This window comes from Staurois parvus, unplaced genomic scaffold (genome assembly GCF_062004578.1).
Source record: "Staurois parvus isolate SC_StPar_1 unplaced genomic scaffold, SC_StPar_1.0 ptg000013l, whole genome shotgun sequence".
NCBI lineage: Eukaryota > Metazoa > Chordata > Amphibia > Anura > Ranidae > Staurois > Staurois parvus.
This window is the reverse complement of record NW_028317809.1, coordinates 14,352,924-14,641,281: the sequence shown is the minus strand read 5'-3', so window position 1 is coordinate 14,641,281 and position 288,358 is coordinate 14,352,924. Positions and strand designations below refer to the sequence as shown.

The 288,358-nt window shown below is 40.8% G+C and overlaps 2 protein-coding genes across 3 annotated transcripts in view; one reads left to right on the top strand and one right to left on the bottom strand.

Moving 5' to 3' along the window:
• The first annotated feature begins 141,638 nt into the window (after window positions 1–141,638).
• CCDC158 (coiled-coil domain containing 158) lies at window positions 141,639–264,663 on the top strand. 2 transcript variants are annotated; one of them, XM_089675972.1, is made up of 23 exons: window positions 141,639–141,716; window positions 160,749–160,791; window positions 164,152–164,300; window positions 170,308–170,552; window positions 174,820–174,926; window positions 183,904–184,216; window positions 186,006–186,079; window positions 186,198–186,308; window positions 193,416–193,518; window positions 207,121–207,231; window positions 209,706–209,912; window positions 212,411–212,884; window positions 213,171–213,360; window positions 221,791–221,943; window positions 224,777–224,889; window positions 230,467–230,625; window positions 234,427–234,519; window positions 237,847–237,993; window positions 238,611–238,750; window positions 241,193–241,257; window positions 245,712–245,894; window positions 256,473–256,574; window positions 264,213–264,663. In XM_089675972.1, the coding sequence occupies exons 1-23, from the start codon at window positions 141,707–141,709 to the stop codon at window positions 264,251–264,253; spliced, it is 3,333 nt and encodes a 1,110-aa protein (XP_089532098.1). In that variant the 5' UTR covers window positions 141,639–141,706; the 3' UTR covers window positions 264,254–264,663. The 2 variants fall into 2 exon arrangements, with proteins under 2 accessions (XP_089532098.1, XP_089532110.1); XM_089675984.1 differs by lacking the exon at window positions 245,712–245,894.
• Window positions 264,664–283,282: 18,619 nt separating this feature from the next.
• Window positions 283,283–288,358, bottom strand: part of STBD1 (starch binding domain 1) — a 6,982-nt gene continuing 1,906 nt past the window's right edge. Inside the window, exon 2 of the mRNA XM_089675959.1 lies at window positions 283,283–284,537. Within this exon, the coding sequence (XP_089532085.1) occupies window positions 283,777–284,537 (761 nt within the window). The 3' untranslated portion in view covers window positions 283,283–283,776. The remainder of the gene's footprint in view (window positions 284,538–288,358) is intronic.

Below are 288,358 nucleotides of genomic sequence, written 5' to 3'. Positions count from 1 at the left end.
GGAGGTACACCAGAGAGCTGGAATGCTCTCAGAGGAGAGACTATTTTGTCCATATCTGTACATAGTTGGAGTTTTTCCTCAAGTTTGCAGTTGCCTTGGGCATCCCATACACCCCTCAACCCTATCCAAGTTATCAACCCCTTAAACAAATCACAAAACGATGCTTAAAGACTGTCTCCACCAAGAGGACCCATCTTGCCTGATTAAAAATAAGGAAAAAATGGAAGCTCACACTGGGAAGCTGCCCTATTCTAAGTGTGACAAAAAGGCTTAAGCTTGGCCTCCTCCCAAACCATGCCCCTCTAATGCGTTTTACCAATTCATGGGCTTAGTTGTAGATGTCATCTAGAGAGCATTGCCTTAGCTTTGAATAGGCCTATGGATTTAAGATTGTCTCTTAGGCTAACCATTTCAGTGGCAAAATAGGTGGGTTAGATATAGGGTATTTGTAGTTCAGCTAATTTCTGGATATCTGATTTAATGGAAGGTGTCACTGAGTCTCCATACCCAGAGTTTAGCATGTTGAGGGTCAGATCTACAGTGCTAGAGATTGAGGTGTGGTCATGGCAGGTTATGCAGTCAATGTCTGCTGTTGGGATTTTAGTTATGGTATGGTGTTTTTAGAAAAAATAGTCAATCATAGAATATGCTTTGGGTAATGGGGTGAAAAAAGTGAAGTCTCATTTCTGAGAGTATTTAGCATGTTAAATGTCTATCAGTTACTTTTCATGTAGCCCTTTTTTAAAAGCATATTAGCACTGAGAAAGGTAGGTAGGTTGAGCCTCACAACACATCCCAGCTAAAACAAAATAATTCCTCTTCCTAAAAACTGAGAAGCTTTCCAAGGCTTGTAGTTGGACTTACATGGACTAGATAGGTCACTTGGTTAGAGTAGGGGAAGAATAAGTTGGTCCAAATAAATAACTGAGTTCCACAGTAAATAACTGAGTTTCCATGTTACAATCAGGTAGCAGCTCTCAGGGTATCTTATAGAGGCCAGGAAGCACCACAGTACATATTTGTCAATCTCGATAGCAGTTCCTCAGGTATTAGTATCCAGGGAGGTGTTGTGGTGTGTTGTTGGAAAGCTGTGTTTTCTGAATGTGAGGGTAATTAGTTGAATTAATTAGTGAAGCACTCCTAAGTCACATAAAATAGGTAAAGTAGTTGTGGGTGCCGACAGACCCCATGCTAAATTGTTGGAGAAATGAAACAACAGAGATAGACAGAAAGGAATTTATAATTCCTGAGGTAAGGATCCTAAGTGCTGATAACACTAATGACCAAACACTGAAGATTTTAATAGATCCAACCATTGACCTATTTAATTATTTAATATGGATGTAAAACTGTTCATTGTCCTATAAGGTTGAATCAAGGAAGTTCCCCATTCATAGGGATCAAGTAGGTTTGTGCCCTCCAGAGAGGTTAGTAAAAACATTTTTCAACATATCTCTTTTTATCAAGGAGTCTAAAAAAACAGAAGATCCTGTCCTGCCGTATTTGTAACACGGCCTTATACTACGCAGTTTTGTAGTGGGGAAGTGTCTTATCCCTTATAGTGTTTTATACAGTGCCTTCATTTTGCTGTTTGACACTTCTGTCAACTAGTCTCTGGAATAACCTCTGCACCCATGAGTTGCTCATTTGGAGCTGCTGTGAACTTTCTTTTCATGTTCTTTTATCTGTATTCTGTAGAGGTTATCTACTGCATCAGTGTTTTGGAACTCGTGAATACTGTTATATTTGCATGTTTTTATATCCTTTACATTTATGACCTTGTCTTTGAAAAAGAAAAGGAGGATTCCCTTATGTTATTATTGGCTGACGTGAAGAAGGCATTTGACCCCAATCCTGACAATATTTTTTTTATATCCTGAGTAAGTGAGGGTTTGAACCAAAATTCAGTTCCTGGATTTCTACCGTTTATAACATCCCTATAGTCTATGTTAAATATTCTGGCTTTAAATATGCTTGGTTCCCAATCCTACAGGGCACCAGACAGGGCTGCTTGCTGTCCCCACTCTTATTTGTGCTGCATGGAAGCCTGGCTCTCTGATGGCTGGCTGATCACACAAAAAAAGGATCTATCTATGGCCAGCTTAAGAGTGCATTCTTTTTCCTACATTGTTTGGACATGCTCCCTGTGTCTTAGCTTTGTGAATTGGGTCTATGGCATGGAAACCAGGATCAGTAGATTTACATTTTAGGATAACCTAAGGTCTGCTTTAAAGTCTGGTTAAGAATGGAGCTAATATATCTTTTATAACAGTAAAAATGAATCACATTCATCACTCTTTTGATCATTAACTACAGCAGACAACAGCAGCTATGATTGCAAAAGCTTAAAGTGAGCCTGTGGCTAGTATGTGAAATAAAAAATTTACAAATTCTAAAAAAGCAGTAAACTTACTTTAAAATAAGTTGTTATTATCCTCTGTAGCTTTAGGCATGAGTGATAAATTCATCTTCAAAGTTTACAACAGAGGCACTAAAATTAGAGCTGCTTGTGCCTTTTTTATTATAACAGAATCTTGACTCTAAGTTAGCCATAGACATTTAGCAGGAACCGTCTGAGAATCAAACCATGTATGGGCAGGCTGAATGTGCCCAAGTTGATTGATTGATGTCTTAGATTGTAAGCTTGAAAGAGCAGGGCCCTTGAATCCCTCGTGTTTTGTTTTGTTACTGTATTGTCTCATGTTCTGTCCCCCACTATAATGTACAGCGCTGAGCAGACCTTTTAGCGCTATATAAATACTATATAATAATAATAATTGATCAACCTGGATACAACCAACCTGCTGGATTTTACATGCGATTATACAAGAGGCCTTTGTAAGGAGCAGTAAGCTCCAAGTGCGCAACCTTGTTTTCCCTGGTGTGCCGCCCCCTTCTTCTGTGACATCACATTTGCCCGGCTCTTGCAATCCACGCTAGTCACGGACACTTCCGGCTTCTGGTGGTGGTGCTCTGAGACTCCCTCAATATCCACGGCAGTCCCATGGTGGTCGGACGGACTTCTGCAGGATGTGGATGATGGCAGTATACCTGGAGGTATTCTTAACTACCTGATGGGCTTACTAACGTTTTAGACATTGTGAGTGTTTCTAACTGTGGCTTATTAAACTGTATTTATATTTTGCACTTAGAAGGCACCTCTCTTCTTTCCCTTTTAGGGAAAAGAACTGAGGTTGTCAATCATGCGCTGGAGCTCCCTGCCCTGTCACTTTTTTTCTTCATGTCAGAAAAACTTGTCAGAAGTTACTCATGCAGATAGCAGAGTAATGAAGCAGCAGAAAGAATTGATACTTAGTGCTCTGGATTGAGAAATACACACTATAGAGGGATATGCTTTGTTCATATTTCATGTCAGACTTACAACCTCTTTAAATGCATTCCTTCCAATGAATGTCCGACCTTACTTTCTTTGTAGAGAATTACCGGACATTACGCTTAAACTGAAAATATTTTCAAATAGCCTATTTAAATGTCATTGCATCTCAGGAAACTTTACTCAAGCCTATCAGTTAATGTACTTTTGGAAACCAAAAAAGTCATCTGTGCCTACAAAATTAAACACATATAAAGCAAACTTTTCATTTACAAATGGCTATAAATAATGTAATCATGGTATTTTTTTTAAATAAACTGAAAATAAACCAAATGAGGCATACTGTATATCATGGGAATATTTTTGGGGACTACTGGTGCTGGTTATGTAACCGATTGTCAAACTTGGAAAATGTTCTGCCTTAAACCTGTGGTCAAGGTGAAGTTATAGACGATACAGATAAGTCACAATGGAAAATGTAATGCTTAGCAAATATAATTCCGCCATATAATTCCCAAGATGTGTTTGCTTGTGTAGGCTTCTAATGCTTTGTTTTACATCTTCACTTAATTTAAATGTTTGTGTAACAAGGTATGGCCATGTTGACTTTGAAGCATACCTGTTGAAACAGCAAAGTGTTCTGAGTCTCAATTATACTCAAATAACTGTACTCTAAGAGCACAGTGACGCTGTTAATGGTCCAGTTCATATTATACAACAATGACAATAATCAGGGATGTTGCTAGGATTATAAAAGAACCCTAACGAAGGAAAACATGGTGCACCACAGCAAATGATGGGCATGGCTGAATGGTGGTTGTGGCTCAAGAGGGGATGGTTACATAGAGCCAAGCTAAGTCAATAAACGTTATCAACAGGCCACAGCTTTTCTATCCTCACATTATATTTTAAAGTGATTAAAAAACCCCTCAGTTTTATTCAGCAGCTGATTTAATCACGTACTGATTTTGCAGCTTCTTTACCTTAATCCTTGCCTATGTTCAGCTTAAGTTGGTGCCATGACCATTGACCCAGGTTCCCTGTTTCAGGGTGGCTCCATTCTTTTGCAGCATCCTATGGAGTCACCCTTGCATGCAGGTACTAGAGTTGTGTCTCCCTATACTGTGTGCATCAACAGAAACACACAGTCCTGTAGCCTAGGATGGCAACACACTCACCAACTCTTCCCTCTTCCTCTTCCGTTTCTTCTCCAGGCTAACAGACTGACTGGAGGCTAAACTGTCCACTGTCAAGGAAGCAGCACTCAGGCTAGGTTCATACCTAGCATTTTGTGAACATGCATTTTTTTTGTGCGTGTTTTTGTGCTACACGCATAAGGCAGTCCATTCCTTTCAATAAATTGTCCTTTACACGACAAACACACCAAAGTAGTTTAGGTTGCTTTTTGAGCTTCACAGGCTTTTTAACCACACACAAAAATATGCATCTGCTTGCCACATTTGGGGTGCTATTAACAATAAAAGGCATTAAAAGTGCAACAAGGGAGAGTGCGCATGCGCGGCCGCCGGGATCGGATGTCCCGGCATTAGCTCCGCACATCTCCGGCACTGACAGCAGCCCATAAAAGGGCATAGTGCCGCTTCACCCCCGGGGCCCCCCCCTGCCTATCTCCGGATCTCGGGCACCTGTCACTATGCCCGGCAAGTCGGCGATTAAGAGCCGTGGAGGCTCCCAGCTGCGGCTCCCTGCGGGGACTGGGAGGACCAAGATGGCGGCCGGATCGGCGCCCGCGGCTCATGGGGTCTCCTCTGCCTCTCCTACAGCAGCACCTCTCCCTCGGAGAGAGAAGATGGGCTCCTCGTCCCACGCTGGGCCAGGGAGGACTACAGCAGCATCGCTAGGTGGGGTGAGTGACTTCCTGCAGCCCCCCCAGTCATCCTCCAGCCCTGTGCCACTAGAGTCCCAGGCTTCGGCCTGTCCATTGAGCCGTGACTCCCCTGCATCCTCGCCCTTGAGCAGCGACATAGCTGCCATTTTTTCAAGCCAGCATAGCGGTCCAGATCCCGCTGATGACAGCCCGGCTTCCTCGCCAACGATTCCTCCTGACCCGCCTCTATACTCTTGTGATGCGACTTTGATAGCTCGATTCGCAGATTTGCTGCAACGCGAATTAGACAGAGCTACCTCAAAATTGGCGGCGGATTTAAAGCAGGATTTTCAGGCCTTGGGCCACCGTTTAGACTGTATTGAGGCTAAAGTTGATGCGACAGTCCAAAGTATCTCCCAAAATTCTAACATGATCACCGACTTGCAAGATCGCCTGGAGGAGGCGTATTCTAAAATTGATGACCTGGAGAATCGGGCTAGGCGATACAATTTTCGCATTCGAGGTCTTCCTGAGTCGGTTAAGGAGCTTACTAGCTGCGCACATACCCTCATGCGGTCCGCTATGCCTGCAATTGATGATCTTCATCTTGAGATTGATCGCATTCACCGGGCATTGATCCCCCCCCGGCAAGGGGGGCCTCCTAGAGATATCATCGTCAAGCCTCATTTTTTTCAGGTTAAGGAAGCGGTTATGCGGTTTGGCAGGGAGAATCCGGATATAGAGCTTGCAGGGCACAAGGTACAAATCTTTGCTGATGTTTCGTCGGCCACTATCCAGAGGCGGCGCTCCCTCAAGCCACTTCTTTCTCACTTGGTTCAAAAGGGCATTAAATATCGCTGGGCCTACCCTTTTCGTCTGCAGTTCACTCTTAATGGGAAATCCTATGGGTTTACTACATTCCAGGATGGCGAGGAGTTGCTGCTTCAGCTGGGTATTATATCTCGCAGTCCGACGTCCCATTCTCCCACGGGATCGGCTTCTCGACCTCCGCCGCTCCAGCCTTTGTGGACTACTCCATCGTCTAAGAAGAAGGGGTCCCGGAATCCGCCCGGGTGGACTTCTTGAACTTTTGTGTTCTTTTGGGGACTTTTCGCTGGAATATGTTCGTTTATGGCGGCCTTTCTGTGGCTCTTCGGAGCATTGGCCGCTGTTGTTATATTGGTTTGGGGGGATGGGCTGGGGGTGGGACTTAGGATGTTAATTACATTTGTTTGCTGAATATCATTTCAGTGGCTCTAATTGCTTTGTTTTTTTGTTTAATGCACTGTGCGTTTGATTTATTGTTATTGGGTTGTAACTGCTGTTAGTGCCGGAGAGTGTCTTTGCGCTCTCCCTGATTGGAAGACTCTTCCCCGGGAATGTTTCTCTGGGCAGACCTATTCCACCGCAGGGCTATTGCTCTGTATTTCCTGGTACATTGTTTCCTTCATTTTCTGATACTGTTTTGTGTACCGCGGTCACTTGGCATTTGGACTTTTGTGATCCGAATGTTCTCTTTTCTTTTTTCTGTTTTTTTCTGTCTTTTTTCTTTTTGTTGTTTTCTGATTTTTTGGGGGGTCAGCTGGCGACATTTAGGGACTTATAGGGATCTTCTTACTTTTAAGGAACGAGGGGTCTTTATTCTGCTTAGTTCCATAATTATTTGTCATGTCTTCCGTACGGTCCACTAGCGGAGAAATTCGCTTCCTTTCTCATAATGTTCAGGGGTTCAATTCCCCATCCAAACGTATACAGGCTTTCAGCTCATACTACTCCCTTGGGGCGGATATAGTTGCCTTACAGGAGACTCATTTTCCACCCTCCTTCTCTCCACGTTATATTCATAAAAATTACCCTCTCTGCTTTTTTGCTAATGCCACAGAGAAAAAGCGGGGGGTGGCCCTTTGCTTTTCTCGTCGAGTGTCCTTTGTTGACTCTAAAATTATCCGGGACAAGGAGGGGAGATATCTTTTGGTGAAAGGCCACTTGGGAGGCGACCTTATCACTTTTATAATTTATTATACCCCCAATACCAATCAGGTTGAATTTTTCCAATCTTTGCTAAGTACTCTGGTAGGAGAATTTGAGGGTGACGTTATTCTAGCTGGTGACTCTAATTTAGCATTGGATCAGACTCTGGATCGTTCCCAAACCGCCACGCTTCAACCTCCTTCTAGACGGAGCCGTAAATTGGCTCAACTTTTATATCGCTATGATCTTATTGATGCATGGAGGGAGGCTAATCCTACTTCCCGAGACTACTCCCACTACTCCAGGGCTCATGATAGTTATTCTCGCATTGACCATATTTTTCTTCATACATATTCACTCCCCAAACTTGTCACTGCTAAAATCTTTTCCACGCCCTGGTCTGACCACGACCCAGTTTCTATCACCTTTTCGTCCGAGACTCTTGGTAAGACGGCTTTTCATTGGCGTCTTAATGACTCTATTTTGGGTAATCCATCTCATTGTCGGGAAATTTCATCGCACCTACAAATGTTTTTTGATTTTAATAAAGCAGAGGACACGAACCCGGCGATTAATTGGGCAGCTCATAAGGCCTCAGTCAGGGGCTATATTATTCAACTCTCTTCTCGTTTAAAAAAAGCCCGAACTGACCTACTTGCTTCTAAAACTCAGTTATATATTGACCTGGTTGCTCAACATAAACATCATCCCAGTTCTGATTTGTTACTTAAACTTGACCAGGCCCGACTGGAACTTAATTTATGTCTTACTACCACTGCGGATAAACAACTTCGTTGGTCTAATCATAAATTCTTTACGTGGAGGGACAGACCTGGCACCTTGTTGGCACGCAAGCTGACTCCTAGACACTCCCAGACGGCCCTCCCCAAGCTCAGACTGGACAATGGTTCGTTATCCCAGGACCCGGGTAAGATCCTCCACAAATTTCAGTCTTTTTACTCTCAGCTTTATAGTTCGCCCACGGGGGGCTGTTCTTCTTCCTCTCTGGAGGCTTTTTTGGAGTCTTTCTCCTTTTCCCCCCTCCAGGAGGCACATAGGGAGCTAATGGAACAACCTATCTCCTGTGAAGAGGTTGGGAATGCGGTGAAATCCCTGGCCTCTCACAAGGCCCCGGGACCGGATGGTCTTCCTAATACTTACTATAAAGCTTTCCCGGACATTCTGATACCCCATATGGCCCTGTACTTTAATTATTTGCGGGAGGGGGGTGTGGTTCTCCCAGAGGAAAATAAGGCATTCATTAGTGTCATTCCCAAGCCTTTCAAGGATGCCGCTATGGTCTCCAATTACCGGCCTATTTCTTTAATTAATTGTGATTTAAAGATTCTTACTAAAATCCTGGCCTTACGGCTCCATAATTTCTTGGCCTTATACATTCATGATGACCAATCAGGATTCATAAGTGGTCGACAAACATCGGACCAAATTAGGCGGACTATAGCTTTGCTGTCAGCTGTGCAGTCCAATTGGGATGGATCGTCGCAAAGGGATGTTTTTCTACTGTCACTGGATATTCAGAAGGCATTCGACAGTCTGTCCTGGGATTATTTGTTTAAAACGTTGGACAGGTTTGGGTTTGGCCCTTATTTTACGACGTTGTTGCGGGCCCTCTATTCTACCCCGTCAGCTCAGGTATCCATTCGTGGTCATAAATCAGTTCCTTTTTCGATAGAGCGAGGAACTAGACAGGGATGTCCTCTTTCTCCGTTGCTCTTTGCATTGGCGATGGAACCTCTTGCGATTGCTATTCGCGCTGATTCCTCTATATCGGGTGTTATCTGTGGTCAAAGGGTTCATAAATGTGCCCTATTTGCCGATGATGTTCTTATGTATATATCTGATCCTCGAACGTCTCTACCTGGTTTCTTCCATCTGTTTCATCGTTTTTCTGAGGTCTCCGGTCTTACGCTCAACTCCTCTAAAACTGTTGCTTTGAATATCTCTTTACCCGATTCAGAGGTTCGCTACTGCCGGGAAAACTTTGCTTTTCAGTGGGCTCCTGGTTCTCTCCCCTATCTGGGGATTCTTCTTACGAAATCTGTATCGACGCTATACCAGGCCAACTATATCCCGCTTTTCAAGCGACTTAAGAATGACTTATTAGCCTGGCAGGATCTTTCTCTTTCCTGGTTCGGTAGAATTAATTCTATTAAAATGACCTTCCTACCTAGATTATTATACTATTTTAGGACGTTACCAATTTTGATTCCCAAACGAGAACTAGTCTTCCTGCAGGCTGCAGTCTCCAGATTTGTTTGGAGGGGAAAGCGCCCTAGGCTGAACAAATCTACCTTGTTTTCTTTGAAGAGGCATGGTGGTTTGGGACTCCCTAATCTTTTCGCATATTTTCAGGCGGCCCAAATAGCACAATTATCTTGTACTACGGCCAGGGGATATGTCCCCCAATGGGTTGGGATTGAGGCTCTTTCGTGCCGTCCATATGCTATTGGTACTCTCATGTGGCTTCCCAATAGATTGCGCCCTCCTATTTTGTGTCCTACTCTATCTTATTCATTGTCAGTGTGGGATAGATGGCGAGCTCGTAAACCTTTTTTCTCTCCGCATACTCCGTTGGCTCCGGTGTTTGGTAATCCTGAGTTTGTTCCGGGTTTGTCTTTCGCGGGGTTCCAATGGTGGATTAATAAGGGTTTGCTACGTATTGGTGATTATTTAGATGGGGTTCGCCCTCGGTCTCGTCAGTATTTTGTGAATTTTTGTGGGATGCCTCGTGGAGAGATATTTCGTTACCATCAACTTCGCTCTTTTATTGATAGCAAACTTAGACTACTCACAGAACCTTGTGCGCTTACTTCCCTCGAGGTCTCCTGTGGGGCGAGTGGGGTAATGCGGGGTCGCTTGTCCATTGTTTATGCTTTGTTGGTTGATCCTCTAACAAAATTGTCTTACATGACTTTATGGGAACGGGATTTAAATAGTTCATTGGATTTGGATACCTGGCGGACGGCGGCCCATGCCTTATCGAAGATTTCGATTAACACTGATCTTGTTGAATCTAATTACAAGACGCTACTTCGGTGGTATTTGGTCCCTGCTCGCCTGGCCATTATGTATCCTTCCGTTTCTTCTGCCTGTTTCCGACGCTGTGGTCAAGAGGGTACTATGTTCCATGTCTGGTGGAAATGCCCAGTCGTGAGTAGGTTCTGGATCCGCATATTTAATTTTCTTTACTCAGTGACAGGAATTAATATCCGTAGATCGCCGGAAGTAGCCTTGTTTAATATACTACCCTCTGATGTTCCCAAAAGATCGATTAAACTAATTGTATATATCTTATTGGCGGCTCGCATTACTATAGCTAGGAGTTGGAAGCAATCTTTGATCCCGCTGGATAGGGTGAAACAAAAACTGAACTGGATAATGGTTAATGATAAACTGACGAGTATCGTCTCTGATGATGTGTCCAGATTTGAGAGGACTTGGGATCCTTGGATTGCTTATATTACTGTATCGTGAGTGTCTGGCAGCTGACCCCCCCCCCCCCCCCCTCCTTTCTCTATTTTTCCTCTTTTTTTCTCTTTTCCTACTATTTGTTAAACATTTTTATTTTTCTTTGTTATTTTTGGTCTATTTTGCTATAATTGTTGTTTATTGATCTTTGAAACTTGTATATTTTGATGGCTTTGACTTTTTTCATGTGCATTGTAATGCTATTATCTGCTAACTTTCTTTTTTTTTTTTTTTTTTTTTTACCTACCAGTATTATGTTTATGATTCTGAATCTGGTTCTATTTTGTTGGTGGGCCCTTTCTTTTTTTTTTCTTTTCTTTTATTGTTAGCCATCTTGTTTTAATATGTTTATTTCTCAATAAAAATATTGAAATATAAAAGTGCAACAAGGTTTTTTTTTATATTTTATTATGCTCTTCAGCATAGCTTAGACCATGGTTATATACATGATCGAAAATGACATATCAACAGCATTAACGAGCCTGCAGCATCACAAGTAATGGTAAGGTGGCAATCCCTATGGGCAGCAGATAAGCTGACATAATTAAACACAATATTTAACAAGGCTAGTAAAATACCTATAACTTGCACAGCCCAGCTTGTTTGTCTCATTCTCATCATACAATGCAGTGCTGGAGTGCGTTTTTTACAAAAAATGTTAAAGGTGCTCCATGTGGAGTGAATAGGGATAGCAAGACTAGGGAGATGTAAATGTGTGAGAAAAAAGAAAGGTAAAAGGGGGGGTGGGGGGAAGGGGTGAGCGGCTGAGGACTAAGGATATGGACACCATCAGGTAGGACGAAACACCCGTTTTTTGTGCAATTTTTAAATGCGCCCAAAAACACACACTTTTGCACATGTTCCTGAAATGTTTAGGTGTGAGTTGTGCCTAAGAGAGCAGGAGCCAGCAGCATCAAAAGTGTAAACAGAATGCACTTGACTAAGCATTTCAACAATAATTTTATTGGGGGCCATTTAGTTTGGGCAGCACAGTGGCTAAATGGTTAGCCCTTCCACCTGGCAGTACTAGGGTTTTTGGTTCAAATCCCAACCACGACCTGTCTGGAGTTTGCACGTTCTCCCTGTGCCTGTGTGGGTTTCCTCCGGGTACTCCAGTTTCCTTCCACACTCCAAAGACATACTGGTAGGTTAATTGGCTCCTGTCTAAATTGGTCTTAGTATTTGTATGTTGGAATGTAAGGTAAGGACTTTAGATTGTACGCCCCTTGAGGGTTAGGGACAAATGTGAATGTACAATACATATGTAAAGCACTGTGTAAATTGACTGCACTATATAAGTACCTGTAATAAATAAATATTGTATTGTGCTTAAACTGAAAAACACTGAGGTTTTAATATTACTTTTATCACCGCACCAAAAGTCACATGTACACACTCAAATATCCAGAAAAAATGGTAGTTTTTAAGAAAGAAACCCTTGCATGATGTATGCTTTTCTACACACAGAATACAGACATATATGCTTAGGCTCACCTTAAGCCTGGGTTCACACTGATGTGGTGCGGAATTCACACTGGTTTCTGTGCAAATTCCACACAACATCACAATTTCACCCCCGTTCATGTAAACTGCTGCGGGTGTGTATGTTAACAACACCCCGATATTGGTCCGCAAAACGCTTTGAGATGTGCAGAATCAGTTTGCATGGGTGTAAATACCCATGCGATCCGATTCTAGTGAGGACCAAATAAAGGATCCTGCAACCTTTTGGTGTGGATACAGTGCGATTAGAGCCATACAAAATGTATGGTTCAAATCACACAGCACATAATTCAAATGTGATTTGCACAGGAATGCGGTGTGGTTCCTATGCGAATCACATGCGATATGCCACACCATACTTGTGTGAACCCAGGCTAAAGGAAGAAGAAAAAAATCAAACTTGCTGAGTGACAATAGATTCTTAAGTTCTGTATTCATACTGCACTAGAAATACACATTAAATTAAATGGTAAAAAAAATACAGTTGATGTCAGCAGTTAAAACAGAAAAACGTAATGTCTATTGCAAAAAAAAACTTGAAGGCATTCAAAACAATATTTTAAAATGATCTAAAGCAGCCACATACCTACATTAAAAAGGTTTAGATAATACTACTAAACACCAGAAATCACAACAAGCTAAATTATTAAAGCGAAGCTCCAGTCCCACTAATAAATTTTTGGTAAAAGCAGATCCACGATGACCTTTCAAATAGCATTAACAATTGGAATAATTCAATAGCATTGTAATTACTTAATAATTATTAAAAATTTACCATGATCTCGGAAGCAGGCAGGCTCCATGATGGTATTTATTTCCGGGAATCGGTGCTGCTTGCTATCCCAGCATGCACCACTCGTTCTCGTGCCTGCGCAGTACACACTCTGCAATTCCAGCATAGAGCACAGCGTAGGATGCAGCAGGATACAGCATCCACGTCTTCCTGTAATCTGGACTCCAGTAAAATGGCGCAAAACTCCTCCCATTCACGTCATTTCCGGTCTCCAAGTCTCGCGATTACAGGAAACCAAAGGACTCCTGGGATACAGGAAACAACATCCCAGGAGACCTTGCAAACCGCCTTAAGACGTCATCACCTAGACGACCGGGACCGGAACTGCAGGCTTGCAGTGGATTTAAATGTATGTATATTAACCTCCCTAGCGGTATTCCCGAGTGTAGCTCGGGGTAAAATGTCAGTGCCAAAAGCGGTAACCCCTGATTGGTAACCCCAAGCTACACTCGGGCTTACCATGCGGCGCTGCATAGGGAGTCCCTGCAGAGCTTACCTTGTCCTTCGCTCCCACGATGTGTCCCCTGCAGCGTCCCCGGCCATCTCCTCCGACCGATGCCGGCATTCGGCTTCTGTGTTCTGGTCCCTGTGACGTCGGGACGTACGGGTGCCGGCGGCGGCAGGAAATTTGAAAATTTTATTTTTTTCCAAACAAATTTTACATAGCAAAACATTGCTGTTTCAACCCATTTCACATACATTTTGTCCCTAGTGCTTTGTCCTGTGCCCTGCCTGCATTTTGACTATTCTTTCTGCCTGGAAACTTAGAAATGTCCATGGCGTCCAAAAAGTGTCCCTTTAGGTCAAAAGCGGGTTTAGATCAGCTAGAGAACAGCGATAGTAATTCAGAACCACTTGCAGAATTGAGTGATAGTGATTCGTGGGGAAATTCGTCATCAGACACTGAAAACGATTTTGCGACTTTGCTCAGCAATGTGCGAACTTGGTGCTCTATTTCAAATTTCAGTGTTTTTGGTTTGATTATATTATTGAATTAAATTTATTATTATTATATTATTAATTTTTATGATTATTTATTAAATTATAATTTATGATTTCGTGTTTCAAATTTTATCATACCCGGGATGTTTAATTCCTAAAAAGTACAGCCTACAATAAAAAAAACTACATATTTCCATGCAAAATAATGGTACCGCTTTCAGCACCAAAAATCTGAAATAATCATACCGCTAGGGAGGTTAAAAAAAAAATATCCAACTTGTTCTTTATTTCACAAGGACAACATAATCAGGTAAAGTATGAAAAATTTGTGGAACTCCACTTTAAATATACCTAAAGTGTAACTAAACCCCCAAAGATCATCACCTTTTTCATTCCAGTGGGTTGCATACCTCAGCTGCTGCTGTCTACAAGAGTGCTGTGTTACTGGCCTCTTGATTGGCCAGATGAGAATGATATCATCCAGCACATGCATTCTGGCATAGCTGAAGTGTGTCAGCAAAGCACCTTATTTATTTCAGGTACTTATATACCACTGTCCATTTATGCAGCACTTTACATATATATATTGTACATTCACATCAGTCCCTAACCCTCAAGGGGCATACAATCTAAGGTCCCTAACTTACATTCATACATACACATACTAGGGCCAATTTAGACAGGAGCCAATTAACCTACCAGCATGTCTTTGGAGTGTGGGAGGAAACTGGAGTACCCAGAGGAAACCCACGCAAGCACAGGGAGAGCATGCAAACTCCATGCAGGAGGCACCATGAGCCGGGAATTGAACCCATGACCCATTTACTGCAAGGCAGATGTGCTAACCACTAAGCCACTGTGCCGCCTTGAGCTGTGAATTCATAGTGTACATTTGGTAAAAAAACTGTGAGTAGGCTGGTAAGTCTCTATTATTGCAGAATAGACAAAGAATACAGTTTTTAAAATTTTAGGTTTAGTTCCACTTCAACAGCCTCCAAAATAGCAAGTAATATCATCACCAAGATAATGACATAGGCCGAACTGAATGCTCTCACTTGTGCCCAGGTGTTACTGACCGTAGGTTGGCACACAATCTTGTTTTTCCATGCTACTTGGGTCTTCCTTAAGAACACAATATGGCAAGTGGTTCTTGTTTCACCAGCTTAATTTTGAATTGTAGACTCAAATTACACTTGTCATGAAATAATTATACAGGCTGCTATTGCTGAGAATGTATCTTTGATGTCATGCTGATATGTTGGCTTTACTACTTTACACTCTGTCACTCACTTATTCTCTAGTTATTTTGTGCCCAGACATAGCCAAACAACTAGCATTTTCAGAAGAAGGCTAGCAGTGGCAGCCCCATGCTACTCTTACGATAGGTATATTTTGGTACCTTAATGCCACTGATCACATTAACAGCACAATGATTTCAATGTACTCCAAATGAGACTACTGCTACTACTTCTAGTAGCTGAGAAATTTAGAATTGTATTTACCATAGGCTTAGTAAATGTGGTAAAAATTTACTTTCCAAAGAATCCCCAATCACAAGAAAATACATCCAATAAAACATATTTTTGCTTACACAAGATTGGATGATGGAAGTCCGAAGCTTTTAAACTCATTCATTAAAACTGGCTATACACAGAGAAAAATTCAACTGGTTCCAAATAAAGTGGCTTAAATTCATTCCATGGTTGACCCGGTCAGCATCTTCCCTCACAATAGCCTTCAGCTGAAAGTCAAAGGGGCCAAGCAGAAAATTGTAACCCTCACTTGCTCTATACCAAATTGAGAAAAATGCTTTTGGTTCTACTTTAAAGTGGTTCCAACGGCAGTTTTTACCTTAAAGGATAAGTTCACCTTTGGGAACATGTTACATGTTCCACCAGGTGCGGACTGACCAATGGGACACTCGGGCACTGCCCGAGGGCCCGGGGTCAGTAGGGGGCCCCATGAGATGCCCCTGGCATATTTCATAGGCTTTTTCATAGCCTTTTTTGCGTGTGGTTTGAGTGTAGGTGAGGACACAGGGGCCCCATGATCTTTTATTGCCCAGGGGCCCCATGAGTTGTCAGTCCGCCCCTGTATTCCACCCATTTTTAGAGTGCAACATGTATCATGTTCCCAGAGCCGCAGCGGCACCTGCCGCCCCCATATCTCTGACAGATAGTACGAGAAGAAGCTTCCCTGTACTATCTGTCATATTTGAAAACAGCACGACCAAGTGTGACTCTGCCCACATGGCCACATCTTTCATTCACATAGGTGTCCGTTTATGGACCAGCGGTAATAGATCGCTGCTCAGTTCTCCGGCATTCTCGGAGAACACAGTTCTCCTGTGAATGCAGTTTATGAAGCAGTTCTCCAAACGAAGGGAGAACGGTCTCCAAAAGCTGGAGAACGGTCTACAAACTCTGGAAAACGGCTGATTTTACTATAATCTCTCTAGATTATAGTAAAAGATCAGTTTACTAAGCAGAGGTAAATTATCTCTGCTTAGTTTGCGGTCCCTCTGATTCTCCAGCTCTGGGCTGGAGAATCTGGAGGGAGAACACAGATCTCCAGAGAAGGGCTGACATGATCTCCTGAGTGTCATAAACTGTGAATGACCAGAGAATAGCTGAGATCTGTTGAATCGCAGCTATTCTCTGTGTCATAAACGGACACCAGAGTTCTTTTTTTTTTTTTTAAATCCAAACAGCTTTTATTGTCAAGACAATGAACAGAGTTTACAGAATCAACAATAATATTATTGTGCCAGCAGAGTTATGCATAGGTAAAACAATGTGGATACGCAGATCCTGTAACCGAGTTCTTTTTACTGTACACTGAACTGTGCATGCGCAGCTGGATTTAAAAGAACAAACTATCTATGACCACCCTTACACAGTTGTAACAGGAACAAGTGTACCAGTTGAAGAATTTTTCCACACCTCTTGTTCTGGTGGCAACTGTAACATTTTGGATTTCCCATCGCTTTCTGTTCTGGTGACAATACAGAAGGCAAATCTCCCCAGCTCACATGCATTAATAAAAACCAGCCCAACAGTCTAATCCATCCTTACTCTATCCAAAAGCTGAACAAGAAAAATTTTGATTTGATTGTGTTCTGTTGATGGTGGTGGTTCTTCTTTATTCCTGACGAGGATCTAAATTGCTGGATATGATGGATAATGGATTTACATAATGTGACTTTTTTGGACTTTTTTCTTTAACTAGAGCTTGTAAAAATGTGCATCTTCATTTGCACTTTACACTTTTTTTCTGTGAATTCTGATAAGCCCCCCCTGCATGTAGACCCTCACAAACATAAAGCCAGGGTTGTGAGAAAGAGGCCCTTGTCCTCATCTACACAGGGACAAGGTACTTTCTTGGGTGAATCTAGTGATCTTAGTCCTGAAAAGAAATGATCTGTCCCCTATGCATTGGGAGAAAAGTAGAATCAGTATTTGCAATTTAGAATGAATGCTGAAAGTGATCATTTAACAGTACTGGGCCTAAAACAAAAAGAAACTGACTCTTAAGTGCAGCTCAACTGAACTAATACTACTGAGTGTGCCTTTAAAGATGGTGTTCCAGGTCTTGGCGATCTTCCTGTGTGACTCAGTTGCTTTAATTGCTTTTCTTATGAAAGCATTGGATGTAAGACTTTTGTAAACTGTTTAATACTTTGACGGCCATTCCGGTTTAATGGTCTGTGCAAATAGGTTTATTTTTAGCCATACACAACTGCAGTGCAGAGGCAGGGTTCTTGTAGATGATTATCTTTAAGGCCAGAAAAACCACTTTTTCTATTGAAAAGGATGTATTTCAGGAAAAGCTAAAACCTTTTAAAACTCTAAGGCTGGTTTATACTTTCCCTTATTTTTTTACACACTTTCTAGCATGTTTTTCATGTGTTTTTGATGGGGAAAGATTATTTCTTTTATTGACATACGTGGATTGTTATTTTTTTCAGCATTTTTTCCTATTTGTTATTGCTTTTTTACCCAGTTAATACAGTTACATCTCTCTGACAGGTGCATTTTGTTGCTTTGAAAAATATGTGTATTCCACACCACCTATAAGTGAAATATGCGATTAAATACACCACTGTATAATACATTGTAAGTGTTCCCACAGTAATAGTAATATACCAAAAATTATCACGGAAGAGAATTAAGTGTCATATTTTATGAAGGAAGATAAATATTAAGACCTCTTTCGTATGTCTGTTTTTTGTCTGTCCGTTTATGGATGAAAAACAGACACTCATGTATTTCTATGGACTAACGGATGTAAATGGATGATCATCTGTTTACATCCATTACTGTCTGTATCTGTTAACATCCGTTATTTGAACGGAAGAAAACACTATTTTTCTTCTGTAAAAAAACAAAGCCGATGAAAAGAGGATGTAAAAGGATGTAAACGGATGAAAAAAGGATGTAAGTGGATAAAAACGGATGTAAAAAGATGAAAAAGGCTGTAAAGTGGATGTAAACGGATGAAAAAAACTGATGTAAACTGATGAAAACTTTTTCTTTGAAAAAAACTGAACTGATGAAAAAAAGGGAACGCCTGTGTGTAAGGACCCTAAGCACAATATATGGAACATCTGTTTTTTTGAATGAAAGAAAACCCTAGTTTTCTTCTGTAAGAAAACTAAACGGATGAAAAATGGATGTAAAAGGATGTAAACGGATGAAAAATGGATGTAAGCGGATGATAAATTGATGAAAAATGGATGAAAACGGATGAAAACCAGATGAAAACAGATGTAAACAGATAAAAACGGATGTAAAATGGATGTAAACAGATGAAAAACGGATTAAAAAAAGGATGTAAACTGATGAATAACTGATGAAAACTGATCCGTTTGTTCTTTAAAAAAAACTGAACTGATGAAAAAAAGGGAACGTGTGAAAGAACCCAAAGCACAATATATGGACTGTTATGTAGTCTCTGTTTTATAGAAATCATTTGTTGAATTGTTTAAAATGAGGCTTTTGCTTTTTTGATGATGAGTTTTGGTGTATGGATCACATGATCACAGGAAGGCGCAGCATTTATTGTTTGGTATATTACATTTTGTTGTTTGTCAAAATGCAGCATAAATGAGTCTTGGGGTATTTTACAAAATAAACTGGATGAAAATGGAGAGACGCAGTTTACATGACTATAATGATGGAGATCGAATTATTTATCTTATGGGGAATTTCACCCAAAAATAAAAATGTAATCATATGGGGGCATAATGTAGTTTTAAATCAGAACCTCAAAGTGAGCCTGTCAAACGTTACATAATAAATAGTTCTTCCTAGCAGAAGACACCATAAAATGCTATTATTAAAATTTATCTGCAAGGAATTTTTTGTGTGCCTCTCTGATTTGGGTATTTTGTGTTACTGACTGTTCCCAACTTTAATTAAAGCTCAATCTCAGCAACTGTTATTTTTCTGAATGAATGCAGATACCCTGTCAGACAACATAGATAGGTTCACAGAGTGAGGTGAGCCAGATCTATGGACTTGCTTGTTGAATAGAGGATGAACAGTAGTATACCAAAGAGGTTATCATCTGTTGACAGTACTGTGCAATGCAACAGAGCTCAGGCAGGTGGGCCCTGCTTGCATTTCTTTCTGAAAGTTTTCTTTCTCTTTCTGTATAAAAACATAAGACCTTCGCTGTAATCAAAATACATTTAATTATTTAATGGAATATATAAATGGACTAAATTTTACTATTGTAATATGTAGGGCTTTTTTTCTCAAAGAATAGGTGCAGGAACTACTCCTTTCACCCCTTGTTTCCACCCACCTCCCCACCTCTGAGCACCGACCCTTGGCTCCACCCACCACCCACCTCCCAGCACCGTCCCTTTGTTCCACCCTCTACCCACCCCCCAGTATGTCTCCTTTTAGAGAATGCAGAGCCAAGTATAATTTTGTATGGAATTTGTTAATGATAACGAGAAAAGCAGCAAAATAGATTCCCTGCAGCCAGCGACAATAGCCCCCCACAACAAAGGACCACTAAAACAAAAAAACACCCAGGCAACAATAGCCCCCCCCCCCCCCCACAGCAGCAACTACAGATCTCCCATCATCATTGACATACGTGGATTGTTATTTTTTTCTGCATTGTTTCCTATTTTTTATTGCATTTTTACCCAGTTAATACAGTTACATCTCTCTGACAGGTGCATTTTGTTGCTTTAAAAAATATGTGTATTCCGCGCCACCTATAAGTGAAATATGTGATTAAATACACCACTGTATAATACATTGTAAATAATAAGTCTTACCCTGGGAGTGGCTGCAAACATAAAAGTGTTCCCACAGTAATTGTAAATACCAAAAATTATCAGAGAAGAGAATTAAGTGGCATATTTTATGAAGGAAGATATACAGTCAGGTCCATAAATATTGGGACATCGACACAATTCTAACATTTTTGGCTCTATAAACCACCACCATGGATTTGAAATGAAACGAACAAGAAGTGCTTTAACTGCAGACTGTCAGCTTTAATTTGAGGGTATTTACATCCAAATCAGGTGAACGGTGTACGAATTACAACAGTTTGCATATGTGCCTCCCACTTGTTAAGGGACCAAAAGTAATGGGACAGAATGATAATCATAAATCAAACTTTCACTTTTTAATACTTGGTTGCAAATCCTTTGCAGTCAATTACAGCCTGAAGTCTGGAACGAATAGACATCACCAGACGCTGGGTTTCATCCCTGGTGATGCTCTGCCAGGCCTCTACTGCAACTGTCTTCAGTTCCTGCTTGTTCTTGGGGCATTTTCCCTTCAGTTTTGTCTTCAGCAAGTGAAATGCAGGCTCAATCGGATTCAGGTCAGGTGATTGACTTGGCCATTGCATAACATTCCACTTCTTTCCCTTAAAAAACTCTTTGGTTGCTTTTGCAGTATGCTTTGGGTCATCGTCCATCTGCACTGTGAAGCGGCGTCCAATGAGTTCTGAAGCATTTGACTGATTATGAGCAGATAATATTGCCCGAAACACTTTAGAATTCATCCTGCTGCTTTTTTCAGCAGTCACATCATCAATAAATATACAGCCATACATGCCCACACCATGACACTACCACCACCATGCTTCGTTGACGAGGTGGTATGCTTAGGATCATGAGCAGTTCCTTTCCTTCTCCATACTCTTCTCTTCCCATCACTCTGGTACAAGTTGATCTTGGTCTCATCTGTCCATAGGATGTTGTTCCAGAACTGTGAAGGCTTTTTTAGATGTCGTTTGGCAAACTCTAATCTGGCCTTCCTGTTTTTGAGGCTCACCAATGGTTTACATCTTGTGGTGAACCCTCTGTATTCACTCTGGTGAAGTCTTCTCTTGATTGTTGACTTTGACACACATACACCTACCTCCTGGAGAGTGTTCTTGATCTTGCCAACTGTTGTGAAGGGTGTTTTCTTCACCAGGGAAAGAATTCTTCGGTCACCCACCACAGTGTTTTTCCGTGGTCTTCCGGGTCTTTTGGTGTTGCAGAGCTCACCGGTGCGTTCCTTCTTTTTAAGAATGTTCCAAACAGTTGTTTTGGCCACGCCTAATGTTTTTGCTATCTCTCTGATGGGTTTGTTTTGTTTTTTCAGCCTAATGATGGCTTGCTTCACTGATAGTGACAGCTCTTTGGATCTCATCTTGAGAGTTGACAGCAACAGATTCCAAATGCAAAAAGCACACTTGAAATGAACTCTGGACCTTGTATCGGCTCATTGTAATTGGGATAATGAGGGAATAACACACACCTGGCCATGGAACAGCTGAGAAGTCAATTGTCCCATTACTTTTGGTCCCTTAACAAGTGGGAGGCACATATGCAAACTGTTGTAATTCCTACACCGTTCACCTGATTTGGATGTAAATACCCTCAAATTAAAGCTGACAGTCTGCAGTTAAAGCACATCTTGTTCGTTTCATTTCAAATCCATTGTGGTGGTGTATAGAGCCAAAAATGTTAGAATTGTGTCGATGTCCCAATATTTATGGACCTGACTGTATATTAAGACCTCTTTCGTATGTCTGTTTTTCGTCTGTCTGGGATGATCATCTGTTTACATCCACTACTGTCTGTATCTGTTAACATCCGTTATTTGAACGGAAGAAAACCCTATTTTTCTTCTGTAAAAAAAACGAATCAGATGAAAAATTGATGTACAAGGATGAAAAATGGATGTAAGTGGATGAAAAACGGATCAAAACGGATGGAAACAGATGAAAACGGATGAAAAATGGATGTAAACGGATGAAAAACGGATGAAAAAACTGATGTAAACCGATGAAAAACTGATGAAAACTGATCCGTTTGTTCTTTGAAAAAAAACTGAACTGATGAAAAAAAGGGAACACCCGTGTCAAAGGACCCTAAGCACAATATATGGAACATCTGTTTTTTTGAATAGAAGAAAACCCTATTTTTCTTCTGTAAAAAAACTGAAACGGATGAAAAATTTATGTAAAAGGATGTAAACGGATGAAAAATGGATGTAAGCGGATGAAAAACGGATGTAAGCGAATGAAAAACGGATGAAAACGGATGTAAACAGATGAAAACGGATGTAAAATGGATGTAAACGGATGAAAAACGTGTGAAAGAACTGATGTAAACTGATGAAAAACAGATCCGTTTGTTCTTTGAAAAAAATGAACTGATGAAAAAAGGGAACGCCCCCCACCTCAATAGATCCATACCTCAGCAGTAGATCACTTCTGACAACAATTGACCTCCCAGCAACAATAGACCACCATGCAAAAATACTGTAGATCTCCTCAAGTGACAATAGATTCCCCAGCAGCCAATATCAATAGACTCTCCAGCACACCCCAGCACTCATTGCCATTACATACATTCAGTGCTTGAGGTGCGTTCCCCAGCATTCCCCCGCGTTCCCGCTGAATAAAAGCCCTGGTAATATCTGCCTTGATTTCAACTTTAAAGCCTAAGTTTACATAAGAAAAAAAAAAAATCCAAAGTTCTCTGTCCGCTTCTAATACTCTGCAGCCATAATATTTTGGGGCTGCAGAGGTTAAAGTGGTAGTAAACTCTACTTTAAAAAAAAATAAATTTCCTCTGCAAGACAAAGGCATAATGTGCTCGTATGCATCACATACTAGCACATTACGTGAACTTACCTTAAAACAAAGCCCTCCAGCAACATGCTGTCATCTCTGACAAGAGCTTCTAACTTCACTTGGTCCTTCTTCCAGGTTCGCGGGCTCTGGCAGCTGGAATGGCTGATCCGCGATGACGTCACTCTTGCGCATGCGCGGGAGTCACTTTTTTACGGCACAGAGCTCTGAAGGAATGGCACAGGCATACCGTTCCTTCAGAATGCATGCGCTGGTGCTCTGCACAGGTAAATGGTGCACATTTAGAAGATATTTACAGTGCCTACAGGTAAGCCTTATTATAGGTATTGTATTATATTGTAAAGCGCTGAGCAAACTGTTGGCGCTATATAAATCCTGTATAATAATAATAATATACCTGTAGGTACAAGTTAAAAAATTGACTTTGCCAGTGTTGGAACTGTGACAAGCACTCATTAGGAGTTCTGACTATGCCCGCCCTTTCCGCCCCCCCCTCTGCCATTCATAGAGGCTGTATTATAGCTTCAGTGAAAAGAAAAGTAATCTGAATGGACCTCTCATGTATCTGCCCGTCCTCCATTCACAGACTGCCACCCGTCCTCCATTCATAGTATGTTTTTCATAAATTTTCATGCTTAGTGTAGTAAATGAGGTAAAATTGTGTTCACATCAACCATTCAGTTATGTGCAAGAAATCCTGTTTTTCCTTCCACTCAGGTGTCAGATTACTCTCAGCTTTGCACTCTGTGATGTGCAGTGTGTGACATCAGATCCCACCACCCGCCTCCTAAACCCTTGTGCTGGCCATAGGCGGTTCGAATCTTAGCCGGATTCTAACCATGTATGGGCAGGCTGAATGTACCCAAGTTAATCGATTGTTCAACTTGGGTACGTCCAGCCTGACGGATTATACATACAATTAACGCTAGCAGCTGCTATAGCTGCTAACAATAATCACCCGCCGGGAGAATACAATGGCTCAGCAGAAAGGAATGAGTGAATTTCTTTCCTGCAGAAATTTGTTGCATGTATGGCCTGCCTTACTGTGTTATTCACATTAATCTGTATGCTGTTGTACATTACACTCAATGGCCACTTTATTAGGTACACCTGTTCAATTACTTGGTAACACAAATTGCTGATCAGCCAATCACATGGCAGCAACTCAACGCATTTAGGCATGTAGATGTGGTGAAGACGACTTGCTGAAGTTCAAACCAAGCATCAGCATGGGTAAGAAAGGGGATTTAAGTGACTTTCAATGCGGCATGGCTGTTGGTGTAAGACGGGCTGGTCTGAGTATTTAAAAAACTGCTGATCTACTGGGATAGTCACACATAACTATCTCTAGAGTTTACAGAGATTGGTCAGAAAAAAAATATCCAGTGAGTTGCAGTTGTGTGGGTGAAAATGCCCTGTTCATGTCAGAGGAGAATGGGCAGACTGGTTGCTGAGACATTCAGATGGTAGGGTCAGAATTTGGTGTACACAACATGAAAGCATGGATCCATCTTGCCTTGTATCAATGATTCAGACTGGTGGTGTTGTAATGGTGTGGGGGATATTTTCTTGGCACTAGAAAGGTATACCCAATAAAGTGGCCGGTGAGTGTATATACTTTAGTCTGCTCTGCTCTATTCACTGTGCTTTACATTATATAGCCGGGAGTCCTCAACTGTTTACAATGCACAATATAATATGTAGTATTCTACACTGTTTCATCACATAAACTGTGATGTCCATTATAAACTTTTCAGTGTTTGGTTTTAGAGTGCTGTACATGACATACCCTGCATTTCCCATTTTTTGCAGTTTCTTTCATTTGGTATGTCTAATTTTATCATTTTTGTACACTGCATTTGGAAATATCATCTTTCTATGTCAAAATATTTTAGATGGTCAAGTAACTTTCTATTTTGTATAAAGAAGGGTCTTTGAAAATATTAAAAGATTAAAATAGTGATTAATATGCATTTAGAAAAACATAAAATTCTATATTTTGATTGGACTATTTCGTATTGTAACCTTTGAGACTCTGCTGGAGAGGGGACTGTTTTATATCGCTGAAGAAATATATTTCAGAATACGTACATGGATAGCACACTCTTCATATTGTGCAGAAAACATTTCTGGCAAAGACAATAGTACAACATACACCATATCTATTGTTTAAAGTAAGAAATCAAAGGGCTTTTATGTTTATGCTGTCATAACCTGGGCAATGTAAGCTAAATGATCATCTCAATGATGCTGTGTTTGCATATTTCACGTGCTGAAGCAGATCTTTATTGTGTTTTGCTGTGGGCATACAAATACTGTGTGGGAAAGGCTTACCAAAAAAAATTGTAATCAAGTTTGTACCGTGATATTTTACATGAAAAATTGTGTGAATGAGATGAGTCATTCCCTTGATTATCTACATCAAAGGAAGAGAGAGTGGCTGTGCTACTATACAGCTTCCTATATTAATCATACACGGTCAGCTTCATTTTCAACCTCTTTCAGCCAAAGTGATGACTGAAAAAACTTAAATTGGGTGGCTCAGAATGGCTGACAGTGGGGGGTTTTCTATGTGCCAAGTCCCTCCCTATGATGGTAGCAATCCCAGCAGCCATTTGTTAGTGTGTTTTGGAGTAGATACGGACAGATGAAAATTTCTGGCACTCAAAAAATAATTGTTGCTATTAAAGTGTACCTAATCAAGCTGCTTATGTACTATTTTGACACTCTATAATATTTGTGTCAATTGTCTTTGAACGTGCACAGCTTGTATAACAGAGTAAATTTGCTGTCCCCTGGACAGTGCTGGAACATAATGGTGGCCACACAAATTATTGACACTTTCTGTCAGGGATGTGGGTGTGACCAGAAGTGTGTGGACTGACACAGGGAAACGTAGGCTCAGATATAGTAAATAATATAATTTATTGAGACTAACGATACAAATATAAATGCAGTGCACCAAACCCCAAGCTAACACAAATACATACAACAAGGTGAAACAAACCCAAACCTAAACTGATATAGATACACAGGTACATACACATATAGAGCACAACGTAGTCAGGCAGACCGGGTCGATAACTATCGGGCAGGTAGGTACAGGAGGAGCAGGCGGAGAGAATAGTCAGGGTCACAAGCCAGGGATCAAACAGGAGAAGTCAGCAGAGGTCAGGATCAGGCAGGGTCGGCAACAAGTCAGACAGAAACAGGAACAGGAATGCAGGTTACAAGATACAGGGGCCCATGGAAAAACACACACCAAGGCACAGACTGCAGGTCTGGCCATCCCTTAAATACACCACCTGCAATCAGCCCCAGGTGATGGCTAATTGCCGAAGTGAACCTCTGGTTGTTGAGAGCACCCGCTGGCCAGCCCTGGTACTGCAGCCCACAAGGCAGGTGAGTCCCACCACTATTGGCAAGTCCATTCCTGACATTTTCACTTAGGGGTGTATTCACTTTTGTTGCCTGCAGTTTAGACATTAATGGCTGTTGTGACGGGCGCAGTGTCAGACCCCAGCCCTTCTCACCAACTTGTGAGAGCGATTGTTACTGGGTCAGGTTAATTACGCAATTAACCCTTCACACTGCCGCCACCACCACCTTTTTACAGAGAAGGAGGAAACTCACAAATCTTAGCAGTAACACTATGATGTTTGAATAAGCGTCTGTATATACACTGCCACCACAGACAGCTGTATGCAGAGGGTTAAAACACATGGTAGCACTCTTCAGAGACAGGGATTCTTAGTTTGCATTAAAGAGCTTTAGAAACAGTTCAACACTTTCAGAAAATAGGATTTATTACTAAAAAGGTCAAAATGGTGCAATAAAAATATTTACAGAAAAAGATGTAACAAATATATATATATATATATATATATATATATATATATATATATAAAAATAGAGAGAGCAATAACACAACAGAGAGATAAAGAAAGACATTTCATAAGGAGGATACCTGCAGAAGTCCTTGAATTAAACAGAGTTTAAGTGTCCTGAACAAAAGGGTGCCTTTTCTCCCAAAGTTGGTTCCTGATGTTAAAAGGGAGAATCTCTTCTTGTCTCTCCAGGCATGACAGCCTTTTCTAGTGTCCCAGCAGGGGGTGTCTACTGAAGCCAAGGGCCAATTGCCTCATTTGGGGAGGGGTGTTAGGCGGAGACCCAGGCTGTGACCCAAATCCCTCACGAGTTTATACCATGGTCAATAACCTTCCATAGGTACATGTAGCATCCTATCCACTGGTAGAATAATATGCAGAATCATATGAATGTCCAGACACCAAATATGACATATCGTATTGTTCCAGATAAAAACATATTGCTTTCTACTCTCATGTAGGTGCCACATAGGGGTGTAAGGTGTCAGGTGACTCGTATTAAAATTACCTATCTGAATATATGCTTTGTTTTAATGGGCCTTGTTCCTGTCAGGATTTATGAATCTGTATGAAACAGTTATTCAAGTGGGATGTACATTTTACTGCCACTTTGGAATGCTTATCATGTCCAGTGATTGACTGATTTATAGCTTTACGACCAGGCCAAGGCAAGAGTCTGACAGACATCATGGGACCAGCTAATTGGGTTTACAACCATGAAGCGTATCCAGCTGTGCCCAATGCACTTGTGACCCCAGCATACACACACACCACATGCCATTTAAAAAAGGGAGGGGGAAGACTGAACGGAGTGAGAATGACATTTGAAGAGTATGATACAAGATGGTAGATCTTAACAAAATGGTTGTCCGTGTCCAATCGCCACAGCTGTGTGTTGAGTTATTTTGAGGGGACAGCAAATTTACACTGTTATACAAGCTGTACACTCACTACTTTACATTGTAACAAAGTGTCATTTCTTCAGTGTTGTCACATGAAAAGATTGAATAAAATATTTACAAAAATGTGAGGGGTGTACTCACTTCTGTGAGATACTGTAGCTATTTGTGCATTAAGTGCACAATTGCTCTGTCTGTTGTTTGTAAAATAACATTCTCTATTTTTTATTTCTTGATAATACCTGCCACTTATTTCCCTCTCAAATTGCAGCCTAATAAAGCTGTGCATATATTGTGCTTTACCTGTACATTATTTCTGGCTATTTTCTGTGGCATAATACACTTTAATTTTTATTTAGTGATTAAAACCTACTTTGTCTTTATTTTCCTAAATTGTGGTCTGCTAAAGTTGCCACATACTTTGCATTAACTGTACAACATTTCTGCCTGTTTCGTGCAAAACACAAACAATTTTTATTCCTTGAATAAAACTAGGGATCAGCTCATGGTTCAGTCCGAACACTGGACTATTTGCCTATTTAGCATCTATAGTAGCTATATTTCTACCACAACTATATATGACAGCTTCCTCCCTGTTAATGGTTGTTAAAATCTAGTTGTAAAAAAAATAATAAATACACATCTTTTTGCAGGTAAAAAAATGTGCATTTAATATTTGTTTACGTTTCAGTCTGTAAAGCATTGCGCCAGCAATCAGGAGATCACGAGTGAGATGCCGTGATGCCAGGATCCTGCAGACTCTTAGTCAGTTGTCTGGCTGTTCCTCCCATACGGGCAGGCAGTTATTGAACGGCAGGAAGAATCAATGAACTATGAGAGCACTAACCAGCTCCTTTGCAGTTCACTGAGAACCAGAAGCTGTCTGCCACAGTGGCAGACGATGCTTGTAGTCTATTTATTCACAGGAAACTTTGAATGAATGACACAGCCGTGTGGGTGGTGCTGTTTTTAAATTGTGACAGTGGCACGGGGAGAAAAACCTGCTGTCACAGACCGAGTGCTGATGGTGGAGGTGGGAGTATAGGAGCATGTAAACTTAAATATGGGTATAACATATTATTATGATATTATTATTATAATACAGGATTTATATAGCGCCAACAGTTTGCTCAGTGCTTTACAATATAACGGGAGACAATACAGCAACAATACAGTTCAATACAAGAGGGTTAGGAGGGCCCTGTATAACATGCTCCTAAACTTGATCCTTTAAGGAAGTGACCATGGCCATATTTAGTCAATGACATCACCCAAGAACCCCTGCTCCTTTGTTTACACTTAGTAGGAGGGAATGGGAAATGTCATTTGGTGTGAGTGAGCAATGGGACCTATGTACCCCTCACCCATGGGGATGTAGGTATCTGGAGGGCCCCATACTTTAAAGGGGCCTTTCAGATTTTGATAAGCTGCCTGCCCGCATACCTCCATAATCACATAGCCAGCACTGTAGCAAAAGGGTCCTTGTTCTTATCAACATGGGAACAATGTGCCTTGCAAGGAAGTCCTGGCATGGTACCCCACATATTGAGGGCATATGGCCCGGTATGGTTTGGAGGAAGTTTTTGTTCCTCCCCCTGGCCTGTCAGGTGGCATGCTCAGATAAGGATCTGGTGTGGAATTTGGGGGTGTCTTGCTTTCTTTTTTTGCATAGGGTCCCCATTGACATCTGCGTATATCAGATTCTTATCAAGGATGGTATGTATCTTTAGGCAGAAACCCATGCCTTTTTTTTGTGGGCACCTCCATTAATTTCTATATCAGACCCTCATCTAGGTCCAGGATAGAAGAAAGGAATCCCTGACTGCTTGATTTTGATGCCGTAGATTGTAAACATCCTACAGATGCTGCACTCCACAAGCACGTTAATGTAAAATCCCAGGTATGTTAAGGAATTTTGCATTTTAAATGTTTTACGTTAAATGCTATTAAAAAAGCTGCTCACCGTCAAAGAGAATTTTTTGAACAAATGTATTTGTTTTGGTACATTTTCTGTACTGCAGTGTCCAGCCCCCATGCCATTTGTCTAAATATTCCTTGCCTATCACCTTAGAAAATGACCAATAAACATTCAGCTCTTGTTGAATTCAGAGGAGTTCAGATTTGGCACCCAAACTTCAGTAAACCTGCCTTGTACTGAACCCAAATATGTTTGCATTATCCCTAATTAAAACCTCCCTTTTCTCTCCCTTTAAATATTCCAAAATAAGTAAGCTGCTTATATACTGTACATTGACTTTCTTAATTAAAACCTGCCTCTTCTCTTACTATTAAATTTCAGCCTAATAAAGCTGCTTACATACTGTGCATTAACTGTACATTATTTGTGGTTATGTTTTGTGAAATAATACCCTCTAATTTTTATTGCTTGATTAAAACCTGCCTTGTCTCTCCCTTTTAAATTGCAGCTATTAAAGTGTGGCTGTTTTTCTGCATTTTGTTTTGGTATTTTATAAAATGCAGTGGGGTAGCACAAAAAAGAAAGCTCACAAATTATACCATTAACCCTTTCTCTGCCAGGCCCTGTGCTCCACTTTTACTGCTAAACCATTTTTGCTAATTTTACATTGTTTTTTAATTTTTCTCTAACAGCTTTCAGAGTTTGTAAAAGACCCCCCAATCCATATATTTTACAAAAGCGCATGACCAGTAGAATAAAAAGAGTGTGCTACTGATTTTTAAGCCCCATGATATTTACGCAAATGTTTATCAAAGCAATATTTTCACTGAAAATACACTAAAATCATTATTAACAGATTAAAACACAGCTAATTTTTAAGAGCATGCAATATTTGCTCCAATGTTTATCAAATCGCTATTTTCACAAAAAAAAACGCTAAAATCCCTATTTGCACCAAAAACACAGCATAACTTACAAAACTCTTGCTAAATTTTCTCTAAAGGCTTATTCACTTATACTAAAGCGTATGACCATGGAGGGCCCTGTTTACCTGCACGGGGATGCACAGGAGTTTTGTGTATCCCTGTGCAGGCAGTCCTATTGATGTCTGTGCAGGTGTAGGTGCATGGTCCCAAACGGAGACAGTGTGAGTTCAGGGACATGCACCCATATGGATGTCAAGTTGGGAACCATGGCTGTTTCCCTGCAGCCGCTGCATCCCAATTGATATGGATGGGACTGCCTGCACAGGAATGCACGGAACACCTGTGCATTCCTATACAACTGTTGTGTCACAATTAACATCAATAAGATGGCCTGTATGAGGAATGCACAGAACACCTGTGAATCCCTGTACACTTAAACATGGCCTCACTGTAATATGTCCCACGTGAACTAAGCCTTAAGCCTTGGTACACTTGAAGTTGGGGAGAAGCAAAAATGCACAGCTGAGCTGCATTTCTGCCACCCGCCAACCACCCCCTTAAGCTGCAATAGGCAGCAGAGGGGGGTGTTTAACCTGCAGTCCAGGCCATTTCTGGCACTTTTTGTGCATAGCTAACAATCAGTTGTTTTGCTAGAAAATTACTTAGAACCCCCAAACATTATAGATTTTTTAAAGCAGAGGCCCTAGAGAATAAATTGGTGGGTTTTGAAATTTTTTGGCACACAGTATTTGCGCAGCGGTTTTTCAAATGCAATTTTATGGAAAAAAATACATTGACATGAGCTTATAGCAGATGAGAAATGTTGATTAAAAAATCAGGTGTTGCAGCCAAACTACCAAAAAAAAGCCTTTTTTCCAATTGTAATGAGATTGGCATGCTGCTGCTTTATTTGAGCCAAGCAATAATGTAACAGTCAAAAAAAATGTATTACATATGCAAAATATGTGATGTTAGAAGTTAACCATAAAAAGAAAGACTGTCGGTTGCATGTTTTTTGCATTGGTACATAACCCTGATGCCAGCGCTCAGTAACCTGTGACCTTTGTATGACAATCCCTTTTCTATTAGCCTTGAAAATGTGTGGAAGACTTTTATAGAATTTGTTGTTAAGTTCACAATATTTGGACATTATGATGGGTTTAACACATTGTGAACTGAATGCAGGCACATTAGCTCAATTATAGTCATAAGTGGTATATTTATTATAATACAGAGCTGCCAGATAATGCCAATGTGTACCTGACTTTGAAGAGACACTGTCACTGTCACCAACTTAAAAAATGCAGTACTTTTCCTTTCCATAAATTATTTTATATTTACTTGCAATGTGCCTTTGAACTTTCTAGAAAATCTGACTTCTCCAGGAAGAGTCAATTCCCTAGCGCAGCTTCCTCACTCATTGCATGTCATAGTCCTCTTCTTTTCTTGGAGTGTCTAATATACTTTCAGTAATTAGCTCAACTTCCCAGTCCCTCCCATCACCTCCCTTCATAACCTTTAATATAGCAGCTAGGGGTGGAGTGAAAGGAAGTACTATATTGTGTCACCTATAAGACAACTCTGAGTTTGCTGACATTACTTTGAAGGTAGCGGAGCTCCGCTACAGTCACAGGATTTTTTGGATGTCTACACAAGGGAGACTTTTACAAGTATATAACATGCCCAAAATACTGTGCGTTAAATGTATATATACAATCTTATGGGAAGATTTTTGTTTAAATTAATAGTCTTCTTACAGTGTGTGGTGACAGGGTCTCTTTATAATGTATCTGACACACTAATAGAAAAAGAGGCACCCATACATTTTTTGAATCAATAGGGAGTTGTAGGAAACAGTAGGGGCATACCAATGTTCCACTTTCTCTGTAAAAGTTCAGATTTGCTAATTAGGATGTGACAGGGTTCTTGCTCCTGGAAGGGGAGAACACTGTAGAAAGCTTGAAAAGCTATGTGAAGGCCTATGCAGTAACTTAGGGTTTTTGGCTCCTTGGCTTTACCAAATTATTACACCCCCTGTTGCTTTTGGTGGGTGCTATCACCTGTCATCTGAGACCCATTCAAGTAAGTGGGCCACTCTGCAGGTGCCCTGCAACTGCATGCTTCTGCAGGGTCCAACAGCTTAAAGCTGCCTGTTTAACCCCTTGTCTCCTGTACTGCACAAGGTTGCAGGGCACTTGCAGAGCAGCCTCATTCACTTGCATGGGTCATGCTTGGCTGGTGCTACACACACCAACCATGACGGGTTGTAGGAGCAGCTCTACAGAGGAGACATCAGCCTATGCGGCTCTTGCTCCCTACTAAAGCTCCAAATTTACAAGTAGTTCCTCTGCATTGCACTCTGTTTGATGCTCTGGGATGGCATGTCAGCAAGGCCAGACTGATTTCTACCAGTTACCTGGCCAAGACCTGCTGGTAGATCACAATCTACTGGTTTCTGACCCCCGGTATAGGCCAATAACTTTGTTTTTCACATATGTCCAAATTTTAGCAAAGGTACTTGCAAATAGACTTAATACAATTATTGCTCATGTTACACATTACTAGGCAGGGGTGCCCTTTGTCTCCCTTCCTTTTTGCCATTGCCATAGAGCCATTGGCTTGTTTGCATCACCATTCCCCAGGTATTTGTGGGTTGGTTAGAGGTTCACTGAAGGAGAAGGTTGCTTTGTATGCCAATGACTTACTTCTATTTCTTTTGAATACTCAAACTTCTCTCCCAGTGGTGATGCAACATGTGGATGCATTTGGAAGATTCTCCGGGCTTATTAATAATTGGGAGAAATCAACGCTGCTTCCTATAGATCCATTACCCGGACCATTGCCCTCCTCATTATCGCACCTCAAAGGATTCTCCTTGGTTAAATATCTGGGGCTTATTAGGTCTAACACTCCCAGAGTCTACATTTCAGACAATATTTTGCCCTTACTCTCTAAATGTCAAATGCAATGTAAAGTGTTGTGCAAGTTACCTCTTTCTGTTGTGGGGAGAATAAACTTGTTCAAAATTATTTGGATGCGGCAGCTCCTGTATTTCCTTCACAACTTCCCCATGTAGATAGCCCCGAGGGTCTTTGCAAGAGTCACTGCTATATTCAGGGACCTGATTTGGAGGAGGAGGCTACCAAGGATAAAAGGGAGGACTAGCTGTTCCTAATCCATGAATCTATATTTTAGTGGCCCAGTTACAACATCTAGCTGGGTGGGACTCTGGGATGCCTTCTAACACTTCCTATTGCTTATTCTCAGTTATGAGTCAAGGTTGCCGTACTTTACATACTTTTGAGATGCCAGTTTGTAAGGCTTTGCAGGTATCATTGTCTACCCTTTATTTAAATGTGTAAAATCTGGGACATGACTGAAAAATTGTTGGGTTTTCCTCCTTCACTAAATATACTCCCATTTGTGATAGTCCCCTGTTTCCCTAAATCTGTAAACGGCAAGATTTACAGAGATGGGAAAGGGTGAGGAAATCTAGTCTGCAACATGTATTTGACAGTGGTAATTTAAAGTCCTTTGCACAATTAATGGCAAAATTTGAGCTTAATCCCAAGTGGTTCTATCAATATCTCCAAGGTAGGCATGCTATTCAAGCTCAGCCTAATTTGATTGGTTTCCTTTTCCTCCATGCCTTTTGTCAACACCATAGTAAGTGCACTATCAACAAAGGGATTGATTTCAGATACCTACCATTTACTACTCGATAGGTTTCTTTTGAGGTTTCCTTTGCTATGTAAATCTCTATGGGAGAGATATATAGGCCCTATTTCTGGCAATATTTGGGAGGATGTCCTTCAATCCTTTCAGAGTGTCTCTTTATCTTCTTCTTATAGACTTATGCATATATAATTCACACAGAGTATATAGAACCCCTGAATTTCTGTTTAAAATTAGTATGAGAGATGACCCCTGGTGCGCTAGATGTGAGCACTCATCTGGGTCCCTCATTCATCTTCTATGGTTGTGCCAAATTGAGAAGATATTGGGCTGAGGTGGTAGGGACCCTTATCAAGCTCTTATGGGTCAATTTGTTGGTTGACCGTCTTATCTGTACACTTGGTCATGTTGGCTTATCTGATCAAAATTAACAGCTTGCTGTTTCAAGAGCATTATTTATAGCCTGTAGACTAATTATACTTAAAGTGTTACTAAAGTCATTTTTAAAAACAAATTAAAATAACAAACATGTTATGCTCATCTGCTTTGTGCAGTGGTTTTGCACAGAGCAGCTCCGATCCTCCTCTTCTCAGTTCCCCCGCTGGCGATCTTGGCTCCTCCTCTTTATTGTGTGTCCCCATAGCAAGCCATTTGCTTACTCCTCAATGCATTTGATTGACAGCAGCAGAAGCCAATGGCTCCTGCTGCTGCTCAAGTCCCTGTCTGAAGGGGAAGAGAGGGGAGAAGAGATGAAGCTGTTGACAGGGATGTATCTCTTCTCTCCTCTCTTCCCCTTTACATGGGGAAGGGAGAGGACAGATGAATAGAAAATGTTTTTTACCTTAATGCAAGCAATGTGTTAAGGTAACAACGTTTTTAGCTTTAGTATCACTTTAAGTGGACTCCCCCTTGGCCACCTTTTCTTTTTGAATGGATAACAGAGGTTAATAAATACATTTTTATGACAAACACACCTATTATCTAAGGTTATCTAAGGAACGCTATACAGAAGTTTGAGGCAACATGGTCCCAGTGAATAGAGTGTATATATTCTAATTTTTATAGAGAATATTTGTTGTTTTATGTATTCTTATTGTGAGGCAGGTTATTACTCTGTTTTCCTTTGGTGTTTTTTGGGAAATCAAGCTTCATAAATAAAATCTGAATTAAAAAAAAAAGTATTTGGGCCATTTATTTTATTTTTTAATATTCTTGGGTTACTGTCTTGGGGTAGGGAGGGTATAAAGTATAGTGAGGGTGGGTCCCTGGTGAAACCTCTGCTTTAAAGATGTCACCTGCTTAGCTGTAGAGTGTGCAAAAGCTGTATAAATCATACGATTAGCTGTCATTAAAATGACAAATCCTTTTGACAAATAAAACAGTAAGCTTTAGTTGTTTGTAGTAGATTTATGCAATTAATTGTAAACATGATTTTCAATCATAAAGCTTAGCAAATAACTTATGAAACTGAAAAACTGCAGGTGTTATGCTTAACTGAACTGAGCCCTTTGTCACAAAAGGGGCTAAGATGAACTGATAAGACACCCATTGTGATTGGCAGCATTCATTAAAATAAGCCTAATGATACATAAACAAAAACATGAATAAAATAAGCACCATGACCAGCATTATCGTTTTGTAATACGAGAAGTGCATTACTTCATTCTTGAAATTCCGCGGGTTATTTTGGAGCCTATTTCTCAGTATGTCTTGTCATCCTTTATAATAAAGTAACAGCAAATAATTATGTGTTACTTGGCACGGAACAACATCAAATGGAGTTTCAGACTACAGTACTTGCCCTGTTTGCAGCTAATTAACTGTCACTATAAACTTCCTCATTCCTTAAGTTTGTGTTTCGTTTGTTTATTCACATCTTACCATATTACACAGTTGTACCATGGAATTCTTTGGAAAGATTTGGATCTCTGTTGGACTTTTTAAGACAGCCAAATGATTCATGTAAAATATAGTTACATACAAAGATGTTAACTATTGTGAGACATGTAGCTGGAGAGGGCAACAAAAAATGTAATTACAGCACAATGCAACTACTAACTTTGTCAGTAGTATTTTGGTATCTATTGGTAAGCCTATGGGTGTGCAGGAAAAAGCTGGTCCTACACAGGGCATTTATGCAACATTTACTAAAGAATTGAGATCTTAAAGGAGAAGTATGGCCAGAGTTCTTTTGGTCATATTCCTCCTGTGGTTCACAGTAATGCACTTGGCTCTGCACTCCTGTGACAGAGATTCCGCCAACAGCAGTCCACTGATGGCTGACATAACAGCCATTCCAGGCTCTGAAGTGATCCCAATAATAATGTCTGGATCCACCCAGATGCCTGACCAGCAATTGGCTCAGCCTCTTAGAGCACTGCAAAAAGCCTGAGCCAGCCCTTACGGCCCCCTCCACAGTCCAGTGCTCCTGTGAGCATTGGAGGGGCAAAGCACAGAGCGGTGACTAACGGTCACCACTTTTTGCTCACAGTGGACCTGAGAACCAAGCGATCAACTATCTTTGATCTCTAAATTCTTGGTGTAGAACCAGTGGGGAACAGCTGCAGCTCAGATTGATACTGCAGCTGTCCAGGTGAGTATGTATGTGTGACAGACTGCCTGGCAGTCCACCTGGGTGCCTCCAGCAGCCCTGCAAACCCTTCTAGCAGACCAATAGCTAATACAGCCCTTTACCCCAAGCACTGTACACAGACAAGATGTTGAGGAGAAAACCAAAGGAATCACTTTATTGAACAGAAATACAGGTTTTTATATACTTCAGAAATATGGGCAGTCCCCATATGAACAATAAAAACAAATATTGCACATTGGGGGAAACATCCCACTATGGTTAGGTAACGAGGTAAAGTTTCCACAAGACTATTTAAATCAGGTATGATTAGCAAACAGACAGAAACAATAGGTGGCTCAATGAACAATAAGAATTCACACCTAGGAGGCACACAATACCAAAGAGACACCTTACAGTAAACACTTAACACCTTAAACAGATTACAGCAGGAGACCAGATAAACAGATTACAGCAGGAGACCCCAGCATCATGTTCTTTTGAACTGATTATATTAACATGTACTCGGAGTCTCTGAGTCCAGGAGGGGGTTGAAGCATTCATTTCTGGTTTGGGCTGTCTATACCCCACCAAAAGAGAGGATCCGCAAATCTGTATGTGGGTCTGTCAGTTCTCAGAGTCTGTGTGTTTCGTGGAGACATGGTTTTGAATCTGAAAAACAGATAGCCTGCAGTCCCCACCAAAAGCCCCTATCCCAGTTGGGTCTGTAACAGTATATTTATTTTTTTAGGATACTGCATTTCTCTTTTAAAGCTGAACTACAGGTAAGATCTTTATTGATCTAGCTGGGACCAATGTAGATGTGCATATCTCCTACCAGAGGGGCTGCTGGGGAAGCACTACTTAATTGATAACTGTAATCTCCAAGGGCCTTTTCCAAGCAGCTTCACTTTTCCACATTGACCACAAGAGGAAGCTTGTTCAACACTGCTGCCATTCACATAACGACTTGCATTTTTTAAATTGAATACAAAGCATTCTCTGATTGGACTAGGTGGAGATTGTGGTGTCACCACCCTTCCTCTCATCTCTGAGACACAATAGCCACAAATGTTGTTCAGTGCCTGGACAGTATGTAAGCAGTCTGGTCATGCCACAACAGGAAAGGGAGAGATAAGGCAGGTTTAACCTTGCAAAAACATTACTGTATATTATCTGAGAGACAATAATCACAAATATTCTTCAATAAGGAAAGAGAAAAACACAGCGCAAACCACCATAATGTAGTATCATTAATAAAAGTCCTTTATTAAAAGACAAGTTCCTACTCACAAGATATGTGGCATGGCACACATGGGGATTATCAAGCAGGAGATAGAAAGACCATACACTGTCTACAATCCCTGGCGAGGATCATGGATGTAAACTAAAGATGCAGTTTCCTGAAAGCCTGCACTGACAGGCTTTGCTAGACAATGCAGAAACCTCTTTGGAATTGGTGAAAACAGCCTGTCAGTACAGGCTTCCTGGAAACTGGAACATTTGCCTTTCAATAAAGCACTTTTATTAATGATACTACACTATGATGATGTTCTTTGTGTTTTTCCTCTCCTTTATTGTTTTTACACAGATGAAGATCCCTTTTCACATTACGTATGTCATAGACATTTTTATGTCTAGTTCTGGGCTACCAACATTTCTTGGTTTTTATGATTGGTGTTGCACCAATTTGTTTCCATTTTTATGTATGTACAATATATATCTGTCACTCTGCAACTGGTGCATGTCAGTGTTTTAACCAATATTGGTTTTGACTAGGTTTGACGCTCTGATTTTTTTCTGTGTTCAGTTTTGAAAAATATTGTTCAGTAGCTGAACAGTATGTAACCCACCATACTGCAATTCATGTTATGCAACATAATTAAACACTGTATATCAACCAATCTCTACACACAAACTGTCATATCTCCCTAAACTACTTTAACGCACACTGAAAAATGGCTGCCAGTAACAATTTTTTATAACAAAGCCCCCATTCTTGGCTCTTCTAAGCCACCTGACCTATGTTAAAAGGCTAGGAAGTGCATTATTAGTAGTTGGTTGATATAGTGGCACAAACGGGTTGAGTTCACCCAAACCCATGAATGACCAGAACCTGAACCTCATACTAGCAGTGCTGGTATTTAATAATAGATGAAAATTAATAAATAGACTGTAGTTGAATAAAGACTGAAAACAAGTACTTTAGTTAAAATAGTAAATTGTCTTTGATACACAGTGCTTCAGCAAATGAAATATAATTAATTTAGAGTTAACATCTATTTTAGGATTTTGTGCAGTCCATGAGTTCATTCAAAAGATGAATTAGTACAAGGATGGAATGTTTCAAGGGATAAATTGAAAAATGGTTCTGGATGTGAGCATTGCAAGTTTTCAAAAGAGACAAAGCCTTAAAGCGGAATTTCCCCTTTTGGGTGGAATGCCGCTTTAAAAAGTGTTTTTATTGCTGTGTTGTTGTTATTATCTAAATTATTGCCAGGAGGCAGTCACCAGAACAGACTGATGAGGGTTAAGACAGAAATATCTAAATTGACAGAGGCTATAACTGTTCTCTACTCCACCTAAAACTAAAAAAGGTTTGGACTGGAGTTCTGCTTAAACGATTTATTACTTCAAGCCTGTGTGTTTGATTTCCTAAAGGAGTACAGTGCCTTAAAAAAGTATTCATATCCCTTGAAAGTTTCCCCATTTTGTCATGTTACAAACAAAAATGTAAATGTTTTTATTGGGATTTTATGATACATCAACACAAAGTGGCACATAATTGTGAAGTGGAAGGAAAATGATATATGGTTTTCAACATTTCTTACAAATAAATATCAGAAAAGTGTGGTGTGCATTTGTATTCAGCCCCCCTGAGTCAATACTTTGTAGAACCACCTTTTGCTGCAATTACAGCTGCAAGTCTTTTTTGGGTATGTCTCTACCAGCTTTGCACATCTAGAGAGTGAAATGTTTGCCCATTCTTCTTTGCAAAATAGCTCAAGCTCTGTCAGATGGAGAGTGTCTGTAAAGAGAAATTTTCAAGTCTTGCCACAGATTCTCAATTGGATTTAGGTCTGGACTTTGACTGGGCCATTCTAACACATGAATATGCTTTGATCTAAACCATTCCATTGTAGCTCTGGCTGTATGTTTAGGGTTGTTGTCCTGCTGGAAGGTGAACCTCCGCCCAGTCTCAAGTCTTTTGCAGACTCTAACAGGTTTTCTTCTAAGATTGCCATGTTTTTGGCTCCATCCATCTTACCATCAACTCTGACCAGCTATACTGTCTCTGCTGAAGAAAAGCATGCCCACAACATGATGCTGCCACCACCATGTTTCATGGTGGGGATGGTGTGTTCAGGGTGATGTGCAGTGTTAGTTTTCTGCCACACACAGCATTTTGCTTTTAGGTCAAAAAGTTAAATTTTGGTTTCATCTGACCATAACACCTTCTCCACATGTTTGCTGTGTCCCCCACATGGCTTCTCGCAAACTGCAAACTGGACTTCTTATGGCTTTCTTTCAACAATGGCTTTCTTCTCGCCATTCTTCCATAAATGCCATATTTGTGGAGTGCACAACTAATGTCCTGTGAACAGATTCTCCCACCTGAGCTGTAGATCTCTGCAGCTCCTTCAGAGTTATCATGGGCCTCTTGGCTAATTCTCTGATTAATGCTCTCCTTGCCCGGCCTGTCAGTTTATGTGGACGGCCATGTCTTGGTAAGTTGCAGTTTTGCCATAGTCTTTCCATTTTCAGACGATGGATTGAACAGTGCTCCGTGAGACGTTCAAAGCTTGGTTTATTTTTTTACAACCTAACCCTGCTTTAAACTTCTACACAACTTTATCCCTGACTTGTCTGGTGTGTTCCTTTGCCTTCATGATGCTATTTGTTCACTAATGTTCTCTAACAAACCTCTGAGGGCTTCACAGAACAGCTGTATTTATACTGAGATTAAATTACACACAGGTGGACTTTATTTACTAGTTAGGTGACTTCTGAAGGCAATTGGTTCCACTAAATTTTAGTTAGGGGTATCAGAGTAAAGGGGCTGAATACAAATGCACGCCACACTTTTCAGGTATTTATTTGTAAAAAATTTTGAAAACCATTTATTATTTTCCTTCCACTTCACAATTATGTGCCACTTTGTGTTGATCTATCACATAAAATCCCAATAAAATACATTTGCATTTTTTGGTTGTAACATGACAAAATGGGGAAAATTTCAAGGGGTATGAATACTTTTTCAAGGCACTGTAGATAGCGTTCATATTGCAATATCACAGCTCATTTTGCTTTGCTCAAAGGCAATGCTCATTTTCCATAAAGGGAAGGAAATAGGTATTTATACTGCTGAAGTTCTATAATAACATGCAGTATGCTGCTATTCATAATTAAATGAGATTTAGAACACTGAACTATTTTGTACAACAATGTCTGAAGTTCTCATGTTTAATTGTCCTTCATATCCAAGTATACAAGCCTTAGACATTACTTGAATGACTGTTTATGACCCTGTATTATCCTGAATCTTAAACTAGGTGTGGAGGGAATGGCCAAAGACAGAATTCACTAATTATTTCAGATCCTTTCAAAAGCATTTGCGTGAACTTTTAGCTTACAAGGCTTGTCTGCTAAGGGACCATGATATTATTTCCAAAATCTGGAAAGACATATACCCAAGGCTATTCAAGAAAGGCTCGCAGGTAGCGAATGCTTGAATGCACTTGTTAAGAGTTTATGTGTTGTGAAATAATGAAAAAATGGTGTTACATGCGAATCCACATACTGCAATGCAACCAAAATATGATCCATGGAGAGATTCTGACCAAGAACCTGTGGCCTAATCTACATTAAGAATTCACACTTCTTTTCTAAGGCACACAGTGGGGTTGATTAACTAAAGATTTTGTAAAGTGCTACACAAACCGGTGCTATATAAATCCTGTATTATAATAATAATAATAATAAACGCAAATAGACTGTGCACTTTGCAAGTGAAGTTGCATTTTGCAAAATTATTTTCCCAAGAGCTAAGTGAATGCGGTGAAGCTTTACTATACAAAAAATACCCAATAACAGGCAAGGAAAAGAGAAAAAAACACAGCATTTTTTATTGCACATGATTGGATGATGGAAGTCTGCAGAGCCACACCTAATTCAATAAACTCTGGGGATAATTTCTTTGCAGAGTGCAACTGCACTTGCAATGTAAACAATTTGCTTTTACTAAATCAACCCCAATATGTGCTAGGATGTTGATGCAGACAACCTGAAAGAATGATATCCCTGTACCTTTTTGTTCAATCCATCTCAAAATAATCAGTAGTAGTCCATATTACTATTAGAGAAGTGCGAAGCCCCTCCCCCCCCCCCATCAACCCTAGGCTGCTGGATACAGATAAAGAGTTTGATATTGTAATATGCAGGCCATGTCTTATAATTTCAAATTGTAGTTCTAGCCAAAATTTTTAAATATAATTGTAGACAGAGTGGGAATAGTAATAATGTCTGTCATGTTTTTATTACAGTCCATGTCCACGTCAGGAAGGTTTCCCAGAAACCCAACATCTCTAATAACAAAACTATAATTTCCATCATTTTCAAGTTGGTAAGCAGAAAGCATTGTCCAAACCAGGGGCGGACTGACAACTCATGGGGCCCCGGGGCAATAGGGGATCATGGGGCCCCTGTGTCCTTGCCCAAACTCAAAAAAGCCTATAAAAAAGGTACCAGGGGCATCTCATGGGGCCCCCTCCTGACCCCGGGCCCTCGAGCAGTGCCCGAGTTTCCAAATGGTCAGCCTGCCCCTGGTCCAAACCATGAAAGATAAGTGGAAGAAGAATGTTGATGGAGACTGGAAAAAGATTGCAGTGTCCCACCTATGGTGCTATTTTCATTGCAAAAATTCATCTGCCTTGTGAAGACTTTGCAATATTTTGTTACTATTCTGTTCTCTCCATGAATTGTATTGAATTCATCCTCTCTTCAATCAATGTTCTAGAAAAAAACCTTCTCTATTCACAGACTTTACCTTTGAATATACCAAGCATAGGTCCACTATATAATATAATATATAATTTAAAATGCATTAAGCTTGAATGACATGTCTTTTCATTCGTAGTAATGATGTAATTACCGTTAGTCAGGATTTCCAGCATGCTATCAAAGTGAGTTGTGAAGGTACAGGTCCTAGATGTTCAACATTTTTTGAAACTCAGTAGAGTTTGTACACTTTTTAAAGCCATTAATGATATTTTGCTAACAAATGTTTATACTATTGAATATGCACAGTGTACTTTATTAGCCACTGGCATTATAATGGCAAGTACAAACCACCATTTTACAATTTTACATAAAAGTTTCACTTTAACTTTTGACCATTCATTGCCCCCTGTAGAGTGGAGGTGAAGTGCTTTGGGATCAGCCATCTGGCTTTCTCTTTTAATTATGGGAAATTAGATTGCCTTTCCCTTGTCTTTTATATTATGACAGGTTCATGGACAGCCTGGTGCTATGACCTGTTGCCTGGTTTATGGGTCATTGAAACTTATTGGTTTATCACCGTCTTGCAAGATTTTTTATCCTACTCAAGCTCTAAAGCTCAAAACATGTCAGGTTAGGAATCTAGCTTTACATTGCCAAAAAAGACAACATTTTTAAAATGAAAACCATTTCTTGACATCAAAATAGATTTAGATGTTCTCTTGTGTCTATGCCTTTTCAGATCAAATATTGATAGTGAATTGTCTATCAGCTTTATCTGTTGGTAGCTGCCCTAACTTAGTGGTATATAAATACAGCAGAAACGATACCCAGAAGTGAATATTCAAGTAGGAGCCAAGCTGAACTTGAAAGGAATCCTTTGGTAAGTATATGTATGCCAAACACTAATAAACAATGACGGTTGGGAACAACAATAATCTCTGTGAATAAATAATGAAGATGTACCGCAGAAAATACTTTTCTCCCCTGCTTGAATTCGGCTCATTACATATTAATATCTCTGGACAGGGGTGGATTCTCTAAAAGCAAATAGATTATCCACTTTGCAAGGGAAGATGTACTTTGCAAGGGAATTTGTGCCAGAGCTTAGAAAATGAAGTGAAGCTCTGCTAGAGTGACTCCAGACACATTTTTTTAGGGGCTGCAGTGCAGGTACTGAGGACATAAACAGCAGGGCTACTGTGGTACACTAAGCACTTGTGGGTGTAGTCACAGTGGGTGCACCAAAGTGGGAGTGGTCAAAAGCGAGGTGTTTTCTTATGGTGTATGGCTTGCCACATTTCTACCTTTGTTTTGTTGCCCATCTAGTGCACCTATTGTTAATTTCATTAACACCAAAGCAGCTGAAACTGATTTACAACCGCCTCTGCAACTTAACTGACCAGATCAATATCCCAGGAGTTTAATTGACTTGATGCTATACTCTGATTAAAAAGTGTTCCTCTAAATTTTTTGAGCAGTGTATTAAAATACCACACACAATAAAATGTGCACTATTCTGGTGCACTTCAGGTTAAAAGGCTGTGTTCCCCTTAACATACTTTTGCAGTTGATAACTCACAAGATGGCGGAGCACTCACTTCCGGTTTGCGGCATGACATCATTTGCTCCTCCCTAGGCATTGCGTCGCTCCATCACGTGACTTCATCAAGTCACGTCATGATGCAAACTGGAAGTGAGTGTTCCACCATCTTGTGAGTTACCGAAGATACCACAGAAGATAAAGCAGTGTAAAACTGGCCAGCAGCAGGATCGATTTTATAAGTGAAAATAGGCCTAACTGGTGTATGCCTAATTTTGGAAAGAGGAAGGGGGGTGTGATGAATGAAAGTGATATATAGTCTGAGGTGGTTTAGGTGCACACTGTTCTTGCTTCTTTTTTCTTTCAAAGAATGCAGTGATGTGCTGTGAACAAAGGATAACTCAGAGTGATGTGCTTTGAGTACTCTAAACCTAAGGTCCTATCAACATAAAATAAAAAGCAATAAACCCCCTCAAATAAATGCCCCCCCCCAAAAAAAAACACCCCCCTAAGACCAAGCCCTGCTTTTTTAAAGGTAAGCCTTGAAGAAGAAGATAATTTTAAAGTATATCTCTAGGCAATACCTAGTTTTAGATAGAGTGGAGAAGGGTAAAATCTTCTGTCAATTTTTATTGTTACTGTTACTAACCCACAACAATAAAATCAGTCTGTATAGGCAGTAAAGCATGCTTGTTATACTCACTGTGCAACCTAATGGGTTTATCCTCTGCATTGTGTAAAAACACTGTTTGATCCTGACTTCTCTGATTCTCCCCTTCTTCCAGTGTTCCCCTCTTATCGTCTGATAAGACATATCGTGTGGATACACTCTGCACATGCTCAGGTTGATGTGTATTGCTACAGAGGATTTTTTTTCTTGGAAGAGTGCATGTGATCAGCACAGGGCCAATCAGCACTGTCCAGACAGAGGTCAGGGGTACTGCATCCTCCCAGAGCAGAATGAAAACTCCTCCTACAATTTTTAACATGTGCTCTACTGGACACTGATAGAATTCACAGGACTGCTCTAACTGCTGATGAGAAAAAGTATTTAACAGTTTATATTTACTAAAATAATTGCATTTCCATGTTCTGTGTACTGTGGGAGACAAGCTATAGTGAATGCAGGCTCCTCGGTTTAGTAAATATGGAAGAATCTTTTATAGTTCAATTGTTTTTTATTATAAAGTAAAGCAATTTTGCATACACATTCAAAGTTTACATAGTATGTTATAGAAAACAGTAGACATAGTGGGGCCGATTTACTAAAGGCAAATAGACTGTGCACTGCAAAATGATTGCATGAAAGAAATCAGCAGAGCTTCGCTTCATTTCAAACATTCCCCTCAAATCTACAGCAACTGCACTTTCAGTCTAAAAACAACAACATTGTAGACCAGTACACAACCTCAACACAGAAACATGTATATAATGAAGGTGTTCCATAAATAAGGAAAAATGGGGTATGGGAATGAGAAGCGTGGGGAGGGGAAGAAAAGGGGGAATGAGAAGTGAAAGGGGAATGACCAACCTCGGCCATGATCAATAGCCTGTTTAGAGACCTTGGAGGTCAGTATCAGTTCCACTAGAAAGACAGTTTACCAGGGTAACCAGATTGATTGCCATATACTTTGCTTATATGTCATCCAGTCTTCACTCAATATTTTCCCATAGCCTTAGTTGCATAATTCCAGATTGTACCTCCACTTCAGAGATGGTTGGAAATTTCCAAGCCTTAGCTAACGTTGTTTAGCTGTGGTGAGAACATGTACTAACAATTTAAACTTAGCTATTTATAGACCTAAGGGTTTAACAGAGAGAAGCACTACTTTGGGTTCTGCTGTATCAGTTGTTTCAAAAGCTTAGTAAGGTGTGAGAAGATGTTAGTGCAGAATAGTTGAGCCACTGGAAAAGACCACCAAATATGGTAAAAAGTACCTAATTGTCCACATAAGTGGAAGCACTAGGAAGGATACCCAGGCATATCATGTGCAGCCCGAACCAGGACCATATACCATCTCATCATGAACTTGTACTTAGCATCAATGGCCAATATATTACAGGAACTAGGTTTCACTGCTTCCCAGATTTGGCTCCATTCCTCTTCCTCTACAGGCTCGCCTAAATCTTCGTGCCATTTTTGGGTATATATTGGGTGCTGAGAAAAGGTGGGGCAAGCTAATAGGATACCTATATATGTTAGATCAGGACAGGCATGTATGGATCATCTGGTCATGCTGCTCAAAGGGTGGAAACGTAGGGAACCATCCTAGAGTGAACAACTATGTTGATGGTAACTGATGTATCTGTTATAGCACAGAAATCATTTGTATTCTTTTATCCTGTAGCAACTTGTGATTACAAGTCACTGCGCACCTAACCCAAAGTGAAAAAGCAGAAGGGGAAAGGTAGACTAAGGGAAAAGCAGACCTAACATGAGGGGTTTATTGAGTGACATTAGGCCTCCTAAATATTTTGTGTATCCCAGGCCTCCAGGGTATGCTTCCTTATGGGATTTGATAAATGTTTATCAGGTCTATCAGAGTTTTTTCCACATTAGGTTATCTATCCAAACTGAGTCGCATACAGGCTCCTCTAGAACCACCCAAAAAAGAGATTCGGTCACAGCAAACAATTTGGAATCTGGGCTAGTTGGGTAGCCTGGTAGTATCTTGCTATGTTCAGGAGGCAAAGGCTCTCCATATTCTTGCTACGCATCAGTATTGATCGGTGAAGTCTAGCTTTATGGGTTTCTTGGTTACACCAGATAAAATGTTAAATTTGATGCTGCACTGATCTCAAAACATGAGCTGGAACGGCTACAGGTAGCACCCTAAAATAGTACAGTACAATTTTGGAAGATACGTAATTTTTACAGCCACCACCTAGCCCAGCTATGAAATAGGAAACCTGTCCCAGATTAAGAGCAAAGATTTAAGCTTGCACAGCAGTGGAGGATAGTTAACAGAATAGAGTGCTTCATAAGATGTTGTGAACAATATTCCTAGATAGGGAGTCTCAAAGCCATAGAAAGTTGTAACATTGTGATACTGAAGGTGGTCTACTAAGGGGTGTGGAAGGGAGATGTTAAGATAATGAACCTTGGGATTTCATGGAGTTCACGTGAAGACTTGAAATGTGGGCAAATTTAGAAAGAATTGCAAGTACACTTGACAAGATGGTGAGGTTGTTGGTGAGATGGAGAACCATGTCATCCGCAAATAGACTCAGTTTATGAACAGTTCCTACAACAGGAATACCTCTCATATTTGGGTTGTTTCTGATTAGCTGAGCAAGAGGTTTAATAAGAGCCAATAGCACTGGTGAAAGTGAGCTTCCATTCCTTGTGCCATAATATATTGTAAAGATAGGGGACCTAAATCCCAAGCATTTGACATAAGCTTGTAGGGAGGTTTATAAGGAAGTTTTCCAGGAACAAACATGCAGGCTAAATCCCCATTTGAGCATAAGGATGGAAAGGAAGGCTGGGATACTCTTGGTTCTTACGGGGATGTGTAATGTGCAGAATCTTTCATATATTGTCCCCCGCTTGATACGTGGAATAAAACCTACTTGATCTTTTTTCTACGAGAAGTCCCATAACTGTATTATACCACAGAGCCAAAATTTTAGCCAGGATTTTAACATCTAAATTGAGAAGGGAAATAGGCCCATAATTACCCCAGGAAGTAGTATCAGTTTGTGGTTTAGAGATCATTATGACGGAAGCTGACAAAGTCTCCTCTCTAAACTGCCCTTCTTTTAAAATGTTATTAAAGACTAATATTCAATGGAGCATGGTAGTCAGTAAATATTTTGTAATGTCCTGCTGTGAATTCTTTGGGCCCGGATCATTTGTTCTTTTTAAGTACTTTGATCACCTTGAGTACTTTGTCCAAATCCATTGGACATTCTAGCCAGTCTTTGGCTTCCATAGGTAACACTGGGAGGTCATCCGCAGCAGTTTCAGAGAAAGGAACAGTTCTGGTATATAAGTGAGAGAACAATGTATGGAACTCTTTCAATATTTTACCGGATGACTAGTGATGCATTGATATGTTAATTTCAACCTAAGAAGAATTACAGTACATCTCTATAGATCTTTATAGATTCTTAAAAGCAAATGGATCTAAAAAATATAAAGCCCATTTCAAAATACTATCACCAACATTCAATAAACAACATTAAAAAGAACCTTGTTTGTTAAGTTTGCATATATGCAGACCCATTGTGGCAAACCAATTAATGTTCCTTGCAAGGAAAAGATTTCCAATATATCGAAACTTAATTTTCTTCTGTTACATATAGGCAGATGACTCAGATGCCCAATGAAGAACAATAATTAGAACTATTGGTTAGTCAATCCTGGAATATAGCAGGATTCCGTCTTAGAGGTATGTAGTTAGCTATTTGTTTATTTCAAACAGTTGTAATCCTGTGAGCAGGCATCACATCTGAATAGGTTCGACTATCACAAAAGGGCTAAAATCGCTTTCCAACTGATAATCTCCATGCACTCAGTTGTCGTAGTTCAAGTTAGTCTATATCACACTTTCTGGATGTGTATGTCAATCAAAAGTGAGACTTTATCAAGCATTTTTCTAGCCTCAGCTGCTAAATGTTTATTGTAAAATCAAGTAAAAAAAGGCTCCCATGCTGCTTTATGTTGGAACAATCAATCATCACTCCTTTGGCAAGGCCCAGTTATGTCTGATTGCTCTTGGATATTTTATGTTCACATAAAAGAGAAATCACAGGAAAAGAGAAATCGTGGGTATTTACAATGGTTTTTACTATCACAAAGGGAACAAAATAGCCTGCCAACTGATACACTCCGTGCACCCAGTTGTCATAGTTCAGGTTAGCTTAAGACTGAATTATTTTCAACGACCAATAGATGGCTCAACAGCAAACTGTGGACAATAATAATAGTCACAAGTAGGATAATACAGCCTGCATAAATTATATGAAATATAATATATTGTAATGGTCACATTCAATATTCAGTGTAATCCTCAAGTGTCACCTAAACAACTCCAACATCAGGATTTGTGTGAAAAGTAGAAATGTACGTTGTACGTTTGCTCTACTTATCATAAATAAGTCCCATATCCAGACATAAAAAGCACAGAGAAGGCTCTATCAAGTTGATATTAGTCAATATCCCAGAATCAGTCACACTTGCATTTAAGTGCTCACAAGGTCCAAACTGATAGTGCTATTAATGGAGAAAAAACCATCCAGAACATGGTAAAGTAAGGGACAAAATAAACAGATCCACATGCAATAAATGGGCATCCTGCCGACTCATTTCGCAATAAGCATTCATCGCAGCATCCCAAGTATTGTATATAGCAAGCTGGTTTAAAAACGGTCATCGGTGTGAATGCCAGGGTTAACCCATGTCTACCCATGAATTATGTTTGTCCTGGTTCCTGTGTCCAAACAGGTAAGGAAACAATGCCTGAACCTCTCCAAAACAGACACACACAATGTGATCATAAAACTGCTGGAAAGGACCCTTGAACATGGGCATACAGACATTGGGGGTCCACAGCTCTTTGGAAACTGAACAACAAACAAAAAGAAAATGAAAACAGGCATACTGTGTACCTACGTTAAATGGGTGTTGTACATTATGCATATACTGTATCTTTCATATATAAGGCACACTGTAAGTATTGGACTAAGATATGGTTTTCAAGAACAAAAAATAATGAATAGTCTCATGAGAGATGTATCAAATCCATGTTTTTTCTAAAAAAAATTTGTCTAAAGTTTACAAGAAATGAAAGAACCATGTATGCATTATATATACATTTTTCCTGATAAAATTTCTTATACAATATAGAGTAATAAAAATGAGAAAAATAAGCAGGAGGGAAGAAGGGGGTGTGGGGGGTAATCTAAAAAGCAAGCATAATTTATGGCATCATTAAGATCAGGAGCCTTGTTGACCCTCAAATGATAAATTCAGGGATGTTTTATTTTTACTTTATCAAAATCGCCACCACAAATTCCAAAGCACAAAAAGTAAAGTTAGGTTTTTTTTTTCCATTGAAAAGCCACATTCAAAATGTGATCAAAGATCCAAGTTTTGAAGAGATGTTTAGTTTTTCCCACAAAAAAACACATTTGCAGTTTTTAAGATTTATTACTCCTTCCACATTAAAACTGACAAAATGTTCAGCAACAATAACTTGGCCTTTCGGTAAAATAATCACATGGCCAGTACTGATATTGTAGGGGCATAGAGAATATGTGCTGCATTTATATGTTCTGTACGTTTTACAACAAACTGGACATGATCTGCATTTGTAATGTCTTAAAGTAATTTTATCCCTTGATGATGATGTCGGCCAAAAGTTAAATGTTGAACTAAAGGAAACCACCTTAGGCATTAAACTATACTTTTGTAGCCAATTCTTTGAATACTTTCCCTTAATGAAACATGTTGGTATAAACAGTCAGTAATAGATCTATTTGTGTCATCAGGTTATTATTATTATACAGGTTTTATATAGTGCCAACAGTTTGCGCAGCGCTTTACAATATAAAGGGAGACAGTACAATTACAATACAGTTCAGTACAGAAGGAATAGGAGGGTGTCTATTCCTTTGCGTAAGAGTTTGCATATTACAGTTGGAGGATAAAGCTTGTTTGTATGCTTTTGTAAGATATTAGCTTTTAAAACCACGTTTCTGGAGCTGTTCCCTCAAAGGATCCACCCCCTTTTGAAAGTCATCAGCTTTGGTGAAATTTCTTAAAATATGGAGGTACTGGCCTACTGAGATATTTTGAATAACAGAATACCAATGTACAATATTGACTCACAGTATAGCGTTATCCACTGTAGGTTTTCTAAAAATAAATTTTTATCCTTTTGAATAATATTGTCTAAAAGGTTAATTTTGGTGTGGAGGAACAACAAAGCAAATGACTTTGTACAGTTTTTCAAGAAATTCCTGCAGTAGAGACTGTAAACATGTCCAGAAAAAGTGGATGTCGTCTATGTACCTGTGCCACTTAACAATGTGGCACAGGTACATAGACTTGTCCTCTGCTATTAAAGGAAGGCATACTCCTTTCCCTATAATGCTCAGGTTGTATGGAATGGAAAAAATACAGTGCCTCCACATCCAAAGACATTAAAATCACCTCATCCAGTAAGGTGTTGTCTTGCAAAACTCTTTGAAGTGGAACTTTACCCATAACAACTTGATAAAAAATAATGTTCTTTAGTGTGTGCTGTATTCCTAGATTATAAGCTCTAATGAGCAGGGCCCTCTGTAACCTCTTGTACCAAATTGTATTGTAACTGTAATGTCTACCTTCATTGAGTAAAGCGCTGATCAAACTGTTGGCGCTATATAAATCCAGTATAATAATAATAATATTTCCTCCAACATTGCTCCTCTTTCATCTTGCCGGAGTCTGACACTTTGCTGAAGCCCACAGCCCTAAACAGCAGTAAATCTTTAGGCTGTCAGCAGATCTGCCTCTACATTCACACTGCCAAAAAATAGAAATCAACTGAGCATGTCCAGAGCAGTATGAGGCAGTGTATTACTGTATTCTGAACAGTATAGGCACATAGTTTTACATACAGTAGCTATACCTGCAATACCTGCAAAAGGGGCCAGCATGAGGTGATCTAGCAAGACTTAATTTTCTGACTAAAGTTCCACTTTATTAGTGTGGAGTATCACAAAACTTTGATGGTAAGCATTCAACATGTTTCTATAAAAGAACCCATTACTGGACATAACAGATCTTTTGAAGGGTCTTTGAATTTTTTATGGAGCTTAGGAAGAGCAAAGAAAGTAACCACAACAGGTTTTTCAACTTAAATATTAGATTATATCCTGAGTTATCACATTGTTTTGCGAGGCCTTGTTAATCATTTGTCAAAATACCGTCTGAATGCTGTTCACCCTGTCCTGCTTTCTATAGCAGTCTTTGTTGCTTAAAATTTTCATGCACATCTGTTCATATTTGTCCCTATCCATAAAAACGGTATTTTTGTCAATATTGGTCAGTTGTATCAGCAAATATCTTCAAAATGACTCAGTAGTGCATTTCTTTGGTAAACAGATTATCATCTGGGATCAGTGAGATATGGCTGCAAAATTTGCATTTGTAGAAATGAATGGTGAGTCCTTGCCACTAATAGCACTATCCGTTGAGACCATGGTGGATACTTGCAAGAATTCTGTGACTGATTTTTGGATATAGGTCTTTGGATAAGATCAACACAATACAACCTTCTTTCTGCTTTTTATGTCTAGATGTGGGACTTTTTTGTGCCATGTACAGCAAAACAACATACATTTCCACTTTCCACACAAATCTTGCTGCTGGTAGTATACAATATTTGAAAGTGTCCAGGTGAACCTTGAGGACATTTCTGGATATAGGATGCAACCATTCTACCATTGTAATGCATACTACTGAATATCCATTATGCAGTATGTATTTTCCGTAAGCTACTTATGACTATTGTCATAGACTATTTGATGTTGAGCCATGTGGAATGGCATTTATTGATTGTTGGAAATAATCCAGTATTAAGTTAACATGAACTATGACAACTGGGTGCATGAAGTGTATCAGCCGGATAGCTATTTTAGTCCCTTTGTGATGGTCGATCCCATTGTGCATAACCACAACTTTCCTTTTCCCTGCCTGTGAACATAAGATATCCAAGAGAAACCAGACAGAACTGGGCAGTGTTTCTAGTCTTGCCCCAGGTAATGCTAAAGGAATGTTGGGTAATTGTCCAAAAACAAAGCAACAAGGGAGCCTATTTTCTTGATCTTACAATAAACATTCAGCAGCTGAGCCTAGAAAACAGCTTGACAAAGTCTCACTTTTCTGATGGCATACATGTCCAGGAAGTGTGATGTCTGGTAAACATGCAATCCAATGTTAACTGAGCAAACCAGTTATTAAATACACAACCCTATTTAAAGATCTTTTCAGCAATTAAAAAAAATCAAACAAACAAGGTGTGACATAAAGAGATAATTTCTTTAATAAACCCCTCTGTTTACGTTCCATGACCTCTGATTAAGAGACAGTATTGCTTGGTAAAACTTAAAACCCAACAATGCCATAGTATATACAGTATATACACTCACTAGCTACTTTATTAGGTACACCTTGCTAGTACCGGGTTGGACCTCCTTTTTCCTTTCGAACTGACTTAATTCTTTGCGGCATAAATTCAACAAGGTGTTGGAAACATTCCTCAGAGGTTTTGGTCCTTATTGATATGATAGCATCTCGCAGTTGCTGCAGATTTGTTGGCTGCACATCCATAAACCAGTGATACAAGGCAGGATCAGCCTCCTGCTGTCCATCCAGGGTTCCTCTTCTCATCTGTTTACATCTGGCTACAGACATACCACACACATCCCTATGAGCCTAATTTACTGTTCAAAGATGGGAGTTGTTAAACTTGCCTTTTATTAAAATTTGTCATACAGTTTACACTTAGAGGCACTCTGTTCTTTGTTTCTTCTACTCAAGAGTTTGCTTCACTCCATCGCAGCCTGCCCTAGTGTTTACTGGATTGCCATTCCCCCCACTGGAAATTATCCATTTATTCAACATATACATGGACTGCTACATTGTTTTCCAGCTATTCTCTTTGTATTTAACTCATTCCCAGCCAGTGTCATTAATACAGTGACAGTGTAAATTTTTAGCACTGGTCACTGTATAAATGTCACTGGTTCCCACACAGTGTCAGTTAGTGTCAGTTAACGTCAGACTCTCCGCTGCAATATCGCAGTCCAGCTATAAGTTGCTGATTGCTGCCATTACTAATATATAATAATAATTCCATTATATATACCGGCATTTGTAGAAGCTATAACTTTTGCGCAACCAATCAATATATGTTTATTGGGATATTTTTTACCAAAAAATATGTAGTAGAATACATTTTGGCCTAAATTTATGAAGAAATTAGATTTCTTTTTTTTTTATTGGATATGGTTTACAGCAAAAAGTAAAAAATACTGTTTTTTTTTTAAATGTTGTTTTTTTATTTATAGCGCAAAAAAATAAAAAACCCAGAGGTGATCAAATACCTATAAAAGAAAGGTCTATTTGTAACTTGGAATAAGGCTTTAATTTTGTATTGTTTAATTTTGACATTTTGTTTCAGAATTTTGTAAGAACTGAAAAAAATGCTACAGCTTTTAAACTTAGAAAGAAAATGTGAAAGCTGATATGCTAGCAAACTACATTCTTGAACCAAGTTGCTCAATTGTGCACCTGTAAATTTGTTAAATCTTCAGTCATGTCAGAAGGATATATCAAATGTTCAATAAACACAAAGAACTGACCCGTGAAGCACCTGTTGAAAGTGCACTATATGTATAGCGTCCATTGACTGCACAATATTATGGGCTATTTACTCTCCATATAATGATAGAGCTGAACAAGAACAATATTAAATGGATCTTAGAAAAGAGCCATACAGACAAATATTTAAAAATCCTTTAAACACTTTTTATATATAAAATAGCCATATAGATAATTATAGCTTAAAAACCTGCATACAAATTAATTTAGAAGTGCCACCATGCCTCCAAACACAAATGTACAAATATAATTTTTATGTCCTTGTGGTAATTCCTCCTCAACCTGTTATAGCTGAGTAAAGGGAATGTGTGACATACATCAGTAATATTAGATTTTAAAGTGTAACGATCATGGAAAAATACAACATAGCAAGCAAAAAAAAAATATAAATGCCACAAAAGCTATGTTGTAATTTACTGTTATTCAAAAGATCTTTCCTTTTCAATCTGTAGCTACAATGTAATGTCCTGCTTGTGTTATTGGCCCACTGATTTTCCCAGAAGTCTGTACTGAGATACAAGTCATGCTCTGCAATAGAAATTTCAGTTTTGGTAAGATACTCCCCAGGGGTTACGTGCTTCTAGAGAAAACTGATAGTACACCATCTGATTATAATGAAAGATTCCCTCCCATTCAGAATCAGTCTGAAAGGGACATGGTGAAACAAACAGCTATTTCTTCAGAGCAACAAAAGGTAGGAATAGCCCTGCAATGTGTATTGATCCCCAAGAGGGGATTGTTTTTTACTCAACAAAAGTGAGTGAAACTGGCCATAGATTATGTAATTTTCCTCTCTTCCACCATAGGTTATAGGAAAGAAAATTGCTCCATTCCCACATACTTCTCAGCAATTAGGCAGGTTGTGAGGATTCCAAACTCCTAAACCAGCAGACTGGGTTCCCTGATGGAGCTTTGTTGGAAGCCTAGACACAAGGAATTCATGAGGTAGGAGCCTAACCCGTTAATCCGCCATGGATTTATTATCCCAAATTATTCTATGGAAAGGAGGGCAGAAAATGAACACCGTGGGGAGCTACTTAGTGGGATTTATAGAAACATTTGCTCTATGGGGTAGTTTCTGGGAGGCAAAAACTACCCAAACCCAAAGGAAAAGACCTGTCCTTAGATTTCAACCATAAAAAATGCATCCTTGGAAATAATAAACCATGGTTGATACCGTGAAAGAAAATCCTTCTAAAGCTTGGTCTAGTTTACTGTGAAAAAAACTTATTCTTCCTTATCCTAAGTATTCCTTAATATAACTACTTAGATGAAAAAATTCTACAATGTTTTGATGACAATTATAAGTAGCTATTTATATTTTGTACACTCAGGAAAGCAGCTAATACTTTTTTTTTAAGTTTCATATTTTAATTGCTTTTACAGTAAACTATTTTTTTCTGTATTGAAAGGTAAAATATTTTTTCTTTCTTGAATGGAATGTCTTTGTGATGCTCTAAAACCACCGCACATAACGTGGTCTACTTTCTCCTCTTTCGCAGTGTCGTTGAGCTCAGAGCTACTGCGGAGGGGGAGAGATAGCACATGCTGGGAGTGTCTTAGCAATATCCTAGCAGCAAGGCACTACAGAATGATACCATATTTGGGAGTCTTTCAACCAGGCTTCGGAAGGTATGTAAATGGACTAAACCTATAGCAAGGGCATTTGGTCAAAGCTGCATAATTTGTTTCAATCTATAGACATCCCATACCTGCACAGGCAATTTTTTGGGTGAACTAACCCTTTTAAGTGTGAACAGCTTCATTATATTATCTGTACTGGCGTTTTATTTATATATATATATATATATATATATATGTATATATATATATATATATATATATATATATTTATTTTTTTTTTTTTTTTTACAAGGAAATCAAATACCTACACTTAATGACCTCTTGACAAGGGTTGCTCAGTTAAGTCAATAAATCTATTCCTTATAGTTCTCTATGCCCCTTAATAATTTTGTTGCCCTTGTAGGGATCTGCTGCCCTCTACTATTGAATGTTTAAGTGCCTGTAAATATATTATGTATGCACTTCCTTTCCTTGGGTTGTTGGCTTTGAAACCCTGGAAGGTGGAAATGAAGAGAGAGAGACGGTCTCAGTCACATGTTCTGTCCGTGCTGCTAAACCTCAAGCCAGAAGGGACTATTTTGCAAGCATTCCTATGATCCAATAGTTTTGCTGCAGCAGATAAGTGTACATCTAAATCCATGTGACGGACAGAGTATTTCTGCCCTGTCCTTATTATTAATTCACATGCACAGCGCCAGATAGCTAGGTCTGTGCTACTGTATGTGTAGTGGTAACCTTCCAATAGTTTGGTAGGTAAACCTGTTTATTGCAATATAGTTTATATGCAGCCTCTGTTTTCTAGTTAAACCTATCCCTTCTGGTCAGGTATTCTATATCTAGTTTTAACTTGGGTCTTGATAACCAGATAGGCTAGAGTCAGCTTAGATTTCTGGTGGCCACTTTGGGATCATTAGCTTGGAGGTCCGATCGCATGACAAATTAGAAACTATTATGGAGGATTTAAAGTACAGACTAGATAGGCTGACTCAGAATTCCAGTCCCACACCACAGTTCCTGCCAGTGAGAAACTGCATTCCCGGCTTGTTGGACAACAGTTAGAGGATCTCCCTATGACAGCAGATCTTGTCTTCTGGTCTCCTACACAAAGACACATGTATCTCTATTAATAACTATATATACACCCGGGTATATGTGCACAGTTCCTCCAGGACTCCTATTAGACGCTTTGCTGATGATACCTGTTTGTACACTGGATGTATGTATTATTAATCTCTTCTTATATAAAGCTTATATTATATCTATATGGGTGTGCATCTAAATACTTATGGTTAATGTTAAATGCTGGTTCCAGTAGTTTTTCTGCTCCCAATTACTTTGTTTAGATTACTGATTAATTTCCCAGGAAGGTAATTCCCTCTGTTCACAGTAGCCTTATCCTGGGTGGAGGCACTGCCAACTTTATTGTCAAACCCACTTTACCACTTAGCAAAGGTTCTGTTCTCTTATTTACCCACAGGTTTAGCTCAATAAGAAAAGGCCATTTCTCATAACCCCCTCTAAAACAGGGCTACACCTTATATAGCATCCTTTCCTGTTCAAGAACATGCTTTTTATGAGCTGGGACAAATAGTATTTAAGGCATGGCCGCACTATTGTTTTAATAGCAGCAAAATGATGTTTCTCACTTCCAAGTCTTTGCTTCATTTAAAGCATATGTCATGGCAAAATATTAAAAAAAAATATGCAATGCATCTCTGCAATGCATGCACCTTTACCCATAATTTACCTGTTTAACCCCTTCACGCTGACAACACAAACATGCAGCCTCACAGAACTGGGCTTTTTTCCATGGGGCCTCATATTTGCGTACCTGTCTTTGTGCTGGGAGCACACCGCAAAGACCAGGATGTCACTGAGAGACCCGGGGTGTCACTGAGAGACCAGATTCTGGGTCACATGATCGCTGTGATAGCCTTTGATTGGCTATCACAGTGATCAGTCACTTTACAGCCCACCCCCTTGTTTTTTTTTTCTCTCTCTGAATGGAGGAGAGAGATACATTGTATCTCTCTCTCGCCTTGCATACAGAAAAAAAGCAAACAAATGTTTAAAAAAAATGCATATTAAAAAACAAAATAAAGAAAAAATATGATCTAGGTATGATCCAGTTTAGTGCCAGGATTAGTGTTTGGATCACAGTCAGGGTCAAAGGTCAAGGTCAAAGGTCAGGATTTATTTATTTATTTTAAAAAAATTTGTGTCAGTGTGTTTTAGGTAAAAGAAAACAAAAAACAGAATGTGCACTATTGTTTCTGGGCTGTACTGTGGATACAAACAAAAAATAACATACACACATATGGCAACGCTGCAATTGTCAAGAGCTGGAAAGTTTATTTTGGGTTGTTCTTTGGTGGTAGGTTATGGTAGTAACAAGAAACACACAGCTAAATTTTAGGAAAATGTTTTTTTTTTTACTATTTTGGGCCAGTTTTCCTTCAATAAAAAAAAACAATAATAAAAAATAATAAAGATAATAAAAAATCAGGAGATATCTATTACTATTTACCACCAAATGAAAGCCCAATTTGTCCTGAATAAAACAAGGTATAATTCAGCTGAATGTAATAAGTAGTTGTGATGATCTGTACGGTTTTACTAACACATGTCAAAGTTACAAAATTGTGCTTAGGTGTTAAGATTTGTTTTACCCTTAGGCGAGAACGTGCTAAAGACCGAACTATTTGAAAAAAAAACGATTATCTTCTAGAAATGCACCCAGCTCTTAAATTCTTTTAGAGGGCTTACACAGAGCATTTTTTGGCGGTTCTGCTAAACAACTCAACCACTCCCACTCTCAGATCTCTACAACATAAAGGCTAATTTTACATTGTACTACAGTCCAAGTTAAGCACTGGGAGGGCTCTGTGACATAACACAAGAAGTGTGGAGAGGACACAGGACAGCCCTGGATTTCTGAGAAGATTAACAGTTTTTGTTTACACTTTTCAAACAGATGTATAACAAAATCCTTCCAATGGCATATTAAACAAATCAAACTGGACCAAATAAGAGTTAGGGTGTACATACACTTTATACAAGAGCTGCAAATTTTAGATAGGGTTGGTAAAGGTCAGAACCTCTGTTAGATAGTATTGCCGTAGCGTCCCTATTGGAAGATATTACCTAAATCTTCTAAATAAGAACTCAAATGGCAATGAAAGAGGTACCGACCTTTCCCCACTCTACTAAAAATATGCTTTATTATTTTATCTGTCCTTGCTAGACAGGTTGTCTTCACTTACTACCAAATGAACTACACAGGAACTAAAGTGGAAATCACCCTTACTGGTAAAGATGATAATAAAAACAACTAACAAAGACTTTAGGCCTCCATTGCTGTAACCAAAACAGAAGTTATACTTTGAAAGCATCATTTCACCAAAATCTTAGATTAAGATGTTTGTTTTTTGACTTTTGGGACCTACACTCCTGCTGTAGTCATTAATAGGAGGCCCTACTCTACCTAGTGTATGTTTTAAAATGTATTTTACATCATGGAAAATGCAACGGGAGGAGTGAAAGCTGGCATATATCTTTTACAATGGATTTTATTGTAGAAAAGACAATATCAGAGAAACAGTCATAAACAAGATCACTGACCAACAAAAATGAGACATACAAGTTTTCTGATGAATAGTACCATGAATGCACTGAAGTATAAACAAGAAAACAAGCACACAAGCGCAGTATATAAGGAGGTAAAATAAAACATTTGCAAGGATGGCAGGCAATTTGAAACCAATGAATTAGTAAACATAGAGCCAAGATTATCACAAAGTCCTCAAACAGTGGGCAGGGAAAAAAAAAAAAAAAAAAGAAGCCTCACTGAGTGTACATTGGTGTTCCCCACCCAGGACTCCCTATGAAGTCCGACAGGTAGATACAATATTGCCGGTAGTGTTCTTAGAGAAAAAAGAAGTCACAACAGTGCAAATATCATGAAAACTGGTAGAACAGAGTAGAGAAAAGGAGGAACGAAGAAAGAAAAGACAAAAGACAAAGAAAGGGCTCCAGGGGGTCGCAACGGGAAAAAGAAAACTTATATCGACAAAAGGGACACAGGGCGAGGACACAGGGGCCCCATGATCCCCTATTGCCCGTGGGCCCCATGAGTTGTCAGTCCGCCTCTGCATTACTGTATACAGTTTTAGATTTTGGACTTTATTCTAAAAAAAAGTAATTTCATAAGCTTTAAGGGGGCATGGTTGGGGGCAGGGCCGGGGGCGGGGTTTGGTGGGCTGGGGTTGGAGGCAGACCTGGGCAAGGTTAGGTGGGGCAACTGGTGGAGAGTAAGGTTTGTGCCTGGCTAGTAGGTCTAGTCTCAAAAATTTTAAGCCCTGATTTAGACAATGCCTGGGTCATGATCTACCAGTCTTGCTGATCCAGACTTCCCCCGAGTTCCAACTGCCAATGCTGGTGGTAAGAACGAACCGGGGGCATTCTATATGAAATAATAGGGGAGTAAACAAGAGAGATTAAGCCCGGAGCATGGGGTCTATGTCTATAGAGACTTTCAAAGGAGGTCAGCCTGTAGGGTCCCGGATGTGCCTGTATCAGTGTGTTGATAAAGTGTCGGAGTTGAAGGTAACCAAAGTGCTCCCACAGTGGGATATCGATATCATAAGAGGAACGTAGAGTCTCAAAGGTAAGTATTCGGGTGGGAGAGAGCTAAGAATGTACTTCGTGGAAGCCATGGGTTAGCCACCATGCAAACTGTTCGGGAATGTCATGTCCCCGGGGAAATAATGAATTATGGAGCAAATGCAGCAAAGGCAGGTGGGCGGAAATGAGACCGGCGGAGTATTTAATAGAATCCCAAAGTGGAACACATTTTTTTCAATTAATTCTTTGATATAGGACTAGGGACCTAAATGAACCCTGAAACATGAACGATCATGTCTAAGGTTGATGAGGATACTTAATGTGACTGTTTGGTTGCTTTAATCACATTTGTTCATGATGCGTTCCTTCCGGTGATTCATAACTGTGCTTTTCATTGAGTACACCTTCTCCTTTAGCATACCCCAAAAAAATAAAGTCAAGGTGGTTAAGGTCTGGCGAGCTTATATAGTGATATATTATACACATACAGTATATAAACACATATTTCCTATGTGTCCAGACTTTAGAGACATCCTGTACTACAAGCAAATGCACTGCATAAATTGTTGATGCTAAATTAATATCTGTAATAATTAAATAATTGGTTTACTTTGAGGGTAAAGAATTCAGAACATCCTAAATGTCTTACCTTCGTACAACCAGCTGAAGATTCTTGTAGGAACCTTTTACAAGTGAGATGGCTTCGCTTCTTGAACTGCTTAGTTCCACATCATTGATTCTGACCAATTCATCTCCCACTTGAAGTTGACATTCCAGTGCATCAACTTTCCCTCCTTCCTCAATCTGCAAATGGAAAATAAGTATTAGGGAATCTAATATATAAACATCATAGGTGGTAAGTAGCCAGATATGATTATTATGTCAGCCTCAGGAGCGTGCCATATTTTATGTAGGAACAGACTGAACAAATTGGGGCCTTATCACATTAAACCTGCATGTGGGGAAACTTCAAATGGCTTCAGAGGTTGGCATAATTGAAACTCTCTCCAAACACAGGACCAGCAGGCTGTACTACTCCATTAGTTCTGTCAGTGGAAATCTCTATTACAGAAAGAGGAAGAACAGTAATAAGTTAAAGTGGAACTTTAAGTCCTGCTAGATCACTTCATGCTGGCCCCTTTTGCAGTTATAGCAATGTAAAAATAAGTTCCTATACTGTTTAAGAGCCAGTATTACACTGTCTTACCATGCTCTGCACATGCTCAGTGGCTCTCTATTTTTCAGTGCTGCCAAAAAAGTAGAGACTGATCTACTGACAGCCTAAACATTTACTGTTGTTCAGGGGCTCTGGGCTTCAGCAAAATGGCAGTCTCCAGCAAAAAGAGAGAGGAACTATGCTGGAGGCAATTTACAGCATACACTAAATTTGGTAGCATAATTATTACTGAGAGTGGCTGGGCCATGGGAGCCTATCGGTACAGTCATGGCTCCCAGAATTCCCAGCCTTTGTAAAGCATTCCGTTCTCTCCTCTGTAGCAGATCTGAGTGGATTAAAAATAGGGAAGCACACACATCTTTTATACAGGATAGGCAGGATAGGTAGGAAGGGGGAGGGAGTGAACATTTTTAAGAATAGTTAGATTTAGGCTTCTCTTCCACTTTAGGCATTAAAATATAGTCATCCACCTATCCTGTCCTTTCATTAATTTGACTGTAAAATTTAAAAAAACATACTGATTTTCATGTATCACCTATGCTGCGGTTGGGAGTATATTTTTCTTAGATGCACGTGACGGAATCCTCAATTATGATACATTCATGTAACTTTACATATATGAAATGAATATAATTAAAATGTTTTTCTATAACTCAACTAGTAATTTAATTCCAAGTTTAAAGTGTTACTAAACCCAGAACCCCGTATTCACTATATGAGGTCTCCCACAGTACACAGAACATGGAAATGGAATTATTTTAGTAAATATAAACTGCTAAATACCTTTTCTCATCAGCAGTTAGAGAAGTCTTGTGACTTCTATCAGTGTTCAGCCGAGGACTGGTTAAAGCTTGTAGGATGAGTTTTCTTTCTGCTATAGGAGGATGCAGGACCCCTGACCATCTGTCTGGACAGTGCTGATTAGCCCTGTGCTGATCACATGCACTCTCCCAAGAAAAAAAAAAACCTCTCTAGCAATACACACCAAACTGAGCATGTGTAGAGTGACTCCACATAATATGTCTTATCAGGAGATAAGAGGGAGACACTGGAAGAAGGGGAGGATCAGAGAACTCAGGATCACACAGCCTTTTTACACAATGCGGAGGATTAATCCCTTAGATTCCACAGTGAGTATAACAAACCATTAAGCGCTTTAAAACAATTAATTGACCTCTGTAACTGTAGACACTGTGGATTATTTAATCCTCAAAAGTCAAAGCAAACATACATTAAATAAAATTAATTAAATATAAAGTAAACAGCAGAGGAGAAGCTGCAAAGCATATGGGAATCCAGGAAAGAGATGGTCAGCAGACAGGTAGAACCCACAACATGAAAGGTGATTTTTCACGTGAGATTATATTAGATTGTCAAATATAACTATTGTTTGTATTGGTTTTACCAATATGATTTTATAAAATGTATGCTATAACCATAGCAAAAATACGCATTATTCAACACATATATATTCTCACATTCTCCTAGCAGGATTAAATATGAAAAATGCACAGTTCTGTTAATCTTGAGTGAAAAAATGTACAGTATAATTACATCCCTAGTGTGAAACTGGCCTTAATATTTATTTCAGTTATTTTGTCGTAAACATACTGCCAGTCAATGTAATATTAGACGTGGGTATACTGAACTGAGCCTTTAGAACCAATTGTGGTTTATTTTAGTTTAAAATAGACATGAGTCCTGATGTGATGTAACTACAGCTGGCTAGTTAGCATGCTTCTACATTCTTGCCAGCTTTATATTCTGTATATGCAAAGACCATTATTTTTTAATCCTCTAAACTTTATCCCCACTAACATTCTTCCTTCAGTTACAAAAGCATCTTAGGATCTCAGCAGAGCTGAAAAAATCTGAGATGAAAATGTTTGCACCTACTGAGAAACGTGAGACACTGCTCAAAACTAAAAGGGAGCTATGTGTAATATACCATAGATTTCAACAGAAGCTATTTATATTATTTGCAGAGATAATAAACTATACAAAATATTTTAGCACTATTTAAAGGAAACCTTTACTGACAGAGGTAAAAAAGCTATACTTGCTGACCTTGTTCTCAAAATGCTAGTTCCTGCTCTTGCTCCAGTACTTTGTGAGTTTTTCATCCGGAAAAAGTACAGTTGTGTTCAAAATAATAGCAGTGTGTTGAAAAAAGTGAATAAAGCTCAAAATCCTTCTAATAGCTTTTATTTCCATACACACAAATGCATTGGGAACACTACACATTCTATTCCAAATCAAAACATGAAGAAAAATATATCAAATTTGTGCTGTTCCTCTAAAAAAATTGAAGAAAAGTGACTATTAGACTGTTCAAAAAAATAGCAGTGTGTGTATTCTTCTTTACAAACTCAAACATTCACTATATAAACTGAAAAATGTTTGAAGATTTTGCTTTCCTTTGAATCACTTAATGAATATTTCGTTGTATAAGCACTGTTTCTGAGAACTGCTGTACATCTGTGTTGCATGGAGTCAACCAACTTCTGGCACCTGTGAACAGGTATTCCAGCCCAGGATGATTGGACTACATTCCACAGTTCTTCTCCATTTCTTGGTTTTGCCTCAGAAACTGCATTTTTGATGTCACCCCACAAGTTTTCTATTGGATTAAGATCCGGGGATTAGGCTGGCCTCTCCATAACGTCAATCTTGTTGGTCTGGAACCAAGATGTTGCACGTTTACTGGTGTGTTTGGGGTCGTTGTCTTGTTGGAACACCCATTTCAAGGGCATTTCCTCTTCAGCATAAGGCAGCATGACCTCTTTAAGTATTCTGATGTATTCAAACTGATCCATGATCCCTGGTATGCGATAAATAGGCCCAACACCGTAGTATGAGAAGCATCCCCATATCATGATGCTTGCGCAATCATGCTTCACTTTCTTCACAGTGTACTGTGGCTTGAATTCAGTGTTTGGGGGTCGTCTGACAAACTGTCTCTGGCCACTAGACCCAAAAAGAACAATCTTACTTTCATCAGTCCACAAAATGTTGCACCATTTCTCTTTAGGCCAGTCAATGTGCTCTTTGGCAAATTGTAACCTCTTCAGCACGTCTTTTTTTCAACAGTGGGACTTTGCGGGGGCTTCTTGCAGATAGCTTGGCTTCACATAGGCGTCTTCTAATTGTAACAGTACTCACAGATAACTTTAGACCTTCTTTGATCTTCCTGGAGCTGATTGTTGGCTGAGTCCTTGCCATTTTGACTATTCTTCTATCCATTTGAATGGTAGTTTTTCACTTTCTTCCATGTCTTTCTGGTTTTGGTTGCTATTTTAAAGCATTTGTGATCATTTTAGCTGAGCAGCCTATCATTTTCTGCACTTCTTTATATGTTTTCCCCTCTCCAATCAACTTTTTAATCAAGGTACGCTGTTCTTCTGAACAATGTCTGGAGCGACCCATCTTCCTCAGAATTTCAGAGAGAAATGCAGTGTAACCAGCATGTACAACATTTGCTGCCTTCCTTCCTTAAATAAGGGCAATAATTGCCACCTGTTTTTCAAAGAATGAATGACCTCACTAATAGAACTCCACACTGCTATTATTTTGAACATGCCCCTTTCAATTAGTGATTCAATTACACAGAATCAGCAGCATGCATGACATGACTGTTGGGTCTGTTGGATTTCTATTACTCTACTACACCTGCTAGTAAATTATTTGCCATGTAGAAATATAATTTCTACCAAAAACAGTGATTGATCAGGTTAGTGATGTCTGACTGCTATTATTTTGAACACAACTGTATATACCAATGAAGTCAGAGTAAAGTTATGCAACGATTACTCCCACAGGAGCCCCAAGGGTCCCTAGGGTCTTTTCCTGTAATTGCACCCGCAGCCAGGCACAGTCACTTCTTTGGCTCAATGAACAGTCTAGGGGTATGCGTTTTTGATAATATAATGCATAACTTGAACTTGAATAGGATTAGAGTAACTTTGAGATACTATAGTAACTTTAGCAGCAATCGTCCTCCTATTACTCTGAGCAGAGTCCTTGTACAAGCAAATAGTGGACTGAGCTATACCATGCTGACTCTAGCACCAGAAGGATGACCACAGCACACAGTCTCAAAGATCTTTCACCCCAGCCTGTACTCATTAATGTCCTTGGATTATTAGACACCTCCTTCCAATATCTTCCAGACATCTCTCCAGTGATAGCAGACCAAATACCCAAACAAAAAGTCCCTCAGTCAGCTCCAGCAGCGTTTAGCACAATAGGCCCCCTAGCTAGCCTAGTTGGGACTTCAATGAGCAACAGACCCATAGCAGGCCTGCTCAGAAGGGCAGTAGCCTTCCAGGTCACAATCTCCTCCTCCTGGAAAAAGACCACTCTGTTACAGGTCTCAGAGTATTTATACACTCTCCCAACCACCATCTGGGCACACACTCCCCAGGGATTGGTAGGGTTGCATAAATATGCAGGTGCTGATTTAACTCTCCCTGCCCACTATCTTCTGGAATCCTTCCAGACAAACAAGGGGAAGCAGTCAACCCTGCAGCCAGTGAAACAGAGAACATACTAAAATAATCACATGCAGCTCAATTGAGTATAATGAGCCTAGAACTACATTTACCTAACCTAGCACCTAATTAGGTGGGTGCTACAGTTAGAACATCTGAGCTGCATACTTCCAGTACTGGGGGAATTGGATGAGCATGACAGCTAGAAATTTTCAAAGTCAACAATAGCAGTTCCATCATTCTCTTAGCATAAACTAGCTAAAACATTAACATTTTGCTTTTAAACCTATTTGTATCTAATTTATTAATATTTCTAAAGTGCTTTTCTGGGGACAAAAGCACTTTATCTGCTGTTGGAGCAGATGATCAGGCAGCCATTTTGGGCATTCTTAGTAGAATATGTTGCTAAAGGCCAATTTGAGACAGGGGGATAGTCAAGTAAATGGCACAAGGGCAGGGGACCCCCTAGGGGGACAAGTATCAAAGCAAAAAAAAATAAATAAAAAATTATACTTAGTGGGGGGCAGTCATTTCAATTAAGCCAATATTAAAAATGCTAAATCCCTGATACCTCTTCATTTTGTTCAGCTGGCTGCACCACTCATTAAATAGGCAATGTCATGAGTGGATCATTAAGGGTGCCATTAATAAACTCTCCTTTGGGAAAGCGAATTCCCTGACAGTCAGATTGGTGCTTTGGCCTCTATACTGTCAGAGTATCTGACCTGAAACAAGTATAGAAATACAGGGCTCTGTCACATTTCTGATCTTCATTTAAAGCATGCTTGTTCTGGGTCGTTAATTCCAATGTACTTAAATGAAACATAACTGTAACTGAAACAAACAAACCAAAAATGCTATTTATTTATTTATTTAATTAATAATATTCAAAGCAAGCCCACCCACTCATCCATATTTTTCCACAAAAATATGACAAAAAATGACAACTTCAAAAAACTCGCCATGCCTCTTGCTAAATACCTCAGACTGTCTACTTTCTGAAAAGTGGTCATTTGGTGGGTATTTTTACATTTGGGACTCTAGGAATGATGCTGAGAAATGAGGCTGTCAGTACATCAGGATTTATCGAATTTTAGATATATACCATAGTTTGTGGAATCTATAACTTTCCTACCAACTAAATAATAAACTAAATAATAAACACTGATTTTGGTTATTTTTGCCAAAGAAATGTAACAGAATACATTTAGACCTAAATTTGTGTAGAAAGATTATTTATTTGCAAAGTTTTATATCAGAAACGATCTTCTGTCTTTTTTCATTTATAGCGCAAAAAATGAAAACCCCAGTGGTGATTAAATACCACAAAAAAAATCTGTGTTTGTGTGAACAAAATGATAATAACTTCATTCGGGTACAGTGTTGCATGACAGCACAATTGTCATTCAAAGTGCGACAATGCTGAAAGGTAAAAAATGGCCTGGGCAGGAAGGGGGTAAAAGTGCCAGGTAGGTAAGTGGCTAATCAATATGTAAAGTCTCCTAACTATAGAAACACTAGGTTATATATATCTCACACTAAAGTTAAAGCAGAACATTCAATAAATAGATTTAAAAAAATAAATAAAAGTGGAACGCAAGTCTCAAGTAAAAAAAAACTGCAAGCAGACAGGCTCTTTATTGCAGAAGAGACAAGATGGTCATGTCTTTCTATACTGTTTTGCTATTAATCCTGTGCCTCTAATTAATTAAAAAAAAAACTATATTTTGCTGAAGGGGAATCACAGCTGTTTCTTTGAATCTTTTGACATTGATCACTATATGCCAAAGAATATATATTTTCCAGTTAAACTATTGCTCAAACTATCTCATAAAGTTGATTGTCCATCTACAATTTAAATTCTTACTACATGAGTGCATTTCTGACCTTCATCTTTCATATCTCAAATGAATAAATAATAATAGTGCAATTAGAAAAAAAAATGGGTTTGCTAGGCACTAAAACATACCTTTAAAAGTGGAAAAAGAATGCAGCAGGAAGAAGTAACAATTGTACCAAGAAAATTCTATATATTTTACTGCATTCATTCCTCATTGGCCTACTTCATTGCAGGCTATCCTCTCTTCAGTCTATCATGAATGCGGCTGCCAGACTCATCCACCTTACTAACCGTTCCATATCTGCCACCCCTCTCTGTCAATCCCTCCACTAGCTTCCCATTGCCCAATGGATAAAATTAAAATCATTAACAATAACATATAAAGCCATTTATAGCTCTGCCCCATATTTCATCACCAATCTTGTCTCCAAATATCACCCAAACAGTCCTCTCCGCTCCTCGCACAATCTCCTGCTCTCTAGCTCCCTTGTCTACTCCTCCCATGCTCGTCTCCAGGACTTCTCCAGAGCTTCCCCCATCCTCTGGAATTCTCTACTCCAATGTATCACACTATCGCCTACTCTGCTCACTTTTAGGCGATCTCTGAAAACCTATCTCTTCAGGGAAGCCTATCCTGCCCTCAGCTAATAATGGAATCTTCTATTCCTTCTACCAGTCCATCCCCCACAGTTATTACCTTTTGTACCACTAGCCCTTCCCACCTAGATTGTAAGCTCCGAGTTGCTAACCCTCTTGTATTGAACTGTATTGTTGCTGTATTGTCTCCCGTTATATTCTAAAGCGCTGAGCAAACTGTTGGCGCTATATAAATCCTGTATAATAATAATACTATATTCTGGCAACTGTATGCTTGTAATATAATAATAGGAATATTAATAATGATAATTACATTATTATCATTTTATTTAGCTCTTTGCCTATGCACACACTAGAATACTAGAATGAATCTTCTTGATGCCACTAGTAGAACACATACTTGCTTTATGTACCAAATAGTTAGGGTTCATTCATGGCTGCACAGATCCATACACCATGAGTAGAAGTGTAAATGTCTGCGCCCGGTAGTACAGATGTTTGTGTACAGCCGTCTGTACAAATCAATGACAGGCAGTGTCTGTATGCCATATGCCGTTAAACGTACACCTGAGAGCATCTACATGGAATTGGAGGAATGCAAACTGCCTATCTATCTATCCCTGTACATGTAAACAGGGACGCAAACACAAGAGAAGTGTGATATTTAATTACAGCCAACCATGTTTGTCAAATTATAGTCTATAAAAATCATTAAAGAGCACTTTCATAGAGTAAAATAAACCAGTTCTGTAGGATGGACAGATATGCATTATAACATAGGTCATCCATTTGTTTTTGGACTCAGTACTGACAAAATATATTTTCAAATTATATTTATTAAGCAATATTCACATAATGCTGCTTGTGGCGGTGTAGTAATTGTAATGTCTGGGATATTAGCTCAGTGAATTGGATGCACACTGTCATTTCGTCTAAACATGTCATAACAGTTAAACAGGCCAGAAAAAAGATTAAGAGCACAAGTACTATATTTAGGTTAATGGAATAATACATGTAATAACAGTGATTACTGCTATAATTAATGTTATTTATTTTTTTAAAATACCCATTGTAAAACCTATAAAGTTGTGCTTCAATCTCTGCAAAGCACTATGTTCAGCAACTGAACAAAAAGAACAGTGCTGGGGGAGACAAATGAGTGTGGTGCAGCTTGACCATGCACTCCTTACTGTCATGGGTCATTGCCTTTAACAGGCTGATACATTTTAAAATCAGCTGTCCCACGGGATCTTTCCAACACATTCTTGCACAAACCCCATGCAGAGCAATCCAGGAGGTGGAGAGCTCCCTCCATAGCAACTATGGATGCAGGCCACTAGTTCCCGTATTGTACCATCTTTTTATACGTAGAAACTAGAATTCAATTATAATAATTAATTGGTATATGGTATGCATAACTCTTTTCTATCTTATCAATGCATCTTAAACACAACAAAAAACTGAATTAAAGTGTTACTAAACCCAGGACCCTGCATTCACTATATCTGGTCTCCCACAGTACACACACCATGGAAATGCAATTATTTTAGTAAATATAAACTACTAAATACCTTTTCTCAGCAGCAGTATATAGCAGTCTTGTGACTTCTATCAGTGTCCGGCCAAGCACTGGTTAAAGTTTACATTCTCCTCTGACTGTGCTATGAGGCTACATAACCCCTGACACTCTGTCTGGACAGTGCTGATTGGCCCTGTGCTGATCACATGCACCCTCGCAAAGAAAAAAAAAACTCTCTAGCAATACACACTAACCTAGGCATGTGCAGAGTGACTCCTAGTTTCCATCTACTGATACTCCTAGTATCAGCAGATGGATTGGGGACATTAGAAAAAGGGGAGGATCAGGGAAGACAGGATCAAACAGCCTTTTTACACAATGCAGAGGATTAACCCCTTAGGTTCCACGGTGAGTATAACAAGCATTCTTTACTGCATGTACAAACTGAATTTACTGATTTGAGTTTAGTAACACTTTCACATCAGGATCAAGATCTCGGCACTCAATAGGCAAAAGCAGAACAATCTATACAAATTAAAATCTAATGCAGACTTAGTAATGCCCAAAGACTGAAAAAAATTGGACTGTAAGCTACAATAAATGTGGATAAAAACGTGTACAAGATATAACTGTTAACAGCAGAAGAACAAATCACTTCATAACTGGATCTTTTGTCCCAGACAACCGTTGATTCTCCAAGATCACAACCACAAAAACCACTGGTAAAGGCTTTTAATAGAGTAGATATAACTGTGCTACTGCTTATCTAATGCTTCATGGCCCCATGCTCCCTGAGTGTATCTGTCCTGAGACTCAGAGGCAACCATGGACTCTTCTCCACATCCATACTCCTTTGTAGAATGACTTTTGAAAGGATAGAACACTTCTCTTTGTGCAATATAAAAGCACCTTGACTAAATGTAATAAAATCCTACTCACAGAAAACAGGGTACAAAAAGCAATAAGAATGCATCCCAAATTATTTTGAATCATAGGATGCCAGTCTGCAAATATTAATGGGTAAACTGTCACAGACACTTAACCACAGTTAGTTTCCCTGAATGCCCAACACGTTTCAAATGTGTTTGAATGCCGAATCAGTTTGGGTTTTATGAGAATATTAGGGTTACTGGCTAGTAAAGGGTTGGACGATTTGAAGTTAGTAATAACTGGCTAGATTTCCCCCACCCTGATGAAGAAGGATCACCATTGAAACATGTAGGCCATTTAGAGTTTAAGAGCAGCTAGCCAGATTATATTCTAATTGTATTCCCCAAATGAAAGACCTTATTCCATGGACTCAATTTAGAATTTTTGATACGGCGCCTCTCATCTAATCCTCTTGAGCATGGAGATATCTGTAAGAAAAAGACTTGGAGAAGAGATCCAGAATTGGTACATCCCCATCTCTGAGCCCCATAGTAACCCATAAACGGGAGTTGTGTAGATATCACACTATACAGTATGATGACATCTAAGGCAAACATTGCTCTCACCACACACAATAATAATTTGTTGATATACAATACAGCTTTAATATAATTATATATCAGTAAAATATCATTACATATCATTACTAAAATGTTACCTTTAAATTATCAGGTAATACTAAAACATGTGGCCGTTATTACCTGTGTTATGTTGACTTGTCTTTAATAAATTGAAGCTGTTGGGTTTTGACCAGTTAGCAAAATCAACTTTACTTCGTGTTGCTTGGGCTGTTGCTTGGGCCATACAATAATTATGTAGCACCACCCCCTTGGGGGTTGCTAAGAGATTTGGGTCCCCCTACAGTCTTGCACAGCCAGTCAATCGGTATTCTCCAAACAAGCTTGCATTCTGAGTCAGAAATCAGTCTTTGAGCTTATGTTTTGTTGTTTATTGAGGGAATTTAGAACTGGGATAGGGTAAGGGGGGTATAGGATGGCCAAAGGAACCGACAACCGAGGGCAAACTTCCTGAAACTATTCACAAGCTTTTCTTCTGAAACACAGTCTCTGTGGAGAGCTAGCCAGCATCTCCCTGATGCACCACCCCAGATCCTAAATTAAATGCTCCTCTTCACCCAGCAATCTGGAGATTTTCCTCGGCAGAGGATCTGGCTTCTGTCCCTTTAAATATGTGAACAGTAACTAGTTGGGGCTAACTTGGTTTCCCACCAGAGTGCTCCTTCCCTTATCTGCCCAAGGACTGCAGCTGTACTCACTTAGATTCTCTCTTGTACTGCTTGCAGGTTGGCTGCTGCTACCAGGTCTATCAGCTAAGATGCTCCTTCCCTGCCGTACAGGTGGTCCTTGCTCAGGGGGCCAGTGAGCCCCAAGCTTTCCTCCTGTCCAGCTCCAGGCTCACAGGCACGCCCCATCCCACTAGGCCTCCTGGAAGCCTCCTTCCTCAACCTCACATCTTCCTCTCCTTCTTCCACCCAGCTCCCCCTACTGAGCAGGTTCTAACACTTTTAAGGGAGTTTCAGCCCCTTGCCAAGTCTTCTGTTGGGGATTGGCTGAGGTCCCTCAAGAGTGCAACCAGCCACTCCTTAGATCCACCCACTGCCTGCAAGGCCCTCCTCTAAAAGCCTCAGAGCAGGGGGAATTTCCAGAGGGACTGACCTGCAGAGCCTCTCAGCCCTGATCACAATTTGACACCTCTGGCTACTACACCTGAGCTGCTAACAGCTCCTGTCAAACCATTAGGATCTAGCTCCCCCTAGCTAAACTAAGAGGGTGCTACAATTAAGTATTTTGCTTTCCCATTCTGAACATTTTTCTGTTCTCTACTATATGACTTTTCAAGGCAAGAAAGTAAAGCCATTATGTCTACATAAGCTTTTGATTATTTTATTCTTATTTTATTCTGTTATGATTTCCACAGCAAATTTAGGTTGTATTTACACAGTAGATTTTTCTTGTCAAGAATCTGCATGCACGTTGGAACTCAGGATCCAACTGTTCCAATAAATATTATTGTTGCTACATGATGTGTGGGATGGTCAGACTAGCAAGTCACTGCTGGCTTTTTCAAAACATCTGTATTAAATGTTTTGTGTAGAGTTATTTGTATTTATATACCTGGGTGTGGTAAATTAACGCAAGCATTTTTTTCTCCCATATGTTTCTGCACATAATTATTTGTTACTAAACCCAGGATTCTGCATTCACTATATCTGGTCTCCCACAGTACACAAAACATGGAAATGCAGATATTTTAGTACATTTAAACTGCTAAATGCCTTTTCTCACAAGCTATATAGCAGTTTTAAGTCTTCTATCAGTGCCCAGCTGAGCAGTGTTCGAAGCTTGTAGGAGGAGTTTTCATTCTGCTCTGACTGTCCTATGAGGCTGCATGGAGACTCTCTGGACAGTGCTGATTGGCCCCGTGCAGATCCCATGCACCCTCTCAAAGCAAAAAAAACTCTCTAGCAATAAACACCAAACTGAGCATGTGCGGAGTGACTCCTAGAGCTCTGTACTATAAGCAGATAGATTGGGGACAGTAGAAGGAGGGGAAGATTAGAGAAGCTAAGATTAACTCCTTAGGTTTTACAGTGAACATAACAAGCATGCTTTACTGCATATACAGACTGATTTTACTGTTGTAGGTTTAGTAACACTTTTTCCTTTACGTGCTACCTAAAGAATACATGTAAACAGAAGAGGCCCATCAAAAAATACCTGTTAATTCAGATATTGTTGACAAATGACAGCTGGGCAATCAATGGGCCATAAATAATCATAGGGCAACATTACTGTAACTTATTATAAAAAGAGATAGTAACAGGAGCATCGTTTTTAGCCATGTCATGTCTGTCTGAGAAGCACAAGACAATGCCAATACAACTTATATCAGGTGGGATCAACAGTGATTAGCACAAGTTTTCACACCTACCCCATTATTTGTTCCTTCCAATTGCAGATACCAAGGAAAAGCCAGATAAAGTGGCTGGCATCTCATATCTATGGGTTGCCTTGGAGAACGTACAGTTGATGTCTATATAATTATTCCACTAGATTGGAGAACGTACAGCTGATGTCTATGTAATTATTCCACTAGACTGGTTTGAGTGCATAAAAAGTAAACCTTACAAGGCAGTATAATTTGCTGCAACATTGCAATTTATTGCCATCTTGTGGTGAAAGCAGAAACTGGTGCAAAAGAATTAGTAAACAAAAATGGAAATGTGTATGCTGAAAAAAGCTCTTACAATTTTTTTAATGATACTTAAAGCTGTGATACTTAATGAAGGCGGAACAGTTTTCTATTATTATTTTACCCCCTTCTCCCCACCTGTGTTCAAAGAAAAAATTCTAATTTCTACTTACTCTATTCGAACTCCTGCACTATCTTCCTTCTTGGTCTAGTGCCAGCAGTTCCCTTCGTGCAAGATGACAATCAAGTCATTCTGTCCATTTCCTGTGAGCCCACACCCCCTTTTTCAAGGGACCAAAAGTAATTGGAAAATTGAATCAAAAGCTGTTTCATGGCCAGGTGCGGGCTACCCCTTCGTTATTTCTTCATCAATTAAGCAGGTAAAAGACCTGGAATTGATTCTAAGTGTGTCATTTCCCCATTGCCAAGCGATTTCAGTGGCTATGAAAGAGAGAGACATTTTTGATATATGCCCTGGATGTATTGGCCCCAGGAAGTCTAAACGAGGTATTAGAGATTAATACAATATTATAATCTTCTGTTCGATCCTTTATTAGTGTTATTATCCTTTATTACATTCCATTAATATCAGATTTCAATTTCCAACGGGTCTTTTCTTCTTTCTATCATAGTAATTATTGACAAGTAACAAATTGCATATAGTACAATAGTAAGTGGATGTGTTTATATTATGAGACCATGTCCCACCCCCTCTTTTTTCCCTCTATTTATTCTTATTTTTATTTGATTGTCAGCTAAAAAAAAATGTTTTTTTGATCTCCCCTTATACGTTTTTATATGTATTATGCACAGCCATTGTATGTATGTTCATATGTACTCAGTCTGTTTGTATATACAGTAAGTCCCCATTCCTGGAGGACGTTCGTAAATTGGATTCGTTCGTAAGTCCAACAAAGTGAGTCTTATACACCTTTCACACAAATATACGGTGTAAAGCATAAAAAAACAAACACACACAAAAATACTGTAAATAAACTATTTTTACTTTTACAGTTTCCTTAAAATGGTGGTACAGTACAACTGTAAATACATTTCTTTTACTTTTACAGTTTCCTTAAAATGGTGGTACAGTACGGTACAACAGTAAATAAACTGTTTTACAAGGATCATCAGCAATAGGAGATGGAGGGCAAGATGGAATTTGGCCCACACCTGATGTTGACGAAGCTGAAGGATCATCAGCAATAGGAGATTGAGGGCAAGATGGAATTTGGCCCATACCTGATGTTGAAGGAGCTGAAGGATCATCAACAATAGGAGATGGAGGGCAAGATGGAATTAGGCCCGTACTTGATGTTGATGGAGCTGAAGGATCAGCAATAGGAGATGGAGGACAAGATGGAATTTCACTCACACCTGATGTTGATGACACAGGTTTTTTGATGGATTCAATTCTGTCTACCGTCTGGAAAAAATTATCCAGTGATATCTGAGTAGTAGCTCTTTTTTTCTCATCCTAGATGACTCTGTAGCACTGGATGGCATTCTGAATGGCTGCTGCAACTTTTGTGTATCGTTCTACGTTGGGGTCCTGTGCCTCAAAAACTAACAGTGCCTCTTCAAGTAAAGAAAATCCCCTAGTCATTTCCTGTGTTGTGAATATCTTTGGTTCTTCAGTTACATCTTCCTCTTGGCTCTCTTCTTCTTTTTGCTGGGCCTCTAATTCTATCAGGTCCTCATTAGTAAGCTCCTCATGTTGCGCAGCAAGGAGTTCAATGAAGTTGTCCTCTTGCAGATCTAGCTCCAGCTTTGCGCTAAGGGTCACTAAGTTGTTGAAGACCTCTTTGGACTCCTTACCCATCTTCTCAAGTCCATGAACTTCATGAACAAACTGCAGGCAAAGGTTCTTCCAAACCCAATTCATGGTGACAGCCGAAACCTCAAGCCAAGTAAAGTTGATGTTTTTTATGGCCTTGTAGATGTTATAGTCCTTCCAAAATTGTTGCAAGGGTGTTCCTGGTTCATCAATAGCCTTCACTGCCTGACGAAAAGTGTGATGTAAATAACATTTCTTGAAAGTTGCAATAACTTCCTTGGTCCATAGGTTGGATGAGCGCCGTAGTATTCGGTGGCAGCTGCACTACTTTGAGGTTGGGATGAAAGTCATTCATGAATTGGGTGTGACCTGGTGTATTGTCGAGCAGCAAAAGAATATTGCATGGGATATCTTTCTCCAAACAATATTTCTCTATCTCTGGGATAAAGTGGTGGAAAAACCAGTCCTGGAAAATGGCATGTGTAACCCAGGCTTTAGAGTTACTCTTCCACAAAACTGGTAGAGGGCCCTTGGCTATGTTTTTGAGGCGTTAGTTTCATACCACCAGAAGCATTGCCACCAAACAACAGGATAAGTCTGTCCTTTGCTGCTTTGAAGCCTGGCATCACTTTTTCCTCTCTGCTGATGTAACTTCGTTCTGGCATCCTCTTCCAGTACAGTCCTGTCTCATCGACGTTAAAAACCTGTGGGGGTAAATAAGCACCTTCGTCAATAATTTCTCTAAGTGTTGCAGGAAATTCTTGGGCAGCTATGGTATCTGCACTCACAGCCTCACCACTTACTTTTACGTTGTGAAGGTTGGCTCTAGCCTTAAATCTGGTAAACCATCCATGGCTGGCAGAAAAAGATGCACACTGTTCACCCCGTTTTTCTTCAAGTCTTCAAACATGCTTTTAGCTTTTTCTTGAACAAGCATTAAGCTGAGTGCGACTCAACGCTGATGCTGATCCTGCATCCACACACTGAGAAGTTTCTCCATCTCCTCTATCATTTTACCATGCTTTTTGTATATTATTGTTGACTTCATAGGCACAGCAGATTTCACATGTTCCATGATCTTGGCCTTGTTCTTTAGAATTGTGCCAATGGTTGAACGATTCATGTTATAAGAACAAGCAATGTCTACCATCTTTTTGCCTCAGTCCAATTTCTCAATTATTATTTCCATGGTTATTGCTTTGCACTTCCTAGCAGTCCCATCCACATCACCACTACTTTTACTCTTGCTTCCAGACATCCTGGGCTCTGTACAATACACTATCACACTGTACTGTACAGTAAGCACACAACAGCACAGCTGTGACAATGTCTGGCAGACATGTGAGCTACTTCCGGTGCTTCGTTCGCATCTATGAATGTTTGTAATGTGAGGTCCATTCGTATCTGTGAAAGTTCGAAACTCTAATGTTTGTAAGTCGGGAACTTACTGTATACAGTATGTATGTATACATATATTCTCTTTTTTTGTTCTTTACTTGTAATGCCAATGCAATCCCATAGGTGTTGCTGCAACAACTATTTTGAGGCCTAGTCATTTCAATGTACCCATTTTGATTGGTCGCTTTGTTAATTTTTCCAGTTTCCACCCCTACTTACTATAAGTAGTGGATACTATCATGGGGGTTCACCGTCTGAGGAAGGAGTGTCTGCACATGCTCCGAAATGCGTTATGTCATGTCATCGTGGCTGTGTGTTCCACCACACTCACTACCATTGGTCAGCTCAGTGTGCCTGGCATTATACCTGATGAGCTTTTTATCTGACAGCTATCTTGTGCTTTTAACCTTTACTACTCAATAAACTGCTGCATACTGCACTTAGAGGACCCTTCCTTGCTTTTTGTTTGCATTTGGAATCTATTGCTGTGAACCTACATCATGCATTCACAGGAGCTGTCCATGCAAGTAAAACAGGCCATTGTAAGGCTTCAAAAAATAAACAAATCCATCAGAGAGATAGCAGCAACATTAGGAGTGGCAGTAGGAGAAAGAAGAACGCACTGGTGAGCTCAGCAACATAAAAAGGCATGATGGAAGACAACAGTGGTGGATGATTACAGGATCCTCTCTATGGTAATGAAAAACCCATTCACAACATCCAGAAAAGTGAAGGACACTCTCCAGGAGGTGCGCATACCATTGTCAAAGTCTACAATCAAGAGAAGACTTCAGGAGAGCAAATACAGAGGGTTCACCACAAGCTGCAAACCATTCATAAGCCTGAAGAATAGAAAAGCCAGATTAGACTTTGCAAAAAACATCTAAAAAAAGCCAGACCAGTTCTGGAAAAGCATTCTTTGGACGGATGAAACTAAGATTAATCTGTACCAGAATGATGGGAAGAAATAAAGTGTGGAGAAGGCTTGCAGCAGCTCATGATCCAAAGCACACAATGTCATCTGTAAAACATGGTGGAGACAGTGTGATGGCAAGGGCATGCAAGGCTTCCAGTGGCACTGGGTCATTGGTGTTTATTGATGATGTGACAGGACAGAAACAGCCGGATGAATTCTGCAGTGTTTAGAGATATACTGTAAGCCCAGATTCAGCCAAATGCAGCAAAGTTGATTGGATGGAGCTTCATAATAAAGATGGAATATGATCCAAAACACACTGCAAAAGCAACCCAGGAGCTTTTGAAGGAAAAGAAGTGGAATATTCTGCAATGGCCAAGTCAATCACCTGATCTCAACCCAATTGAGTATGCATTTCACTAGGTGAAGACAAAACTAAAGGCAGAAAGACCCACAAACAAAGAACAACTGAAGACAACTGCAGATAGAGCATGGCAAATCATCAGAAAGGAGAAAATCCAGTTTTTGGTAATATGCATGTGTGTTCCAGACTTCAGGCAGTCATTGCCAGTAAAGGATTCTCAACAATCAATCAATCAATCAATCAATCATTAACCTCTTAACGCAAACTGCATATATGCGGCCCTGCTAAAACTACTTACAGTGCTGAGAGTGCGCTACCTGCACGCTCCCAGCATGGTAGCCTGTGGTGATCGGTAAGCTCCCAATGCATACTTGGGATTTGGAGCTTTCCAATCATGTAACCACTGTGAAAGCCAATCACAACGGTCACAATGGAAGGCCAGCCTCTGCCTCTTGCTTTTTAGAACCCATGAAGGGCTGAGAGGTGGCCAGTGCCAAAAGGTTAATAGTCATATTATTATGGATCATGTATAAAACCATGTAAATAGACTAATATAATACATTTATGGACTTAAAGAATAATGAAATTTTTAAATATCCAGTATACACTGAAAAATAAAATCATATTGATCATAAAAATTGAAGAGTGATATTATTCATACTACATATGCCAGTCAACAACTGAGTGTCCCCAAAGATAGAATGGACAATGGAATCACAGTTGCAAATTCTTCTTCATTTTATTTTTAATCAGGTTTGCTGCATTTGGCAATCACAAAGCCCAGACAAACTGCTATCATTTCCAAGGCTAAGCAATATGCCTTTCCTTTTTGTAAACTGATATTAGTTTCTTGAAAAGCACTTGGAATAGACAATGCCCTATATATTTGATCTGAAACAAAATTACAAGCAAAAAAAGTTCCCAATTCTCTAGGAAAAAAATATTCCTAATGGAAAGCCCTAGCTGTATAAATTAGTGATACTGTAAGCTTCAGTTGTTTTAATTTACTAAAAACAAAAAAATCCAATAACCTTCTGGCTTTAGGCTTTGTCTATACTGTTCCTCGGTTAAGTGATCCATTACTGATTACTCCGTGCTTAATTGTTTCATTTGGTGATCTGGATTTGATGAAAAAAAACAAAATGTCATAATGAACAATTAAGATCACTGTAATTATTTAGTACACATTGGAACCAAATCTAATCTTACTAGGTAAATTGATAGTCCAATTAAATTCATGACTATTTAAAGTCCTTTTATGAAAAACAAACATATCAGATTATTGACATTTTTAGAATTAATACATGCCCAGCGATTTGTAACATCTTGCAATATTTCAGCAATTAATTATTCTCCCATTTAGCATTTAGAGAATACACTAGGGCAGGGGTCTGCAACCTTTAAGACATAAAGAGCCACTTGGACCCGTTTCCGAGAGGGAAAAAAAGACTGGGAGCCGCAAAACCATTGCAACATTTAAAACAAATCCGACACTGCATATATTGCAAAAAACGCTCTGGTCATGAAGGGGGTTTAAGGGCCCAGTAAGCAAAGGGTTAATCAGGGCCACAGTGTATCGTCATAATCACAATCATAGCCTTAGGTCAGTGGCGGGCAACCTTTTTTTTCGACTGAGCCAAATCTCGCCAAAACCACGATTGAAATTTATTTTGAGAGAAACATTTTTAAAACTGAAAATACATCCCCCATATAGTAATTCATCCCCCATATAGTAATTCATCCCCCATATAGTAATTCATCCCTCATATAGTAATTCATCCCTCATATAGTAATTCATCCCCCATAGTAATTCATCCCCCCTATAGTAATTCATCCCCCCTATAGTAATTCATCCCCCATAGTAATTCATCCCCCATAGTAATTCATCCCCCATATAGTAATTCATCCCTCATATAGTAATTCATCCCCCATATAGTAATTCATCCCCCCTATAGTAATTCATCCCCCCTATAGTAATTCATCCCCCATAGTAATTCATTCCCCATATTGTGTGAATTCACTTACCTTTGCTCCGCGCGTTCCTCTCGCTGGGTTCCCGCGCCGTTCTGGTCTTCAGGGCGGACTGTGAGAGGAGAGGAGTTCGTCACGCTGCCCCGCCTACATCCGGGCTGCCCCGCCTACATCCTGACAGCCAATGTTTGCCAGCGGGCGCCCGGCACACAGAAGATCTGCATTAAAAGAGCCGCGGCTTGCCGACCCTATTGCCTGTCACCTGGTGGGCAGTGTGCTCCGGAGCCGCAGGAAAGGTGAAAAAGAGCCGCATGCGGCTCCGGAGCCGCGGGTTGCCGACACCCGCACTAGGGCATGATTGGTATATTCCTGGTTTAGGTATTCTGTACTACCAGCTAAGGCTTCCAACTTCCACTGAAACTAGAGAGATAGTACATAGAGAGTAGAGTAAAGCATTGCCATTGGAAATCGAAAACAGGACTCTGGTCCTAACATAACATTTTGTAAAAGAGGGTTTTCTAGGGCTGAAGCTGCATCAAGTGGAAAAACGTTTGACTTCAAGCTGCTCTAAAGTGTTCCTGAAACATCTGACTGGTGGGGAATTCAAAAGAACAAGAAATACAGCTTTCTCCTTGCAGAGGTAAATTATAATAAAGTCCTTGTAACTTTGTTCATTATAGTAAAAATTGTTGGAAAGGAATTTTCATGTGAAATTGAATAGAAGTTATTGGTTTGGATCAGCTACAGACCCATTTTATTACTTTTGTATGTGAATTCCTGACTCCAGCCATAACAAGTTAACCTTATCGGAAATTCCAACCAATGGTACTTTGCTTTTCCCTGTTATATCCTCTATTTATTTTTGCTGAACATACAACAGGATTAGCATGACAACTTTACTCAACCGGTGCTGTATATCATTTTTTTTCTTCGGGAAAGGGTTCAGCTATTGGCACATAGATAAGAAAAACCAGGAGGTGCACACAGCATGCCACATAAAATTATGGGTGTGATAAAACTGTCCTTACAGTGGGAGGAGCCTAAAACTTGTGCTTACTCCCTGTGTCCATTGTAACATATGGCACAGCCCTTGTAACTAAAAAAATGTACTTCAATTACTGTGCCACAGGAGGCAGTCTAAAAAGAAACATACAAACTTCTGTGCAATCATTTGTTAAAAATGAAACTCTTCCATTACATGTTCCATTACTTTCCATATTCTGTGACTACTTAACAACCAGCACCTGTTGTACAGGAAGCAGTGGTAAGTTGTATGGATAACACAGCACTGTACAGGAGTGTGTAGCGCACTGAGCACAGAGGGATGGGTATGTAATGCACAGAGCGTAGAGGTCAGAGGTATATAGTGCAGGGCTATATAATACACAAGGTGCAGGGATCAGGAGAACATAATGTACAGATCAGAACAGAGTGTAAAATCCAAGTACAGATCTTCCACCTGCCACTAGCACACTAGTACAGATCCTCCCAATACAGCACTACCCCCCAGGTGAGATCTCCTTCCCTAGAAACCACTAAATTCCAATGCATATTATATTTACCTCTGAACACAAAAGCAAATGTATTTTAGCCACTGAATGCCAATGTTAATATATTTTTTCCACTGAACGCTAGTGCATATGTAACTTTGCCACTGAACGCCAATACAAATATAAGTTTTGCCACAAAACCAATGTAAATGTATTCCTTCTGCTGATCACCCAATCAAATGTACACTATATTGCCAAATGTATTAGGACACCTGGCAGCCCAGTCTTAGTCCGTAGTGTTCATTATTGAGTTGTCCCACTCTTTGCAGCTATACCAGCTTCAACTCTTTTGAGAAGGCTGTCCACAAGGTTTAGGAGTGTGTCTATGGGAATGTTTGACCATTCTTCCAGAAGCGCATTTGTAAGGTCAGACACTGATGTCAGACAAGATGGCCTGGCTCACAGTCCCTGCTTTAATTCATTCCAGAGGTGTTCTATCGGGTTGAAGTCAGGACTCTGTGCAGGCTAGTCAACTTCCTCCACCCCAAACTCGCTCATCCATGTCTTTATACTCCTTGCTTTGTGCAATGGTGCGTGGTCATGTTGGAACAGGCAGGGGTCATCACCATACTGTTCCCACAAAGTTGGGAGCATAAAATTGTACAAAATGCCTCGGTATGCTGATGCCTTAAGAGTTCCCTTCACTGGAACTAAGGGGCCAAGTTCAAACCCCTGAAAAACAACCACACACCATATTCCCCCCTCCACCAAACTTTACACTTGTCACAATGCAGTCAGGCAAGTACCGTTCTCCTGGCAACCACCAAACCCAGACACGTCCATCAGATTGCCAGTTAGAGAAGCATGATTCATCACTCCAGAGAACACGTCTCCACTGCTCTAGAGTCCACCGACGGCGTGTTTTACACCACTGCATCAGATGCTTTTCATTGCACTTGGTGATGTAAGGCTTGGATACAGCTGCTCAGCCATGGAAACCCATTCCATGAAGCTCTCTAAGCACTGCTGTGCTAATCTGAAGGCCACATGAAGTTTGGAGGTCTTTACCTATTGACTCTATAGACAGTTGGCGACTTCTGCGCACTGTGCGCTTCAGAATGCGCTTGCCCCACTCTGTCATTTTACGTGGCCTTCCACTTTGTGGCTGAGTTGCTGTTGTTCCCAGTTACTTCCACTTTGTTATAATACCACTAACAGTTGAAATAACAGTTGGAATGTTTAGTAGCAAGGAAATTTCACAGATGGACTTATTACACAGGTGGCAACCTATCAAGGTACCACGATTGAATTCATTGAGCTCTTGAAAGTAACCCATTCTTTCACAAATGCTTGTAGAAACAGTCTGCATACCTAGGTGCTTGATTTTATATACCTGTGGTCATGGAGGTGATTGGAAAACCTGAATCCAATGATTTGGACGGGTGTCTCAAAACATTGGGCAAGATAGTGTATTCTTTACATAGAATTGAGTGTTTATGCATGGAAACCCAAGCATAAATTTTCTATTTTAATGTTTTTATTAAGTTTCACATATAAAAGGTTGACAATTATTGCTAGGGGGTGATTATCAACCATGGTACAAACTTTTTCAACAACACTTAAATGTGCAGTTAAGCAATAGAATTATTATGTTGTGAAGTTCAGGTCATGTCACAAACATTGTGTAGGAGAAAGAAGAGCAGAGAATACATATTTATTGGCCTAGTATAAGGAAAAGTTTAAAAATAAAAGTGCTTGTCCTGCCAAAATGTATTTTTTCATTTTTCAAAAAGTTGGGAAGGATTAAAAGTCTTGACAGGTTTTATTGCTACTGTGCTATAATAATTCAAACCTTTATCATATATACATCAATATGTGCAAATAAATAAAATCACCAAAATTCATGCATCAGTCACCGTAAAGGTTTGAATTTCATTACCGATTATAGTATTCAGGATAAAGAACATGACAAAACCGTAACAAGACATTGGCCTATTTTACTAAGAGATAAAGAGCTGAAAAAGATCTTCCCTGAAAAACCTGGTTTTATTTACAGGAAGGCACCCTCACTGTTCACTAAATTGGTGCATAATGTATTGGACCCCCCAAAAAAGATGTTTTTTTTTTTTTTTTTTTAAATAAAGGTTTTTTTTAGATGCAACAGATGTAGACCATATAGGATGACACCAGCAGCAAAGGAGGAGAGTCAAATTTTTGTCATCACAGACAAATAAAGCATATAAGATCAAAAGTTTTATATCATGTGATACAACACATGTGATTTATGTACTAGAATGTCCTTCTTCAATATGTTGACAGGACAAAAAGAAGTTTAAATGTGAGAATAGGAGAATATATAAATAATTTAAAAACAGTTTTAAAAAACAGTGTATTGAGACATTTTAGGGAGAAACATAATAAAGATCCCAATGGTTTAGGATTTTATGGGACAGGTTGTTGCAGACATCATTGGAGAGAGGGATAGAGTGAAAGAAATGTCAATGCAAGAGACTAGGCGGATCTATGATTTATAAACGCTACAAAAAACAGAATCTGCGCTCAGGGACCCAGATCAAGGGTGGGTGGATGGATAGACCACTAAAGAAGTTTTTCCACCAATGGATCAATGGTTGTGCAGCTCTTAACAAGGCTGGGGACGTTCAACCAACACTGCAAAGTGAAAACAAAAATAAAACGCACCAACCTTGCGCATTACCTCAATAAAAAACTGTGATTTTATTAAAATGAAAAGCAGCATAGGTGTCAGAAAAACATGCTAAACAAAATGGAATCAATTAACAACATTATAACATATATATTAAATAGAAATATATATATATATATATATATACAGGTGAAACTTGAAAATTTAGAATATCGTGCAAAAGTTCATTTATTTCAGTAATGCAACTTAAAAGGTGAAACTAATATATGAGATAGACTCATTACATGCAAAGCAAGATATTCCAAGCTGTGATTTGTCATAATTGTGATGATTATGGCTTACAGCTCATGAAAACCCCAAATCTACAATCTCAGAAAATTAGACTATTACATGCAATCAATAAAACAAGGATTGTACATAAAACAATATTGGACCTCTGAAAAGTATAAGCATGCTTATGTACTCAGTACTTGGTTTGGGCCCCTTTTGCAGCAATTACTGCCTCAATGCGGCGTGGTATGGAAGTTATCAGCCTGTGGCACTGCTGAGGTGTTATGGAAGACCAGGTTGCTTCAATAGTGGCCTTCAGCTCTTCTGCATTGTTCGGTCTCGTGTCTCTCATCTTTCTCTTGGCAATGCCCCATAGATTCTCTTTTGGGTTTAGGTCAGGCGAGTTTGCTGGCCAATCAAGCACAGTAATCCCACGGTCATTGAACCAGGTTTGGTGCTTTTGGCAGTGTGGGCAGGTGCCAAGTCCTGCTGGAAAATGAAGTCAGCATCCACATAAAGCTCGTCTGCGGAAGGAAGCATGAAGTGCTCCAAAATCCCCTGGTAGACGGCTGTGTTGACCCCGGACTTAATGAAGCACAGTGGACCAACACCAGCAGATGACATGGCTCCCCAAAGCAACACAGACTGTGGAAATTTCACACTGGACTTCAAGCATCTTGCAGTGTTTGCCTCTCCATTCTACCTCCATACTCTGGGTCCTTGGTTTCCAAATGAGATGCAAAAGTTGCTCTCATCAGAAAACAGGACTTTGGACCACTGAGCAACAGACCAGGCCTGTTTTTCTTTAGTCCAGGTAAGACGCTTCTGACATTGTTTTTTGTTCAGGAGCGGCTTGACAAGAGGAATACAACATTTGAAGCCCATGTCCATGATCTGTCTGTGTGTGGTGGCTCTTGATGCACTGACTCCAGCCTCAGTCCACTCCTTGTGAAAGTCCCCAACACTTTTGAATGGCCTTTTCCTGACAATCCTCTCCAGGCTGCGGTCATCCCTGCTGCTTGTGCACCTTTTTCTTCCGCACTTTTCCCTTCCACATAACTTTCTATTAATGTGCTTTGATACAGCACTTTGGGAACATCCAACTTCTTTTGCAATTACCTTTTGAGGCTTTCCCTCCTTATGGAGGGTGTCAATGATGGTTTCCTGCACAACTGTCAGGTCAGCAGTCTTTCCCATGATTGTGATTCCTACTGAACCAGACTGAGAGACCATTTAAAGGCTCAGGAACCCTTTGCAGGTGTTATGGCTTAATTAGCTGATTAGAGTGGGACACTTTGAGCCTAGAATATTGCACCTTTTCACAATATTCTAATTTTCTGAGATTGTAGATTTGGGGTTTTCATGAGTTGTAAGCCATAATCATCACAATTATGACAAATCACGGCTTTGCATGTAATGACTCTATCTCATATATTAGTTTCACCTTTTAAGTTGCATTACTGAAATAAATGAACTTTTGCACGATATTATACTTTTTCGAGTTTCACCTGTATATATATATATATATATATATATGTGTATATATATATATATTTATACAGTTGTGTTCAAAATAATAGCCATGTGTTGAAAAAAGTGAATAAAGCTCAAAATCCTTCTAATAGCTTTTATTTCCATACACACAAATGCATTGAGAACACTACACATTCTATTCCAAATCAAAACATGAAGAAAAATATATCAAATTTGTGTTGTTCCTCTAAGAAAATTAAAGAAAAGTGAATATTAGATTGTTCAAAAAAATAGCAGTGTTTGTATTCTTCTTTAGAAACTCAAACATTCACTATATATACTGAAAAATGTTTGAAGATTTTGCTTTCCTTTGAATCACTTAATGAATATTTCGTTGTATAAGCACTGTTTCTGAGAACTGCTGTACATCTGTGTTGCATGGAGTCAACCAACTTCTGGCACCTGTGAACAGGTATTCCAGCCCAGGATAATTGGACTACATTCCACAGTTCTCTATTTCTTGGTTTTGCCTCAGAAACTGCATTTTTGATGTCACCCCACATGTTTTCTATTGGATTAAGATCCGGGGATTGGGCTGGCCACTGCATAACGTCAATCTTGTTGGTCTGGAACCAAGATGTTGCACGTTTACTGGTGTGTTTGGGGTTGTTGTCTTGTTGGAACACACATTTCAAGGGCATTTCCATGATCCCTGGTATGTGATAAATAGGCCCAACACCGTAGTATGAGAAACATCCCCATATCATGATGCTTGCGCAACCATGCTTCACTGTCTTCTTAGTGTACTGTGGCTTGAATTCAGTGTTTGGGGGTCGTCTGACAAACTGTCTCCGGCCACTAGACCCAAAAAGAACAATCTTACTGTCATCAGTCCACAAAATGTTGCGCCATTTCTCTTTAGGCCAGTCAATGTGCTCTTTGGCAAATTGTAACCTCTTCAGCACATGTCTTTTTTTCAACAGTGGGACTTTGCGGGGGCTTCTTGCAGATAGCTTGGCTTCACATAGGCGTCTTCTAATTGTAACAGTACTCACAGGTAACTTTAGACCTTCTTTGATCTTCCTGGAGCTGATTGTTGGCTGAGTCCTTGCCATTTTGGCTATTCTTCTATCCATTCGAATGGTAGTTTTTCGCTTTCTTCCACGTCTTTCAGGTTTTGGTTGCCATTTTAAAGCATTTGCGATCATTTTAGCTGAGCAGCCTATCATTTTCTGCACTTCTTTATATGTTTTCCCCTCTCCAATCAACTTTTTAATCTTCTGAACAATGTCTGGAATTACCAATTTTCCTCAGAATTTCAGAGAGAAATGCACTGTAACAACATTTGCTGCCTTCCTTCCTTAAATAAGGGCAATAATTGACACCTGTTTTTCAAAGAATGAATGACCTCACTAATAGAACTCCACACTGCTATTATTTTGAACATGTCCCTTTCAATTAGTGATTCAATTACACAGAATCAGCAGCATGCATGTCATGACTGTTGGGACTGTTGGATTTCTATTACTCTACTACACCTGCTAGTAAATTATTTGCCATGTAGAAATATAATTTCTACCAAAAACAGTGATTGATCAGGTTAGTGATGTCTGACTGCTATTATTTTGAACACAATTGTATATATATATATATATATATATATATATATTAATACCATCAGTGCAGAGATGTATGATATGATATGATTCAGTAAAGCTGATAATAAGTGATTGTATTTACAAAGATCCTAATGTTGAAAGGAACTTGAAAAGCCAATAGCTATTTAACTGTAATTCTCTTAAAAAACATGTACCTTGAAGATAAGTATTAATATACGTTCCAAAAGCATCTGGAATACGCTTGCTGTGCATAGAAGTGAATGGGCTGTCAGTGTGATATAAATCACTATGATTCTCCTTTAATACACAGGGCAGTAATAAATCCGTCCAGCAGCAGAGGGAGAGCCAAATCCCAAAAGCGGCTCCGGGTGACAGTGGAACGCAATCCAGTATGTGCGTGACTCACATGCGCAGTGAGCACACAACGCTACAACCTGGAGGAATGAATATGGATATCGATTTGAACTGTTTTCCTAGTAATATTTAGAGCATGCTACAGTCTACCAGAGTCTGTCCATTTTCATGTATTACAATGTATTTTATATTTTTGCTTTTATTGTTGTGGGTATTTATTGATTTTATTATATGGTAATTGCATATTTGTATATGTAGACTTTGACTAGATAAACTGTAAATAATTATTTTTAAACTATATTTAGATGTTTTATTAATGATGGTGTGTTCCTTTAAGAAGTGATCTTTTTGGATAGTTGTAGTCTGTGGGCAAGATTATACACATTAGATGTAATTATAGTAGCAATTCCCATGGGAATGTTGGGATTTGCTTTATAGTTTGTTTGTATATAGTAAATGTCAGTAATTTTAAATAAAAAGCAGTGTGGGTTGAGACACATCCATTCCACCTCAGATGATGGCAGTACACCAAAACATGTAAGTGACATCATCCCGCACAGCCTGTCCACTTGCGGTTTGGTCTGATAGCCAGGGCTGACAATGCTATATTACAAAGCGTGCTTTTCCTTAGAGTCGGGCTGTAAATGTTAGTGTGCTGTACTTTTAATGGGGAAATAAATTGTTATGATTTCACACTATCAGCGTTTTCTCTTTGTTCCCAATATATGATCATAATTAAGGGATAAGAACATGGTGGATTAGCTAAATAAACGTGGTGTCCTTTTTTTGTTTGGGTAAATAATGTTTAATCTTTGGGTGAGTACCTGGAATGTTTAAGATGTTGGACACTTGGTGAGGAGGAATCACAGTGAACACTATTTTCATTTCTCGAGGGCACATTATAATTTTGAGTTGGAACTCACAACTTTCAACATGGAAATATTTGATAGATTTTATGTGAGCTTTGATTATATGAAGTCACAATAATTTTGAACTCAGACACATGAAGTTTTTATTTTTGTATTTACCGTATTTATTTGGCGATTTATATATGATTTTTTTTTTATATATTTTGGACAAATTAATTTTAGAATTGAATTTTATTTATTTATTGATCGTTCACATATGGTGACTGATACATAAATTGACTGTGAAGGCATTAAGGTTAAGTCCATTTGGTGCAGACCTTCTTTTTGACAGGTTTTTTTGCTACCTGATGCGCTGTTAGAAATATTTTCCATAACTTAGGCTAGTTATACATACTTTGATTTCTCTCATTCAGGCCTGTGAGCTAAATGAGGGAAACCAATAAACTCTGACTAGAGGAATCGCCTCTGTTTTCTATTGTATTCTGACAGCAGCACACTTGTGGCTGTCCGAAAACTGAAACAGTGACCGCATCTGATTGGCTATAGTAACTGTTGGGCTGACAATTTTCAATGCGGCTCCTTTAATTTTGCATTCGAAGTTTGCCAAGCTAGGTGGTGCCAACAGGGACACCTACAGCTCAATTTTGAGATGAATCAGCAGGAATCGGAAAAAATCCAAGCAGTGAATGACTAGCATAACTGTCTAGGTAACAATGGTTTAAAAAAACTGAAACAGCAACACAGACAGTAACACAGCTTACAGCATTCCACAACTCTATTCTAAAAATGTGCATATATTTCTAGGTACCAATGTAACTTAAAACCAAGTGTTAACAGTTAAACTATATCCAAAATGTATGTTACATAAATTTTCATAAAATATTCTGGTGATGCTCATATATACTGTATATACAAAAACACTAATACAGCACTTTTTTCAAGGGTTCCTCTATGGTAAACGGGTTTAGAAAGTTTGTTTTTGCTGCTCTTTGTTAATATTTGGAGTTTTTTATGCAACTTTTATCCAAAGCTACACTGCATTTTTGGATTAGCAAATTAGTAAATAAATAAACAAACAACCAAACGACTAAAGCCATTTTGTTGGTCCAAAATACAAAGGACAAATGTGTGCTCTGTTGAAGTAATAAGTCATTGACCCAAATAAGGTACGAAAATAATTTTAATGAGTCGGCTGCCATAGTCAATTGTGCGTGTTCCTTGAGCAAAGTGCAGTTATCCATTCAATAATGTGACAAAGCCAACATTTGGAATCAAATAGTTGGATTCCAGGAAATATACCTATATGTTTCCATTCATATTTATGTTTCATTTAAACAGATCTATGCATGCAGTATATTAGCAATCAATACAAGCAACATGTATTTGATATGATTTGAAGCTGAAGTTAAATTTTTTTTTTTTTGGCTATGCAGCACCAGGGACATACCTTACCTCTAATGAAGTGTGTCCAATGTCCTGCTGGCTGCTGCTTAGTGTAAAAATCGACCCTCAGTGACGCCAGACACCCCAACAGCAATGAAAGAATAGTACAAGTTTTGTGAATAGAGGGGAAAGGACAAATGGGAGGCCAAGCAGCGTCAAAGATTCACACTCAGAGACACTGATCTTAACCCCTACAGTGCCGAAAGATCACTGTATGGAAGATTTCGTAACTAACCAGCAGAAAGCAAGTCATGGGACACCCTATATTAGAGCTACTGTAAGTTATGTCCCTGATGCTGCATGGCTAAAAAAAGGTAACTAAATCCCAGCTTTGAATATTAACTCTTTTTTTGTAGATTACAAAATATCTGATTGGATTAAATTAAGGTCACCATTTGTCCCTGTTTCCTGAGGACAGTCCATGTTGTGAGGTATCTGTCCCTGGGAAATGGCATCCTTGAATTCATCCCCAGGTGTTGGGCAATGTCAACATTGCAGTGCACAGGCTACAACTCATCACATTGCTCTAAGAGTGGATTGGAGGAAGAGTTTCCCCCCCCATGGGGCTGCCAATTTGCTGGAGCTCCCTTCACTGTCACAATTTTTTCTCCTGCTACATCTACATAGGTGTGGGTTGTTTAGCTCCCATGACCTGACTTATATATGGATGCTGACTCACCCCTAACATCACTGTGCTCTACCTAAAAGGGTCCTAGCACCTGGTGACACTCTCTGCTGTAACCAGACACTAGCTGTAACCAGACACTATTCTGGTACAGGGCCACCTAGTGGCAAAGTAGCTAACTGCACCTACCTACACAGATGTCTCCCCAACTGATTAAGACATGCACACTAGCGTTTTTTTAACTTCTTCCCTACCGCTCTATAGCCAAAAGACGGCTACAGCGCGGTTGTCTAGTTCTGGGACAACGTCCATGCACATCATTCCAGAACATGCCCCCAGTGGCGCCCACTTGGTGCTGCCAGTGATAGCTGTGTACTACGGACACAGCTGATCATGTGATACAGTAAACGGCCAATCACAGCAGCCTTTTACCATGTGATCAGCTGTGTCCAATGACACAGCAGGTCACCGGGTAAATACAGTTGCCGGTTATCGACTGCACTTTCCTCACGCTGTCACAGCATGAGGAAAGTACTGCCGATAACTGGCAACTGTCAGAGAAGTGATCGGCAATAATGATCAGTGACCTGATGATCAGTGCCCAGCAGTGCCGCCCACCTGTGCCACCCACCTGTACCCATCAGTGCCTCCTATCTGTACCCATCAGTGCTACCCACCTGTGCCCATCAGTGATACCCACCTGTGCCCATCAGTGCCACCCACCTGTGCCACCTTGATGGGTGGCACTGCTGGGCACAGGTGGGTGGCACTGATGGGCACAGGTGCACAGGTGCTGCCCAGCAGTGGCTCCCATTAGTGCTGCCCAGCAGTGCTGACCATCAGTGATGCCTATAAGTGCAGCATCATCAGTGCCAGCTCATCAGTGCCACCTATCAATGCTGCCCATCAGTGATGCCTATCAGTGCCTCCACACCAGTGTCCATCAGTGCTGCCTATCAGTGCAGCCTCATCAATGCACATCAGTGAAGGAGAAAAATTACCTGTTTGCAAAATGTTATAATAGAAACAAAGAAAAACTTGTTTTTTCAAATCTTTTGTTTATAGCGCAAAACACCCAGTGGCGATTAAATACCACCAAAAGAAAGCTCTATTTGTGTTGCATGACTGTGCAATTGTCATTCAAAGTGTGATAGCGCTGAAAGCTGAAAATTGGCCTGTGCAGGAAGGGGGTATACATGCCCGGTAGGCAAATGGTTAAGCTCCTAGAAGCAATTATCAGCATACGTTTTTCTGCTCCTAGAAGCCTAATAGTGTTATCCTATGTGTACATATACACTATTTGAGGCTATTAGCATTTTTTGAGCTTTAGCGTCTAGAAGCAGAATAAAAATTGTTTTGGTAGAGTTTTTTGGAGCGTTTTTCCAACAGAAAAAACACTAAACACTCCTAAATACTTCAAAATGCTACTAAAATGCTCCTAATAGCTTTTTTTCCAGCTTTTTTTCCCCCACTACATGTACTATAAAAAAGCTAATTAAATGCTAATGCTTCTAAACACTTCTAAATACTACTAAAACACTACTAGAAAGCTACTAAAACGCTATTACGCTATTGTGTTTTTTGAGCTTAAAAAAACCCACTAGTGTGCATGGAGCCTTAGTCAGACATCTACCAAACTGTAGCCTGCCTATGTCTCCTGTATATCCCTGTAGTATATATACATATTTCTCTGTTTCACATTATAAAATTCTGAGATAGTGATACAGAAATATCTGTTTTATCTCTCCTGCAACAGACTTGTGTTGTCAGACATCTATTACATCTGTTGTGCAATGCTTAATAATGATCTTGATTTATTTCTTTGTATTGTTCAGTTTGTACTTCATTATGCTTTGTTTACTCAGCAATTATGCTCTGAGTTTCGTAATCTGATAGCAGTGTGAGAACTAGAGTACAGTTCACTCAGGTGATATTCTCAGAATGATCTCTACTTGTGTACACAATGCTCAGATTTTCATATGTAATTTACCTTTTTCAGAAGTTAGTATTTTTCATTAGTTATCTATTACAATACTGCAAAGAGATAAAAAAAAAATAATAAATAAAGATATAAAATACAAACTAGATAGATACCAATTGTCTTATTTTTGAAAGATTGTAATTTTATGACATTTTGACTATATGTATAAAGGCCATTGAAGAAAGTCAGTCTTTCCATAATTTAGCATAAATCAAACTCCAGCCAAAAAGTTGTTGAGGGGGTCAAAGGTTAAGATTTCCAATAGGCATGTATTTGAGAAAGTAATTGAAGAGTGGTGCTAGATCTATCTTGGTGTTATAATGTTGGCATCATGTTATACGACTGATTTAAATTGAGATCAGAATGTGTAAGTTCAAGTCTCTGCAGTGCACACCTGCCCTAATAAATAATGCTTAAGTAGACTGCTAGACATTCAGTCTTGCCTGATCAAGTGACTGGTCTGTCTGCTCATTTACAGATCTGTCTGATTTCTGTCTGTTCACACCTTATAATATTTCTGCAAATACTTGGACAGCATTTGTACTTAGCTTCCCTATACTGTACCTCTGCTATTGTCGGCCATTACCTTGACTCCCTGGATGGAATCTGGGCTCTCTTTAGGATTTATTTTCCTGCCCCTGATCTGATCACCAGTCTGCTGACCCATCTACTGACTATCTGATTATCTATCTGAAAACTTACACTGATCTATCATCCATCCTCTCTGCCAGTCACCTGTCACCCCTGGTGACACAGTGGGTGCAAGAAAGTCTATGACAGTAACATACATAGCACTAAACTGAAAATCAAGGAAATTTTGGACTCAATGTTTTTGCATTTCTTGCGGTGTTACAGATTCCAACCCCATTTAAGGGTCCAAAAGGCCCCCTTCTCCTTTTAAGTCATAGTCAGTAAGATCATAATACTACTTCCTTATTTAGCATGATTACTTCCTGGATTGCTCTTTCTATTTAGAGGTGCTGATTCCGATTCCTTGCCCATTGAGGATGTTAGAGGTTAAAATATACCATTGGAAGCTGAATTACCAAACCAAAAAGATGATAAACTTCAGTCTATGAATTACGTGTGTCACCAGTCTGATTGTACAGTTTGGAACCTGTAACACCGCAAATACAGTGTTGACTGTACAGAATTACAAATTCTTTGCAGGTAAAAAATGTGAATATATAATAGCTAAAGTGGCTGTAAAGGTTTATTTTTTTCTTTAAATAATAAACACAGCACAATAGCTTGCCCTGAGGGCACTCGTGCATGCTCACTCCCTATCTGCCTTTGTGTGTCTATGGTTTACACAGAGCGTAGCTCAGTCCCACCTTCTGCTCCCTCCTCTCTGGCTGTGATTGACAGCAGATGACAGCTAATGGTTCCTGCTGCTGTGTCTCAGCCATTGAGAGAGAGACCTGGGAGAGCCTTAGCTCTCCTGCACATCACTGGATCGGGCTCAGGTAAGTATTGGGGGGGGCTGCAGGGGAAACTGCACACTGAAGGTTTTTTACTTTCATGCCTAGAATGCATGAAGCTAAAAAAAAAATACCTTCAACCAATTTCAAAGCTAATTTCTAGTAGACTTTTTATTACACAAAGCCTGTAGTACAGGCATCACTAAATGGCGGACCGCTGTGCGGATGCGGACCTAGCCACTGTTTCATGCTGACCTGATCATGCCATTTAGTAGCCACTTCTTTCCCCCCATCCTCCACCACTGTTATAACAGCAGAGCGGACAGCAGGAGACTGAACATTTCTGGAGTGAGTGTGGAGTAACAGCACAGTATTGAAAAGATTGCGGGAGCATGAGCAGTCATAACATTTATGGATTGGATGTGGAAGCACAGCATTAAAAAGAGCGTGGGAGCTGCCAGGGTTAACTTTTTAAGTTAACCAATGGCTAATTGGAAGCAGGGCAGTCCTAGCAGCCAATCACCTGCTGGTTAATGCAAAAAAGTTAACCCCCGCAGCTCCTGTGCTTCCCGCATTCGATCCAGAAGTGTTATGACAGCATGCTTGTTATACTCACTGTGGTTAATCATCTGCATTGTGTAAAAAGGACATTTGTCTTCTTTGATCCTCCCCGTCTTTCACATTCCCCATTTCATCTCCTGATAGAACACAGCCTCGGGGACACTCTGCACATGCTCAGTTTGGTGTGTATTGCTACAGAGTTTTTTTTATTTTTCTTGGGAGAGTGCATGTGATCAGCACAGGGCCAATCAGCACTGTCCAGACAGAGGGTCAGGGGTCCTGTAATCTCATAGGACAGTGAGAGGATAATGAGAGCTCCTCCTACAAGCTTTAACCAGTGCTCTGCTGGACACTGATAGAAGCCACAAGACTGCTCTAACTGCTGATGGGAGAAGGTATTCAGCAGTTTGTATTTACTAAAATAATTGCATTCCATGTTTTATGTACCGTGGGGGTCCAGATATAGTGAATGCAGGGTCCTGGGTTTAGTAACATTTTAATGCTTTTAAAAATTCAACAAGGAGAGAGACCTGATAGCTGCTGCAAGAGGGCAGACCTGCAAATTTCAATTCAGGAGACCTGAACATAACAGGATAAAAGACGTCATTAACTACCTTTCAATATTTTTGGGTAGGCTGATCACTTAGTGACACCTACACACATACTTGAAAAAACTGAACATACTTGGAAAAAAAAATTGAATACAAGAATATGTATTGTAAAATTAAGTTGGTAGCTATTTTCATATCTTATTGATCAGAATCTGTCACATTCTTAGTGCAATCATGTGCAAATCCAGGCAGAGATTGTTAGCTTGGCATTACATCTAGACCTCATTACCACACTCACGCATTGGACAGCTTAACCCTATTTCAATTGTTCTAATAACCACAATCTCACTTGTTGGCATAAAGAGAATAACAGAAAAGCATTGCAGTACCATGCTTATGATGTAGCTGTCCTCATGCAACCTCAGGACTGTCCCACAAAGTATGCCTAGTTACAACAGGAAAGAAATTCCACTATTTTCTTAATTAATGAGAAGCCAGGAAACTAACTTGCAGGAATTAAAGCCATCACTGCCAGTTAACTTAAATGAGCCTGGCATTTCCATGCCAATTTGGAAGCAGCAGTAGCACACCACATATTGCAGGCTTCCTGATTCCGCAATATATGAAATAGCAGTGGCCTGTCATATCAGTGTCCAGAAAATAATCACAGAGCAGAAAATACAGAGTATTAGAGTTCATGGGGTGCTTCCATTCAAGCCGAACACACTGCTTAAAGTATTTAGAGGAATTTAGGGATTTCCTACTTGATTCCCCTTAATCTCTTATTTGTCTTGATCTTCCTATGACTGGTATATTTTTCCAAATTCTTTTTTGTAGCAAAAACTAATATACCACACAACTTGTTAATGAAGACCAAGTACAAAAAAAGCTAATATAGAACTTTTTAGTGGGCTGAAAAACAGGCATGCCTCTGGCCCTGGGGGCAGCTGGTGCATTGATGACTCAGGGGAGGAGTCTTTCAGGTTGCGGCAACTTGAAAAAAAGAGAGCACAGGTAGATCCCATTTGTTAAGAACACTGTGCTGAGATGTGTACCAGCCATTTGTTTGGTGTAGCCATTGCAGGTTACTTTGTTTCACTGGAGGTAGCAGCCTTCCAATGATACAAAATACTGTATATATATTTATAGTAAGTTAACCTCACTGGCGGTATGATTATTTCAGATTTTTGGTGCTGAAAGCAGTACCATTATTTTGCATGGAAATTTGGCGGTTTATATTGTAGGCCTGTAATTCTTAGGAATAACTCACTGAAATCTGTCCGAACAAGAGTCTAGTAAACATCCCGGGTAGGATAAAACTTGAAACACAAAAATTATATAAATTATAATTTAATAAATAATCATAAAAAATAATAATATAATAATAATAAATTAATTCAATAATATAATCAAACCAAAAACACTGAAATTTGAAATATAGCGCCAAGTTCGCACATCACTGAGCAAAGTCGCAAAAACGTTTTCAGTGTCTGATGACGAATTTCCCCACGAATCATTATCACTCAATTCTGCAAGTGGTTCTGATTTACTATCGCTGTTCTCTAGCTGGTCTAAAACCGCTTTTGACCTAAAGGGACGCTTTTTGGACGCCATGGACGTTTCTCAGTTTCCAGGCAATAAGAACAGTAAAAATGCAGGCAGGGCACAGGACAAAGCACTAGGGACAAAATGTATGTGAATTGGTTTGATACAGTAATGTTTTACTATGTGAATTTAGTGATTTTAGTGAATGTCACTTTTTGTCATTTTGAAATTTCCCGCCGTTCCGTCCCCCGTACGTCTCAACGCTCGCAGGGGATGGAACACAGATGACAGATGCCGGCATCCGCCGGATTAAATTGCCGGGGACACTGCAGGAGGGACATCGCGGGAGTGCAGGACAAGGTAAGTGATCGAGGGAAAGCAGAGCAGCGCCGCATGGTATTCCTGAGTGTAGCTCCGGGTTACCGCTTGTGGTACTGAAACTTTACCCCGAGCTACACTCAGGAATACTGCCAGGGAGGTTAAATGAAGAAGGCTCTAGCCTCAAAATGTATACTATCATTCTGATCTGTTAATAATGTAAACCTCATGATTATGCGCTTTAATTATTAAATCTAACAGTACCTCTGAACTCCTCATGAAGGCTTTTGTAAAACGCATTGAGTTTTGACTGCCCCAATCCAATTTATGTGGATAATTGTTGTCAACTTGGATACGTAGATATCGACAAATGTAAAGTTCACTACCGTTTACTTTTGGGATATAAGAACATAATAATCTGCAATTGTTTTTAAAGTGGTAGTAAAGGCTCAGGGTTTTTTACCTTCATGCAATCTATGCATGAAGGTAAAAAAACCTTCTGTGTGCAGCAGAGCCCCAAGCTCCCCTAATACTCAATCCAGCGATGTGCATGAGAGCCTCAGCTGTCCCAGATCTCTCCCTCCTCATTGGCCGACACAGCAGCGGAAGCCATTGTCAATCACAACCAGTGAGCCAATAGGAAGAGAGCAGGATGGGGCCGAGCTGCATTCCGTGTGTGAATGGACACACAGAGCAGCAGCTCAGGAGTGAGTCTGCTCGGGTGCCCCCATAGCAAGCTGCATGCTATGGGGGCACTAGACAGAAGGGAGGGGCCTGGATCGCTGGCGGGGGGCCTGAGAAGGAGGATCGGGGCTGCTCTGTGCAAAACCCTTGCAGAGAGCAGGAAAGTTTAATATGTTTGTTATAAGAAAAAAAACAAACCTTTCATATCACTTTAATTTATATATATACAAAGTGGATATATAATGTTGCTAGCTGAATGTGGCACTATAAAAGTCTTCGAAAGGAGAATGTTTGTATTCTGTGGGTTACTTCCTGACAAATTAACTGATCTGTATTGCATGCAGTTGCTCATACTTCTCCATTGCATTAATTGACTTATACCTCTTATTACATACAATGCCTCATACCTCTCTCTTTAAATGAAAGTGCATCATACGTCTCTATTACAAGAAGTTGTTCATACCTACTGTATGTATTACATACAGTATCGCATTTCTCTTTTAGGTAGAGCGTATCGTGCTTCTCCATTTCAGGCAGCCCCTTATAACTCTATCTTATCTCACACCAATATATTACATCCAGTGCCTCATACGTTTTTATTTTACACAATGACTCAATTTACTAAAGGAGTACAACATGTTCATTTTGAAAGTGAGTTTTACTGTTAAAGTGTATTTGTGAGGTCAGGCACTGGCTTGCAGTCTCTGCTCTAATTCATCCCAAAGGTATTCTATTGGGTTGAGGTCAGGACTCTGTGCAGGCCAGTCAAGTTCCTCCACCCCAAACTCGCTCATCCACGTCTTTATGGACCTTGCTTTGTGCACTGGCGCGCAGTCATGGTGGAACAGGAAGGGGCATCCCCAAACTGTTCCCACAAAGTTGGGAGCATAAAATTGTCCAAAATGTCTTGGTATGCTGACACCTTAAGAGTTCCCTTCACGGGGCCTAGCCCAGCCCCTGAACTTTACACTTGGCACAATGCAGTCAGGCAAGTATCGTTTTCCTGGCAACCGCCAAATCCAGACACGTCCATCGGATTGCCAGAGAAGCGGGATTGGTCACTCCAAAGAACACGTCTCCACTGCTCTAGAGTCCAATGGTGGCATGCTGTACACCACTGCATCCGACGCTTTGCATTGCATTTGGTGATGTAAGACTGAGATGCGACTGCTCGGCCATGGAAACCCATTCTATGAAGCTCTCTTCGCACTGTTGTTGTGCTAATCTGTAGGCAACACGAAGTTTGAAGGTCTCTAGCTATTGACTCTGCAGACAGTTGGCGACTTCTGCGCACTGTGTGCTTCCGCATGCGCTGAACCCACTCTGTCATTTTACGTGGCCTACCACTTTGTGGCTGAGTTGCTGTTGTTCTCAGTTGCTTCCACTTTGTTATAATACCACTAACAGTTGACTGTGGAATATTTAGTATCAAGGAAATTTCACGGATAGACTTATTGCACAGGTGGCAACCTATCATGGTACCACGCTTGAATTCACTGAGCTCCTGAGAGCGACCCATTCTTTCACAAATGTTTGTAGAAGCAGTCTGCATGCCTAGGGGCTTGATTTTATATACTTGTGGCCATCGAGGTGATTGGAACACCTGAATCCAATGATTTGGAGTGATGTCCTAATACTTTTGCCAATATATATACAGTGTATATATACATTGTGTGGGTGCATTCTATATTATTAAAGCGGAACTTTACCTATAAAAACTTGATAAAAAATAATTTTCTTTAGCAAGGAACAAACATTCCACAATAATAATTATGTCAACAAAATTAGTGTGTGCTGTAAATTGCCTCCAGCATTGTTCCTGTTCCTTCTTGCTGGAGGCTGCCATTTTGCTTAAGCCCAAAGTCCCTGAACAGCAGTAAATCTTTAGGCTGCCAGCAGATCAGCCTCTACATTTTCGGAACAGAGCTGAAAAATAGAGAGCAAATGGACATGTGCAGAGCAAAGGCAGACTGACAACTCATGGGGCCCCCGAACAATAAGGAATCATGGGGCCCCCGTGTCCTTGCCCACACTCAAAGAACACCCAAAAAAGCCTATAAAAGGTACCAGGGGCATTTCATGGGGACCCCTACTGACCCCGGGCCCTCGGGCAGTGCCTGAGCGCTTGAATGGTCAGTCTGCCCCTGGTGCAGAGCAGAGTGAGACAGTGTATTACTTGGTTTTAAACAGTATAGGCACTTATTTTTAATAGCTATACGCTACATCTGCAAAAGGGGACAGACTAATGTGATCTAGCAGGACTTAATTTTCTGACTAAAGTTCCACTTTTACTTGCATTTTAATTACCAGTCTAATAATAAAAAACAATTTTGTATTACAAAATTGGAGGAATTCAGTTTGATGCTGGCATTAGTGTTTAATTATATAAAGACTGTAATACCCAACAAGTGGCTTTAAGTTGGCAGATCTTTTCCCTTTCCCCACAATCAAGGCAAACACACGCCTTTTATCACATAATTAAAAAGAGGCCCAAGCTTCTTTGTACGTGCATTTCTAATTATCTAGGTTACATTATCCAGTGTATCTCACATTTTAGATTTTATCTCTTACTATCATTTTTCAAGTACCACTTAATTTAAGTAAAAATAAATTAAAAATGCTTCATACTTTGTTAAATCTGTCAAGCATGGCCTTGTTAGATTAAAAACAATTCTAGTCTTCATTCAGCTGTGGTAACTTGACAAATGAACACTTTTTCTGTGAATGCAAAACAAAATGAATGCATATTTTGAAGAAATGTTTCATAGGATGCATTGTGGATTAAAATAATTCACAATCCTTTTTTTTTTCATTTCAGATAAAGTAGGAGAGAAGAAAAACCTTTTTTTTTTTTCATACAGTATTTGCCTCATTGGGCAGTCTTCCCTTCGCTTCCTGTCCTGCATACTCAAGAGGAAACGTTTCACTGTGAGGGAAATACACTCGGAAACAGTTGCCACAGGAACAAGTTCCACCATTGGAACATTTTCCCAGTATTCCTGGTCAGGTGCCCCCCCCATTTCCAGTGACATTGTTGATAAGGAAAATTTGAGAGAGTAAATACAGGGACTAACAGAAAAAAAAAACCTTACATTGGTTCTAACCCCTCACCACTGTTGCATCATGACGTCTGGGATGTTGAGTAGTTATAAAGTGCTTTTTGAACAAGTTTGGGCATTCTGTCATGTACCTGTATGAGGAAGCCGCAATGAGACGAGGGTCTGTGCTATGAATAAGGTCTGTTTTTAGGCTGAAATGCATTATTGCAAGTTTGCCATGGAATATTTTTACTCCTTTATGCAATAAAGAAGATTTTTGTATTTACCTGTTGATAACATTTTTGGAATTGAATGAAACGAGGGTGACCTCTGCACAACCCCTGTCTAAGCTACTCCATGGAAGTTGACTCCCTGGAGTCTACAGGGGAGATGGAAAGGCACAAGTGCCATGGGGCTGAAACTAAAGACTAGAACTTGGGAGCACAACACTACACTAGAGTTTTTTTAAAGTGATTTTTCAGCAAATTTAATCATGGAGACATGGATGGATGGGCGAGTTTGTTTGAATAGTAAAATGAATTAAATGGAGTTTTTGGTTTGTGATGCTCGGGTACAGTGTAGTTCTGCTTGAAGTAGCAAGGCTAGGCCTAAATATACTGGAGACTATAGATACAGACAGGAGCTTTACTACAAGAGTTAAAATACTGCAGAGGATACATCAGTATAAATTTGGCTAGAAGAAAGGACAGTTTTAATCAGCAAAAGTAGGCCTAATTGGTGTATGCCCACTTTTTTTTTACCTTTCAAGACAGGAGTAAATGAGTGTGATATAATCTGAGGTTGTTTAGGTGCACACTGTTCTTGCACCTAGTTTTTTCTTTCAAACAATGCAGTAGTGTGCTTCAAACAAAATACAGCATAAAGAATGGATAGTCAGTGATAAGTTAGTGCATATCAGGGGTCGCTCACCTGCATTGTACTGCGGATGAGCGGCTCATACAGGCACAGCAACCTGTACATCGCTCCTGCTTCCATGCTAAGGGAATGTGTGCACCATCTCCCCCCTCCCCCCCCCCCGAATTCCACTTTGATTAGACACAGTGAGATTTTGTCAGCAGGTCCCGGCCTGCTGATCGGCTGTGTCCAATCACAGCCCAGAACCCTTTGTTGACAAACAACACAGGGCTCCTTACAGAGGGAACAATCTCTTTGTTTCTTCTCCCTTCACAGGGAGAAGGAACAAAGAGATTTTTTAGCAAAAGCAGCACATAATACACACATTAACACTTGTTAGGCACACACTTAACCCCTTGATTACCCCGGGATGTTAACCCCTTCCCTTCCCTGCTAGTGTCATTAGTACAGTGACAGTGTATAGTATTTTCACTGAACATTGTATTAGTGTCACTGGTGATGTCAATGCCTGTTAGTGAGTTCCCACCCTGTGTCATTTAGTGTCAGACTGCTCACTGCACTATCACAGTTGCACTATAAGCCACTGATCACCACCATTACTAGTATAAAAAAAATAATAAATAAATAAAAATTCCAGTAGATATACCATAGTTTATAGACACTATACCTTTCACACAAACCAATCAATATACACTGTGAAAAGTCAGCCTGGGGCAGGGTTAAAGGAGGGTTAATTGTAGAGGGAAGATTCTTTCCCTTCAGGCCTGTTTATTAACCAGCTGATCAGAGAGGATGGTTGATGGCAGTTTTGCTGTCTTCAGGGAGGAGACCTGGATGCAGCCTGAATGTTTCCATAGCCTGACTTTTACCTGCTGGGTGAACTTGCCTCTAACGAGGACTTTGAAATACTGTACTAAAACTGGTGCAATCAGAATCTTGTGCAGCTGTGCATGGTAGCTAATGACCCTCTAACTTCAGCTTGTTTAATTAAACTTTGGCAATAAAACCTGGAAACTGACTGGTTTCTATCCAGATTTTGCACTCTCCAGTTTTAGTAAATAACCCCCTGTGTGCGCTGTGGCTGAAACGCTGAAAGTTATTCATATAACTGTTGTACTGATGGTAAGATTTACCAGTCTTGCTTCAGCTGAATCTGAAGACAAAGCCTGTCAATTTTCTGTTTGCTGATAAATAATGTGGATTTTAAGTTTATTGAACTATCTGCCAAGAGCCTGTTTACCCCTCGGATCTGACAACACTTATTGGGATTTTTTTTACCATAAACATGTAGCAGAATAAATTTTGGCCTAAATTTACAGTAGAAATTTGATTTTTTTAATTTTTTTAATTGGATATGTTTTACAGCAGAAAGAAAAAATATTTGTATTTTTTTCAAAATGTTTGGTCTTTTTTAGTTTATATGATTAAAAAATAAACATCGGTGATCAATTAATACCAAAAGAAAGCTTTGTGTGGAAAACAAATGATATAAATGTAATTTGGGTACAGTTTTGCATGACCGCAAAATTACCAGTTAAACTAGGAGCACTCCAGGCCCAATCAAAGTGACAGGTTTCCCCTTTTTTATTATATTTCTTACATATTCCTTCACATTACACATACCCGTTCTCACACTAATTGCATTAACACACTTAGCGTGTTTTTAAATTTCACACCTTGCTTTCACTAGCTGATACATAACAACATCCATCCTGCCCTGACTAATGCAGACAACACATGGGTCGAACTTTGAATTATTTTTTTCCAAAAATCTGAAATTTCTTGCGTTTGTAGTCCGATGATGCCACCATTGATTTCGAAAGTTGATCAACCAAGCCTTCAATTTCACCTTATGTCGCTACATAAAAGAATTTCCATGGCTGGGAATATTCTTTACTTTCAAGGTCACAGTTCATGCTCATTTCTTTTTCAATTAAATTTCTTGCACAATTCTCCCATCATTGATTAGAAATTCTTTAGTCTTTCAAAATATTTCCAACGTTCTCGATTGCTCAAATTCGATGGCAGCACAAAAATCGTCCAATGCTGCGGCCCACTAACGGTGCGAAATTTGAACAAAAATTCTTAGTTACGATTTTCAAAAGAAAATTTGTTCGTGATTTGACCCATGTATGGCCTGCTTTAGTCTTGGTGGGCGGGGTGAAACTCATAAGAGGGTGTGGTTTGTGGAGCAGAGCTGGCTGAGGTCGTCCTACTCTTATATTCACACTAAAATCTTGCAGAAACAAAAGTTTTAAATGGACAGGCAGTAACTAAAAGCTCCCACAGATCCTGTATCAAGGATCAGGTAATGGTGCACCATATTTATCAACACTTAAGACAGTAACAACTAGGGCAGTACATTTCCTACAGAATATCTATTAAAAGTATCCTAGTTTATGTCATCTTTTGCAGGGCATGGAGCATAGTGATCTGTGAGTACATGGGGGCAACTCAGTACTATACCTCCCCTGTCCTCCTCAGACCTCTTTAGCCGTTTAGTTTACACTTGCCGTACCCTCTGAATCTGTGGTGGATTCCATTTCAGAGGGCATTTGGCAGCCAACTGTATGGCTACCTTTACAACTTGGGTGTGTTTAGGAGTGTGTAAAATGTGTTTAACCACCTGTTTTATCAGCCCCAACTGCAAGTGTAACCAAGGCCATAGGCATTTTCCAGTCTTAAAACAAGCAGTGAGGAGATGACATATCGTCTCCTCACTGCTTGTCAAACACCGTCTGAAAAAATTATCTACCATGAAACATTTTTCAGAGGGCAATGATAGTTCCAGGGCACCTGAAGAAGCCCTTAGAGCACTTTCTGTAAACTTCTCAACCCTTCTGACACTCTAGGTTCAAACATAATTATGCTCACCAATATACCCAGCACAGAATAAAAGGGCAATAGACATAATAATTCAATAGTCACAATTGTATTGAATACCTTTTAAAAATGGCTCAGGTTACTTCTTAGGGGTTTGCAACTAGCCTGTAGAGACTGAAACACTGGTTGTAGAAGGGGGAGACTCAAAAACCCATTAGTTCCCTCTGGACCACTGGTGCACTGTAGTTGGAGCAAATGAAAACAAGTATTTAGTATAGGGGTAGAGTGCCTCTTTAAGTAAATGATAAGTTATCGATGATCCGGGATAGAGTCAATCCAAGTTTAAGAATGCTATCTTCTGCTAGCAGGTTGGGACCCTTTAATTTAATTATCTTCCCTTTGTTTCTGTTTCTTCAGAGTAAAAAAACTCTCGCCACATATTCTGACCCTTATGTATCAATGAGTCTAATCAGGCTCAATGCAAATATCTTTGTTACCTCCAGATGTTTTCTTTCTTTTTCCAGAAAATCCCCAGATATCCCACTGTTTATAGCACTCTCAGCATTTCATGCAAAAACACAAAAATGCCACATCCATAGTGTAGCATATCATATTAACCAGTGCAATTTAAAAAAAAATCATCTTACATTACTTATAAACACAGTGCTCCCAAAATAGTGCTACATGTGCTTGTGCAAATACAGTCCACAAACACCACCATGCTGGAAACCCATGCAGATGAAATTTCACCAGAATCTCTGACCCATGGCTTTCATAGGATACAAACAGGTTTAATATATAGGGACACAGCCAACACTTCCTCACTTGTTGTGCTCTAAATTTGTGTCAAATGTTTCCAGGGTCCATCAGATTATTCAAGAGAATAGTAGGGGAAAACACAGCTCATTGTATAGTAGGATTAAAAACCATTGTCTATTTAATAAAAAGATGCACTCACAAAAGTCCAGAAGATAAAAGCAGCATATAATGGTGAAACAAAAATGGCGGACCCCTGACTTTCAGTTTCTGCCTATGCTTCTGACATTACTTCCTCAACCTATTTCGTCACGTAACTTTTTCAAGAGGAACTGGGAGCACTGGATAATGGATAATTCTAACTTCTCGATGCTTTTATGGCAGTATAGATTGTACTAATATATACTGCATATCATAATATAAAGTATTGGAATAAAGGCTAAAGCAGGAATAGGTGAGCGTTTAGCCATTATTTCCCATCTACACATAAACAAAACACCTGCGCTCTATTGGTTTCCCCTATACAAAATAGCTGCTGTAATAAACAGTTATGTGTGTAAAACCAAATATAGCCCACAATGCACTGCGCTTATATAACTATAAAGTGCAAACAACAAATTTTCACTTTGCACTTTATATCTATGTAAGCACTGTATATTGTGGGCTATATTATTTCCCATCTGTTTCTGGTTCAGGATGCCTTATCTTGTGATATGGAAGCAATTCTGCACAATCCTTGGCTGCAACCAAGTGTATAATGATATAGATGTTGAAACCCGTTTCTTTTGCTTCTATACATAAAATAATCTCCCAAATATACTACTTTTAAGATGTACAATCAGTGTGTGATTGCTTAGGAACATAACCAGTTACCCTAATAATGTTCTATCAGACAACCAGCATTGAACCTGTATTGTGTTCTTTCAATAAGAACTAGCTTTTTTTTTTAAAGCCCAAATTTCTCAGCTGGAGACCTCGGCATTTTGAAAGAACAATTAGACCGAAACCTTCAGTAATGTTCAAATCTTTTCTGTTTCCCTCACAATAATGGGCTGTGAGAAAAAAGTTTCAGATGCTGAAAGTGGTGATATTTCTCAGTAATTTCTGTAGTTGTTTTCCATACACAATACATTTATTAATAGTATAATGATGGGTTAATGCTAATATTTTTTAGATATGAATATGAGGACTGTGCTGTATACTAAAAATACTTAGAAAGTCAGCAAAATTAAAAATTCAGCAAAGCAGAATAGCTCTACACATTCTGAGCACAATAAGCATATGAATGGGCCCAATTGCTGTCATTCTGGAGGCCAGTAGCACAAGGTTCTATTGTATTCCCTGCTGAAATGACAAATTCATACACACAAATAAAGAAGACATTTGACTATACTATTATAATTTTGCACAGCATGGATAACATGATACAGCAGGATTATTAAACGTTATACTATGACAATAGGGTGTATGCAGGGTCTAGATTTTTTTATCAGATTTGTAATGCGTATTGTGTCTTTTCTAAGACTTGCCCTCTTCTTTTGTCACTGAGACAGAAAGTGATTACCAATCCTAATTTTAAAGTTGTCACCTGAATGAGGTGAACGGACACCTGTTCTAGTAACAGTAAGCTTTCTATAAAGATTTCTTCTAATTTGTGTCTCCAGGACATGGCGTGAAGGAATGAGACAGCAAAAACTAATTGGCATGGGTTTTAACCCTTCTCTACTACATCCAAAACTGAAAAAAAATGTTTCGGCTATGCATACACTTTAATTCTAAAGAAATAACTATTGAAAAACTTAAATTTGTGTTTATAAAAGAAAGGCGATTTCATTCAATCCAATATCTACAAAAAGACAGTAACAAGTCTTTGAGATCCTGCAGGGAACACCAGAAACAGTTTACATATGTGGCCCTTGTATAATTACATTTTACCATCTTGGCTGATATCTGAGTAGATATCTGCACACCAAGAAAATAAAAATGACAATCAATGGTGGATAATGGCTAATATCACTTTTTTTAAAGAATAGACAACCTCTGAATGGGTCCCTTTAATTATTATTGAAGCAAAGAAAAGTGATTGCAATAAAGTCGTCCATTTCTTCCCCTCAGTATGATACTCTTTAAATTGCATTGTATTGTTTTCTTAGTGTAGCACCCTCCTAGTCAGCTAGGGGGAGATGGAGTCTAATTGGTAGTGAGCAGGGCTGAGTAGCAGCCTGGGTGTGTTAGCTAGCAGGTTCAAATTTGGGTCAGGGCTGAGAGCTCTCTGACTTGCCTCTGCACTAGAACTTTGGAGAAAGTTCTAGAAGCAGCGGGCAGAGGTAAGGAGTGGCTAGTCTGCACTCTCAGAAGATCCTGGCCAGTCCCCAACAGGAAGATTAGTAAGGGGCCAGGGCAGCCGTTAAGAGTGACTGAGTCTTCTCAGCAGCAGGAGAGTTCAGGTGGAAGTTGGAGAGGAAGTGACTGGCTGGAGAGCAGGAGCCTGGGAGGGGCCCCAGATAGAGAGGGGCTCACGTACAGGCAGAGAACCTTGGAAGAAGGAAAGCTCAGGACCGAGGAACACCTGTGCAGCAGGGAAGAAGCAGCCCAGCTAGAAGGCCTGATAGCAGCCACTGACCCACCAGCAGCATAGGAGAAGTACTGGGTGAGTAGACCTGCACCCCCTGCGCCAGTAAGGGAAAAGAGGAACTCTAGTGGGAAACTGGATTAGCTTTCTTACCTGAGACTGTTTCACACTATGGTGGCAGGCACTAAATCCCCTGTCCAGGGATTCACCCAAAACAGCTGGATAAAGGAGTATCTGAGGTCTGGGGTGGTACTACAGGAGATGCTGGCTAGCTCTCCAGAAGAGAATCTTTTTTTTTTTTTTTGTGGCTGTAAAGACTTGTATATAATTCCATGAACATTTGTCCTCTGTTGCCATTACCTTTGGACATCTCATACACCCCTTACCCCATCCAGGTTCAATTCCCTAATTAAACTTCAAAACAAAGCTCAAGGAGTGGTTACTGTCTTCTGGATGCAAGTCTGAATGAAGGAAATGTGTGTTTTTTGGCTGTGCAGGACTATAGGCGGACCAAAACTTCAGCGACTCCTAAGGTTGTAGTGGTACATTAGCAATTGCCTTCATGCATTAATGTATCGTAGTTATCTTTTATTTATGTTCTTCTCTAAAACTACTCATTATTTCTAACCTTCTGATATTTATTTTATGCAATGTATGGGACAAAGACAACCAATATTTTGAAAATCACTAAAGACCTTTATTTAGGCACCATGGTAAATGCTATATCAATAAACCTTTAGCAAAGCCCTTAACAGGCCTCAACACAGAACTAAACCTATCAATTTAACAGTTTCCCAAAACAGTTACATTCAAGACTTGCTGTGAAAGAGAACTGTCACAGTTACTTGTGGTCTCAACTGAACTGTCAAGCCACCAAATGGATGGTGCCATAACTGATCACATGTGCAGCACCATGGCAACTGCAGATGAAGCAAATTCCAAGATGGCAGCTTACTTGGCTGTAAAGGATAGAAGGGTTTATTTTCACTTTAATGCACGTTGAAAAGAGTTTTGCAGAGCAGTAAAGGATTATACATTTCAGTCTGTTTTTTTCTAACTGCCAGAACCAAAAATCTATTCATAGCTCATAAATCCTGATGTGATAAAATTACCTTCATAACAAGCATCTACCGAAATGTAAAAGAAAACAATAATGCGTATGCTATAATGTATGCCTATTCCTTAATGCCTAGAAGACACATACGGGTTATTTACTAAAGCTAGAGACTACAAAATCAGGCTCACTTCTGCATAGAAACCACTAACTTCTAACTTCAGCTTGTTCAATTAAGCTTTGGCAATAAAACCTGGAAGCTGATTGGTTTCTATACAAAAGTGAGCCTTATTTTGCACGCTCCAGCTTTAGTAAATAAACCCCATAACATCTGCTAAAGAGAACAAGCATAGGATCTTGTCTGATGTCTGTAACATCCTCATTTTGTTCTGTGCAAATAATTTGTTGTTTTTCACACTGCACAATATGTATATGGTTAAAAAGCTCGCATCAAAGTAGTGTCTGCTGAAGTTAAATCAATCAGTTCAGCCAGTGGTGTATTTAGGTTTTTATGCTGCCCTAGGCAATCGTCTGCCCCCATGGACACCAACCAACACCACCACCCCCCCTTCCTCCTCCCACGGAGAGAGTCAGGCTTTACATGCACCATCAAGCAGCCTGCAGCCTCTCTCAGATCCCACCTGATTTCATGGTGCTCGAGTCCTTTCTTCCATCCCTTCTTCTAAAGGGGGATGTGCTGCCCCCCTGAAAAATGCCACCCTAGGCAAGTGCCTTGTGGTAAATATGCCCCTGAGTTCAGCACTCCCATAGCCACCTCTCAAAGCATTCTCTGATTTGACGAGGCAGGATGGTGACACCATGCTTGACCAACCTCCTGTGTTCAGGAGAGCTTCTTGTAAGGGTAGGTGGGTGGTGCTTCCTCCATGCTTCCTCCATGATCCCCTCCTCATTGTGTAGGTAAACTAAGAGGCCTACCCCAGGGGGCACCTAGAACACAGTCACTCACCTTGCACATAGGGTACCTTTACTGTGCATGCGCATCAATATTGCTTTCAGTGATAACTCGACCTTAAGGTAAACCTTTAACTCAAAGATACACTGTGTACACTGGAACAGATGACTGAACAATGTTTAACTCTCTTGAACCCCTTTTCAATGTACACCACTGCCGTCACTTATTGCATTTAGAAGGGGCATGCTAAGCCTATGCTCACTCCACCTTTCCAGCATATCTCTTCTACCTCTCTTCACTAACAGAATGGAGCCCCGCCATGCACCTAGACTCCATGCGTGCACTCACTTAACTTTTTTCTTCTGTACCTAGTGCCGAGGCTAGGAACCTATGAGCGTTGATCTGCTCCTGTTGCCAGGGGACTGCAAGGGGAGATAATGAGATAATGCTGACAACAACTCCCTCACTACAAATGGATGTTCCACCTATCACAGGTACACGATTCTCGACAGGCTGAATTTAGACCTCTGTCACCCTTGGTAACCACTTGCTATCTTCATAGTCCACTGTGTCTTCACTGACCCAGCTTGGAGGCCATGTGTGTGCTGGTTACTTGCGTATAACTTATTAGTAACTTCAGACCAGGACAAAGCAAAATTTAAAGCTTTACTGAAAAATGTAATCATGGCAGATGACAACAGTAACAGCCTTTCCCTAGGTTAATTCCTACTACAGAGACTGCCCCAACATACCTACACAGGTAAGAGCCCATGCTTGGCATAGTCCATGATAGCAGTTCTCCAGCAGCTGGTAGCTTCAGAGTGGACTACAGGTCCCAGCAGCTTCTCTTACACTGTGGAAGGCTCGCAGACGTGGGCAAATGACATGGTGAAAAGAACAACACCTAACAGCAGGCACTCTAGAGCAGGAATGGCTCTCCTACATCTTGCTGGCTGTCTGTGTCTTCTTTCCTATGCAGACGACTGTGTGTCTAGGCAGAGCTCTCCCCCCTTTTAGTAGCAGCACAGGGAGAGAGGCAGAGCCCAGAAAAGTGCAGGAAAGTGTGTTATCTATTTCCACCCCGGCTGGAGCAGAATCTTGTTAACTAGTGGCAGGCAACTACATGCTTGGTGGAGGACACGGAAGCTGGTGGAGATCTCTGGAGTGGTGGTGTCCACTTTAGTGATTTCCAGCTTCCAGGGGCATTAGCCACATATGGTATATGCATGGTTACATTGGTTCAACAATTTCATGTTTTTTTTTTTTTAAATGAAATCGGTTTCAAAATTATAAACTTACAAAAGTATCAAATCAAAGTTTCCCTTTAAGTACCTCTATTGAGGAGCAGCAGTGGCTTCTAGCATTCATAAAATTTTATGTTCCACATTTTAGTACTCTAATTTTCTCTTACTATTTTTTCTACATTGTAATTCCAGCACGAACATGTTAAAAAAGCTCTGTCGTACGACTGACACATGTAACACATTAGCCTTCTGGCAATGAATTCAATGGAGACTAAGCAGTGCTTTAGGCTAAGCATTTTGGTAAGATTCTTCTTTTTATATTCAAAGCCATAGCTGACAGAAGAAGAAATTGTAAATCATTACTTAGATGCAAACTTGAGAGCTAAGTTCTAAAATATTAAAATGGATGAAAACATAAGAAGAAAGAAATTAAAATTCCATCCAAAATAACAAACTGTGCTTTTCATGTCATCCTCAGAGGGGTACAAGGTTTTCAAAGTGTGTACACATATGCTTTTGGTCATTAAGAAATGTTTTGCTGCCCCTGACATCTTCACTCCCCTTCTGCACACTTAAGGTGTCTGCGTAATGTAGCGTAAGCTATTTATTTATTATTTATTTCAGGTACTTATATAACGCCGTCAATTTATGCAGCGCTTTACAAATATATTGTACATTCACATCAGTCCCTAACCCTCACTAACCCTCAGGGGGAATACAATCTAAAGTCCCTAACTTACATTCACACATACTAGGACGAATTTAGACAGGACCCAATTAACCTACCAGCATGTCTTTGGAGTGTGGGAGGAAATCAGAGTACCCGGAAGAAACCCACGCAGGCACAGGGAGAACATGCAAACTCCAGGCAGGTGGTGCCATGGTTGGGATTCTAACCAACAACCCTAATACTGCCAGGCAGAAGTGCTAACCATTTAGTCAATGTATTGCCCAAGAAAAGAGAAGTGGGTAGTGATCTACCTTATTCTCTGATACCAACATGGCACTAAATCTAATATGGATACCTTTTCATTTTAAATAAAGTCTTCCTAAACTTCTTGAATTAAAATGTTTATATGTAAGTAATAAATTGCTTTAAAACTTTAAGATGGAACTTCAGCTACAGGCATCTACACAAATTCATAAGGGAAAAACATACCTCTTTTGAGGTGTTTTAAATGCTCAGCTCCGTCCTGTTTACTGGATAATTCATTTATTTCTACACGCTAAATAATACAGCCAGCACTCTACTTCCTGCACTGCAGCTATGAGATCTATGAGAGCTCTCATATAGTTAAGGGATCTGCTTGTTTACCCCCCTTTCCTCTACACTTGTCCATTCACAGAACACCTCGGGCAAGGGAAGGAAAGGGTGGACAAATTTCAGGATCCCTTCATTGTATGAGAGGGGTTCTGGAAAGGGCAAGTAATTAACAGGATTGATTTGCTGTAAAAGACCGTCAACTCTCATAGATGCAGCGCGAGAAATGCAGCACTGGCTGTATTATCCAGCAGGTACAATTTGATGAATTATTCAGTAAACAGGAATAAACTGAGGGTTTAACACACTCCTCAAAAGGTAACTTATTTTTTTCCCTTTGAATTTGTATAATGTTCCACATAATAGGAATGCAAAATAAATTACACACAGTGGACTCACCAGTATTGGTAGTTGTTCTGCCTAGCTATATGTAAGTGTTTCTTTCTACAGAAAATAGTTTGTGCTCATAATGAGGTCTGTAACAATAATGTGACAATAACAAGGTCTGACGAACCCCAAACTGAGTAAGGAAGATGTGGAGTCATGCATTCAGTGTCACCCTTATTTTTCCAAAATGCACAAGTAAGTGACAAAACCTACAACCTACCCCAAAACAAAAACATACCAAGGTGAATAAACAAAACTTGTAGCAGGATTAAAAATCCTGATAAATCCATTATGATCTGCAAAACCTCAGAATGGAATTACTTTGTGAACAGCATGAGCCAGAGACATTTCATTAAATGCCATTGTAAAATTTCTGTCCTAAAACCTCTAGCAGAGCTAATACCAGGCCTTAAAGTGGAGTTCCACTCAAAAGCAGAAGCTCCACTTATTTGCCTCCTCCGCCCTTCCACTGCCATATCTGGCATCTTTTGGAGGGAGCGGATAACTGTTTTTGACAGGTACCCGCTACCGCTTCAGGCTCAGTTCGCCGCGGCAAAGCGAGACGGAAGTTCGGCCCTCTCCTCCCTCCCGCAGTCTTCTAGAAACTTTCACAAGTCCCAGAAGACTGCCAGACCGATTAGGAAGCACAACATGACTTGCGCATGCACAGTGGGCACCAGGCTGTGAAGCCGCAAGCTGTCACAGTCTGGTGCTCACAGTTGAGATGCCGGCGCTGTGAAGGAGAAAAGGGGAGAAGGGACAGTGCGGGTGAGAACAGTGCTGGACCCTGAGACAGGTAAGTGTGTGTTTACTAAAAGACAGCAGCTACAGTTTTTGTAGCTGCTGACTTTTAATAAACACTAAAACGTAAACACTAAAACGGCTGGAACTCCACTTTAATGCATGTCGAAAATACTTTAGCAGAGCAGTACAGGATTACACATTTAACCTAACATTTTTTTTTTTTTCAATTATTTTTATAAAATTTTTACATATGCATATAACAACACATACAAAAACAGTAAAATAGCAAAAAGAACTTCAAGAGAAGTCAGCGGCCTCACAGGGCCAATTATTTAACCTAACATTTAAAGTAGAATTGAGCTTTATGTTTAAATTAGCTAACTACATTCAGGATGCATTTAAAAAAAGGTGAAAGGTGTGCAAAGTGTTAGGTTCCATTTCTTAAAAATCAGCTACAGATTGAGTAGAAAAGCCTTTGTCCTGCCAGCATGCTGTAGAGTCGAACCCTTACTCTCTGTGTGGAAGCAATGGTCTTGTTGCAGAGGTCCGACATACCCTTTCCTGAGTCAGAGCTGGAGGACGCATGACTTTTGTTTATTGCAGAGCTATTGGTCTGACTCAGCAGAGGTTGAGTCAGGCTTCTGCTGTTCGACTGACCACTGCTTCGCCATTGAGAGATCGCAGATGCTGGCAGGGGACAGATATTTTTTCTACTACAGGTTGTGGCAACTTTAGACAGAAAACCACCTGTAAGACATTGAACACCTTTTGTTTTGATGCACCTGGAACATATTTAGCTCATTTAAACTCAGAGTTCAAATGGACTTTAATGTTTCTTTTCTCCCTAAGAATCTGTTCTCACTAGTGCAACTTTGGACACAAAAAGTCGCATGACAAGTCACAGCCCATTGATTTCAATGGCATGTTCCAATCTATGCGACTTAAAGTTGCAACAACTTTTAAAAGGTTCCTGCACTACTGTGACTTTCTTGCGAATTGAATGCCAGAAAGTATAAAGTTGCATCAAAGTGGTATCAAAGTTGCACTTGAAATTGCACGACTTTGGAGTTGCACTAGTGGGTGCCTAAAACATATTCTCAAAGTTTAAATAGAAATGTTCTCTAAACGCTAACCTTAACCCCTTCCCGCCGGTGCCTCCCGGCCCTTTAAGAGTTTCAGAAGCCGGGAGGCGGGATGGGCGGGGTTTGGGGATCATGTGACTGCCGTGACGCGTCGTCACAGAGGTCACATGATCAGGAAAGGTCCCGTTCGAAAGAACAGACCGGGACCTTTCTGTGAGTACTGGACACGTGTGATGGGAGAGCGCAGGGCGCGCGCTTGCAGCACATATGTTTTTTCTTACCTGAACTCAAATGTGCGGCCGCTTGGCGTCTAGGCCCAGACGCCGGGACGCTGCACATTTGTGCGCGGCTGGCGTGAAGGGGTTAATCATACTAATTAATCTTAAAACGGAGCTCCAGTCTCCTGTGAAAAACTGTAGCTGCTGACTTTCAATAAACAGCCACTCACCTGTCCATCGATCCAGCGGTGTGCTCACCCCAGCTGGATTCACCGACCATCCTCTGTCCCTGGTGCCGACAGCTTAATTGTGGACACTGGACTGTGAGAGCTTGCGGCTTCACAGCCGGGTGCCCACTGCGCATGCACGAGCAGCACTGTGCATTGTGAATGGTCCCACAGTCCCATCAGAATGTGGGGGAGGGAGAAGAGCTTCTGCTTCTGATTCCCTAGTCGGGAGAAACAAAAGTGGGAACAGGTACCTGTCAAAATCAGGTACCTGATCCCCAAAGGGATTTTAACAGGGAACGGGGGACGAGTCCTTAGAGTGAAACTTCCCCTTTTGGATGCAGCTCTGCTATAAGGATGACCCACCAAGGTGTGTTTAAATGCTCCTGATCACTTTTATTCAAAAGAAGGTTAACAGAGTTAACAGAATTCTTGAAAAGTGAACAACATTTGGAGGAATTTGGCATTTTTTGCTAATTTACAGCAGCTCCTTGCTGGGTCATACAGCCTACAGCATTTACTAAGACATATTTTGTATTAATTTCCCGTATACATATATGTCCTGTCATGAAGGAATTTTTTCTGTCTCTTCTACTGATTGCTTACCATGCTGGATATTGTGATACGTGCGGGGTGTTTGTGTATTATTTTGTCGAATTACATGATTGAATAAAAAATTTTAAAAAAGAAGGTTAACAGAAAATCTCCCCACACAAGGGGTGCTTAATCAGCTCAGACTCAGGGGTCTATTTACCTAGAGGCTGCCTCTGTCTCTCTGCAGTCTCCAACTGTCATACGTGTCATATTTCAGTTTGGTTTAGGTGCTTGTCCATTTAGGCCAAACAGGCCTGGACACAATCTCCCAGTGTGTCCTTACACATGCTGCTCCAGCAGCAATGGCTTCTACCAGGGGCGGACTGACAACTCATGGGGCCCCCGGACAATGGGGGATCATGTGGCCCCTGTGTCCTTGCCCAAACTCAAAAAAGCCTATGAAAAAGGTACCAGGGGCATACATGGGGCCCCCTACTGACCCCGGGCCCTCGGATAGTGCCCGAGTTTCCAAATGGTCAGTCCGCCCCTGGCTTCTACAGAAAAGCCCTGCCTCAGTGCAGTCTTCTAATTTGTGGCCAAAACCTGTACTTGTCTCTAATTAGATTCCTCCATGGAGCTGCCTGTTCTATCATGCACCCTTTCACTACCAAAGCCACCTCCCCCCATGTCCATTACCACATTTACACAGTGACCAGACAGCACATCTGTATCTCCTCTCTCTCATTTTTCATTGCTTCAAAAGGTTCTCTGATTGGAATAGAGTTCGCCTCTCCACCTCATCCAATCAAAGAAAGCTTTGCATTCATTGAGATAAGAGAAGGAGATGGATAAGGAACCATTTAGGTGTGCTGCAGTACAAAAAGCATGCTAGTAGGAGGAGAAAACAGATTGACAGAAAGATGAGCTCAGCGGTGTGCTGCTTCTCCTTTCACTTTCCATTCACAAGGGTGGGATGGTGAAGGGACAAGTAAGTGGAAGGAAAATGGCAACAGGTAAAGATTAGATACCCCATTTGAAAAGGGGCTATGCATTTATAAAGAGCTGTGCTTTTAGAAACTGTGTACACCTCACAACTGGAAAGACAGAGATACAAACACTTGGTAGGTAAAACAGCTACAGTATGGGGTTTACACCCCGGTCACATCGGGTGCGACTTGGCATGTGATTTGCATGTCATGCAACTTGCAAATCGTATGCCAAGTTGCCCCCTATTGTCCCCTATTAGAACGGTCATATTGGTGTGGTTCCGACTTGGTCAGAGCCGCACCGATTTCTAAAGTACTGCATGCACTACATTTGTTGCGATTTGCATAGACATCTGTGTCAGATGTCTTGCAAATCACAACTGAAATCAGAAGGTCACCCGATTTTGAAATCGTTCGACTTCACTGTAAGTTGCACGATTTCAAAATTGGCTTTGATGTGACCGGGGTGTTATTTACTAAAACTGGAGAATACAAAATCTGGCGCAGCTATGCATGGTATCCAATCAGCTTCTAATTTCAGCTTTTTTAAATAAGCTTTGACAAAAAAAAAACTGGAAGCTGATTGGTTTCTATGCAGAGCTGCCCCAAATTGTGCACTCTCCAGTTTTAGTTGATCAACCCATACAGTGCCTTGAAAAAGTATTCATACCCCTTGAAATTTTCCACATCTTGTCATGTTACAACCAAAAACGTAAATATATTTCATTGGGATTTTATGTGATAGACCAACACAAAGTGGCACATAATTGTGAAGTGGAAGGAAAATGATAAATGGTTTTCAACATTTTTTACAAATATATATCTGAAAAGTGTGGCGTGCATTTGTATTCAGCCCCCCTGAGCCAGTTCTTTGTAGAACCACCTTTTGCTGCAATTACAGCTGCAAGTCTTTTTTGGGTATATCTCTACCAGCTTTGCACGTATACATTGTTGCCCATTCTTCTTTGCAAAATAGCTCAAGCTCTGTCAGATTGGATGGAGAGCATCTGTGAACAGCAATTTTCAAATCTTGCCACAGATTCTCAATTGGATTTAGGTCTGAACTTTGACTGGGCCATTCTAACACATGAATCCTGCAGGGATTGTCGGCTTTGTTTACAACTTACCTTTTTGTGGAGCAGGTCCGGTGTCACCCCATATAGGTTGCTTGCCGACGATCCCTGCAGGATGGATCGGATCTGAGGATTGGGGAGCATAATGGATCGGAGTTCAATCCATTATGCTCAATCCGCAGATCCGAACCATTCTGCGGGATCGGTGGAGGGGTGTCACCAAGTGTTACCGCACCGGGTGACACCAACCCTAGGGATGCCCCTGGCTCTAGCTGTATGTTTAGGGTCGTTGTCCTGCTGGAAGGTGAACCCCCGCCCCAGTCTCAAATCTTTTGCAGATTCTAACAGGTTTTCTTCTAAAATTGCCCTGTATTTGGCTCCATCCATCTTCCCATAAACTCTGACCAGCTTCCCTGTTCTTATTGAAGAAAAGCATCCCCACAACATGATGCTGCCACCACCATGTTTCACGGTGGGGATGGTGTGTTCAGGGTGATGTGCAATGTTAATTTTCTGCCACACACAGCATTCTGCTTTTAGAACAAAAAGTTCAATTTTGGTCTCATCTGACCAGATGTTTACTGCGTTTGCTGTGTCCCCCACATGGCTTCTCGCAAACTGCAAACGGGAGTTCTTATGGCTTTCTTTCAACAATGGCTTTCTTCTTGTCACTCTTCCATAAAGGCCAGATTTGTGGAGTGCACGACTAATAGTGGTCCTGTGGACAGATTCCCCACCTGAGCTGTGGATCTCTGCAGTTCCTCCAGAGTTACCATGGGCCTCTTGGCTGCTTCTCTGATTATAATGCTCTCCTTGCCTGGCCTGTCAGTTTAGGTGGATGGCCATGTCTTGGTAGGTTTGCAGTTGTGCCATACGCTATCTATTTTCAGATGATGGATTGAACAGTGCTCTGTGAGATGTTCAAAGCTTGGGATATTGTTTTATAACCTCTCCCTGCGTAAACTTCTCCACAACTTTATCCATGACCTGTCTGGCGTGTTCCTTGGCCTTCATGATGCTGTTTGATCACTAATGTTCTCTAACAAACCTCTGAGGGCTTCACAGACCAGTTGTATTTATACTGAGATTAAATTACACAGAGGTGAACTCTATTTACTAACTAGTTGACTTCTGAAGGTAATTAGTTCCACTAGATTTTAGTTAGGGGTATCAGAGTAAAGGGGTCTGAATACAAATGCAGGCCAAGCTTTTCAGATATTTATTTGTAAAAATTTTTGAAATGTATAATTTTCCTTCCATTTCACAATTATGTGCCACTTTGTGTTGGTCTGTCACATAAAATCCCAATAAAATACATATACGTTTTTCGTTGTAACATGACAAAATGGGGAAAATGTCAAGGGGTATGAATACGTTTTCAAGGCATTGTATATGTATTTTATCTGCGTATTTAGCTTTTTGCCTGGAGTTCAGCTTTTAAATAGATTCAGAGTAAAAAGCATGGAACAGCAATCTAGTAAGAACATGAAAGTCATATTAAAAATAGCTTGAAGGTAAACACTGCAATAATAACGAAAAATATACATTCACTGAAAATACACAGCAATTTCCGTTTAACTACATTATTCACGTCATATTATGTGCCTTAGCATGTTTAATCCCTTTTTATTTTCTTGTCATTCTGGAGATCATCATAGTTCATATACTAGTGAACGAACATATACATTACATTACCCATGAGACCTCCATATATGTATGTTTTCAATGTATTTATTCATTTTTTCTAATGGTTGAACAAGAAGGACTTGTGTCTTTTTCTCATTATGACTATGTAACTATGTTGACTGTAAGCAGCATAAGACTTAAGTTATTATATTACCTTTGAGATGGTCAGGGGTTCTCCATACTCCAACCCTCCTTTTAGAGAGAAACCCCATGGAGCTCCACCTTGAAGAGTTAACTTTAAGTATAAGGCTGCAGCATCCAGCTGGTTGGAGGATATTCTCCAGTCCATGTTGTCCTTTGACCTCACTCGGTCAACATTGTCACATCTCATCAGTCCTCAGTTTGTGAAGGTAAAAGACTAGGAGCTTTAGGATCCCCCCATTAGATGTCCTGAAAACGAATGCAGAGCACAACGGCCACATGAGCTGAATCTTTGGAGCTGACCCTCATGCTATTAGAAGTTGAATAAATAAAATTCTTGACTTTTTTTCCATTTACCACTGTCTTTATTCCAAAGGCAGGTCCACAGAAAAAAAAATGGCTTCACACAAGCAAAAACAACAAACTTTTGAAACTATGCGTGCAAACCCAACCCGGAGACTTGTAAAGTAGTGTTTGTTTTTGATTGATGATGCTCCTTCTGCTTCTCCCCCAGACTTACCATTACAATAGGCTATCTTTTCAGTTCATTGCATTCAAAGAATGAGATCTCTGCTGTTTTCAAGCTGCATGGGTTTCTAGTGAGTGAGCTATAACTTGCTCCTGCAGTCCACAACCCTTGGAATTTCCACTTGTTGCTGGGAATGTAAAATCTAATCAGTACAAAAGGAAATCAGGCAGGACTTATGAACAGATCAAACTGAAACTCTGCAGGTGGATTTCCTTAGAGCAGAGGAGGTGAACGTGTTATGCAGATTTGTAAATTCCTCCTCTTTCTCCAGTACTTCAGTTGATCAGACCATAACTACATTGGGAGAAGGAGGGGGAGTGAAAAGTGGAGGGTGTGAGCGAAGGATTAGTACAAGTCATGCTGATTTTACACAGCAAGTACCCAAATGATATGCAGCTAAGAATAGAAAGAGATGCTTCAACACTTCACTTATCACAAATCCTGGCACTATGGTACATTCTCGCATGCAGTATCCGCTCTTCAATTCAACTTTTGATATTAATTAACCACTTCAAGTCCAGACACTTTCACCCCCTTCCTGACCAGGCCAATTTTCAGCTTTCAATGCTATCACACTTTGAATGACAATTGCGCGGTCATGCAACACTGTACCCATATGAATTTTTTTTGAGACAGATAAAAATTTAATTTGGTGGTATTTATTCACCACTGGGATTTTTATGTTTTTGCTATAAAAATGAAAAAGTCCAAAAATGATGAAAAAAGTGTTTTATAGAATTTTGCAAATAAATAATCTTTCTTCATAAATCTTGGCCAAAATGTATTCAGCTATCTTTTTAGTAATCAAAAATAACCCAAATTAGTTTATAACCAAAAATTTTAATTTTTCAAACTTTTTTACATTTTTATTTTTTTTTATATATTATTATTTATGGGGTTTTTTAACATACTGTCACCCTAGCAGTACAGTGTCACCATAGTGACACTGTACTACTTGTGGGGGGTGATGAAGATTTTTTATTTTTTTTACACTGATTGCTTTTACACCCGTAAAAGCAATCATTTCTATTTCTCTCTGGCTGCATTCTTGCATTCTTGAGAAATACTGTGCGAGCTGTGATTGGTCACAGCTTGTCACATGGTACAAGGCTGTTGTGAATAGCCTTGTACTATGTGACCTTTGTAATCATTCACAGATTTCACGAGTAGTAAGCAATGATGTCAGGAAGTGACCATTGGCCAATCAGTGATCACATGAATCAGGACCTCACACAGAGGTCCCGTACAGCGATCAGTGTTCCTCTGGACACAGTGGGCACCGGACCGTGGTGCCGCGCGTTCCCAGGGAGCGGGCACAGGCAGTAAATGTGGGTGATGTTTAGAAACGTCAACCCACTTTGGCAGTGCTCCCGTCCAGCCGTTTATAGACATGGGCTGGATGGGAAGTGGTTAATATAGCAATGCTCTTTTGACAGGGCTATCAAAAAGATCTATGGTCCCAGTGCAAATTTGAACAAGGCCCCTTCCTGAGTCATTCAAAAACCTTTAATATTCTTGTAATAAGCAAGTTCTGGATTTGACTAGTATGTCAAGGGATACCTTATCCAGGTCCCCTTCCCATATATCTCAGCAGCAACAAATGACTTACTTGTTGTGATCTTCAGATTCCACAACACTTCCTCTATCTATGTGTAGAGCTACACCTGGAGGAGCCACTTGAATTATTGCTTAGGTCTCCCCCTGCTTCGCCCCGCAGCCAGGCACAATGTATTTTCCACAGCCAGGTACACACACACATTTGCTCATTGTCTTTAATGACCAGTGTAGGGGATGTTCGTTTTTTGGAGTTTTATTGTAGAACTGGGGATAGGGATTTAGAATTTAGTTGGATACTCCAAAATTAGAACTATTCACAACCGAGGACATCTAACTGATCTCTTTGATGAGCATTTTTGAAGACCTGGCTGAAAGCAGATAGCAGACTTATCGATAATTTGCAAGGATACAAATAGTTTAAGAGTGAGTAAAATCCCTTTTGTGATAGTAATAGTTGCAGGACTGAGCTCCTCAGGTAGCCTGTTACAGCAGACTGTGGCAGTCCAGAAGTATTAGAACTGAGCAAAGTCCTCTGCAGTAGTAACAGTTGGACAAGCTCTTCAGAACACCAGCCAGTGTTCCCTTTTCTCCAGACCCACGCTGACTATCAAGCACTAGAGGGGTAGATAGCACACACAGAGTCCCCAAGATCTCTCAGCATCTGTATTCACAAGTCCAAGGACAGAATGGCAACCTCCTTCCAGTCTTCCAAGCGACTCTCTAGAGTGATACAAGCCAGATCTTTGGCAGACAGCTCCCCCTAGTCAGCTTACTGTAGAACCAGAGTCACTCTTCCTAACTTCAGGCCCTCAGGTCGCCCACCTGAAGCCTGCATGGCAGCAAGTACCAGTTAAGCCCAAGAGCTGATCGTTCCTGGCTTAGAAGCTGAACCAAAACTGCCACTAACAACTGGCAGTTGCAGATGTAAAGTCTGCTGGAGCCACTAGGACTCACTGTGTAGCCTACTGTGCTCCAGACCTGAACTGAGTTCTAGAGCACCGGAAAACAAAGGCTTTAAAAGCAGCAGCGTACCCTGGTCAGTGTATACAGTTGTGCTCAAAAGTGTGCATACACTGACAGAAATTGTGAAATTTTGGCATTGATATTAAAAATATGACTGATCATACCAAAAAAACTGTCTTTTATTTAAGGATAGCGATCATTTGAAGCCATTTATTATCACATAGTTGTTTGGCTCCTTTTTAAATCATAACGATAAAAGAAATCCCCCAAATGGCCATGATCAAAAGTTTAAATACCTGGAATGTTAGGCCTTGGTACAGACACACAAGTTAAAATGGCAATTAAAGGTTAATTTCTTTGCTCTGCTTTTTAAATTACAATTGGTGTCTGTGTATAAATAGTCAATGAGTTTGTTATCTCTCATGTGGATGTACTGAGCAGGTTGGATACTGAGCCATGGGGAGCAGAAAAGAACTGTCAAAAGACCTGCGTAACAAGGTAGTGGAACTTTAGCAGGAAAAAGATATACAAAGATATCCAAAGCCTTAGATATGTAAGTCAGTACTGTTCAATCACTTATTAGGAAGTGGAAAATTTGGGGATCTCTTAATACCAAGCCAAGGTCAGATAGACCAAGAAAGATTGCAGCCACAACTGCCAGAAGAATTGTTCGGGATACAAAGAAAAACCCACAGGTAACCTCAGGAGAAATACAGGCTGTTCTGGAAAAAGACAGTGTAGTCACTTCAAGGACCACAATATGACAATACTGGAACAAAAATGAGCTGCACGGTCGAGTTGCCAGAAATAAGTTTTTACTGAGCTAATGCCACAAAAAAGCTCAGTTACAATATGCTTGACAACACCTTGACACCCCTCACCACTTCTGGCATACTGTAATCTGTAGTGACGAGATCATATTAGAGTGCTATGCTTTGAGAGGGGAAAAAGGAATCAACAAGGTCTATAGCGACAAGAATACCACCCTCACTGTGAAGCATGGTGGTGGCTCACTGATGTTTTGGGGGTGTGTGAGTCTAAAGGCAGGAATCTTGTGAAAATTGATGGCAAGATGAATGCAGCATGTTATCAGAAAATACTGGAAAACATTTTGCATTCTGTTGCATGAAAGCTGCGCATGGGACGCCCTGAGACTTTCCTGCATGACAATGACCCTAAGTTGACCCTCCGGTGGTTGCAGCGGAAAATGGTGAAGGTTTTGAAGTGGTCATCCCAGGCTCCTGACCTTCAATATCATGATGTTGACCTTCAATATCATCAAACCACTCTGGGGAGATCTCAAATGTGTGGTTCATGCTAGACAACCAAAGAGTTTGCATGACCTGGAGGCATTTTGCCAAGATGAATGGGCAGCTATACTGCCTGCATAGACAACTGTTACAAAAGACCTCATGCTGTCTGTGACGGGAGTCACTTTGAGTAGGGGGCCCATGGAACTCAGCTCACTTTGGAGAGGTGGGGAGACCCCTGTCTCAGCTCCCTATATCCCTTTTATCTGTATATCACCCTGTGCCTGTTAGGGGTACAGGGTGATCTGTCCTAATATTGGGGTGGGGGGTTGTTGATTGTTTATGTGGTTGCATCCCATTGTTCTACTGTGTGTCTGGCTTGGAAGCAAACTATTATGGGATATATGTGTTTATGTGTATTGGCTTGGTGGGGGGGTGTCTCCAGCAGCTCTCCCTCCTGATGGGACTGTCTGTTGGTGTGTCTCTTGTTACTAAATGTAGATTGCCCCACACTGTGTCATTATGCAGGGAGGGGGGACTGTCCCCTAAGTGTATATATCTTGTATCTGTGTTCAAATAAATTAGTCTACCTCCTGGTTTACTTCAAGACTGGTGTCGTCTAGTCTTGTATGGTCGGCTGTGGTGTCTGTTGTCGGTGTTCGGACTGGAAGCGGTATTCTAACGGAAGTACTCAGTGCAGGCTGGGTCGGTTACGTTACACTGTCATTGATGCTAAAGGGGGCAATGCACAGTATTAAGAATTAAGGGTATGCAGACTTTTGATCAGGGTAATTTGGGTGATGTTGTCATTATAATTTAAAAAGGAGCCAAACAACTATGTGATAATAAAAGGCTTCATATGATCACTATCCTAAAATAAAAAAAAAGAAACAGTTGTTTGGCATGATCAGTAATATTTTCAATATTGATACCAAAATTTCATGATTTCTGACAGGGTATGCAAACTTTTGAGCACAACTGTACCCACTCAATGCAATGCAGCTAACCCTCCTAGAGTCCTGCCTGATGGATCACTCCCATTTTGCCGTGCATAAGGTAAGTTTGGGTACACAAAGGCCACCTAGTACCAGTTTAAGCCAAAACCATTGTTCTGATCTGCAGCCACACTAGTACCAGTGTCATGTAGTATAAGTGTATGCCAGCATCAGTGACCTGTTTGCCAGCCACATCAATACAGTGTCATCTAGTACCAGCGAGTGACCTGTTCCCAAGTCATACCAGTACAGTGTAATTTAGTTCCGGTATTTAACCCAATGGCCAGCCACACCAGTACTGTGTTATCTAATCGCAGCGTTACCTAGAACCAGTGACACAATCGCCAACCACACTAGTACAGTGTCACTTTGTACAACTGTAAGGTAGTACCAGTGTCTTGACACCTCCCAACACCATTGCCAGTGTCATCTAAAACCAATGTAAGACAGCACCAGTCTCCTGTTTGCTGCCAGCACCAGCACCAGCACCAGTGGCATCTATTACCAGTGTCATTATTACCAGGCGGTTGTCTCCTGACAACTGCCAGCACCAGTGTTATTCAGTACAAATGTAAGACAGCACCAGTCTCATGTTTGCTGCCAGCACCAGTACCAGTGTCACCTATTACCAGCGTACTGTAAGCCAGAACTGCTGCCCCGATCACCCACCACACCAGAACCAGTGTAAAACAGTACCAGAGTCCTGAATTTCAGCCATTCCAGTACCAGTGTCATCTAGTTCCATTGTAAGCTGCACCAATGTCCTGATTTCCAGCAACATCACTACCAATGTAAGCCAGCACCAAGGACCTGGTTGCCAGCCATACCAGTACAATGTTATATAGTACATGGGTTTGACCTGTTCACAAGACACACTAGTACAGTGTCATCTAGTATCAGTGTTCGACCTGATGGTCAACCACCAGTACAGTATCATCTAATACCAGTGTTATCTAGAACCAGTGACCTGATCGTTAGCCACAACAGTACAGTGTCACTTAATACCAGTGTAAACAAGCACTAATTTCCTGACAACCACCAACACCAAAACCAATGTCACGTAGTACCAGTATAGGGCAGTATCAGTCACCTAACAACTGCCAGCACCTTTAACAGTGTCACCTAGTTCCAGTGTAAGCCAGTACCACTGTCCCAAATGACTGCCAAACTAGTACAAGTGTAAGCCAGAACCAGTGTCCTGATCACTGGCATATACCAGTGTCACCTTGCACCAGAACCAGTTTCCTGATCACCAAAAGCCTCAAAAACAATGTAATCTAGGACTAGGGCTGAAACAACTAATCAACATAATCAATTTTAATTGATTATGAAAATAGTTGTCAACTATTTTCATAATTGATTAGCTGGTCAGCCAATTAGTCAGCCTGCATACAGAAAGCATTATTTGTTTACATATCAGAAAATACAGTGCAGCACACCTACAGCTCAGTCCACCGTATTTACATTTCGGTAAGTGCCTGAGAACTTGTGAATGTGTGAGAAGCAATGGCTCATGGGACATGTAGTCTTGGGCAGGAGAAGAAAGTGATTTAACCACATGCCGACCGCCCTATAGCAGATATAATGCTAGATGGTGGCAGGGGTGCGCAAAATTATGTATATATACGTGATATTTCATTTCCGGGTAGGGGGCACACCGCCATTCGCGGCTGTCAATCACTGGGTTGAGGCCAGTGATTCCCCACTGGCGCCCGGTGATTACTAAGCATCTCCGACGGCACAGCCATCCAGAGCAGTGTGCTTACAGTGAAGCATCAACAACCCTGCCCCCCAGTAAAACACTCCCAGCACACAGTTAACCCTTTGATCGCCCCTCATGTTAACCCCTTCCTACCCAATGTCATTAGTAGAGTGTCAGTGCTTTTTTTTAAGCACTGATCACTGTATTGGTGTCACTGGGGATGTCAGTGACACCAAGTCAGTACCCCCCAGTGTCAGAATTCCCGCCGCAGTCCTGCAGTCGCTGATCGGCACCATTACTAGCAAAAAAAAAATTACAGTATCTATACCTCCATTTGTAAACACTATAACTTTCACATAAACCAATTAATTTACACGTATTGGGATTTTTTTTTAGCAAAGATACAGCAGAATACATGTTGGCCTAAATTTATGATGAAATTTGATTTTTAAAATTTTTTTACTAGACATATTTAATAGCAAAAAAAATAAAAAATACAGTTTTTTTCTCAAAATTGTCGGCCTTTTTTTTATAGCACAAAAAATAAAAAACACAGAGGCGATCAAATACCACCGAAAGAAAGCTCAATTCATGAGAAAAAAAGGATGTGAACTTCACTTGGGTGCAGAGTTGCATGACTGCGCAATTATCAGTGAATGTAACGCAGCACCGCAATGCAAAAAATGGCCTGGTCAGGAAGGGGGGTAAATCTTCAGGAGGACAAGTGGTTAAAGTGATTCTAAAGGCAGAAGTTTTTTTTTAACCTTGCTATAGGGGTACTCTATACCGTACTTTTCAGCATGCTATAGGGACACTCTGAAGGCAGGAGGAGACAGAAGCATTGTTGGGGGACCCCAGAACAGTAGAATCGAGGTTGCTCTATGCAAAACCATTGCACAGAGCAGGTAAGTATGACAAGTTTGTTGTTAAAACAAAATCGTTTACAATCACTGTAAGGGCTCTGTGCAGGGAAGATCCAACCAGATTCAACCTCTAATAGTATATACATCTCTTCTGTCTGTTATTCTCAGAGTGGATGAGATATTTTGTTCCCTAACCATACAGCTGGTTATTTATATTTATCACTGCATATAGATATTCAGATATACTTTACATACTGTATTAACGAAATTAAACACCAAATGTTTTTTGCAGTTTTTATCCAATTAATCAATTAATCAAAACAATAATCAGCCAACTAATCAATTATGAAAATAATTGTAATTTACAGCCCTATCTAAGACCAGTGTTACCCAGAACCAGTGACCTGATCACCAGCTACAGCGGTACAGCTTCACTTACTACCAGTGTAAGACAGCACCAGCCTCCTAATATCCGCCAGCACCTGTACCAGTGTCACCTTTTACCAGTGTAAACCAGTACCAGTGTCCTGATAGTCAGCCACACCAGTACCAATGTAACTTGGCACCAGTGTAAACCAGGACCAGTCTCCTGATTGGCAGCCACACCAGTACCAATGTAACTTGGCACCAGTGTACACCAGGACCAGAGGCACCTAGTGTAGTGCCAATAACTTCCAATTTGTAATTTGGGGACAGACTGATGGACATATTTCTTTAAGGCCTCATGTACACAGGATGGTAAAAAAAACTCTCCTAGAAGCTGTCCTCCTGCAGCGTTTCTGCAGAAAAAACACCTGATGCTTGTTAAAGTATTTAATGTTTTTACAAGTGTTTAGGTGCGTTTACAAGCGTCGAGCGCTTTGGCGTTAATTCATTTCATTGGTCAAAATGGTAATTTTTTCTGGCCATTGAAATAAATTAATAATAAATGCATGAAGATCACCACACATTTACCTCCTTGAATTCAGTGACATATATTCACTATGCCCTGTGAGTAGACACGGCTGTGTCACATATTTCATAGAGCCTGCCTTCTGATCTACAGAGGTGATGAGAGGAGGAGCTTCAGGATGTGGAGTCATTGCAGGAACCACAGCTTTCAGGCAGCAAGGTACCATGGGATATGTAGTCCTTAGATATTGAAAGTAAACAGAAGGAGATAAGGTGCAAAGTATGCGAGAAAGGTCTGGTTGCAGAATGGAGCTCCATTTTCAACAGGAAACATGTGATCTCCACTCCCCGTTTTCTTTCTTTTTAGTGAACTTTAAAGCAGAGCTCCACACAAAAGGGGAAGTTCCATTTTAAGCCTTTGCCCTGCTCCCCATTAAGGATTGGCACCTTTGGGGAGCGGGTACTCAAATGTAATCTGCTCCCTCTTCCGCTGCGATCGCCTAGCGATCAGAAGCGGAAGTTATCGCCCCCCCCCCCCTCTCTCCCCCTAGTCTTCTGGGACACGTGATAGGTCCATTCACAAAGCGCAGCGCTTCTTACGCATGTGCAGTGGGCACATGGCTATGAAGCCGCAAGCTGTCAAGCCGGACACCCACACTGAAGATGCCAGGGTGAGAAGATGGCCGGTAAAACCAGCTGTGGTAAGGACACCGCTGAACAGAGGGGCAGGTAAGTGTCTGTATTTTAAAAGTCAGCAGCTATAGTTTTTGTAGCTGCTGACTTTTATTAATTTTTTTTCAGGTGGAACTCCACTTTAATGTAACAAACAAGTAGAGGCTGCAGAGTGGAGCTCCACTCAACAGGAAACATGTGACCTCCACTCCATTGTTTTTTATTTAATGAACTTTAATGTAACAAACAACACATAGACACAACTCAATGAAGTGGAGGTCACATGTGTCTTGCCACATGTATCCTTTTTATACTTTTCAAGGGGGTCTGGCTGCAGACTGGTGCTCCACTCTGGACAGGAAATATGGCTGTCCACTCCAACTTTGTTTTTTGTTTTAGTGAGGATTATTGTAACAATCTATGGCAGCAGAGCGGAGCTCCACTTGAAAAAAAAATATGACTTCCACTAAACTTTTTTTTTATTTAATGAACTTTAACAAAACAAACAACCTGTAGACTCAACTCTAGAGGGGTCTGGCTGCAGACTGGAGGTGGAGTGGAGGTCACATGCTTCCTGTCAAATGTAGATCCATTCTGCAGCCATACACTATTGCAGTATGCAGAGAATCCAAGAAGCTGTGGAATGAGATGGCCAGTAGAGAGGCAGTACTCACAACATCAAAGGAGATTTTTCATGTAAGCTTATATTGGGTTGTCAAATATAACTATTGCTTGTATTGTTATTACAGTGCTGATCTTTTCAATGAGAGTGTATGATGTGACTATAGATTTACATTAACATACTGTACGTACATGCAGGTAACTTCAGCTTGTTCAGTTAAGCTTTGAAAATGAAACATGGAATGTCATTGATTACTATGCAATTCCCCCATTGTGCCATCCTAGCCTTGAAATCTGTAACCCTTTGTTAACACAGAAGCATGCACATCTAGTTTACAACTGGTAAGGAGATCTGCCAGCACAAAACAAGCAGTTAATAATGGCAGGCATAACATCCCTCCTTAACCACTTGAGCTCCTGTGGATTTATCCCCTTAATGACCAGGCCTCTTTTTGCTACTCAGCGCTGCACTAATTTAACTGTGTGGTCATGCAATGCTGCACCTAAACAAAATTTACGTCCTTTTTTCACACAAATAGAGCTTTCTTTCGGTGGTATTTGATCACCTGTGCGCTTTTTATTTTTCACGCTATAAACAAAAAAAGACCAAATATTTTGAAGAAAAACAATATTTTTTACTTTCAGCTATAAAAAATATATAGTAAACTCAAAGTTAGTTATAAATTTAGGCCAAAATGTATTCTGCTACATGTTTTTGGTAAAACAAATCCCAATAAGTGTATATTGATTGCTTTGTGTGAAAGTTATAGCGTCTACAAACTATGGTATAGATACTGCAATTTACGACATTTTTTTGCTATACAGTGCTGCGCTAGTTTAACGGACAATTGTGCGGTCATGCAATACGGTACATAAATTAAATTTATGTCCTTTTTTTTAACACAAATAGAGCATTCTTTTGGTGGTATTTGATCACCTGTGCACTTTTTATTTTTGGCGCTATAACCAGAAAAATTTTAAAGAAAATAATTTTTTTTGGAAAAAAACAATATTTTCTCATTTTGGTCATAAAAAATATCTAAAAAAAACAAAATTTCATCATAAATTTAGGCCAAAATGTGTTCTGCTACATGTTTTTGGTTAAAAAATCCCAATAAGTGTATATTGATTGCTTTTTGTAAAAGTTATAGCGTCTACAAACTATGGTATAGATAACGGAATTTACACAGCTTTTCCTTTCTGACTGCCCATCACATTTCTTGAGGTGCTAAAATACCAGGATAGTACAAACACCCTCAAATGACCCCTTTTCGGAAATTAGACACCCTAAGCTATCTGCTGAAAGGCATATTGAGTCCATGGAAGATTTAATTTTTTTTCCACAAGTTTCTGGAAAATGGCAAAATCCTTTTTTTTTTTTTTTTTTTACAGGAAGTTGTCATTTAAATGATTTATTTCTCACACAAGCCATGGGTATATGTGGAATTACACCCCAAAATACATTCTGCTACTTCTACTGAGTATGGGGATACCACATGTGTGAGACTTTTTGGGAGCCTAGCCACATACAGGAGCCTGAAATCCAATGACCACTTTGAAAGCCTGAAGGTGCGTAACTTCCTCATTACACTTCCTCACTACCTATCACAGTTTGGAAGGCCCTGACATGCCAGGATAGCCCCAAACCCCCCTAAATGACCCCTTTCTGGAAAGTAGAAACCCCAAGGAATTTAAAAAGAGGCATGGTGAGTATTTTGCAGATCTCATTTTTTTCTCACAAGGTTTTGAAATATAAAAAGAATAGAAAAAATATGTTTTTGTTTTTTTTCTTCATTTTCCAAAAACTTGTGGCAACAAATGAGATCTGCAAAATACTTACCGTGCTTTTTATCAAATTCCTTGGGGCGTCTACTTTCCAAAAAGGGGTAATTTGGGGGGGTTAGGTGCTATCCTGGCATTTCAGGGCCTCTGAAACTGTGATAGGTAGTCTGGAAGTGTAATGAGGAAATAAAGCCCTTTAAAAGCCTGCTTATTGGATTTTGGGGTCCTGTACTTGGCTAGACTGACAAAAAGTCTCTCACATGTGGTACCCCCATACTCAGGAGAAGTAGCAAAATGTATTTTGGGGAGTAATTTCACATATAACCATGGCATGTTTGAGCAGTAAATCATTTAAGTGACAATTTTGTGTAAAAAAAAAATATATATTTATTTTTGTCATTTTCCAAAATCTTGTGGTAAAAAAATAAATTCTTCTATTGATTTAACATTCCTCTCAGCAAATAGTTTGGGGTGTCTACTTTCCAAAAAGGGGTCATTTTGGGGGGTGGGGGGCGTTTTATGCCCAGCATTAGAAGTTTATGCCACACATCATTCACTCTTCTAACCACCTGAAGACCAAGCCTTTTTGTTCACATGAAAAAAATCTGTATTTTTTGCTAGGAAATTAATTTAAACCCCCAAACATTATATTTTTTTTTAAAGCAGACACCCTATTGAATAAAATGGTGGGTACTACAATTTTTTATGGCACATAGTACTCGCGCAGCGATTTTTCAAAAGCAATTTTTTTTAAAAAAATACACTTTTTTTACTTTTAATGCACAAAAACACAATATATTGGCCAACTGTTTGGTAAAATATAAAAGATAATGGTATGCCGAGTAAATAGATACCAAATATGACATGCTTTAAAACTGCGCATGCCCCGTGCAATGGCGACAAACTGCAAACATTTTTAATATCCAAAGGCAGCGCTTTAAAAGCCTTTAAAAGCTACCATTTTAGATTTACAGAGGAGGTCTAGTGTTAGAATTACTGCACTTGATCTGACGTTCACGGCTATACCTCACATGCATGGTGCAACCGCTGTTTACATAACGGCACAGGGTCAAGGCTTGTGCACACAGGTGTGCGCGAATGGGAGGGGCAATTTTTTTTTTTTTTTAGTTATTTTGATTTTTTTAAAATTATTTTAATATTGTACCTTTCTTTTTTTTTTTTATCACTTTTAATGCTATACCAGGGAATGCAAATAACCCCTATAACTTCAATGGGCATTGTCATATTCTTTTTTGAGAAATCTGGGGTCTATCAGACTCTGGATATCTCCTCTACCCTTACATTATCTGATCAAACCAAAATCGGTGTGATCAGATGCTTTCCCAATTTACAAATGGCGCTGTTTATATCCTGCGAAACTGAAGTGATGAAATGCTTGTAGCTTCCGAATTCTTAGACTATAGAGATGATTGGCACCATTCTGGTCTCCAATCAGCTCTATGGTCAGCTGGCAGAAACACCGGTTGCATTCTCAGGTTCCCCTGATGGCACGGGACTTCCCGAGAAGGCCGTGGAAGGCAGCAGGGGAGGGGGGACATCATCTCCCACTGCTTGTAAAAGCAATCTTGCAGCTAATTAGCCACTAGGATTGCACTTACATGAAAGCCGATCACCGTCTGAAAAAAACGACACCAGGATGATGCCTGCAGCTGTAGGCATCATCCTGGTATAACCATTCAAATCCAGTGATGTACCAGTACATCGCTGGTCCTTGTTGGTTATATATGCTTTGTTCTTTTTTTTTTTTTGTATGCAGCCTGTGGAATGAATGAAAAAATGAGAAGAAATCTCTGCCAGAAAAAGTGTGTGGTACGCCTACCATTACAATATACCACCTGCATCCACCCACTTCTAATGGTGGGCACACATTAGGTCACACTTTGCCACAAGTGCCAGTTCCAAGATTGAATAAATGTCTAAATAGTGGCACGCTTGAATAAAAATTGTGGTACCTTATATGGAGAAATGATTGCACCAAGTCCCAAACTATTGTGCCACTGCTCCCCATGTAGTCTTGGCATCCAGGCGGGCTCCACGTGACTATCTTTTCCCTCGTAAATCCGAAACTTATAAGTATAGCCTGTTGCCCTCTCATAGGTCTTCTACATCTTGACCCCATATCTGGCACGCTTGCAGGGGAGAAATTGTTTGAATGCAAGGCGGCCAGAAAAATTAATGAGGGACTCCTCAACGCAGATGTTTTGCTGGGGAGTATAGACATCTGCAAATTTTAGGTTAAGGTGATTTGCGAGGGGCTGAATTTTGTGGAGCTGGTCAAATTCAGGGTTACCTCGAGGATGACAGAGTGAATTGTCGTTGAAATGCAGAAAACACATTACACTCTCATATCTATGCCTGGCCATGGCAGCAGAGAACACATGCACATGATGAATCGGGTCTGAGGACCAATACAACCGCAATTGATTTCTTTTAGTAATGCCCATGTTGAGGGTTAGGCCCAAAAAAAATGTAAATGTAAATTTCCAAAAATCAAGGAGGTATGTGAAAGACCAAGATGTACTAGAGCGCTGGTACTCGCCAGTTCACCAAAAGGTAGAGCGGCACTAGTACTGGCACTCTGCTGCATATGAGAGTCATCAAAATTTACCGGCAAGTGCTAACAGAGATCAGACCTGATTCTGCGAACACTGCGGTTTTGTGTGCAATGTATCAAGTGACAGTGACCTACTGACACTGCACTTGCTGGGGGAGAAGGGGGAGTAAGCGTAGGGGCTAAACGCAGGTGTTGGCAGGTGCAGGGGCTGATCCCGCTAACGCTGCGTTTTTGGGGACGCTATACTAATGTGAACGCTGGTATAGTGCTGACCTGATCAAAGATATTGACCCGTTCAGACACTATACTAGCAATGGAGGTTTATTGTACATGAGCGTGCTCCTGGCAATCAAGGGGTTAAATGTGATGACTGGTGTACTCACGGGCAATCTGATGCTATCTGGGAGGGGTGTGAAAACCATGGGAACGCGAATCACGTATATATATATATATCTACAGTCAGGTCCATAAATATTGGGACATGGACACAATTCTAACATTTTTGGCTCTATACACCAACACAATGGATTTGAAATGAAACGAACAAGATGTGCTTTAACTGCAGACTGTCAGCTTTAATTTGAGGGTATTTACATCCAAATCAGGTAAACGGTGTAGGAATTACAACAGTTTGCATATGTGCCTCCCACTTGTTAAGGGACCAAAAGTAATGGGACAATTGGCTTCTCAGCTGTTCCATGGCCAGGTGTGTGTTATTCCCTCATTATCCCAATAAAAATGAGCAGATAAAAGGTCCAGAGTTCATTTCAAGTGTGCTATTTGCATTTGGAATCTGTTGCTGTCAACTCTCAAGATGAGATCCAAAGAGCTGTCACTATCAGTGAAGCAAGCCGTCATTAGGCTGAAACAACAAAACAAACCCATCAGAGAGATAACAAAAACATTAGGCATGGCCAAAACAACTGTTTGGAACATTCTTAAAAAGAAGGAATGCATCGGTGAGCTCAGCAACACAAAAAGACCTGGAAGACCACGGAAAACAACTGTGGTGGATGACCGAAGAATTGTTTCCCTGGTGAAGAAAACACCCTTCACAACAGTTGGCCAGATCAAGAACACTCTCCAGGAGGTAGGTGTATGTGTGTCAAAGTCAACAATCAAGAGAAGACTTCACCAGAGTGAATACAGAGGGTTCACCACAAGATGGAAACCATTGGTGAGCCTCAAAAACAGGAAGGCCAGATTAGAGTTTGCCAAACGACATCTAAAAAAGCCTTCACAGTTCTGGAACAACATCCTATGGACAGATGAGACCAAGATCAACTTGTACCAGAGTGATGGGAAGAGAAGAGTATGGAGAAGGAAAGGAACTGCTCATGATCCTAAGCATACCACCTCATCAGTGAAGCATGGTGGTGGTAGTGTCATGGCGTGGGCATGTATGGCTGCCAATGGAACTGCTTCTCCTGTATTTATTGATGATGTGACTGCTGACAAAAGCAGCAGGATGAATTCTGAAGTGTTTCAGGCAATATTATCTGCTCATATTCAGCCAAATGCTTCACAACTCATTGGACGCTGCTTCACAGTGCAGATGGACAATGACCCAAAGCATACTGAAAAAGCAACCAAAGAGTTTTTTAAGGGAAAGAAGTGGAATGTTCTGCAATGGCCAAGTCCATCACCTGACCTGAATCCGATTGAGCATGCATTTCACTTGCTGAAGACAAAACTGAAGGGAAAATGCCCCAAGAACAAGCAGGAACTGAAGACAGTTGCAGTAGAGGCCTGGCAGAGCATCACCAGGGATGAAACCCAGCGTCTGGTGATGTCTATGCGTTCCACACTTCATGCTGTAATTGACTGCAAAGGATTTGCAACCAAGTTTTAAAAAGTGAAAGTTTGATTTATGATTATTATTCTGTCCCATTACTTTTGGTTCCTTAACAAGTGGGAGGCACATATGCAAACTGTTGTCATTCCTACACCGTTCACCTGATTTGGATGTAAATACCCTCAAATTAAAGCTAACAGTCTGCAGTTAAAGCACATCTTGTTTGTTTCATTTCAAATCCATTGTGGTGGTGTATAGAGCCAAGAATGTTAGAATTGTGTCCATGTCCCAATATTTATGGACCTGACTGTATATATATGTGATTTTGCGTACCCATGCCGCCCTGAAGCAGTATTTCTGCTGTAGGGTGGTCAGGAAGCAGTTACAGAAGAGGTTTGTGTTACGGCGCTGCGTTACTTTAACTGAAAATTGCGCGGTAATGCAACACTACACCCAAATTAAATTTACATCCTTTTTTTCCCACAAATTGAGCTTTCTTTCGGTGGTATTTGATCACCTATGCGTTTTAATTTTTTTGCGCTATAAAAAAAACAATTTTGAGAAAAAAAAACAATAGTTTGGACTTTTTGCTATAAAACATGTCCAGTAAAAAAAAATTAAAAAATCAAATTTTGTCACAAATTTCATCCAAAATGCATTCTGCGACATGTCTTTGCTAAAAAAATCCCAATACGTGCAAATTAATTGGTTTACATGAAAGTTATAGCGTTTACAAATGGCGGGAAAGATACTGGGATTTTTAATTTTTTTATACTAATAATGGCGGCGATCAGCGACATATAGCGGAGATCAGCGACTTATGGCAGGACTGCGGGACTGCGGTGGACATTTTGACACTGGGGGGGAACTGACTTGGGGTCACTGACATCCCCAGTGACACCAATACAGTGATCAGTGAAAAAAAAAACACTGACACTATACTAATGGCACTGGGGAGGAAGGGGTTAACATTTTTTCACTGAAAGGGTTAACTGTGTGAGGGGAGTGTTTTACTAGGGGGCGGGGGTGTGTGCTGGACGGGGGCAGGCTGTTCGGGAGAGATAAACTATTCTCTCCCTCTTCAGCTTGTCAGGAGCTGACAGTCAACTGACAGATAGCAGGGCTGTGTGTAAACAATGCAGCCCTGCTCTCTGTCAGCGATTACCGCTAATCGCGGGTAATGACACCCACGGGACAGGTAGGGCGGGCGCGCCCTACCTGTTTTGCAAAACTACATTTTAAAACGTGGTTTTGCCCAGCCGTGCCGCCCTGCAACCGTTTTAATGCAGTGGTTGGGGCTCAAGCGGTTAAAGTGGAACATAGAAATGGACGTCAACAAATTAGAAAAAACTATGCATTTGTTTAATTCATTTAATTTGTATGACATCACTGATGAGTTAGTAGTTTGGGCCCATGGGGAAATTAATTCATTTTTTTAATTTGTTTGATAATTTGGATTCAAGTAAATTTGGGATTTAAACTGAATTTGTATTTGTTACAGTCAGCCAGTTCTGTTCAACAGTCTAATAAAATTCTTAGGTTTGAAAAATTTGAGGCTGACAAATTTTGCATTATTCTTTCTGTTGCGCCCAAAAATAATCCTTCCAAATAGTTTCGATAAATGAATAATGAATCCAACTGAAATATTGAAAATGATAACTAATACAGTTAGGTCTGTATATATTTGGACACCGGCACAATTTTAGCTTTTTTCAGGTATTTACCAAAACACATTCAAGCTATAGTTCTATAATGGATATGCGCTGAAAGTGCACACTCTCAGGTTTAATTTGAGGGTATGTACATCCAAATTGGAGGAAGGGTTTAGGAATTACAGCTCTTAAGAGTAACCAGCCCCCCCCCTTTTTCAAGGGACCAAAAGTAATTGGACAATTGAATATAATCATGAATAAAATGTTCATTTTTAATATATTTGTTGAGAATCCTTTACTGGCAATGACTGCCTGAAGTCTGGAACCCATGGACATTACCAAAGACTGGGTTTCCTCCGTTCAGTTCTTTGTTTGTGGGTCTTTCTGCCATTAGTTTGCCTTCAGCAAGTGAAATGCATGCTCAGTTGGGTTGAGATCAGCTGATTGACTTGGCCATTGCAGAATATTCCACTTCTTTTCCTTCAAAAGCTCCTGGGTTGCTTTCTAGAGGTGACTCTGTTGCTCCCCCATCCAGAGTGGAGGCACCCTAAGATAGTGGGGTTGATTTACTAAAGGCAAATATACTGTGCACTTTGCTAAGTACAGTTGCTCCAGAGCTTAGTAAATGAGGTAAAGCTTCACTTTGCAAAGAATATCCAATCATGTGCAAGGAAAATTAAAAAAAAACAGCATTTTTGCTCGCACATGATTGGATGATGGAAAGCAGCAGAACTTCTGCTCATTTACTAAGCTCTGGTGCAACTGCACTTGAAGAGTGCACAGTCTATTTGCCTTTAGTAAATCAACCCCTATGTGTTGCTGACTAGATCATCAGGTGAAAATACAGGGGGAAAAGCCTAAGGGCACATTCACATGGACGTTCTGATCGGGTCCAACAAAAAGTAGGATAAACATATACTCCTGCGCTGGACGATAGACTCCACAGAAGGTAGAACCACACATGGGATGCCTAGAAGATGCACGCCTTGCTGCCCTCAACGGACCAGGGGAATCCAAATGAACAGCATGCAAAGAAACAAACAGAGGGCGCACAGGCCTTGTGCATTACCTTTAAAAATTAATTTATTGTATAAAAAATAGTAATATACTCACAAAGGATAAAATGTCAAAGGCACATCATATGAAGTACAGCAAGGTCCAATCACACTGGATGATATCTGTAATGGGATTTTTAGGCCTCCAACTGTCTGACGCATTTCAAGGCCTTGCCTCTTCCTCGGAGCCAATCCCATGTGGATGGGCAGATTGATTTCCACCCTCCAGGCTTGGAGTGTCTCTATGACAACAGAGAAGCGAGGGCCTATGTGCCCTCTGTTTGTTTCCGTTTTTCAGGTGGACCTGATCAGGACCTCCATTCTCCTCTATGGAGCGTCGCGTGTAAACGGACATATGTCCATTTACACCCGCTGACATCCAATCCGATCCACCAAAAAGGGACAGATGGGGATCCAATTCCCCTTCCGCCTGTCAGATGGAAACGGGCAGGCAGTTCGTTTTCATCCAACTGCCCATAGAGGAGAGCGAGCAGCTCTGTGTCTGCTCTGCAGCAGCGGACCTGTCATCCGCTTGCTCAGCAGGGATCAGCGGAGAGATCCCCGGCTGAGCAAGCGGATCCGATAAACGGGATGAAAGGACCCTAAAAAAAGAAAACTAAAGCAGCCATCACATCTAAAAATTGGACAGCTGCAATATATGACATTTTTTTTGTTTTGGGGATTAAGGGCTCATGTACACTGCAGCTGATAAACTGACGATCAGGAGCTTTGCTGCATTTTTTTCTGCAGCCCCTGAACTCTCCCTAATGTTTTCCTATGTGTACACTATGTTGTTTACAGGCAGTTGAGTTTACAGTCGTTTTTTTGAACGCACCAAACTTGCGTTCAGAAGTAGATTTTATCAGCGTTTCAAACACCAAACGCTTGTAAACGCGGCTAACCACGGTTGTGTTTAGAAGTGGTTTTTAACTGTTCCATGTCCAGATGCTGTCCAGAGCCTTTTTTCATCATCAGAAATGCATGCAAAGCGTTTCCCATGTATTCAAATGGACCCAGTACACCATCAGCGCAGTCAGTTCCAGGTTTTGCGTGAAGGAAAAAATGGTAGAACGTGCTGCATTATGCTCATGATGGGATCCATAGTGAATACAACCAGAAAAGACAGGTCATCTCAACACATACTGCTCTCTCTGCTTCTGCTCTCTCTATTTCTCTCAAAATTTCTGAAATAGTTGAAATTGTTAATTTTTTACTGTTTTTCAGTGCATTCTGGGCATTTTGGAAGGTCTACTGAGGTTATCTTAAAAAAAAGCTTCTAAACGCAGTATGCAAACGTGGCTAAACTGATGTTTTTTAACCTATGTTTTCCAGCAGTCAGTTTCCATTGTTCAGAAGAGTTTACCAAACGTCCCGTGTACATGAGCCCTTACCCTAGGTTCACATCTGTGCAGGTGGCGCCTTTGCGGATCCGCATGAAAATCTGTGCAGCCACACCACCCGCACAGAAAAATGCGGACCCGTGGGCGGGCACCATTAATTCTAATGACACGCCGCCCGCACTGGAAAACGCAACCGTACTGGGAACCAAGGTTCCTGTGCGGGCTGCGTTTTCCAAAGAAGTGCAGGGACTTCTTCCCTGCGTGTCACGAGCACGGGAGTCTGTTCAAATGAATGGGCTCTCGTGCCCCTGCAAAACGCGGCCCACATGGCCGCATATATGTGAACCAGGGGTAAATACTGTTGTGCTATATGAATGATAACAGGTAAATATAAAGCAGGTCCCAATTTGGCTGGAAATACTTTTATTTATATTTTTTTCAATAATAGAGTATCTTTATATAGCAACTGAATTCAAATAAAAGCACAATGTTAGATTTTAGGAAGCTCGACTAACTACCTGAAAAAGTCATCTATATGTAACCTTTTAACATTTCCAGGGAGGAATTCTGCCATTCAGAGTAGTGTTGTCTTTTGAAGCCTCCAGCAGTTACTGAGAGCTACAGAAGTAAAACTCCTTCTATTCAGAACAAAGTGACTGGGGATGGGCGGATTGATTTCCACCCTCCAGGCTTGGAGCGTCTCTATGACAACAGAGAAGCGTCTTTAGTAAACCGACAGAGCAAGCTGGGGTGGGGGTGGGCACTTCATCTCCCCCTTCTGCCATAGACACAGGTCCTGGTATCGGAGTGGCATGGTCATAGGTGAGGCTTCAGTTTGTATGTGTGGGGGGGACGTGGGTGATTTGTCTGCATTGTGCCCAAAAGGCGGCAGAGGAATGGCCTCTGGGGTATCAAGTTACTGTACTGTGCACCTGTACGGGGCCATTGTCCCTGAGGATGGGGACTGTGACGCCGCAGACTTAGGGCTCATGTACACTGCATCTGATAAACTGACGTTCAGGAGCCATTGAGCGTTTTTTTTTCAGGATCCCCTGAACTCTTCCTAATGTTTTCCTATGTCTCCATGTACACATCGTCGTTTAAAGTTGTTTACAGGCAGTTGAGTTTACAGCCGTTTTTTTAAACGCAGCAAACCTACGTTCAGGAGTAGAATTTATCAGCGTTTCAAACGCCAATTGCTTGTAAACATGTGTAAACGCTTGTAAACGCAGTTAACCGCGTTTAGAAACGTTTGCATTTAGAAGTGTTTTTTTAACTGTTCCTTATCCAAATTGTGTCCAGAGCCTTTTTTCATCATCAGAAATGCATACAAAGCATTTTCCATGTACTCAAATGGACCTAGCACACCAGCGCAGTCAGTTCCAGGTTTTTCATGAAGGAAAAAATGGTAGAACGTACTGCATTATCCTCATGATGGGATCCATAGTGAATACAACCAGAAAAGACAGGTAATCTCAACACATACTGATCTCTCTGCTTCTGCTCTCTATTTCTCTCAAAATGTCTGAAATAGTTAATTATTTACTATTTTTCAGTGCATTCTGGGCATTTGGGCGGGTCTCCTGAGGCTATCTTTTAAAAACGCTTCTGAAGGCAAATGCGCATAAACGTGGCTAAACGCGCATACACGCAGTATACAAACGCAGCTAAACTGACGTTTTTTAACCTACATTTTCCAGCAGTCAGTTTCCATCGTTCAAAAGAGTTTTCCAAACACCCTGTGTACATGAGCCCTACTGCCTCTAATCAAAGCAGCCGAAAAACCATCATTGCCATACTTTTTTGCTTTCGTTACTTTTAATGTACTATTTGTACGTCACGTCAGTGCAGTGATTGCAGCTGCCCACCTCAAGGACAGTGACGCAGATCAGGGGCGGACTGACCATTTGGAAACTCGGGCACTGCCTGAGTGCCGGGGGTCAGTAGGGGGCCCCATGAGATGCCCCTGGTACCTTTTTCATAGGCTTTTTTGAGTTTGGGCAAGGACACAGGGGCCCCATGATCCCCTATTGCCCGGGGGCCCCATGAGTTGTCAGTCCACCCCTGTGTATGATCCTGCTGCTGCTCCATCCAGCCTAAAGTGTAGCTTTCCTAGGGACTTACCTTGTCTGATGCACCTACTTCTTCTTTAACAGTTCCTTTTGCAAAAAAAAAAATCTTTGTTTGTAAGCTGTAATCCTTACCCTATTATACCAGTGTGATTTCAGGTGCCATTTGCGAATTTAAAATCACCACTGAAACCATACTGAATGAATGTGAATGTCAGTGTCTTAACATGTGCTATGGACGTGCTGCAGGGTGATTGCTAAAGCAGTTCTTGCATTACTTTTTTCTGCAGTTTATTGCGATTTCACGTACGTAGAATATAATGCAAATCGCAAAGCAAATCATAAGAAATCATTGAAAATCTTCACAAGTCGCAATAAAGTCTTCTGAAATCGCAGCTGAAATCGCATACAAATCACATGATTTTAAATCGTAGTGGTGTGACTGGTGACTTATTAGTAGGGCCCTCTTAGTCCTTTTGTTTTGATTGTATTGTAGCTGTGCTGTCTACCTTTATATTGTAAAGCGCTGAGCAAACTATTGGCGCTATATAAATCCTGTATAATAGTAATAATAAGAAAGAGCAGAAACCTCTGATTCCTCCTGTATTGAATTGCATTGTAACTGTACTGTTTGCCCTCACGTTATAAAGTGCTGTGCAAACTGTCAGCACTATATATATCATTTTGTAAAGCGCTGCGCAAACTGTTGGCGCTATATAAATCCTGTATAATAATACAAGCGTACCTCAGTTTACGAATGCCTCAGGTAACGTCATTTTCTGTTTACGAATGAAAATCCATTGACAATAATCCCTCGGTTTACAAATTTTTTTCGCAATACGAACGGATTAATTGGTTTTCAATGCATCTATGAATTTTTTTTTAATCATGTCCCTGTATAGTACTATGCCTTTAAAGTGCACTTTATAAGGAGTTTTGAACAGATAAGACTTTTTTTTTTACTTTTTTCTGACCTCTGGAACAGATTAATTAGTTTTCAATGCATTTACGAATTTTTTTTTAATCATGTCCCTGTACAGTATTTATGTATTTAAAGTACGCTTTATAAAGAGTTTTGAACAGACAAAACCTTTTTTGACTTTTTTATGACCTCCAGAATGAATTAATTGGTTTTCAATCCATTTACGAATTTATTTTTAATCGTGTCCCTGTACCGTATTTATGCCTTTAAAGTGCACTTTAAAAATAGTTTTGAACAGATAAGACTTTTTTTTTTACCTTTTTCTGACCTCTGGAACAGATTAATTAGTTTTCAATGCATTTACGAATTTTTTTTAATCATGTCCCTGTACAGTATTTATGCCTTTAAAGTGCACTTTATAAAGAGCTTTGAACAGATAAAAGACTTTTTTTTAACTTTTTTCTGACCTCTGGAACGGATTAATTGGTTTTCAATGCATTCCTATAGGAAACCGCGTTTCGGTTTACGAATTTTTAGCATTACGAAAAGTCCCACAGAACGAACGAATTAAATTCATAAACCGAGGTATGCCTGTAATATTATAATAATAAATAGCTTGTATAATAATATTAATGTACCCACATTTGCAGAAAAAAATGTGTATTTAATATTTTTTATGTGATCCGTGCAATGCCACATTATTATTATTATTTATTACAGGTACTTATATAGCGCCATCAATTTACACAGTGCTTTACATATATATTATACATTCAGATCAGTCTGTAACCCTCAAGCGGCGTACAATCTAAGGTCCCTAACTCACATTCATACATACACATACTAGGGACAATTTAGACAGGATCCAATTAACCATGTCTTTGGAGTGTGGGAGGAGTACCTGGAGGAAACCCACACAGGCACAGGGAGAACATGCAAACTCCAGGCAGGTGGTGCTGTGGTTGGCATTCAGCCCAACAACCCTATTCCTGCAGACTCTTCCTTTATGTATGGACTTTCCATTACGGAGGTGAAGGAAGTATCGACAGATTAAGTGCAGTAATCACTTTACTTGTGTGCCATTGAGAGCTACCCTCTGCCACGATAGCAGGCATGTGAATGTGATGAGGCTGGGAAGACAGGGCCACGCACAGCCACGCTAAGTCACACGATATAAAATTGCGTGATCTGTGTGCAATGTCAGCCAGATTTCAGGTGCGATTTCTGAATACTTTATTGCTACTTGTGATTTCAATGATTTCTTGCAATTTCCAGTGCAATTCCCATTATATTCTACGTATGTGAAATCGCAACAAAACTGCAAAAAAGTAAAGCAAGAACAACTTGAGAAATCACGCTACAGCAAATCACATATGTTAAGACACTGACATTTACATTCATTAGATGCAATTTCAGGTGTGACTTGGCCAATTCGCACCTGAAATCGCACCAGTATGACCAGGCAGTAAGGGTAGATATAGACATGTGCCTAATTCTTCCTTTCCTCTGAAGCCCGATTTGCATTTGGATAGTGCCTCATAGGCTACTGACAGGTAGTGAGGAAGCAATGTGACATTCCCTCACTGCCTGTATAACCCAATTTGTGCTGACCAATGCACCATAGTGGCATGCACTGCACATGCTTGTGGGGCATTTGTGGAGCTTCCCCATTTGCTGATTGCTACATCTCAGGTAAACTTTGAAGCGAGAGCAAAACATCGCGGCCACAACATGTAAACAACCCCATCAGTTGCCTATTGCAGCTTGAGGGGGGGTGGTTGGCGGGCAGCAGAAATGTAGCTCAACCACGCATTTTTGCCACCCCCCGCATGTCTAAATGAAGCCTAAGTTTTAAAAGTGACAGGAGCTGCCAAGGAGAAGAATCCCATGATCCTGTAAGGTGGCACCAGCTTGGCACTGTGTTACAACCTAAATACGAGTGTAATATGTTACGTGGTATAAAAAATGGACATAGCCTTTAACCACTTGCCGCCCTGCCACTGTAGAAATACGGTGGCAGGGCGGCACTGGCAGGCAAAACCACGTTTTAAAACGCGTGTTTTGTATACAGATAGGGGGCGCGCGCAAGGCGCGCCACCGCCCTATCTGTCCCGCCATTTACCGTCGCGGATGTCAGTCGCCGGGTCACAGCCAGTCTTTACTGGCTGTTTCCTGGCGATCAGCGGCAACGAGTGACAGACAGCACAGCTGCAGTAGCTGTGCTGTCTGTCACTTCCATGACAGCTCGAGGACGAGCTGATCGAGAAAGAAGAGTTTCTCTTTCTCGATCAGCCTTGTCCCGTCCAGCACACACCCCCGCCCCCTAGTAAAACACTCCCCTCACTCAGATAACCCTTCCCTGCAAAATAAAGTTAACCCCTTCCTCCCCAGTGCCATTAGTACAGTGTCAGTGTTTTTTTTTTTTGCACTGATCACTGTATTAGTGTTTTTGGGGATGTCAGTGACCCCAAGTCAGTACCCCCCAATGTCAGAATGTCCGCCGCAGTCCCGCAGTCCCGCCATAAGTCGCTGGTCGCTGCCATAAGTCACTGATCACCGCCATAATTCGCTGATTGCCGCCATTATTATTATAAAAAAAACCTAAAAATCCCAGTATATTTCCCGCCATTTGTAAACGCTATAACTTTCACGTAAACCAATTAATTTACACGTATTGGGTTTTTTTTTTAGCAAAGACATGTCGCAGAATGCATTTTGGCAGAAATTTGACTAAATTTGATTTTTGCATTTTTTTTTACTGGACATGTTTTATAGCAAAAAGTCCAAAATATTGTTTTTTTTTTCCTCAAAATTGTCAGCCTTTTTTTTTATAGCGCAAAAAATAAAAACTGCACAGGCAATCAAATACCACCAGAAGAAAGCTCAATTTGTGGGGGAAAAAAAGGATGTAAATCATTTATGTACCGTATTGCATGACCGCGCAATTGTCCGTTAAACTAGCGCAGCGCTGTATAGCAGAAAAATGGCGTAAATTGCAGTATTTATACCATAGTTTGTAGACGCTATAACTTCCACACAAAGCAATCAATATATAGTCATTGGGATTTTTTTATTTTTTTTTACCAAAAACATGGAGCAGAATACATTTTGGCCTAAATTTATAACTAACTTTGAGTTTACTATATATTTTTTATAGCTGAAAGTAAAAAATATTGTTTTTCTTCAAAATTTTTGGCGTTTTTTTGTTTATAGCGTGCAAAAATAAAAAGCGCACAGGTGATCAAATACCACCGAAAGAAAGCTCTATTTGTGTGAAAAAAAGGACGTAAATTTTGTTTGGGTGCAGCATTGCATGACCGCGCAATTATCAGTTGAATTAGTGCAGCGCCGAGTAGCAAAAAGAGGCCTGGTAAATCCTCTGGAGGTCAAGTGGTTAAGCTTGAGCCACTCCAAACATTCCTGCCACAGGGTTCCTCTTATTGGGAGGCTTATTTGCCTTGCTATGGAGCTACCCTTTTATGCCCACTCCTGGGAGGGAGACCACATGTCTGTCTACACGTACATGCACAGGCAGCAACAGAGGACTAGAAGGGGCATGTATAAGCGTTGGCACTTGGCCTCATGTGACATGTAGTCCCCAGGAAGGGGTTCAGGGCACATGCAATGCTGACATCATTTCGCACTCCTCAAATGGAAGTTCAGGTCGGAGGCTGTGCTAGTAGGCACATTTGATTGAATTCTCAAAAAGCCTGTTTTTTGGGGGTTTTTTGGATTGGGAGGGATGATAACTAAGGCTTGCCTTGCCTTAGCCCCCCCACAGATGCTTGTCAAATGCAGTAGGAGCTTTTTAAAAGTCTTTCTGGCACACTCCTATTAAATTGCAAATCGCAGGCAAGATCAAGAGCAATGCAATGTGATGCAAGTGTGGTGTGTATTTTAGACCAGGGGTCTCCAACTTTTCTAAACAAAGGGTCCGTTTACTGTCCTTCAAGCTTTAGGAGGGCTGGATTGCAGCAGGGTGGATTTGATTTAAATCAAGTTGATTTAAATCACGATTTAAATCATGATTTAAATCACTAGTGAAAAGGCTCGATTTAAATCATAATTTTTAAAGAGCACCTGTCATCTCTGTCCCACAGCGGTTCTTCCTCTTACCCGCTGTTGACTCACCGACAGTCCCATTTACTTTAATGGGATGGCTGGTGATGCAGCAGTGACACAACAAGGTGAGGACCGTGGCGGCAGCAGGTGAGTGGATGCCCGCTAACAGGCGCTGCCACGATGGATCTAAAACGACAGGTGCTCTTTAAATGTAAGGAATCTGACACATTCTTGCTGGTAGTTGGAATCTTTAATATTTGCAAACCAAATAAAGGTTTCCTTTTTAGAATAATAAGCTGTCAGGTTAGTAAAACTGCGATATCAGAACCTACTTTAGGTTAATAGGTTATTCACACATAGCTGGAGAATGACTCAAATTCTTTTATTTCGTGTGTTTTCTCATGGTTACTGTGAAATTGTGTGAAAATTGTGTGAATGCATCAAAGCAGTGCATGTTCTCTCAGCTTGCAGAGCTTGGATTCATGGAATGAGTTTACCGAAATGTAAATATTGCAGAATATACAACCTCATGCTACATAACTAAGCTCCATTTCATGCTGAATAAACTAAATTATTAATGTATCTTAACCTTCCTAGCGGTAATCCCAAGTGTGGCTCGGGGTTCATTTACAGTGTTAAAAGCGGAAACCCCGAGCTACACTCGGGACTACACTCTAGTGTAATTTACCTTGTCCTGCGATCCCCCGATCGTTACCTTGTCCTGCGATTCCCTGATGTCCTCCAGCTGTGTCCTCTGGCCGATACCGGCATCCGTCTTCCAGGTTTCCTTCCCTGCGAGCGGCACGACGCTGGGGGACGGAACCGGTGGGAGATTCAAAAAAGTAAAAATATAACATACACACAATACATTGTAATCTGTTAGGATTACATTACTGTATCAAATCATTTCACCTAAATTGTGTCCCTAGTGCTTTGTCCTGTGCCCTGCCTGCACTTTTACCGTTCTTTCTGCCTGGAAACTTGAGAACGTTCATGGTATCCAAAAAGCATCTCTTTAGCCCCTGGTCACATCGGGTGCGATTTGGCATGCAATTTGCATGCCAGGTGACTTGCAAATCGTATGCCAAGTCGCACCCTATTGTCCACAATTATTGTGGTCAAATCGGTGCGGTTCTGACTTGGTTGGAGCCGCACCGATTTCTAAAGTAGTGAATGTACTACTTTTCATGCGATTTGCATAGACATCTGTGTCAGATGTCTTGCAAATCGCAAGAAAATCGGCAGGTCACTTGATTTTCAAATCGTTCGAATTCACTGTAAGTCACACAATTTCAAAATCAGTTTTGATGTGACCGGGGGCTTAGGTCAAATGTGGTTTTAGTCTCCGTTCACATCAAAGCCGATTTTGAAAACGTGCAACTTACAGTGAAGTCGCACGATTTCAAAATCGGGTGAGATGCCGATTTCCTTTGCAATTTGCAAGACATCTGACACAGAAGTCTATGCAAATCACAACAAAAGTAGTACATGTACTACTATTTAAATCGGTGATGCTCCGACCAAGTCAGAACCAGACCGATATGACCGCTCTGATAGTGGACAATAGGGTGCGACTTGACATGTGATATGCAAGTCACAGTTCATGCAGATCGCATTCCAAGTCGCATCCAGTGTGATCCAGCCCTTAGACCAGCTAGAAAACAGCGATAGTGAATTAGAATCACTTGCAGAATTGAGCGATAGTAGTTTGTGGGGAAATTCGTCATCAGACACTGAAAGTGACGACAGGGACAATTCTGCGACTGAGATTATTTATTATATTATAATTTATGATTTTGTGTTTCAAACTTTATCATAGCCAGGATGTTTACTAGACTCCTGTTTGGACAGATTTAAGTGAGTTATTCCTAAGAATTACAGGCCTACAATATAAAACAACAAATTTCCATGCAAAACATGTAAAACTTTGACATTCAAAAATATTGACATAATCAGACCGCCAGGGAGGTTAAACAGAAAACTATCTTTAGATAGATTTTTACTCCAAAAGCATTTTATTAAAATTAATTTGATAAAAATAAAAAAAAATCTGATTTAAATTGAAAAAATGGGAGGAATAGTGCCCCAAAGTTGGTGTCAATGGGAGGAATAGTGTCCCAATGTTGGTGTCAATGGGAGGAATAGTGCCCCATCCTTGCTATCAGTGTAAGGAAAAATGCTCCTTTGTGTCAATGGGAGGAATAGTGCCCCAATGTTGGTATCAACGGGAGGAACAGTGCCCCAATGTTGGTGTTGTGACGGGAGTGACATTTGGGGGTGGGGGGACCCCTGTATCATCTTCCCAAATTTTTATGTTTAACACATCCTGTGCCTGTTAAGAGGTACAGGGTGTGAATGTGAATGGGAATGTATATTGTGTATTGGTGTGTTATCCTTTGTTCTCTGCCATGTGGCTGTCCATTGTCCTCTGCCATGTGCTGCATCCCATTGTTCTGTGTCTTGGTTGGGAGGGGTGTTTCCTGTAGCCCTTCGCACTGATGGGACGGGCTGATGATGTCTTTCCTGTAGCTCTTCCCACTGATAGGGCGGGCTGATGATGTGTTTCCTGTCCCTGGTTGTGTTTCCCTGCCCTGTGTATATATCTTGTGTGTGTGTGAGAATAAAGGAGTTGACTTCCTGTCTTAAGAAGAGTCTGGTGCTGTCTATTTACTGCATGATCAGCGGGTGATGTCCGGGGATTTGTGTTCGGACAGGGAAGCTGCAGTATAATGGAAAATACCCAAGTGTGGTCTGGGTTCCGGTTCCGTTACAGGTGTCAATGGGAAGAATAGTGCCCCAATGTTAATGTCAGTGGGAGGAATAGCAAATGCCTCTTCTTTACACATGTATGAATTAGGCCTAAAAGTTAAAAAGACAGACAGACTTAGGCCAGCCATACATTAAAGTAGAACTAAAGGCAAAACTTTTTTTTAATTTCAGATTGTCAGTTTATTTTTTGCCGACTGTGTCCCATTGGGGAGATTTCCTTACACTTCCTGTCCCATAGCCAAAACAGAAAGTGAGAGGAAATTCCTGTACATTAAGGGAATCCAATCACCAGAACCAGTGTTCCCATTGGAAGATTTCCCCTCTATTACTTTTCTGGAGACAACCCAAAATTTGGGATTTTATTTACCTTTCACTTTCAATGATAATGGTAAACAGGACAAATGGAGAGGGTGAATCACTCTAATGGGGGCACAGACAGCAATAAAAACTGACAGCTGTGCCAATCCCTCTTCACTCTGTGGTGTTTCACCATGGGTTGAATGAAAGCAAATTACTTGATTCCCCCATCAACATTGACTGTCTGAATCCCTCCTGCTGTGCTATTGTTATCTGTCAGCAGGAAGCCTTCCCTGCCAGCAGAACACAATGATCACTGTTAGCAGCTTTCGTCACCAGCAGCAATCACATGCAAAAAATCAGACAGGCTGATTTTACTTCAGTACAACCAGCCTGCTTATGGATGGATCGAATTTTGATTGGTGCTTACTGAACTGGTCGAGTATTAATCTGTCTATGGCCGGCTTTAAGCTCACCACACACATCGCAGTTTGATTGTACAATCTTCTTTAGATCTATCAGCAAGTATGTAGTATAAGGACCTTTCTAGGAGCTTTATGTAAGTTCCCTTATTACATAGTTTCAGTAACTCTAAAGCTAATTGTACAGGGATTGTACGGTCAGGTTGTACCATGTATGGTGACCCTTAGCCCTGGTTCACATATATGAGCCCATGCGGGCAGCGTTTTGCACGGGCACGAGAGACCATTCATCTGAATGGACTCCCGTGGCCTGGGAAACCGCAGCCTGCATGGGAACCTCGGTTCCCAGTGCGGTTGCGATTTCCAGTGCGGTCGGCGTGCCATTAGAATTTTGTGCGGATCCGCAGCAGCACCACCCGCACAGATGTGAATCTAGCCTTAAAGTATAATTAAAGGCAAAACTTTTTTTTAGTTTTGCATAGTGCAAAGGGATTAGAACACCTGGTTACCATTGTCATTAAAAGTGAAAGTAAAAGAAACCCCAAATTTTGGGTTGTCTCCAGAAAAGTAATAGATTCCCCACTATAATAAATTTTCCACTGGTGCTACTAGTTCTTGTGACCAGGGGGTCCCCAAGAGATTCCCTTAATTTGCAGGGATTTTCTCTCACTTCCTGTTTTGACTGGGGGACAGGAAGTGAAGGTAAATCTCTCCAATGGGACAGATGGCAAAAAATAAACTGACTGGGTTTATAATCCTCCCTTACTCTATCTAACAAAAAATAAATAAAAAAAAGTTTTGCCTATAGTTCTGCTTAACCACTTGCCTACCGGGCACTTATACCCCCTTATTTACCTGGCCAATTTTCAGCTTTCAGTGCTGCTGCACTTTGATTGACAGTTGCGCGGTCATGCAACATTGTACCCATATGAAATTTTGATCATTTTTTTCTCACAAATAGAGCTTTCTTTTGGTGGTATTTAATCGCCATTGGGCGCTTTACTTTTTGCGCTATAAACAAAAAAATTGCAAAAAATTTGAAAAAAAAAGTTCTTTGTTTCTATTATAAAATTTTTCAAACAGGTAATTTTTCTCCTTCACTGATGTGCGTTGATGAGGCAGCACTGATGGGCACTGATAGGCGGCACTGATGGGCACTGATAGGCAGCACTAATGAGGTGGCACGGATAGGTGGCACTGATAGGCAGCACTAATGAGGTGTCACTGATAGGCGGCACTAATATGCAGCACTGATAGGCAGCACTGATAGGTGACACTGATGATGGGTACTGATAGACGGCACTGACTGGCATCACTGCTGGGCACTGACTGGTGGCACTGACTGGCACAACCGCTGGGCACTGACTGGCAGCACTGCTGGGCTGCACTGGTAAGTGGCACTGGTGGGCAGCACTGGTGTGTGGGCACAGGTGGGTGGCACTGGTGGGCACAGGTGGGTGGGCACAGGTGGGTGGCACTGCTGGGCACAGGTAAGTGGCACTTCTGGGCACAGGTGTGTGACACTGCAGAGTGGCACAGGTGGGTGCACTGCTGGGCACAGGTGGGTGATCTGCTGGGCACAGGTGGGTGATCTGCTGGGCACAGGTGGGCGGAGCTAGTGGGCGCACTGCTGGGCACAGGTGGGCGGAACTTGTGGGTGGCACTGCTGGGCACCGATCATCAGGGCACTGATCATCAGTGCCCTGATGATCGGTGCCGATCCCCGCTCTGACAACTGCCGGTTCTCGGCAGTACTTTCCTCACGATCTGACAGCGTGAGGAAAGTGCAGCCGAGAACCGGCAATTGAATTTCCCAGTGATCAGCGTGTCATTGGACACGGCTGATCACGTGGTAAAAGGCCGCTGTGATTGGCCTTTTACCACATCACGTGATCAGCTGTGTCCGTAGGACACAGCGATCCTGGAGATCGCCGAGTGCGCGCACCCTGGGGCGCGCAGGAGAGCGCGTTCTAGGAGGACGTCATATGACATCCACCCAGAACTGGCCGGCCGCAGTGCAGCCGTCATTCGGCTATCTGCGGTCGGCAACTAGTTAAGCACTTGCCATCCGCCCTATAGCAGAAGTAATGCAACAGGGTGGCACGGCAGCGCAAAATCACGTATATACGTGATTTGCATTCTTGGGAAGAGGGCACACACACGCTACCCTACCTGCAACGCTATTGGCAGCTGTGGATGTCAATTGCCGGGTCGCAGCCATTCCCGGTCGGCACTCAGTAATCGTTGGCAATGCTGACAGGTGAAAGACCTGTGTGTCAGCATGGACACATTGCTTTGTATCTCTCTGCACAGCAGAGAGCTACAAAACACAATGTCTCCAAAGTAAAACAGCACACAGCACACAATGTAATATACACAGCACACAGTTAACCCTTTGATCCCCCAGATGGTAACCCCTTCCTGCCCAGTGTCATTAGTACAGGGTCAGTGCTTTTTATTAGCACAGATCACTGCATTAGTGTCACTGGGGATGTCAGTGGCAGTTAGTCAGTTCACACCCAGTGTCAGAATGCCCGCCGCAGTCCCGCAGTCGTGCTATAAGTCACTGATTGCCGCCATTACTAGTAAAATTTATAAACATTCCAGTATATATACCGCCATTTGTAGATGCTATTACGTTCACGTAAACCAATTAATATACAATTATTGGGATTTTTTTTCAGCAAAGACATGTAACAGAAAACTTTTTGGCCTAAATTTATGAAGAAATTAGATTTTTTACATTTTTTTATTGTATGTTTTATAACAAAATGTAAAAAATATTTTTTTTTCAAAATTGTCGGTCTTTTTTTTTAGCGCAAAAAATAAAAACCGCATAGGCAATCAAATACCACCGAAAGAAAGCTCTATTTGAGGGAAAAGAAGGACGTAAATTAAATTTGGGTGCAGCATTGCAGGACCGCGCAATTAGTTAAATTAACGCGGCGCAAAAAATGGCCTGGTCAGGAAGGGGGGTAAATCCTCTGGAGGGCAAGTGGCTAAAAATTAATTAAATAGCTTTTTAAGTTTGTGGTACTCATATACAGTTTAATTCCGCTTTAAAATCCTTGTGAGTTTTTTTTGTCATTTTGCACAAATTAGAAAGCTAACACGTTAAAATCAGGATTTCTATATTTTAAAAAAGTGAGAATTTCAGCTGAGCCTCCTGAGATTTAAAACATTAGTCACATGGATGAGAATAAATATCCTTGTTCTTGTATTCAAAACAGAACTGTGTTCCTCTAGTGATCTGACATCCCTTGCTTGTGCTGAGATCTTCTCCCCAGCCTCCAAGCTGAATGACACCCAGAAGACTGAGGATATCCCATAAGTGCAGGGCATGATGGACCCTCTGTTTAAACGGATTATCACTAGTGTTTCCAACTGTTTACAAATTTATGGACACTTTGTAAACAGAACAGACATCAAAAGCAATCACAGTGGAATTGTTAGATTGTTTCATATATTGTAATATAAAAGTAATAACTGTGCTTGGTTAAACCCATAAAAAGCAGCCAGCATAAATTTGATTGTTCACAAATAAAACATAATAAATACAGTATCTTACAGAAGTGAGAACACCCCTCACATTTTTGTAAATATTTCATTTTATCTTTTCATGTGACAACACTGAAGAAATGGCACTTTGCTACAATGTAAACTAGTGAGTGTACAGCTTGTATAACAGTGTAAATTTGCTGTCCCCTCAAAATAACTCAACACACAGCCATTAATGTCTAAACCGTTGGCAACAAAGGTGAGTACACCCCTAAGTGAAAATGTCCAAATTGGGCCCAATTTGCCATTTTCCCTCCCAGGTGTTATGCGACTCCTTAGTGTTACAAGGTCTCAGGTGTGAATGGAGAGCAGGTGTGTTAAATTTGATGTTATCGCTCTCACTCTCTCATACTGGTCACTGGAAGTTCAACATGGCACCTCATGGCAAATAACTCTCTGAGGATCTGAAAAAAAGAATTGTTGCTCTACATAAAGATGGTCAAGGCTATAAGAAGATTGCCAAGACCCTGAAACTGAGCTGCAGCAAGGTGGCCAAGACCATACAGCGGTTTAGCAGGACAGGTTCCAATCAGAACAGGCCTTGCCATGGTCGACCAAAGAAGTTGAGTGCACATGCTCAGCGTCATATCCAGAGGTTGTTTTTGGGAAATAGACGTATGAGTGCTGCCAGCATTGCTGCAGAGGTTGAAGGGGTGGGGGTCAGCCTGTCAGTGCTCAGACCATGCACCGCACACTGCATCAAATTGGTCTGCATGGCTGTCGTCCCAGAAGAAAGACTCTTGTAAAGATGATACACAAGAAAGCCCACAAACAGTTTGCTGAAGACAAGCAGACAAAGGACATGGATTACTGGAACCATGTACTGTGGTCTGATGAGACTAAGATAAACCTATTTGGTTCAGATGGTGTCAAGCGTGTGTGGCGGCAACTAGGTGAGGAGTGCAAAGACAAGTGTGTCTTGCCTACAGTCAAGCATGGTGGTGGGAGTGTCATGGTCTGGGGCTGCAACAGTGGTGCCGGCACTGGGGAGCTACAGTTCATTGTGGGAACCATGAATGCCAACATGTACTGTGACATACTGAAGCAGAGCATGATCCCCTCCCTTTGGAGACTGGGCCACAGGGCAGTATTCCAACATAACAACCCAAAACACACCTCCAAGATGACCACTGCCTTGCTAAAGAAGCTGAGGGTAAAGGTGATGTACTGGCCAAGCATGTCTCCAGACCTAAACCCTATTGAGCATCTGTGGGACATCCTCAAACGGAAGGTGGAGGAGCGCAAGGTCTCTATCATCCACCAGCTACGTGATGTTGTCATGGAGGAGTGGAAGAGGACTCCAGTGGCAACCTGTGAAGCTCTGGTGAACTCCATGCCCAAGAGGGTTAAGGCAGTGCTGGAAAATAATGGTGGCCACACAAAATATTGACACTTTGGGCCCAATTTGGACAATTTCACTTTGGGGTGTACTCACTTTTGTTGCCAGCGGTTTAGATATTAATGGCTGTGTATTAGTTTATTTTGAGGGGACAGCAAATTTACACTGTTATACAAGCTGTACACTCACTACCTTACATTGTAGCAAAGTGTCATTTCTTCAGTGTTGTCACATGAAAAGATATAATAAAATATTTACAAAAATGTGAGGAGTGAACTCACTTCTGTGAGATACTGTACACACATGCAGCTCTCAGTACTCTAAAGAAAGTCCATATACTATGAAAATCTTCATCCAAGAGAAAGAACAAGTCCCAACACCAGCCAAAGCGTGGAGATGTTCATACACTGTACCACAATGATAGAGCCAAGCAGTTTATCGGATATCAAGACCCTCGAATTATAGAGTGGTCATAATTGCTTGATGTATTAGTACACATCTTGGCTCCATATGGCTTTATCTGTCTCAGTCAACCGAGTAACCTCCAAGGACCGATCATCAAACCCCATATAATGCAGCCCAGAAATATCACTCCAGAATAGCGATAAGAATATACCTCATGATAAAATAAAATGGAAAAATTCCTGTAGTGAAGTACGTTCAAAGATAAGGTCCTTATTAAAAGTAATACACTCACACGGATTTCAGTAAAAAAAAGAGTTTGTAAACAAACCATCAAGATGGCTGTCACAAATTGATCAGACTGCTGATTGCAGTTTGTGACGAAACACGCAAGGTAGGAGCTGTGACGCATGAAATCCACGTAAGTCTATTGGCTACAATCTATGGGGTTTGATGATCGGTCCTTGGAGATTATTCGGATGACTGAGACAGATAAACCCATATGGAGCCAACATGTTCACTAATACATCAAGCAATTATGACCACTCTATAATTTCATACTATATGGACTTTCTTTAGTGTATTGAGCACTGCATGTGTGTATATATTATGTTTCATATATTGCACCAGCTTGAAAATGGCCTATCCAGCCTACCAGATTACTTTCTTTTACAAAGAATGTTAGTATACAATAGGTAAAAGCAGAGAATCAGTCAAAAACAGATGTATTGACCGATAGGAATAAAACATACAAGGTATTCGATGAGTAATACAGAATATGTACTGATGCTAAGACATGAGAATAAACTGCGTACACAGTTGCCATATATATATATATATATATATATATAAAAAACAATAAGTTGCAAAAATGGTAGACAATTAGAGACCAATGACATAATAAACTCTAAGGAAAAATTGTCAGTATATCAGCACACAGAAGGCGGGGAAGATGGGAGATGGAGCCTCTCTGAATGCGGATAGATACTCCATATGCAGGGCTCTCGAAGGAGTCCAGCATATGAATATAGTACTGCTGGTACGGCACTCAAAGCAGAAATCACAATCAGCACAAATAGCATAAAAAAAGACTGAAAAAAAGGAAAGAGAGGAACGTAGAGAAAGGAGACAAGACAAAGAAAGGGGCTCCAGGGGGACTGCAGCAGAAAAAAAAAAGAAGAAAAAGAAACTGATACGTAAATTTTAAATCGACAAAAGGGACTGGTTGAATCTCGATGGTTGAACTATATCAAGCCAGGGATGCCATGTCTGCAGAAATTTTGTGTGGGTATCTAACAGTATAGCTGTCAGCTTTTCATTAACCATTATAAAGTTCATCCGGTTTTTGACAGCCTCGAAGCTGAGGAGGGGAGTCTTCCAAGCCCTCGCGATTGTCAGCTTGGTGACCATGAATAGGTGCGATGCCAGCTGCCGTTCAGGACGAAGTAGGCCCACTATTGGTTTAAATAAAAGCGCTTCATAATGTCTATGTGACCGGAGGAGTTCTATAAGAAATAATGGAGGAGTAGACCAGGGAGATTAAGCTGGGAGCATGGGGTCTATGGCTACATTGACTTTCAAAGGGGGTCAACCTGTAGGGACCCAAATGCGCCTGTATTAATGTATTGATAAAGTGGCGAAGTTGAATGTAGCCAAAATTTTCCCGCAATGTGATATCGTAAGAAGAGCGCAAAGTTTCAAAGGTGAGTATCCGGGTGGGAGAAAACATGAAATGTACATCATGGAAACCATTTGCTTGCCACCAAGAAAACTGTCCAGGATTGTCACGACCCATGGGGTTGTGTAGCAGATGTAGTAACGGTAAATGGGCATAAATGAGGCCAGCAGAATATTTAATAGAATCCCAAAGATGAAGCGTTAGTGTCAGTGTCGGACTAAGGGAAGAAGGTCGATGAGTAGAAGGAAGCCACGGCAAAGAAGAGAGTGGTATCGGGTGGTCGTCCATCAAGTCTACAGTAGCCCACAAGAGAAAATGGTGAGATGCATGGAGATGGGCTAAGGGGGCGATATTGGCCGCCAGATAGGAGGACTGAAGATTTGGGAAAGATAACACACCCTCGGTCTTACGAGCAAATAAGATTTGTTTACTGATTCTGGGTCGAGAGGAGCTCCAAATGAAAGACAGGAGTTTTCGCTGATGAATACGCAATATATGTGAGGGAACAGGGACTGGTAAAACTCGAAACACGTACAATAATTTGGGTAGATAAGTCATGCGGATCGCATTGATTCTACCGAACCACGAAAGCGGATAGTGAGACCAGGAAGACAACATCTCTGTCAAATCATTAAAGACAGTGGGGAAAGTAGCCCAGGAAAGTCCGTCGTACGTCGGAGTGAGCTTGATTCCTAAATACGGCAGCGCCGAGGGCCATTGAAAAGGGAACAAATGTTTCAGAGTCGCCAAGAGTGATGGTGAGAGGGTAATTGACATAGCCTGGGATTTGGCAGGGTTGACGTGGAGGCCTGAGAGGACTGCAAAGGAATCCACGACCGCAAGTAAGTTTGGCAAAGTAACCCCCGGGTTCGTAACCGACAACAATATATCGTCAGCGAACAGAGATAACTTATGTTGGGAACCAGCTACATCTATTCCCTTAATATCAAGATGTATACGAATGGATTCTGCCAAAGGTTCCAAAGCCAAGATAAATAGTATGGGAGAAAGTGGGCAACCTTGTCTAGTTCCCCTGCCAATCGGGAACGTTGAGGACTCAAAACCATAATATTTGAGTTTTGCTTGAGGGGACGTATACAGCGAAGAAATCCAACGCAAAAACGAGGGACCAAAGCCAAAATGGTTAAGAACCGACATGAGATAAGGCCAGGACAGAGTGCCAAAGGCCTTATTGATATCTAGAGATAGGAGCATCATATCAATTTTGCGAGTATGGGCCAAATGTTGTAACTGTAAAATGCGTCTGATGGCATCATAACCACATTAGCAGTTAGAGAGTCAGGGGAAAATTTCGAACCTCCCTTCACCGCATTGAACATAGCGGCAAGGTGAGGGGCAAGCACATCAGCCAATTTCTTGTAATATAAAGCCATGTATCCATCTTCAGATCTGCAAAGCATTGCAGAACTTCCAATATTTGAATATCACGGTCCATCAGGTCCTTATGAGCCTGAGTCAAAGTAGGCAAGGACAAATGGGACAAAAAGTCGGAGATAGACTGGGGATCAGCCCGAGTAGGATCCATATAAAGTCTGGCAAGTCGATGCCGGAACTCCTCCAATACCACTACAGGATTACTTGTAAGAACATTCTGACGAGTGCGTAGAGAAATCGGTTTAGGGTGAGGAGCGAAAGAGCTCAATCTACGTGCTAACATGGAATCTGGTTTATTTGCTTTACTATACCACTTCTGGAGTGTCCAACACAAAGAGCGCTCAGCCTCATCTGTCAAACAGAGATCCAGTTCCAGGCGGGCCTAATCTAACAACTTGCGATTCGATGGGGTTGGTACCTGCTTAAATTGAGCCGACGCGGAAGCTATCTTTCTACCAGATTACTTTCATCTTCAATTCATTCCACAAATATCAGTAAACATGGCAGTGAAAAATAATCAAAGGTTGCTAAGTTTGATTTGTGAACAAATCAAACTATTTGTATCATTTAATAACTGGATTGATGCATGTACGTCCTGCATTAGGAAACACAGCTTACATACTGTAAGGAATCTGAAAGTTTAGGTGAGCTAGCCATTTTGCATGTTGGACACTAGTGGAACCAATGGCTGCCTACAAGACTCAACGAAAGGATAGGTAGGCAGTGGATATTTATACATAAAAGATATTTTTCCTATGTTGTGTGGGTGCCAATTGAATAAAAACAATTTCTGCACTGGAGAAAAATAGGGCATATTAAAGGACACAGAACAAGGATGCCAAACAGATGGTAGATTACAGGCTTCAGTTTTACTTCTTTCCCCTATCATCCAAACTTGTAACTAGTGATCAACATTTAACAAGATGTCTTTTCTTTTTCAGATGTTGCCAGGGCAATGGCGAGCAGAAACCTCCTAACATTAAGGTACTAACAATAAAACTATGACTAATGCATGTACATATGCCTTAGAAATGAGCATTCTGTCAATTGCTTGAGCGGAGAGTTAGCAAAAAGCCCAATTGTGCAAACTTGGAGGACAAAGCTAACTATCTCATTTTATATAGGAATTATTGACCTTGTTTTGTCTCAGTTGAGTGCTGTGCCATACCATTCCTGTAAAACGAAATCATGATGTTTTAAAGATATAGTTACAAGCTAGAGTAGTGTATAATGGGAGTCACTTTGAGGCTGTTTCCAGCAGGGTTGACACTGCTGATTGTCTTATAAGGCCCAGTTCAAAATTGCGAATGGGGTCGTTAGCAATTACATGCGGGAGACCCAGTGGGGGTTCCCAGCAATCAACTGTGAGCAGAAGCCCCATTGAAAGCAATAGGAGGCAGACAGATCCTGCAGCTAATTGCACCTTCTTGCATGTAATTGCTCATAGAGCAATTATCTGTGATGATCGGCACTTGATGCAGACAGTCTGTGAGAAGCCATGATTAGCTCTGGGACTTCTCAGCCTCCCATTGCTTTCAGAGGAGCTGCCACCTGCTGGGTCTCCATTTGCAAGTGTGAATGAGGCCTATGGGTTGTTTTCTTACATTGCAACACCTGGGGCTTAAGCAACTTATCAGCAGGCTCTGTAAGTGTCAGGGCAGGGGCCGAGGAACAGACAGGCAGGCCTAACAATGTAACGCACTGGCTGACGACAACCACCACCCACAGACCGAATTCCCTCAGGGCACGGAGTCTAAGTCCCAGGCTGCCCTTCACCAGGGCCCCTGATGGTGGGGATGGACTTGACACAACCAGGAACCAGGTTGCGGCCCCCGAGACACCTCAGCTGCGGTAATGGCCGTCGCCAATGGCGTGTAGCTGGTGGAAGAGACAAAAGAGTAGTCAGACAGGCCGGGTCAACAACAACAGGACAAAACAGTACAGGACAGCAGACGAGAATCACAGGTCACGAGCCGGGTTCAGCAACAGAGGGTCAGATCAAAGGAGAATACAAAGAATAGTCAAGTCACAAGCCGAATCAGATACCAGGAGAGTCACGAGAGTCAGAACAGAGTAATAGCAACACAAAGACACAAGACACAAGTGCAAAGAGCATGTGCGGGCCACAGGCTTATATGTCATCAGCCACACCCCTCTGGGGGATGGACCTCAGAGACCTGAAGGCATAAAAGGAAGGATTCCCACCATGCACAGCAGAATTCCAAGATGGACGCCAGCACATGGAGTAACATAACCTCAGGGAAAAGGTAGGACCTTGACAGTAAGCATTAGTAAGCAATTTATTCCTTCCCCTGACATATAATACATGCCTTGGTACAAATTTAGTAGTAGACTAGTTAAAGTGTTACTATACCCAGGGCCCTGCATTCACTATATCTGGTGGGCAGTACACAGAATTATGGTATGTTACAGAGTTAGTATGGCTGACAAAAGTACATCCAGTTCAACCATAGAAAAAAAAAATTATAATCCTATACCCACAGTTGATCCAGAGGAAGGCAAAACAAAAAAAACCCAGCAAAGCACGATCCAATTTGCTCTTGCAGGGGAAAAAATTCCTTCCTGATCCCCCTAGAGGCAATCGGATACCCCCTGGATCAACTTTACCTATAAATGTTAGTATCCAGTTATATTCTGTGTATCTAAGAAAGAATCCAGGCCTTTTTTGAAGCAATCCACTGAGCTGGCCAGAACCAACTCTTGAGGGAGTCTATTCCACATTTTCACAGCTCTCACTGTGAAGAAACCTTTCTGTGTTTGGAGATTACATTTCTTTTCCTCCAGATGTAAAGAGTGCCCCCTTGTCCTCTGTGATGACCTCAGGGTGAATAACTCTACACAGAGTTCACTATATGAACCACTGATGTATTTATACATGTTGATCATATCCCCCCTTAATCTCCTCTTCTCAAGAGAGAATAAATCCAGTTCCTCTAATCTATCCTCATAGCTGATCTCCTCCATGCCTCTTATCAGTTTGGTTGACCTTCTCTGTACTTTCTTAAGTTCCCCAATGTTCTTTTTGTGAATTGGTGCCCAAAACTGAACTGCATATTCCAGATGAGGTGTTACTAATGATTTGTACAGGGGTAAAATGATATCTCTCTCTGGAGTCTATACCTCTTTTACTACAAGAGAGGATTTTGATCGCTTTAGAAATCGCAGCTTGGCATTGCATACCATTATTAAGCTTGTGATCTACAAGAACCCCCAGATCCTTCTCCATCATTGATTCCCCCAATTGTATCCCCCCTAGTATGTATGATGCATGCATATTCTTAGCCCCCTAGTGCATAACCCTCCATTTATCAATATTAAACCTCCTTTGCCACATAGTTGCCAAAAACAGTGCATTGAGGTCAGCTTGTAAATTGAAGACATCCTGTAAGGACATTATTCCACTGCACAGCTTGGTGTCATCTGCAAAGACTGAAATGGGATTTTTAATCTCAGACCCTATATTGTTTATAAATATATTAAAAAGTAAGGGTCCCAACACTGAACCTTGGAGTACAGCACTGATGACCCCAGACCATTCAGAGTATGAATCATTAACCACTACTCTCTGAATACAATCTTTTAGCCAGTTTTCTATCCATTTATATAAGTGAAACTCGAAAAATTAGAATATCGTGCAAAAGTTCATTTATTTCAGTAATGCAACTTAAAAGGTGAAACTAATATATGAGATAGACTCATTACATGCAAAGCAAGATAGTTCAAGCTGTGATTTGTCATAATTGTGGTGATTATGGCTTACAGCTCATGAAAACCCCAAATCCACAATCTCAGAAAACTAGAATATTGTGAAAAGGTGCAATATTCTCGGCTCAAAGTGTCCCACTCTAATCAGCTAATTAAGCCATAACACCTGCAAAGGGTTCCTGAGACTTTAAATGGTCTCTCAGTCTGGTTCAGTAGGAATCACAATCATGGGAAAGACTGCTGACATGACAGTTGTGCAGAAAACCATCATTGACACCCTCCATAAGGAGGGAAAGCCTCAAAAGGTAATTGCAAAAGAAGTTGGATGTTCCCAAAGTGCTGTATCAAAGCACATTAATAGAAAGTTATGTGGAAGGGAAAAGCGAAGAATGCGAAGAATGAAACCAAGAAGGTTTAAATTGTCTAAATTGGCCCTAGTATGTGTATGTATGAATGGGAGTTAGGGACCCTAGATTGTACACCCCTTGAAGGTTAGGGACTGATGTGAATGTACAATACATATGTAAAGCGCTGCGTAAATTGATGGCGCTATATAAGTACCTGAAATAAATAAATACTTTATGGCAGAAATGTAATCATTGCTTTTTTGTGTCCTAGGGCAGAGCTGGATGAACAAACCAAAGAAATCCAGAAATTGCAAAAAGAAGTGGAACAAGCTACACAGCATACAATAAACCAGTTGTCCTTGTCCATTCATGAGAAATGCCACAAGAATACCACCAATAACAGTGATACCATCTCCAGAAGTATGTTTTTTGTTATGCTGCACTGCTTTTTTTATTTGTGCATATTGGTAATTTTTGCTTGTAAATGTAAACGTTGCTTCATGTGTGAATGTCTCTGTGAATTTATCAATTAATATTTTTTTTAGCCATTTCTATACCACGTCAGCATTTTGAATAATATTATATAGTATTTGCATCAGCCTTTGACATCAAAGGAACTTTGAGTCTAATGTGCTTACAGCAGTCCCATAGACACATAGACATCACTGGAGTAGATTTTAGATTTAATTCTTTAATGACTGTGGGCCTTGTCACCTAAGAGCCCCATGCATTCCTGCAAAAAGCTGTAAATCTACTACCTGACTCCAAGGATCCCAAGTCTCGGGATTAGGCTATTGCTAACAATGACAGTCCTGTACATAGTTACCGTTCGGTAGAGTTAGGACTAAGGCTAGGTTCACACCTATGCAGTTTGCGTTGATCCGTTTCTGCAGTGTTTTTCGCGGTGCGTTTTGCGTTTTTGCACATGCATTTTTTATGCGTTTTGCTTTTTCTTTTTCAACTTGTTGCTGGACAGAATAAAATGCAAACCGCATCAAAATGCGTAAAAACGCACTACATGCTTTTCTGCAGCGTCTTCATTGAAGTCTATAGAACCAAAAGCGCAACCTATAAAAAAGTCCCTGACCCTTTCCAAAAAACGCACTGCGTGAAAACGTGGAGATGTTAACCTGTTCCATAGGAAATCATGTTAAATGGACTGCTGTGCGTTTCTGGAAAACGTATTGGTGTGAACCTAGACTAAGGAAAGGTTAGGTTAAAGTAGATAAAAAACCCTAACTGAATTATATTTAGGGCCAGTTCACACCAGAAATCGTGCGGAAAACCCATGTTCCATGTGCATTTCCCGCACTGTGTTCAAAATGCACTGCACTTGTGATCTGCAGTGGGTGTCAGTGTTCAGTTAATGACACCCCAAATGCAGGTCGCAAATGCAGTGCATTTGCCTACACCAGATCACACTGTACCACAGTACCATGTGATCTGGTTTATGTGCATTTTATAAAGTAGTGCATGCAGTTTCAGTTCAGCACAATTGCACTGCACCTGGATCGCCTGTGAATCGCATAGGAACGCATAGCGCATGGTGTGAACAAGCCCTTTTGCTTTTGTATCATAACTAGTTTGCATGTTTATTTAGAAAAGCGTGTTTTTAATTTTTTTTACTTATTTTGCATGTTTTTTATTGCTCCAATGCTACTGGTCTCTTCCAGCGTTGTTTAGCCACTTCATGTCAACATGCATGTATTCCAGTGGCAGCTACATGTAACTGCTTAAGAGATATCTATTAGCTGTGGGCAATAATAGCGGAACATGCCTGTGCATTGGCACAGCCACTCAGGGCCAGTTCAAAAAACAGAAACGCAGTGCGTTCCGGACACCTTTCTGCATGCATGTTTTCAAGTATTTTGATGTCTTTTACATGTGTTATGGTGCGGTTTTGATGCGTTCCATCTGTGTTTTTCCTCTGTGTTTTTTTTACATTTTGTGGCGTTATGCGTTCTGGTGTGTTTTGATTGTTTTTGATGTATTCTAATGGTTTTTTTTAAGCATTTTGCACAATCCAGTACAGTATCTTGCAGAAAAAATTGCAGCATGTTCTACTTTTGTTGACTGTACTGGAATGCACTGCAATGGTGTGAACTTTGGAATCCATGTAACCTACTGTCCATATGTTTTTTTTTTTGCATGTGGTGTGAACCAGCCCACAGGATTGGTTCATATTGGTGCATGTGGTGTGAACTAGTCCTCAGGCTTGGTTCATACTGGTGCATTTTGCCCATTTAGCAGTACGTTTTGCAGTGTATTTTGCACACATTTTTGCCATGTTTTTACCACGTTTTGTGTTTTTATCAACTTTTTTTTCTTTATTTTGTGTTATAGGGGAAATGTTTTTGTTGCTGGGCATAAAAAAAACGCAAAATGCAGCAAAAACTCAGCAAAACACACTGCATGAATTTCAGCAGCATGTCCATTGAGCTCTATTGCAGTAAAAATGCTGCTTTTTTCTTTTAAAAAAGTCAAGGACTCTTTCCAACAATGCAGCAGCTCAAAACAGGATAAATGTGAATGTGTCCCATAAGAAATCATGTTAAATGAACTGTAGTGCGTTTCTGCAAAAAGCACTAAAAAAACGCATTGGTGTGAAACAGGCCTCAGTCTGCATTGGAAGTGCATGTTACGACACGGGAGCAGTTCAAAAAACATGGACAAAACATAATTGTATAACAGGAAGTGGCTTAACAAGGACAGGATCGCCAGATATTATTTTAATGAAAATGGAGAATGAAAAACATTGAAAAGTACTTTTGAAAGTAGAGTAACATGCTAAAGAATATATGACATTTTATTTTCTTTAACGCTGAACTCCAGGAAACTTGAAAATTCTCCCTTGCGGTGAGGCTGCAAGGAAAAGTAGATTTACCTACTCAATCATCCAAACATGGGAAGATCATGTTAACTCACTAGGAATTTAAGTCAAGCCTTCAAGATAGAAAGAACTAACGACCATGTCAGTCAGGTACATTTCCAGAAGGGAAATTTAGCAATTGAGTAGAAAATACAGTGGGACTTTCTAAAAGAAAGACAGTTCAAGTTACTATAGCCAGTGAATAATAGACAAGAATGAGGTAATAGGGAAGTATATATCTTACCACATTCCTAAGAGATTATTTAAGCAGTACTAGTAGAACTGAGACTATGTGCTTATGTGCAGTATGTACATAGATATCAGCACACCAATATATGCTGATAAATAGTCTGGAGCCCTGAGGAGAATCTCCCCCCCCCCCCCAGGGGGATGGATCGGTGAGCTGAGAGGAAAGGGCCTGCCTGCCTCTGGAGCCATATGGACTGAATACTGGTGTAGCACTACCTCCCTAGGAGTTGCTGAAGTTTCGGGTCCCCCTATAGTCCTGCACAGCCAGGCAAAACACATTTTCTCAGACTTGCTTTCCGGAGACAGTAAACACTCCTTGAGCTTGTTTTTTGTCAGGTTTTATTAGGGGTATTTGAACTTGGATGGGGCAAGGAGTGTATGATATGCCCAAGGGAACTGCAACTTTGGACAACTTCCTGTCAACTATATACAAGTATACAGCAAAGTCTCTTCTTGAAGAGCTCTCCAGCCTCTACTGTGGTACCACTCCAGATCCCAGATAAATCCTCTTCTTTACCCAGCTGCCTGGAGGAAATCCCTGGGCAAGGGGATCTGGTGGTTGCTACTTAAAAGGGTAACAGGAGCTAGTCAGGTTTCCCACCAGAATGCTCTTTCCTCTTAACTGGCCCAGGAGGTGTAGGATTACTCACTCAGTCCTTTTTCCTGTGAGCTGCTTGGGTTGTAGACTGCCTTCAGGTCTTCTGCTTGGTTGGCTCCTTCCCTGGCTCCACAAGTGGTCCTCCCTCTGGGGACCAATGAGGTTGAGCGATCCTCCTTTTCAGGGCCCGACTTGTAGGAAGGCCCCTTCTTGCTGGGCCCCCTCCCAGTCTCCTGCATCTCAACCTTCCTCACATTTTCCACCCGAACTCTCCTGCTGCTGAGCAGGCACAGTCATACTTGCGCCTTCCCTGGCTCCATAAGTGGTCCTCCCTCTGGGGACCAATGAGGCTGAATGATCCTCCTTTTCAGTGCCCGACCTGTAGGTAGGCCCCTTCCCAGTCTCCTGCATCTCAGCCTTCCTCACATTTTCCATCCGAACTCTCCTGCTACTAAGCAAGCTCAGTCATACTGGCTCCTTCTCTGGCTCCACATGTGGTACGCCCTCTGGGGACCAATGAGGCTCAGTGATCCTCCTTTTCAGGGCCCGGCCTGTAGGTAGGCCCCTTCCCACTGGGGACCCTTTCAGTCTCCTGTATCTCAGCCTTCCTCACATTTTCCACCCGAACTCTCCTGCTGCTGAGCAGGCTTAGTCATACTTAAGGGCTGTCCTGACCTCATGCCAAGCCTCCTGCCTGGGGATTGTTCAGGATCCCCTAAGAATGCAGATCAGCCCCTCCTCACCCCTGCCCACTGCTTCTAGAATCTTCTTCAAGTTTCTAGAGCAGGGGGAGGTATCACAGAACTGACCTGCAGAGCCTCTAAGCCCTGACCTAACCTTGACTCAGCTATTGCCCAGCCTTTCTAACTAACAAAAAAAATGAGCTAGCTCCCGCTGGCTATCTAGAGGGGTGCTACACTGGACTACTTTGCACAAGGCTGCACCTATGGACTGTCTGTGTACCAGGATCCAGTGAGGAAAGCCTATACTTGTGCTCATACTGCTTCATGGTCCCCAGCTGTGAACCATGAACTGGTCCAGACTGTCATTGCTTGTGCTCATGCTACTTCAATGTCCCCAGCTGTGAATCATGGACTGTTCCAGTCTGTCTTGACTTGTGCTCATACTGCTTCAGGGTCCCCAGCTGAGAACCATGGACTGTTCCAGTCTACCTTGACTTGTGCTTATACTGCTCTATGGTCCCCAGCTGTGAACCGTGGACTGTTCCAGTCTGCCTGGACTAGTGCTTATACTGCTTTATGGTGCCCAACTGTGAACCGTGGACTGTCTGAGTCTGCCTTGACTTGTGCTTATATTGCTTCATAGTCCCCAGCTGTGAATCGTGGACTGTTCCAGTCTATCTACATTGAGTGCCACTGCTGCTAAGTAAGGAGTGTCCTCTACTAACAATACATTTTGTTTTGGGGTATCTTGCATCATCCCAAATCCCCTCCCAAATTTCTGCTAGTAAATAAACTTCTAAAAGATAACCCCTAGACTATGTAAAGAGCCGTAGTAAAGGGACTATAGTTGCTGTGTCTCTGGCTCCCTCTGAACTGCTCGGGAAAGAACCTGTCTAAACTCAGCGGCTCCTACGGGGGGCAGCGCTGCATTATGGAATTGGAAAGTGGAACTTTACCTTTTCATGCACTATTAACTATTTTAATCCTTATGCTGCTAGCTTTACTAAATAGATAGGAAGATATATTATATTTACATGTTTAATTTTTTTTTTTTTACATTTCTTCAGTTCCTTCTTGGTTTCTGGCCTAGGCCAAAATTATATCATATATCCCTGGAGTCTTCATGGGCATTTTTTTGTCTTTCATCTGGAGGAGAGGAATAGGGGCTTTCTTAACTAATCACACCATCCCGTCTGCATCCCTGAGCTAAGGGTATATGGATTCCAGGAAATACATAAATCATCTGCCCTTACTCAAGATAACCACAGCCAAAAATGCTAGGGGGTGTTTTTCAAAATAATTTCTCAGCAAAATAAAACATGGAGACATGAATGGATGGTGAAGTTTGCTTTGAAAATAAAAAATGAACTAAATAGCGTTTTCAGTTTGTGGTGCTCAGATATAGTTAAATTCAGCTTTAACTACTCAGTTCAGTGGTGTCCTCACCACCGCTGGTTTCATCGGCCGTCTTCAGTGTGGGCACCCAGCTGTGACAGCTTGCGGCTTCACAGCCGGGTGCCCACTGTGCATGCGCGAGAAGCGCTGCGCTTTGTGAATGGCCCAAATGTCTACTGGGACCTGTCACGTGTCCCAGAAGACTACGGGGAGGGAGGACAACTTCCACTTGCAATTTCCTAAGCGATTGCAGTGGATGTGGGAGCGGGTACCTGTCAAATTCGGGTACCCGCTCCCCCCCCCCTGCTCAGCAAAGGTGCCAATCCGTAATGGGGAACGGGGACAAAGCATTAAAGATGAACTTCCATTTTGGGTGGAGCTCCGCTTTAAGATTCGAAGCCCTAATATAGAGAGTCTCCCCTTTTTTTTCTGTAGTCACTGAGACAGGAAGTGAGAGAAATTTCCCAAGCAGGGAGGGAACACAGACAGCAATTAAAAACTGACAGTGGTTGCAAAGCTCCCCCACACTATCCAATAATTTACCTTTATCTTCCTTAATATTGTAGTTCTGTTATTGTGCATGATACAGTATGTGAGTAAATATATTCTAATGCTTTTACATTTATTTTCTAGTATCACATGCTTCCAGTTCAGCAACAGGTAATCGCAATGCGTTATCGTCTGTGTCTCTTCAGTCCTTAAAAAGCCATGTGTATGCTAGTCAGACAAGCCATAGGAAAGGTGGCTTAACAACACAATGCAGTGTAATGCAAGATGGCCTGGATGGAAGTGCCTGCCTGGTTGATAAGAACCCCGTCAGGATGTCACTGAATGATTATTCCTCATTCTTAATAAATGCACAGAGAAGGCCTGAAGCGGTAAGTAAATATCATTCATATAGTGTTTTGGGGATAAAACAAACCACATAAGTATCAACTGCCCAGGGTTGATGAGTGGATGCTAGTATTTAAAACTTGCCCGCCGCCCCATATCAGATGTACTGCTACAGGGCGGCTTCGCTGGGCAAAATCACGTAAATATACATGATTTTCGCATTTTCGGGTAGGTCAACACAGATCTCTCTCCTGTCAGTATGGACGTGCTGCCTTCTATATAGAAAGAAACAAGTCTGCTTAGTAAAACAGCACACAATACACAATAAAATCACTCCCTAACGCACAGTTAACCCCGCCCCAGATGTTAACTCCTTCCTGCCCAGTGTCATTAGTATAGTGTTAGTGCTTTTTATTATTATTATACAGGATTTATATAGCACCAACAGTTTGCTCAGCACTGTACATTACAATGGGAGACAGTACATGAGACAGCACAGTAACAATACAATACACGAGGAGTTCGAGGGCCCTGTTCCTTGGAGCTTACAATCTAGGAGGGGGGGAGAGTGGTACAGGAGGAAATAGCTGTGGGGGGTGGAGTGGTGGAAGAGCGGAGGAGATATGCAATTAGGTGAGGGTGTGGTAGGCTTCTCTGAAGAGATGGGTTTTCAGGGTGCGCCTAAAGGTGAGGTGGGTAGGTGACAGTCTGATGGATTGGGGTAGTGAGTTCCAGAGGATGGGGGAAGCCCTGGAGAAGTCCTGGAGACGGGCATGGGAGGAGGAGACCATTATGAATGATCACTGTATTAGTGTCACTGGAGATGTCAATGGCAGCTAGTCAGTTCCCACCCAGTGTCAGAATGCCTGCCACAATCCCACAGTCCCGTAGTCCAGCAGTCCCGGTATAAGTCGCTTATAGCCGCCATTACTAGTATAAAAAAAAAATTTGGTATATATACCACCATTTGTAGACGATATCATTTTCACGGAAACCAATTAACATACACTTATTGGGATTTTTTTTAGCAAAGACATTTCGCAGAATACATTTTGGCCTGAATTTATGACGAAATTTTTTAAATTTTTTTATTGGATATGTTTTATAGCAAAAAGTCAAACATATTGTTTTTTTTCACAATTGTCAGTCTTGTTTTGTTTATAGCGCAAAAACTAAAAAAGAAAGCTCTATTTGTGGGAAAAAAATTACATAAATTTTATTTATGTACAGCGTTGCATGACCACGCATTTGCCAGTTAAACTAACGCAGCGCCATATCACACAAAATGGCCTGGTCAGGAAGGGGGGTAAATCTTCTGTGGTTAAAGTGGTTTCAGACATGAAATATGAACAAAGCATATCCCTCTATAGTGTGTCTCAATTAAGAGCATTAAGCGTCATCTCTGTCTGCTGCTTCTTTGCTCTGCTATCAGCATGGATCACTTCTGACATGTTTTTCTGATACAAAGAGAAAAAAAGTGACGGGGGAGGTACCTCCAGCAAATTGACAGCCTCAGCTCTGTTCCTGTGAGCTGCGTGGAGGGGATGTTTCTTTTCTCTGCAATCAGCTTTCAGAGCTCCGCTCACTGAGTTCTGCAGAGTGTAATTTCAGCTCTCTTCCCCCTTTTTTCTGAACTCTCAGACAAGCTTTATAAATGCAGCACTTTGAGTGGATTTAGAGAAGAGAAGACCGCAGATTAACAGGAACAACATATGTAGGAGGACTTGTTTCATCTCTGTGTGTCACCTGAGGCCAGTCACTTCACTGGATATATGTAAGGGTTTAGGTTGAGTGTTTGAGTTCATTCCAAAGGCAACACCCAACAACCTGTCACTGTGATATTGGATTTGGAAACAGAAACCATTCATCAACAGTCCAGTACTGATATTCCTTAGTCAACTACAAATGGTTTTGGGAGTGTACCATGGATAGGAGAGATAACATGCAAGTTCATACTCCGTTATTTCCTATACAGGCAACAGTGAACCACATTTACTAAAGGAGTATAGCATGTTCACTTTCAAAGTATGGTTTCACTTTGCAAATTTTCACTTTTCTCTGTGAATGAGGTACAAGGATTAATATCAAAATGTACAATAGGGATTATTCACTAAAGGAGTAGAGCAGTTTTGCTTTTATAGTAAATCTTTAGTGAATCAGGTGAATACTGTTTTATGTGCGTGGAGAATAAAAAAACATGCTTGCACATGATTGGACGTTTGAGGTCAGCACAATTCCATCCCATTTATCTTACTAGGCTAAGTAAAAATTCCCTCTGTTATAGGTGTCTTAGTGGTGGAATATTTCTACTCAGTGCCACCTGCTCAAGATATATCAATCATACTGGCCCAGGGGCAAATTCCCACCAGTCCTTTCCCTGACTGACACTAAATTATAGTATGCAAGAATTTTTTTTTTTTTTCAGTTTGCAGGCTTATATAGGAAAGATTTGTATTTTCCCCTTGTGCAGCTTTACTTCCACTGAGAGTGAGGACTACGAATGCTGACATTCAGTATATTGCCAAAAGTATTGGCACACCTGCCTTTACATGCACATGAACTTTAATGGCATCCCAGTCTTAGTCCATAGGGTTCAATAATGGGCTGGCCCACCCTTTTCAGCTATAACAGCTTCAACTCTTCTGGGAAGGCTCTCCACAAGGTTTAGGAGTGTGTCTATGGGAATGTTTGACCATTCTTCCAGAAGCGCATTTGTGAGGTCAGGCACTAATGTCGGACGAGAAGGCCTAGCTCGCAGTCTCCATTCTAATTCATCCCAAAGGTGTTCAATTAGGTTGAGGTCAGGACTCTGTGCAGGACAGTCAAGTTCCTCCACCCCAAACTCACTCATCCATGTCTTTATGGACCTTGCATTGTGCACTCATGTTGGAACAGGAAGGGGCCATCCCCAAACTGTTCCCACAGTTGGGAGTATGAAATTAACCAAAATGTCTTGGTATGCTGACGCCTTAAGAGTTCCCTTCACTGCAGCTAAGGAGCCAAGCCCAACACCTGAAAAACAATCCCACACCATAATCCCCCCTCCAGTAAACTTTACACTTGGCACAATGCAGTCAGGCAAGTACCATTCTCCTGGCATCTGCCAAATCCAGACACGTCCATTGGATTGCCAGACAGAGAAGTGTGATTCGTTGCTCCAGAGAACACGTCTCCACTGCTCTAGAGTCCAGTGGTGTCATGCTTTACACCACTGCATCTGATGCTTTGCATTGCACTTGGTGATGTAAGGCTTGGATGCAGCTGCTCGGCCATGGAAACCCATTCCATGAAGCTCTCTATGCACTGTTTTGCTAATATGAAGGTCACATGAAGTTTGGAGGTCTTTAGCTATTGACTGTAGACAGTTGGTGACTGTGCACTGTACGCTTCAGCATGCACTGACACCACTCTGTCATTTTACATGGCATACCACTTTGTGGCTGAGTTGCTATTGTTCCCAGTTACTTCCACTTTGTTATAATACCACTAACAGTTGACCGTGGAATATTTAGTAGCAAGGAAATTTCACAGATGGACTTATTTCACAGGTGGCAACCTATCAAGGTACCACACTTGAATTCACTGAGTACCTGAGAGTGATCCATTCTTTCAAAAATGTTTATAGAAGTAGCCTGCATGCCTAGGTGTTGATTTTAAACACCTGTGGCCACGGAGGTGATTGGAACACCAGAATCCAATGATTTGGAGGGGTGTTCCAATACTTTTGGCAATATAGTGAATGTTACAGTCTTCTGGCTGCTGAGTGTGCACAACCAGAATCAGACCTGTAGTTATTAACATTCATCTCAGCTATGGAGCTCAGCTACACAATTCCTACAGGAGTTAGAAGTCAGTTCGTATGTTACCAGCATGAGATCATTTACCTAAAGATGATTTCCAGGTATGGCTACTTTTGTATAGTTATATTGGACCAATGTAAGTATGTGTGTGCCATAACTGTTTGATCCCAGTGGAAGTTATTAATTACTGTTGTATGGACCACAACTACAGTGATCTCTGCTACCCTGCTGTATAGTAAACACAGGCGGTCACTCACTCGGCACTGGCACCATTTACAGAACATTGCATTTTCTCAATTAATGCAAAGCGTTCTCTCATTGGACCAGGTGGACATCACCGCTCCTTCAGCTCATCCATTCAAAGAACACTTTGCATTAATTTAGAAGAATGCAAAGTTTTCTCAGTGTTGCCTGTGTGCCTTTGTCCTTGGTGAAATTATATTGAATTTATAGTGCTAATTTTTGCTTCAATAACCAGATTTAGTAACACTGGGCTGTCTTTTCCTCTTAGATCAGTAGTACACAAGAACACCATCAACACACCCTCAATCAATCCATCAATGAGTTGAATCTGAAGGTTCAGGAACTTGTAAAAAAGAATGCTGAGATGGATATTAGGTATGTAGTTCCTTTCTTCTGGGCTTGTTGGGACAAATGCTAGATACAGAACATTCAGTGGCTGCGTTCATTTGTGGTTGCATTTTGCCCACATTTTAAATATTCTGCCAGTGGGGAAGGCATTGTACTGGGATTAGCAACAGTAATAAATGGGAAACCCCATCCAGTATTTTAGCTAATGCACCACTGTGCCACGTCCATCAACCACCCATATGTGTAAATCTCAGTATAGTCGATGAGGCTCAGTGCTTGAGGGAACCTTGGTTTGGGTTTGCAAGGGGAAATAAATGGTACATGTTTTCTACCACAATTACTTTTTAATGTTCCACCAAGATAATGGAAACTTCATATGAAAAGGTGAATGTAACAAAAAACGAAAAACAAAATTTCTGTAACACTATAGCAGCCAATAAGTGTCTGACATTTCTCCTGGTATAAAAATGAATCAAGGTTTCCAATTAGTTGTTTTGGTCACAGCAAAAATATTTATTTCCTGCTAACTCACTTATCGTATATCAGCCCCTATGTATGGTTAGACATACATTTTATGAACTACTAGGTTTGGAGAGCTATTTTTATTGTAGAAGATGGTGCCATGGACCATTTCATACTGTGTTTTAGAATAAGGTCTGCTTTAAGGCCTGTGTTGATGGGCTTTGGGATTGTGTCAATTATATCAATTCTTCTGAGAATATTCTGCATTCACTGATAGTGCACTTGACCTGCAGTTGTTCTGAGATGGTATGTGCTAATGGCATCAAATTGACATCACTTTAAGATTCTTCTGAGATCATTCAGTATTGATTGATAGTTCATTTGACGTGCAGTTGTTCCCCTTCTAACCTGCATATGATCTTCTTTAGGCAGGTTTTGCTTTGGAATGCAAAACCAATATGATTTGAACAAAAGAAAATTGACCCAGTTCTTTAACCAGCTTCCGCCTGCCGTATTCAGTGATGTATTTTGGTTTTGTGCTGCCCTAGGCAAGACTAAAATTGGGCGCCCCCCCAAGACTAAAATCGGATACCCCCCACTATCTGAATTTGTCCAACGCCAGCCACGGTATACTATTTGGTGCCAAATTATGGTACCTAAAAATCTCCATAGGCAACATTTTAAAACCCTTTACAAGTTACCAATTTAGAGTTACCCAGGAGGTCTGGTGCTAGAATTTATAACTCTCACTCTGACATTCATGGCAGTACCTCACATGTGTGGTGCGATATTAATTTACATATCTGTGAGGGACCTATGTGCGTGTGAACATGGGGGAAGAGGGGTACTTTAAATTTTTTTTGCTATTTTATTATTTCTTTATTTAAATTTTTTTTTGTACACTGTACCTTTAACTTTTTTTTTTATCAACTTTATTTCTATTACAAGGGGTGAACAACATCCCTTGTGATAGCATGGGCCATGACAGTTCCTGTTTATGGAGAGATCTAGGGTCTATTAGACGCCAAATCTCTCCTCTGGCCTCCCAAAGCATGGGATCAGACACAGATCATTCTGATCGTTTGCATTGGGACTGCATGGCAGAGCCTGGTAAAGGCGTCGGTGGCAGAAGGGGGAGGGACACCCTTCTGCTGCCTGTAAAAGTAATCCAGCAACTTGTTAGCCCCAGATTACTGACCACTCTTACAGAGGCGACCATTACAGTACACTGTTCTCTATGGAGTGTTTGTTGATTTTTTGTGTTACACAGGTTGCAGTGTTAGATACATAACAGGAAATCGAGTATCAAGCTGCTCGTCCCCAACATAAATATAAATAAAAATAAATAAAAATCCCTCTATGGGACTTTATTGCAGCAAAAATATCATTACACATGTACTCAAGAGAAACGTTTCTTAATCATATACTTTATTACATAGAAGTATTTGTAAAAGATACATTATCTTTAAAAACAATTGGCTCTGATAGATATTGCAAGGGTATTTTCCTTCACATTACAACAAAATTCCCAAACGTTACAACAACGCGTTTCGATCATTCCATTTTTTGATCTTCTTCAGGGGGCATAAATACAAGAATTTAAAAATAAACATATTAGGAATACGTGGTAATTTGCATATAAGAAATGTATCAATAACTTTCATATAATTACCATTTTGGTACTTACAAGGAAATTGAGCAATCAATATTAATCAGAGCAATCATAAAACACTGATAACCAAGAGGAGGCTGCATGATCCAAGATTTTAATGGCGTGAACCATCGGAAGGACAAGTATTGTCAAATATCCATCTCATAATGCTCATGGCAACAGGAGAACGCCAAATCACTGTCAGGGAGCGAGGAGCCAGACACACAAGGAGGTGCAATTAAAGGTAGGTTTATTATACAAAAAAAAAGACAGAGTCTATGCAAGTCCAACAGCAACAGCGGATGACTTGGTAGAACAGTAGCCAGGAAGGATGGTCGTCAGAGCCGGGGTCAAAAGCCAGGAAGGATGGTCGCCAGAGCCGGGGTCAGAAGCCAGGAAGGATGGTCGCCAGAGCCGGAGTCAGAAGCCAAGAAGGAGTCTTGCCAAAGCCGAGTGGGTATCCAGGAGAGCAATGAGAAACTAAACAGAAGCTTGCTGCTGTGCAACAGACAGGACACGAATGCAATGGACAGCTACAAACAGCAGACTTATATGTGATAAGCCGCCACCTCCTGGGGGAGGAGCCGCAGGGGGCTGAAAGCATAAAAGATCCCACAATGCTTTGCAGACACCTAAGATGGAAGCCAGCACAAGAGCAGCACAAGCCCTGAGGAAAGGTAGGACCTTGACAATCACCCTCTATATCCCTCTATAATCTTCATAGAATATATGGTACGAATTAGGTACAGAGCTTATTCAACAGACCTAAAAAACTGGTATTCTAGTTAATACATAGAGAACAGCTAACTGTATATAGGGAATAGCCAATGAACACAATAAACTGAAGTATGGTGAAGATGTCACAAGCCCCAATGGACCAAAAGTTCTATGTAATTGTTTAATTTATAATAGAAGTCAAGAGTTATAGAAATACTATCACAACTACCTATAACAGTACATAAATACCTTCACTAGGGCAGCTGACCACAAGGCTTATTGAACTGTAGAGATGTAGAGATATCCCACATCCCAATGGACCAAAACTGTATCCAGCTATTTTGTCTATGACAGAAGTCAAATAAAGCTATGAAAATAGTGGCACAACTACCAATAGCGATAAATATTTCTCTTCACCAAAAAACCAACTATAATGCTCACCAAACTGTCCAAGATACCATGGGGGACAACCTGTAAGCTAGAAAGTAAACAACCAACTGCGATAATACATCCAGTATATATAGGTCTCAATGTGGTGTAATTATCTCATCAAAAAGCAATCAGATCCACATGTTCTGCCAGCAAAGAGATGGGGTGGCAGGTGCCGCCAATGATGCCAAATGGCGTCTCAATGTGTCCAGCCTGGTGTCCCTGAGGGAGAGCTTCTCCTCCGGCGTCTGCCGTAAAAGACGTGACGATCGTGACGTCATACCAGCGCCCAGTGTGAGGATGCAGCCCACGTCGGGGCGAATGCGCAGTACCGCACAACATCCGGGGCAGTCATAGGATGCCGCCGGCACAGGAAATTGACCTCTAGAGGCAGCTGGACAAAGCAACCTTTGTCCACACTGCCAGCAGCATGGAACAGCCCACAAGGGAAAAAACTCCCCCATGAGGCCATCCATATACTGTGCCAGATGTCCAAACCGAGAGTCACCCATCAAAACGAGGCCAGAGTCATCCCGGAATCCATCTAAAACAAATACAAAAAGGAAAACAAAATAATAGCAATATGAAAATACAAATGACATACATAATTCTAATTTACAAACATATGCAATATAACAAAATAATAATAATAGTGCACATCCCCTAAATTGACTCCTTACTCAGGCTAAATATTCTAAATTATAATCAAATGCCTGTTATTTGTAGGAAACATAAGCGAATCCAAAGGCCACAAACAGACTTAAAACTAGTCCTATTTGTTTGAGACAAAAATTAATCAGTTTTACCAGAAGTAAACCCTTTAAAAAGAGACGGAAGGATATAGCTTAGTTTTGACCTGGAGGGACTGTGGCCTGCGACCTGTATATCCATTTCTGTTCTAACTGGAGGAGATTTTTATTCCAATCTCCCCCACGGTCAGGGATATGTACCCGAACTAAAGCAATAAATTTAACTTGAGGAAATCTGTAGTTATGCACTAATGCTGCATGTCTACAGATAGGGAGATAGCAGTTCCCTATTTGCATACTGTAAGCATGTTTGTAGATACATGTAGATGCAAAATTCCTGTTTGGTCTTACCAGTATAAAAGGCACCGCATTCACACGACATGAGATATACCACCCCTCTAGTCTGACAATTGGCAAAGTGTTTGTGTGTATAATGAGTCCCGTTAGGTAATGAAACTACTTTTTTCTTGTCCACCAAGTGACGATATGAGCAATTCCCACAAGGGTAAGTCCCATAGTCGTGAGGAGAACTGCATTTCTCCTTGTATTCACTATGTACAAGTTTGTCCCATAGTGAACTGGCCCTTCTAAAAGTTATTGAAGTTATTGAATTTGTATGCACAAATTGTCTTACCAAATTGACATCCGTTAAAATCGACCAATGACATTGAAAATTTGTTTTATCAGTAATTGCTGATTGGAATATCTCAACACTATACGACTAGGTCCCTTCACTGTATCTGCTTTTTTATTCTTTTGAAACAAGAGGCTGTGACATAACTGTCGACAAGTAGGATTGTATGCTTTACGCAAACAGGTCTTGCTATATCCTCTGTTAAGTAATCGCGGTCTTAGACTCCCTGCAGCCTCTTGAAAGTCTTGTTCTGTAGAACAGTTGCGTTTCAACCTCAAATACTGACTATAAGGTATGGAATCTTTTAACGATTGTGTCAGGGCAGGGGCTGTGGAACGGACAGGCAGGCCTAGTGGCAGGGTAACGCACTGACTGACGACAACCACCACCCACAGACCGAAGTCCCTCAGGGCGCGGAGTCTAAGTCCCAGGCTGCCCTTCCCCAGAGCCCCTGATGGTGGGGATGGACTTGACACAGCCAGGAACCAGGTCGCGGCCCCCGAGACACCCTGGCTGTGGCAATGACAATAGCGTAGTCAGGCAGGCCGGGTCGGTACAGCACAGTGGACAAGAATCACAGGTCACAGGCCGGGTTCAGCAACGGAAGGTCAGATCAAAGGAAAATACAGAGAATGGTCTAGTCACAAGCCGAGTCAGATTCCAGGAGAGTCACGAGAGTATACACAGAGCTGTAGCGACACAAGACACAAGTGCAAAGGGCATGTGCGGATCACAGGCTTATATGTAATTAGCCACACCCCTCTGGGGGATAGACCTCAGAGGCCTGAAGGCATAAAAGACTCCCACCATGCTCTGCAGAAACCCAAGATGGAAGCCAGCACATGAAGCAGCACAATCTCTGGGAAAAGGTAGGACCTTGACAGATTGCAGATGAAAACTGGATGCATGCAGGATGGTGTTCCCTGCAGTATCCTTTCTATAGAGTCCGCTAGAAAGGTGTCCACTGGCTTCCTTGTGTACAAGGACATCCAAAAAGTTACCATTTCCCTACTGTAGGACATTGTAAATTTGAGATTATAACTGTTAGCATTCATTTTGTCGAAACACTCCAACAGCAATTTTTCAGACCCCTCCCAGACGAGAAAAACATCATCAATGTACCTGTACCACATAGACATGTGGCATGTGTACAATGCGAGGCTTTTGTTTGAGAGGAACTACTGTTCCCACTCCCCCAAGTACAGATTGGCATAGGATGGGGCACAGCAAGTCCCCAAAGACATGCCCTGTACCTGGAGGTAGTGGGAACCATCAAATGAAAAATAGTTGAGGCGAAGAATGTAATCTAACTCCGCCAACACAAATTAACTCATGGGCCAATCCTGAATAGGTAGTTGAGAAAGAATACGTCGTACAGCTGATAATACCACGATTGTGGGGAATCAATCTATATATAGCTTCAATGTCAATGGTGACCAAGAATGCTTCCTTAGAAATACTAGAATCCTCAAAGATCTGTAAGAAATGAATAGTGTCCTTCACAAATGAAGGTAGTGATGACACATGAGGTTGTAAGTACGAGTCTATTACACAACTCAAATTCAAAATTACAGGGATGAAACAATACCAACTATTGTTTAGCAAAATCCTGTAACACATTTCCTTATATTGTATGTTGTCCATAATAACTAAGTTACCACCCTTATCGGACGGTTTAATTGTAATATTGTTGTTTTCCTGTAAGGCACATAATGCTGTTTGTTTTGTTTGTGACAAATTACCATTTTTATCCGATTATAGGAAAGTTTTTTTAACATCTCTGTGTTTGCTTGAGAAATATCGCAATACTCGGATAATTATTCAACAAAGGAAATTTAGAAGACAATTTTTTAAATTGGGTTAGAGGATCGGACTGAGATTTTTCAGTCTCACTTAATAATACATCTAGATCTAATTGATCAATGAGATCACAAGATTGGCTTTCTTCCAACAGGAGGGTCAGGTCCCTAAGGGCTCTGAATTCCCTACTGGAGTACTGAGTCTAATCGACTGACTCCGTTCTATTGTCTGATTTGGCATGTGCACACCTAAGGGAAAGTGTTCTGGCAGTTTTGGGTACATAATCTGTTCAGATATTGAAAAGGTCTTACACATGTGGTATCCCCATAATCTGGAGGAGTATTAGAATGTATTTTGGGGTGTAATTCTTGATATGTCCATGCTGTTAGTTAGAAATATCTTATAGATAAGACAACTTTGTGTTAAAAAAATAAATTTTCACTTTCCACATTTTTCACTTGTGGCAAAAAACTTAAATGTTCAAAAGACTCATTATGCCTCTTAGAAAATATGTTGGGGTGTTTTCTTTCCAAAATGGAGTCATTTTGTGAGTGTTTTCATTGTCTTGGTGCTCCAGGGCCTTCAAAGATGTGATAGGTAGTCAGGAAATTAGATGTGTAATTTATGCCCCTAGAACACCTGAAGGTGCTACTTGAATTTTGGGCCTCTGCATGTGACCAAGCCAGGGGCGGACTGACCATTTGGAAACTTGGGCACTGCCCGAGGGCCCGGGGTCAGTAGGTGGCCCCATGAGATGCCCCTGGCCCCATGATTCCCTCTTCCCCAGGGGCCCCATGAGTTGTCAGTCCGCCCCTGGGCCCGGCTGTGAAAAAGTCTCACACGTGGTATCGCCATACTCAGGACAAGTAGCAAAATGTGTAATTGCAAGTATGAATTTGCCATGTGTGAGAAAAAAATTGCTAATATGCCAATTTTGTGTAAAAAAAAAAAAAATTATAAATTTAATTTCTTAATTTTCTAAAGAATTGTGGGCAAAAATTACAATTTCAAAAAGCTCAAAATGCCTCTTGCTAAATATCTCGGACTGTCTACTTTCTAAAAACGGGTCATTTGGGGGGTATTTGTACTGTTCTGACATTTCAGGGCCTCAATAAATGAGATAGGCAATTGGTACATCAGGATTGATAAATTTTCAATAATACATAGCTTGTCGACTCTAAATAATATACACTAATTTAAGTTATTTTTTACCAAATATATGTAGCACTATATGTTTTGGTCCAAATTTATGAAGAGAAATTTTATAATAGAAGCTGAAAAAAATGTTTTTTTTTTTAATTTTTGCTCTTTTTTTTGCTTATATCACAAAAAATAAAAAACTCAGGGGTGATTAAATACCACCAAAAGAAAGCTCTATTTGTGTGAAAAAAATGATAAACATGTTGTTTGGGTACAGTGTAGCATTGCTGAGTCATTGTCATTCAAAGTGTGAGAGCACTGAAAGCTAAAAATTGGTCTGAGCAGGGAAGGGGTAAAAGTGCCCAACACTGAAGTAGTTAACGTGTATCTTCTTTTCCACTTAAAAAAAAAAGTGTATCTTCTTCAAAAACCCTTGATAAAAAGTTAAATGTTAGTAAAAATCTTATGTGCAGTGCCCTACTTTACTGCCCTGGTCTCTGCCATGTTGGGCAGTGTTTATATCCTGTGTGGGGCCAGTCATCTCTTCTGTAGTGTGCAGGTACATCTCCTAGGGCTGGCCATAGATTATACAATTTTCATGTACAATTTTCATTTAGATTTACCAAAACTATATAATATGAGGTCAAACCTAAACACTTTCAATTTGTGTGCAATCAGGCAGACCCTTGCACTACATAGTTGAAGGTAAATATAAAGGCAATTGAATGAGAATATTATGTTAATTTGCTTGGTGCATATGCAGTATGGCTCTACATTCTAAGAGTTCCGCCAAAGAATTACAAGTCCCTTCACTGGTAGAACAGTATATACTTAATACAACTGCGTCTTTTTATGTTTGCCTGTAGTGCCCAGTATTTTTTAGCATGTACAAAGCTGTCCACCATACTGCCCCGAACTACATCACTGACCTAATATCCAAGTACTGCCCAGCACGCACACTCCGCTCCTCACAAGACCTCCTTCTCTCTAGTTCCCTGGTCTCCTCCTCCCATGCCCGCCTCCAGGACTTCTCCAGGGTGTCACCCATCCTCTGGAACTCCCTGCCCCAACCCATCAGATTATCACCTACTCTCCTCTCCTTTAGGCGCACCCTGAAAACCCATCTCTTCAGGGAAGCCTACCCCACCCCCTGCTAACTTGCCGACCTCCTCCACTCTTCCTACCACTCCATCCCCCACAGCTATCTCCTCCTCTGCCACCATCCCCTCCCTCCTAGATTGTAAGCTCGAAAGAGCAGGGCCCTCAATCCCCTCGTGTTTTGCATTGTATTGGTATTGTTCTGTCACATGTTCTGTCCCCCTTTGTAATGTACAGCGCTGAGCGAACTATTGGCGCTTTATAAATACTGTATAATAATAATAATATTATTTTGTTCATATGTATAACTCTAATATTGTGCAGATGTAATGAATCAAAAAGCCAAGAAGAGGTGAACAGACAACTCCAAGGTAGAATACAAGAACTAGAGACTGCCAATGGGGTGCAAGAGGAAATGTTGAAGCAGGCTCATGCCTACATTGACATTCTAAAAGACATGTTGCAGAAGCGGGATCATGTACACCAGGATATTCAGGGAACCATTTTAACATACGTCAAAGCTTCTGGAAAGGAAATAATTCCGACCTGTGATTTCAGTAACCTTGGAACATTCGTAGTGAAGGTCTATCAGGAGCTGGCTGATGAAGTTTCTTCTCTCAAAACAAAACTTCACACTGTAAGTCAACCAATTGATAGTACTAATAGTACTAATAAATTTTAAATGTCATCATTTACTAAATATTATATTCGAAAGTTTTTTATATGCAGATCACTGCTTATGCAAACACAGCATTAGGAAGACCTCTTTTTGAAGACGTGTGTTCCCCTTGTATGTGTGAATTTATTATTTATCTATATGTACTGTATCTCTGTATGTGTAAAAAAACTAAACAAGAAACTTATGTCAGTGCTCAACTGCAAAGGGGTCTAAAAGTCTATATCTGCCAAAGTTCAACTTTTTGGCACTTAGGCCTTGTTCATATGGGTGACTACTTGCAATGTTTTCCCGACACGGGGATGTACAGATGTTACGTGCATCCTTGTCTTGCAATCTCATAGATGTTGCACCCATATGGATGTCACATTGGGACACAGCGGCTGTGTCCGTGCAGGACTTTTCCCAATAGACCACAACATGACTGTCACACAGGGCACACAAGTAATCACCCATGTGAATGAGATCCTAATGTAGTATGGTAGAAAAACATTCACTTCCTTGCAGCTCTCCAGACCAGGGAATCCTCAGAAAGGTTGTAATTAAAACAAAGACTGCACTGTGTAAGCTCCTCAAAAATCTTAAATTGGTTAAAATAAATATAATGTACTTACAAAAGTACTATTTAGACATGTTTCTTATACAATTTCCATAGGGAACATCTCATTAACCAATACATGCACTTGTACATTCATTAGTTCTTTATTCAAAGAATGGATGCTAATATACTGGCTAACACATTCCGATGATAAACCTCTTTATCAGAACCAACTCACCAGTACTAGGAGAGCCTTTAAATACACTCTTCATCTCCCTGAACACTTACAAAGGCCATTCCCACTCAATTAGCATGCAATAAAATTACAATTTTAGAGCCTAAATTGACATCATATATTTCTTTTTTTTTCTTGTATCACACAACCTACAACTGCATATCACTATGTGTCTGAGAGCAACATTAATTAAAAAATTATATATAATGCACTTTATGCAATAAGAAATCTGTGATGTATTCCAAGCCTAGCAATATCCAATAACTGACATATGCCATATACATTAATGGTCATATGCAATATGGGATGCTGTTGTAAACATAGGTGCTGCACAAACCATTATATGTAAATAATATCCCATATGGAACAATACCTCTCACATTAACGTGTTTGCATTACCACTTCAGACGCCCAATCTGTGTTCAATATAGTGGCTTCCCATAGTGCATATGACAATTAATATGCGGTTGCTTTATTAGGTTGTAAGATACAAGAAAAAGAAATGAAATATATTATGTCAATTTAGGCTCAAACATTGTAATTTTATTATATGCTAATTGAGTAGGGGTCACCTTTGGAAGTGTGCTGGTTAATGAAGAGGGTATATAAAGGCATTGTACAGCTGGCTATAATGTAGAGGCTTGTCCTCAAAGTGAATTAGCCAGTATATTAGAGTTTGTTCTTCAAATAAAGCACTAGTAGATACAAGAGGGCATTTATTGGTCGATGAGATGTTCCTTATTCAAATTTTATAAGAAATGTGTCTCAGTAACACTTACGTAAATTCAATATATATTTTAACCATAAATAAACAATTAATTTACTGTTTTATATATATATATATATATATATATATCACAGCAGATGTGTTTTGTTTTGTTTCTATGGTCTTTTACAGTGTTGAATATGTACATCATTGAATATCCATAGCCTGACCGAGACACCAAACATTGATTGCAGTATTTTGCTTCCCTTAGACTGAAAGCCATCTTAGTGTTTTAAACAAGGAATTAGAAGATAAAGAGAACAGTTTAAAACAGTGTCAGGAGAGGTGAGTTTTATTATTATTGATAATGAATGCAAAACTCATGTTTGTTCCCTTTTCTTCTTTTATGCTAATAATTATGAAGATACTAATACAATGTTACTTTGTTTTCTTCTGACTTTAGGTGTGATAATTTAACTAACAAACATGAACAGGAGATGGCAGCAAAGAGCCATGAAATGAACACTGCTAAGAGCCAAGCCAAGACTATGCAGAATCAGCTGAAAACATTCCAGTATTTATTAATTTTTATTATTATTATTATAATTATTTTTTTTTTATAATACAGGATTTATATAGTGGCAACAGTTTGTGCAGCGCTTTACAAAATCAAAGTAGACATAACAGTTACAATACAATTTGGTACAAGAGGAAACAGAGGGCCCTGCTCATTAGATCTTACAATCTAGGAGGAAGAGTTGACTGATAGAAAAGGTAATAGCTGTGGGGGGATGAGCTGATGAAGGAAATAAAAGACAGTTTACTTAGAAGCAGGATAGGCTTCTTTATAGAGAACGGTTTCAGGGATCATGTAAAGGTGGATAGATTAGGAGATAGTCGGACAGATTGGGGTAGGGAGTTCCATAGGATGGGAGAAGCTCGGGAGAAGTCCTGGAGGCAGGCATGGTAGGAGGTGACAAGGGAACTAGAGAACAGAAGGTCTTGGGAGGATCAAAGAGAGTGGTTTGGTTGATATATTGAGACCAGGTTAGTGATGTAGCTGGGGGTAGAGTTGTGGATGGCTTTGTAAGTTGTTGTTAGTATTTTGAATTTTACTCATTGAGAGAGTGGAAGCCAGTGGAGGGATTAGCAGAGAGGGGCAGCAGACACTGAAGAGTTGGTAAGGTGGATGAGCCTGGCAGCAGTATTCATGATAGACTGGAGGGGGGATAGCCTATGTAAAAGTAAGCCAATGAGGAGGGAGTTGCAGTAGCCGAGGCAAGAGATAACCAGGGAGTGAAATAGGAGCTTTGGTTAAAAAGGGGTGTATTCTGGAGATGTTGCGGAGGTTGAGGCGGCATGATTTGGAAAGGGATTGAATGTGGGCCTGAAAGCATAGTTCAGAATCCAGGGTTACCCCTAGCACTATGGCATGCGGGGATGGGTCAATAGTGGTGCTATTGATTCTGACCGAGAAATCAGGGGAAGAGGCACGTGGGGGAGGAAATATTATGTGCTCAGTTTTGGATAGACTGAGTTTTAGGAAGTGGTGTGACATCCAGTCTGATATGTCTGTCAGTAAATTGGTGATACGTGAGGAGTTGAGGAGTAGAGAGACAGATTTGTGTGTCATCAGCATAGAAATGGTATTGGAAATCATGGGAAGCTATCAACTGACCCAAGGAAGAGGTGTAGATTGAGAATATGAGAGGTCTAAACACAGAACCTTGGGGGACCCCGACAGTAAGAGGAGTAGGAGAGGAGGAGGTAGAGTTGTAAGTGGCACTGAAGGTGCTGTGAGATAGGTAAGATTAAAACCAACGGAGAGTACAGTCACGAAGACCAAGTAAACAGAGTTTTTTGAGGAGGAAGGGGTGGTCAACTGTGTCAAAGGCAACGGAGAGGTCCAAGAGTAAGAGTACGGAATAGTGACCATTAGTTTTAGTGGTTAGCAAGTCGTTTGTGAATTTTAGGACAGCAGTTTCTGTGGAGTGTTGTGGGCGAAATCCAGACTTAAGTGGATCAAGAAGGTTATTCTCAATAAGCTGACAGCTCAGCCGGTTGTAGACTAGACGTTCAAGGAGTTTGGAGGCAAAGGGGAATAAGGCGATGGGTCTTAGGTTGCTAAGATTGGTGGGGTCTAGTGAGGCCTTTTCAAGTATGGGAGGTGACTAGCGCATGCTTTAGAGAGTTGGGGAAGATGCTAGTAGAAAGGGAGAGATTGAAGATATGAGTTAAAGAGTGAAGGATAGAGCCACAGGGTGACCGTAGTATTTGCGAGGGAACAGGGTCCAGAGGACAGGTGGTTAGGTGGGCTTTAGAAAAAAGTTTACCAACCTCCTCTATAGTAGCTTGGTTAAACAAGGGAAGTATATATTGTGCAGGTGGACAAGGAGTGTAGGGTGAGGGAGATATCTGTACAGTGGAGATCTCATCACAAATTGTATCAATCATATTTTTGAAGTGATTAGCAATCTCCTGGGCAGTGAGTGAGTTAGTGAGTGGAGGTAAAAAAGGATGAAATAGAGAGTTAAAGGTAGAAAAGAGTTGACGGGGATTGCATGAGAGGGTGTTAATGATAGTGATAAAATAGGTCTGTTTGGCAGTGTGGAGACAGGAGCTGTATTTTTGAAGGGCAGATTTATATTTTTCGAAGTCTTGCTTGGTCTTAGTCTTACGCCATCAATGCTCCAGAGCACGGCTACAATTTTTGAGGCATTTGGTATTGTCTGTTTGCCAGGGACAATGTCCACGATGGATGACAGTGAACTTTTGTAGACAGAAGTGGCCAGGTTGGGGCAGGACAGGGCTGAGATTTTGTCATAGAGACAATCTGTTGCCAAAAAAAGAAGAGAGGGGCAGGGGCGGACTGACCATTTGGAAACTCGGGCACTGCCCGAGGGCCCGGGGTCAGTAGGGGACCCCATGAGATGCCTCTGGTACCTTTTTCATAGGCTTTTTGAGTTTGATCAAGGACACAGGGATCCCATGATCCCCTATTGCCCGGGGGCCCCATGAGTTGTCAGTCCGCCCCTGGAGAGGGGTTAAGATAGCAAAGGTTTCTACGGGTAACTGTTTGGTAGTTGGAAGACGAGGAGGAAGCCAAGGAGAGAGTGAAACTAATTAGAGAGTGATCAGAGAGAGGAAAAGGAAAGTTGGTGAGGTTGCAAAGAATGCATAGGTAGGAGAATACAAGGTCGAGGGAGTTACCATTGGAGTGAGTAGAAGCATGTGTCCATTGTTTTAGGTCAAAAGAAGTGGTTAGGCTTAGGAGTTTAGAAGTAGCAGGAGTGTTAAGATTAACAGGGATGTTGAAGTCACCAAGAATTATTGTAGGAATTTCAGAAGAGAGAAGATAAGGCAGCCAGGCAGAGAAGTCATCAAGGAAGCTTGATATTGGTCCAGGAGGCCGATAGATCACAGCAATTCTTAAAGAAACTGGGGAGAATAGACAAATACAGTGAACTGAAAATGAGGAGAGGGACAGAGAGGGAGGTGCATGAAGGACCTTAAAAGTGCCTTGTGGGGATAGGGGGATTCCAACTCCACCTCCTTTCCATCCACTAGGCCTGGGAGAGTGAGTCCAGAGGACACCACCATGGGAGAGGGCAGCAGGAGAGGGAAAGTCAGATTCATGAAGCCAGGTTTTTGTAATTGCAAGTAGGTTAAAGGAGTTTGTGATAACAAGGTCATGGACAGAGGTGAGTTTGTTAAAGACAGAGCGGGCATTCCAAAGGGCACAGGAAAAGGGGAGGCTGGTTCGGTCTAGGAAGAAGAGGAATAGCAACCAGATTGTGTGGATTGCGACCGCTGTTAGAGGATAGGGTGTGCCGGGTGTATTGGTCAAAGGAAAAAGATGGCGGTCCAGGATTTGGGAAAATGTCTCCAGATGTTAGGAGAAGCAGAAGGGTGAGAGAGGTAATATGAGAGTATGACTTATATGGAGGGACAGGTCCCAGTGTCCTGGATGTTTTATTAGTATGTGGGCTCAGATTAGCAGAAGTTGATGAGTGCAGGAATAAGGTGAAGACAGGAGTGAGGGTGATATATATAAGCTGTGGGGTGGAGAAGAGGGGTGAAGGAGAGAGAGTTTAAAGAGAAAGGATATAACTGTGAGAAGGAGGAGTAGGGAGTGCATGTTACAGAGTGGCGAGATGAAGAAGCAGACTGGGTAAGAGCTGAAAGAGCTGGATGGGAAAACAGGTCATCTGCAGTCTGTTTAGTATTTGAAGTTGTCTTCTGTGGCTTCTCGCTTTGTGCATTTACTGAAGTGCAGAGCCGAAGTGCAATGCTCAATACTTAAACCAAGATCAATACTTTAGCCAAGATGATAGTTACCAATGCTACCCCTGGCTGTGACTTCCCTAAGGAAGGCCTACATTTATACTGAGTTGGGTGGGGGTATTGACAATTAATCAATTAGGAATGCATAGCAGAGACATATGGCTAGCAGGGCAAACGTCTCATGCCAAAGGAGGACTACAAGAGACAACAAGAGAGCAGGAGGGCAGAGTTGTAAAGATTAGGATCAGCTCATAAATTTGGGTTATACAATAAGAACAAAATAAACACCACAGTAATATGGACAGAGTTAGAGATTTTGGAAGCAGTAAGAATTACCAATAAAAACACTGATAGTTATGAATCAGCTTCAGTCAGAGGTGGATTTTAAAAGTAGTATAGATTACCATATAGCAGTGCAGGGTGTGTTCACATTCATACATGGCATGTGTGATAGTACAGATGGATATTGCTCGCAGACATTTACCATATAGCAGTGCAGGATGAATTAGCATTCATACATGGCATGTGTGATAGTACAGATGGATATTGCTCGCAGACATTTACTTTAGCCAAGATGATAGTTGCCAAAGCTACCCCTGGCTGTGCTGCCCCTTTTAATGACAATAATATTTTTATTTATTTTATATACCCGTTTTAGTTATTAAAAAGAGAACCAAAATGTCAGATGTTTAAGACACAAACACATGTAAAATAAAAAGTTTAATTAAAAATCATTTTTAGAAAATTCATAACGTTTGGTGTATCAAGTTCTACAACTTTTGATTGTACACAGAGCAAAAATATATGCCTGCACTATCCCTCACTTTCCCACTGACCACCTATTAATCCCAGAAAATATCATACTGTGAATCTCAATATTTCTCTACATAGAAAAATTTAATTTATTTATGGTGGTGGATCCCGGTAAGTCAGTGGAGCAAGGACAGAAATATCTCTGTGTACAGTCCCATTGAACTTAGGGCTAGGTCAAATGTTCCCTCAAGGGAATTTGAAGTGGAAATAAAAGCAAAATCTAACTAAATCTAAACCTACTTTCAGCCACATTCTAAACCTAATCTACCTAGCCCTGTAAAGAAAAAAATTGCTTTACGTACCTGTTTTCTGCAGCTGCTCTGGTCCCCGGTTGAACTGTTAACTGGTGTGCAGAGAAGCAGTTGACAATGGAAGCCTCATAGTATGTGTATGGGTGACTTCACTTCCCAGGCATTTGCCAGCCGTTGTCAGCTTTCTCCTGCTTTCTCCTGCACACAGAGCACCGCTGAAGACTGGACCGGAGCAGCTGCAGAACAGGTAAGTATAGCGATTTTTTATTTACAGGGCTTGATAGATTTGGCTTAGAATGTCTCTAGGCTTAGAGTTAGTTAGGGTTTGCCTTTATCTCCACTTTAACCCGTTCGCCGGGTCGTACGGACCTGACAGCAGCAGAGTTTAAACACAATCTGATGGCTGCAGCCACTGGGATTGTGTATTAAACTGACAGGCAGACCTCCTCCCTAACACCAAACTGCTGACTTATAGGGGCTTTTGAAGCATCGGCTATAGAAAATATAGGGTACTGAAGTTTGTCACCATTTCATAGGCACATGCAAATTTAAGGTTTGACATGTTGGGTATCTATTTGCTCGGCGCAACCTCATCTTTTATATTTTACGAAACATGTGCGTAATTTATTTCGTTTGTGTGCCCTAGAATTAACTTTAGTGTGTTTTTACTGAAATGTTTTGCGGTAATATTGTGTGACATAAAAAATTGGAACTACACTATTTTATTTTCTAGGGTGTCTGCTTTCAGAAAATATATAATATTTGGGGATTTGTGTAATCTCTGGGCCTGAAATCATTTTTAAATGTGTGCAAAAAAAATGCAAAAACGGCTCTGGCAGCAAAAGGGTTAATAATTGTTGTATTTTTGTACCTTTTGGCTCTGACATTTTGGCTCTCTGTTTAAAAATGATGCATCATTGTGGATGTTACATCCTGGCCAACCACATATCTATGTTTAAAATGAAACCATTTGATATTTTATTTCTCAAAGTGTGCACTAAATAAAATGTTTAAATTATTAACAATTCTTTAGCATAGTTAAAATGTATTTCCAGACAAAAATGTTTTCTTCTGTCAGGTTCCTACTGGTGTTTTGACTTCCATTGGGGAGATTTTCTCTGGCTTCCTGTCCTGGTTAGTCTTCAACAGGGACACAGACAACAGCAAAAACTCTTAGCTTTTTGTAGACTAGAGGAAGGTTAGAACTCTTGCCTGCTTTTCATTTCTATCTGTGTTTCCAATGCAGAATTTCTGTAACTTCCTGTTTGGAAAAAACCTTGCCACTAGAGCAGGAACTGAAGGAAAATCTCAACAATGGGCAAGAGAGAAAAACCTAAGAAAAACCTAAGGGCCTGTTCACACCAATGAGCCACTCTGCTCTTGTGTGCTGTGGGACAGTGATAGTGTGACATTACCGGCACATTTAACTGTTTACTTTTTTTGTTTTATAGAACTTTATTTAAATGTCACAAGTGACATGGTGTTCTAGAACAGTGGTCTCCAAGCTGCAGCCCTGGGGCTGGATGTGGCCCTTTGCTAGCCTTTATCTGGCCCTTTAGGGCATAATTCCTGCCACTAACATCAACCATAGGGCACTATTAATCCCATTGATGCCAACAATGGGACATAATTCCTTCCATTGACACCAACAATCAGGCACTTGTCCTTCTACTGACACATATGAGGAGGCACTATTCCTCCAACTGACACCAATGAAGAGGCACTATTCCTCCAACTGACACCAATGAGGAGGCACTATTCCTCCAACTGACACAAATGAGGAGGCACTCTTCCTCCAACTAACACCAACGATTGGGAACTACTACTCCCCCTAATACAAAAGATGGGACATTGTTCACTCCCACTGAGCACAGTCTGGACCCCCTAAAGTCTGAAGGACAGTAAACTGGCCCTTCCTTTAGAAAGTTTGGAGATCCTTGTTCTAGACCATTTAGGTTTTTATTCATATCTTTGTTTCCACTGGGGTATTTACCTTCTCTGTTTGTCCCAGTAACCATTGTCCCTAGGACAAAACATTTGGGGTAAATCCAAAACTGGAAGTTGTGACTGGAAAAGGAATAGATGGGGATTCTTGTAATGATGACACCTATTCTGGAGACACTTGTCTAAGTGGGCATTTCTTTCACTTTGAATAGATTTCCTCTCACTTCCTGTTGTGCCTATAGGACAGGAAGTAGAGGAAATTCTCCCCAATAGATGGAAATAAACCCTGACAGTTGTTTTAGCTATTGCCTACTGTATTCAAAATGATGAGTTTCAAGTACTACTAATAGCTTTCAGCTCTCATTTTGTTTGAAATAATTTATTTTTAGGCAACAGAACACAGAACATAAGGATCATATAGCAAACCTGGAATCTGTAATGTCTGAACAACGCTCTGAGCTAAGAAGCTGCAAGAGAACTTATAAAGACAAGGTTAGAGTACAAATATGTTTGTAGGACACTAAAAGACTTCTTTCAGGGTGGCAGGCTCTGAAAAGCAATCTGTGGTAGAAAGTTTTTCAGATTACGAATTTAAGCCAGTTTGCAGGCATTCAGAAAGCAATATTGGTTCACCTGGCTTTTGATCCCAAGGATACTTTAGGCTATAGCGGCATTCGGTGTATGGTTGAGAGGTGGTCCCATTGACTTTAACGAGTGCGTTTGGAAAGCGTAATTCCTGCCCAATCACAAGAGGCTGAGCTAAAGCCATGCAAACGCACTAGTCTGAACTGCCCCATTTGGCAGTAAGGTAAACAGCAAACGTACGTGTCAGTACTGCAGTGTGAATACTTGTTTTTTACTGTGGGCCTCTGCCAGTGTGAACTAAGCCTTAGGGCCCTTTCACGCTAATCCGTTTTTGATGACCGCTAGTCACCGGTCAGCGAATTAAAATCCACAAGATTTGTGTGCAATTTCAGCACACTTTCTGGTGCGATTTCTGAAGACTTTATGGAAACTTGTGAAGATTTTTAATGATTTCTTTGCATTTGCTTTGCGATTTCCATTATATTCTATGTATGTGAAATCACAATAAACTGCAGAAAAAGCAATGCAAGAACTACTTTAGAAATCACACTGCAGCAAATCGCACATGTTAAGACACTGACATTCACATTCATTTGATGCGATTTCAGGTGCAATTTCAATTCAGAAATCACACCTAAAATCGCACGGTGTGAGTGTTTAAAAAATGGAACAAGAATGCATAAAAAAATGTATTCCTTTAAATCCTATGGAGCTCTTTACATCAATGTGCTGTGGGTGAAGTGTATTTTTAAAGATCCTGCATGCTGCATTTTAGGTGCATGTTTAAAAAGCATCTCCCCATTGAAATGAATGGAAAATGCATCAAAAACACACCGTGATTGTGTCTTTGGTGTGCTTTTTAGGCCACACGTCCATATTTCACAGGTGCCTAATTGGAGTCTGGCAACCAGAAAACACACTGGAAACACACCAAAAAACACAACAAAGACACATATGCGTTTTTACTGCATTTTTTCAATGGAACAGTGTAAAAAGGCCCTAAGCCCTGTTTCACACTGATGCAACTGTTCAAATTGCATGACAAATCACATCCAATGATCAGCAATGGAAATGTTGTTGGTTATGTGTTATAGAAGACACTGGTAGCTTATGATGAGGCAGAACTTGGTTTACTTGTGTGGCTTAAGTTGCAACAGCAGACTGTAACAGCAGACATCTTGGTTTAGAAGAGAGAGAGAAGAAAGAGAGAGAACCAACAAGTTTTACACATATGCACAACTGGTAACCTTAGTGTACAGTGCCATCTACTGGTCAAGTGATATTAACACACAATACTATATAGTACATGCTGCTGCATTCCCAACAAATGTTCTAATCGGGGTGACTGCAAATTTGTTGGAGTCGCACCTATTTGAAAAGTAGTTCCTGCCTGGAGTTCTTGTTTCTGGAGTCGCACCCGAAGTCGCATTGACATGTGACTTTGAAATCATGTGACTTCAAGTGAAGTCGCATGATTTCTAATTCTCATGCAGTGTGAACAGGGGCTTAAGGTTATGCTACAGCATCTATTTACCAAACAGATAGATGTTAAATGTAACTACATTCATGTAAATAATAAATACAGTACATGAAATAAAATGACAAAAGCCTCTAAAGCAGGGATAGGCAACCTTAAAGAGGTGGAGATCTATCTGAACAAGTCAAGTAGGTCCAAGTCAAAGATCACTGGGCACAGTGTCGGACAGTGTCATCTTCTCACACCTGATTTAAACCTCTAATTGCAATACTAACGTGTCACATTCGCATGCTTTGCAAGGCAATCACCACCTGTCAAACACACTCGGATCACTTTTCAGAGGAGCACTAGTGTCTGCTGCACTTGTAAATGATCCCTTAGTTGCATCCGGCAGCGGCACTCATAGGGCTCGAGCACATGTAAAATTGGGGGCAGCAGCCAAAGGTATACACAAGCCGCATCAGGAATTACACCCCCCGGCTGCTTTTGGTATGTGCTACCGCCTGTTTGTCGAGACCCATTCTAGTAAATGGGGCCATTCTGCAAGTGCCCCACAACTGTATGCTTCTGTGGGGTCCAAGGGGTTAAAGCAGGTGGTGAGAAAGCAACACACCGCTGCCTATTTAACCCCTTGTTTGCTGTATTGCACACAATTCCAGGGCGTTTGCAGAGTGGCCTCATTTACTTGAATGGGTCATGTTTGGCAAGTGCTACACCCACCAACCATGACAGGGTGTAGATGCCAGCACTATGGAAGAGACATCAACTTATGCAGCTCTTGCTCCCTACTACAGCTGCAACTTTACAAGTAGTCCCTCTGCATTGCACTCTGATGCTCTGGAATGGCAGGTCAGCAAGCCGCCCTGACCATGATCTACCAGTCACGTTGTGACCAAGATCTACTGGTTGCTGACCCCGCTCTAAAGGAGCCTCTAATATACAGTACAATGAAAAGGCTCTTATGCTCATACAAAGTAAATACATAAATAATAAAAATAAAACATACAAGCAAATGTTTCTATTTTGTTTATGCTGTAGAGTTTTTAGGCTATTTAGGGATTGCAAGAGTTAAATATGGCTTGATAGTGCAGTGTTTTGCTGTAAGGCATGCACTTCCGCCTGGCAGCACTATGGTCATCGATTCAAATCCTGCCTGCATGGGTTTCCTCCGGGTACTCCAGTTTCCTCCGACACTCCAAAGACTTGCTGGTAGGTTAAATGGCTCCTGCCTAACTTGGCCTTAGTATATGTATATAAGAATGTAAGTTAGGGACCTTAGATTGTAAGCTCCTTGAGGGCAGGGACTGATGTGAATGTACAATATAGATGTAAAGCACTGTGTAAATTGTCTGCGCTATATAAGTACCCAAAATAAAAAACAGATATAAAATGATTACTAGTCTATTTCTGCAGGTGATGAGCTGTTATTTAATTCTCAGCCAACAGATCTAGACAGGAAATTTAGGAAATTTTGTTTAGTTTCTTTTCAGATCGATCTCTCCCGGTAGGAACAATTGATATATAGTCATCAGCTCATTCAATCAATATGCCAAACATGGGGAAGTGAATTTAAATCGATATATAAAATATGATCAGAACTTATGCATCTCTGTTTCCACCATGTAATCTTACAATTGGATCGACTGAAAAACAATCGTATTATTAACAAAGTATCTCAGTGTGGCTGATCAATGCAAATTGATCGATAACTTTCCACCTTGGCCAACTCATTTTGAATCCAATCTAAATGGAGTCTAAATCAGTCAGGAAGGGAAGTTATGGTTATTTGACTGTTTGCAGATTCAATTGTTTTGACCAAATATGTACATCAGTCAAAAAATAAAATTGAAGAATGTGTGGCAACCAAAAGGTCGAATTTACACCAGGACAGTGCTCTGTGGCTGAGCTGTATAAATCTCAGTACCAAATTCTTTGGCAGGTAAAACAGCTTTAAATGCATTTATTGTGTGCATTTAGCTGTTTGCCTGGAGTTCACCTATAACATGCGTACTTGGGCATTACGGGCATGCATGCTTAGGAAGAAACTGATGCCAATCATAGGATAGTCTACCTATCTATGCCTGTAGGTCCAGCTGTTATCTAGGGTCTTTGTTCGCGTTTATAAATTTGTGGTTCCAGGGATCAAATCTCATTAGTCACCTACACTAAAGAGAGATTACTACCTGTGCACCTCATCCAAAATATTGTATAGCCTCAACATATAAAATAAAAAATATATATATGTACAAACTTTACTGGTACAAATGAGATTATGCTATGATTTTTTTTTTTTTTTTTAAGTAAACAAAATTGTTTATTAAATTATTAAAATACAAATAGACCACTTGGATCCTACAGATTCCTAAACATCTACCATAGCCAGAGTCTCCTCATAGCTCATTACCATGTCCCATTTATGATCCAGCCGAGGATCAGATATTATGGTGGTGGCTAGATACAGAAAGCAACTAATTAGATTGCTGCTTCAGAATCTTTTCCATATTTTTGAAAACTTGTTAGAGAAACAATCACATACCAATATATACAGTGCCTTGAAAAAGTATTCATACCCTTTGAAATTTTCCACATTTTGTCATGTTACAACCAGAAACGTAAATGTATTTTATTGGGATTTTATGTGATAGACCAACAGAAAGTGGCACATAATTGTGAAGAGGGCGGAAAATGATAAATGGTTTTCAACATTTTTACAAGTAAATATGTGAAAAGTGTGGCGTGCATTTTTATTCAGCACCCCTGAGTCAATACTTGTAGAATCACCTTTCACTGCAATTACAGCTGCAAGTCTTTTTGGTTATGTCTCTACCAGCTTTGTACATCTAGAGAGTGACATTTTCCTTCCACTTTAAAACTGTGTATCACTTTGTGTTGGTCTATCACATAAAATCCCAATAAAATAAATTTACGTTTTTAGTTGTAGCATGACAAAATGTGGATATTTTCAAGGGGTATGATTACTTTTTCAAGGCACTATGTATATTGGTATGTGACTGTTTCACTAACAAGTTTGAAAGACAACACTTTAGTGTATAGATATAAAAAAATATAAATACCTTTTTTTCCTTATTTTATAAGTGATCACATTCCCTCTGTTCTCAGGAAATGATAGGAAAATGATAAATGGTTTTCAAAATTGTTTACAAATATCTGAAAAGTGTGGTGTGCATTTGTATTCAGCCTCCTTTACTCTGATACCTCTAACTAAAATCTAGTGGAACCAATTACCTTCAGAAGTCACCTAATTAGTAAATAGAGTCCCCCTGTATGTAATTGAATCTCAGTATAAATATAGCTGTCCTGTGAAGCCATCAAAGGTTTCTTAGAGAACATTAGAGAACAAACAGCATCATGAAGGCCAAGGAACACACCAGAGAGGTCAGGAATAAAGTTGTGGATAAATTAAAAGCAGGGTTAGGTTAAAAAAAAAAATATCCAAAGCTTTGAACATGGAGCACTGTTCAATCCATCATCCGAAAATGGAAAGAGTATGGCACAACTGCAAACCTATCAAGATATGGCCGGCCATCTAAACTGACAGGGCAGGCAAGGAGAGCATTAATCATAGAACCAGCCAAGAGGCCCATGGTAACTCTGGAGGAGCTGCAGAGATCCACAGCTCAGGTGGGAGAATCTGTACACAGGACAACTGTTAGTCGTGCACTCAACAAAACTGGAATTTATGGAAGAGTGATAAGAAGAAAGCCATTGTTGAAAGAAAGCCATAAAAAGTCCTGTTTGCAGTTTGCAAGAAGCCATGTGGGGGACACAGCAAACATGTGGAAGAAGGAGCTCTGGTCAGATGAGACCAAAATTGAACTTTTGGCCTAAAAGCAAAATGCTGTGTGTGGTGGAAAACTAACACTGCACATCACCCCGAACACACCATCCCCATCGGGAAACCTGGTGGTAGCAGCATCATGTTGTGGGGATGCTTTTCTTCAGCAGGGACAGGGAAGCTGGTCAGAGTTGATGGGAAGATGGATGGAGCCAAACACAGGGCAATCTTAGAAGAAAACCTGTTAGTGTCTGCAAAAGACTTGAGACTGGGTGGAGGTTCACCTTCCAGCAGGACAACGACCCTAAACATACAGCCAGAGCTACAATGGAATGGTTTAGATCAAAGCATATTCATGTGTTAGAATGACCCAGTCAAAGTCCAGACCTAAATTGATTGAAAGTCTGTGACAAGACTTGAAAATTGCTGTTCACAGATGCTCTCCATCCAATCTAACAGAGCTTGAGTTAGCTGGTAGAGACATCCCCAAAAAGACTTGCAGCTGTAATTGCAGCGAAAGGTGGTTCTACAAAGTATTGACTCAGGGGGGCTGAATACAAATGCACGCCACACTTCGATATTTATTGTAAACATTTTGAAAACCATTTATCATTTTCCTTTCACTTCACAATTATGTGCCACTTTTTGTTGGTCTAGCACAGGGGTCTGCAACCTTTAAGACATAAAGAGCCACTTGGACCCGTTTCCGAGAGGGAAAAAAAGACTGGGAGCCGCAAAACCATTGCAACATTTAAAACAAATCCGACACTGCATATATTGCAAAAAGCGCTCTGGTCATGAAGGGGGTTTAAGGGCCCAGTAAGCAAAGGGTTAATCAGGGCCACAGTGTATCGTCATAATCACAATCATAGCCTTAGGTCAGTGGTGGGCAACCTTTTCAACTGAGCCAAATCTCGCCAAAACCACGATTAAAATTTATTTTGAGAGCCACATTTTTAAAACTGAAAATACATCCCCCCTATAGTAATTCATCCCCCCTATAGTAATTCATCCCCCCTATAGTAATTCATCCCCCCTATAGTAATTCATTCCCATATTGTGTCAATTCACTTACCTGTACTCCGCGCGTTCCTCTCGCCGTGTTCCCGCGCAGTTCTGGTCTTCAGGGCGGACTGTGAGAGGAGAGGAGTTCGTCACGCTGCCCCGCCTACATCCTGACAGCCAATGTTTGCCACGCTCCGCGGGCCGGATTATAAGGTCCGCCGGGCCGTAGTTTGCCCATTGCTAGGCTAGCTGCAGAGTCCTGACTTTTGGGGCGGCCGCCCGAGAGGAGGGAGGGGAGCGGGCGCCCGGCACACAGAAGAGCTGCATTAACCTCCCTGGCGGTATGATTCCTTCCGATTTTTTGTGCTGAAAGCGGTACCATTTTTTCGCATGGAAATAGTTTTTTATTGTAGGCTGTAATTTTTAGGAAAATTTCCCCACAAATCATTATCACTCAATTCTGCAAGTGGTTCTGATTTACTATCGCTGTTCTCTAGCCGGTCTAAAACCGCTTTTGACCTAAAGGGACGCTTTTTGGACGCCATGGACTTTTCTAAGTTTCCAGGCAGAAAGAACAGACAAAATGCAGGCAGGGCACAGGACAAAGCACTAGGGACAATATGTATGTGAAATGGGATGAAACAGCAATGTTTTACTATTGAAAATTGAAAAAAAAAAAAAAGACATTTTTTAAATTTTTTAAATTTCCCGCCGCCGGCGGCGCCCGTACGTCCCGACGTCACGGGGACTGGAACACAGAAGCCGGATGCCGGCATCGGCCGGAGGAGATGGCCGGGGACGCTGCAGGGGACACATCGCGGGAACGAAGGACAAGGTAAGTGCTGCAGGGACCCCCAGAGCAGCGCCGCATGGTAAGCCTGAGTGTAGCTCGTGGTATAGAAATTCTACCACGAGCTACACTCGGGAAAACCGCCAGGGAGGTTAAAAGAGCCGCGGCTTGCCGACCACTGAGCTACGGCAACCCTATTGCCTGTCACCTGGTGGGCAGTGTGCTCCGGAGCCGCAGCAAATGTGAAAAAGAGCCACATGCGGCTCTGGAGCCGCGGGTTGCCGACACCCGGTCTAGCACATAAAATCCCAATAAAATACATTCACATTTTTGGTTGTAACATGACAAAATGTGGAAAATTTCAAGGGGTATGAATACATTTTCAAGGCACTGTATATCTCTTATTTGTGGTTTTAAGAGTTAAAGTATCACCTGTCTTGTTAATTTTACACTTGCTAAATGCCAGATTGTATTAAGAAGCCTGGACTTACTCTGCTGACCTTACAAGATTAATATCACTTGTCATACATACTCTGTTTCTTTGCCCTTTCCCTCCAGTGGCATGAAACCAAAACTCCAGACGTGACACGCTTATACTCCTGTAACAGCTTCTGTTGTATTTATAGTTTGTATTACATCATTTGACCATGGTATTGCAGGCTTTTTCTCTTCCAAGTCTAATAGGAACTCTCTGAGCCTTCCAACCTATTTCACATATTGACATGTTATCTTTTATTTTCTTCTATTTGTTCATTTGTATTTGCCTAACTGCAGACATCTCCTGTCTATCATAAAATACCTGATTTCAGTCTCAGAACAGGCTGTATTTTGAAGTGTTAAAAAATAAATTTGAACGGAATTAGCTTGCATGGTATTATGCGGTGAGAGGGCAGACTGGTAGCTCATTCTGGATAATGATGGGGCTTGCACAAAAATGTAGCTTGGAACATAGCCACTGATAACTAATCATTTGTGTATTAGGTCACCCTCCAGCTGTTGCTCAAGCAATGTGAGGAAATCTTTGTCCTATTTTGTATGTGTCCAAAGTGGTGACCTATATGTGTGGCCTGACCTTGTTGCCTGGGCAGACTTTCTCAAATTGTGAATCACTGCTCACTTCATAGCTTTCAACTGTATCTCTAGCCATTTTTTTTTTCCAGATGTAGTAGTGAAATATTAAAACCTCTTTCTCTTCTGGAGACATTCACCTTTTCTATTAGTCCTGATGATCATAAGAAATAATGGGAACATACAGAAATTTACAATTGCCATTGATGACAACTGTTTTCCCCCCATTTTGGAAGAATTTTTTGCCCACATCCTGTTGCCTTTGGAACAGTAATTATAGAAAAAGCTCCCTAATGAGGAACAGCAACAAAAAAAAAACTGACCAGGATTTTACTCTAATAAATAACTGGAAAAAAAAAACAGTTTTGGCTAGTCATATAAGTGAGACATAACCACCCTGCCATTTAACGGCCACAGGGATTGAAAGAAAATGTAGGTGTCCTTTTAGTGGCTTTGCTAAAACTGACAGTTTAGTTGGGTCTCTGTCAGAGGTCATGGCTCTTACAACAGGACAATGACCCAAAGCACACGTCAAAGAGCACCCAGAAATGGTTTAATTCAAAGCACTGGAGAGTACTGAGTTAATCAACAATGAGTCCAGATGTCAATCCCATAGAGGCCCTGCGGAGAGATCTCAAAACAGCAGTTGGAAAAAGGAACCCTTCCAATCTGAGAGACCTGGCCACAGGGATTGAAAGAAAATGTAGGTGTCCTTTTAGTGGCTTTGCTAAAACTGACAGTTTAGTTGGGTCTCTGTCAGAGGTCATGGCTCTTACAACAGGACAATGACCCAAAGCACACGTCAAAGAGCACCCAGAAATGGTTTAATTCAAAGCACTGGAGAGTACTGAGTTAATCAACAATGAGTCCAGATGTCAATCCCATAGAGGCCCTGCGGAGAGATCTCAAAACAGCAGTTGGAAAAAGGAACCCTTCCAATCTGAGAGACCTGGAGCAGTTGGTGAAAGAAGAGTTCTCCAAAATTCCAGTAGAGAGGCGTAAGAAACTCATAGATGGTTACAGGAAGTGATTGATTTCAGTTATTTTTTTCCAAGGGGGGTGCTACCAAATATTAATATGGCAGGAGCCATATATTGAGGGTGCCTATAATTGTGTCCAGTTCATTTTTGGAGTTTTGGGTGGAATGTCTCAGATTTGGCTTTTTGTTTCTCCTCTTTTTTTTCTGTCAGATCAATACAAACAAAAGAAATAAACATGAGAATGTAACAATTTGCTGGGTGAAGTGGTGCATTAGCTGACAGAAATGCAGGGGTGCCAATATTTTTGGCCATGACTATAGTGGGTAAAATAAGTATTGAACATGTCACCATTTTTCTAGGTAAATATATTTCTAAAGGTGCTATTGACATGACATTTTCACCACATGTAAGTGACAACCCATGCAATCCATACATACAATGCAACCAAAACAAATAAGTTCAGAAATTAAGTTATGTGTAATAAAATGCAATTACACATGGAAAATGTATTGAACTCACTAACTGAAATGTATTTAATATTTCGTACAAAATCCTTTATTGGTAAAGACAGCTTCAAGATGCCGCCTGTATGGAGAAACTAGTCACATGCATTGCTCAGGTGTGATTTTGGTCCATTCTTCCACACAAATAGTTTTCAAATCTTATAGGTTCTGTGGGCCCCTTCTATGAACTCTGACCTTTAGTTCTTTCCATAGATTTTCTATTGGATTCAAGTGAGGTGATTGGCTGGGCTATTCTAGCAGCTTTATTTTCTTTCTTTGGAACCAATTGAGAGTTTCCTTGGCTTTGTGTTTGAGAACTTTTTTTGCTGAAATGTTCACCATTTGTTTAATCTTCATCAGATTGATGGCAACAGATTTTTATCAAGAATGCCTTCATGTGTTCAATACTTTTTCCCTGTGTCATTCCATTTTATTACACATACAGTACCTCCAAAAAGTATTCACAGCGCTTAACTTTTGTCACATTTTGTTATGTTACAGCCTTATTCTGAAATGGATTAAATTAATTTTTTTCCTCAATGTTCTACAAACAATACCCCATAATGACAATGTGAAAGAAGTTCGTTTTTAAATCTTTGCAATTTATTAAAAATACAAAATGAAAAAAAAAACACATTTACAGTTCTGCTCAAAAGTTTGTATACCCTGGCAGAAATTGTGAAATTTTGGCATTGATATTGAAAATATGACTAATCATGCCAAAAAATGCTTTTATTGAAGGATGATAATCACATGAAGCCATTTATTATCAAATAAAATAGTTGTTTGGCTCCTTTTTAAATCATAATGTTAACAGAAATCATCCAAATGGCCATCATCAAAAGTTTACATACCCTGGAATGTTTGGCCTTAGTACAGACACACAAGGTGATACAACGGGCTAAAATGCCAGTTAGAGGTTAATGTCCCACATCTGTGACTTTTTAAATTGCAATTAGTGTCAGTGTATAAATAGTCAATGAGTTTGTTAGCTCTTACATGGATGCACTGACTAGGCTAGATACTGAGCCATGGGGATCAGAAAAGAACTGTCAAAAGTCCTGCGTAACAAGGCAATAAAACTTTATAAAGATGGAAAAGGACATAAAAAGATGTCCAAAGCCTTGAATATGCCAATAAGTACTGTTAAATCACCTATTAAGAAGTGGAAGCAAAGGTCAGGTAGACTGAGAAAGATTGCAGCCACAACTGCCAGAAGAATTGTTCGGGGTACAAAGGGTGTAATTAGAGCAGAGTTCCACTCGACCTATAAAAAAGAAAAAAGTCAGCAGCTACAAAAACAGCCACTTACCTGTCCCTCGGTGCCGTGGTGTGTCCCCTGCAGCTCGTTTCACCGGCCGTCCTGTATTCCAGGAGGCCGGCATCTTCAGTGTGGGCACCCAGCTGTGATAGTTTGGCAGCTTCACAGTTTCGCTGCACATCATGAATAGTCTTGTAGTCTTCTGGGACCTGCCCCAAAAGACTACAGGTACCAATCCTTAATGGGGAGCGGGGAAGCAGTTCTTAAAGCGGAACTTCCCCTTTTGGGTGGAGCTCCGCTTTAAGTCAGTGCCATTTACAGTTTGGCTGGGGATCAATTTCATTGACTAAAATATTTTCATTGACTAAATTAAAACTATTTTAGTCGACTAAAATAAGACTAAAGCTAAAACAATTCAGATGACTAAAATACGGCTAAACTAAAATGGTATTTTAGTCAAAAGACTAAGACTAAAACCAACGTAACATTTAACGTGAAAATTAACACTCCTACTGTAACACTTCAAGCTTGCCCCTTCTACAGTTATAGGTATATAAAACAATAAAAATAAGTGCCTATACTGTTTAAAATCCAGTAGTACACCATCTCACCCTGCTCTGCACATGCTTAGTTGCTCTATATTTTTTTGGCTCTGTGTCGAATTTGTAGAGGCTGATCTACTGACAACCTAAAGATTTACTGCTGCCCAGGGACTCTGGGCTTCTGCAAAATTACAGCCTCCAGCAAGAAGAAACAGGAGCAGTCATGGAGGCAATTTACAGCACATGCTAATTTGGTAGCATAATTATTAATGTGAATATATGTTTCCTTGCTAAAGAACATTATTTTTTAACAAGTAGTTATGGGTAAAGTTCTGCTTTAAACAGCTATTCATTTCTTGCAATGGATAGAAAGCTGTGTGAGTGCTTTATAGCCTGCTGCCTTTATTAAAGAAGTACAGCCAACGCTCTTTTGGCTGTAGTTCTACTGTGCATCACAGGAGTGCACTTTGTTCTGCACTCCTGTGACCCGTTTTCAGCTGACAGTGGGCTGAAGCCTGCGATCGGCTGACAACACTCATTGAATTGTATAGTTTACAGCAGAGGTCTCCAACCCCTGGGCCATGGACTGGTACCAGTCCGTGGCCTGTTAAATCACTGCGCTGCACAGCAGGGGGCTTGATCTGTATTAGTCAGTTCACATGGGAATCGAGAGTTGCTAGAATGCTTTAACACTCCGACAGCTGTCCGTTCCCAGCTGTAGTAGGGGGCAGTGTGGTGCACGATTTAGCACATCATATGGCTGCGCTGCTGTACAGTGCCATGCAATTAAATGTGATAAAATTATTATTATTATTATTATACAGGATTTATATAGTGCCAACAGTTTGCGCAGCGCTTTACAATATAAAGGGAGACAGTACAATTACAATGCATTTCAGTACAGAAGGAATAGGAGGGCCCTGCTCGTGGAGCTTACAATCTAAAGATGCAGCACGTCTGTAATTTATCGCAACATGTTGCAGTGAAACCATAGGCTGTGTTGCAGTACGAATGGGACACCCAGGAAACAATCATTTCCTGTGTGTCCTTGCAGTGACAGATGTTTTACAATGCAGTAGCCCTGTGTGAATTAGCCCTACAGCCACTCACATTACCGCCTGAGCGTCATCTCCCGTCAAATCAGTGGCAATATTGGCTTCTCATAGGAACGCGAACCTTACTGTAAACTACGCATTTGAGGGATTTAGGTTACGCGCTCATTATGGGAATCTAATGCCTGAGGTGAAACTGAAGTAGTGATGCTAGCACTGGAGAACAAGCTGCAAATACAGATCATTAGCAAAGAGACTCCAATGAAAACCCTTTGAGTCTAGGTTCACACCCATGTGTTTTCCGCTGCGTTTTGCAGAAACACACAGCAGTCCATTTAACGTGATTTTTTTATAGTACAGGTTCACATCTTCGCGTTTTCACCCAGTGCGTTTTTTGGAAAGGGTCATGGACTTTTTAAAACGCAAAACATTGTGTTTTTGATTCTATAGACTTAAATGGAGACACTGCAGAAAAGCATGTAGTGCTTTTTTGATGCGTTTTATTCTGCCCAGCAACAAGTTGGGAAAAAAACTGCATAAAAAAAGCGGCAAAAAAGCACATGCAATAATAAAAAACGCACCGCAAAAACCACTAGAGAAACACATCAAACGCAAACTACATAGGTGTGAACCTGGCCTTAGTGAGTGTCAAGTGGCATCAGGTAGCATATTTCCCCCCGATCTGTGGAGAAATTTGTCCATGGCGCTAAAAAGGTTGGGGACCACTGGTTTTTACAGAACACTGTACTAATTGTTCTCCCTGCCTTACCTATGCATGTTATAAACATGTACTCATGATTCTAGCAAGGCCAGTATTAATAACAAAGGTAGATAGCACAGTGAGAACACTGCCTGCCTACACATTCACATTACTGGAACCCTTTTCTACTAAGTCAAAGATCAACAAAGAGGTTTACATGTAAATAACACTTATTTTTTTCTGACTATTAAACACTTTTTATGAATATATGAGAAAATAGCATCCTGCTGTACTGTGCTTGAAATTTAATTGTTTTTTGTTGTTTTATGATACAGGTGGAAGAGCTCAATAAGCAGCTATTGATCGCTAATATTAACCTGGAGAAGGCTCAGAATGAGTGTGCTCAGCTCAGTCAAGATTTTGGTAAACAGCTACAAGAATTAAATGTAAGAATGCAATATGAGTGCTCTGTATCTAGTTGGGAAGTCTTAATATTGGTAGAGAAGAAAAATCCGGTCAGCCGCTCATCCGGTAAAATCACCTTTTTTTGGACATATTCAAAATAAACACTCCACAATATACAAAAATGGGAAAATAGCCCTCCAACTAATGCATTTCACTCCACCATCCGTGCTTCACCGCTTCCATACCGGGCACTTTTACACCTTCCTGCCCAGGCCATTTTTCAGGTTTCAGCGCTCACACTTTGAATGACAATTGCACGGTCATACAACATTGTACCCAAACTAAAATTGTATCATTTTCTTCACACAACTAGACCTTTCTTTTGGTGGTATTTAATCACCACTGGGGTTTTTATTTTTTGCTAAATTAACAAAAAAAGACAAAAATTGTGAAAAATAAACACGTTTTTCTTTGTTTCTGTTATAAAAGTTTACAAATAAATAATTGTTCTTCATAAATTTAGGCCGAGATGTATTCTGCTACATGTCTTTGGTGAAAATAACCCAAATTAGGATGTATTATTTAGTTTGTAGGAAAGTTATAGAGTTCACAAACTATGGTATAGATCTGAATATTGATCAATCCTGAAGTACTGAGAGCCAATCTAATTTCTTGAGGTCCAAGAATGTCAGAATAGTATAGATATCCCCCAAATGACCCCTTTTTGCAAAGTAGACAGTTTGACGTACTTCATAAGAGGCATGGCAAGTTTTTTGAAGTTGTATTTTTTTTGTCATAATGTTTCGGAAAATGAAAAAGTTAAATAAATTATTTTCACCATTTTTTGTTACATACTGTCACCAGTGCAGTACAGCATCATCATATAACTGGCATGGCGGTGAACAGGGACACTGACTGGTGACATTATGAAAAAAATATATAATTTTTTTCATTTTTTAAATTTTTTTTGTTATTTTTAATTTTTTATTACATTTTTTCTTTTTTTTAAGATTTTTTTTTCATATTTCACTGTGACCAAAGTAGTACAATGTTACCATAGTAACATTGTACTACTTTGGGGACGTGATCAGTATTTTTTTTTTACACAATTTGCTTATAGCACAGAATTACTTTGCTATAAGCAAGCATTTACCTGAATGACATCGATTCATTCAGGGGTTTTTTTTTTTGTGCTTAGCTGTGATTTGCCCACGGCTAATAACATGACACAGCTGGGCTGTGATTGGCCCAGCTTGTGCATGTGATCGCTGTGACCATTCACAGCTAGACACACTAGTATACAATGGAATGAAGCCATCCATTGTATACAACTGCCATGTGACATGCTGTGATTGGTCATCGAGGTTTTTCTTCCCTACCATGTTGTCTGCTACGAACAGGGCCAGCACTTGCTAGTGTGCGGTGGAGGTGATACAGGTGGAGACCAGCCTTGAAGGGTGATTACTCATCATTCATTTGAAGTCTTAACCACTTTCCGTCCGGCCCATGTACATAAATGGCTGAACGGGAGCAGTGCAGGAGCGGGTGGCCATTTATGAATGTCTTCCCGCACTCCCTGCCTGTGCACGTGGAACAACGATCACTGTACGGGACCTCTGTGTGAGGTCCCGAACATATGATCACTGATTGGCCAATCAGTGATCACATGAATAGTAGTAAGCAAGATGTCACTTGCTGACACCATTGCTTACTACTAGTGAAAACTGTGAATGATCACAGAGGTCACATGGTACAAGGCTATTCACAACAGCCTTGTACCATGTGATAAGCTGTGACCAATCACAGCTATCACATTATTTCTCAATGGCTGCAAGAATGCAGCCAGAGAGAAGGAGAAATTATTTTACAGTCTTTATGGGTGTAAAAGTAAGCAATGTAAAAATAAAAAAAATAAAAAATCTTTATCACCCCCCCCCACAAGTAGTACAGTGTCACTATGGTGACACTGTACTGCTAGGGTGACAGTATGTTAAAAAAAAAACCCAAAAAACATAAATAATAATATAAAAATATAAAATAAAAATGTAAAACAAATTTTTGAAAAATTATAATTTTTGGTTATAAACTAATTTGGGTTAGATAGCTAAATACATTTTGGTAAAGATTTATGAAGAAAGATTATTTATTTGCAAAATGTTATAAGAAAAAGACTTTTTTTTCAAAATGTTTGGACTTTTTCATTTATATAGCAAAAAAATAAAAATCCCAGTGGTGAATAAATCCCCCCAAAATAAACTTTTATCTGTCTCAAAAAAAATGCTAAAAAATTAATATGGGTGCAGTGTTGCATGCCCGCGCAATTCTCATTCAAAGTGTGATAGCACTGAAAGCTGAAAATTGGCCTGGACAGGAAGGGGGTGAAAGTGTCTGGACTTGAAGTGGTTAATATTGTTATTAAATGGTATTTACTATTAAAGTGCAGAAACAAGTAAACATGGTTTCTTATTCAAAAAAACTGATCTAATACAAAAATATTTCATTTTATTTGCTACAGCAATTACAAGAGGCCCATACAATGTGTGAAAAACAGCTGCACCTAGAAAGAGAGTATAACTGGCAGTTACAGGAACAGGCAAATGTCAGCAAGCTCACCAATGATCACTTACGAAGAGAACTGGTAGAACGGAGTATGGAAGTAGAGCGCCTTCAGGTAATGGTGACTGCAGTAAAAGAAGAGAGTCAGCAAAAGGAAGAAGAGAAGGTATAGTATCATGTGCTGGCATTTCTAATGCAAGAAGATGAGAACACAAGTATCTTGATACAGACTAGACATGTACTATTTATGTTTACATGTTTGAAAGGCCTGAAATTCCATTTGTAATTGAATTAGGTAACTGTCCCAACTCTACAGAGGCAGCAAGGTGGCAATGGGTACAGGTTAGAAATCCTGTCCTGATCACTATTGTTCTCCCCAGGATAAATGATACTAGTGGTATCTACCTGCACTAATCTCCTGCACCCCTCTTCTTTGTGCACTGACATAAACTTATAAACTTGCAGAGTAAAAAAAGACTAAAGCTTTAAAGAGCATGTTGCTTTTTTGCCATAGGGGGAATTGATTTGGCCCTGCACATCCACCTGCCCTACAAAGTCCATGGGTGGCTTATGTGTCATTTCAACAAAAGCAACATAGATGTTTTGTTGGACCATTAAGGATTATGTACAGTAACCTAAAGGCCACTTTAGCTTCAAATTAGAACTTGTCTCCCAATAATAAACTGCCTTTTACAATTACAATTTGCAGTCCCCCCTCCAAAGTCCAAAAAATATCTGTTGGATCTGCCAGTGAAGTCCACTTAAAGCGGAGCTCCACTCAAAAAGGGAAGTTCCGCTTTAAGGACTCTTCCCCCGCTCCCCATTAAGGATTGGCACATTTGGGGGGAGGGGGTACCTGAATTTAACAGGTACCCGCTCCCACTTCCGGTCCGATCGCCTAGGTGACCTGAAGCGGAAGGTGTCCTCCCACCCTCCCTGTAGTCTTTTGGGACACGTGACAGGTCCCAGAAGACTACAGGACCATTCATGAAGCTCAGCGCTACTCGTGTATGGGCAGTGGGTACCCGGCTGTGAAGCCGCAAGCTGTTACAGCTGGGTGCCCACACTGAAGATGCCGGCACCTGGATCACAGGACGGCCGGTGCAACGGACTGCGGGGGACACACCGCGGGACCGAGGGACAGGTAAGTGGCTGTTTTTTAAAAGTCAGCAGCTACAGTTTTGTAGCTGCTGATTTTTATTTTTTGACAGGGTGAGTGGAACTCCTCTTTAATGCAGCTTTCTGTGATGATCTGGCTTGAATTCAGGGCAGAGCTTTTCCACACTGATGTAGGCTCTCCCTGCTTGCACTAGAGTGGGATATAAAAATGTTGCAGTGGATGTGGCTATCAGCATTATTACTGTTGATTCACAAGCCTGTAGCTTGTCAGCCAGCACCTTGCCACCCCTAGTCCTTTCTAGATTGACAGCATTGATTTCTCTGCTGGAAATTTCCCACTGTGAGCTGCAGTGTCTGGGAGGGAAGCATGTGAGACACAAATAAAGGAGGATTTGACTCAGTTGGGAAGGTAGAGTTAGTATTTATGGGGCTTGTGCATCACATAACTAGATTTGGTTCTTGTTTGGACAATCATACAGAATACTTATTTCTACTTAAACCAGCGCAAAACTCACAAAGCAATATAAATAAATAACCCAGCCCATAAATAATATTAATCAAAATAAATTGTGACACATAAAAAATAGTAATAATTAAAGTGATTTAAAAAAAAATTTTTTGAAACAAATCAGTGACAAATTCAAAAAACAGTCCCGTGAAAAAACTGTATTTTCATTGGATTCTTCTGTGCCAATAATACCTCCACCATCCACCATAAAAAGGGGGTCCAGGAGCCCTTAATATCCCTGAAAGGCGTTTTACTCACCAAATATCTGTTTATGTTGGTTTTGCACTGGTGGATGGTGGAGGTATTATTGGCACAGAAGAATCCAATGAAAATACAGGTTTTTCACGGGACTGTTTTTTGAATTTGTCACTGATTTTTTTCAATTTTTTTTTTAAATCACTTTAATTATTACTATTTTTTATGTGTCACAATGTATTTTGATTAATATTATTTATGGGCTGGGTTATTTATTTATATTGCTTTGTGGGTTTTGCGCTGGTTTAAGTAGAAATACGTTTTTTGGTTTTGCACCTGTGTACAGCAGCATCTCACGGGGAATAGTGTGTGGGGGGCAAGGGAGTTCTGGGCGCTGAGGTTTTTTCTTTCTTTACTAAATCATACAGAATAGTTTATATTGTATGTAATGTAATGCAATTATATTGATTTTACCTCCAGCTGCTTACCAGTTTCCATATACTGTATTGCTGTTCTCCAGCAAATACAGGGAATAAGTGTTTGGCCCAACATATCATTCTAGCCACACAAGTTGCAGAAGTGGTAGCCCACATTCCAGCAAGCACTACATGTCTATCAAACTAATTATACAGTATGTGTGTAATTGAAGTACTCCTATTTTTGTTTTCATATAAAATACATGCAAGGCATTGACAGCAAGGAAAAACTGGTAGGGGTGATAACCATTCCCTATTTTAGCCAAAATGTAAAAAAAAAAAGTTTAGGTTATAGATATGGTTTAAGGCAGATATAAAACATGAGAGATTCTTAAGTAAACAGTATGTTTTGTTATTTTATCAAAGCTGAAAACTATTCAAGTTATGACAGCAAATGTGAGCGTTATCACATGCCAGTTGGAGTCCATGAAAGCTACCATGCAGAAATTGACAGAGGAGCTGGCAGCCAAAACGCAAAGCCTGAAGAATGCTGAAAAGAACTTAAATGAATCAAAAGTTCATTTGGCAGAGAAAGAAGCAGCATTGAATAATGCAATGGAGGAACTGAGAAAGCTGCGTATATATGCAGAGGCCAAAAAGAAAGAGCTGCAGCAACTTAAAACAGCCACAGAGCAAATGTCAGAGATGTTGGAAGATACAGAAACTCTAAAGTTGCTTTTGGTGGAAAAAGATAACATGATAATGACTCTTCGAGACCAAATTCAGACTTTAACGCGGGTGGTTGAACAGCAGAGCCAAAAAGTGGATTCACTGGAAGCAGAGACGTCCCAACTCTTAGAGGAAGTATTTCTAAAGAATGCGTTTATACAGGAAACTAAGGTAAATACACATTATGGATATTAGTTGGTTACTATATAGTAGATTCATTCTGTTAAAATTATCATTTTTCATTTGGATTAAAATATATTTTTTCAGTTTTTTTTCTTTCTTATGTTACTAATTTATCCAGAATTAAACTATGTACTGTATATGAACAGTAAATATATATGCCATGCACTGTGAATATCTGAACAATTCAGCATATGCTGTAAATTTGGCTGAAATTACACTTTATTACTGGTTTTTATACGTAAGTCATCTATTCTTATGTTTGCGTGATTTATAGGTTCTGGCAGAGAAGAAAGAAATGAGAATCCATGAACTGGAAGAGATGTGTAGGTTGTTAAATATGGAGAAATGCAAACTGTCACATGAATGCATTGAAAAGACTTGTGCAGCCAACAAGCTGAGGAAGGAAAGAAAGGAAATTGTAGCTGAGCTCAGAGAAGCACAACGTGAGCTTGCATGCCTATCAGGTAAACCTAAACATAAGGTATTGTTCTGGTCATACATCAGCAAATCTTTTAGGAACATTTTTACATTTCTCCAAATGATCATCAAATGTTGCATTGGGAGGAGATTTACAACTTTTGGCTTCTTGGTTGGTCATCACCTTCAGTGGCGTTGAGTCTTTTAAAGTGTTACTAAACCCAGGACCCTGCATTCACTATATCTGGTCTCCCACAGTACACACAACATGGAATTGCAATTATTTTAGTAAATATAAACTGCTAAATACCTTTTCTTATCAGCAGTTAGAGCAATTTTGAGACTTTTATCAGTGTTCAGCTGAGCACATGCTAAAGCGTGTAGGAGGAGTTTTCTTTCTGCTCTAGGAGGATGCAGAGCCCCTGACTGTCTGGACAGTGCTTACTGGCCCTGTGCACTCTCCCAAGAAAAAAAAAAAAATCTTTCTAGTAATACACACCAAACTAAGCATGCACAGAGTGTCTCCACACAATATGTCTTATCAGGAGATAAGAGGGGGGCACTGGAAGAAGGGGAGGATCAGAGAAGTCAGGATCAAACAGCATTTTTACACAGTGCAGAGGATTAACCCCTTAAGCTCCACAGTGAGTATAACAAGCATGCTTTACTGCATATACAGACTGATTTTATTGTTGTTGGTTTAGTAACACTTTAAGTGAAATAAAAGAGGCTGCCCTTGTGTGGTTTAAAGAAGTGCATAAAGTAGCATGTGTTCATAATGGCAAATATTGAGCAAATGTGGTAGGGAATCAATCACATAATAGGCAACAGGAGTTCACAAGTAATGAGCTCCATGTGGCTCTCAAGCCATTGAATGGGTACAACATACATATTCCACAAAATTGAGTCATTGTTGGTCTTATTTTTCCTGTCCAGAGCCTAAATATTGACAATATAATTTCAGCTCATAACTAACTGTTCTGTATTGAAACAGTTTCAGTGGCTTCAGGCTCATATACACCATACTTGTAGAAATACTTCTTCAACAGTTGGCACAAATATGAATTGAAGTCAGCATTGTCTTTAAAAACACAGTATGAGCTTCTATACGAGATTGTTTCTACCACATAGTATATGCCAAGTGGAGGTAAAGGAAACCTATATATCAGGGATTTCTACACATTTTACCTGTTCCTGGTTGTTTACCTCCTGCTCTGGAGGTTGACATTCCTCATTCAACTCACTAAAGCAGGGTATATACATTGAGTTTTTTTTCTTCAACCAGTGGGTTGAATGCAAAATAAAAAAAATTACAGGTCCCCACTGAAAGGAATTGAATCTCGTTCCCTTCTTGCACTGACTTCCGTCAGCCTCGTGGCATCGACCAACAATTACCTCGGATCCGGAGTTCACCTGAGACACAAAGGAATGGCAGACAGACACAAAGTAGTATCTCAGAATGAACTGAATTTATTCTTCCGTGTTTAAACTTATATATGAAACTTAAAACAAAGCATAGAAATATAAGAACCAATCAATTGACAGGTATGCATTTAACCAATTAGAATATTACATACGTCACTCATGCCCAATCAGTTGGCATATATGTTAATTATTAGTATATACGTTAATGCTTGAACTTTCGAACACCTCAGAAAGCAGACAGTTCCTTTTTTACCGTTGGCCTAAAATTATTAATACTCTTTCAACAGGATGTAGCTCACCGCAGACTTTCAGTCTTAGGCTTAGTTAAGGGAAAAAGGGGAAGTTGCACCTGGACAAGAAAAAGAGGAACTTCTTAACTCCTGACAAAATACCGTTTAAAACAAGAAAGTTAATTCTTTTAAAACACAGGCTTAAAATGGATGCTGATTCTTAAGATGGAAGGGCTTTGGCTAAGAGAAACAAGATGGTGGAACATCAAACTTAGGGGCTAATCCCTTCAAACCCCCTCTTAGGTCACACACGTGACCTTACACCTTAGTCACAGGTTGGTACCTGGGGCCCTTAGTAGGTAATCAGGGTTCCCCATATACCAAACCAGGTTTCAAATAAACTGACCAGTGGATTTTCTACTCCTGAGCTTTCAGCTAATTCTTCAAACAATATTTGGAGGTTGTGAAGGGCTCTAATAATACTTCCATCAGAAACAGTGTTATGGGGAATAAGAGTACAACCGCAGGAGTTAAACATTTTACATACTTTCCCTTTATCAGCTAATAACATATCAAAACAGTATGGTTCTACCAAACTTTTGTTAACCATAGCCAATGTAGTTAACCCAATTTACATTCCCGCTAAACTGTACCCATATAATACAAATTCTGTAACAACATTACTATGTTCAAATCAGGCAAAATTTCCTGATACTGGTTTAGAGACTTAAAAGTAAATTATATAATCTGGTAACAGGGAATTTTCTTAACCAAATCAGTACATTCCTTCTCAGTGATATTATCTTTGTACACTCTAATTAGACAGAACATATTAGTTTCTTTTTCCTGAAAAAAGAAAGGAACCAGTCTCAATGCTTAATCTATCCTTTGATTGCATCATTACTCCTGTATTCTCCTAGCCCCCAGGGCGAGCTGCCTACGGCAGGGGCAGGGACTGTTAAAAGGAACTGGTGGCGGTTGTTCTCTGAAAATACTATTCCTAGCGGATTGGAAATGGCTAGTAACAAAACAATAAACAATGGGATCCATACAACTATTAAAACTACTCAAAGTTACTGTGACATGGTACACAATGAGGATGACATCCCGAGACACCTCACTGCGGACACAGAAAACCACTTGACTAACATGAATGGGAGTGAAACAGACTGTGAAGATGACCAGCACCATTATGAGGAGCTGTACCGCCTTCACCCGTCTCTCTCGGCTTTGGTTCATTTGTATTGACTTGGACAAAGTCCACATGATCCGCAGGGTGTAGAAAACAACAATCACCAAGGGAACAAAATACTCAAAACCTGTCAGCATAAGTAGCTGGAAAAAACATCAATGTTTGTGGTTAATCGTTGTGGTCAGTATGATGAAAGTTACAATTACAGCAAATATCCAAATCAAAACACAGATGCATTTGGCATAACTGGGATTTCTCCATCTGCATGAGGCTCTGGCTTGCACAATGGCCAGGTAGCGATCAACACAGATGCAGGTCAGGAAAAGAATACTACAGTACATGTTCACAGAATACGTAAAACTGTGAACATAATAGCAGATATAACAGGTCTCTACATTACGGTAATACATAACAATTCGTGCTGGTAGAGAGAGACCCACTAAAAGGTCTGTCACTACCAAGTTAATGGTGTAAATAACAGAGGGTGTCCTTACTTTGGTCTGAAAACAGAACACATAAAGGGCCAAACTGTTCAGTATTATGCCCATCAAAAAAATAAAAGAGTTAATAATTAACAACGCCACCCAAAGGCCATAGAACCTTTGATGCAAGGTTTCACCTGGGTTGGCTTGTTGAGGGATTTGGAATTGTTTGTCATTTGCTATAGATTCATTCAGTTCAAGTTCTTTGGATGGGTTGAAGTTTCCAGGGCTGACGAAGCACTCCATGTAGTTCAGATCAATCTCTCAGGACTTCTCTGGCTGCTTCTTCTGTATCTGTGTCTTTGCCTTTGTCTTGCTTCTTAGGGGCTTGGTTCACCCTTTTTACACGGCTGGCATGGATCCAGGCCTTGGAATCCTCAGTCAGAACAGCGGTCCTAGTGACAGCGATCACGGAAACAAGTTGGTTCCTGTGAAAAAAAAGAAAAAAGTGCCAGCAACATTTCCTTCAACTTTGTCCAAAGTTTCAATAAACTTTCTCACATATTCTTCCTGAATCAATCCTAAATCCCCTCTTTCTACCATGAGTGGCTGTCTGGCCCAGGGAGTGGGAAAAAACCTATCCATTAAAACCTAAAAAGGGGGGTAACCTGTCTTCTTAGAAGGAATCATCCTTATCTCTATACCTGAACTCTGAGGGACATTTCCACCTAGCGGCTAAACATATCCACAATTACCCAAAAATATTCCTGTCCTTTTCCTACTTCTGGCATGTGTGTAAAATCTACCTGTGAGCGGATAAAAAATGTTAATGTCTTGTCTTGTGAGGATTGTTCCTAATGTATGTAATGCATCTAGACACACATATGATTTTACCATAAACGGGGAACCAGCGATGAAAAAAAAATCCAGCAGTTCACATGTAACCTGCCATCCCCTGTGACCTATCCCATAATACTGTGAGCTGTGACCTACCCCATGATACTGTAAGATGAACAGAGGTGCACTAGCTTCTAGAATACATGGTCTCCCCTCTTGTGACACAAAGTCCAGTTAGTGGAACTTTGGTCACACTAACTACATTCCACTTAATATCTTTTAGAAGTAGCAGATGTACTGCAATATTTGATCTAACAGTGACATTTAAAATTGGAGCAGGATCTAAAGTGGGAGGAATATATTTTATTCTCAACTTGGGGTTTAACAACAGTATAACCTCATATTCACTAAATGGTGGTGTGTAAGGTGGTCTCATGTCCAAGAGTAAATGACATAGCCATTTGAATCACCATCACAAATAATAGCAAACTTCTGAGACACACAGGCATGCCTTGAACCTGTACCAGAACCATCTTTGAGAAAAAACAAAACAAAAGGGCGGAGTATACCTCCATGCTCCCCAAGCCAGGATTCCCGACATAGTTTTACAATTTTCCCTAGCATACAGATAAAACATTTGATCATATGCGGGCAGACCAAGACCAGGGGTTATTACCATAGCATGTTTCAAATACACAAAAACATTACACATTTCAATTAACCATTTCACAAGATCTGACATTTCTAAACCTGTGGTTTGTCTCAAAATACTGTCATAGTAGGAACAGTCAGGTATCCATTGGCGGCAGCAACCAATCATGTCAAGAAAGGTAAGCATGTCTTTCTTGGTCAATGGGCGGGGCAGACCCATAAGAGCTGCAGCTCTCTTTGTGACTGAATTTCCTATCATCTTTTGTGAGGACAAGACCAAGGTATTCAACAGTTTCTTAACACCATTATAACTTTGCTTAGACACTTTATGATCACATATAAGATACACACTCCACCTGGCTGGCTGTCCGCACTGAAACCAACTAAACCATGGCTAGGAGTTCATAGCTTGGGGCCTGGAGGACTACAGTATAATCCTGGAGAAATTCATTCCAGATAAAACTTTTACCTCTAAAGTTAAAGGCAAAAATTAGCCATGTCTCCTTAACAACAGGAATTTGCTAAAAAAAAACAATTTGTCAAATCAATCTCTTGTAAAAAAAAAACAACTCGGCATCAGGTGGGATGGAGGAAATGAGTATTGGTACGTCAGGTACTATTGGGACAATGAGAATTACAAGAACATTTATAGCACTCAGGTCCTGCACAAATCTGTAAGAACCGTCTGGCTTCTCAACTAGATTTATTGGGCTGTTGTATGGTGAAATCATCTTTCCAAGGATTCTTGCCTTGAAACAAATTCTCCACCACGGACACTATTCTTACCTCCTGTATTTTAAACAAAAGGGCCTTATCTATGAAACACAGTGTGGCCTTGTATTGGAATGCAGGAAATGAATTCCACATCCAAAGAACTGTCCGCTCAAACTTTATATTGTTTCAGCAGAGAGTGAGGGGTCATATTTCAATAAACACTGTCATAACAGGGACAGTTGGTATCCCGGCAGATTAAGCTACAATACCTCCTTTCCCAGAGTTTTAGATTAACACTAAGCTTTCCCAAGAGAACAAATCAACTGGACAATTGGGTATGATTTTGAATAAATGCTCTAGCAGCAAAACAAAAAAACTGAAAAAGGTGGTGCTTTAAAAATGTCGGTGGGTTTCCCACCTGTTCTTATAGAGAGTTTTCCACTTTTTCAGCGAATCCTCTCCACATACTGTTTCAAGTGGTGAACTCGGGATGTCTGTTACATCCAGACTATCACTCTCCCTTAATACCAGGGAACCTGAACTAGAGGATTCTTCAAAAAATAAATCCTCCTCAGTAATTGGAGTGAGAACAATTCTCCCTGCGGCTTCATGTGTGGCAGAAGTCTGAACTACACTCTGAGAATCCTCGGGAGCCTGAACTGTAGAAGGCTGTGTGGCAGAAATCTGAACTGCACTAGGTATTTGGTGTGTCTGTGCAGATATTAATACTGGTGATATAGGGGGTGCAGTGGCAATGGGATTTGGAATTACATAATGGTTGGTTAGGAAATCAACAATTTCCTCTGTAAGGGTGGGATAACCGTATGGTGGAGGGAGTAACATGAGAGGGTGTGTGGATCTGTCTATTTCTGACTCTAATAAATGTATTCTCGCTGCATCATCATTCCTCACCTCCGCCTTCTTTTGCCGCTTATTTTTCCTATAAAACCAAAGCGGAGCAAACGTCACCCAATTCTGTCCACCCCTGGCCATATACCTTGGGTCCCACATGGGGTCTCCTTCGTACCACGGGAATGACTGTTTTTCTCCCAGACAGAGTCCCCTAACCATATCCATATGAAAAATACCATTGCTTCTACTATAGGGAAATGGATCCACACTGCCCATTAATTCACTCCATTCTGCTAATCTATCTACCCAGGGGTGAATTAAAGAATAATCTGTCCCACAGATACGGGCTACATAATCTATACATGATTCACCAACTTTTGGGAGAGGGGGCTTATTCCTACTCTGACTTCTCCCCATATCTTACACTTGAATATATCTGTATCACAAATCTGTCCTATAGGCTGTAATGACAATTTATCCTATAAAAATGCCTGGACCTAAGATACTTTCTCTAGTCTTTCTCTAGTGACTGATAAAAGTGAAGATTATAACCTGGGTGTACAATACTTTCTAATAATATTCTGCCAATCTTTTCTAGCTTACAACACAATTTAAACAAAACATTTACATAGGCACCCAACTCGGCGTTACCACGCAATCACCTCACCCAGATCATCAACCAATAAGGCTTATCTGTGTGGGGTGGGGCATGTCACACGGAAATTGACAATACCTTCAGTGACCACTGGCCCATACACTTTACCAACTGGGCACTTGTGTCACACAAACAAATTATCTTATACTTCTATGCGATAGGAAGAAAAGCAAAGGTTTGCAGGTGAATTATTGGTCAACCCCGGGCTTTTCCTGGTTTCTTCTCAGAGAAACTCTTTTCCAATCTCTTCTTATAAGAAATTGTGCAGTTCCCAAAACTGCCTCTAGTCTTTTCCAAAAGACCTTTGTGCTCCCCACAGCACTTTTTTTTGCGCCTGGCCACTGACGTCTTAAGACGCGAAGCCCAGTGCTTACCTAAGGGCATGAGATTTCAATCAGAGCCTTTCTGGCAAGAGACTATTTGGCAAAATGACAAAAAATCTTACTTACCAAAAAAGATGATTATCTCATCCCGGACACGAGCCCCCAATTGAAAGGAATTGAATCTCGTTCCCTTCTTGCACTGACTTCCGTCAGCCTCGTGGCATCGACCAACAATTACCTCGGATCCGGAGTTCACCTGAGACACAAAGGAATGGCAGACAGACACAAAGTAGTATCTCAGAATGAACTGAATTTATTCTTCCATGTTTAAACTTATATATGAAACTTAAAACAAAGCATAGAAATATAAGAACCAATCAATTGACAGGTATGCATTTAACCAATTAGAATATTACATACGTCACTCATGCCCAATCAGTTGGCATATATGTTAATTATTAGTATATACGTTAATGCTTGAACTTTCGAACACCTCAGAAAGCAGACAGTTCCTTTTTTACCGTTGGCCTAAAATTATTAATACTCTTTCAACAGGATGTAGCTCACCGCAGACTTTCAGTCTTAGGCTTAGTTAAGGGAAAAAGGGGAAGTTGCACCTGGACAAGAAAAAGAGGAACTTCTTAACTCCTGACAAAATACCGTTTAAAACAAGAAAGTTAATTCTTTTAAAACACAGGCTTAAAATGGATGCTGATTCTTAAGATGGAAGGGCTTTGGCTAAGAGAAACAAGATGGTGGAACATCAAACTTAGGGGCTAATCCCTTCACCCACATTAACACAAGCAATGTTTCAGGGATCTCTTCCACTATATCTTTGTATTTGTATTTGTATACAGCAGGGACTCCTCCATCAAAATACACGGATCAGCCCTGCAGCCATTGGCTTCAAGTGCTGATTGAATGCTGGTGCCCCAGCATGACTTTTTGAACAAAGCAGGTTGTTAGACCAGCATCTGTTGAACAGACAGTGGTACACATTTTCACACATATCAGTTCAACAGGAACTGGCTGACTTTCAGGATAAAACTCTGAAATCACTGTGAAATTCAGTATTAGCACATCAGAGCATGGGAAATGAAGAGGTTGCCCACCTCCATCCCACAACAGAAGTAACATAAGGTAGCTGATGTTCTGTGTATGCCTTTTTTTTTGCAGATGATTATGAAATACTAAAAAGGAACAACCAAAATCAAACTGGAGATACAGAAAATGCAACTGCCATTCTGAAATTGCAGCTAAAAGCAGCTATTGCTGAGCTGGCACAGACCAAAAACACCTTGAAAACTGTAGAGGATTGTGATGGTCATGGTAAGAATTGCTACTTATAACTGTATTACTACATTATGTGATAAAAGATAAAATTCTCCAAATGTATATATGTGATTTTTTTTTTCCTCAAACTTCTTTACCTCTGTTTGTTTGTTTGTTTTTGTTTTTTTTACCATTGTTGATATTAACCACTTCAAGTCCAGACACTTTTACCCCCTTCCTGTCTAGGCCAATTTTCAGCTTTCAGTGCTATCACACTTTGAATGACAATTTTGCGGTCATGCAGCACTGTTCCCATATGAATTTTTTACCATTTTTTTTGACAGATAAAGCTTTATTTTGATGGTATTTATTCACCACTGGGATTTTTATTTTTTTTGTCATGTAAATGAAAAATTCCAAACATTTTGAAATAAAGTGTTTTTCTTATAAAATTTTGCAAATAAATAGTATTTCATCATAAATCTTGGCCAAAATTTATTCTGTTATCTTGGCCAAAAAAAAAAAAAATAACCCAAATTAGTTTATAACCAAAATTATAATATTTAAACATTTTTTACATTTTTACTGTACTACTTGTGCGGGGTGATCAAGATTTTTTTTTTTTTTGTAACACTGATTGCTTTTACACCCATAAAGGCTGTAAAAGCAATCATTTCTCCTTCTCTCTAGCTGCATTCTTGCAGCTATTGAGAAATACTGTGTGAGCTGTGATTGGTCACAGCTTGTCACATGGTACAAGGCTGTTGTGAATAGCCTTGTACCATGTGACCTTCACACGTAGTAAGCAATGATGTCACAAGTGACATCTTGCTTACTACTCTGCATGTGATCACCGATTGGCCAATGATCGCGACCTTGTACAGAGGTCCCGTACGACGATCGGTGTTACACTGTGTCCAGAGGACACAGTGGGCACCGGATCGCTGTGCTGCACGCTCCCAGGGAGTGCGCACAAGCAGGGTGTGGGGAGGCCGTTTATAAATGGCCACCCGACCCTGCACTGCCACCGTCCGGCCGTTTATATACAATGGCCGGACGGGAGGTGGTTAAAGTGGCTTGAACCATTATCTCTCATTTTTAAGGTATTTATTTTAAGGCATTTCAACATTTCTTCTTTAGATGCTTAAAAAAACAATGCAAGCTTCAAATGGAACCACAGGCAAATTAAAAAAAATGACATATATGACACAGTCTGTCAGTAGCATTAACACGGTAGTCTTTGTTTTTCCGAGTCCCCTCTGTAACATAGTTTAATATCTGTAATCTGGCCAGTAGGCCTCTTATTTTTCAACTTCCTTTAACAGTCTAAGATGTCCAGCAAAAGGGGTTAGAGGGTTAAGACAAACCATTTAACACTGAAAGGACTGCTTACAATGTTTTGTTATTATTAATTTATATAAAAACCTTTATCCCAAAAGGAAAAAATAGTTCCAAAAAGTTGTAGGAGTTAGGCTTTAATTTGTTGGTCACTTATGTAAAGTCCATCTAAAGCTAATAGTCCATCTAACACTACCCACTCTACAGGGTCACAATGCTGCTATCCAAGGGTGGCTATGTTGCCTCTCCATAGATACAGTGAAGGATTGAGGGTTGCTACCCTAAGACAGAAGGTGTGTTACTGGTCAGATCACCAAGTCAAAATAAAAGCCAAAAAAGTGATTAAATTATTATTATTTAAAACAAACAAAATAAGATTTATAAATAACAATAACATGTTTATACTTACCTGCTTTGTGCAGTAGTTTTGCACAGAGCAGCCCTGATCTTCCTCTTCTCGAGTCCTCCGCCAGCGCTCCTGGCCCCTTTCCCCTGTTGGGTGCCCCCACAGCAAGCAGCTATGGGGGCACCCGTTGCTCCATGTGTCCATTCACACATGGAGCCGTGACTCAGCCCCACCCCCTCTCTCTTCTCTTTGGCTCACTGGCTGTGATTGACAGCAGTGGGAGCCAATGGCTTCTGCTTCTGTCTCATCCAGTGAGGAGAGGGAGTCCCGGGATAGATTGAGGGGGCTGCTGCACAAAGAAGGTTTTTTACCTTCATGAAAAGAATGCTTGAAGGTAAAACTCTGGGTGGCAGGTTCTGCCCCCTCATAAGTTCCACTCTCAGTATGTATTACCGCTCCTCAAGGAAGAGAGACTCCCAATCTCCAAGCACAGCTCCTCTTGTAGGTGCTAGCCCAGCTCGTGTGCTGCATAGATGAGAACAAAGGACGTCTGATCGGCTGCACTCCAAACAATCTGCTTATACAATCCACAATACACAATACAGACAGTGGAAATACAGTGGGGCACTGGCAGGTAAATGCGTTTCCTGCTAAAGTCAGCACTTATTCATTACCCCATAAGCGCTGTCTTTACCGTGAAACGCGTTTACCTGCCAGTCCCCCACTGTATTTCTACTGTCTGTATTTATTTTACTTGGTTCAATAAAGTGGATTGTTTGGAGTGCAGCCGTCCTTTTTTTTCTTCGACTCTCAGTAGGTAACAATAATCTTCATTACGGTAGAAGTGTGCTCCAAAGGAAAAACAATAGAACAGGGGCACGCATAGTGTAGTAATTATGTGAACATGTTATTAAGTAAAAATATTTTGCACTCACATAAGTAAAACAATATATGCAATGTATGGTGTGGCCCTTGATCAATAAAATCTCTTTTCTGGCCCACACAACGTAGAAAGTAGAGACTGTTGCGCGAGGAAGTTGGGAGAATCGGTAAAAATCTGCTATCAAATAAAATATTACAGAAAAGGTTTAAAATGTTTTACAGGCAATCTGCAACTTAACTTGTTTAATAAATATGTAATAATTGTGAAACTTTGTTGAATCATAATCTTGTATTAATATCTTCTATTTTAATCTCTTCTTACAGCTATTAAAATTGCAACAAGAATGCAGAAGAAAATCACTGCCAAAAGAGAACAGATTGATACTTTACAAACTAGGATTCAGTTCTTGGAGGAGGCCCTGTCTAATGCAACAAAGGTATATTTCATAGATTTTTATGCTTGATATACAAGATAGTACCATAAGTGTCCACACATACCTTAGGTGATATCCAGATTGTTCTGGAATTCCTAAAATTGGAGTTCTCAACCAATTGTGACTAAGGCAAGCCATTGATGAATCGATTTTCTTTCCGTCCACCACGGATAGAAGGAAATCAAATCGATCGATCCCCCATCACCACTGACTGTGCCTCCCACAGCGCTGTTGTGTTCTGCTGGGGAGGGGGGGGGGCGTAGGGAGCCTTCCTGGCTGGCAGAAGATAATTTAGTATGTAATTACTGGCTATAGCTTCTACAGTAATCATTATGTTCTCAATTTATAATAAGAAAGCACCATCTCATAACTATGTTTCAATAAACAAACAAAGCACAACCAATAATCAAGGCAGCTACCCCTTTAGCCCATTAACAATAAGAAACGTACAAACTCCACTTAATGTATATAGTAGAAATTCAAAAACAGAAATACATGTGATGTAATGTGATAAAAGGTCCAAAGAGGGGCGGACTGACCATTTGGAAACTCGGGCACTGTCCGAGGGCCCGGGGTCAGTAGGGGGCCCCATGAGATGCCCCTGGTACCTTTTTCATAGGCTTTTTTGAGTTTGGGCAAGGACACAGGGGCCCCATGATCCCCTATTGCCCGGGGGCCCCATGAGTTGTCAGTCCACCCCTGGGTCCAAATGATATATAGTAAAAAGTCCCCAAACACCAACATGTTCAAAAAGGGTGCACACAGATAGACTGCACACTCACCAAATGACATCGACCAACAAAGCAGTCAGCAAGCATCAGAGATCAGATCTTGTATCTGGTAAGATAGGCTATCCACTTTATGCAGAATCGCTGAAGCTCATCCACTCAATAAAACCACTATTAAACATCCTCCATTGCCAAACAAATGTCACAGAAAAAGCCCAAAAGAGATACTTTTTGCAGTATGCTTTATTAAATGGAGTAAAGGCACAAACCACATGTTGGCCGTGGAAATGAGCGGCAGTGTGAGGGAAGGGATCCCCTTAGTGAGCTGTTTTTTGTTGGTGTTAGTGATAGGCTTGAAGGCCGTTCGCGTGTTCAGTGAACTTTTTCTTCCCATTTTTGGGAGGTGGGGTTCCCCTTAACGGTCCGACCAGGTCTAAAGGGCCTGCAATTATTTTAGAAGGAACCCCACGCACTTTAAAAAAAAAAAATTACTCTGGGTCTCTCCTAACCTCCCTACCAGACTTAAAGGGTCTAGTATGGATTAGGGGAGGGACCCCATGCTTTTTATAAAAAAATGTCAGTCCTGCTGCAGCAGGATCTATACATTGTACAGCCGTGCAACTTTTCAGGTAGTGTAAGGGGACCCCCCAGGCATGACATTTTTTTTTTCTTTACTTTAACCATCACCTGTCCGGCCGTTTTATATAAACGGCCGGGCGGTGGCAGTGCAGGGGCGGGTGGTCGTTTATAAACGGCCTCCCTGCCCCCTGATTGTGCGTGCTCCCTGGGAGCGCGCAGCACCGCGATCCGGTGCCCGCTGTGTCCTCCGGATCACATGCAGTGATCACATGCAGAGTTGAAAGCAGGGGCGGACTGATAACTCATGGGGCCCCCGGGCAATAGGGGATCATGGGGCCCCTGTGTCCTTGCCCAAACTCAAAAAAACCTATGAAAAAGGTACCAGGGGCATTTCATGGGGCCCCCTACTGACCCCGGGCCCTCGGGCAGTGCCCGAGTTTCCAAATGGTCAGTCCTCCCTGGTAGTAAGCAAGAAGTCACTTCTGCCATCATTGCTTACTACGTGTGAAATCTGTGAATGATCACAGAGATCACATGGTACAAGGCTATTCACAACAGCCTTGTACCATGTAACAAGCTGTGACCAATCACAGCTCACACAGTATTTTTCAATGGCTGCAAGAATGCAGCCAGAAAGAAGGAGACACTATACTGCTAGGGTGACAGTATGTAAAAAAAATATATATAAATAATAATATAAAAAAAAATAAAAATGTAAAACATTTTTAAAAATTTTAATTTTTGGTTATAAACTAATTTGGGTTACTGTGTTTTTACTAAAAAGATAAGATAACTGAAAAAATTTTGGCCAAGATTTATGATGAAATAATATTTATTTGCAAAATTTTATAAGAAAAACACTTTTTTCAAAATTTTTGGACTTTTCATTTATATAGCAAAAAAGATCCCAGTGCTGAATAAATACCGTCAAAATAAAGCTTTATCTGTCTCCAGAAGATGCTAAAAAAATTCATATGGGTACAGTGTTGCATGACCGCGCAATTGTCATTCAAGTGTGATAGCGCTGAAAGCTGAAAATTGGCCTGGACAGGAAAGGGGTCAAAGTGTCGGGACTTGAAGTGGTTAAGCAATGAAAAATGACTGCCAGTACTTTTTCAATTTTTTTTTCCACTGATTCATGTCCCTCAGGCAGTACCCGACTCCCCATATGGCCAATAACTTACAAAAAAGCCTTCAAAATGGGCACTTTTGAATTTACCAGTTTAAGTCCCATAGATTTGCATTGTGTTCAAAGTTCGCGGTCGAACTTTTGTTAGGTTTGAGTGTTCAGCCCATCACTAGTTAGTGCCCCCTTTGGGAGTGGATACAGTATTTGCCTTTATTTTTACTCCTCTTAATAAAACATACTACCGTGAAAAAAGAAAAGAAATGTAATAAAAACATTTTTTAAATATATATATTTTTTTCATATTGTCACCAGTCAGTGTTCCTGATCACTGCCGCACCACTTACATGATGACGCTGTACTGCACTGGTGACAGTATATTTAAAAAAAATGGTGAGAAACTTTTTTTTCATTTGTTTTCCAAAAAATTATAACCAAAAAAATTGCAACTTCAAAAAACTCGTCATGCCTCTTACTAAATACTGCAGACTGTCTACTTTCCAAATAGGGGTAATTTTGGGGATATCTGTACCGTCCTGAAATTTTTGGGCCTCAAGAAATGAGATAGACTGCCGGTACATCAGGGATTGATCAATTTTCAGATATATAGTATAGTTTGTGGACTCTATAACTTTCCTACAGACTAAATAATATACACTGATTTCGGTTATTTTCACCAAAAAAATGTAGCAGTATACATTTTGGTCTAAATTTATAAAGAACAATTAATTATTTGCAAAATTGTATAACAGAAATGATGAAAAACTTGTTTTTTGGGAGTTTATTTTCAAAATTTTGGGTCTTTTTCATTTATTTAACAAAAAATAAAAACCCCAGCTGTGATTAAATACCACCAAAAGAAAGCTCTAGTTGTGTGAACAAAATGATAAAGTTTATTTTGGGTACAGTGTTGCACGAGCATGCAATTGTCATTCAAACTGTGAGATTGCTGAAAGCTGAAAATTGGCCTGGGCAGGAAGGGGGTAAAATTGCCCGGTATTGAAGTGGTTAAACGGGTAGCTGCCTTGATTGTTGGTTGTGTTTTGTTTGTTTTTTGACACATAGTTGTGGGATGGCGCTTTCTTATTATAAATTGAGGACATAATGAATACCGCTTGCAGCTATAGCCGCCGCCAGCAATCACATACTACATTTTTGACAGGCTAGTTGCACCCAAGTAGATCGATGAATCAGCTTGGGAACTGTCAGCCTACCCATAGATAGTTGCAAGAAAAAGTATGTGAACCCCTTGGGATTACGTGGAGTTTTGCATGAATTGGGCATAAAATGTGCTCTGAACGTCATCTAAGTCACAACAATAGAAGAACACAGTCTGCTGAACATAATACTACACAAACATTAGATGTTGTCATGGTTTAATTGCACATAACATGTAAACATTCACAGTGCAGGGAGGAAAAAGTATGTGAGGCCCTAGCTTAATGACTTCTCCCAGAGCTAATTGTAGCCAGGAGTGAGCCAACCTTGACTCCAATCAGTGTGATGATAGTGGATGTGTTGGATGTGTTGCTGACAGCTGTCCTGCCCTTAAAAAACACACACCTGTTTTGGGTTTACTGGTTTCAAGAAGCAATGTCTGATGTGAACCATGCCTCGCAGAAAAGAGCTCTCAGAAGACCTACGATCAAGAATTGTTGACTTGCATGAAGCTGGAAAGGGTTACAAAAGTATTGCCAAAAGCCTTGATGTTCATGTGTCCACGGTAAGACAGACTGTGTACAAATGGAGAAAGTTTAGCACTGTTGCTACTCTCCCTAGGCGTGGTCGTCCTGTAAAAATGACTGCAAGAGCACAGCACAGCACGCCTTCTGGAGTGGCCCAGTCAGAGTCCTGACCTCAACCCGATTGAAATGCTGTGGCATGACCTTAAGAGAGCGATTCACACCAGACATCCCAAAAATATTGCTACACTGAAACAGTTTTGTGAAGAGGAGTGGTCCAAAATTACTCCAGATCGTTGTGCAGGTCTGATCTGCAACTACAGGAAACGTTTGGTTGAGGTTATTGCTGCCAAAGGAGGGTCAACCAGTTATAAAGTCCAAAGGTTCACATACTTTTTCCTCCCTGCACTGTGAATGTTTACATGTTATGTGCAATTAAACCATGGCAACATCTAATGTTTGTGTAGTATTATGTTCAGCAGACTGTGTTCTTCTATTGTTGTGACTTAGATGACGTTCAGAGCACATTTTATGCCCAATTTATGCAAAACTTCACGTAATCCCAAGGGGTTCACATACTTTTTCTTGCAACTGTAGATCGAATCTCGTCCATTCCTTGCTAACCTGGCTGAGATTCGATCCATCTATTACTGGCTTATAGCTCTGAAGCTGAAGCTGTGGCAAGCCCCCTGCTGCTTGCTTTATGCACTACATTATTGGCAACGAGATTGCTCACCACATAGGGTCACCTATAGTAATGTTCAGGATGTGGGAGAAGTTGAACTGAAATTCAACTTTGTGTAACTGAGCACCCCAGGTTTCGTGAATTCTGGGGTGCTCTGGAAGGTAACTAAAAGTATGTGTAGGTACTTCTTTTTAATATCCCTAGTGGCTTAGAACAATGAATACAGAGGTTAATTAAAGTGTGCGGTGTGTAACATAAAAGCATTACATCCTATTGTAACATTTGCCAGTATAGTGTGAATCCTGATGTGGTGCAATCACCAACTGGTTTCCTGTAGTGTATTTTATTAAGGTTCCACTTACTTTTGTTTTATTATATTTTTAAATAATACAAGAACAAGGAAAAAGAGAAATTCCGAAACATCCACAAACAAATACATAAATCATATATTGTCCAGAAAGGAAATTATTATTATTATTATACAGGATTTATATAGCACCAACAGTTTGCGCAGCACTTTACAAAATGAAGGTAGACATTACAGTTACAATACAAATTGATACAAGAGGAAACAGAGGGCCCTGCTCGTTAGAGCTTACAATCTAGGAAATAGATATTATGAGTAAAATCAATTAGTAATTATGCCATTCTACTTTCAAATTCATGGTTTAATCTATATTTAGGAATAACATTCCTTAGGATATCTACTCCTGGAATAAAAAAGAAACTATTTTTTTAATGTTTTATATATAAATAAAATGTAATTTTTTACTTTTTAAGGATAAACAACATCTAAAACTGGAAAAAACAAAGTTACTGCAGAAGTGCGCCAATCAGGTAGCAGAAAAAAACAAACTCTGTGATGCTGCGGAGATTCTGAAATCAGAGAATATAGCTCTTAAAGGAAATGTGTTAAACACAGAAGCTACCTTAGACAAGGTAATACTAATCCACAGAAATGCTTAAACCACAATGCTAAATGTTAGGTACAAAATTATGACACTGTGGGGGTTATTTACTAAAACTGGTGAGTGCAAAATCTGGTGTAATGCCAGCCATAGACGGTTTGAAAATCGGACGATTTTTCGTCCGAAAGATTAATCGGACGATTTTCGCACTGTTAGTGGGTTGATTGGTCGGCCAGTTTTCAGGTTTTTTGCACTTTTGGATTATCGGTCATGTTGGAAAATTCGTGGAAAACGACCGATTTTCACGTCAATGATGGCCAAATCGTACCATCGTTTTTACGAAAAAAAATATGCGCATGAGCCGTGACCTGGAAGGAACAGAAGTTTTGGCTTTTATATGGGGTGAACTTTATGACTTGGTTGGCCGATTTTTGTAATCGTTGATGGTTACGTTGGTTTAACAAACAACCGATTTTTCGTTTATCGTTCGAAAAAACGCACTGTTTTCGAGCCGTCTATGGCCTGCATAACTCTGTATAGAAACCAATCAGCTTCCAGGTTTTATTGCCAAAGCTTAATTGAAAAAGCTGAAGCTAGAAGCTGATTTGATACCATGCACAGCTCCACCAGATTCTGAGTGCACCAATTTTAGTAAATATACCCCTGCATGTTTTGATACACATTTCAGAATTTTCATTTGTTAGTTTTTGAGGCATATACATTGTATGCCATTAACCATTAAAGTGGCAATAAACCCGAAACCAACAAACGTTTATATATTGTAGTTTACCAATCATTAGGTGTGGTGTTTGCATCAGTTTTCTGCATCAGTTTTGACCTCCACAGTGCACATAGGTTTAACTTGCTGTGCTTCTGATATAATGGCTTAAAGTGTTACTAAACCCACAACAGTAACATCAGTCTGTATATGCAGTAAAGCATGCTTGTTATACTCACTGTGGAACCTAAGGGGTTAATCCTCTGCATTGTGCAAAAAGGTTGTTGGATCCTTTCTTCTCTGCCCCTCCTCTTGTTGAAATGACCACCTAACACAGACTGAATCCGTAGACACATGCACATGCTCAGTTTGGTGTGTATTGCTAGAGAGGCATTTGTTTTCTTGGGAGGGTGCATGTGATCAGCAAAGGGCCAATCAGCACTGTCCAGACAGAGGGTCAGGCGTTTCACATCCTCCTAGAACAGAAAGAAAACTCCTACAAGCTTTAACCAGTGCTCTGCTGAAGTCACAAGACTGCTCTAACTGCTGATGAGAAACGGTATTTAGCAGTTTATATTTACTAAAAAATTGCAATTCCATGTTCTGTGTACCGTGGGAAACCCAATTATGGTGAATGCAGGGTCCTGGGTTTAGTAACACTTTAAAGAAAATGTGTCAAAGAACTCAATATATATCTGTAGAGCCATTCCTGTGCTTTCAGTTGTGATCATAGTTTCCTATGTGTGTTCCAGAAACACTCAAACCTGAATAGACTCTGCAATGTGTCCTGTGGTATAAGTCTGGGCTCTGACATACCCCCAGCATCTCACAGTGCAATTCTACTGGCCACTTAGGCTCCATGTACACTGCAGCTCACGTTTAGGAGCTGTTCAGCATTTTTTTCAGCAATCCCTGAACTTTCCCTAATGTTTTCCTATGTGTCCATGTACACTGTCGTTTACAGGCAGTTGAGTTTACAGTTGTTTTTTTTAACAAACCAAACTTGCGTTCAGGAGTAGATTTTATCAGTGTTTCAAACGCCAAATGCTTGCAAACGCGTGTAAACGTGGCTAACCGCGTTTATAAGCGTTTGCGTTTGGAACATTTTTTTAACTCTTCCATTTCCAGGTGCTTTCCAGAGCCTTATTTCATCATGAAAAATGCAACAAAGCATTTTCCCAGTACTCAAATGGACTTGGTACACCATACTTTGAGGTTTCACATGAAGGAAAATATGTTAGACACTGCTGCAATAATTTCTGCACAGAAATGAGCTGGAACACATCCAAACACCACAAAAAAAAACCTAATCTCAACAAATACTGCTCTCTCTATTTCTCTCAAAATGTCTGAAATAGTTAATTTTTTACTGTTTTTCAGTACATTCTGGGCATTTTGGAAGGTCTCCTGAGGTTATCTAAAAAAACGCTTCTAAACGCAAACGCTCATAAACGCACATAAAAGCGGTATGCAAACGCGGCTAAACAGATGTTTTTTAACCTACATTTTCCAGCAGTCAGTTTCCATCATTCAGAAGTGTTTTCCAAATGTCCTGGGTACATGGAGCCTAATGCAGGCCATAGACGGGGAGAAAAACGGCCGATTTTTCTTTTAGAAAACGAAAAATCGGTCGTTCAATGGGCCGACGTTACCAGCAATGGTAAAAAAAATTGGCCGATTTTCATCCCGTCTACAGCCGGCAAAAAGTGTCCCTGCAGAGAGCTCCGCTATTTCTGACAGTTCTTTGACAGTTCCTTGACATTTACAGCGGTTGCAACATTGTATCTATTTGTTTCCATTTAGGATACAGATGTTTTTATTCAGAAACAAATAGATACAATGTTGCAACCGCTGTAAATGTCAAAGAACTGTCAGAAATAGCGGAGCTCTCTGCAGGGACACTTTTTGCCGTACTGGAATTCCTCTTATTTTTCATCCTACTTCTTCTTCTTCTTTTTCATCATCATCCTCTTCTTCTTCTTCTTCTTCTTCTTCATCATCATCCTCTTCTTCTTCTTCATCATCATCATCCTCTTCTTCTTCATCATCATCATCATCATCCTCTTCTTCTTCTTCTTCATCATCATCATCCTCTTCTTCTTCTTCATCATCATCCTCTTCTTCTTCATCATCATCATCCTCTTCTTCTTCATCATCATCATCCTCTTCTTCATCATCATCATCCGCTTCTTCTTCTTCTTCATCATCATCATCATCATCATCTTCTTCTTCTTCATCGTCATCCTCTTCTTCTTCTTCTTCTTCATCATCATCATCCTCTTCTTCTTCTTCTTCTTCACCTTCATCATCCTCTTCTTCTTCTTCTTCTTCATCATCATCATCATCATCATCCTCTTCTTCTTCTTCTTCTTCTTCATCCTCTTCTTCTTCATCATCATCATCCTTCTTCTTCTTCTTCATCATCCTCTTCTTCTTCTTCATCATCATCATCCTCTTCTTCTTCTTCTTCATCTTCTTCTTCTTCTTCATCATCATCCTCTTCTTCTTCATCATCATCCTCTTCTTCTTCTTCTTCTTTTTCTTCTTTTTGTCTTCCTCTTGCAGGTCACTGCTCATGCGCAGATTTTGTATCGGTAAAAAATCGGCCGATTTGCCCATCATTGCCGCGAAGATTTTTTTCCAACTTTACCGATAAAAAAAAACGGCCAAAATACCGAAAAACGGCCGAACAAATAGCCCACTAACGATCCGAAAATCGGCTGTTTTTATTTTCGGCCGAAAAATCGGCCGATTTTCGACCCATCTATGGCCTGCATTAGGGGCACACGTTGCAGTGTAGGGAGATATGGCCAGAGCTCCAACTTGGAACTCAAATTGAAATCTGCCTGCTATGTGGGCTCATGTTTTGAGGTTAATTTGCTGTGCAGAAGATGCTGTGAGTATTGTTGGGCAGTTAGTGACTTATATTAGTTGTATGTTTTGGTTTCCATAGTAGGTTTACTGTCTTAAAGATTTAAAGAGTATAAGTCATGGAGTATGTTTCTATACAAGGGATATCCAACCTGCATTTGTTTTAAAAATAAAGACTTTGAATTTTCTGACTATAATAGATCTAACTGAAGATTTTTTTCAACTGTTTCTTATTTGCTGCAGACTTTGTTGCAGCTCTCTGAATGTCAAGCAGTAATCCAGCGCCTGGAACAAGAGATAATGCTCTTGAGGTTACAGCACACACTGGACTTAAAGGCAAGTAAGATTGAGCTACTGTTAATTCAACATTTGTTTGTCTTTTACTTTTAGACTGTGATGTTGTTGGTTTAGGCATGTGAACTGATATTCCTTTGTCTGGAAGGCCTTCAGCATGCCCCCTTCCTATAACAATGTTTATATGATTATATTATATTATCAGTTGCTCTGAGAGGTACTCCCTTAAAATGTTCTGTAGTCCCCTAAAATCTTTTCATAGTCTCTGCTCATAAGGAATTGAAGTGCATACAGTATATCTCAGCAGGGATTCTTAAGAAGGTGTTCCTTGGCTCCCCTCAATCCACTGGATGTGCAGTGAAGGTGACTGTGCCCTCTATTTCCTCATCTTCCTGCAGAATATAGGGGTAAAGGGGATCTTTTTTTATTAAATCAAGAACAGTAAAATATCCAGAAAGGATGGTATGCTGCATCAGATGGCAATTTCACAAATCCTATTTGTGTCCTGTGTCTTTCACCACAGTATGTGCTTGTTAATACATTAGCAGGTGTCATTAGCATGTGTTACTGTCCTCTAACTGGGATATATTACTACACTCCAGCTGCCTTTTTCTTTCAGATGTAGAAAATAACTTTGCACACTTTGGCACATGAGGGTTATGCTTAATTTTATCATTGCATTATATTTGCACAAAATTTGGGACATTTGGTATGCAGAATATTCACTTTAAGCCTATATTCACATGTGTAGCCAGGCAAATTAAAGGCACTTTGTGTGCGTATATACACGTGACTTGTAGTATAGGATCAGCATTGTACAGTTTTATCCCTGTAAACCTTTAAAGGAAATCTATGCTCATAGCATACAGTTTTATTTTATAACATCTGCATTGTAATATCACTTATCAATACTAACAATATCTATATTTGACATTCCAATACAAGCTTACTTGAAAAATCTCCTTTAATGTTGTTGAAGGTAAATCGTTCCAATGGGACACAGATGGCAAAAAATAAATTGACAGGTGTTATAACCCTCCCTTACTCTATCAAAAATGAAAAAAGTTTTGCCTATAGTTCTACTTTAATATCTCCTCTCCTATGATTTTCCTTTCTGGTGGGAAAACAACCCCATTTTGTTCTTATCTCAGCTTCTCCCTGATTCTTTTGTACACTTGAAGAATGGGGATGAGAGATTCTCAGATACTCAGATATTTTTATTAAAATAGTTCTCTTTACAACATCAGCTCTATATATTGATGATGAATGTTGTTGCCATGTACCTTTCTGTTGTACCACTGTTTGCCATTTCCAGATTTGATGGATGCATCTCGCACTTCCGAAAAAGCCTTAATAAAAATGTATTCTTTTAAATATAGTAATTTTATGGAGTGGTTAAATCCTTAATCTCTGATATTAAAATTATAATGTGATCCATGGTCTAAACTGTTTCTAATAATACCAGAGTCGCATTGGGGGTTATTTACTAAAACTGGAGATTGCAAAATCTGCTGCAGCTCTGCATAGAAACCAATTAGCTTCTAGGTTTTATTGTCAAAGCTTAACTGAACAAGCTGAAGTTAAAAGCTTATTGGCTACCATGCACAGCTGCACCAGATTTTGCGTGTTCCAGTTCCAGTAAATCTCCCCCCATTGTCAATAATTAATTGTTCTGTATCCAATGGCAACCTAACAGCACTCAATAGCATCCACCAAATATCTGTTAACCCAGAAATATAACAATATTGAAGTATGTCATGAAAAGCCTCCAGATCTTTGGTTGCACCCAGCCAGGCTGTCTTCTCCATCCAGATGGAATATGGACATCCACCAGCATCTTCTTCTCTATATCAACAGAACCCAACCAAGAAATCTGATCTGCACAGTCACTGAAATGTGCCAGCATGCAGCAGGCCATGTGGCAGTTCTAGAGGATATCCTTTTCCACCTAAAGTTTGATGATAGCCTTTCTGGATGTAGCCAGATATCTGGAGGTTTTTTAACATTTTTCAGTATTCTATGATGTTGCAGATGGCTAGCAACAAAGGGAATATATATATATATATATACACTATATTGCCAAAAGTATTGGGGCGCCTGCCTTTGCACGCATATGAACTTTAATGGCATCCCAGTTTCAGTATGTAGGGTTCAATATTGAGTTGGCCCACCCTTTGCAGCTATAACAGCTTCAGCTCTTCTGGGAAGGCAGTCTACAAGGTTTAGGAGTGTGTCTATGGGAATGTTTGACCATTCTTCCATTTGTGAGATCAGGCACTGATGTCACTTGAGAAAACCTGGCTCGCAGTCTCCGCTCTAATTCATCCCAAAGATGTTCTATCGGGTTGAGGTCAGGCCAGTCAAGTTCCTCCACCCCAAACTCGCTCGTCCATGTCTTTATGGAGCTTTCTGTGTGCACTGTTGTGCTGTCATGTTGGAACAGAAAGGGACCACCCCAAAACTGTTCTCACAAAGTTGGTAGCATGAAATTGTCCTATATGTCTTGGTATGCTGACGACTTAGGAGTTCCCTTCACTGGAACTAAGGGGCCAAGCCCAACCCCTGAAAAACATCCCCACACCAACAACCCCCCCCCCCCCACCACCACCACCAAACCTTACACTTGGCACAATGCAGTCAGGCAAGAATCGTTCTCCTGGCAACCGCTAAACCCAGACACCTCCATCAGATTGTCAGACAGAGAAGCATGATTTGTCACTCCAGAGAACATGTCTCCAGTGCTCTAGAGTCCACTGGCGGCATGCTTTACACCACTGTATCCGACGCTTTGCATTGCACTTGGTGAGGTAAGGCTGGATGCAGCTGCTCAGCCATGGAAACCAATTCCATGAAGCTCTCTACACACTGTTGTTGTGCTAATCTGAAGGACATGTGAAGTTTGGAGGTCATTAGCTATTGTCTATGCAGATAATTGGTGAAGTCTGCACACTATGCGCTTCAGCATGCGCTGACCCCGCTCTGTCATTTTACGTGGCCTACCACTTTGTGACTGAGTTGCTGCTGTTCCCAGTTGCTTCCACTTTGTTATAATACCACTAACAGTTAACCATGGAATATTTAGTAGCAAGGAAATGTCACGGATGCACTTATTGCACAGGTGGCAACCTATCACGGTACCACGCTTGAATTCACTGAGCTACTGACCCATTCTTTCACAAATGTACAGTATGTAGAAGCAGTCTGCATACCTAGGTGCTTGATTTTATTCAATTGTGGCCAGGTGGTGATTGAAATACCTGAATCCAGTGATTTGGAGGGATGTCCAAATACTTTTGGCAATATAGTGTGTGTATATATATATATATATATATATATATATATTTATATATATCTTCTTTTTCTTTATAGGAGCTCAGAGGTCCATTTTCATCTGAGACATGTGCCAAACCAACGCATCAAATAGCTTCAGAATCTTTCCTTCAGCGATGTGATGTTCCTGTACGTGAATATAATTTGCTGGTGAAATCATGCCCTAAAGTCATCATGTCTACACAGGTAAAATTAGATCTGTCTTTGTATTTTAGTTACCAGGGCACTAAATGTGTGTAATCTATTGTGAACCTAGTACTTTTTTTATTTCTTTAATACATTGGGAAAACCTGAATATTTTCATAAGTCATTTCTATTATAATCTAACTCTACTAAAAACTAAACTAAGTAAAAACAATTATCTTGCAAAGTGTAACTTCCCTCGCAAAGCGAACAGGCTGTTAAGAAAAATAAACCCCATAGGGTAAATGTTCACTGTCAAATTTTGGGAAAATTTTGGGTGACAACATGGACAAATTAATTCCCTAAAATTGAACATTGATGCATCACAAGGAACATCTACAGTATGTGTGCCTTTTGTGGCAGCCCTAATAGCTCTTCTCACTGAAAATCATAATAAAGGTTATTTTAGTTCTTTTGTAATTTTTTTTTCAGCTGATTATTTTTATTGAAAAGTTTTTCAATTACACATCATAGAAAATTAAGTTCTTTAATATTTTAAGAATGACTGATTGCTTTTTGATGGAGTGAATGTTTTTTCTTTTAACAGTGGAGTTGTAGAAATGTTCTCTTAATTTCAGTAAGACCTGTTTTTTGCTGACACTCGTTGCTTACTGTTTCAGCCATCTGTTAATTATAACATGGTGGAACCCACTGTGGAAGCAATCAATCTTTCAGACGGCTTACCTTTTGCGTCCTTTAAAGATGAGGCACTTCTGAAACTGAGTAGGAAAGCTGACCATACGTCAACCCATATTTCCAAGTAAGAGTAAATAACTTTCTAGTTGTAATTGAATCCTTTCTTTTTACTACTAGAGATGCATAGTTGTAGTACACTGTCAGTTTCTTTTGGATTTGTGTTAAAGTGGAAGTGCTGAATCTCTTTTTATATTATTTTATTTTATGAATCTTATATTGTTTCTTGCAAACGGGATAAATTTTATGCAATTTTAGTTAATTAAGTAGTTTTAAGTAAATTGTAATCAGAGGCATTAGCACCTTATTAATTAGGTGGTTCAAGAAAATATAAAAAAACTAAATATATATATTTGTTAGAAAAGTGTGCTTGGTTCAGGCACATGTTCCAGGGATATAGATGCTTCATAGAATCTCTTGTCAGGTGCCTTGGAGGGGTGAGTTCAGACACTGATCACTGGCCATAGAGAATTCTGAGAGAGCTGTTGTTTTCTAGTGCATTCAGTGTATGGGCATGTAGTCCTGAGGCAGTAGTGAGCAAATTGCCGCCATGGGAAACAGGGTGCAGAAAGATAACTGTCAGTGCAGGACAGGTGTTAGTATAGGGGTAAAGAGGCCCTGTTACTAAATTAAAAATTGCAGGTAAAGCACAGAAAACCCAAGTCCTGAAAATGCTTGCTTGTAGTGTTTTTTCTTTCCATAAGTCATTTTTTCTGCAATGTGTCTTGCTAGAGAATTTAACTACTTCAGTAGATTCAATTTCCTTGCTTAGCCCTCTCCTATTCTATGAGTGTAATTATTACTGTCTGTGCTGCCCCAACTCCTCTGCCCCTCCCTTCACCTCCCTGCATAACATTTTATGTAGCTGCTGGGGGAGGAGCAAATGGTGAATACTGTAGAACAGGGGTGTCAAACTGGTGGCCCTCCATCTGTTGCGAAACTACAATCCCATCATGCCTCTGCCTTTGAGAGTCATGCTTGTAACTGTCAATCTTGCAATGCCTCATGGGACTTGTAGTTTGGAAACAGCTGGAGGGCTTCCAGTTTGACACCTGTGCTATAGAGTAACAACTTTGTGTCTGGTGTGGCTGCTGTTATCATATCCAAGATGGTGTTGCCCAGGAAGCAATCTCAAGGCTTTAAGATGTCTACGTAACAGAGGCTTTTACAGGTAAATACTAGGCATAAAATAAATAATACACATAAATGCTAAATATACACATAACCTTTTGCAAATATTTTGGTTGAAAAAAGGGTCAGACCAGATATTTATCGATTAAATAATTTGCCTAACCGTTGCTTAACACTACTCGCAGAAGGACAGAAAAGCCAATAATCATGAAAACCTTCCCAGTTTTATATTCATTTAATTAAAAATACCGTCTTCAAATCTAAACCATAAATCCAGTCTGAGACATCTGGTTAAATAGAGAAAAGATGAGTATGTGGGTTGTGGTCTGCAGGCATCACAACAAAGAGGGGCATTATGTTACTCAGCATAGGATGTATTCATAGAAAGCAGTGATAGGGACATTACATTCACTATAAAATCATGTCATCCACTGAACAGCAGAAAAATGTCCCTATCACTGGTCTCTGTGAATGCATCCTATACTGTGTATCGGCCATTGCTGTTCATTATAATGTCCCTCTTTGTTGTGATGTCTGCAGTGGATGTATAGGACATTTAAACAGAAGGCAATGCCAAGGACATTATGCTAGCTTAGCAGCATATAGTAGGAACACACAAATCAATCTATGTGAGGATCAGTCAGTTAACTGGTAAAATAGTCCTTACAATTCTCTTCTGGTTCAGTAGAGTGGCAATAGACCCCCAAGACCAGTGCTTCAAAAGATAGTATGCTACTTTCTATTTGATGGATCATGCCAGTGGGTCAGAGATTCTAGATCCATATTCCCCAGTGCAAAAATGCAGATTACCACCTAGAAGTCACCTAGAGGAAAGGCCATGCCCTTTGAAATCATGGTTGGATTTTCATTACTGGAACCTAGCTTTCCTAGAGGTGAGACACTTTACACCATTTCATTCATTATTGAACTGGTAAGGAGCTTTAAAGGGTGTTTACTTTTAGAGGGGAATGTGCTGACCAATAGGAATAGAATGGCATCCCAGAAGAAAGGAGATATTCTGATTGGTTGGTGCGTTCACATGGCTGAGCTGACCAATGTCCGCTCGCCATTGCGAGCAATATGATGGTTACAGGTTTCAGGGCTGCTAGTGCAGTGTAGAGTGTAGGGATTATCTTATCTAAAAGTTAACTTACCCTTTAAGTGATGAGGAAAAGCTTAGGTGCTTTTGTGGCCTTCATGTTTACAGCCTCCTATGCAGCTTAGACTGAGAATCATGCATTATAATAATGTTTACGATATTTTAACGCGTCTCAGCGCAGATGCCGTGATACTTGTGCTGTGGTGTAATCAGTTTTTTATGAACAACCTGAAAATATTTTAATGAAATGTTAGCTTACTTTATATCCTTTGCTTGTAGGGAGCTAACTTTGCACACAACTGATCTCGAAGATAAAATTTGTTCCTTATCACCTACTGGCTCTGGTAAGTTTACAGATGGATTACATAATTTTTTTGTATGATTTATGTAGTGACATTGCAAATTTTCAGCTGTAGAGGTAGAAGAGCTGATTGTCCTTAAAGTGGAGTTCCAGCCGTTTTTGTGTTTATTAAAAGTCAGCAGCTACAAAAACTGTAGCTGCTGACTTTTAATAAACACACAATTATCTGTCCCAGGGTCCAGCAATGTTCTCACCCGTGCCATCCCTTCTGTCCTTCTTCTTTTCACGGCACTGGCATCTGAACTGTGGGCACCAGGCTGTAACAGGTTGCAGCTTCACAGCCGGGTGCCCATTGTGCATGCGTGAGTCATGCTGCGCATCTTGATTGGTCTGGCAGTCTCCTGGGACCTGTGAAGGTTCCCAGGAGACTGCGGGAGGAAAGAAGGGGCCAAATTTCTGATTCACTTCACCATGGAGAACGAAGCCGTAAGTGGGAGCGGGTACCTTTCAAAACCAGGTACCCGCTCCCCCCCAAAAGCTGCCAAATATGGCAGTGGAGGGGGGGAGGATGCAAACAAGTGGAGCTTCCACTTTTGGGTGGAACTCTGCTTTAACATAAAGTATTAGTTTCATGTAACATATCTTTGTGTCTGGCTCTTCTCCATAACATAGGAGGGGGCTGGTCTGTAGAGCATATAGATAGGTAGGAACAATGCAGGCTGATAGCAGTGCAGCACAGGCAAAAGTTATCATCTCACAAGATTTCTGACAGGATTAACAGGTATTTTTTTCACATATGCAAAACCCTTTCAGTGGTAAATTTAAGAGACCAAAAGGGACAAATAAGAGACATTCATTGTTAGAGTTTAGGAATGAATGAATCAGGGGCAGACTGACAACTCATGGGGCCCCCCGGGCAATAGGGGATCATGGGGCCCCTGTGTCCTTGCCCAAACTCAAAAAAGCCTATGAAAAAGGTACCAGGGGCATCTCATGGGGCCCCCTACTGACCCCGGGCCCTCGGGCAGTGCCCGAGTTTCCAAATGGTCAGTCCCCCTCTGGAATGAATGAATGTACTCTGATTTATAACATCTGTCATTATATAATACCAGGCTGACTGTGTTTTGAGTTTGGATAATGATGCCCCTTGCCATGAAAAATACCTGTTTGAGTTGTGTTAGATTTAATTAGTGGTCATAAAACTATATATGGGATATTGAGTTGAGTGAACTCTGTGGGCTATGCGCACAATACTTATGAAAAGCCAAAGCTGGAGTGGTGGCATACTTAACTGGTTATTTCAGGTTAACCTGGTTGCGTTTCTAATTACTGCCTTTCTAGTTTCTCATCTTGGCTTTGATTTAAGATTGTGTTCTTTTTGCCTGATCTGACCTTGTATTGTATTTGTATTGCCTTGCTTTAACGTTTGTTACCTGTCGTTATTCTTTCATCTCCTTCTATCATCTACTATTGTACTAATTATTGTAATGCCCAGTTCTTAAGCTGGCCATACATGGTTCGAATGATTCAGCAAGGACCAGCTGAAATTCAAATCATCTGGGTAGATTGTATCTAATTCGATTGTTGTATGACTTGGGTACAATCAGCCTGTCAGATTTTCCATGTGATTATTGCCAGCGGCTATAGCAGTTAGCAATACTCATTCTGTTCTCCTGGCAGGGACGGCTCCCCGCACTCCCCCACTGGGAGAGCACAATAGCTCCACGGAAGGGATTCCCCCATCAACATTAACCCATGGTTGCAGGAAAGAATTCTGGTATGTTACAGACAAGAAGTAGCAAAAACTTTGTTTGGCATAGAGTAGAGTGGCGTTATGTGGCCCAGTTGTGCTCTATATTTGTGAGATGGTGCATCCCCAATACAAAAAGCCAAATAAAATATTATGGCAATAATATTAGGCAAATATATATTTTATTGAGTTTAAAAAACAAGAAAAGATAAGGAACAACCAAATTCAAAAGCATAGCCACAAACAGGTATACAGCAGCGTTCAGAGGGGAATGACAATAAAATATATGATAGAGGCATAACATTAAAAAAATATATAATGTGGACATTCTATAAATGAAGACCTGGACCCATAGAATGACCCATGTGGACTATGTAAAAAGAGGCAAATGGGATTATAAAAGTTATCCAGGAGTTTTTATAGGGATCCAATGTGAATCTCTGGAATACTGCTGAGTAAAGTACCAGTACAAGAAAAAAGAACAAAAAAGAGTCCATATTATTATTATTATACATTATTTATATAGCGCCAACGGTTTGCTCAGCGCTGTACACTACAATGGGAGACAGTACACGAGACAGTACAGTAACAATACAATTCGATACACGAGGGGTTCGAGGGCCCTGCTCCTTGGAGCTTACAATCTAAGAGGGAGGGGATAGTGGTACAAGAGGAGATAGCTGTGGGGGATGGAGTGGTAGGAAGAGTGGAGGAGATCGGCAATTAGCTGAGGGCAGGGTAGGCTTCCCTGAAGAGATGGGTCTTCAGGGTGCGTCTAAAGGAGAGGAGGGTAGGTGATAGTCTGATGGATTGGGGTAGGGAGTTCCAGAGGATGGGGGAAGCCCTGGAGAAGTCCTGGAGACAGGCATGGGAGGAGGAGACCAGGGAACTAGAGAGTAGGAGGTCTTGTGAGGAGCGGAGAGTACGTTTAGGGTGGTATTTGGATATCAGGTCGGTGATGTAGTTTGGGGCAGTGTTATGAACAGCTTTCTACGTCAAAGTTAGCATTTTGAATTTGATCTGTTGGGCAATCGGAAGCCAGTGGAGGGATTGGCAGAGGGGGGTGGCGGATATGGAGCGGTTAGTAAGGTGGATGAGTCTGGCCGCAGTATTCAGGATAGACTGAAGCGGGGATAGCCTGTGGGGAGGTAAGCCGGTGAGGAGGGAGTTGCAATAGTCAAGTCGTGATATGATAGGGAGTGGATGAGTTGCTTAGTAGTTTCCGGGGTTAGGAACGGACGTATTTTGGAGATGTTGCGGAGGTGGAGTCTACATGAGTTTGTCAGTGATTGGACCTGGGGTTGGAAAGACAGGTTGGAGTCTAGGATGACACCTAGTACTCTGGCCTGTGGGGTGGGACTGATGGTGGCATTGCTGGACATGATGGAGAAGTCAGGAGGGGGGGGTGCGAGCTGGGGGGAAAACTAGGAGTCCATAGAAAAGGAAGGAGAGCAATCAAGATGCGGCTGGGAGATATAAAGAATGAACAAACGGGAAAAGAGATAGAAGCAGGAGAGGGTCTTGGTAGGCACGCAAGAGTCCATAAAAAAACCTACAAACAATAGATGTCAAGGTTAAGTGAAACCCATAGGATCGGAAGGAAGCAGATAATATTGTCCTAACGTTCAAGGCACCTAAAAAAGGCTCTATTATCTGGTCCTGGTGGTAATGCACTACTACAAATGAAATAGTAACCCCATGACTGCATACCTATGTTTTTACCACTGAGTGAGTCTATGGCCACCTTCTTGATTTTTTTTGAGGACTAAGAACAAACATCTTTGCTATAGAATAACTGTGTTTGTTGTGTGGGAATTTTTTGGCAATCCTTGTATGTTCCTTCTCCATTTGCCTTGAAAAGATATGTGCAGCCCCCTGGACCTCTTGTTTTTAAACACAGGCTGACATTATGTTAACATATCACACAATGTGATAGTCTACTACTCTACCCCTAAGCCATTTGTCAACAATTTGACATGTTTTGGATGATATAAATATTTGACACATGTAACTAGGAGGAGTAGTTCTATAACATTAGAAATGTGAGCTGAATGGAGGTTTGAAACTATATTGCCAGTCAACGCTGTTTATTATTGCCATTTTATTAATTTCTGTAGTAAAAGCTTTCTGTTTTTTTCATGTCTATTTGGGTACCTTGAAAATCTCATTTAAAAAGAATATTTTTGGCTCTGTTATAGAGTGATGTTTTAGATAGAGAAGGATTAAAACCCTTGTCAATTTTTTGTTTTAATACAAACTGCCTATGAGAGGAATTTCCCTTATCCCGTTGGGGATAGGAAGTGAAGACAAAATTTACCCAATGAAGTACTTACAAAAAAAAAGTGTCAGGGATTTCTCATATTTCTCCACTCCATCAAAAAACAGAAAATATAAACATGACATGATGGGGGTTCTAATCCTTTTCCACTCTTGGCTTAGAATGAGATATGACTGACCGAAATCATTGCAGTTTCCTTTTAAAGTATAAGTGCAGTTTTAAACAAAACTTAGTATCCTACATCTCTGTTTGCCCTCCTCATCTAAGTCAATGCCAATGCAGTTTTCAGACCTCAGATGCCAACAAATCCAGAAGGCTAGGCAAACACGGCACTTATTTATGCCACTAGATCAGAGCAAGCACGTTTTGCTGATAATAATTACTGCTTTCTCAGCCCTTAGCTATACCATATTCTGTGAAATATTTAATTTTATTTATGTCTTTTAATTGTGACTTTATTTTTACAAAGACCACATTTTAGCAAGCCCTTGTTATACCTCATCTTTAATGAAGCATTATAAAAGCCAAGAAATTCGACCTAGATCTCCAGTGTATTCACTGTTGACAGCTCCAGCCAGTGAAACTGATATCTGTGACACATTGGACCAAAATCGCTTTCTTGAAACAATCTACGCTAATAACATTGTGCATGGTATGTCATTTTTTTATGAATATTACTCTCGTTTTATTTTCTAAGCTTATTTGTAGTGAAAAGCACTATTTTTAAATTAATCTCTAACCATGATGGAGATTTTTAGAAAATAACAATGGGTCCAGTTTGACTGTCTCAGCTCCTCATCCCAAAGATGTATATATTGTAAACAAAAAGAGGAGTAATGGGATTTTAACAATGCTGAAAGTCTCCCCCTCAGAAAAAACTCATAAGAACTATATCATAAAACAAAGAATTTTATTATAATGCATTAAAATGTCTTGGGGTGAATACCCCTAAAAACAGGTACTGTATAAGAAAACTACAAATTAGCCACCCCTTCCAACATCATCTTTTCCCACATATAGATAGATCATATAATATGTGAAACACAAATATATACAAAACCCAAAAAGGTCATAAACCAGAGGGGGAGAAGATCAAATTGATGTGGATTGTTGACCCAATGCGTTTCGCATAAAGCTTCTTCAGGGCTTCAGGAAATGCAAGTGGCTGTGGCTGAAAAAGAGAAAAACATCACAATAATATACAAATATACAAACCAATATTATATATCCAAAAACAAATAACATATACAAGCAAGAAAAACAGAAGAAACATTCACTTACAACTTACAACAATAGCCCTCAAAGGGTGCCTAACCTACAGTAGGCTGATGGATGCCAACATATACGACTGAGGTCAGAGGTAAAAAAAGGTGGAGCATTTGGGTAGGTACAATGCCCAATGGTCCAGACCGGATAGAATAACGGGCCGTGCAAGGAGAGACCATAAAATGCTCCACTGATGGCCCCTCAGATGATACTAAACAAAAACAACACATGAGAGGGTTTTGTTTACATAATAGAGATTTTACCGTTATCTCCCATAGGGAAGATTACCCTTTATTACCTGTCCCAGAGACACAACAGGAAGTCAGAGAGAATACTGTCTTAGGTGCCACCGAAACAGGCGTCCCCACTGGATTATTTTCCCTTTCCTCCTGTTTTGGTGTCAGCTGTAAAATTTGGATTCCCACTCCCTTAAAAAAATCTAAAATAAAACCGGTTTGACTAGAGGTACATTTTAACTGTCATTTATTTACTATTAACCATTTCAATACCGGGCAATTTTACACCTTCCTGCCCAGGCCAGTTTTCACGTTTCAGCGCTCTCACACTTTGAATGACAATTGCGCGGTCATACAACATTGTACCCAAACTAAAATTTTATCATTTTCTTCACACAACTAGAGCTTTCTTTTGATGGTATTTAATCACCACTGGGGTTTTTATTGTTTGCTAAATTAACAAAAAAAGACCAAAAATTTTGAAAAAAAGTTTTATTTTTCAAAATTGTCCGAGGTACACGGCCGGTGACAGATCGCGCCGCTACGCGGCTCTGCAACCGCACAAACTGCGCATGGCGTATACCCCGGAAAGCTACAGCATTTTTGTGGCCGCCAAACGGCTATAGGCCGGGTGGCTAATGGTTAAAGAGGAGTTTAACTTGATAAAAGGTAGAATTTTTTTTGCTAGAAAAGACTTTACATGTCTTTTCTGTCAGGAAAATTATTTTACCTGTTGCTAGCAATCTTTTCTTTTAGTGTATACTGCCTGTTGCCTATGTACAGTGCAGTGTACACTCTTGGCATCTTTCAGATGCCATAGTGCCGAGTCAAGTGGCATGATAATAATGAAAATTAACCACATCAGTATGCGTTCATTTCACGCTAGTTCTATAACTAATTTCCAGTCTACTTTTTACATTTTTATACACCTTTTATTTGAAATTGTGTTTTAATAAACACTCTGCTCTACATTTTATTATAGACTGGCAAATAGACAATAATATCTTTTTATTTTATTTTTTTTAATGCAGTAAATGTATCTGACAATTACAGTATTGAACAGACAGTATGGTGTGACAGCTAACACAGCATGTAATGATAATTCTGTAATAGGGAACTATTAGGATTAAAGCGTAAGTAAAGCCATATTTTTTCATTTTGAATAAAATGGGAATTTGGTAGAACCACTGATGGGTCTTTATTGTAAGAGTAACAGAATGTGCTCCACCAAATATATAAAGTGCCAGGAAAAATAAGTGGAAAATATAAATTAAATATCTAGAGTGCACATTTAATAGTGCATGGTTCATAAACTATATAAAAAGACTCTTAATAAAGACTCTAAATAAAGTGCAATAGTGCTATATGATCAGGGCTTAATATTTCGAGTCTAGACCTACTAACCAGGCACAAACCTTACTCTACCACCAGTTGCCCTACCCAACCTTGCCCAGGTCCGCCTCCAACCCCACCCCGGACCCATCCCCCAGCCCTGCCCCCAACCACGCCCCCTTAAAGCTTATGAAATTACATTTTTCTTTAGAATAAACTTTATTCTAAAGAAAAATGTAATTTCATAAGCTTTAAGAGAGAAAGAGAGAGAGGGGGTATAGAGAGAGGGAGGGAGGTCAGAGAGAGGGGGTGTGAGAAAGAGGGAAGGGAGTCAGAGAGAGGGGATGAGAAAGAGAGAGGGGGGGTGAGAGAGAGGGAGGGGAGTTATAGAGAGGGGGGGTGAGAGATCCCTAGCCTGTCCCTGTCTGCAGTTCCTCCTGTGCCTCCTTGTCCCAGTACCCATCTGCTGTGTGTGATAAGGTGTGTGTGATGCTCAGTACGATACCTTCCATGCCAGCAGGATGTGCATGATAGCCAGCAGCGGGCAGGGTCTGGTCTTGCTCTTGGTGAAGACAGGAGGTGCTCTACTCCATCCAGCAAATCTATGTGAAGTGAGATGGAGCGGTCCCTGGCTGCCTGCACCTCCAGTCCGTCCCCATTCTCTGGGATCCCGGTAAGTCTATCTTCCGATCCCAGGAGCAGAGAGGAGGTTGTGTGAGGGGGTGCGCATGCGCCCAACATCACCATAGCAACATCTGACGCCGCAGTGGCCATCGGACAGCTAGACGAGCCACAGGACACAAGTACTAGGGGAGGCGGGAGAACCTCATACAGTACAGTTGATAGGTCAAAGAAAAGGGAGTGATAGAAGGTGCAGGAGCGGTCAGTAATGGGCAAGGAGTAGCCAACAATAACACTCACCCCCATGTTATTTCCACTCGCCAAATGCGAGCAGGTGAGTGGAAATCTTAAGCCCTGCTATATGAAGATATTGGGGGAGATTTACTAAAACTGGTGCACACAGAATTTGGTGCAACTCTACATACTAACCAATCAGCTTCTAAGTTTTTTTTTAACAAGCTGAAGTTAGAAGGTAATTGCTTACTATGCCCCGCTGCACTACATTCCATGTGCACCAGTTCTATTAAACTCCCCCATTTTGTTGTGCAATATACAAAACATTGATTCTAAGGATAAACCACTATGAAGTAAAATACCATAGCAACTGCATAAATTATACCAACATATAGTGCAAAGTGCAAATGTCCACAGCAAACTGTGCTTCTTAAAGTTCAATATGTAAGAAAAGTTTTCCAAATACAACAGGGACATAGTCTTGCCTTTAGGACAAGTTTAAAACTGAATAAAAGCATTTCTCATTATACTTACTTGACTATGTGCGACCTTGGCACAAGCAGAAAGTGTAATATCAGCTAGAAAGTGCAGCTTTCACATCCCACTGGGTGTCCGCATGCGTTCCAATAACAAAACTGATGTCAGTAGTGGAGCCCCACCCAACATTTTTTGTCATCAACAATGGTTGTCATCAGAAGAAGTCTGATAAATACTGTAAGGGTGCAGGCTGTCTTATCCTTGATCCAGAAAGAGAGACGCTGCACTCCACTAGCTCTACAGGTGAAGAGAAATGTGAATGTCCTCAGCCATGAGTTCCTCCTGAACCCCACCACAGGGAATGTATGGGATGTACTAGCAAGCAGTACACTGACAGTGTGCAGGAGACCTGCACGACACCAGCGATCTGCTGATCTCTGGTGTAATGCTTTACAGGCTCCTGCATTTAAAATGTCCCTACAAACAAATGTGCATTTATTATTTTTTGTTAAAAGGTGAACTTATCCTTTAAAACAGAAAGAATCTCAGAATCACACTCCACTTAGCTCCTCTTGCAGTATTTTTAATAAATCAATGAAGCACAGTGGCTAAATGGTTAGCACTTCTGCCTGGTAGTACTAGGGTCCTTGGTTCAAATCCCAACCACAGCACCACCTGCCTGGAGTTTGCATGTTCTCCCTGTTCCTGTGTGGGTTTCATCTGGGTACTCTAGTTTCCTTCCACACTTCAAAAGCATGCTGTAGGTAAATTGGATCCTGTCTAAATTGTAGTTTGTGTATGTATGAATGTGAGTTAGGGACCTTAGATTGTACACCTCTTAAGGGTTAGGGACTGATGTGAATGTGCAATATATATGTAAAGCGCTGCATAAATTGACAGTGCTATATAAGTACCTGAAATAAATAAATTAATTGCATACAGTAATGTCTCCACTGAAAAGCTAACCTTCCTTGATGCATTTCACTACTCCTGGCTTGCTCACAAGTGGCTTCCTATATCCTTGTGAGCAAGCCAAGAGTGGTGAAACTCATCAAGGAAGTTTGGGTGGGGACATTACTGAATGCAATCAATTCATTGATTGTTTAAAAAATACTGCAAGAGGAGTTAGGTGGAGCACAGTTGAGATTATTTCATGTTTTCAATGGAGACGGAATATGATGAACAGCACCTGCGTTGTCCATGTACAAGAGAGGCCAGTCTTGTGTTTCTGTTCCAATAATAAAACAGATATTTGGCTATAAAGAGAAATCAATGTTAATGGTGCCCACATGCTCAAATGATTGAGGTATTCCAAATACAAAGAAATGTTTATAGAAAAATATTCAATGTTCAGTTTACAACAAGAAAAATGGTGCTGCGCTCCCACACAATGCCTATATATAATGCATATTCATTATTATTATTATACAGGATTTATATAGCGCCAACAGTTTGCTCAGCGCTTCAGTTCAATACAAGAGGGATAGGAGGGCCCTGCTCCTTGGAGCTTACAATCTAAGAGGGAGAATAATCAGAAATAGATCAATGTTAATCCCCTTATCTAATCCACTATATGAGGTGTATATAATCAATTATTCACAATATCGTGCAATCATACAAAAACAAATCTACACCATATCCAATAAATCATAAATATATAATGCTAAAAATTAAATAAATAGTGCAAAGAAAGGGAAAAAAATGGTACAAGAAAACACACTCGTGTCCCTAAACGGTTAAAGTGACATAAATCTCTGAATCACACGTGCTAAACGCTTGGCATAAATGATTCCCAAAAACTGTGCAATGAAACAATGACTGACAAATGGCACAAATAGTGCCTTAATAGGTTGACAATGAGACGGTCAGGATGAAAAACCTGACTGAAGCCAGTAACATAGGACTACCAAAGATCCTTCCACATATATGTGTAACCATCACGTGATAGGTGACCACATACAAAAGTGTGTAGATATATATCGTGCTCAAGTCCCTAAATTTGGGACTAAATGCTACAAAAATAGCCAGCAGAATTGTGATAACACAAATGATGATAAAGTGACACTCTGTGTTAAATAAAGAACAAATAAATATAAAAAAATATATAGAATACTAATAAGCAGAAAATGGCCAAAAAATGTGTGCCACCAATATTATTAAACAAAGAACAAAAGCAAAAGTCCATGTGTGTGATCCTCAATATATACTGGTCATTGCTGGATATACTGAAAATTCCAGCAATGGCCATAAATGATGCAGGTGTAAAAAATGGGATCCGTCACCGGCTAGATTGCCCCGTCACCCTCATATAGCAACCCCAAGGGGTCAAAAAGCCTTCATAATATTAGGCACAGCTAAACACCCAATCGTCCAGGTATGGATCCGGTATCACAATAGTGGTGGTTTCCCCCTTCAGGACCTAACGGTATCATCAATCCTGGTATCCAGGTAATTTTCATATAGGGTGATAAACTCAGCCTCCTCATATCTGTGTGCTTTGACATGGAGAAGATCCCATGCAGGCCCTATGGTGGCCATTTATCACGTGTGATTCAGAGATTTATGTCATTTTAACCCTGTTTAGGGACACAAGTGTGTTTTCTTGTACCATTTTTTCCCTTTCTTTGCACTATTTATTTAAATTTTAGTATTATATATTTATGATTTATTGTATATGGTGTAGATTTGTTTTGTATGATTGCACGATATTGTAAATAATTGATTATATACACCTCATATAGAGGATTAGATAAGGGGATTAACATTGATCCATTTCTGATTATGCATTATATATAGGCATTGTGTGGGAGCACAGCACCATTTTTCTTGTACCAGTTACTCTATCCAGGTGCATAGCTAGGTGACAGCAGCTTCCCAATCTTAGGACATTGGCATATTCTGGGTAGCGCAGGTGGTTCCTATTTTATTTTTATTTTGTCAGTGTTCAATTTATGTTCTTTTCAGCTACACATGAAAGCATTTAGAAAACAACACGAGTAAAGTCTGCTCTAAACAATCTTATATTTCAAAAATGACTTCTATTTTACAACTGAAAAAAGAACCTGTTTCACTCACGTGTATCCATGGCTACATTTTAGAATTATAATGTGCTCTTTTTATAACGATTCCTTTTATAACACCACCCACACTTACCACCAGCCAGGTAACTTCTCTGCGGAAAAGTGGTATTATTGTACTGCTTTATCCATATTTATATTATAATCCCCTTTAATACTGCCAAGCATAATGCCAGCTTTGACCTATGATGTAACAAGTAGTATAAGCAAAGGTGCCCGTATGATATAGCTGCAGGTGCAGGATACAGAGATCCAATTCACTATCAATGGTCATCAAGTACATACAAAGGAAGCAAAATAAACAGTACAATAGTTTAAAACATGCTGCATGATGCCACGTATAGAGAAAAAAAATTATATATATATATATATATATATATACATGCACACACACAATGCCTTGAAAAAGTATTTATACCCCTTGATATTTTCCACATTTTGTCATGTTACAACCATAAACGTTAATGTATTTTATTGAGATTTCATGTGATAAACCAACACAAAGTGGCACATAATTGTGAAATTGAAGGAAAATGATAAATCGTTTCCAAAATGTTTTACAAATAGATATCTGAAAAGTGTGGTGTACATTTGTATTCAGCACCCATTGTTCCGATACCCCTAACTAAAATCTAGTGGAACCAATTGCCTTCAGAAGTTACCTAATTAGTAAATAGGGTCCACGTGTGTAATTTAATCTCTGTATAAATATAGCTGTTCTGTGAAACCCTCAGAGGTTTGTTGGAGAACATTAGTAAACAAACAGCACCATGAAGGCCAAGGAACACACCAGACAGGTCATGGATAAAGTTGTGGAGAAGTTTAAAGCAGCGTTAGGTTATAAAAAAATATCCCAAGCTTTGAACATCTCACGGAGCACTGTTCAATCCATCATCCGAAAATGGAAAGAGTATGGTCACAAGTGTAAACCTACCAAGACATGGCCGTCCACCTAAACTGACAGGCCAGGCAAGGACAGCATTAATCAGAGAAGCAGCCAAGAGTCCCATGGTAACTCTGGAGGAGCTGCAGAGATCCACAGCTCAGGTGGGAGAATCTGTCCACAGGACAACTGTTAGTCGTGCACTCCACAAATCTGGCCTTTATGGAGGAATGGCAAGAAAAAAGCCATTGTTGAAAGAAAGCTATAAGAAGTCCCGTTTGCAGTTTGCAAGAAGCCATGTGGGAGACACAGCAAACATGTGGAAGGTGCTCTGCTCAGATGAGACCAAAATTGAACTTTTTGGCCTAAAAGCAAAACCCTATGTGTGGCGGAAAACTAACACTGCACATCACCCTGAACACACCATCCCCACCGTGAAACATGGTGGTGGTGGCAGCATCATGTTGTGGGGAGGCTTTCCTTCAGCAGGGACAGGGAAGCTGGTCAGAGTTGATGGGAAGATGGATGGAGCCAAATACAGGGCAATCTTAGAAGAAAACCTGTTAGAATCTGCAAAAGACTTGAGGCTGGGGCGGAGGTTCACCTTCCAGCAGGACAGCGACCCTAAACATACAGCCAGAGCTATGATGGAATGGTTTAGATCAAAGCATATTCATGTGTTAGAATGACCCAGTCAAAGTCCAGACCTAAATCCAATTGAGAATCTGTGGCAAGCCTTGAAAATTGCTGTTCACAGACGCTCTCCATCCAATCTGACAGAGCTTGAGCTATTTTGCAAAGAAGAATGGGCAAAAATGTCACTCTTTAGATGTGCAAAGCTGGTAGAGACAAAAAAGACTTGCAGCTGGAATTGCAGGTTCCACAAAGTATTGACTCGGGGGCTGAATACAAATACACAAATATGGAAACTTTCAAGGGGTATGAATACTTTTTCAAGGCACTGTACACTTTAATATTACTTTGGCTTATGGCATCGTGCTGAGAAATGTGAATCTGCAGATTACAGTCAAGAAATGGTTATCCCCACTTGCTGCAGCCTACAGACTTGAATAGGAAGGAACAAGCCCAGGGGCTTGCCCAGGAACATGCTGACAGGTGGAAAGTTCAGAGTGAGCAAATGTTAACTTTAATGTGCTGCTGCCACTTAATTGCCCAATCAGTGAGCTAGAGGTGTGTTTTAAGCAGACTTCTTCCAGTGTACTGCAGAGTTGCACTGGATACCTTCAGTTGCCATTGTGCCCTTGCTGGGTGTCCTCTGCTTCCCTGTACCTTTAAGGAGGAGTGGGCTACCTCCAGGCAAATCTGCCTTTAATCTATCCACTGCTGTATGTGCTCCAACCTAGAGAACTCTCAAAATTATAGAGTTAGGACCACAATACAGTGGGGTGCCTTGACATTGCTTACACATATGCTGGCTAATGTGTGCAACTAAACCCCTTGTGTTTAATGTGAACTGTTAGACAGGGTCCGTTTGGTAGGTGGGAAAGGAGCTGGCAATTTTTGCTTGTTTTTGATGGGGTGCTATTGTGTTCTGCTATAGCTGCCAGCAGTGATCACATGAAAAAATCTGACAGGCTGGTTGTATTGTCAGTCATGGATCAAATTCATAGAGAAGTATGGCCATTTTTTTTTTAAATGATACTTACCTAAGTGGATGCAACATCGCATCTGTCCCCCGCCCGTTCTAAGGGTAAAAACTGAGCGATCAAACACCACTCATCGCTCTGTTCTCCTTGCTGCTCTGAACAGAGAGCCAGGACTGTAGGTCTTTGGCTCTCTGCTCTACCCTTTCCCCCAGAACTCACTGAAGTGCTTTCTGTGGAGGGGGGGGGGGAGTGCTCTGAGCGGCTCTCTGAGAGGCTGAGTCAGGTGCTGGCCCAAGCTCCTAGGTGGATCCCAACCATAAGGTCGAGATCTTTCTCCAGCCTGGACTGGCTAAGTGACGTCAGCCTACACTGGAATTTAGCCAGCTGTTGGTGTAAAACAGACCACAGGCTTGCAGAATGAACTGCATTGAATCTTGGCTGGTTCTTGCTGAACCGGCCGAGATTCAATCCATCTATGGCCAGCTTTAGACTTTACTACCACTAGACGTTCAGTATTAACATGTAGATTGATATAGTGTACAAGTCTTGGTGACTGCTATGGGTGAGGATCGAAATATGAAGGTTGCTGTTGGTGACTGGTTTTACAATTGCATGAGCCCATGATGTCATCCTTTATTGCTTAGTGAATCACTGACCTGGAACAAGTATGCATTATAGGAGAGTTAAATATTTTAGAGTTCACTTTATACCTGTATCCTGCTTTTTACAGCATCCCATACTGTGTATTAGCTGTTTTGCTTCTAATTATTTACATAGCTTAGTACATTAGTGGTTGTAAACCTCAGACATGGAATATGAGCAAAGCATATCCCTCTGTAGTGTGTACTAGTCTCTAGCCAGAGCACGAGGTGTCATTTTTGTCTGCTGCTTCATTCCTGTTATCTGCACGAGTCATTCTGACAGGTTTTCCTGACACCAAGAGTAAAATGGTGACAGGGGAGGGCTCAACCTGTGATTGACCATCTCAGCTCTGTTCCTGTGTGAAGGGGGGTGTTTCCCTTCCCTCCAATCAGCTCTCAGAGCTCTCCTCGGTGAGTGTAACTTCATCTCCCCGCCCCCCTGCTTTTCAAAGCTGAGAAATCCTGTGTAAATTCTGCACTTTAAATGGATGTAGAGGACAGAGAACTGCAGATAAACAGGTACAACTAATGAGGGAGGATTTGTTTATTCTCTGTGTATCCCCTGAGGCCAGTCACTTCATTGGGTATATGTAAGGGTTTATGACCAGTTTAAATATATGAGAATCTGATGAGTGATTACAATTGTGCATTACAGAGAAAGGTAATATTATAATAGCATTAACAAGACAATGGCCTCAATTTACAGGTGATTGTAGGCATTACAGCTGCTTGGAGATTATCATCATTCACTAATCTTTTTCTAATCATATGCCTTTATCATATTTAATTTTACAAAATAAGATATGTACTTTTATTAATATTGTTTCATGTTTAATTTCTGCAACATATTCTATAGGTGAACAGCATAACGGACTTACAGATAGTACCTGCCAGATACTCCAGCACAGACTGGAATGCTTACAAACCATCGCTGAGGATCTGCAGGTGAAAAATAAAGGTAAGCAGAAATACTAGCATTCTGGTATGTGCATACATCTTCAGGTATAAGAATCTTTGGATAAACTCAAGCAGACGGTAGAACACAACTGTCACAGTTGAGTGCTGTTTCCATAGGCAGGGTTCACACAGCTTGGATAAATAGTCACAGTCTAAAGGTGGGAATACACGATTAGAAAATCAACTGATCGGTCATCTGACAACCGAGAGGCGTTCGTTCGTTGGTCAATATCGTGGCCCACATTAACCAATCTAAAAAAAATTGGGCAATACGTAGTGTTGATGTCTTCCGTACCAGTGGAAGTGATGCAGTGTGCATTTGACCTTGTAGCCACGCCCTTCCGGCCAGAATGAGCGATCTACACAACAATTAACAGCAATGAGTATAATATAGTAAATTACATTACCTATATACATAAATAGTGATACATAAAATATAATATGCAGAATTCTGGTTTCATTATCTCATTAGGCCAATCTACTTTTAACATTTGGATCTTTCGTTTGCATTTACGAAGATTCCTTGGACATAAACATCCGGGTCATCTTCTGTTTCCGCTCATACATGATAGCGCTTGATAGATTTTTTTCGTACGACTGTCATACCACCGCATAGAAAATCGGTTGTTCGTATTTGAAACAACAAAAATTTTCACTGTTGTTCAACCGTATTTATTCGTTCACAATTTCTTTATCGGTTAAAACATCCTGCTCATCAACGAAGAGAAAATCGTTTGATCAGTTTTTCTGCAAAATTTTTCGTACGATTTTCTTATCGTGTGTACGGGGCATTAGGCTCCGTTCACACCAATGCATTTTTCGTGCTTTCAGGAGAAACGCACTACAGTCCATTTAACATAGTTTCCTATGGAAAATGTTCACATCTATGCTTTTTTGAGCTGCTGCGTTTTTGGAAAGGGTCAGAGACTTTTTTAAAAGCAAAAATCAGCGGTTTTGCTACAATAGAGTTCAATGTAGAATCTACTGAAATGCATGGTAATGCATTTTTGCTGCGCTCTGCATTTTTATTCTGCCCAGCAAAAAAACAAATTCCACTTTAAAAAAAAAGCAGAACAAAACACAACATGCAGTAAAAACGCATCAAAAACCCGTGTAGAAAAGCCCAAAACAAAATGGGAAAAGCACTGAAAAATGGACAAAAAGCAAACTGCATGGTGTGAACGGAGCCTTGGAAAATGGATACTAATGGTAAAGAAAATACTAGCATGAGGTGTATGTATTGTGCGTTAGGTTGTTATTCTAAATGAACATAACTTCATGCATACTATATGTGTGAAGCAATATATATTTTCACATTATAACTGCTAAAAACGATTTTTTGGTATTTATTTAATTGCATTTTACAAGAACATCATAATTAATACCCAGATTAAATTCAAGCAATAACACGTATAGGCAAAAATTTTGATATTTGTATGATATTATAGAAATACAGTGCCTTGAAAAAGTATTCATACCCCTTGAAAATCTATGTTACAACCAACAATGTAAATGTTAATATTTTATTGGGATTTTATGTGATAGACCAGCACAAAGTGGCCCATATTTGTGAAGTGGAAGGAAAACGATAAATGGTTTTCCAAATTTTTTACAAATAAATATCTGAAAAGTGTGGCATGCATTTGTATTTAGCACCCTTTACTCCGATACCCCTAACTAAAATCTAGTGGAACCCGTTGCCTTCAGAAGTCACCTAATTAGTAAATAGAGTCCACCTGCGTGTAATTTAATCTCAGTGTAAATACAGCTGTTCTGTGAAGCCCTTAGAGGTTTGTTAGAGAATATTAGTGAACAAACAGCATCATTAAGGCCAAGCAACACACAGGTCAGGGATAAAGTTGTGAAGTTTAAAGCAGGGTTAGGTTATAAAAAAATACTCCAAGCTTTGAACATCTCATGGAGCACTGTTCAATCCATCATCCAAAAATGGAAAGAGTATGGCACAACTACAAACCTACATGGACATGGCTGTCCACCTAAACTGATAGGCCAGGCAAGGACAGCATTAATCAGAGAAGCAGTCAAGAGGCCCATGGTAACTCTGGAGGAGCTGCAGAGATCCACAGTTCAGGTGTTAGAATCTATCCACAAGACAACTGTTAGTCGTGCACTCCACAAATCTCGCCTTTATGGAAGAGTGGCAAGAAGAAAGCCATTGTTGAAAGAAACCCTTAAGAAGTCCCATTTCCAGTTTGCAAGAAGCCATGTTGGGGACACAGCAAAGATGTGGAAGAAGGCGCTCTGTTCAGATAAGACCAAAATGGAGCTTTTTGGCCTAAAAGCAAAACGCTATGTGTGGCGGAAAACTAACACTGCACATCACCCTGAACACACCATCCCCACCGTGAAACATGATGGTGGCAGCATCATGTTGTGTGGATGCTTTTCTTCAGCAGGGACAGGGAAGCTGGTCAGAGTTGATGGGAAGATGCATGGAGCCAAATACAGGGCAATCTTAGAAGAAAACCTGTTAGTCTGCAAAAACTTGAGACTGGGGCGGAGGTTCACCTTCCAGCAGGACAACGACCCTAAACATACAGCCAGAGCTACAATGGAATGGTTTAGATCAAAGCATATTCATGTGTTAGAATGGCCCAGTCAAAGTTCAGACATAAATCCAGTTGAGAATCTGTGGCAAGACTTGAAAATTGCTGTTCACAGACGCCTGCCATCTAGGATGACAGAGCTCGAGCTATTTTGCAGAGAAGAATGGGCAAAAATGTCACTCTAGATGTGCAAAGCTGATAGGGACATCCCCAAAAAGACTTGCAGCTGTAATTGCAGTGAAAGGTGGTTCTACAAAGTATTGATTCAGGGGGGCTGACTACAAATGCACGCCACACTTCACATTTATTTGTATAAAATGTTGAAACCATTTATCATTTTCCTTCCACTTCACAATTATGTGCCACTTTGTGTTGGTCTATCACATAAAATCACAATAAAATACATTTACGTTTTTGGTTGTAACATGATAAAATGTGGAAAATGTCAAGGGGTATGAATACTTTTTCGAGGCACTGTATACCAATTCACAGTGCTACACAGGTCTTTTCAAACAGCTTAATTATTTATTTAATAATTCCTGTTCTCTGTCCAACACATGTACCTGTCCAAAATCTGCACTCGTTTTTCAGACATCCACAGACACTTTTTTTTTCCTCTACCTCAGCAGTCTGTTTTGTTGAAAGCAGTGAAAGTTAAAGCGATTCTAAAGGTTACATTTGGAAAATAACAACTATGCCTATATTTGTGGGCAGCACAGTGGCTAAATGGTTAGCACTTCTGCCTGGCAGTACTAGGGTCGTTGGTTTGAATCCCAGCCATGGCACCGCCTGCCTGGAGTTTGCATGTTCTCCCTGTGCCTGCGTGGGTTTCCTCCAGGTACTCTGGTTTCCTCCCATACTCCAAAGACATGCTGGTAGGTTAATTGGATCCTGTCTAAATTGGCCCTTGTATATAAATGTGAGTTAGGGACTTTAGATTGTGCGCCCCTTGAGGGTTAGGGACTGATGTGAATGTACAATATATATGTAAAGCGCTGTGGAAATTGACAGCACTATATAAGTACCTGAAATAAATAAATATTTACCTGCTGTGTGCAGTGGTTTTGCACAGAACAGCTTGGATCCTCCTCTTCTAGGATCCCCCGCAGGCTCTCCTAGCCCCTCCCTCCTGCCGGGTGTCCCCACCATTTTACTGAGAGGGGGAAAAGAAAATCCAATCTACCAGACATAGGTAGACATGCTGTGATGGGGGAGAACATTAAAAGGAATAATTTAGCCCACTGGTGTGACTTGTCATGTGATTTTACAGTTCCAAATCGTGTGATAAGTTGCAATCTATTGCCAACAATTGAACCATTTATATTGCCGCCACACATGTCACAGCGATTATGAAAGGTTCCTGCACTGATTTTTGCCAATTTCATTGCGACTTGCATAGACTTCTCTTAAATGAAATTGAAAACCGCAATGAAATTGGCAATGCAGATCGCATTGATCAGTGTGAACCAGAGCTTAAAGGTTTTAAAGATAATCTGTTTTGTCAGGCAAATGTACCCTCTTACCTGTCAGTTAAGGCCTAAGAGGAGGTCAGAAATCGTACTGTATCCCAGCAATTACCCAACTGTAGGAGGTACAAGATGGAGCCCACGAGGAAACTAAATTGGAGCCTTTCCTCTGCAGTGCCCCCTAGTAGCAGAAATGCGCATTTCTCTTATTTGAAAACTGCATTGAGAAGTACAGTGTTAACTGAATTGTATTCCAGGATTTGCTTGTCTTCTGCTGAGAGAACTTGCGATAATTTAGAACTTTATTCATAAAGTCTCAAATATCTTTCATTAACATCTTCATGTTATATAGTGTGAATATCATGTCATAGATATATTATTTATCATTGGAAAAGAACATATTCCACATTTCTTGTTTTTCAATTTTTCCAGAAAAAATACAACTAAAAAAGCTTTGAAAAAAATGGAAAAACACAATTTTTCCCCAATTTTTCTGTTTTTTTCCAGGCATTCCCATCTCTAGTTACAGCAACTGCCTACTGTGATATAGAGGGCCCATAGTCTTTATGATAACTTCAAAAGGGCAAACATAAGTAGCTTTCTTCTGCAAAATAAATGCAAATGTCCATAGTCCTGATAAAGTGAAGACCATGTAAAATGGCTCAGTGCCAGTACCTTGATCCCACAATGGGGTTTAGGGCTCCCGCCTGTTTTGGGGTGCAAGAGAACCCGCAGGAGCTCTGAAAACACTGTCTCTGTTGCCAGGCAGCTCACACTTGCCCATGGCTGAGAACCATTCCACTATACCTCACCAACAGGTTCTGATTCCTTCTTGCTTCTTTTTAAGACTCCCTTGCAGGTGCCTTAAGCCCTGAGTACTCAAACTGCATGCAACTGGTTCCCCTTAAAGGACCATGACTCATTGGGAACATACTGTTTACCTGCCATCCAGGACACATTCTCAGTGCCCTGCACACAACTTTTTACTGTAAAGTGTTGTATTCTAATTTTCATTGGGCAAATTTCTTCTTACATCTTCCCCAGGTCATGGTTGTCACACAGAACAAAAGTGAGAGGAAATCTCATAAATGGGGACAAAGACAACCATAAAAATATTTTACTCTTCCAGTGTGGGGAATTGTTAGAACCTCTCTTAGGTTTTTGTTATTTGTCTGTGTCGCATTGGACAGAACTCCTACTTGCTTCCTGTAGAAATGGATCACACAATATTTGCATTCTCATCTTCCCTAAAGAGGGGAGGGATGTTAAATTCATAATAATATGTATAATAAGGCCAAGGTAAGGGCCTTATTATAAGGGCATGACAGTTTCAGACCTGCAGAGCAAGGCATTCAGCGCCACTGCAAAACTGTCAACACCCCAGAAGAGGTATCAAGACAGATCTTCCTGAGGTAGACCTCATTTAAAGGATATGTATGGGGTTAGTAAAAAAAACAAACATACTGTATGTATGTACTCAATTCAATGCCACAGCTGTCCCCCACCTAAGAAATAAAATTAAGTGAACACATGACCGCTGATCGCTCAGTGCTCTGTCTGCTCAGAGCAGAGAGCGGTGACTGCCAGTCACCACTCTCTGCTCTGCCCCTCCTGCACTCACTGGAGTGTGGGCTGGAGAGAGGGCAGGAGCAGCTGGCTTCAGCTCTCAGCTGCGTGCTGAGAGCTGAGAGCTGGAGCCAGTTGTCCATCAGATCCAGACAATGTGATCAGGATCTTCCATAGCCTGGGGTGGCTCTGTGACATCAGCTGAGAGTGATCTTTAGCTCAGCTGATTTAGGGTTGCAGGAGAGCAAAAGTAAGTGCACCCTGTAACCCAAAAGAGAAGTATGGTCCAAAAAGCTTTGGCCATACTTCTCTTCTAAAGAAAGACAGCAAAGACTGTAGCACCCTCTTCTACTCAGGGAGAATTGGCACCAAGATAGATTGTAATATACGTACGTACGTAAAGTGGACATATACACTATATTGACAAAAGTATTGGAACACCCCTCCAAATCATTGGACTCAGGTGTTTAAATCACCTCCAAGGCCACAAGTGTATAAATCAAATACCTAGGCATGCAAACTTCATGGGTCGCTCTCAGGAGCTCAGTGAATTCAAGCGTGGTACCATGATAGGCTGTGCAATAAGTCCATCCATGAAATTTCCTTGCTACTAAATATTCCACGGTCAACTGTGGTAGTATAACAAAGTGGAAGCAATTGGCAACAACAGCAACTCAGCTACAAAGTGGTAGGCCATGTAAAATGACAGAGCGGTTCAGTGCATGCTGAATTCGACAACTCTCTACAGAGTCAATAGCTAAAGATCTCCAAACTTCACATGGCCTTCAGATTAGCACAACAACAGTGCGTAGAGAGCTTCAAGGAATGGGTTTCCATGGCTGAGCAGCTGCATCCAGGCCTTACATCACCAAGTGCAATGCAAAGCATTGGATGTAGTGGTGTAAAACAAGCCGCCACTGGACTCTAGAGCAGTGGAGACATGTTCTCTGGAGTGATGAATCACGCTTCTCTGTCTGGCAATCTGATGGACGTGTCTGGGTATGGCAGTTGCCAGAAGAACGGTACTTGCCTGACTGCATTGTGCCAAGTGTAAAGTTTGGTGGAGGGCAGATTATGGTGTGGGGTTGTTTTTTAGGGGTTGGGCTTGAAGGGTTCCAGTGAAGGGAACTCTTAAAGCGTCAGCATACCAGCATGGCCTGACCTCAACCTGATAACACACCTTTGGGTTGAATTAGAGTGGAGACTGTGAGCCAGGCCATCTCGTCTGACATCAATGCCTGACCTCACAAATGCGCTTCTGGAAGAATGGTCAAACATTCCCATACACACTCCTAAACCTTGTGGACAGCCTTCCCAGAAGAGTTGAAGGTGCTATAGCTGTAGAGGGTGGGCCAACTCAATATTAAACCCTACTGGCTAGGACACCATTAAAGTTCATGTGCATGCAAAGATAGGCGTCCCAATACTTTTGGCAATATAGTGTATATGCTGATTGGATTTAGTGTGAAGCCGATCAAGTCTGTAGAATTATCACTGAAAATTGTTTAAAAGCTTTATTATAATGTGTCAGAATGAATACAAATGGGCAGATGGGCATGCTGAACATTGCTTTAGCTAGTCGCCTTTGACCTTTTGCAATTAAAGAATTTTGTGGAAAGTTTACCAAAGGGTATGTAATTGACACAATAGATACAAATTTGTGGTATGAATGGAGGCTTCTCATTTTACCTTTTCCCACCCCCCTCCTTTTTTTCTAACATTGTATTCCATATGTAAACATATTAAAAAGAAAAGAAAAAAAATAGCCTGGTAAATGATTTACCTAGAAAAAGCCAATAATGTAGTTAGTCATGTCCATTCCTAGAAGATTTACAATCCCCAGCTGCAGCTGTCATGGAAGCCAAGAGCAGGTCATTATTGAAATCCCCTAAGATGCATTAAGTAACAAGCCAATTAAAACTCTAATGTACTTGAGCAAAGATTTTATTTAGTGCATGTGATCCCAGGACATGGAAAGGGCATTGTTGAACTTAGAAGACCTATTCATGTTTGATTTAAGCTTTTTCCTTTTCTTTTTAGAAATGTCGCTAATGATTGGAAATCATGTAAACCAGTGCTAATGAAACATTGCTGGAAATCACCGATTACACCAATGCACTTTACTTAAAGTTTAAAACACTTTGTCAGATCATGGTACGAATGGCCGTTTGCAGTTTCTAAGGATACAGAAAGAATTGAAAATAACCTAGATGTCTCTGACATTGTACTTGATAATAATGACTGTCATGGTTGGCTAATCTACATGTACAAACAGGTGTACTGTATTTTGATTGGTTGTTATGAGTTCCTGCATACCTTTGATATTTATACTGTACTAGTAAATACACCCAATAATTGCATCTGATTTTCTTTTAGTACATGTCATATGGAAAATGTTTGTATATACAGCTTGTAAAACAATGTAATTCAAATGTTCAAACTGTAAATTACAAAAACTTTAGTTCCAATAATTAAATACATTTTTGTCTTATTTCTTTGTGTGTGATAGGGAAGTTAGTCCAATACTGAACTATTTCCTTCTTTAGCTGTCAATATTGTGTTTTTTAAATATATTTATCCATTTAAATGTAATCTAACAGCCCAGTGTAGAGACATTCAAGTATGGCTTCCATGAGCTCCCTTTTCACCTGCTGTGGTGCGTACACATGGAACACATAATATTGTGCCTATGTGGAAGATATAAAACCATTCATATCAGCAGATACTCCAGACAAGCTTCTACAATACTGTCCCTAATTGTCACATAAGCACACATGCATATGCACCCCAGGGCCAGTTTGAACACAAGCCAAATAGCCTAGGATTTTGTGATCAGATTTCAGGAGGAAACATACCAACTCCATGCAGGTTCAGTATCTGAAGGATATAAAACACCGGACCCAGCTGCTGCAAGATCTCAAGATTATCTACTGTACTGTGGATTGAATTAGCTTGTATTGTAAAGCTGATGTAAGAAAACACATGGTTTGGATGAGGAGGGTGGTAGATAATCATTAATGCAGTATTAATCCACAGGAAAACTCTTAACCCAAGTACACTGGGCATACATCCTACGCCCAGGATATTTCCACCACTGCCACTTCCCCTGCCACTCTTGCAGGCAAATTCCCAGCACTCTCTAACTGCAGCTATTGCTGTGTGGAGCAGAGCTTCGGAGCTGTGTTCAGACCACTATTCAGAAGGGTGATTGAGAAAAACAATATTAAGTATTGTATTCCTTTTGTTTCATTCATATGCAGAGCTAAAGGATGACTTTTGATATGTACAGTTGTGTTCAAAATAATAGCAGTGTGTTGAAAAAAGTGAATAAAGCTCAAAATCCTTCTAATAGCTTTTATTTCCATACACACAAATGCATTGGGAACACTACACATTCTATTCCAAATCAAAACATGAAGAAAAATATATCAAATTTGTGTTGTTCCTCTAAAACAATTGAAGAAAAGTGAATATTAGACTGTTCAAAAAAATAGCAGTGTTTGTATTCTTCATTACAAACTCATTCACTATATAAACTGAAAAATGTTTGAAGATTTTGCTTTCCTTTGAATCACTTAATGAATATTTAGTTGTATAAGCACTGTTTCTGAGAACTGCTGTACATCTGTGTTGCATGGAGTCAACCAACTTCTGGCACCTGTGAACAGGTATTCCAGCCTTGGTCTGGAACCAAGATGTTGCACGTTTACTGGTGTGTTTGGGGTCGTTGTCTTGTTGGAACACCCATTTCAAGGGCATTTCCTCTTCAGCATAAGGCAGCATGACCTCTTCAAGTATTCTGATGTATTCAAACTGATCCATGATCCCTAGTATGTGATAAATAGGCCCAACACCATAGTACAGTTGCAAGAAAAAGTATGTGAACCCCTTGGGATTACGTGGAGTTTTGCATGAAATGGGCATAAAATGTGCTCTGAACGTCATCTAAGTCACAACAATAGAAGAACACAGTCTGCGGAACATAATACTACACAAACATTAGATGTTGCCATGGTTTAATTGCACATAACATGTAAACATTCACAGTGCAGGGAGGAAAAAGTATGTGAACCTTTGGACTTAATAACTGGTTGACTCTCCTTTGGCAGCAATAACCTCAACCAAACGTTTCCTGTAGTTGCAGATCAGACCTGCACAACGATCTGGAGTAATTTTGGACCACTCCTCTTCACAAAACTGTTTCAGTGTAGCAATATTCTTGGGATGTCTGGTGTGAATCGCTCTCTTAAGATCATGCCACAGCATTTCAATCGGGTTGAGGTCAGGACTCTGACTGGGCCACAGAAGGCGTATTCTGTGCTGTTGCAGCCATTGTTTTGTTGAATTACTTGTATGCTTTGGGTCATTTTCCTGTGGCATCACCCATCCTCTGCGGAGCTTCAGTTGGTGGACAGATGGTCCTACGTTTTCCTGCAAAATGCCTTGATAAACTCTGGAATTAATTTTCCCATCAATGACAACAATCCGTCCAGGCCCTGAGGCAGCAAAGCAGCCCCAAACCATGATGCTCCCTCCGCCATGTTTTACAGTGGGGATGAGGTTTTGATGTTGGTGTGCTGTGCCTTTTTTTCTCCACACATAGTGTTGTGTGTTCTTCCCAAACAACTCAATCTTGGTTTCATCTGTCCACAGTATATTTTGCCAGTAGTGCTGTGGAACATCCAGGTGCTCTTTTGCAAACTTCAAACGTGCTGCAATATTCTTTTTGGACAGCAATGGCTTCCTCCGTGGTGTCCTCCCATGTACTCCATTCTTGTTTAATGTTTTCCTTATTGTAGATGTGTCAACAAAAATGTTAGCATGTGCCAGAGATTTCTGTAGGTCTTTAGCTGACACTCTGGGATTCTTCTTTACCTCATGCAGCATTCTGCGCTGTGCTCTTGCAGTCATTTTACAGGACGACCACGCCTAGGGAGAGTAGCAACAGTGCTAAACTTTCTCCATTTGTAGACAGTCTGTCTTACCGTGGACACATGAACATCAAGGCTTTTGGAGATACTTTTGTAACCCTTTCCAGCTTCATGCAAGTCAACAATTCTTGATTGTAGGTCTTCTGAGAGCTCTTTTCTGCGAGGCATGGTTCACATCAGACAGTGCTTCTTGAAACCAGTAAACCCAAAACAGGTGTGTGTTTTTTAAGGGCAGGACAGCTGTCAGCAACACATCCAATATCATCACACTGATTGGAGTCAAGGTTGGCTCACTCCTGGCTCCAATTAGCTCTGGGAGAAGTCATTAAGCTAGGGCCTCACATACTTTTTCCTCCATGCACTGTGAATGTTTACATGTTATGTGCAATTAAACCATGGCAACATCTAATGTTTGTGTAGTATTATGTTCAGCAGACTGTGTTCTTCTATTGTTGTGACTTAGATGACGTTCAGAGCACATTTTATGCCCAATTCATGCAAAACTCCACGTAATCCCAAGGGGTTCACATACTTTTTCTTGCAACTGTATGAGAAACATCCCCATATCATGATGCTTGCGCAACCATGCTTCACTGTCTTCACAGTGTACTGTGGCTTGAATTCAGTGTTTGGGGGTCGTCTGACAAACTGTCTCCGGCCACTAGACCCAAAAAGAACAATCTTACTTTCATCAGTCCACAAAATGTTGCACCATTTCTCTTTAGGCCAGTCAATGTGCTCTTTGGCAAATTGTAACCTCTTCAGCACATGTCTTTTTTTCAACAGTGGGACTTTGCGGGGCTTCTTGCAGATAGCTTGGCTTCACATAGGCGTCTTCTAATTGTAACAGTACTCACAGGTAACTTTAGACCTTCTTTGATCTTCCTGGAGCTGATTGTTGGCTGAGTCCTTGCCATTTTGGCTATTCTATCCATTTGAATGACAGTTTTTCGCTTTCTTCCACGTCTTTCAGGTTTTGGTTGCCATTTTAAAGCATTTGTGATAATTTTAGCTGAGCAGTCTATCATTTTCTGCACTTCTTTATATGTTTTCCCCTCTCCAATCAACTTTTTAATCAAGGTACGCTGTTCTAAACAATGTCTGGAATGACCCATTTTCCTCAGAATTTCAGAGAGAAATGCACTGTAACCAGCATGTACAACATTTGCTGCCTTCCTTCCTTAAATAAGGGCAATAATTGCCACCTGTTTTTCAAAGAATGAATGACCTCACTAATAGAACTCCACACTGCTATTATTTTGAACATGCCCCTTTCAATTAGTGATTCAATTACACAGAATCAACAGCATGCATGTCATGACTGTTGGGTCTGTTGGATTTCTATTACTCTACTACACCTGCTAGTAAATTATTTGCCATGTAGAAATATCATTTCTACCAAAAACAGTGATTGATCAGGTTAGTGATGTCTGACTGTTATTATTTTGAACACAACTGCATATGATGTCAATTAAAGCAACCTTACAAATGAAAAAAGTATCCTGTGACAAGATGGGCACAAATTAAAGGATGTAGCTCAGTGACAAAGTGCATGCTTTTCATGTGTGAGGCTCCAAGTTCAATCCCTGGCATCTTGTTCCCTTACAGCAGTGGTTCTCAACCTTTCTAATGCCGCGACCCCTTAATACAGTTCCTCATGTTGTGGTGACCCCCAACCATAAAATTATTTTCGTTGCTACTTCATAACTGTAATTTTGCAGTGGGAGGACTAGTGCCACATCATTGGTGTCAGTGGAAGGAATAGTGTCCCATCACTGATGTCAGTGGGATGAATAGTGCCCCATCGTTGGTGTCAGTGGGAGGAATAGTGCCCCATCATTGGTATCAGTGGAAGGAGTAGTGCCCCATCGTTGGTGTTAGTGGGGGGAATAGTGCCCCATCGTTGGTATCAGTGGGAGGAATAGTGCTCCATCATTGGTGTCAGTGGGGGGAATAGTGCCCCATCGTTGGTGTCAGTGGGGGGAATAGTGCCCCATCGTTGGTGTCAGTGGGGGGAATAGTGCCCCATCGTTGGTGTCAGTGGGGGGAATAGTGCCCCATCGTTGGTGTCAGTGGGGGGAATAGTGCCCCATCGTTGGTGTCAGTGGGGGGAATAGTGCCCCATCGTTGGTGTCAGTGGGGGGAATAGTGCCCCATCGTTGGTGTCATTTGGAGGAATAGTGCCCCATCGTTGGTGTCAGTGGGGGGAATAGTGCCCCATCGTTGGTATCAGTGGGAGGAATAGAGCCCCATCGTTGGTGTCAGTGGGGGGAATAGTGCCCCATCGTTGGTGTCAGTGGGGGGAATAGTGCCCCATCATTGGTGTCAGTGGGGGGAATAGTGCCCCATCGTTGGTGTCAGTGGGGGGAATAGTGCCCCATCGTTGGTGTCAGTGGGGGGAATAGTGCCCCATCGTTGGTGTCAGTGGGGGGAATAGTGCCCCATCGTTGGTGTCATTTGGAGGAATAGTGCCCCATCGTTGGTGTCAGTGGGGGGAATAGTGCCCCATCGTTGGTATCAGTGGGAGGAATAGAGCCCCATCGTTGGTGTCAGTGGGGGGAATAGTGCCCCAACATTGGTGTCAGTGGGGGGAATAGTGCCCCATCGTTGGTGTCAGTGGGGGAATAGTGCCCCATCATTGGTGTCAGTGGGGGAATAGTGCCCCATCATTGGTGTCAGTGGGAGGAATAGTGCCCCATCATTGGTGTCAGTGGGAGAAATAGTGCCCCATCATTGGTGTCAGTGGGAGGAATAGTGCCCCATCATTGGTGTCAGTGGGAGGAATAGTGCCCCATCATTGGTGTCAGTGGGAGGAATAGTGCCCCATCATTGGTGTCAGTGGGAGGAATAGTGCCCCATCATTGGTGTCAGTGGGAGGAATAGTGCCCCATCATTGGTGTCAGTGGGAGGAATAGTGCCCCATCATTGGTGTCAGTGGGAGGAATAGTGCCCCATCATTGGTGTCAGTGGGAGGAATAGTGCCCCATCATTGGTGTCAGTGGGAGGAATAGTGCCCCATCATTGGTGTCAGTGGGGGGAATAGTGCCCCATCATTGGTGTCAGTGGGGGGAATAGTGCCCCATCATTGGTGTCAGTGGGGGGAATAGTGCCCCATCATTGGTGTCAGTGGGGGGAATAGTGCCCCATCATTGGTGTCAGTGGGGGGAATAGTGCCCCATCATTGGTGTCAGTGGGGGGAATAGTGCCCCATCATTGGTGTCAGTGGGGGGAATAGTGCCCCATCATTGGTGTCAGTGGGAGGAATAGTGCCCCATCATTGGTGTCAGTGGGAGGAATAGTGCCCCATCATTGATGTCAGTGTGGTGGAGGGGGAAATAGTGCCCCATCGTTGGTGTCGGTGGGGGGAGGAATAGTGCCCCATCGTTGGTGTCAGTGGGGGGAATAGTGCCCCATCATTGGTGTCAGTGGGGGGAATAGTGCCCCATCATTGGTGTCAGTGGGGGGAATAGTGCCCCATCATTGATGTCAGTGTGGTGGAGGGGGAAATAGTGCCCCATCTTTGGGGTCAGGGGGGGGAATAGTGCCCCATCGTTGGTGTCGGTGGGGGGAGGAATAGTGCCCCATTCTTGGTGTCAGTGGGGGGAGGAATAGTGCCCCATCGTTGGTGTCAGTGGGGGGGAGGAATAGTGCCCCATCGTTGGTGTCAGTGGGGGGAGGAATAGTGCCCCATCATTGGTGTCAGTGCTGGGGGGAGGAGGAAATAGTGCCCCATCATTGGTGTCAGTGGGAGAAATAGTGCCCCATTGTTGGTATTAGTCACACAAATGATGGGGCACTATTCCTCCCACTGACACCAATGATACTTACCTTGCTGACCCCTGCTCCAGCCTGGGCTCGCTCTCTCACTTACCTGTCAGCTGTCTTCCTTCTCTGGCCGCTCTCCTCTTCACTTACTCCGGCAGTTCCCTCGATCTTCTCTACGCGCGCACTGCCGCTCGGCTCCTCCTCTCCAAGCTCCACCTCCTCGCCGGTGATTGGCCGCCTGTGTGCCTCTCCTGAGCTACAGTTCCGGTGGCCAATCAGCGGCGAGGAGGCGGAGTTGTTGAGGGATCCCGGAGGTGTGGCCAGGTGACAGGGCAGCGTGTCATCCCGCCCACACATCGACTGAGTCAGAGGAGCGGTGTCTCGGTTCCTAAGACCATCGGAAATATGTGTTTTCCGATGGTCTTAGGCGACCCCTGGGAAATGGTCGTTCGACCCCCGAAGGGGTCGCGACCCCCAGGTTGAGAACCGCTGCCTTACAGGGTAAAGCCAGATGACAAATTGTATTTGATATTGCATCAGTGTGTGCTTGGTTGATCCCATGAAAGACATTGCCAATGTTACCAACAAAGGCCTTTTCCTTCAGTTAAAACAAAAAAGTCCAATTATCTCAATAGTAGTTTTCTGAATTTCTAGCACCTTTTATAGAAACTGGATCATCACTCCATACTTTCCAAGTCTGAAAAGGCTAGAATATTAGGAATGCAATTACTTCTTCCTCATTGATCCAAAAGTCATACACTTTTGAATAATCTAGCTTGAAAGATACAGTCATGGCCAAAAATATTGGCATCCCTGCATTTCGGTCAGATAATGCACTGCTTCACCCAGAACATTGTTACAATTACAAATGTTTAGGTATTCTCATGTTAAATTCTTTTGTTTGTATTGGTAGGACACAAAAAAGTGGGGAAACAAAAAGCCAAATCTCACACATTCCACGCAAAACCCCTAAAATAGACTGGATAAAATTACTGGCATCTTCTCAAAATAGTAAGAAATAATTGCATTCCAAGTTTGTGATGCTCCTGTAATTTGTAATTAAACTCGCCTGTATCAATTAACAGCTGCTGACAATATAGAAATCACACCGGAAACCAGTTAAAATGGTGAAAAATTGACTCAACCTTTCTATATGTGTCTCTGTGACGCATGGAGAAGAGAAAGAGCAGCAAAGAATTGTCTGAGGATTTGAGAACAAAAATTGTGGAAAAACATGGACAATCTCAAGGTTACAAGTCCATCTCCAGAGACCTTAATGTTCCTGTGTCCACTGTGCCCAACATTGTCAAGAAGTTTACAGACCATGGCACTGTAGCTAATCTCCCTGGACATAGATGAAAGCGAAAAATTGATCAAAGATTGCAATTTAGGATTGTTCAAATGATGGCTAAAGAACCTCGATCAACTTCCAGACAAATTCAAGCTGACCTTCAGGCACAAGGCTCAACCAGTGGTGTATTTTGGTTTTGTGCTGCCCTAGTGAAGACTAAAACTGGGCACACCTCCGCATCTAAATTTATCCTACCCCTTCCTGTTTAAGATCCACCCCTTCATCTGTAAACTCAACCCTTCCTCTTTAGGCTCCACCTTTTCCTATTAGCGCTCCACCTCTTATTTTATTCCATTATCGGTGTCGTTTGGAGGAATAGTGCCCCATCATTAGTGTCAGTGGGAGGAAAAGTGCCCCATCACTGGTGTCAGTGGGTGGAATGGAGCCCCATCATTGCTGTCATTGGGAGGAATAGTGCCCCACCATTGGTGTCAGTGTGGGAGGAATAGTGCCCCACCATTGGTGTCAGTGGGCACAATAGTTCCCCTTCATTGGTGTCAGTGGGAGAAATAGTGCCCCATAATTGATGTCAGTGGGAGGAATAGTGCCCCATCATCAGTGTCAGTGTGGTAGGAATAGTGCCACATAATTGATGACAGTGGGAGGAATAGTGCCCCATCATTGGTGTCAGTGGGAGGAATAGTGTCCCATCATTGGTATCAGTGGGAGGAATGGTGCCCCATCATTGGTGTCAGTGGGAGGAATGGTGCCCCATCATTGGTGTCAGTGGGAGTAATAGTGCCCCATCATTAGTGTCAGTGGGAGGAATAGTGTCCCATCATTGGTGTCAGTGGGAGGACTAGTGCCCTATCATTGGTGTCAGTGGGAGGAATAGTATCCCATCATTAGTGTCAGTGGAAGGAATAGTGCCCCATCATTGGTGTCAGTGACACAGATGATGGGGCACTATTCCTCCCACACTGACACTAATGATGGGGCACGGTTCCTCCCACTGACACCAATGATGCTTACATTGCTGACCCCTGCTCCAGCCAGGGCTCCCTCCTTCTCCCATCCACAGCCAGCATACCTGGCTGCAGCAGCAGCAACTTTTCTACCCAGATCCCGGCCACACTTACCTTACCAATCAGCTGTCTTCCTCCTCCGGCCGCTCTCCTCCTCCTCACCTGCTCCAACCGGTCCCTTAGCTTCTTCGATCTTCACGCTGCCACTCAGCTCTTCCTCTCTGCCTGTGTGCTTTTCCTGAGCTACAGATCTGGCGGCCAATCACCAGTGAGGAGGTGGAGCTTGGAGAGGGAGGGACAGGCTGCCATAGGCTGTCCAGTGATCCTGGGGGTGTGGCCAGATGAGAGCGGTGGCATGTCATCTCACATCGCGATCCAAGATCCAGGGAAATGGAGACTCCTCCAGCAGTGCCTCATCGACTGAATCGAAGTGGGACACGGAGTCGTGGACACAGGTAAGACACAGCAGCCTCTGTCCTAAGTGTCCCTTCCGTGGGAAAAGGGGAGGGGGCGGCACCACAGCTGTGCCACCCCCTGAAAAGTGCTTCCCTAGGCAAATGCCTTGTTTGCCACACTGAAAATACGTCCCTGGACACAACTGTGTCAGCTCGCACTATATGTCACATCTGAATGAAAAGGGACGCTATAGTAGGAGACCCAGGAAGACCCCACTGTTGTGCTGTGGACAGACTAAACAAAATTACAGCTTTTTGGTAAAGCCCATTATTTTACTGGTTTCAGATAAAGTAATGAGTCCTTTAAAGAAAAGAATACAATCCCTGCAGTCAAACATGGTGGAGGTTCACTGATGTTTTGAGGTTGCTTTGCTGCTTCAGGCACTGGATGTCTTGACTGTGTGCATGGCATTATGAAATCTGAAGACTACCAAAGAATTCTGGGGTGCAGTGAAGGGTCCAGTGTAAGAAAGTTGGGTCTCCATCAGCGGACATGGGTCTCACAGCAGGACAATGACCCAAAGCACATGTCAAAAAGCATCCAGAAATTGTTTAAGCACTGGAGAGTACTGAACTGGCCAGCAATGTGTCCAGATCTCAATCCTATAGAGCACCTGTGGAGAGATCTCAAAACAGCAGTTGGGAAAAGGATCCCTTCCAATCTGACCTGGAAAGTTGGTGAAAGAAGAGTGGTCCAAATTTCCAGTAGAGAATGTAAAAAACTCATTGATGGTTACAGAAAGCAATTGATTTCAGTTGTTTTTTCCAAGGGGTGTGCTGCCAAATATTAAATTGAGGGTGCCAATAATTTTGTCCAGTCCATTTTTGGGGTTTTGTGTGGAATGCGTCAGTTTGGCTTTTTGTTTCTCCACTTTTTTGTGTCCTACCAATACAAACAAAAGAAATAAACATGAGAATGCCTAAGCATTTGTAATTGACACAATTTTCTGGGCAAAGAGGTGCATTGACTGACAGAAATGCAGGGGTGCCAATATTTTTGGCCATGGCTGTAGATTGCCTAGCATCCTAATAATGGTAAAGAAGATCTGTAGTCACAGCATACACTTTCATTTTATACTATCAGCATTATGATAGCAATACAAACAGTTATGTTTGACAGCCCAAGCTTACTTGAAATCTTCCTTCATGTGAGTGCTACCTGTCTGCTGAACATTCTTTCCACAACTTCCTGGATTTCCTGCATGCTTGGCAGCTTCACCTCTTCAATAGGATCTCAAAATTCAGAACTTGATCCGACTTAAGTATCTGGGCCTTTGAATGGTCCTTTCCAGGGTATTCCTCCCTTCGGACTAACTCCTGTCTTCCCATTCCCGTGTACGTACCCTTTTGCATGATGGTTCTGGTGGCCTCCTTCAAGGCAGTATCTTATTCCCAATTTCACACAGACCATTGCATCTCAACATTATGGCAGTGTTGGACAAACAGACCCCATACCCCTGACAAGCAAAGCAGGCTCGCCCTGGCATGGTGGATCTCTAATCCAATGCTGGAATTGGTAAAACATCTTTCTCCCAAAGAACTGGAAGTTAATTACCATTGATTCCATCCTGTCCCGCTAGGGAGCAGCCTAAAATGCCCCCTCAGTACAGGGAGCTTTGTTGTCAAAGTAAACTCTACTTCTGGTCAATGTTGTGGCAGACTTTCAAACTTAATAATGTCTGGCTCTTGGAGACTGGTCTAACTTGGAAGTGTCTTGAGCTCCCTGTCTAAGGTGGGGAAATCTGGATGTGGACCAGTATCAACAACAAACTGTCCAGGTGTTTTGCCATGACCATAGACCCTCAGGCCTTTGCAGTAGATACTTCAGTAACTGCATGGGATCGGTACACCTGATCTACATCTCTCTCCTTCCAAAGCCTTTATCCTCCCAATTGGTCCAGGTGGACAAGGCACTCAGACATACTGACACTCTCTGTGGGCTCTCCAAGGTCATCCCGATCTTCTGTCCCAGGGATCGGTTCACCATCCTTCTTCTCAGTCAAGCTTTTACCAGTTTGGCTGTGAAAGCCTGGGTACTGAGAGACAGGGGCTTTGTGGATTCAGTCACCCCTACGCTCTTGAAAACTGGGAAGTGGACATCTGCAAAGTCTACCGTCGCACTGGAAGGCCTACTTTACTTATTGCAAGGCAAGGAAATTCTATCCCAGAAAATACTTTGTAAGATGACCCCTGTTTTTCCTCTTATCTGGATTAGTATTTGGCCTTGACTATCCTTAAGGGACAAATTTGGGCCTCAGATATCCTTTTTTTCAAAGATCCTTTGCCTCTCACTTCTTGGTTAAACCTTTGCAAAGGGTGTTGCGTACATTGTTTTCCTGTACGTTTCCCATGTGATCTCAGCCTGACTCTAAAGGCCTTTCAGAAGCTACCTTCTGAACACCTTGGGATATTCTCAAGACTACCCTTACTCACAAGGTTGCTTTCCTCATTGCCACCTCTTCTCTAAGGTGAGTCTCTGAGTTGCAGCTTTATCCTAAAAAAAACAGCTCTTCTTAGTGTTAAAGTGATTGTAAAGACTGAAGGTTTTTTATCTTTACGCAGTCTATGCATGAAGGTAAAAAACCTTCTGTGTGCAGCAGTGCCCAAGCCCCCTCAATACTTACCTTAGCCCCATCATGATCCAGCAATGTGCATGACAGCCTTGGCTGTCCCGGGTCTCTGCCTCCTCACTTGCTGAGACAAAAAGAGGGAACCATTGGTTCCAGATTCTGTCAATCACAGCCAGTAAGCCAATGAGGAGAGAGAGGTGGGGCCAAGCCATGGTTCCCTGTGTGAATGGACACAAGGAGCAGCAGATGCCCCCTTAGCAAGCTGCTTGCTCTGGGGGCACCTGACAAGAGGGAGGGGCCTGGAGAGCTGGTGGGGGACATGAGAAGAGGAGGATCTGGGCTGCTCTGTGCAAAACCACTGCACACAGCAGGTAAGTATAGACATGTTTGTTATTTTCCAAAAATAAAAAATTACCCTTTAGAGTCGCTTTACACAGAGATAAGGTTAGTTTTAGGCCAAATGTCTCCTTCCTACCTAAGGCGGCTCTTCCATATAACCTTAACAGAACTTTGTACCTCCTTCTCTCTGAACCACTCCAAAATGTTATAGAGATATTTGTCTCCAAAGTCTGGATGGGCACATGCTGTGAAAGTCTATCTTTGTGCAACAGTAGGGTTTCTATAGGAGTCACTCTGCCTTTTGACCCGCCATTGCTAGATGGATTATACACATCATCATATGAACCTATAGTCTAATGGATAGGGTCCCCCCTTCCCTTTTAGAGCACACTCAACCAGATCTATTAGTGCTCTATTGGCTTTCCAGCATCAGGCATCTTTCCGAGCTTGCAAGGCATATCTCTTTGATTTTGCCAGGTGGATGTATAGGCCTCTTCTGGTGCCAGTCCTGAATGTAAAAGTGCTTCGAAATGCTCTTTGATTTTTTCAGCCCTGTAGGCCTGTTAATTTTCATTGCTGTATTGCCTACTCCTCAACTGCTTTTGAACATCCCAGTCATCTAAGACCAAGATCCAGTGCTAGAGCAAGACAGTGCTCCAACTTTGTGGAAAATGGATGTCCTATAGATCTTAGTGAGCAGTCTTTATACTTCTTCTGGCAAGACCCATGCCTAGCAAACACATATTCCTCTTTTGCTATTGAGTGGCCTACCCATGCTCAGTTGGTACCTGAATAGTACCATGCAAGTTTTTGGACCCACCATGATATTTTATTGAATCTTCCATCATGAAAAGTACATTCATCTTTCTTTGCTCTCCTACTGAACATGTGGTTAGGTAAAAGATTAATTATTTTTCAAAGACTTATGCGTGAATCATTTCATATGTGGCCACTTCTGCACCTCCTACACCTCTTGGGCATAACTCCTCTCTGCACCCCTCATCCACCACTTACCTCTGCATCCTCTGTTTTCCTCTTGCACCACTAATTTGTGCACTTTCTGCACCCCTCATTCACTGCCTTACTTTTTCAGCTGTTGTGCACTGCTCAACTCCGAACTTCTTGTCCATCACTTATCTCTGCACACCTCACCCACTCCTCACCACTGCAGCTCATGTCCAGCTCATACATTTTTACCCCTTTTTCCCCCTTCTGCCATACACCCTACTTTCGTAACTGCTAATACTAATGTACTATCCAACATACTGACTGCAGAGCTCAGGAATATTCAGTTTACAGTCCAACAGTCATAACTATAACAGGAATATACAGTTTATGATAGTAGGGTGTATAACATACAGAACAGCATTACAGAGTATGTAGGACAGTACATTACATCTTCCTGACCACTGCACCATTTGTGCTCTGCCATATGTTGTAAACTCTTTACTATTGCAATGTATGTGGTGCCTAATATTTCCCCACTGTCAAAATCTTCTCCTTTTTTTCCCTGTAAGCCCCAAAACAACTTTCCCTCCCTCAAGCAAACACCCCAGCAAATCTACACTTCTATCCCCAGCACACCTTTTCCATTGCACACCTCTACACCTCTTGAGTACAGGTTACCTTCGCAGTCATCCACTGCTCACCACTTGCTTACAGTTCACATGTGCATCACTTATTTACTGGTCAATACTGCACCCTTTTTCCACCTATGCTAACTTCTGCATCCAACAACCACCACTCACCTGTGCAATCCTTGTTCACTGCTCACCTCTGCATCTCTTGTTTAATGTTCACTTCAGCACTTTGTTGTTACCATCACCCCTTTTCCACTGTTCACCTCTCGCCCACACTTCACTCCTTTTTCACGGCTCACCTTAGCATCCCTCATCCACGGTTTATCCCTTGCACCCCTTGTCCACCAAGTAACTTATGCAACCTTGATACACTAGGATGAACAGTAAGCTTTAGATATATGCATGTATAAAATGCATTTAACAATGTACCACACTTCACAATTTTAACACCCAGGGATGCTCTACATGACAATTATTTTCAGTAAATATAATGAAACAAAATAGACAATAAAAATAATTGCAAGAAAAGAAACCCCAACAATGAAATTAGAGGGATAACCTCACACTGGATTTCCATGGAAAGTGCATCCTTGCACTTGTGATTAGTGAAGCAGGACCCCTGAGTTTGTAGTCAGTGTGGGAAGTACCACTTATAATGGTGGTCAGTGGGAGAAAGGTCTCCCTTATGCTGGTAGTCAGTGGGTAAAGAGCCCCATTACACTGGAGGTCAGTGGAAAAAATGTTTCTTACAGTATTGGTCTACCCCTTGTAGTAGGGGACAGTTGGAAGAATATCTCCCTTACAGATAGCTAAATAGATCATTGGTGTCAGTGGTTACATATCTGAAAGGCAGAAATTGCTCATTACTCGGAACCCCTAGCAACTTCTGACAGATCCCTGGTTAAGAAAGGCTGAATTAACCAAGGAACCTCTCCTGCGCCTCTCAAAATTGCTCCCTCTTTAACTCTCATCCACTGCTGCTCACCTCTCCACTCTTCATCCATCACCCACCTCTGCACCCTTTGCATACCTTGTCAGCTACTTACCTCTGGACCATAGCTAATCTCTGCACGTTTTATCCAATCCTTGCATAGCTTATCAAACACTATATCTGCACTGCTTGTCCACCACTCACCTTTGAACCCCCAATTCAACTCACATCCACTAATCACCTCAGCATCCCTTGTCCACAATTCATCTCTGCACCCACTGAAACTTTTTTCCACCACAGAACCTCTTGACCCCTTGTCCAACACTCACCTCTGTACCTTTTGTCTACTGCTAACCACTGTATCCTTTGTCTACCACTCGCCTCTTCCCACCTCTTGTGTCTGAACTCCTTGGCAAGCCTTATCCAGTTTACCATTTTACCACCGGACCTCTGTTCACTTCTGTGCCTCTTGCGGTTTGATCACCTCTGCACCACTTTTAATACACTGCTTACCATTGCCCTGTGTCCACAGCTCACCTCTCCAGTCCTCATCCACTGCTCACCTCTGCAGCCATGGCACCCTTTGCCCACTGCTTACTGTTGCACCCCTCATTCACCAATAACCTCTACACCATCACCCTTTGTTCATTACACACGTTTGCTCTCCTTGTCCAAACCTCACCTGTGGACCCCTGCACACCTCATCCACCACTGCAACTCTCTTCCATCACTCACGCCCTAACTTCCTATACTACTTATCCACGGCTTAAATCTGCACCACTATGCCATCACTCACCTCTACACCCTATGCATACCTCTTCCACCACTACATACCTCTGCACCCCTTGCTTACTTCTCACCTCTACACCCCCCATTTCCTTTGGACTCATCAGCAGCTCATCTCTGCAGCCCTTATTTACCAATAAACCTCTGACCCACTGATCCATAGCCCATTTCTTTTCCACTATTCACCTCAGCACCTCTTATCCTCCACTCACCTTTGCAACCTTTGTCCACAACTAACCTATGCACTTCTGGTCCACCAACTTATTTCAGCACCCTATTACCCCTTGTCCAGCACTCACCTCTACACCTTTTGTGTGCAGCTCATTTCTGTACCCCTTTACCTATTATCCACTGCTTACCATTGCACCCCTTCTCCATCGTTCACCTTTGCTCCCTTTGTCCATTACTAACCTCTGTATTACCCACTTGCCCTCCAGAAGATTCACCCCCCTTCCTGACCAGGTCAGTTTTTGCGATACAGCAATACATTACTTTAACTGACAATTGCACGCTCATGTATTGCTGTACCAAAATTAAATGTATGTCCTTTTTTTCCCCACAAAATATTTTTGCGCTATAAACAAAAAAGACTAACAATTTTGAAAAAAAAGTTTTTTTTTTTATTTTCTGCTATAAAACATATCCAATAATATAGACACATATACTGGAATTTGTTATACCAGTAATGGTGGCGATCAGTGACTTCTAGCAGGACTGAGATATTGCGGCAGACATTTTTACACTTGGTGAGAACCAGGTACACTAATACAGTAATCAGTGCTAAAAAAAAATATACACTAATCACTGTACTAATGACACTGGTTGGGAAGGGGTTAACATCTAGCGTGATCAAAGGGTTAAGTGTGTGCCTAGCTATGTGCTTGGTGTACAGTAGGTGGTGCTTTTATATGGGAAGTGATGGATTGTAGTCTCAGCTCTGCTGAGATACACAATTCATGACTCCCCCGTCACAACAGAACTGTATCTATGTAAATATAGCCCCAAAATAAGCTGACGTTAAAGAAAGGAGAATGAGAGAAATAAAAAGGTACCTTTATTTAGACCATCTAAAATTCGAAGCCTACAAAGTTGCCTTCCTGGATTCAGATGGTCCACACCCTTGCAGTCTTTTCAAATCACTGCAATTATAGGTGCAGTCTGCTGGGCTGAGTCATCTTACAAGAGGTGCTCCTTGCAGATCTCACTCCTTATATTGAAGATACCCCCAACATAGAACTGGGATTAGAGGGTAATCAGAGCCGTATCATAACTTATTGCTGGTTTGGTTGCAAGAACAATTAACTGCAAAAGGTCTCCTATTTAACCGCTTCCTGCACAGGCCATTTTTCAGGTCTCAGCACTCTCACACTTTGAATGACAAATTACGGGGTCATACAACACTGTACTCAAACTAAAATGTTATCATTCGTCAAAGAACTAGCGCTTTCTTTTAGTGGTATTTAATAAACACTGGGGGTTTTAAATTTTTTGCTAAATTAAAAGAGACCAAACATTTTGAAAAAGTTGTTTCGGTTGTAAAAGTTTGCAAATAAATAATTGTTCTTTAGAAATTTAGGCCAAGATGTATTCTACATTTCTTTTGTGAAAATTACCCAAATTAGGATGTATTATTTAGTCTGTAGGAAAGTTATAGAGTTCACAAACTATGGGATATATCTGAAAATTGATCAATCCTGAAGTACTGACAGCCAAACTAATTTCTTAAGGTCCAAGACTGTCAGAACAGTACAGATATCCCCCAAATGACCCCTTTTTGCAAAGTAGGCAGTTCGACATACTTCATAAGAGGCATGGCGAGTTTGTTGAAGTTAGGTTTTTTTTGTTTTTACACACACGCCTGCACAGTCATCAGTGTGTCGTACAACTTCATCATATAACTGGCATGGTGGTGATCAGGGACAGTACAAAAAAAAAAAAGTTTACATTTTATTACTCTCGTAAGATTTCATATTTCACTATGACCAAATTAGTATACTGTAACCACAGTAACATTGTACTACTTTGGGGAAGTGATTACAGCAGGTCACATGATAGTTGTATACAATCGATGGCTTCCTTTCATGCCATCCATTGTATAAGTGTGTCTAGCTGTGAATGGTCACAGCGATCACATGCACAAGCTGGGCTAATCACAGCCCATCTGTGTCATGTGATTAGCCGTGGCCAAATCACAGCAGAGGAAAAAAAAAAAAAAAAAACCTGTCACCAATTATTTCTATCACAAGGGATGCATGCATTTCTTGTGGTTAAACTTCACTGGGTTTTTTTTTTTTTTTTTTTTTTTTATTAAAAACACACCACAAACACCGTGTGGTGAGCAGGTTGCAGAATCCTAAAAAAAACACTAGGGAATTTACATTTCCCATTATTCCTTGCACCATTCCCCCTTAGGGCATTTTGGTGCAGGGTGGGATTAGGGAGGTAACAGCCATTCATCTAGGAATAGGGAGTGCTTTGCTGACAATCGCACAATAGTAGATACCATCACATCCTTCTGTCATACTAAAGACTGCAGTGAAAACAACCTGTGACCAGAGTTTGGTCAGTTGTCTGAAGGAAGAGACGGCAGCACCTTCTATCAAGTAATGGCATTATTCTTAGGATTTGGATACACCAACATGGCATTTGCATTACATGGCTCCATTTGACTACTATTGTACTTTAACCTATACAGGAGGAGAGGTAAATAAACCCTTTAGACATCCAAAGAAGTAATATCATCAGCATTAGTATGCACTGGCTAAAGGCCAAGGTTACCCCCCACCCAAAGAATACAAAAAAAAAAAAAAAACCAGACAACACACACACACACACACACACACACCTTTTTGTAGGTAAAAGATGTGCATCTATTTTATATTTTGTTATAGCACAGGTGCTGTATTATAATATGCCAAGCCCTAAATACAGGTGTAACATCCTTTAATTCACATAATTTCTATGATTAATCTAACTACTGAACCAATTTTGAAAAAAAGGACAGCAAGATTTTATGTGTTATACCATTATGAAATACTCAGGGATCTGTAATACAAAGCTGTATCTTTACGCAGCTCTGCCAAAGCATAGAAAGAGGGTCACAAGAACATCTTCAGGTGACAGATTTTTAAATTGCAAACTTTGGCCAGCAGTCATAGTATCGCATGATCAGGGGCCACACTGGTTTCCGATAATCAGTGGGAGACAGAGCAATCAAAGAAATAGGAGCATGTGCAATATTGCAATACTAGGTCACAGCTGCAACGGGGATCTGTGTTTGAGAAAGTCATTTAAAGATTGCATACGCCTAGGGATGAACCTCAGTTTTATAGATCAATCCAATTTGTTAAATTATGAATAAAAAAAACAAACAAACAAACAAACAAAAAAACAAAAAACCACCAGACAGAAAAAAAAAAAATTCTGTAACCAACACATTTTACTTACCATTCAAAAATAGCTTTATTGCACAGATAACCATTACAAATATAGATAGTGACCCTAAATAAAAAACAATTGTTTCCACATATATGTTTAGCCTGCAATCAAATGGAGCAAAGAGTCAAATTGACCATAAACAAACCAGAACCATTTAGGACACCATTCCTAATAAGTTAGTTTTGATGTAGATTTTGCATACATAGTGTCAAAACATTAGATACATGCATACCCTTGACTCAATGTAAGCTAAACTGTAACTACTAAAATCTGGGCTAAAAGCTAGACTGTTAAGATATATATCAGTATAGCTTCATGATTCAGACAAAGCTAGGTAATCATTAAACCCTACTGAGCAAACATACAGTCTCACAATTTGACAAGTTTAAAAACAGAAAAAGAAAAAATGCACACTTTTAACTACATACGACTAAAGCAAGACATGTTCTAAAAGACCCTAGTGGAGGAGTTGGAAACATTTAAAAAATAATGGTTATGGATAGCCCCACCACTGCTGGGTGGCAAGATCTTCATGCACAGTTCTTAAATGCCTGTTGTAGCATTCTTCCCATCTTTTGATTTTCCCATTTTCCACCATTACAAATTTCCACTCTACGTTGGCATCAGCTGGCAGAGCAACTGAATGTGACCAATAACCGTCTTTATCAGAAGTTAGGGGGACATAGCTCTCCCATTCACCAAGTTTCTCATGATCCCCAATGACTGCAATCAGCTGAGAGTCGGAGTGCGTGATGTAGTGCACTCTGAAGCCAAGACTTACATTATGTGGGATTGGCTGTACTGCAGCCACCCTTTTTGTCCTTTGAGGGTCAACATCATTTAGTTTTGCCTCGGAGTGAGTAGCAAAGCAACTGTTGTCACTAGAGCCTGACCCGTTGGAATCATTACTTTCCCCTTCTTGGTTGGTTAAATGTAAGAGTACACATCTGTCCACACTTGGATTTGTTTGACTTGTCAGAATCACAGCTTCTAATTTCTGGGGGATTGCCACCTCTGCGTGACAACTTTCAGTTGATACGTTGTTAGTTATGTGACCATTAACTTGTGCGCAGGTTGTATTTTCCAGGGTAACTGACAGCTTATTAACCGCCAGGTCCATTTCTGATTGCTCATAAGACTCAAGTTTATGGTGGTCAAACTGGTCAACATTCTTTTCACTTGCCGATCTATTGACTTGCTTAGAAGTGGTAACATTTGGTGCATTGCCATTTGTGAAATTCCCTTGGAGACACACTATGGGAAAAAAATATAAAATGAATCAGTTTCACATAAAATGTCTGTCAATAAAAGCATATCCCCCCCCCCCACCCCCCCAAGTCGCAAGATTGTACAAGTCTATGACCGTAGCATGAAATATGATAAAGCCTATAGTCCTGTACTCATGTTAGGATTGGAGACTTGCTTGGAAATGCCTTAGGGCTTGTTCACACCAGTGTGCAGATATATCAGTTTTTCTGCATCTGCTCTGCGAGGGAACAATGCAGTTAATTGTTCTCTATGTGCCCTGCTCACACCACAACACTAGTATAACATGCAGATTTGTTCTGCCCAGGAATCTGCAACATGTATAAAACATATTGAGGCATGCATGGAAACTGATGTAGACGGATGTCTCTGCAAGTGAAATCTGCATGTCAGTTTCCATCAGTTTTTCTGCAAGTATGGTGTGAATGAGGCCTTAAAATACCTTATTCTCAGTTAAAATATTTCCTTCTGCACATATACCAGTGTCCAAGCTGACAAAGTCGAGTAACACTCACACTTCATCACAGAGAAGGGGAGAGATAGTCTTACCAGGTCTATGAGCATTACTAAGCAAAGCATCTCCTCTGGTGTTTATTGGCCTGCAAAGTTATGTTTTGACTCCATACACAATTGTAGTAACAAGAACCTGAAGGGAAGAGCTTTGCAGAAGAAAAGTGCAGATTTTGGTGGGTACAAAGTGGTCCTACAGATTTTAGGTTTAGTTGCATGCAGTTAATGCGCGTCCTTACTTTACAGTGGCAATTATATGACAGACATGGCTGTAAATTATAAAATGTGCAAATTATATTGGATACATCTCGTTCCACAAAATCATGTCCTGTTCCCTGAACTTTGATCAGTGTATGGCCAACTTTAGTCTAGGGCAGCCTTTCTCAACCTTTTTAAACCCAGAGGAACCCTTGAAAACTCTGGTCTCAGGAAACCCTTGAGAATAATTACTGTATCTACAACTCATGACACATTAACAAGATGGTCATTGGGAAGAATACTCCTGACACTTCGTCATTAGGAAGAATTACCCTCTTACAAATAGATCAGTGTGTCAGTGAACTTACAAGAGGCAGAAACTGCTCAATTCACAAGGGACCCCTAGGAAGCTCTGGAAGAACCTCACGGTTCCACAAAACCCTGGCTGAGAATCCTAGTCTAGTGGGTAAGAAATGCTTACCTTATTCCTTGCCCTGCAGACTGTCTCCACACAAAACTGCCCCACCTTGATTAGGAGGTGGCTGTCTCTCCAATGCCATCACTTACAATGTAGGACCAGCAGTACAGCACTTTGTGAAGCCATCAAGGGTTTCCCCACACACCAGGAGTGGAGGAGAGTGCCGGCTGCCTGGAAGGGGGAGTAAGGAATAAGGCAAGTATTCCACCACTTTATTGAAAACTCACAAGCTGTCCATCATATTTTGGGAATTCCTACATCATGCTGTAGACAGGCAAAGGGTTCTTCTGTATCTACCGACACCATCCGGCATTATAGCTATTCCAAGTTTAGTCTACTGGGGTAATTACATCAGATACCAATAGTGTACAGTTAGCACCACATCCAACATGGGAGGTGGCAGTTGTATACGGCCACCACCTACAAAGCCATTCACAAGATGCTTTGTTTTGTATGAACAATTACAAGGCTTCCTTTGATTGGCGAAGGTGCATAGGTGGTGGCATGATCTCTACTTCAGCCAATCTGAGGAAGCCTCGAATTCATTCATAAAATACAAGGCCTCTTGTGAATTGCTTAACAGCTACTCAGCCAAACTTAATTTTGTTCTGGGAATAGGATGGTAACACATGGTGCTGTATACTGTATGCAGATAATACATATAGTTTATACAGCACTGACAGTGGCCATGCCTCATAAGTGAAGTAAATAGTTTGTTTAGGCCAGCTTGGCGCAAACAAGTCATTTTAAAAAAGGGATAGCAAAGCTAGTTAAGCCAGCCATAGATGCTTCAATCTCAGCTGGTTCAGTAGGCACCAGTCGAGATTCGAACCATCTATGGGCAGGCTGATTTTACCCAAATTGTACAACAATCAAATTGGGTACAATCAGCCTGCCAGATTGTGCATGCAATCATTGCCAGTGGCTACAGTCGCTAGCAAAAATCACTGGTCTCTGGCTGGGACAGCTCCCAGCCAGAGAACACAATGGCTCTACAGGAGGTATTCCCACCCCACCTCCATCAGCATTGACTGTGCTAATGAAGGAATCATATCCCCCCCCCTCCCCTCAACATTGACTGTGCTGATGGAGGAATCATCCCCCCCCATCCCCTCAACCTTGACTGTACTGATGGAGCAAATGTATCCCCCCCCCCCCAGCCCCTCAACATTGACTGTGCTGATTGAGGAAGCAAGTGATTTTCTTTCCTACAAGCTGTGGTTGCAGCGGGAAGGGGAGGAAACAAAAAAAAAAAAAAAACAAAAAAAAACAAAAAACAATCGCATTGTCTATGGTTGGCTTTAAGCAAACTATTGGAGGGGCTTCAAAAGCAGCAGTTAACAGTGTATTTAAGTAGAAGGAGAAAATCCCAAGAGAAGAGACTACATTTTCTAGACATGGCCTGGAACTCGTTATATATGCAATAGAATGGCCCATTTCAAATTATTTGTTATACTTGGCCATGGTTTCATACTGAACCAGGCCCTCATTTTCAAGTTTCACAATAGTTTGTGAAATTTCTGTAATGTAACATGTTGGTGCAATGTTTCAATGACATTTCTATTTGCCTTACACACAGTTTCACCATGACCTATGCACACGCTGACCCTATTCAATAAGTGACCCCCTTTCAGAATTTAATTTTAAGATTGGAAATGGTTTCTGGGAAATGATCCACAGAAATCCTCTATCCTACAAGTTACAGGAGAAAGGACTATATTGCAGTTTAAAGTGGTTTTAAAGGCTCAAGGTTTATTGCCTTCATGCATTCTATGCATGAAGGGGAAAAAAAAAAAAAAACCCACACACCTTCTGGGTGCATAGCCCAGCGCCCCCCCCCCCCCCCCAGGATTGGGGTAAGCCCCCTCCGATCCAGCAACGGTCGACATCCTCTGCTGTCTAGGGACTCTTCCTCCTCATTGGCTGAGACAGCAGCAGAAGCCCATTGGCAATGGTAGCCAGTAAGCCCATGAGGAAGAAGGGGTGGGGTCAAGCCATGGCTCCATGTGTCTTATGAACAGAGAGCAGCGGCTTGGGGACAAGCATGCAGCGGTGCCCCCAGGGCAAGTGGCTTTCCCTTGGGGCACTGCTCAAAGGGAAGGAGCACCGCTGGGGACCTGAAAAGAAGATGATTGGGGAAACTCTGTGCAAACCCACTGCACAGAGCAGGTAAAAAAAAAAAACCACACACACACACACACACACACACACACACACCTTTAGTGTCACTTTAAAAACCAGGTTCCTTGCTTTAGTTCAAAGACTAAACCAATTTGTTAACCATTAGCAGTTGTTCCAAGCAGATTTCAGTTTTACAACTGCTACAGTGAACCCTGGAAGAGACATAAGGCAGAAATACATTGTCTGAGCTCTGAAAATGCTAGTTCTCTGGCTGGGTCTGGCTTCAAGAATTCTGTCACAGCCAGTTTTAATTTCCCATCTGTTTGTCAGTAACAAAAACCACTGGATGAGCATGACCACCACACAGCAGAAAATGTAAAAAATATCTAACATTGGATGAGAAGGGTTAAAATCTGTCTTTATTGCCGTGTTGGACAAGCATTCATGAAAGATCTGCAATGTTGAGACAGACACATTTCTGCTTGATGTAAGGAGTATGGCT

Excerpts from the sequence above, each read along its gene's own strand:
- CCDC158 (XM_089675972.1), top strand. Across the intron at positions 160,792-164,151 it reads AGAAACCTCCTAACATTAAG|GGCAGAGCTGGATGAACAAA; the intron begins GTACTAACAATA and ends TTTGTGTCCTAG. Across the intron at positions 207,232-209,705 it reads AACAGCTACAAGAATTAAAT|CAATTACAAGAGGCCCATAC; the intron begins GTAAGAATGCAA and ends TATTTGCTACAG.